Source organism: Ranitomeya variabilis, chromosome 5 (genome assembly GCF_051348905.1).
Source record: "Ranitomeya variabilis isolate aRanVar5 chromosome 5, aRanVar5.hap1, whole genome shotgun sequence".
Lineage (NCBI taxonomy): Eukaryota > Metazoa > Chordata > Amphibia > Anura > Dendrobatidae > Ranitomeya > Ranitomeya variabilis.
This window is the reverse complement of record NC_135236.1, coordinates 372696194-372984551: the sequence shown is the minus strand read 5'-3', so window position 1 is coordinate 372984551 and position 288358 is coordinate 372696194. Positions and strand designations below refer to the sequence as shown.

Below are 288358 nucleotides of genomic sequence, written 5' to 3'. Positions count from 1 at the left end.
TCAGTAAAAAGTAGGTAGGAGTATTTAAAACAAGAAAATGATAAGGGTGCCCATACTTGCACCTGTCAAATTTTGTTTGAATGCAGATTGCACATTTTTTGTTAGTACAATAAACCTCATTTCAAGGCAGAAACATCACTGTGTCCAACAGTTATTAGATATATGAAACTGAAATAGCTGTTGCAAAAAAAGCAATGTTTATAAAACATTAAGCTTAAGATTAATAGGGGTGCCCAAACTTTTTCATATAACTGTAGTATATACCTGTGTGTCATCTCCTCCTGTATATAGTATATACCTGTGTGTCATCTCATGTATATAGTATATATCTGTGTGTTATCTCCTCTGTATATAGTATATATCTGTATGTCATCTCCTCCTGTATTAGACCGCGTATTTGGTCAGTATTTTTACCTCAGTATTTGTAAGCTAAATTGGCAGCCTGATAAATCCCAGCCAACAAGAAGCCCCCCCTCTGGCAGTATATATTAGCTCACACATACACATAATAGACAGTTCATGTGACTGACAGCTGCCGTATTTCCTATATGGTGCATTTGTTGCTCTTGTAGTTTGTCTGCTTATTAATCAGATTTTTATTTTTGAAGGATAATACCAGCCTTGTGTGTGTTTTAGGGCGAGTTTCATGTGTCATGTTGTGTGTGTTGAGTTGCGTGTGGCGACATGCATGTATCGACTTTTGTGAGATGAGTTTTGTGTGGCAACATTCGTTTAGCAACTTTTTGTGTGTCGGGTTGCCTGTGACAGGTTAGTGTAGCAAGTTGTGTGCAGCAAGTTTTGAACATGGCGAGTTTTGCGCGTGGCCAGTTTTATGTGTGGTGCGTTTTGAGTATGTGCAAGTTTTGTGTGAGGCAACTTTTGCATGTGTTGCAACTTTTGTGCATGTGCCAATTTTTCCGCGTGTGCAAGTTTTGCATGTGGTGAGTTTTCCATGAGGTGAGTTTTGCACGTGTGGCGAGTTTTGTGTGAGCCTAGTTTTGCATGTGGCGAGTTTTGCACGTGGCAAGTTTTGAGCGGCGACTTTGGTGTTTCGACTTTTATGTGGCGAGGTTGGTGTATGTGTGGTGAAATGTGTGCTGAGGGTGGTATATGTGTTCAAGCACGTGGTAGTGTGTGGCGCATTTTGTGTGTGTTCATTTCCCCGTGTGTGGTGAGTATCCCATGTCGGGGCCCCACCTTAGCAACTGTACGGTATATACTCTTTGGCGCCATCGCTCTCACTCTTTAAGTCCCCCTTGTTCATATCTGGCAGCTGTCAATTTGCCTCCAACACTTTTCCTTTCACTTTTTCCCCATTATGTAGATAAGGGCAAAATTGTTTGGTGAATTGGAACGCCCAGAGTTAAAATTTTGCCTCACAACATAGCCTATGACGCTCTCGGGGTCCATTTTGTGGACGCCAATCCCGGACATACACACATACAAACACACATTCAGCTTTATATTTTAGATAGGTGACACAGAGTTTAGTGTATATTTGAACCTGCATCTCCTTTCTGTTTTCATATTGCTCTGCATTTAACCGTTTAAAGTAACAGAGGCTGTCAAATTCTCTTCCTCTACCTCAACAGTTGGGAGTCTCTCTCTAAGTAGAGCTAGTTGTATATCTAACACACTACTAGCTGATCCTGTCACTATATGAGTCTCTGTAGCAACACAGAATATCTGGGGTCTTACTAGGTTTATTGCAGATCAAACTGATTATTAACCATTTTCTTTCCTTTTTAGGTTGTTCAGCACCACCGTGTTAGACCTTACCAATATTGTGCTAACCTTCCTCATCTTTAGCTAGTTTTGTTTGCTGCATATTTTTTTCTTGCTCAACCTAAGTTTGATTAGGTGTCTCTGGGTTTTGTTTGGCCTACACACAAATCTGGTGAAGTGTTCACTCTATACTTTTTTACTACTCTATTTGTCGAATACCTTCTGGCACTTGGGTTAAGCCCTATAAGAATTGTCTTTAAAAATAATATTACAGTATTACAACGCTGCTTGGGAGTGAATACTACTATAACTATCCCTTTAAGAGAGTTTCTAACTACCGGCCTGTCAAAGCACTACTGGGCCTATCACAATGGAAACGACAGGACCGAAAACGAAAAACAAATCTTTACAAGATAAACATACTATGCAACAGTCCTATTCAAAATAATCAGATGACTTCCCAAGTTTAATTAGTCCTATTAAATCCAGGCTCCCATGAAAAGGGAGGAACCAAGGATCATTCATACAAATCAATTATCTATTCCTCCGTACAGTAAAGCCATTAAAGTAGGGGCTGGACAAAAGAAAATTAATTTCTAAACCCCAACCAAATCCTTTTACAAAAGCAGAGGCTAAAGGAGAGACCAAGTCCCTCTCCTTGAATGATGCTTTTAGGCAGGCTCCACACTAGCATTTGGCAGGGCTGCGGATAGCAGCCCTCTTCCTCTGTGAAGCCCTGCCTCTTCCATCAGCTCCAACTACATCTGCATGCATTCTGCGAACTCTATCTTTAACATGCGGATGTATGCGGATGCCTCCGCATGCGTCGTCTTGACGCTGCGCTGAACTGCATCAAACGCAACATGTTAGGATTTTGTTGCGGTCGGTGCAGCTTCAAAACAACATATGCAGAGGCATCCGCATACATCCGCATGGCCTGCGTACCCAATGTTAAAGACAGGGTACGCAGAATGCATGCATATGTAGGTGGTGCTAAAGGAAGGGGCGCAGCAGTGGGTGGGGCTTCACAGAGGAAGAAGGCTGCTGTTCACAGCCCTGCCGAATGCTAGTGTGAAGCTAGCCTTATTGAAGAAATGGACTTGTCAAAGTCAGCTAAAAGAAAAGGCCCTTGTCATGATCCAGTCCTGAGTTTGTTTTCAGCTGCCTTGTCTCTGGACTGGTCATGCGGGAGTTAATCCCCTCTGCCTTGCTTTGAAGCTGGCTGGGCTATTTCAGTCCTCTGCATCCTGTGGGCCAGTGTCAGCTATAGTTCATGCTCTCTGGCTTGTGCCCCTGACCTGTATACTTGTATTAGTGATCCTTGTGCCTCTGACTGCCTGTACCCGTGTATGACTCGATCTGATCTCTGGACTTCGCCCCTTGTTTCCCATCTGATACCACGCTTCCCGACTGGCTTCGACTTATACCCCGACTTCGTCTTATGTCTCGTGTTTTGGTTACCATGTTCCCAGTAGGCTCTGATTTCTTGCTTGTCCCTGACTATTCTTCTGACTGCCCCTGTGTACTGCGCTGACCTCTCTGTGTATGACCTTGGCTTGTCTGACTCCTCTTTCGTTACCTGTGGCACCTGTGCTGCTGTTCAGTTTTGCTACGGTGCATGTACAACCTCTCTTCCCTCACCAGCTCCCCCTGGTGGAGGTTGCACTATACTGCACTGCAGCAGTACATTACATTATAGCTGACCACACATTTAAAGGGGATTTTTGCATTTTTTTGTAATCTGACGGATCAGATGTCCAGTTTGACACAGATGGTGCGGGATTTTTCGGTGGAACATGGGGCCCTTGTCACGTCTCATACTCACAAAAAAACTGATGGAGACTGTTAAGACCATGCAGGGAACCACCCCCCATGCTGTTAGTCAACCTGGTGAGTCAGTAGATGTTAGTTTGCACTCTGCCGAACTGTTGGTTAAGCTTCCTGACACCTTTTCTGGAAAAAAAGAAAACATTTTGTATGTTCAGGGGGAGTTGTAAATTATTGTTTTCACTTAGTCCGCGATTGTCTGGGAATGAGACTCAGCAGGTAGGGATTATTATCTCCTTACTTAGGGAGGGTCCCCAATCTTGGGCTTTCTCACTGCCCCTCACTGCTCCTGAAAGGATGTCTGTAGATAAGTCCTAGGGCCTCAAAGAACCTATCTATAAGGAACCGGACCATGTCAGGTTGGCAAAGGACACTATTATGTGTCTGGTTCAGGAGAAGCGTTCAGCCAAATGGTACAGCTCCGAGTTCCGTCGATGGTCCACTGAGGTGTTCAGGGATGATTCCGCGCTGAGATGTCTGTTCAGGTGTGGACTGGCGGATTACTTTAAGGACGCTCTGGCTCTCCATCCACCTCCCAGCTCATTGGAGGAAGCTGTGACTCAGGCTATCCGCATGGATCGGCGGCTGCGGGAGAGAGGTATTGCACAGCGAGAGGTTCCATTGTGCTCTGCTGGTCCTGTTTTACCCCCGTCTGTACATATGGAGGTGGGAGCCGCCAATCTCAAGGAGAGAAGACGACAGCTTGAAGCAAAATTGTTTCTACTGCGGAGATCCTGGACATTGGAAAAAAGACTGCTCCTCCTGTCCATCAACTAACAAGCGGCTGAGTCTGGGTGATTGTCGTGGTAGTTACCCCGACTCTCAGGTACCTTTTTTTGCATTTTTTAAAATTTAGTTGGAAGTGGAACTTTGTTGTGGGAGTGGCTCCGTGTCCACTTCTGCCTTCGTGGATTGCGGGTCCTCCATGAACTTTATTAACTCTGACTTGGTGTCCAGGTGTAAGTTAGGGACAGTTAGCCTGGAGACTCCTATTCATGTTGTTGCCATTGACAATACACCACTAGCTAAGAATGTCATCAAAATGATTTCAGAGGAGTTTCTCCTTAAAGTGAGTTCCTTGCACCAGGAACGTATTTCATGTTTCGTTATGGACAATGTGCCTGCGGGACTGGTGTTGGGGTTCCCCTGGTTGCAATTACATAATCCTGTGATAAACTGGGAATCTCGGGACATTGTTAAATGGGGTCACAATTGTTCTAAGAGATGTCTTGCTACTGTATCTGTGTCATCCGTCAGTCTGGAGGGTATTCCAGAGTCCCTGAAGGACTTTGAGGATGGGTTCTCCAAAAAGGAGGCTGAGGTTTGGCCACCACACCGCCCATTCGAATGTGCTGTTGATCTTGTTCCCAGTGCCAAATTGCCCAAAGCCCATCTGTACAAACTCTCCGCCCCTGAGCGGGCCGCTATTAAGGAGTATATCTCCGATAGCCTCTGCAAAGGGCACATTCAGCCATCTGTCTCTCCCGTGGCTGCGGGGTTCTTTTCGTGAAGAAAAAGAATAGTGGTTTACTCCCATGCCTCGATTTTTGAGAACTTAATAAAATCACCGTAAGAAATACTTATCCCCTCCCCCTGATACCAGATTTGTACAATCAATTGTCGGGGACCAGGTGGTTCTCTAAGTTGGACCTCAGGGGGCATACAATCTCATCCGTATGTGGGCGGGGGATGAGTGGAAAACTGCTTTTCTCACCTCTGAAGGTTTGTTTGAGTATTTGGTTATGCCCTTTGACCTGACTTATGCACCAGCAGAGTTTCAGAATTTCATGAATCATATTTTCTCAGTTTACTGGGCGTTTCATGGTAATTTATTTGGATGACATCCTCACATATTCTTCTGACAAACTGAGTCACATGGACCACCTCCATGCGGGTCTTCTGAGGCTTAGGGATTACTCACTATTTGCTAAACCAGAGAAGTGTTCATTTTTTGCTCAGGAACTGTTCTTTCTAGGGGTCATCTCGTCCGCTAAGGGGTTTCATATGGACTCTAGGAAGGTACAGGCTATTGTGGATTGGGTGCACCCCAGAGATCTCAAGGGTCTTCAGCATTTTTTGGGTTTCCCAATTATTACAGAAAATTCATTAAGGGGTTTTCTCAGGTGGTCAAACCCCTCACGGATTTATGTTTAATCTCTTTTATTAAAGTATTAAAATAGTACAACATATCACAAATACAAACATACATATAGACTAAAGTAGTTACAAAACTTCTCCAAAATAGTACGTGTTTTTTACTTCACGCAAATATGGTATCATCACAGAATCATATTTATTAGTTATTGCTGTATATGTTCCTTGCTCAACTCTTCTATTCTTTCTTAGCATCTCGTATTGTCCACCACCTGTTGCCCCATTTCGATAATTATTTCGCTAAGCGGAAGTCTATTTCCAATTGCTATATTTATCCATAGAATCCGCCCAATATATCATTTATCCCTGACTGCAGCTTGCTTATGGTATAACGTCAGACTTAAAGGAAAGATAAGAAGAAAAGAGGAAAAAGAAAGGAAAAATGAGAAGGGGAAAGGAAGGATCATGTCTCCGCAGCCCTCTGAAACCAGCCCAGGAAAGCCGAGGAGAAACCTCACTGCCGGGAAAGTACCTCCCATTTCTCCATGAGAGCCCCGAAACTCCCAGAGTCCCTAAATAAAATCCAGGGTTGCCATGTCCGCAAGTACCTAGAGTTATCACCCAAAGCCTGTGCAAACAATTCCTCCATATGGTGGATATGTGAGAATTCTGTTAACCATTCAATCATGGACGGAATTTTCGTTGTACGCCAATGTCTAGGTATAACCATGCGGGCTGCCGTCAAGCAAAACCTCAGGAGACTACTTTTTTGTTTGGCTATTGGTCCCGGTAGCATGGACAAGATGGCCATGTGCGGAGTAAGATTTATATCCTCTCCTGATATTTTATTGTAAGTCGAGAATACTTCTCCCCAGAAACTCTTTATCCCTGGACACTGCCACCAAATATGGAACAAAGTTCCCCTTGCGTTCCCACAGCGCCAGCACCCATCCGCCACCGAGGGGAATATGGCATGCAACCTCACAGGATAACCCCTCACGGATTTAACTCGTAAGGGGGCTGATCTCAAAAACTGGTCAGCTCCAGCTTTGGTGGCATTTTCTTCTTTGAAGAACTGTTTAATGACTGCTCCTGTGCTGGTTCAACCTGATTTGTCTAAACCATTTATTGTAGAGGTGGATGCCTCGGAGGTGGGAGTGGGGGCTGTGTTGTCCCAAGGGCCCACATTGACCTTGTGCCTTCTTTTCGAGAAAATTTTCCTCTGCTGAGAGGAATTATGATGTGGGTAACCGGGAGCTGTTGGCCATTAAATTGGCATTTGAAGAATGGAGGCATTTTTTGGAAGGGGCTGCCCATCATATCACTGTCATTACTGATCACAAGAATCTGTCTTACATCGAATGTGCCAAACGTTTGACCCCAAGACAGGCTAGGTGGTCACTTTTTTTTCCCCGATTTCAGTTTTCTATTACTTTCAGACCAGGGTCCAAGAATGTGAAGGCTGATGTTTTATCCTGGAGCCAGTTTCACCTCCTGAACCTCCTTCCTCCATTCTACAGCGTGGAGTCGTGGCGGCTGCGGTGTCCTCGGCATTGGAACAAGAGATTCGTGAGGCCCAATCTCTTGCTCCTTCGTCCATACCCGATAATAAGCTCTTTGTACCTGTCCAGTATCGGTTAAGGGTGCTTCAGGAGTTCCATGACTCAGCTCTTAGTGGGCATCCTGGAATCTCGGCCATGAGTAAAGCCATCACTAGGCTGTTTTGTGGCCTTTGTTGGCTTCTGACGTCATTGGGTTTGTGTCTTCCTGTGAAACTTGTGCTCACGCTAAAACCTCCCGTAACCGGACGGCCGGGGAATTGGTGCCCCTGCCAATTCCAGATAGACTGTGGACTCATCTGTCCATGGATTTTATCACTGATCTTCCCCCCTCTAATGGCAAAACCGTGATCTGGGTAGTTGTGGATAGGTTCCGTAAGCAGGCACATTTTGTACCTTTGGCGGGCCTCCCTAATGCCGAGACTCTATGAAAACTATTCATTGAGCATGTGGTCCGATTGCATGGTGTGCCTGTCTGTGTCTGATAGAGGGGTGCAATTTGTGGCAAAATTCTGGAGGGCCTTTTGTAAAAGGCTGGGTATCACTCTGTCCTTTTAATCGGCCTACCATCCCAAGACCAACAGTCAGACTAAAAAGACTAATCAGTCTTTGGAGCAGATATTGCGATATCTTGCTACGTCCAGACAGGATGATTGGTGCTCTGTGGTACCCATTGCGGAATTTGCTTTCAATAATCGTGTCAATCAGTCCACTGGTACTTCCCCGTTCTTCTGCAACTATGGGTTTCACCCTCAGTTTCCCGGCTGGATTCGGGGTGTCCAGGGGCTGATTCGGTCTTTCTACGGTTGGGGAGATCTGGAGGGAGGTTCAGAGAAACATTGGGGAGGCTCAGGGCAAGTATACATTTTTTGCAGATAAACAACGTTCTGTGGGGATGGCTTACCAGCTGGGGGATAAGGTATGGTTATCCACTAAGAATATTAGATTGAGGATTCCCCTGTTAAGTTGGGTCCCAAGTTTATTGGCCCTTATGAAATTTTGGAGGTGGTTAATCTTGTGGCCTTCCGTCTGCACTTGCCTCCGCCGTTGCGGATCCCTAAAGTATTCCATAAGGTGCTTCTGAAGCCGTCGGTGCCTTCCTCAGGTGAGTCTCCTGCACATCCGCCACCTGTTGTGGTAGATGGCCAGACCGAGTATGAGGTGGAACGGGTGGTGGATTCTTGTATGCTCCGCCGTTCACTGCAGTACTTGGTCCATTGGAAAGGTTACGGTACTGAGGACCAGTCGTGGGTGCCGGTGCGTTCGGTCCATACAGATCGGCTGGTCTGGGCCTTTCACGCTCGTTATCCAGAGAAGCCTGGGGATCTGGTGGCCCCCCCATTGAGAGGGGGGTACTGTCATGATCCAGTCCTGAGTTTGTTTTCAGATGCCCAGATGCCTTGTCTCTGAACTGTTCATGTGGGAGTTAATCCCCTCTGCCTCGCTTTGAACCTGGCTGAGCTATTTCAGTCCTCTGCAGCCTGTGGGCCAGTGTCAGCTGTAGTTCATGATCTCATGCTTGAACCCCTGACCTGTATACTTGTATTAGTGATCCTTGTGCCTCTGACTGCTTGTACTCGTGTATGATTCGATATGATCTCTGGACTTCGCCCCTTGTTTCCCATCTCTGATACCACGCTTCCCAACTGGCTTCGACTCTGGCTTATACTCTGACTTCGTCTTACATCTCACGTTTTGGTTACCATGTTCCCGGTAGGCTCTGATTTCTTGCTTGTCTCTGACTATTCTTCTGACTGCCATCGTGTACTGCGCTGACTTCTCTGTGTATGTGAGTCGCTCCACGGGCCAGGGGTTACTCGGTACCACCTCCGGTACTTCACAGGGGGATATCATGGTGGCTGCAACCCGGTCTGTGGCCCAGGGTGCCCACGTAAAAGGGAAAGGTCTTTAAAGGCATAGAGTTTATGTTCGTGATGCCACCTGTGGTATTCGGTCAGGATGACCGACGCTGCTTTAGGGGGTCCACTGGGGGATGTTATGGCAGCTAGATGGTATATCTTCCCACATGTGAAGTATATCCCCAGGGCTCCCGGTGTGTAGATGGTGATATAGTGAGAGGTGCAGAGAAGAACGAGGACATAAGGCTGCAGTCTCTTTACCTTTACTGAAGACTTCAGCATCCACAGTTCAGAGCACCAGATCACAGGGCAGGCAGAGAAGTCCAGGCAGTTCAGAGACAAGCGAGTTCCCCTGGGTAAGTCAGGTAGGAGCCTACCACTCTGCGCTTTCTGTCTCTAAGTCCCTGCTGCCACTAAGTGTCTCAACAAGGTCTTTAATCGTTCTGTTGTCCTAGGACAGGTACCTGTATGGCAGGCAGCTCGGGCAGTGTGAACTGGGGTCTGTTCTCAGTGACTCCAGGCTCCTAGGTGCTGCTGTGCCACAGGTAATTATGGGCAAAGTCCTTGTAGAACAATACCCTCCGGTTCTGTTCTGTGTTTTATAATCCACAAAAGCATCGGGCTCCCGGTACCCGGATTCTTGTGCTGATACTCTTCAGAGGCCTGCTCGTGACTTCTTGGAGCTTTCACTTTCCTCTGTGCTCCACTCCTGTCTGTCCTCGCACACAGACTCCTACTACAAACTGAGCTCACTCCGTCTCCAAACCAAGATCTTTATTCAGGGAAGCTGCCCTAAACAGGGCTTGGCGCTCCCCCTCCTGGCCTGGAAGTGGAAGGTGTTGTGTGTGTGTAAACCTATCAAAGGAAATCTCACTTGTCTCCAGACATAGCACTATCCTCCCTTTGATGAAGACAGCACTACAGTGGTACACGAACTCCTGGGGTCCCACATATGTCCTTGGCTTGTCTGACTCCTCTTTAGTTACCTGTGGCACCTGTGCTGCTGTTCAGTTTTGCTACGACGTGTGTACAACCTCTCTTCTCTCACCAGCACCCCCTGGTGGAGGTTGCACTATACTGCACTGCAGCAGCACATTACAGCCCTAATGCCCAAGAAAACATAAAAGATCCCAACCCAGAAGACTCAGAATTTTTCTGACGACTACTCCCCAAATAATAGTCCTGACAGACAGCGACCAAGAAGGGACTGACCTGAATCCTCCCTTCCGCTAATGCCCACACCTCCCTCTGTCAATTTAGACGACTTTCTTGGCTCTGACAAACAGGTAACTGAGGGATTTTTGGCCAGTCTTTTCAAATCATTCAATGATTCCATGAGAATTGGATTTGAAACATAAAACAGAACCTTGCAAGAGGTATGTATCAACTTTAATCAGAGATGAGAAAAAAATGAAAAAAGGATAAAAATTGTTGAGGAGGATACAGTATTCCTCTCCAAGCAAAACTCAAACTTACAAGCTGAAATCCTAACCATTAAAACAAAACTAACTGACTTGGAGGACTGGAATAGACGGAATAATCTAAAGTTAAGAGGCATTCCCGAAACCATTCCCCAAAACGAGCTTCTAACCTATACTAAAAGCTTGTTCAAACAATTGTTGCCCACTCTAACTGACTTGTTTACTGGTAATGCAAGTAGATCAAAGCATGCATGGTGTATAGACTCTGGGGCAACTAGTCATATGACTATTGTCAGAAACTTCTTCTTTAAGGTGGACTAAAGTAAGTCAGAGAAAGTGATCTTGGTGAATGGTCAGTATATGAATTCAGATGAAATAGGAGATGGTTACATTAATTGTCAGGTATCCCCAACACAAAGCAGAAAGATCCCAGTAAAGGATATGCTTTATGTACCTAGTCATAAAAGCAATCCGTAATCTGTGAAAAAGCTCACAAAACAATTAAAAGAAATTACATTTAACCCTTTAACGACAGCCGATATGCTTTTTCATGGTGGCAATTAAAGGTACTTAAACCACAACGCCGATTTTTAATGGTGCTGTGGAAAAAGTATACAGCACCCCCCAGAGTCAGAATTTCTCCAGGGGCACGGCTGCGGGGGCAGCCCTGACCCCAGAGAACATGATTCGGGTTGGTTTTTACCGAACCCGGTTTTGTGATCATCGTTACTAACCGTATAATGGCGACCGCAAAAAAAAGTTCAATTTGCAATTTAATTTCTCTCTCCTCTGATGTGATTGCACATCAGAGGAGAGAGAAATAGGGTCCCCGATCATCCTGGTACCTGCCGGTGTCCCTGGGTCCTCCTGCTTTTCCCCACGGCCACCGGAATCTTCTTCCAGTAAGAAAATGGCTTGCGCATGTGTAGTGCGCCCTCCGAGATCTGCCGGCCGGCACCCGGCAACAATAGATTTTTCCTATTGGTTCATTTTGATCACTGTGATAGGGTCTATCACAGTGAGCAAAATAAAAAAAAATAGTAAATAAAAAACCCTTAATCACCCCCTTAGTTCGGGAACAATAATTAAATAAAAAAAAATATTTCCATTTTTCCATTAAGGTTAGAGTTGGGCTAAAGTTAGGGTTAAGGTTGAGATTAGGGTTAGGGGTGTGTTAGGGTTAGGGTTGTGTTAGGGTTGGGGCTAAAGTCAAGGTTAGGGCTAGGGTTTGGATAATGTTTACGGTTGGGATTAGGGTTAAGGTTGGGATTAGGGTTAGGGGTGTGTTAGGGTTAGGGTTGGGGCTAAAGATAGGGTTGGGGCTATAGTTGGAGTTAGGGTTTGGATTATGTTTATGGCTGGGATTAGGGTTATGGTTGGGATTAGGGTTAGGGTTGTGTTAGGGTTAGGTTTGTGGTTAGAGTTATGGTTAGGGGTGTGTTGGGTTTAGTGTTGTGGTTAGAGTTGGTATTAAGGTTAACTGTGTTGGGGTAGGGGTGTGGTTAGGGTTATGGTTAGGATTGGGATTAGGGGTGTGTTGGGGTTAGGGTTGGAGTTAGAATTGGGGGTTTCCACTGTTTAGGCGCATCAGGGAATCTCCAAAGACAACATGGCGCCCCATCTCAATTCCAGCCAATTCTGCATTGAAAAAGTAAAAGGTGCTCCTTCCCTTCCGAGCTCTGCAGTGCGCCCAAACAGTTTACCCCCACATATGGGGTATCAGCATACTCAGGAAAAATTGCACAACAACTTTTGTGGTCCAAATTCTCCTGTTACCCTTGTGAAAATAAAAAAATTGGGAGCTAAAAAAAATCATTTTTGTGTGAAAAAAATGTTTTTTTATTTTCACGGCTCTGCGTTATAAACTTTAGTGAAACACTTGGGGGTTCAAACTCCTTACAACACATCCTTGGGGGTCTAGTTTCCAAAATGGGGTCACTCTTGTGGGGTTTCTACTGTTTAAACACACCAGTGGCTCTTCAAACTCAACATGACGGCCACAGAGAATTCCATCAAAGTCTGCATTCCAAAACATCACTCACTACTTCCCTTCCGAGACCTGACATGTGCCCAAACAGTCGTTTTCCCCCGCATATGGAGTATTGGCATATTCAGGACAAATTGATCAACAACTTTGGGTCTAATTTCTCCTGTTACCCTTGGGAAAATAAAAGTTTTGGGGCGAAAAGGTCATTTTTGTGGAAAAAATATGATTTTTTTATTTTCACGGCTCTATGTTATGAACTTCTGTGAAGCACTTGGGGGTTCAAAGTGCTCACCACACATCTAGATAAGTTTCTTGGGGGTCTAGTTTCGAAAATTGTGTCAATTGTGGGGGTTTTCCAGTGTTTAGGCACATCAGGGGCTCTCCAAACACGACATGGCATCTGATCTCATTTCCAGACAATTCTGCATTGAAAAAGTCAAACGATGCTCCTTCCCATCTGAGCTCTGCTGTGCGCCCAAACAGTGGTTTTCCCCCCCGCATGGGGCATCGACATAGTCAGGACAAATTGCACAACAACTTTGGGGGTCTAATTTCTTCTGTTACCCTTGGGAAAATAAAAATTGGGGGGTGAAAATATCATTTTTGTGGAAAAAATACCGGATTACTTACCGGTAATGCTTTTTTATAGAGCCCACGACAGCACCCACTGGAGAGAGGGGATCCGCCCCTAGGAACAGGAAACATACAGAGAGATAAAAGGGGCGGTCCCCCTTGCTCCTCAGTTGTATTACAGAGAATAGGAGGAACCGCCGCCAGGTTTTAGTTAATAGGCTCCGTAATATGTACATATTCACAAACTTATATTATGTCATCCTACTATTAACACCTCACCACCAAGGCACCTCGTGCTACTATAAAAAAAAGGGAGGAATGTGAGTGGGTGCTGTCGTGGGCTCTATAAAAGAGCATTACCGGTAAGTAATCCGGTATTTTCTATTCGCCATAACAGCACCCACTAGAGAGATTTACAGAGACTACCGTATTTTTCGGACTACAAGACGCACTTTTTCCCCCCAAAAAAAGGGGGGGAAATGGGGGGTGCATCTAATAGTCGAGATGCAGGCTTACCCGTTGTGGCAGAGGTGCGGTGGCAGAGGTGCGGTGGCAGAGGTGCGGCGGCACACGTGCGGAGATGAGGAGGCGCAGTGAGCGGGGTCCCTTTCCCCGGTGAGGTGATGCAGCAGCCCGGTAAGCAGCAGAGCCGGGTGAATCCAGTTGTTACCGGTGGTGGCGGCCATCTTCCGGAGGCCGCGCGTGCGCAGATGGAGCCTCTGCTTCCCGGGGCTTCAGGAAAATGGCCGCGGGATGCCGCGCGTGCGCAGATGGGGATCGCGGCGGCCATTTTCCTGAAGTTCTTAGCTTCAGGAAAATGGCCGCCGCAATCTCCATCTGCGCACGCGCGGCCTCCCGCGGCCATTTTCCTGAAGCCCCGGGAAGCAGAGCGCTTCATCTGCGCACGCGCGGCCCCCGGAAGATGGCCGCCACCACCGGTAACAACAGGATTCACCCGGCTCTGCTGCTTACCGGGCTGCTGCATCACCTCACCGGGGAAAGGGACCCCTCTTACACCATACCTCGCAATGCGCCTCCTCATCCCAGCGCCTCCTCATCCCAGCACCTCCTCATCCCAGCGCCTCCTCATCCCAGCGCCTCCTCATCCCAGCGCCTCCTCATCCCAGCACCTCCTCATCCCAGCACCTCTGCCGGTAATCACTGCTGCAACCCTCCCATGGACACCAGGCCGTGGCGTCGCCCACCTAAGCAGGAAGGGACCCTGCTCAGGTGCATGCCGTACCGCATCACCCCACCTCTGCCGACACCATGCCTCCTGTGACCCTGCTCTGCCACCGCCAGCCCTCAGGTAAGATACTGTAAATTCGGACAATAAGACGGACCCCCATCTTATAAAAAATCTTTTTTTCTGCAATTTTCACCCCAAATTTGGGGTGCGCCTTATGGTCCGGTGCGTCTTACAGTCCGAAAAATACGGTATATTTTGGGTGGGTTCACCGTGTCAAGAACCGATATTACAAAGGTTAGATCAGAGGAAGAAGACAGATCTAATCTATAGTGCTTATAAAAAGTACTAGGTGAAGACCAGGTTGCGGCCTTACATATAAGGTCTATTGGTACGCCTGCCTTCTCCTCCCAAGAAGCCGACAAAGCCCTTGTAGAGTGTGCTCCCACATGTAGTGGAGGATCTCTTTCTTTAGCTTTATATGCCAGAATTATGGCTTCTCTGATCCAGCGTGATAACATATTCTTTGTGACTTTGGAGCCTTTGTTCTTACCCTGGAAAGACACAAAGAGAGCCCTACTCTTCCTCCAGTCCCTAGTCTTCTCTAAGTAGGCTAGATTAGTCCTCTTAACATCTAGGGTATGAAGTTTCTCCTCCTCTGGAGATGAGTAATCTTCATAAAAAGTAGGCAGGAAGATCTCTTGGGATCTATGAAACTTAAATAACATAATTTCCAGATTCATATCTGTGACAAACACACGTCACTACATAATATTAATTTCTTCCTTAAATGTGCCATATCATATTCAAGAGAACCAAAGGAAGCTTTTTTCATATAAAAATAGTAAGCTTTTATTGGTAACAAAAACACACACTTTAAAACTAGCTTAAAAATACAAGCACATGACAAAGTAATGACACCAGAATTGATTAGGTTCCCTGTACAAACAATTGCTGTCATGTATATAAACATCATTATAATATAATTCAGGTGCCAGCATACTACTCTCCTACATGCCAATATAAAGGGGAAGAAGTATCCCTCTGTAGAGTCCCATCCTCCGTGGCGTTAACTACAATCACAAGGAGGTCCCATCAATAACAGTACACTTTAAACCATAGCATAATTAGGTATCAAGAGACCTTGTGATAGGGCCTTAAGGAGAGTCTGTCTCACCTGGTGCAGGGTAAACCTCAGCACGTACCCCGACGCGCGTTTCGCAGCTGTCAGCCTCGCTTTCTCAAGGGGGAAGTGTGGTCTGAATGGTTTGCAGGACCTTTAAGTAGCTATGGTAACCCACCATGTGATCGTCACATGGTAACACCCGCACCTATGCCGTGTCCATACGGCGCATGCGCGAGCCCCTGTCCCGGTCCTCTCACCCCCACCTGGACCTGTCCAGCCCTGAGCACAAGCAGGCACCAGCTGGTCTCGATTGCACCCACCGCAGGACGTTGCCGGATGAGAGCGGGTGACCGAGGAGAGAAGGACCGCGCACGCGCACCACAGCAGGGGTGTCTCTATTATGTGTTCCATCAAATATGAAGGTCCAACGAAGAAATAGACATATGGGTATATAATAAGGGCTGGCTCCTCAACGAAGGGATCCACAATCTGCTGAATCACATATGTACGTCAGACACGTCAGATTTATGATCCATATCGACTGGTTATCGGCTTTGTATATATATCTCCATGAGAGGACCCAAAGTTCAGGCTGTATTCATGGTGTCATAAAAAGAAGAAGCCTATATCATATAAAGACAAAAAAGTGTATTAAAACCAAACACAAAACACAAATTAACCCTAGAACGCATGACGTTAAAAATATACATATTAACGTATTGGGGGCCTTTTAGGCCCCCATGCACATAATGTAGAAAAACACACTTAAATAACTTTCACAAGTTTATTTCAAAATTGCTCAATAAAATATGAATAGTGGACAAAATTTTAATTATAATTTTCCACAGAAAACACCAAAAAATCTTTTTTTTCCAAAATTTCACACAAAGACATGAAAACACACAAAAACGCATAGAAATCTATAGCAAACTAGCTGCAGGTACATTTTTATTCTAACTTTCTTTTCTATTATATTAGTCTTCCAAACAATTCTGACATGTTATTTGTTTTATTTTTTTTCAGAAGTATGTTCTTTGCAAACAGTTTCCTTATAACTGGAACAGTATCGCTCAGTTTTCCTCTCTATGTTTCTTGGACACATGAAACAACGCTTTTGTTTTCTTTCTCCTGGCTCTGGAATAATCTGAAACTGTACGCCACACCGTTTCATTGCTTCTTTAGTTTGCTTTGGCAAGCATTTCAAGTCGCTTCGCTCTATCATGTGAGGCATTACAAGTTCATGACAAAGGTCCTTCAAGAATATGCGTCTCCTGTCCTTCCTCTGTGCATGAAATTCCGGATGAGTTTCTGTATAAATAATGAATGAATTTAGGGCTGCTACATCAAGCATATTTGAAAATAGTACTACAGGCCATCGTTTTGTTTGCCTCTTACAAGAATATTCTCCCACCATCTCATCCATTTTATCTACACCTCCTTTTGTTGTATTATAATGCAGGATGATTTCTGGTTTCAATTTTTGGTAATTGCTGTCAACACTGCAATCGTGATGCATGGTACTGAGTAAAATTACAGATTTCTCCTTCTTCGCCTTGTAAGATACCAAAGTCGCTTTGTTATTGAATCCAAAGACACTCTCATAAAGTGCTCGCTGGCGATTGTGTTTGAGTGCTGCTGGAATTTCTCATCTGTTTTGCTTTATAGTACCAACAAGTGTAATAGCTTTTGCAAGCAGAAAATTGCCTAGTTCAACATTGGTGAAATAATTGTCCATGCTAATGTTTCTACCTGAATTGAATACTGGAACAGCAAGAGTTTTGACTATTTCAGACCCCAGATCCCACTATTTCAGACCCCAGACAGCTCATTACTGTGTACCGAAGGACCTGAGGTGATCATGGCCTTATCACTCCCTCCAAAAATCACATGACATCCTCACATGTTATTATCCACACCCTGGCCCTTCCACCAGCATTACTGAGTACAAATAAAGTAACTTGAGACACAAACACTACTGAGAACATGATAAAAATAGTGGGGGCCTGAAAGGCCCCTAATTCGTACAGATGTAGTTTTCACCAAACAAGCATTGTTACACCATAATGCCTATGAAAAAAATTATATGAACAACTGGATATTATCAACAACGACATACTTGAGGAATACCTGGAGTTTCAAAACTCTAACTAAAGTATTTTTGCAGATAATAGCAAAAATGTAAGTATGGGGGCCTAAAAGGCCCCCAATATGCGTTCTAGGGTTTTAAAATACAAAGTGGAGAGAAGGGGGTATACATAGTTATACATAGGAGGATGACTTCACAAATATGGGGCAAAATTCAAAGATTCATTTAAACCGCAGGTTTGATGGTTCCAAGCGTCACTATCCATTTAAGTTCTCGCTGTGCTAACAATTTTTTTACATTTCCTCCCCTGATACCAACATGTACCACATCTATGCCCCTAACTTTAAAATCTCTGCGGTTGCAATTATGTGCCTGATACAACAAAGAGTTACGGGACACTGACTTAGCTTTCTTATAACCATGGTCTTGGCATGTATTAGGGAGTTCACTGATGTTTTTCACTTTTAAGGATCAATTTTACCAACAGAGGCGTGGCGCGGCCATGGGTGCGGCCTGTGCCCCCACGTACGCCAACCTCTTCCTGGGATACTGGGAGAGGTTGGTTTTTGGTGACGCGGGGGCGAGGCCGCTGACCATGTGCTGTGCTGGCTACGCTATATTGATGACGTTTTGATTTTTTGGCGGGGGACGGTGCGGCAGCTCGAGTTCATGGCGGGACTTAATGATAACAATCTCAATATCAGATTGACATATAAATATAATGCAGTTAAAATTGACTTTTTAGACATCGGTCTGGAGGTAGATTCATCCCGCACTATCCAGACTGATGTCTTTCGTAAAGAAACATCAGTGAACTCCCTAATACATGCCAAGACTGCGCATAATCAGTCCACTGTGAGGGCCGTCCCGGTTGGATAGTTTCTGAGGATGCGGCGGATCTGCTCGACAGACCATAAATTTGAAATTCAGGCCGCTGATTTGAAAAAAAAGATTTGAACAGCGCAGCTACAGCCAGAGATGTATAAAACATGGTTATAAGAAAGCTAAGTCAGTGTCCCGTAACTCTTTGTTGTATCAGAAGAATACAAACAAGAAAGATGATAATATACGTTTCATCTCAGTGTTTAACCACGAGTGGGACAATATGCGGAACATACTTACAAAGTATTAGCCCGTTTTGAGTGCTGAGCCCTCCCTGAGACCTTTCCTGACTGATAGACCTCTAATGACCCCTCGGAGATCTAAAAATTTGGGTGACCTATTAGTTAAAAGTCACTATGTAGCACCCAGTAGGAACTTTTTTGGTAACACACAAGGTAGAAAAGGTTTTTTCAAATGCTGCCATTGCCTAGCATGTACCAATGCGCAGCAAGCATCCACATTCGATTCGGTTGATTAAAAACAATTCCAGATAAGAGAATATATCTCTTGCAGTACCAAAGATGTAATATACTACGCTACATGCAGTTGCCCCCTAATATATGTAGGACTGACGTCAAGGGAATTGAGGATACGCATTTGAGAACATGTACGGGATATTTGTGCCGCCGAGACAATAGAGGACATCTCAACCCTTAAAACAATCCCCAGACATTTTCGTACGGCACATAATTGCAACCCCAGAGATTTTAAAGTTAGGGGCATAGATGTGGTACATGTTGGTATCAGGGGAGGAAATGTAAAAAAATTGTTAGCACAGCGAGAACTTAAATGGATAGTGACACTTGGAACCATCAAACCTGCGGGTTTAAATGAATCTTTGAATTTTGCCCCATATTAGTGAAGTCATCCTCCTATGTATAACTATGTATACCCCCTTCTCTCCACTTTGTATTTTAATTTGTGTTTTGTGTTTGGTTTTAATACACTTTTTTGTCTTTATATGATATAGGCTTCTTCTTTTTATGACACCATGAATACAGCCTGAACTTTGGGTCCTCTCATGGAGATATATATACAAAGCCGATAACCAGTCGATATGGATCATAAATCTGACGTGTCTGACGTACATATGTAATTCAGCAGATTGTGGATACCTTCGTTGAGAGACAGCCCTTATTATATACCCATACGTCTATTTCTTCGTTGGACCTTCATTTTTGATGGAACACATAATAGAGACACCCCTGCTGTGGTGCGCGTGCGCGGTCCTTCTCTCCTCGGTCACCCGCTCTCATCCGGCAATGTCCTGCAGTGGGTGCAATCGGGACCAGCTGGTGCCTGCTTGTGCTCAGGGCTGGTCGGTCCGGGTGGGGGTGGGAGGACCGGGACAGCGGCGCGCGCATGCGCCGTATGGACACGGCATAGGTGCGGGTGTTACCATGTGATGATCACATGGTGGGTTACCATAGCTACTTAAAGGTCCTGCAAACCATTCAGACCACACTTCCCCCTTGAGAAAGCAAGGCTGACAGCGGCGAAACGCGCGTCGGGGTATGTGCTGAGGTTTACCCTGCACCAGGTGAGACAGACTCTCCTTAAGGCCCTATCACAAGGTCTCTTGATACCTAATTATGCTATGGTTTAAAGTGTATATAGCAGCAATTAATGCTAGAACGTATTGTTCCAAGACAATCTGACTATCATAAACTTGAGCAAAACAGCGTAGCCAGCCACTAACTAGATAAAACTTAGCTTTTAATATGTATACCTAAAAGAAAAAACTTTTTAAAAACACTCAATAATATTAGTGCTCATGATTAACAGTGCATTAAATAAATGGCACAATCTCACCCAATTGTTGCTCCTTGATCTGCTGAAGATTCCTGTAATCTCAGGATCTGTAAGATTTTTACAATATGGGGAGCAAGAGATGCATGGGGGGGGGGGAGAACCACTAGGGCCTACTCTGCCCTGTGCAAAAGACTCCCGCCCTTACAAGGGCAGTACCCAAGTATGAGTCTGTTTTTGTGATGCCCTTGACAAATGTAGCCACCCTGGAAAATTGTCTCCCTTTCTCTTCCCAACGCGTTTCCTCCCCTGTTTAGGGGGTTCATCAGGGGAAGTTGTCCAGGTTAAAGTGGGTATTCTGCAGTGGCAGATATAACCTCATCTGGTATCAAGTCCCTCAGTATAGGGGTAAAGCAGTCTCTCTCTTACTTGGTTACGTTTGCCATTAAATAATGTGGTGGGCGGTACCCTTGTTTGGCGTCTATCATCACTTCCTGCCTGACCAGGTGATGATTTTACTGTGCTACTATAGCCTAATCAGCATACACATACGGAGGTTGGGGCTAAATTCAGCACCCCATATGTACCATCCATTCATACATCAGGGGCTGCACTTTTATTCATTTTATATTCACCTGCTCGCCGTCGCTGTGATACCTCGACTGCGCCTGGGTCTTTCCGGCTTACTTGGTCACGTGACCACAGATCCTGGTTGGCAACAGGAACCCGTTGCCAACCGCGCGTGCGCTCCTTATCGCAGGTCCTGGTCGGCAAACTATCCTTGCCGTCTACTGCGCATGCTCCCGCAGCCACAAAGAAAAAACTGGTTGGTTGCTACATAAGCGCTTTCTCTTTATTACATCTGATGATTGCGTGGGCGCCTCCATACAGTGCCGAGCGATTTGTGACCCACCACTGCCGCCTTCATATAATAAAAACACTTGTGCAACCTCTCAATTTTTATTTTTATGCATTAACCCGAATGATTTTAATGGTCACTTGGCTATGCCCCTATCCCCTGAGACAGACTCTCCTTATGCTATGGTTTAAAGTGTACTGTTATTGATGGGACCTCCTTGTGATTGTAGTTAACGCCACGGAGGATGGGACTCTACAGAGGGATACTTCCCCTTTATATTGGCATGTAGGAGAGTAGTATGCTGGCACCTGAATTATATTATAATGATGTTTATATACATGACAGCAATTGTTTGTACAGGGTACCTCATCAATTCTGGTGTCTTTTTTGCACTTTTGTGTTTTGTGCACTGTCATTACTTTGTCATGTGCTTGTATTTTTAAGCTAGTTTTAAAGTGTGCGTTTTTGTTACCAATAAAAGCTTACTATTTTTATATGAAAAAAAGCTTCCTTTGGTTCTCTTGAATATGATCTATGAAACTTATAAGCAACTTTAGGAAGATAGGATGGGTCCGTCTTTAAAATTATTCTGTCAGATGCTACTGATAAAAACGGAGGGTCTATTGACAGGGCTTGGAGATCGCTCACCCTCCTAGCAGATACCAATGCTACCAACAATATCGTCTTTAATGAGATATTTTTTACTGCGGCTGTATGAAGGGGTTCAAAGGGGCTCTCTGTCAATGCGTCTAGAACCAAACTTAGATCCCACTGCGGGACCTGAGGTATACGGATCGGTTTTGACCGTTCACATGCAGATATAAAACGGGATATCCACCTATCGCCTGCAATATCATAATTGAAGAGAGCTCCTAGAGCTGAAATTTGAACTTTGAGCGTACTTACAGAGAGACCTAACTCAATACCCTTCTGCAGAAACTCTAATATTGGAAATATGGGTATTTCAGAAGAAAATTGTGCTGTGTGGAACCCGAGAAATTTTCTCCACACTCTGACATAAATTCTTGTAGTAGATGGTTTTCTACTTTTTATGAGGGTATCTATCAACCCTTTAGAGAATCCTCTAAGATTTAATAACCACCTCTCAAATTCCAGACTGTCAAGTTCATGCCCTTTACCTGAGGGTGGAAAAATGGCCCTTGAGACAGCAAGTCCTTGGTCTGAGGCAGAATCCAAGGGTCTGTAATTGACATTGCCCTGAGCCATGAAAACCATGGCCTCTTGGGCCAAAATGGAGCAATCAACAGCACTCTCGCCCCTTCTTCCTTTATTTTTCTGATAACTATGGGTAGAAGATTCCATGGGGGAAAGGCATAAGCTAGGCTGAATGTCCATGGAACCTGAAGGGCATCGAATATATCCGGACTGTCCTCTCTGCACAACGAAGCGAATGTTCTGACCTGTCGGATGGATCTTGTTGAAAATAAGTCTATTTGAGGCACCCCCCAATCGGGCAGTTATCAGTCTGAAGATTCTTTTGTTGAGCATCCATTCTCCTTGATGAAGGGTGTGGCGGCTGAGAAAATCGGCACGAAAATTGTCTATACCCCTGATGTGTACTGCCGATAGGGATAAAAGATGATTTTCGACTAGATTCATGATGTCTGATGTAACGCTCATGAGAGTGTCCGACCGCGTACCTCCTTGATGATTTAGATAAGCAACCGCAGTGGTGTTGTTGGAAAATACCCTTGTATGGGAGCCTCGCAGCTGAGGAAGAAAGTGGAGTATGGAATAATATATTGCCCTTAACTCTTTTACATTAGAAGAACTGCAATATTCTGTTCTGGACCAAAGACCCTGAACCATCTGCTCCTGCAAATGTACACCCCAGCCCTCTGGACTAGCGTCTGTGGTCACTATGTTTGAAGGAGTTATTACCCATAGAACTCCCCTCAAGAGATTTTCCCAGTCTAACCACCATGTAAGGGATTGAACCACCTCTAACCTTAGAAATACTGTATGATCTAAATGTGCCCACTTTTTAATGTCCTCCTCTAATACAAAACTCTGCAGTTGTCTAGTATGAAATTGTGCCCATTGAACCGCAGGAATACATGAAGTTAATGAACCTAGCAAGGACATGGCACTTCTTAATGACATACTACGTTTTTCAATCGCTAGGTTCACCTTATTAATTATGGAGGTCTTCTTATCCTCAGGAAGCAAACATTCCTGGCTCACTGAGTCTAGAAGAAGTCCAAGAAATTTTTGACATGTTACCGGCTGGAGCCTGGATTTTTCCCAATTGATAATCCAGCCAAGCCTTTGCAGAGAAAACACAACTTCTTCCAACCTCTGTTCACACTGAAGGGGGGGATTTCCCTACGATTAGTAAGTCGTCTAGATACGGAATGACCAGTGTATCTTTTACCCGTAGAAAAGGTCATTACCTCTAATAACAACTTGGTAAACACTCTCGGGGCCATAGACAACCCAAAGGGCATTGCTCTGAACTTAAATTTATTATAGTTCTGAAAGATCCATCAGGTTTAGTAATCAAAAATAAGGGAGAGTAAAATCCTCTCCCTGTTTGAGATGAAGGCACTTCTATTAAAACCTGTTTGGTTAAGAGAGATTTAATTTCAAGTTCAAGTGCTTCCTGCTGTAGTTTAGATTTTAAGGAAGTCAGAAGTAAAGAATCCGGATAAAGTCTAAGGTCAGGCCTGAAGATACTAGATTTATGGCCCAAGAATTAGTAGTTATTTCTTTCCATTGATTAGCAAATTTTAACAATCTACCTCCTACAGGTAGAATAGGATTAACGGGATCTATCGGCCGGTTTGAAGGGACGCTTATTGAATAGGTTCCCTTTTTGTCTGAACTCCTTGTTATTCCAGCGGTCCTTAAAGTCTCTTTTCTTGCCAAATGGTGGCTTTCTGAATGCCCTTGTGTAAGAAAGAATAAAGGGATTAGGGAACCCTTTCTCCCTCTCACTATCATGTCGGACGCTGTTCAGACCAGGTCGTCCGACAGACAGCGGTAATTCCGCTTTTGACCACTATTTGCTCATTGGCGTCTGCTAGATTTTATCTAGCTGTTCCGGGGTTAATTTACCTAATCCTTGGATTGGAAGCTGGGCCATGCCCACTGCCTTTAAATAGTTCTCCTGATCTTTGGGCGTCGCCGATTATAGCTTCTGTCTTGTGCGTTGTTATCTCGGTCTGGTGAGGAGAGCTGGTGGTTGGAGATTCGTTGCTGGTGGTGTATTTTCCTTTGTCTTATTTACTCCTTCCTATATTTGTATTTATTTTGCCCTGCACATTTATAGTGTATTCCTGAGTGACTGCGGCGTGATGTATATTTTCCTTTATCCTTGTCTGTGCTAACTGTGGGTATTGGGGAATAACATCTTCACTGGGTGGTGGGCGGAGGTTTCAGCCTAGGGCTGAGCTCAGGAGACAGGGTGAGGTTCGAGGCCTGGACATGCACACCTTCGGTGTAAACTCCAGGTAGAGGGTCAGTCAGGATTTCCCTAGTCTGAGGGAAACTGCAGGGGCCCGGGTTATTAGCTCTCGCTCACCTAGTCTCTCCCTGACATTCACCCACCTTGGTCAGTATATCATCCAGAACAGTTCCGAAAAGGTACTCACCCTGACAGGGTATGGCACACAGCTTAGATCTAGACTGAGCATCCCCCTTCCAATTCTTTACCCATAACGCTCTCCGAGCTGTATTAGTTAGGTTAGCTGTTCTGGCTGCTAAGCGGAGCGAGTCTATTGAGGCATCTGATAAAAAGGCCGCAGCACCCTTAATCAAGGGAATAGAGGTACGCAATCTTTCTCTGGACATACCATTCTTAATGTTCTGATCCAGCTGGTCTTGCCAAACCAGCATAGACCTGCCAGTGCACATGGCTGAGATCGCTGGTTTAAATGCAGTGACACAAGCTTCCCATGACCTTTTTAGAAGCGCATCTGATTTCCTATACATTGGATCAGACAGAGAACCTGCGTCTTCTACAGGTAAAGAGGAACGACGAGAAGTGGATGCGACTGCTGCATCTACTTTTGGCATCTTAGCCCAGGTGGCCAAATCCTCATCGTCAAAGGGGTGACGCCTCTTACAAGATATTGGTACAAACCCCTTCTGTTCCTGCTTACTCCATTCCTTTTTGACAAGGTCCTTAATGGTTTGGATTACAGGAAATACATGACCCTTTCGCTGAGAGAGACCTGCAAACATAACCTCTTGCGGCATTTGAGGTTCCTTGGATTCTGATAAACCCATTGTGTTCCTTACTGATTTTACCAAATTATTTATACCGTCAGTAGGAAAACAAACAGTCCTCCTCCTCTGAGGAACCCGAAGCCTGAGATGTCAGAATCAATTTCCCCACTTTCTGCAGACGTGTCTGCTCTAGGTGAGGGTGCTCTCTTGCTTCTCCTCTCAATATTCATAGAAGGACCACCACCTAAGGACTGAAACTCCTCACGGATCATAAGACGAATCTCATCCATCTTGACCGATCCCTCCTGTTGTAAGGTATTATTTATACAACTCTAACACAATCTCTTTACATATGAGTCAGGCAGGGGTTCGGTACATATCGCACACAACTTATGTTTAGACTTCCCCGTCTTTTTTGCCTATAAGAAATAAAAGCAGAAGAGACTACCATAAGCTTCAATGAAGCGGTCTTTAAACCCACCCAGAGTTATAATCATATACCAGCTGTAGGGTTGTTTGTCTGGCCTCGGGTGTAGAACGGGTTGATCCTCTGTTTCTTCCCGATTTCTCAGTGGAATCACTCACTTTCGAGTGTCCACTACCTTTCTTCCTGGTATCACTAATAGGTAATATTAACTCCTCCATTGGGCGCCCGCCCATATCCTCCTGAGACGACATGACTGCGCACACTCCAAGCTGCCGACATGCTCTTTATAGTGTAGGCACCTTCCTCAAACACACCCTTTCCTGCCATTGCCTTTTTTTTTTTTTTTAACCTTCCCATCCGGATCAAGGCCTTCCAGAGTGGACCAGACCGCACAGAAAAAACAAACATGGCGTTTCCACCAGAAATAGCATTCCAAACTCACGACCCCGGAAGTTGAACCAACGACTTCCGGGATGCCAATGCTACTGCGCGTGCGCCCGCTCTGCTGTGCAACCAGAAAACGCCGCTAGTACTGTTATGGAGGTCTTCTTATGGTAAGCGCTGCACCTGCAGCCACCTCACGTCCACCGCTACATGCCGGCTCCCTCCCACTCCAGAAGGTCTATTACAGAGGGGGTAAGCGCTGCTGCTTAGGGGGGAGAGAGTGTCGGGCATGGAGCCCTCACACATTTAGGCACTTACTTGTCTCCCACTCACGGCTGGCCAAGGCAGGTGCCGTTCTGTATCCTTTCAGCGGTGGCCTTGAAAACAGTGTCCCAGCAGGGAGACTGTTGAGAAAATCTCCAGACATCGCAGTAGCATTACCAGATGAGGGGGGAGCCAGCAGGATCATTCTCCCGACTGTTTGCCCGCTCTGGAGCCCCTGCCGCTCAGCAGAGTTGTACAGGTGGCAGTCCAGGTGGGTTTTCCTCTTTGTTAGCCAACCTCCACTAGAGTCTTCTCTGTGGGTTCCCATCTAGGAACAGGAAGCCAACTGAGGAGCAAGGGGGGACCGCCCTTTTTCTCTCTCTGTAGGTTTCCTGTTCCTAGGGGCGGATCTCCTCTCTCTAGTGGGTGCTGTCGAGGTGAATAGAAAATATGATTTTTTATTTTCAAGGCTCTACGTTATAAACTTCTGTGAAGCACTTGGGGTTTCAAAGTGCTCACCACAGATCTAGATAAGTTCCTTTAGGGGTCTATTTTCCAAAATGCTGTCACTTGTGGGGGGTTTCCACTGCTTAGGCACATAAGGGGCTCTCCAAACGCAACATGGCGTCCAATCTCAATTCCAGCCAATTCTGCATTGAAAAAGTCAAACGATGCTCCTTCCCTTACGAGCTCTGCCGTGCGCCCAAACGGTGTTTTACTCCCACATACACTACCGTTCCAAATTTTGGGGTCACCCAGACAATTTTGTGTTTTCCTTGAAAAATCATACTTTTATTAATCAAATGAGTTGCCAAATGATTTTAAAATCTAGTCCAGACATTGACAAGGTTAAAAAAAAAGATTTTTATTGGAAACAATTTTCTCCTTCAAACTTTGCTTTTGTCAAAGAATGCTCCCTTTGCAGCAATTACAGCATTGCAGACCTTTGGCATTCTAGCATTTAATTTCCTGAGGTAATCTGGAAAAATTTCACCCCATGCTTCTAGAAGCCCCTCCCACAAGTGGGTTTGGCTTGATGGAGACTTTTTGCGTATCATACGGTCAAGCTGCTCCCACAATAGCTCAATGGGGTTGAGATCTGGTGATTGTGCTGGCCACTCCATTACAGATAGAATACCAGCTGCCTGCTTCTTCCCTAAATGGTTCTTGCATAATTTGGAGGTGTGCTTTGGGTCATTGTCCTGTTGTAGGATGAAATTGGCTCCAATCAAGCGCTGTCCACAGGGTATGGTATTGCAAAATGGATTGATAGCGTTCTTTATTCAATATCCCTTTTACCTTATACAAATCTCCCACTTTACCAGCACGAAAGCAACCCCAGACCATCACATTACCTCCACCATGCTTGACAGATGGTGTCAGGCACTCTTCCAGCATCTTTTCAGTTGTTCTGCGTCTCAAAAATGTTCTTCTGTGTGATCCAAACACCTCAAACTTGAATTCGTCTGTCCATAACACTTTTTTCCAATCTTCCTCTGTCCAATGTCTGCGTTCTTTTGCCCATATTAATATATTCCTTTTATTAGCCAGTCTCAGATATGGCTTTTTCTTTGCCACTCTGCCCTGAAGTCCAGCATCCCGGAGTCGCCTCTTCACTGTAGACGTGTGTACTGTTTAATAAAGCTGCCAATTGAGAACCTGTGAGGCGTCGATTTCTCAAACTACAGACTCTAATGTACTTGTCTTGTTGCTCAGTTGTGCAGCGGGGCCTCCCACGTCTCTTTCTACTCTGGTTAGAGCCTGTTTGTGCTCTCCTGCTCTCCTCTGAAGGGAGTAGTACACATCGTTGTAAGAAATTTTCAGTTTCTTGGCAATTTCTCGCATGGAATAGCCTTCATTTCTAAGAACAAGAATAGACTGTCAAGTTTCACATCAAAGTTCTTTTTTTCTGGCCATTTTGAAGGTTTAATGGAACCAACAAATGTAATGCTCCAGATTCTCAACTAGCTCAAAGGAAGGTCAGGTTTATAACTTCTCTAATCAGCCAAACTGTTTTGAGCTGTGCTAACATACTTGCAGAAGTGTTTAAGGGTATTCTAACCATCCATTAACCTTCTAACACAGTTAGCAAACACAAAGTACCATAAGAACACTGGAGTGATGGTTGTTGGAAATGGGCCTCTATACACCTATAAAGATATTGCATTACAAACCAGATGTTTGCAGCTAGAGTGTATTTCTGAATCATTTAATGTTAGCCTCATTGGAAAAAACTGCTTTTCTGTTAAAAATAAGGAAATTTCTGAGTGACCCTAAACTTTTACATGGTAGTGTATGGGGTATCAGCGTATTCAGGAGAAATTGTACAACAAATTTTGTGATTCATTTTCTCTTTCTACATCTAAGCACGTAAAGGGTTAATTAACTTCTTGAATGTAGTTTTGAGAACCATGAGGGGTGCAGTTTTGGGAATGGTGTCACTTTTGAGTATTTTCTGTCATGTACATGCCTCAAAGTGACTTCAAATGTGATGTGGTCCCTAAAAAAATGGTTTTGTAACTATTGTTGGAAAAATGAGAAAAATCCTGGTCAACTTTTAACCCTTATAACTCCCTAACAAAAAAAAATGTTTCCAAAATTTTGCCGATGTAAAGTAGACATGTGGGAAATGTTATTGTCTATTTTGTGTGACATATCACTCTGATTTAAGGGCATAAAAATTAAAAGTTTTAAAATTGTGAAAGTCATATCGAAGAAATTTTACCACTAACATGAAGTACAATATGTCACTAAAAACAATCTCAGAATCAGCGGGATCGTTAAAGCGTTCCAGAGTTATAACCTCATAAAGTGACAGTGGTCAGAATTGTAAAAATTGGCCTGGTCATTAAGCTGCATATTGGCTCTGTCAATAAGGGGTTAAACATGACAGCTGTATCATCTCAAAAGGTCACACACTAGCAAAATGAAAAATCAAAATTATTTCTACCAGCTAAAATGCAATGAAAGTGCATACCTTGCTAAACATGACCAACCTACATATTAACAGAAGCTTTACCACTTAAATAAAAATATCAACTTTATTGAGAAAAAAAAATCATTAATAAATGTTTCCCTAAAAACAATCACAATCAGATGGGGAAAAGAGGTGCTGTACTGTACTGTATCATTCAACCCTGAACAAAATGATGTAGTGGGTGGAAGGAGCAGGGCATTTTGTGAAAGTGGAAGAAATATGCTATTTTAAGCAGATTTGCCAGCAACATATTGAGGTGAAACATTTATGAAAGCAAGCTATCTTCAAAACAGACTACCAGGTAAAGCTAATGAGAAAACTCCATTTGAGCAATGAAACAGCAAGTAACCTGAACTGCAACACACAAGTATTTGTTCATATTCTCAAACATAAACTTACCAAGTGTGAATCTTTTGCAAAAGAAAGTATCCTGGTGGGCTACAGTGAAACCCAGCTTAGGCTACTTTCACACTAGCGTCGGACGACGCACGACGAATTGCGTCGTTGCGACGTACCGACACTAGCAGTGAATGTGCCGCACAACGGGGGCAGCGGATGCTGTTTTTCAACGCATCTGCTGCCCCATTGTGAGGTGCGGGGAGGCGGGGGCGGAGTTCCGGCCGCGCATGCGCAGTCGGAAAAGGCGGGAACGACGCACCAAAAAACTTTATAAGCAACGTTTTTTGGTGGCGACGGTCCGACGCAACATGACGCAACCGTCGCACGACGGTTGCAACGTGTGGCAATGCGTCGCACTGCATCGCTAATGCAAGTCAATGGAGAAAAAAACGCATCCTGCAAGCACTTTTGCAGGATGCGTTTTTTCTGCAAAACAACGCATAGCGACGTGCAGTGCACGAGGCTAGTGTGAAAGTAGCCTAAGATATAGAATCCTGCACCCGGAAACGAACAAGGTCACAATAGGCAAAGATGTAAAGATTGATGAGAACTTCGTCTTGCTCACGTTTCATGACATCATACTAGTTGTCCAGCTGAAGCAACAGCAATCTCAGTCACAATTTCAGAACAAGAAAAAGGATGTATAAGTTTGGTTAGGTTCTTCAACCACTGAAGAAGCAACCTCAAAAAAAAAATTAAAAAAAAATCAAGTGAACCTGAAGTCAGAAAGTCATCAAGATCAAACAAGGGTATAGCAGCTAAGTGTCTATCCTACTTTGTCAAAGAGAGCAGCAGTCATGGGATGAGATGCAACAACTACCTGCTCTTGAAAAACTGAAGTGGACTAATGCTGCTAATGAGGACATGAAGTCCCTTCATCAACTTCAAACTTGAAAACTCAAACTACCACAAAGCAATAAGGTAATCAAATGTAAATATGTAAATTGGTTTAAAGACCAAGTATGACTCTGAAGGCAATATTCGCAGATTTAAAGCAAGATTTATCGAAAAGGATATTCTGAGAAATATGGTAAATAATGCCACATTTTCTCCTGTTCCTAAGCAGACCACATTCAGGACTCAAATAGCTATAGCTGCTGCACAAAACATATTTATCATACATTTGGTCATCAAGACTGCCTTTTTAAATAGGGACATTGAAGAGGACTTGTACTTGACTCAACCTGAGGGTTATATCAAAGAGGGTGAAGACAACTACAAACTACAAAAATCTCTCTATAGTCTTAAGCAATCAGCAATAGCATGGAACACCAAAATGAACAAAATCTTATTGAAAAAAGACCAGGCAATATGATTATCACTATTATGCTATCTATCTATATATACCAAACTTGCCCAGTTTTATTACTTTACTGGTAAAAAAAAAATCATAAATGTGTAAAAAGAAACAATGTTTTTATTGCGTCTCAATCTTTTGAGACCCATAACATTTTCATTTTTTGGTTGATAGAACTATGTGGTTTTGATTGATACCATTTTGGGATAAATATGACATTTTGATAGCTTCTTACAGTAGTTTTGCAGTAGTGTGGCTACCCAAACTACGCAGTTTTTACATTTAACATTTTTTTCTGTTTACGGTTTTTATGAATTAATTATTTTTATATTTTGATAGATTGGACTCTTTTGCACTTGATGATACCACATTGGTGTATTTTTTACTATTAGGGGAAATAGGGGGTGATTCAAACTTTTATATTTTTGAAAGTTTGTTTCATTTTTTTTTTTTACCCTATACTGTATTTATTAGTCCCTTTTTGGGGACTAGAACCTGCAGTTGTCTACCGCAGTATTTCTGCATAGAGTAAAAATCACAGTTTCAAAGGTGCTCCATGATGACAAGCATAGAGTTCTTCAACAAATCTCCAGCTGTCATAGAAACCCATTTGCGCCCCTCGATTACGTGACATAGGTGCAGATGGGTGTTTAAAATGATGCGCCCTCATGCCGCTACTCTGTGTATGTATCTATGTGCATAGATTGACTGATAAGATTGAAGTCAAACATATAGATAATACAAAATAAACACTTATATTGAGATTAACATAACATTTTAACCATCAGCCTAATATTGTGTTAGATCCCTTTGTGCCCCCAAACAGCTTTGATCAATTGGGCACGGACATCTACAGATATTTGAAGTGTCCAGAAATAACTTTTTTGAAGCTGTGATACTGTAGCTATTGTCTAACCTCACAGGACTCCTTGATTATGATCAGCAATTTTAGGAGCCCCCATAGAAATTAATGTAGAGAGCAAGCGTGTATGTGTAACGTGGGGGTTGGCAGCTGCGGATGAGGTGCACATCCTCCATGCCCCATCACGCTACAGGAAAATGGGGGTCTTGGCTGTTTGTGTGTGCTGATGGTACCTTGACGATACCTCTTTGCAGACCAAATGCTGCTGCCTGACATAGCAGGCCAGGACCAGATGATATAGAGATGAATGAGGGAGATCAGCGTCCAAGAATACATTTTCTTTACTGAACAACTTGAGACGTATATACATCAGATAGCAGGCATAACACTTCAAAAATCGTTCTGCATAATCCGGAGGCAGGAACTTCACTGTTACATGTGAAGGTACATTGCTTCTATTATATGTTACATAAGTCTTGAAAACCATTATGGGAAGCTGCATCTTCCCCTGGGAGGACCGCATGGGGCGAGGTGTATTGCTACGGCCCAACACAGCTAGTCTCAACTCCCAGTTAATTTGTGAGGACCTCACTAGCTGAAGTGCATCAGTAAGACTCCTAAAACATAACCTGTGGATATGTTATAATAAATGTTCCAGAAGGGACAGACTCTAAGATAAATAGGTAGATGATGCTAAACCAATATTTTATATGAGCCTGCACTATTCTATTTTTTTCCAGGGAAGGTTAGGATATGGAAACCTACTGATTCTTTTTTTCCCCTTCACTTGAACATTTCTTGTACTTATTCTTTTTTACATTTAGGAGCCCTTTAAAGCCTTGATCAAGTTGATATTTTTGTTTAATACAGAGCTGCGCCGAAACACCTAAAGGTTATTTTACTGTGTGTTACGCATCTTCGAAATGTCATACCACACACAAATAATTCAAAAGTTGTTACTTTTTGATGAGGTGCCATACATTTTTTTCTAAAGGTTGCTTCATCTCACAGCTTGCAAGAAATAATCAAAGCTGGATCTCAGAATGATTATAAGATTACATCAGTTCATATCAATGATATGTATAATCCACATCTATAAACTCTCAAGTCAACATACAAAATCTAAAAATGTCTATGTAGTCTGCAATATACAAACAAAGGTTGCACTCTTCTTTTCTTTCTTTTTTTGTATATTGTAGATGGAGGTAGCTCCTCCTGGTATGCACCTATTCACACTAGTCTAGATGAGCCAGTCAGTTTTTTGTCTTATGTAGTCTGCAATAAATCAAAATGAGAATTTGATAGTATCTGCAGTGATAAATCATGAATGTCCTGATATTTTTAAAAGCCTTCTTGTTGTGGCTCCTGGAAAAATACATTTGCTTTATACTTGATAAAAGGTCCGATTGGTGAACAACGTGCCAAATTCATTAGGAGTCATGTGTTTCAAAATTAATTCAATACATCTTTCAGCTGCGTGCACCACCACAAAAAATGTATTCCAGTCAGGTGCTGGAGTACATTTCTGTCATAATTTATGCAATTTTTTGGTTTAAATTATAATGAATTTGTCTGTTATGGCTCCTCTCAGCTAAGCACCACCCACTTTCCAAAGTGTTAGAGGGGTGAAATGAGACTAGCGTAAAAATAGCAAAATTTGGGCACAATTGCGAGTTGACATTTCAAACAGTTTTACGACAGAAAACTTAAAAAAAAAAACCGCTTAATACGGTTTACTAATTGTTTAATATGAACAAATACAGCTCTGGCAAAAATTAAGAGATCACTGCAAAAAGTTCAGTTTGTCTGATTTTTCTCTTTATAGGTATATTTGTGAGTAAAATGTAAATTGTTCTTGTATTCTATAGACTTCTGACAACGTCTCCGAATTTCCAAGCAATAAATTTTGTTTTTTTTTTCTCTGACAAAGGAAAATGGTCAAAATAAAAAATGCAGTGCTATCAGACCTCAAATAATGCAAAGAAAACAAGTTTGTGCAGTATAACTGATTAGGCGACTTTATTCTTCGGGTCGGTGCTATTACAGTGATACCAGATTTATATCAGGTTTTTATGTTTGGCTGCTGTCACGCACTAAAAGACGCTCTTATTACAAAAACTATTTTTTGTATCAGCATATTTTGAGAGCTATAATTTTTTCCATATTTTGGCCCACAGAGCCATGTGTGGGCTTGTTTTTTGCAGGATGAGCTGACGTTTTTATTGGTACCATTTTCATACACATGACATTTTTTGATCGCTTTCTATTCAGATTTTTGGGAGGCAGACTGAACAAAAACCAGCAACTCAGGATTTTTTTTCTTTTGGGTGGTGTGGGGGTTTTGTCATTCCACTTGGGTAAAATTGATAAGACAGTTTTATTTTTTGAGTCAGTACTATTACAGTAATACTTCATTTACCATATTTTTCGGACTATAAGACCTAGGTTTCACAGGAGGAAATTAGGTAAAAAAAAATGAAGCTAAAATGTGGTCAATTCTGTACTTAATATCCCCCATCTTGGTAAACAGTTACGTCCATACATATTTGGACAGAGACAACATTTTTCTAATTTTGGTTATAGACATTACCACAATGAATTTTAAACAAAACAATTCAGATGCAGTTGAAGTTCAGACTTTTAGCTTTCATTTGAGGGTATCCACATTAAAATTGGATGAAGGGTTTAGGAGTTTCAGGTACTTAACATGTGCCACCCTGTTTTTAAAGGGACCAAAAGTAATTGGACAATTAACTCCAAGGCTATTTCATGGACAGGTGTGGGCAATCCCTTCGTTATGCCATTCTCAATTAAGCAGATAAAAGGCCTGGAGTTGATTTGAGGTGTGGTGCTTGCATTTGGAAGGTTTTGCGGTGAAGTACACATGCGGTCAAAGGAGCTCTCCATGCAGGTGAAACAAGCCATCCTTAACCTGCGAAAACAGAAAAAAAACATCCGAGAAATTGCTACAATATTAGGAGTGGCAAAATCTACAGTTTGGTACATCCGGAGAAAGAAAGCACTGGTGAACTCATCAATGCAAAAAGACCTGGGCGCCCACGGAAGACAACAGTGGTGGATGATCGCAGAATAATGTCCATGGTGAAGAGAAACCCCTTCACAATATCCAAATGTACTATATAATTGTCTAAGGGTCACTTCTGTCTGTATATCTGTCTGTCTGGTCGCGGCCGCGACCAATCAGCGACGAGCACAGTCTGGCCAAGAATTAGTCCCTCCCTACTCCCCAGCCGTCAGCGCCTGCTCCATACTCCCCTCCAGTCAGCGCTCACACAGGGTTAATGGCAGCGTTACTGGACCGCATTATGCCGCAGTGTAATGCCGTCCATTAACGCTGCTATTAACCCTGTGTGACCAACTTTTTACTATTGATGCTGCCTATGCAGCATCAATAGTAAAAAGATCTAGAGTTAAAAATAAAAAATAGTTATATACTCACTGTCCGTCGGCCCCCCGGATCAGGAACAGGCCTTTCCCGCTCCTCGCGACGCTCCGCTGACCGCTCCATGCATTGTGATCTCACCAGACCGCTACGTCATCATCTCGCGAGACCGCAATGTACTCTTGGGACCGGAGCATCGGTAAAGGCCTCGCTTGGATCCGGGGGCCAACAGAGGGTGAGTATAGAACTTTTTTTATTTTAATTCTTAAACAGGGATATGATGCCCACATTGCTATATACTACGTGGACTGTGCAATATACTGCGTGGCTGTGCAGCAAACTACGTGGGCTGGGCAACATACTATGAGGGCTGTGCAATATACTACGTGGCCGGCCGCAAACAATCAGCGAAAGGCGCAGTCTGGCTGCGAATTGGCGCAGGATTTGAACCACGCTTCGCTAATTGGTCATGCCCGGCCGGCCAAATCCTGTGTATTCAATGTATTATTCTAAAATCTTCATAAATAAACTACATATATATTCTAGAATACCAGATGCATTAGAATCGGGCTACCATCTAGTCTACAATAAACAGAAGACTGCATGAAAGTTAATTACAGAGTGTTCACTGCACGGTGCAAGCCACTCATAAGCATCAAGAATAAAAAGGCTAGACTGGACTTTGCTAAAAAAAAAAAAAATCTAAAAAAGCCAGCACAGTTCTGGAAGAACATTCTTTGGACAGATAAAACCAAGATCAACCTCTACCAGAATGATGGAAAGAAAAGTATGGCGAAGGTGTGGTACACCTCATGATCCAAAGCATACCACATCATCTGTAAAACACGGCGGAGGCAGTGTGATGGCTTGGGCATGCATGGCTGCCAGTGGCACTGGGTCACTAGTGGTTATTGATGTGACACAGGACAGAAGCAGCCAAATGAATTCTGAGGTATTCAGAGACATACTGTGTGCTCAGATCCAGCCAAATGCAGCCAAACTGATTGGTTGTCGTTTCATACTACAGATCGACAATGACCCAAAACATAAAGCCAAAGCAACCCAGGAGTCTATTAAAGCAAAGAAGTGGAATATTCTTGAAAGGCCAAGTCAGTCACCTGATCTCAACCCAATTGAGCATGCATTTCACTTGTTAAAGACTAAACTTCAGACAGAAAGGCCCACAAACAAACAGCAACTGAAAACCACCGCAGTGAAGGCCTGCCAGAGCATCAAAAAGGAGGAAACACAGCGTCTGGTGATGTCCATGAGTTCAAGACTTCAGGCAGTCATTGCCAACAAAGGGTTTTCAACCAAGTACTAAAAATGAACATTTTATTTAAAATTATTCAATCTGTCCAATTACTTTTGGTCCCTTTAAAAACAGGGTGGCACAAGTTAAGGAGCTGAAACTCCTAAACCTTTCATCCAATTTTAATGTGGATACCCTCAAATGAAAGCTGAAAGTCTGAACTACAACTGCATCTGAATTTTGTTTAAAATTCATTGTGGTAATGTCTATAACCAAAATTAGAAAAATGTCTGCCCAAATGTATATGGACGTAACTGTATATGGTCCTCTCATCCCCATCCTGGTGTTATGGAAATATTAGGGTTGGATAAATATATCCCTGTGTGTGCTGTGGCCGCTCCCAATTAGACTGAGTATTTTGAGCGCTCATCAAGGAATGAGACTGCACACCATGCTGTGTCAATAACATTCCATCAATACTGAAACTTTATTGTACATACATAGTTTTATATTTTCACATAGAAAGGAGTGGTTAGGGGTTGTCAGGGGTGGTTAGTTAATTACCATATTGTCTAGCTCGTCTGTCATTGGTTATCTAAACATATATGGAATATGGTGATTAATGCTCATATGACTGCGGATTAAGCAACTAAACTTGAGTTCTGTGTCTAGGACAAAGTTGAGACATGTGACACTGTTGGTCTGCCGTTTCAGCAAGATTCAGCTATATTCTAGGCATTATTTCAGACATCTGACCCGAATTCCTGTTTTTAAGATGGAAAAACCCCATACAGTCTGTCTGGCTTATATCAGTTTGTCAGCCATTTTAAACCATTGATTATAATGTATATATTAGGCTACGTTCACATTTGCGTTGTGCGCCGCAGCGTCGTCGCCGCAACAAAACGCATGCGTCGTGCGGCCCTATCTTTAACATTGGGGCCGCATGGCGCCGCATGTACATGCGTTGTCATGCGTTTTGGTGCGTCGTACGCCGCATGCGGCGTTAGGGCGCACCTGTCAGGGCGCGGCAAACGCAACATGTTGCATTTTTTTTGCGGCGCTGACTTTTTAAAAAACGCATGCGTCGTGTTTGCGTCGCTTTTGCGTCGTCAATGCGCCTTTTTTACCATTGATTTGTATTGACAACGCAGACGACGCAAGTACTTGCGTCGTGGTGCGTTGTACGACGCATGCGTTTTCCAATAAATATGCAAAACATTGTATAGATTTTGGGGGGCGCATGCGGCGCAAAACGCAGCGTTTTTTGTTCAAAACGCAACTGCGTTTTTGTTTGCGTTGTGCGTTGCGGCGCCGACGCTGCGGCGCACAACGCAAATGTGAACGTAGCCTTAGCTGTGAGTATAAGAGTATATAAGTATATATTTGATTATAGAGGAGTATACATGCAAGTGAGATCTACATGATATATATATTTCTATCACAAGCCCCCCTTAGATATCACTTGCCCTAATCCTAGCCTCCTGTCCCAAAGCGCTGCAACTCTTTTGTGCTGTCGGCGAACTGACACAAGCCTAACGCCTGTGCCCCACTCCATACAGACTTTTCGCAAATGGGCGGTCAGGAGATCTGTCCCTAACGGGGGTTCGTTGCAATCAGTCTCTTTGTCAATAGCATGTGTAGTGAGCGATGTGTAGTCTTTATCAGGTAGGTCATCTTTTCGGTCAGGCAGGGCATCCACAACATCATTCTGGCTTGGGTGTCATCTTCTGGTAGGGGAGCTTTCTTGCAATGCGATGAGTGGATCCAAGTGGGTCTTCCCTCCAGTTTCACAGAGTTTGGTGTCATCAGCAGCACTTGAGCAGGACCATCAAATCTGGGATCGAGTGGTGTTCTCCTTTCAAGCTTTTTCACCAACACCCAGTCTCCTGGCTTCTAGGAGTGCATACCGGACACTGAATCTGGATCTGGCAATGAAGAAAAAAACTCGAGAATGGATGTTAGCAAGTTTCTTGGTGATTTCAATTACATAAGCAGACAAAGTATCATATTACATAATCAGCTGCTGAGGGAAGGGTACCCCTAATCTGGGACTAGACCCAAACAAAACTTCATATGGTAACAGCTCTTCTGGGCCTCTGGGAGTGTGCCTAACACTGAGTAGTGTGATTGGGAGTGTGTAGGCCTAAGTCTGACCCTACTGCTGACTAGATCTCTCGTGTGAGATTTGCTGTGAATGCGGGTCCCTGGTCACTCTCTATCACTTCTGGGACCCCATGGCTGCATATCTCGTCTCTGAGAGTAGCTTCTTTGCAGTAGTCTTTGCTGACTGGTTCTTCACTGGGAAAGCTTCTGGCTGCCATCCTGAGAACACGTCCACGACCACAAGGGCATATTTGAAACCTCCTCTTGGCGGCATCTGGATGTGGTCTATCTGGATCCTCTGGAAGGGGTACAGTGGTCTGGCAAGACGATGAGTGGGAACTTTCTTCATTCTTCCAGGGTTGCATTTGCCACAGGTCAGACAGCTGTTTATGAACTTGGCTATTAGGGTGGAGATTTCTGGAGCGAACCAGTAAGCACCAATCGGATCATTCATCTGTGTCGTTAATCTGTGTGTGGGCCCATGTGCCCACTGGACCACCATAGGGTACATGCTTTGGGGTAAACAGGGTTTGTAGTCCATTGAGTATACCCTTCATTCTTCATGTGCTGCTCTCTTCTGCATCCAGCATTCCTTCTTGTCCTCTGGGGCTTGCTCTTGCAGCTTTTTTGAGCAGATCACAGGACGTCATCTTGTCAGATTTCCTGTCTTCAGCCGTCCTGTAGTAGCCGTCCGGCTCTACGACCTCTTCCACTTGTCCATATTGTCTTCCCTTGACTGTTTCTTTGGCTGCCATATCCGTCATGTTGTTGCCTCGTGCCCCTACTGTGTTCAGTTTTCCATGCGCTTTGACTTTTAGCATTGTCACCACTTTTGGAAGTTGAAGTGTGTTCAGCAGGTCCTTAATGGCTCCATTGATGCTTCACGGTTGTTCCGCTTGCTGTGATGAAGTCCCTTGCAGCCCAGATGGGTCCGAAGTCGTGTGCTATGCCATGCAAGTACCTTGAATCGGTATACATTTTCTCATTCTTGTCTTCTGCCATCTGGTAGGCCTTCATCAGCGCTATCAGTTCTGCTTCCTGGGCTGACAGACTGGGCGGCAGACTTCTGGACCACAGGATCTCTTGATCGCTGGTCACTGCACATCCCGTGTGGAATCTTCCTTCATCATCTGCAAATCTGGAGCCATCCACAGAGAGGATCAACCCTGGGTTGGTCAGTGGCTCTTCTGCCACCTTGGGTAGTCCTGCTGTTTCCTGTTGCATTATGCTGAAGCAATCATGGTCATCCGTCCGGAGCAAATTCAGATCCCATGCAGACTTTTTATCTGAGGGTCCATATCTGTATCCCCCCTTGGGAGTGGGAGTAGAGTGGACGGGTTGAGGACTGTGCATCTGGAGATGGTGACATTGTTGGGCAGGAGTAGAGAGCACTGGAGGCGAAGATGCCTGGCGGTGGAGAGATGTTTTGGCTGGGTTTGGCTGAGGATTGCTGAGATGTCATGCAGAGCCAGGATTTCCAATGGTTTTTCCACTGATGTCAGTAGTCCTGTCCAGGAGGGCGTGTGCTGCAACTGCTGCTCTCATGCGGGAGGAAGAGGCGTCCATTGCAACTGGATCCAGGCAAGCTGAAAAGTAGTCCGAAAGTCTCTGGTTTCCCCCCTGAAGCTGTGTCAGGACTCCAGTAGCAAGACCTTCTCTTCTCATCAAGTAGAGACGGAATGGCTTCTTGTAGTCAGATAGGCCTAGTGCTGGCGCTGAGACTACAGAGCCTTTTAACTTCTTGAACGAACTGAAGGCCACATCTGTCTGGAGGAACGGGGTCACACTGACGTATTCACACAGAGGCTGCATTAGGATGGAAGCATCAGGGATCCAGGCTCTGCAATATGAAACTAGACCAAGGAAGGCCTGTAGCACCTTTGGAGTTGTCGGAGGTACCATCTTCTCTACTGTGGTCTTCCGGTCATCTGTCAGGTATTTCACCTGGTGAGCAATACAGTGTCTCTGGAACGTAACTCGCTTCCTGACACCACTGGACTTTGTTCTTTGAGATCTTGCAGTGCTGCTCCGCCAGGTAGAGTAGGAGATACAAGGAAAGGGCTTTACATGTGTCAAAGTCAACTGCACAAAGGAGTAGATTGTCCATGTATTGTAGCAGGGTTACTTCTGCTTGTTCTGTGACTCAGTTGGTGAGAACTGTGGACATTGCTTTGGTGAACTGTGAAGGGCTGTTCTGGGCCCACTGTGGCATCACTGTCCATGTGTGGTGTCCCCCCTGGTGCATTAAGGCAAACAGGAACTGGTCTTCCGGATGAGGGGGAACACTGAAGAAAACATTAGCCAGGTTGATCACCGTGAACACAGTTGCTGTGGAAGGCACATTTGAGAGCAGTGTGTGCGGATTCGGCACAATTGGAGTTTCAAATACTGTAGCGTCATTTACAGCTCTTAGGTCATATACCATTCTGAACTTGGCTGGCTCTCCTTTTACAGTCTTTTTCTTGACGGGGAAGAGCGGGGTATTGCAAGGCGATGTGCGAGGAACAATGATTCCTATTTCCAGGTAGACCTTCAGTTGGTCAGAGGCAGCTTGACTCTAGGCCTGGCCTGGGCCTTACGAGAGTACGGGGTACATGGCTTGAGTGACACCCGTACTGGGGCAACTTGAGGTTTTCTCATGTGCTGGGGACCCTTAGACCATAGACTTTCTGGTACTGCGTCCAGTACCTCCTTGAGTAGGCCTCATTGGTTGCTTAATGTTCTTGTAGGGCCGCCAGCATGACTCTTCTTGGGTCAGGGATGAAGAAAGTGTCACTGTCCCATCTTCATGGAACACTGTGGTTGCCTTCAGCTTCTGCAGTAGGTTCGCTCCCAGCAGGTTGAGTGGCAGTCCCTTCACACCACAAACTGGGACAGGATAGAGTGTCCTGGCTGAGTGCACATGCTCAGTGGCTTTGTAAGCTGAGAATGTCTGACTTGACCATCAATGCCCATGCGAGACACAGAGGATTCTGATAGGCAGGTGGGATCAGCAAGTTCCACAGGTGTCATCACACTTCTGGCTGCACCACGTTGGATCTGACAACGCCATCCATTTTAAGGGTAATTTGAGGTAGTGGTCTTGCAGATGAAGTTTTACATGTCAGGAGCGTAGTGTCTTGCGGACCTGGCTTGCTTGCCTCTGTCCTATGGACGGGGTACTTCACTGCTTTCTGCACTTCCTCCTTGACCTGTTTCTCTGGACCAACTCTCGAGTTGCATGGGTCCAGTATCTTCGGGGGCGTGGGTGCTTTGCACTGGTTCTGGTAATGGCCAAACTTGCCACAGATGTAACACTTGACACTTTTTCTGTCTTTGTAGGGTGGTTGCGCTTTCAGGTCAGTGGTCATCATGAGAGGGGCTGTCTTCTGCACCCCTGGTTGGGACTCCATCCCTTTGGCTTCTGTGGACAACGGCATGATGGGTACTGTAGTGGCAGCGGGATCCGGCCTGCTGATTGAAGCTGTGGTGGTAAGACGGGGCCTGCAGGTGCATTCGTGGCGAGGCTCGGGGGTGCCATGAGACCGGCGGCTGCATCCAACCCAAGGTCTTGGGGCATTACAGGGGCTGCGGCTGCATCTGCCGTCACTTCTTACCCCTGGTCTGACATAGCTTCTCCCCTTTGCTAACCTTATTGAGGTCGGTGTCTCCTCTCTGGAGTCTGCAGCGGTTCTTCTGGTGTGTTGGTCGGCACTTTGCAGCATCTTCACCTCTGGCTTCCCTTCTGGCGTTCTCAGCAGCACGGCACCCTTTTCCTTCTTTGCGCTCTTTGTGGTGCTATAATGGCGGCAGTTTTGGTGACAATCGGCAATAAATAGTCTCCTAGGTGCACATAAAACATTTTTCTGGGTCAGTCCACTGCTATTGACCTGTTCCTAGGCCTAGCCACTATCAGTGGTTTCCTGATTGGCTGTCTCAGTCCATGCACAAAGACCTGTGCCAACATTTGCCTGTGTATCTGGTCTTGAATGGTGAAGCCCAAGTCTTGGAATACTTGCATTACTCTGCAATGAAACTTCTTTACAGACTCTGTCTTATCTTGGCTCATGTCATGGCTTGTCCTGCCAATCTGCCTTTGGCCCACTCTCTGAGTTGTTCAATTAGCTGTGGCCCTGACTCCCAAGCGTGTATGTCTGATTCTGCTGGAGGTCTTAATTGTTCCTTCATGATTGGCCAGAGTGCATCACCTGCTTCTATTTTCATTCATGGCCCAGAGATCATTCCAGCTGGCTGCATATGTTTGCTGCTTCTGCTACATTCTTCGGTAAAATGGCATGGGATGCATCCCTGGGTCTGGAAGATTGTCACCTGACTTGAAGTGCAGTGCACATAGTGTAATGGTGGTGCCTCTGTCTGCCCTTGCATTCTTGGTGCCTGTGGGTTTCTTTTCTAGTACTGGACAGCATGTATGATGTTCCCTCTTCATCTTCATCAGAGGAATAGTTGTGATAGCTTGTACTGGGGTCGTACACTGACTGATATTGGACTTAGAAGTTGCTTTTTTATGTGAGGATGTCTCCCCCCTTGCTGAAGCTATGATGGATTAGGCTTATAGTTCTATGTTGGTGTGAATGTAGGCAGCTCTGACCGGTGCTGAAGTTGTACATTATCAATACATGGTGATATCAAAGTTCATGTAAAACCTTAAGGGTTACAATATTGTTTGACTGTGAAATGAGGTAACGGAGGATCTGTCAGTGAGCTCGTTCTGATATCATTCCTCCCCCCTCTGCACCCAGGGCTGAGCTGTCTGCTGCCTGATATGTCTGGGGCTGCCCACTGTAGGGGGGGCTTTCACCTTCTTTCCCCGATATCACAAATGGCAATGGCTGGACTGTGCCAGGCACCTTGAAGGGGAACCTTGTGCTGTAAGCACCATATTGTTTGAATTGGGCGTTGGCCCAGCCGGCAACAAGGAGGAAAAAAGAGGAAGAAGAAAAGGGAGGGGTTGAGGAGTGAGACAAAGGAATAGTAGGAGGGGAGAGGGAATGTGGAGAGAGAGAGGGAGGAGAAGAGAGGAGTGGAGAAGGAGGGGAGTGAGAGGGTGAGGAAAAGAGGGAGGAGAGAGAGAGGGTGAGGAGAAGAGAGGAGTGGAGAAGGAGGGTGGAGAAGATGGGAGGAGAAGATGGAGGGTATGGAGGAGAGAGATAGAGAGGGGAAGAGAGAGAGAGAGAAGAGAAATATGTGGAGGAAGAGGAAAGGAAAAGAGAGCGAGAGAGAAGAATGCAGAGAGAAAAGACTGACAACAGAATGAGAACAATAGAGTGGAGCAATTACGCCTTCTCCCTGTAGGGAGAGACGCACCACATACTGTGCAAAAATAACTACCTATACCATGGATTCTGCTAAAAGCAGACTGTGCAGATTCTCCCGTCTCATACCCACAAAAATCACTTCCTGGTTTGCTCACATAACTTTCTGTACCACCTAAATGATGTAAGCTCTGCTGCCACTTCATACCATGTATTAGTATTCAGCAATCTAACATCAGCTACTGTAACTTCCCTTATTTTCCTTTCTACGTCATGCCACTCCGCAGCTTGAAGTCTGCCATTCTAATGAATTTCACGTACTTTATACCTTCCAAAAATCTTCACATACTTAACACCTTCGTGTTCTGCCACTATCTGGCACTATCTATCAGGAATTAAAAGACTCTCCTGTTGCTCGGCCACTTCATTCCCCATGGCAAGAGTAAAAAATGAAAAACACACAAAAATGAAAAAAAGAAAACAGTACTAAAAAAACTTCTAAAAATGAGTATATAAAACTCTAAGAAAAACCGTCAAAACTTAGTTCACAACCAAAAACTCAAAACTTTGATACAAGAGGAAAAAAACTTTTTTCAAAAATAAATAAATAAATAAAAAATAAAAAGGTAAAGAGATTGAAGATTGAGGAAAACTTAATTAAAAAACTTTAAAATGCCGCAAAAAGAAAGACCCTTTAAGAGAGTAAAAAAAAAAAAAAAAAAATTAAAAAATGAAAACGGCTTTCCTCTTCTCTCTCTCTTTTTTTTTTTTCTTAGAATCTCTGCGCTCAAATGCAGTCAGAGACACACTTCCTCCTTTTATTCCGTATGACAGTGCAATAATATCAAATGTCACTAAAATCACGTATATGAAAACACTTATGTCACATCAAAAATGATAGATACAATCACTTCTTCACAAATAGCTACACATAGCCAGCATTACAGCTGAAAACAGCCAGGAAAAAAAAACCAGATATGACAGTTTGATTTACAATGCATCTCTCCGCTTCAGCTGAAAAAAGAGGAAGTTTAAGAGAACTATTTCTGCTTCTTAAAGCGGCAATAGTACATGACACAAACAGAAACAGATACAGATAGACAATCCGAGAGATGCCCTTTTAAATTGTGTGACACATGCAGGTTGCGCTGGGAACAGACTACTGCCAATCGCACTGGCACGCACCTGCGTCCGGGCCGCCTGCGTGAGAACCACAACAAGCGGGAAATCTACCACCCCGGTCCGGACGTCCTGACTGGATCGCCGGCACTACGGGAATCTGCAGTAGCCCTCTTAAGTTATCACTACCTGTGCCTGGAACCTGGAGCCACCTGCTCCGGAACTCTGCGTGTGTTCCTCCTATGCACGGGAATCCTGCAATAACTTATCGAGCGATTTGACTTCCTGCGGCCTGTTTCCCAGCAACCACAAACAAAAGTCACTTTTTTCCTTCCTCTCTCGGATTTTTCACAAACACAGAACAGATACAACACATACACGGCTCACAGCAGACACCTCCCAGGGCTAGGATTCGGCATCGGACTTTTTACACTACCTGGGATTTTGTGACCACACCTGACCGGCAAGAGGCATAGACAAGGACTGGGCACAGGGGACTTTCAGGTAAGATGATAACATTTTCTTACCTTACTTATGGAGCTGCGCAGTCTCCTGCCCCTGTGCCAAGGCCACGCCCACAACCTCCGTATCTCCGGTGAGAAGGATCCCGTGCGTTCATCCGTGCCTCGCTGTTGGGGGCCATTTGTTATGGAAATATTAGGGTTGGATAAATATATCCCTGTGTGTGCTGTGGCCGCTCCCAATTAGACTGAGTATTTTGAGCGCTCATCAAGGAATGAGACTGCACACCATGCTGTGTCAATAACATTCCATCAATACTGAAACTTTATTGTACATACATAGTTTTATATTTTCACATAGAAAGGAGTGGTTAGGGGTTGTCAGGGGTGGTTAGTTAATTACCATATTGTCTAGCTCGTCTGTCATTGGTTATCTAAACATATATGGAATATGGTGATTAATGCTCATATGACTGCGGATTAAGCAACTAAACTTGAGTTCTGTGTCTAGGACAAAGTTGAGACATGTGACACTGTTGGTCTGCCGTTTCAGCAAGATTCAGCTATATTCTAGGCATTATTTCAGACATCTGACCCGAATTCCTGTTTTTAAGATGGAAAAACCCCATACAGTCTGTCTGGCTTATATCAGTTTGTCAGCCATTTTAAACCATTGATTATAATGTATATATTAGCTGTGAGTATAAGAGTATATAAGTATATATTTGATTATAGAGGAGTATACATGCAAGTGAGATCTACATGATATATATATTTCTATCACACTGGTATGCATAGCCCCCCTCATCCCTACCCTGGTATGCATGGCCCTCATCCCCAATCCTGGTATGCATGTTCCTCATCCCTTTCCTGGCAGGAATGATCACCCTAATCCCCATCCTGGTAAACATGGCGCCATCCCTACCCTGGTAAACATGGCCCCATCCCTACCCTGGTATAGAGGGCCCCATCCTTAACCAGGTATGATTGCCCCCATCCCGGTCCCAGTATGCATGGCTCCATCTTTATCCTAATACTAGATGGTGGCCCGATTCTAACGCATCGGGTATTCTAAGAATATGTATGCGTAGTGTATAGCACAGCGCAGCCCACGCTGCGCACAGCGCAGCCCACGCTGCGCACAGCGCAGCCCACGCTGCGCACAGCGCAGCCCACGCTGCGCACAGCGCAGCCCACGCTGCGCACAGCGCAGCCCACGCTGCGCACAGCGCAGCCCACGCTGCGCACAGCGCAGCCCACGCTGCGCACTGCGCAGCCCACGCTGCGCACTGCGCAGCCCACGCTGCGCACTGCGCAGCCCACGCTGCGCACAGCGCAGCCCACGCTGCGCACAGCGCAGCCCACGCTGCGCACAGCGCAGCCCACGCTGCGCACTGCGCAGCCCACGCTGCGCACTGCGCAGCCCACGCTGCGCACTGCGCAGCCCACGCTGCGCACTGCGCAGCCCACGCTGCGCACTGCGCAGCCCACGCTGCGCACTGCGCAGCCCACGCTGCGCACTGCGCAGCCCACGCTGCGCACTGCGCAGCCCACGCTGCGCACTGCGCAGCCCACGCTGCGCACTGCGCAGCCCACGCTGCGCACTGCGCAGCCCACGCTGCGCACTGCGCAGCCCACGCTGCGCACTGCGCAGCCCACGCTGCGCACTGCGCAGCCCACGCTGCGCACTGCGCAGCCCACGCTGCGCACTGCGCAGCCCACGCTGCGCACTGCGCAGCCCACGCTGCGCACTGCGCAGCCCACGCTGCGCACTGCGCAGCCCACGCTGCACACTGCGCAGCCCACGCTGCACACTGCGCAGCCCACGCTGCACACTGCGCAGCCCACGCTGCACACTGCGCAGCCCACGCTGCACACTGCGCAGCCCACGCTGCACACTGCGCAGCCCACGCTGCACACTGCGCAGCCCACGCTGCACACTGCGCAGCCCACGCTGCACACTGCGCAGCCCACGCTGCACACTGCGCAGCCCACGCTGCACACTGCGCAGCCCACGCTGCACACTGCGCAGCCCACGCTGCACACTGCGCAGCCCACGCTGCACACTGCGCAGCCCACGCTGCACACTGCGCAGCCCACGCTGCACACTGCGCAGCCCACGCTGCACACTGCGCAGCCCACGCTGCACACAAGTATATAGCAATGTGGGCATGATATCCCTGTTAAAAAAAAATAAAATAAATAAATTTAAATAAAAAATAGTTATATACTCACCTTCCGTTGGCGCCTGGATCCAGGAAGCGGTTACCGACGCTTGGGATGCACCGAAGCTCCGCCGAACCGCTCGCGCCGGCCGCCATCTTCCGTTCCCAGGATGCATTGCGAAATTACCCAGATGACTTAGCGGTCTCGCGAGACCGCTAAGTCTTCTGGGTAATTTCGCAATGCATCACCGGGAACGGAAGATGGCGGTCGGCGCGAGCGGCTCGGCGGACTACGGAGTGTGAGTATAGCAGGTTTTTTGTTTTTTTAACATTACATTTTTTTACTATTGATGGGCTGCATCAATAGTAAAAAATTGGGGACACACAGGGTTAATAACAGCGGTTACAGAGTGCGTTACCCACGGCATAACGCGGTCCCTTACCTCCGGCATTAACCCTGTGTGAGCGGTGACCGGAGGGGAGTATGCGGGCGCCGGGCACTGAGTGCGGGGAGTAAGGAGCGGCCATTTTCTTCCAGACTGTGCGCGTCGCTGATTGGTCGTGGGTGTTTTGCCACGACCAATCAGCGACTTGGATTCCATGACAGAGGCCGCGACCAATGAATATCCGTGACAGAAAGAAAGACAGAAAGAAAGACGGAAGTGACCCTTAGACAATTATATAGTAGATGATAGGCCCATGCATACCAGGATAGGGGTGGTGGGGACCAATCAGAAAACATTAGAAAGAAAATAAATCATTACACTTACCTTCCCGGCGCTATCCCTCGCAGTGTCCTACTCCGGTGCCAGCAGCTGCTTTATGTTTGTAAGCAGCACATGGCAGGGACGTCATGCGCGGTTTTCAAGCCGAAGGTCAGCTGCCGGAATACTCAATGCCCTGCTCTCGGGGGACTGTGTGCGCAGAGAGCAGAAAGTATTCATTGCTCTTTAATAGCGAGCAGTGTCAGCAGGAACCTTCCTGCAGCTGCCGGCAGTCACGTGTGCGCTACTTAAGAGAAATGAATATTTACATCGCTCCACTCCCATGGGCGTTAAGATTTAAGTAGTGGCACACGTGACTGCTGGCAGTTGCAGGAAGGCTCTGGCCAACACTGTGCTCGCTGGAGAGCAATGAATACTCACTACTCTGCTCGCACACAGTCCCTGCATGCAGAGCATTGAGTATTCTGGCAGCTGCTGTTCGGCTTGCAAGCAGAGCATGACGTCCCTGCCATGCGCTGCTTACAAGCATATATCAGCTGCTGGCATCGGGACAGAGATGCTGCGAGGGAGCGTCGGGAAGTTAAGTGTAATGGTTTGTTTTTGATGGGGACATGCACACCAGGATGGAGGTGGGAGCCAATCACACCAGTATAAGAATGGGGCCAATCATACCAGTATGCTATTAAAGAGATATGACTATTTATTGCCCTTCATACCCATGGGCATGGAATGTAGTGAATATTAATTTCTCTTTAGCAGTGGGCACAGGAGTTAGCCGCAGCAGCCAGCTCCTGCCTCTGTGACACGCTGCTCCGATAGCGCTCCCCACCACAGCCAGAGCCGGTACATCCGGACTATAAGACGCACCCCCCATTTTCCTCCACATTTTTGGAAGAAAAAGGTGTGTCTTGGGGTATGTACACATTGCGGATTTGGCTGCGGATCCGCAGCAGTTTTTCATGCAGTGTACAGTACCATGTAAACCTACGGAAAACCAAAGCCGCTGTGCACATGCTGCGGAAAATTCCACGTAGAAACGCAGCGGTTTATTTTCCGCAGCATGTCAATTCTTTGTGCGGAATCCGCAGCGTTTTACACCTATTCTATTATAGGAATCCGCAGGTGTAAAAACGCAGGCGAAATCCACAAAGTCTGCAGAAAACCAGCAGGGAATCCGCAGGTAAAACGCAGGTCATTTTACCTGCGGATTCTGCAGAATCCGCGTGGAAAAATACGCAACGTGTGCGCATACCCTTATAGTCCGAAAAATAATTTTGTTTAATGTTTTGGCACCTTTACACAATAAAAACTATTTTATAGAAAAAAATATTTTCGTATCGCGTTATTCTGAGATCTATAACTTTATTTTTCAGCTGATGGAGCGTTTTTTTTGTGGGACGAGACGACATTTTCAGTGGTACCATATTTATTTATATGCTTCTTTTTGATCCTGTTTTATTCCACTTTTTGTTCAGTGGTATGATGATAAAGCATTGTTTTTTGCCTTGTTTTACATTCTTTTATGGTGTTCCCTAAAGGGGTTAACACGTGGGACAGTTTTATAGGTCAGGGCGTTCCAGCTGCCGTGATACAAAATTATTTATGGGTACAATATCTTGATTTTTTTTTTATAGATACATTTATTTAGTTATACATTTTTTAGCTATGAGACTATCATTTTTTTGCAGGCTGATTGCTTGTATAGCATGGGGATGCAGCAGCATCCCTATGCTATGCAAACTGTCAGCTCTGCACTGACAGATAAAAGTTGCTGACCATGTTCTGAGCATGATCTAGCAACTTTACTAGCTCTGGAGACCCAGATGCATCATAACAACGATCGTGACGCGGGGTTCCGATCCAAGGACAGAGAGGCTGTCATACCTCTGCCTGCTCCTGGAATGCTGCGATTGCAGGGTTTAGGGAGTTTAAGTGGCAGGAGCGGTGCGGGACCACTCCTGACACTGAGTGCGGGGGGTCAGCTGTTAGAACCAGCGGACACTCGGCGGCGATCGCGCATGCATAGCCTGTGTGCGTTAACGATCGCAATGCAGTAATAATAAATATATTCCTGCTCAATAAAGCCAGGGCGCATGGATGTATTACTACAAATGTCGGAAAGGGGTACATATTGATTAGTCTATGCCTTGCAAAGCTGAATAATAAATCAGTCATATTTCTCTGTAATAGATTCAATATATTTAATACAAGCTTAACATTTCAAAAAGAAATATAAAAATAATGGTAGTGTTGAGCATAAAGAATAAAAGAACCCTGTTCCAGGCCTATGTCAGTAGTTTGTGGCTGCTGGAACAGAGCCCTACAAATCTCAGCCTACCTGCATCACCAATACCTGATTCAATAGGCCTGGGTGCCAGGGAGGTAAGAAAAGGACTCAGATCAAGCAGACACTGACTGGCCTCTGAACCGAGGTCCTTTAGAGAGGTTTTTTTTTTCTCAACTCTCACAAACAAAAAAAAAAAAAAAAGAAAAATACTTATACACAAAATAAAACTGAATAAGAATAAGGTATTGTTTTTATTTTGAATTTAGAAGACATTACGTTGATGTCCCTAATGTATACACAAATATGTACAGATAACAGTAGCTAGATTGGCCATTTCCATTGATTTGCAGGAGGTTCTTCAACGAGCGGCTCCCAGGGCTTCCACGCAGACATTTGTCTCACCAGATACAATTCATTTTCTGCCTGTAATAAATTTGAAAAGTTCCATTATTTTTATGCATAATAAACATGAATCTGAATTCATAATTCACATACATCAGTAATTCATTCATATTGTGTCATCAATGGAATTCCTCCATTGCAAGTGATCTGATTGTTTCCAATTCACTAGTGCTGCCACATACAGGGTCTTGAAAAAGTATTCATACCCCATGAGCTTTTCCACATTTTTTTCTAGTTACAACCACAATCAAATGTGTTTCTGGGGATATTATGTGATATACCAACACAAAGTAGCAAGTACTTGTGAAGCGTAAAGGAAATGATGATACATGTTTTCTAATTATTTTAGAAAGATAAATCTGAAAATTGTGATATGCATTTGTATTCAGCCCCCTGTAGTTCAATACCCCTAAATAAAATCCTGAGGCGCCAATGGCTTCCAGAAGTCACATAATTCGTAAATTGAGTGCACTTGTAAGTAATTTATTCTCAGTATAACTACAGCTCTTATGTTAAGGCCTCAGAGGTTTGTTAGAGAACATCAGCGATTAACCCCTTAATGACGCTGATCGCTAAGGGACCTTATTCACGATGAAGGTCGGGAATAAGGGAATAGCACCGCCCGCCACGCATAATTTGTGCAGGTATCAGCAGCACATGACAGCAGACACCCTGCAGTATCGGCCCTGGCCAGTTTTGAAGCCGATCTCGGACAAATAACCCCTTAAATACCGCAGTCCATCATGACAGTAGTATCTAATTGGTTACAGTAGACCCTTTGTAACCATCGGACCTCTGCGATGAGATTCAAAGGTGCCGATGGTTACCATGGTACCCTGATGTGTGATGATCCAAGGGTACAGTGGCCTGTGAGATTCTGCTATAAGCTGGGTCTCACAGGGTGTGTTAGTGAGATACGGACCTTCTCGTGGGTCTAAGTAAAAAAGTGAAGAAAAAAAAAATTAAATATGTAAAAAAAAAAAAGTAGAAAAAAATAGCGCACAAATCACGAAAAGCCATTTTGTCACACAAAACACAGCGTTTGTGATAACACAAAGAAAACGTATACAATGGATATCGCCGAGTCCGGAATGACCCGATCTATAAAACTGACATTATTTATTCCGTAGTGCGAACAAAGTAAAAAAGAAAAAGAAGTAAAACGCCAAAAATGTAGCTTTTTCATCATACTGAATAGAAAGGAATAGAAAGCGATCAAAAAGTCATATGTATTTAAAAAAAAAAAAATGGTATAAATGAAAACGCCAAACTGTGCCGCAAAAAAAACAAGCCCTAATATGGCTCATTGGACAAAAAAATAAAAAAAGTTACAGCTCTCCGAATATGGTATTGCAAAAACAAATTCATTTTGTAAAACATTGTTTTTAGTATGTAAAAATAGCAAAGCATAAAAAAAATATATAAATCTGGCATCGCTGTAATTATACCGACCCGACGAACAAATAGGTCTTATCACTTTTGTCGCACGGTCAACGGCGCAAAAAACAATTTGGGATTTCAGAGTAAATTCCGCAAAATCGCGATTCAGACAAAACCCCTGGTGGAACCAGTCCCTTATGAGGCAGATGGAGTCACTTTGGACTGGTCTCTGTTTTGGAGGTGTTTCATCGTTTAAGGCATCTTTTTAGCATACAAATGTGGGTGACCACAAATCAATGCATGCCTAAAATGATGGATACCACCTGAGCAGACGTCAAATAGAATACGAAGTGTTTCCTTCTGCCCCATGGTGGGTGGTTCCGTTTGGAGTCTCGTCTGAATCGCATTTTTGTGGGATTTACACTGAAACCCAGACACAAGTGCTCAGCACTCAGTACAAGTGTACAGGGTCATATTGTAAGCCCCAATGTGCTGTGACCAGTAACAAAAAGTTGAAAACTATTGGATTTTTTTCAAAGCGCTTGTTTCGGTGCAGAACCTTGAGGGTCACAATGCGACTCCATTTACTTGTACATGGCTAAAGTGGCCATGTAGCCCTAGACTAACAGTCCTTAACTAAAGTGTAAAGGATGTAACTTTCTACCAAAAAGGGATCCCCTCATGCAGAGCACAATCCCACAAAATGTGAGGTCTTGCACTTTTAACTAAAATCTCTGTCTCACTACCCCTTACGAGCCCTGCAATGCGCCCAAACAGTATTATTTTTTTTTTAACAATACCTTATATAATTATAGATGTTAAAAATCAATAATCAAGTTATATACACTTTGTTTACAAACTCTCAGATTTAGTTTCCTTTATTCCACATTTTCTTATATTATTATACTCTAATATTACTATTTATAATTCCAGTGTTCACTTCTATCCTATCACTCACTTGACCAAAGTAAGCCCTTGGATGTTGCACTTCCTTATTTAATCTCTACAGAATATTCTGTTAGCCCCAATCCCAGTTCATGGCTTGGTTATTGCGTCCACTTTTAAAAACAGTAGTCATACATAAAAGATACAGGTGAATTTTTATTAGCCATGCGTAATTTTGAGTGGCAGGACAGCTTTGTATTGGCTTCAATAGACGTAGAAAGCCTGTATACGAGAATTGCCCAAAATTGAAGGATTAGAGGCTATAAAGATGATATTTGCTAGTACTAACAACAGTGAGGGCTTCATCAACTTCACTGGTGAAGGAATTGGTTTCATTTTGGAGCACAATGCATTCAAATTCTTGGACACCTGGTAAGTGCAGCGGGTGGGTACCGCTATGGGGACGCCCGTTGCATGTACCTTTGCTAATTTATATCTAGCGGTTTTTGAAGAAAAATATGTTTATTCCTTTAAGAACCCCTTCCTAAAACACATTAAGTTGTTCCTCAGATTTGTCGATGACATCTTCATTGTTTGGGATGGAACGAGAGAGGTGTTTCAGGAATTTGCGGACTATTTGAATAGGTCAAATTCCATGAACATGCATTTTACCTTGGTGTTTGGAGGATTGGAATTAGAATCTCTTGATGTGAATGTGCAGATTTGCGAAGACAGGATTAATACAGAAGTATTTAGGAAGCCCACTTCCACAAATTCCTTATTGCATTATGATAGTGAGCACCCTCTGCATATAAAAAAAATCATTACCATACAGCCAATTTTTGAGGGTAAAAAGGATTAATAATGACCCCAAACGCTTTGAAGCGCTATCGAAAGATTTATATTGTAGATTTTCCAAAAGAGGGTTGCCCAAAAACCTCCTTGACAGGGCCCTAGTAAGGACCACAACAGTGGATTTGCGCTCTATGGGTGGTTAATTGGTTGGGAAAAGAAAAGATACTCAAAAAGGAGATAAAATTTATTTTCAATTTTGAATTTGGGCCAATGGACAGAAATTAGAACGGCAATTAACAAGAATTGGCATATCCTGGAAAAAGATGAAGGTATCTCAGATATAATAGCAAGGGGACCTCTAGTAACAAACAAGAGGTCAAAAAAACCTTAGAGATGTATTGGTACACAATCGAATTAGAGCAGAATCTAGAAATTGGCTACAAAAGAATGTACCGATAGGTAATTATAAGTGTGGTCATTGCTCTTTTTGTGCATTTTTTTTTTTACCAGCAAGTCCTTAAAAATAGGGCGAATAACACATGTAATAAGGGACTTTATTTCTTGCCGTACGCAGTTTGTTGTACATGTCCTGTTCTGTCCATGTGGTTTTCATTATTGGAAAAAACAATTCGCTCCTTACTTGTGCGATTTAGAGAGCATTTCAATTCAGTAACATCAGGTAAAGCTGTCTCACGATTAATCAGTCATATAAGAGAGAAACATTTGGGCAATCCTGAGGTTTTAAGTTTTGCAGAGGTTGAAAAAGTTGTTTTACCTGCACAAGGAGGAGATCTGCATAAGATGTTATTGAGAAAAGAAGATAGGTGGATTATGCATACAAGGGCGCGAAGTGCAGCGGGATTTAATGATAAAATTGACACGTCTGATTATATATATATATATATATATATATATATATATATATATATATATATATATATATATATATATATATACACACACAAACTTTTGTTACAGCCTAGGACCCGTAGTAGCACACACCGGCTCGAAACGGCCGCCGTCCATTGCGTCTCCTCTTCACACTTCCTTGCTATTTTTATGCGATTTCCAAATAAAGGACATAAATGGGACGGTGAGTGCCTGTACCACTTCTTCCTCATATTTGAATTTGGAGTTTCACCATTGGACTTTATGTGGAGTGTCACCCGAGGTCCTGGAGCTGGCATCTATTCATAGTCCTGGAGCAGCGCAGCTGTGCCTGGCCGTTCTGATCACTCCTACTTTTGAATTTTACATATCTTGTCTTATCACATTCTGCTTCCATTCAGCCTTTAATCTCTTTCCAATTTGGAATAGATTCAGATAACCAATGTTTTAACAAGCTTATTTTGACTAATAAACAGATTGTATAGAATACGGGGTTAGTTTTTCCTTTTCTTATTGTTGTACACCGTTCGCACTCCTGCAGTAATGGAAAAGAAATGGTAACTGATATAGAGGAACACTAACACCCGTATTTTCCAATATAGGTTTTAATGTCTTTCCAGAGTTCTTGTACTTTGGGACACAGCTCCATCGTAGCTGCCTACCAAGGAAAGCTACCGTAAAATCGGATATTAAGACGCACCATCATTTTATTTAACACTTTTTTTCCCTATTTTCCTCCCCAAAACGTGGGGTGCATCTTATGGTCTTCTAGTTCGCAAAATACGGTATCTTAATGGGAACCTGTCACCCCGTTTTTTGAAGATGAGCTAAAAATAGCGTTAAATAGGGGCAGAGCTGGGCGTTACATTAGTGTCTTTGTGTGTCTTTATTACCTACCTATGCTGCCGAAATACCTTTGTAAAGTCGCCGTTTTCTGCTGTCACTCACGCTTGTCTGGTCCTATGGGCGTGGTGACAGCGCTGTTTCTCCCCCAGAATCCTGCTCATCATTACGTTGGTGGCGTAGTGGTGTGCGCATGTCCAAAAGGCGAACCCACTGCCCAGGTGATGAAAAACAGCGCGATCTGCGCTATTCAGCCGTTTACCGGTGGGCGCGGCCATCTTTCCTGTGGCCGCGCGTGCGCAGATGGAGCGCTCTGCTGCCCGGGGCTTCAGGAAAATGGCCGCGGGATTCCGCGCGTGCGCAGATGGAGATCGCGGCGGCCATTTTCCTGAAGCCCCGGGCAGCAGAGCGCTCCATCTGCGCACGCGCGGCCACAGGAAAGATGGCCACGCCCACCGGTAAACGGCTGAATAGCGCAGATCGCGCTGTTTTTCATCACCTGGGCAGTGGATTAGCCTTTTGGACATGCGCACACCACTACGCCACCAACGTAATGATGAGCAGGATTCTGGGGGAGAAACAGCGCTGTCACCACGCCCATAGGACCAGACCAGAGTGAGTGACAGCAGAAAACGGCAACTTTACAAAGGTATTTCGGCAGCATAGGTGGGTAATAAAGGCACACAAAGACACTAATGTAACGCCCAGCTCTGCCCCTATTTAACGCTATTTTTAGCTCATCTTCAAAAAACGGGGTGACAGGTTCCCTTTAATATCAGGCAGGAAAGTTTCAAGATGGATAATAGAGCCATTCCATTCAGGCATGAATGTTTACAAAGTAGCTGAATTCATAAAAACGGTCATTTTAAAATCGGGCAGGAAAACTACAAAAAGGATTATACAGCCAGTATAAAATGAGCTTTCAAGGTAAGTACCCCAGCCTCAATGAATCTAAGATATACAGTTAGGACCAGCCTATATTTCTATCCATGCTGTCACACTTAGATCAGGAGAGCAGACGGCCAGTCCGATGCGATTTTCGGGCGAATGACACGGCCGTTGACTGCACCCAATCATGGACGTCGGCAGACAGGGGCGAATATTCATTTTGGATTTGCATATGCTTGACTAGCCGGCGAGTGACAAAGGATTTTATGGGGCTTACAGCAAGACAACGGGGCCACACGCAGCAATAATCATTACATATTCTGAAAGGGCTGCCCAAGCCATATTTCAGAATACCATTAGCATGCTACACAAAAAATTACCTGACAGATCTCAGTTAAGCCCATATTAATTACCAAAACATATTCAAGATGCAGTTATGTAAACAGCTAAAATGCCAGAATGTGTTCCCCTGTCCAAATATTTCTGGACCGAACTTTATTTCAAGAATTTATTTGGTTTATTATGTGAATTCCAAATACCAAGCCAATTCACAGGTGGTTTCACAGCGAGTGTTTTAGGTAGTGCTGTTCTGTAGACTAAAGGCAATAGTGCATTCAAGAAGAATGTGAAATATAGGAAGGCCTATTCCTTTTCCTGATGGATCGACTTCTAGCTTTGGCTAAATCATGCCATTGTGCACGAGGGAACTCCTCCATGATCAGCTCATACACAACCACTGTAGAGAGCTGTGAAGTTTGATATAAGTTTTCAGAGCCGTTCACAAAAAAAAAAAAAATGCAGAATTAATTGTATTTAGCTTTTTACCAACATAATAGAGGATCCAATATAAACAAAAGAACCCTTTGTTTTACCTGTGCAATAACTTCTTCTATTTGGCCACAGTTAATCTTCTCTTCCAATTTCTCAATACTGCTTTCCTAAAAAAGTTTAAAAAAAACAACAAATAAATACAAAACAATGTGTGGACATTAGAGTTGTTTGTTAGGCTGGTTTCACATTTGCGGTTGTGTCCGCAGCGTTTCTACCGCATATATCCGCATGCGTTGTGTATTCCTATATTTAACATTAGGGACGCATGCGTTTTTAATTTTTCGCGTTTTGCCGCGTTTGACGACGCATGCGTCGTTTCCGACTTGGAGCGGAAATGCAACATGTAGTGATTTTTAGAGGCGTCAATTTGCCACCTGGAAACGCATGCAGTCGATTGAGCAAGGATTGCGGCAAAAAAACGCATTGATGTCTATATGAACGCATGCGTTCACAAGCACATGCGTTTGCTTGCGTTCGTGAACGCATGCGTTTCAATAGAGAAAAACATGTCTAGACACTGATAAGCCACCCCCCACATACAAGGTGATAAAGGGAGGGAGTGGACATTTGCAGGTCACTACTCAGCAGACACTGAAGCAGACAAGACACAGGCTACATCTTGGAGGAAAACAAGACCCTGAACAATGTGAGTATATCCTAGCCAATGCCTTACTTTTCTATTTTCTGTCTCTACATGTCCTAATTTCTTGCATTTCTTTCTTTCTACATGCATCAGAATGTCTTCTTCTGCTTCTTCTGATGAGGAGTTTCGTCCTGTGCCGTCGGGAGTCGAGCATGTCAGTGAGGTGAGTACTTGCCTCGTCAGATTGGTAAGTATTCACTGTCACATCTACACATGTGACAATTTGAATTTTTCATTTTTTTAGAGCTCTTCTTCAACTGCAGCACAAACTGGGCAGGAGCATCGGACTCAAGGTCGGGTGGAAAGACGGCAGCGGGTACGTATACAAGGCTGACTGTTTACTGTATCCTCAGTCTAATATTCTTGAATTTTCTTTTCTTTCCATTCCTATTTCGTAACTTTTTTCTTCTGGAATCCTTTTGTATGTTGACTTTCCTATTCATGCCATTTCTCAGCATCTTTTTTCTTTTTTTTCCTTATGTTAATTCACTAAACTTTAATGACTTTATTTAATTTTTAGGTTCCACAACGGGAGGATGACCTAACTGAAAATGACCTCCTCATCTCCCTGGTCCAGGAGCGAGTCCCCTTGTGGGACACCCGGGATCCACTGCACTCAAACAACGTCACGATCTGGTGCCTATGGAATGAGGTGGCCACAGCGATGTGGGATGGCTGGGACAACGCCCCGACTCGGGTCCGAAATGCATTTGGTAAGTATTACACTGCAGTGTGAAGCAGCAGAGACCTTGGCCGTGCTCACTCGACTGTGTGTGATGAAAGAAACTCTCAGGAGTTTCTGTCATCACACACAGTTGTGTGAGCATGGCCTAAAGTCCTTTTTCTGACCATATATTTGTATTTTATTTTTTTTAAACAGTGGCCAAAGTCAAAACACGTTGGCGTTCAATGAAGGACCGCTTCAACAAGGACCTGCGTCAAGAGAGCTGTGTTCCCAGTTGTTCAGGAGCAAGGATCAGAAGATACAAATACCATCGCGTTCTGGCATTTTTAAGACCGGTCCTTGCCCAGAGAACGTAAGTATTTATCACGTGCATTAGGTTCTATTGTTTTGCCATAATGTGTATGTTTCTATTCCACAGGATTTTGCGTCTGGTTATTTTTTGTATTCATTTTCTTTTTCCTTTTTTCACAGCACATGGAGCACAACTGTTGGCCCAGGTTCTGGAGCGGTCTTTCATCCGACAGCCACGGACCCGTCCCAGCCATCCAGCAGCGCTGCAGCAAGTGGGCCTGCCACACTAACTGGAGACCAGGAAGCTGGTCCATCAGGTGTTCCCCTTTCCCAGTCCTCTGCCACTGCCCCTTTTTTTTGGGGCTCCTCCTGGCAGCGGCAGAGGGCATCGGACAGGTCACTCATGCCCGAGTTTTTGCACTTGAGCTTGGTTTTACACGAAGCAATCAAGGCTTTGGGTGACCGAATGGATATTTCACATAACCTCTTGAATGCACGTATCCAGGAGGTCACCAAAAGCCTTGACCAAGTGAAAGCCGACCTCCAGAGGCCAGCACATCATTTTTTTAACCAAATTGAGCAGGGCATGTCGGGACACCTTACTCCTGATCTCCAGCTGAGTGTCATGCAGGCCTGCAATGCTGCTTACGTGCAGGATATGCAGCAGAGTCGGTATTTCCAGCAGACAGTGTCGGCATATCCACCTGTGCCTTCACTGTCACGATTAACCTCAATGCCGACCTCTGCTGCATACCACTGCACGGCCACCTCAGTTCCTAGCACTGCCGGACACCACTACAGCACCACCACCATGCCGAGTGCAGTTGGACATCCCACCACCACCACCATGACAACCGCTGCTCCTGCTTGGACCTCCTCCACTGACACCACGATGCAGCAGGACCCAGGCATGGCCTTCCGTACCGCCGCCACCACCACGATGCAGCAGGACCCTGGCATGGCCTTCCGTACCGCCACCACCACGATGCAGCAGGACCCTGGCATGGCATTACGCTCTACAAGCGCTATGGACTCTGGCATGGCTGCAAGTTCTACGAGAACTATGGACTCTGGCATGGCTGCACGCTCTACGAGCACTATGGACTCTGGCATGGCTGCACGCTCTACGAGCACTATGGACTGTGTCATGGTGCAGCTGGACCCTGACAGGTCACCCACCACTACGCCGCACCATATGAGCCCACCAAGGCTTCCCAGAACCCGGCAAATGCAAAAAAAAAAAAAAACCACAGAGGACTCTTAGTATTCCTCCCCCTTCACCTCCCAATGTGTCTGTAATGTCAGGTTTGTCTCACCCTTCCAGTGCGTCTCAAGCCTCTCATGTGTCAAGCCCCATCCCCAAACTTCCAGACCCTACTAGTTTCATTGCCCCTTCTCCTGCCACCTCTGCGTCGTCCACGGTTAGCCAGGCCTCAGTGCTTCACGCCCCCCGTTTACATCACTCTACTCCAAGCCGGCGCAGTTAAATAAATATTTTTGTTGTTAAAAAATAAATACAAGTTTTTTTGCCCCAATTATGTTTGGTTTATTGTGTCTTTCGCAGCCGGCAACACACACCGTGCACCAAATAATAAACTTTGCCACACACTTTATTTTTTGGCCACATCATATCTCCACTAGTTAGCAAATAAAAGACTGTAGCTTTGTGTGTCTTTAGCATAGAGATATGAGGTGGGCCAAAAAATTAATTAATGTATTATCTCCATAATCTCTTCTTTCTGCTTTGTCTGTGACTAGTGTTGCAGTCTGAAGAGAAAATGGCGGACATACAGTGCAGAACTATACTCAACAGGTCAGGTGTCAAAAAACTAGTTAGGACACCTGACCTGGTGAGTAGAGAACTGCCTTGTATAACCACCATTTTCTCTTCTGCGTACGTAATCTATTCCACACAAACTGAAGGGACGATGGTGATCACACACGGCATATCTATGCTCACCTGTACAGGTGTCAGAAGTAGTGAATTCATGAAGCTGTATGTGCATCATGAATTCATTATTTCTGACACCTGACTTGATGAGTATAGATCTCTTTAATGTGACAGTCATTGTCTCTTCAGTCTGTGTCCAATGGATACAGCAGAACAGAATCAGAACGCAATGACGTCAACAAGCTTACCAATAAAGCAACATGGCTGCCATTACACTAGCAGTATGTGGCCAGAGTTTTATATCAGTATTTGTATGCCAAAACAAGGAGTGGAACAATTATAGGTAAATTATGATATTAACATAATAACTAGCACCTCTGCCTCTGCCTTTATCACCCACTCCTGGTTTTGGATTACAAATACTGATATTAAATACAGACCAAATACTGCTAGTTTTAGGACAGCCTTGGTTTGTAGAGGAAAAACATAGGAGACACTGTCAACACAACCAAAACTAAATTTTATGAATTATTATCATCATTGTAGAAAATTACTGGTACAGATCGAATTACAACAGGACATTTACACAACATTGTCCTGCCATGACACACGTCCAATATCGGAATCAAAAAAGGCAGCAAATTGGTCCCGCATGTGACCAACTGCTGCAGTTGACCGCAGCGGGTGATGCTGGAAATCGGGCAATGGGTGTGCAACTGGTTCATCCAGTTCAATGTTGGGTTGCTCCTTAACCATTATATAATTGTGCAGAAACACACAGGCCTTGACCACCTCGTCGACTGTTTCCACTTTTAGATTTATGGCTGATGCAAGAATGCACCATTTAGAGGCCAGAATGCCAAAGGTACACTCTACTGTTCTTCGGGCCCTGGTCAGTCTGTAGTTAAAGATCCTTCTAGTGTGGTTCAAGTCCCGACTGGAATAGGGCTTCAGTAGGTTTTCACACATCTGAAAGGCCTCATCCCCAACCATAACAAATGGCATCGGTGGATCTTGAGTGTTGGGGAGAGGTTGTGGCGGGGGAAAATTGAAATTTTTTCCATACACACGGCGGCCCATATCCGAGTTCTTGAAAGTCTGGGAATCGTTGCCACGGCCAAAAGCTCCAATGTCCACGGCGATGAAGCGACAGTTCGCATCAGCTATTGCCATGAGCACAACAGAAATTTTTTTTTTTATAGTTGAATACTCCGATCCTGTTCTGGCAGGTTTGATAATGCGGATGTGCTTTCCATCCACCGCTCCTAAACAGTTGGGGAAATCACACACACTCCAGAATTTTTCCGCAATTTCAAGCCACATGTCGACGGTGGGTAGGGGTATAAACTCATCCCGGAGTACATTCCACAAAGCCCGACAGGTGTCCGCAACTATTCCGGACAGGGTGGATATTCCAAGCTGGTATTGGAAGTGGAGGGATGATAAACTCTCTCAGGTTGCCAGAAATCTGTAAGAAAAAGAAACACAAAAAAAATTAGAAGCTATTCTATTTATGGTGTGGTTACGCTTAAAAAAAAAAAAAAAAAAGGAAAAATAACCAAAACATACATGTGAGAAAACACAAAATTTGGACTGTCATTGGTTAGATTTGGAACGTACCTTAATGTAACCAGCAGACGTTCCTCTGGTGGAATCGCTCTACGGAGCTGGGTGTCCTATCTCTGTATGGCTCCTTGGACACAACCAAGCAAATCCCGTAACGAGTCTTGCGACATCCTTGTATATTCCTGGAATTTTTCCGGGTTGGCATTAAGCTCGCCATACAGCGTGTGATAGGCTCCACGGCTCTCACGTAGTTCGATAATGGGGTGTCTCCAAAAACGCCTATGTTGTCTCCTTCTCCATCTTTCGCGATTTCTGTCTTGCTCCCAAGCAAAAGCACAGGCAAGAAACAGCTTGATGCTTAAATCCAGGTTGAAATAAAAGCTCTCCATGCGAAGATCCATCATGACACAGGATACAGGAGCAAAATCTGAAGATTCCAGCTGGTCAGGGGTCTATATAAAGAAATCCCATAATACACGCCCTCTGTAGTCCCATGGGTGGCGTCTGGTTATCTTGATTTTTCTCTTGTAAAATTTCTCATCATGCGCACCAAAACCGCAAACGCATGAAAAAACGCATATGAACGCGTACAAATGCGGCGTTTTTTTAACCGCATGCGTCTAAAAATGCCGCATTTGTACGCGTTTATATGCGTTTTTCCACCACTTGCGTATGCGGATTAAACGCTGCGGATTTAAAACGCTAGTGTGAAAGTAGCCAAAGTGGTGCTTCACAGTAACCAAGAATGGCAAATGTGGGGACAAGGCAAGGGGAACACTTTTTGTCAACATCATCTTGGGCCAATAATATTGCTACGACTCGATGTGAAATCATAGGACATCGTCCTCTTCACAACTAAGACAACGTTGCAGCACCCAAATAAGCCAAAAAGAGGTAGACATCAGTAATTGTACTGTGGATGTGGTAAAATAATTTGTAACTACATTAAAAATATTTGTCCTAAAATATAATCGGCAATAAGTATGATCAATCTGTCAGATACAAACAAAATTATACCCTAGATGCACAAGCAGAGGGGAACACCCCAGCAGAATTCTTTGAAAACTGGCTTATCTTCACGTTTGGTAAAAAGAGGAACTCTCCAACTTGTTGGCTATTGAAAGGGCACACAGAGTCATCCAGGCCGCTGCCACCAAGGGCATCGCCAAGACCCGTTCTAATTAGGCTCCTGCATTTTAGGGACAGGGACAAAATCCTCAGGATATCCGTATTGCGGGTTCAAAGGTGTCCATTTTCCTGGATTCCTCCTCAGAAGTGCAGAAATGATGGGAGCAGTTTCAGGATATCAAGAGAAGATTGTGCCAATTTCAAGTGCAATATGCCACGCTGTATCCTGCTAAGCTGAGAATTGCTGCATTTAACGAGACGCATTTCTTTGATGTCCCCAAGGATGCGCTGCATTGGCTTGACTTAGGCTACGTTCACATTTGCGTTGTGCGCCGCAGCGTCGGCGCCGCAGCGCACAACGCAAACAAAAACGCAGCAAAACGCATGCACAACGCTGCGTTTTGCGCCGCATGCGTTGTTTTTTTTCATTGAATTTGGACGCAGCAAAAATGCAACTTGCTGCGTCCTCTGCGCCCCGACGCGGGCGCCGCAGCGACGCATGCGGCGCAAAACGCAAGTGCGCCGCATGTCCATGCGCCCCCATGTTAACTATAGGGGCGCATGACGCATGCGGCGCCGCTGCGGCGCCCGACGCTGGCCGCAAATGTGAACGTTATCTTAGACGAGCGCCAATTGAGGTCCCGCTGAGTCATTACAAACAGAGTGATCTATTTTAAGTGTTTATTTCGGTTAATGTTGATGATTATGGCTTACAGCCAATGAAAACCAAAAAGTCATTATCTCAGTACATTAAAATACTTTATGACACCAGATTGAAAAATGAATTTACAATCCAAAATGTTAGCCTACTGAAATGTATGTTCAGTAAATGCACTCAATACTTGGTCGTGGCTCCTTCTGCATCAATTACTGCATCAATGCGGCGTGGCATGGAGGCGATCAGCCTGTGGCACTGCTGAGGTGATATGGAAGCCCAGGTTGCTTTGAGAGCAGCCTTCAGCTCGTCTGCATTGTTGGGTCTGGTTTCTCAGCTTCCTCTTGACAATACCCCATAGATTCTCTATGGGGTTAAGGTCAGGCGAGTTTGCTGGCCAATCAAGCACAGTGATATTTTTGTTTTTAAACCAAGTATTGGTACTTTTTGCAGTGTGGACAGGTGCCAAGTCCTGTTGCAGAATGAAATTTCCATCTCCAAAAAGCTTGTTGGGAGAGGGAAGCATGAAGTGCTCGAAAATTTCCTGGTAGACGGCTGCGCTGACTTTGGTCTTGATAAAACACAGTGGACCTACACCAGCAGATGACATGGCTCCCCAAACCATCACCGATTGCGGAAACTTCACACTAGACCTCAAGCAGCTTGGATTGTGTGCCTCTCCACTCTTCCTCCAGACTCTGGGACCTTGATTTACAAATGAAATGCAAAATTTACTTTCATCTGAAACAACACATTGGACCCCTGAGCAACAGTCCAGTTCTTTTTCTCCTTGATCCAGGTAAGACGCTTCTGGTCTTATTGGTCATGAGTGCCTTGAGACAAGGAATGCGACACTTGTAGCCCATGTCTTGGATATGTCTGTGTGTGGTGGCTCTTGAAGCAATGACTCCAGCAGCAGTCTACTCCTTGCGAATCTCCCCCAAATTTTTGAATGGCCTTTTCTTAATCCTTCAAGGCTGCGATTATCCCGATTGCTTGTGCACCTTTTTCTACCACACTTTTTCCTTCCACTCAACTTTCCATTAATATGCTTGGATACAGCACTCTGCGAACAGCCAGCTTCTTTAGCAATGACCTTTTGTGGCTTACCCTCCTTGTGGAGTGCGTCAATGACTGCCTTCTGGATTTCTGTCAAGTCAGTAGTCTTCCCCATGATTGTGGACCCTACTGAAACAGACTAAGAGACCTTTTCAAACGCTTAGGAAGCCTTTGCAGGTGTTTTTGTTAATTATTCTAATTTACTGAGATAATGACTTTATGTCTTACAACCAATGAAAACCCAAATCATCAACATTAACAGAAATAAACACTAGAAATACTGTAGATCACTCTGTAATGACTTTTTATATTGAAGAACCGAAATAACTTGACTTTTTGATGATATTCTAATTTTGTGAGAAGCACCTGTATTTTGTGGAAGACGGCCAATACCAGATGACTAACAATCTGTCACCAAGATAGATGCAACACGCCAGACAAAATTCAAATTGTTCATTGCCTAAGGGGATGTGCAGGACATCAGGACAGGTGTCACATACCTCCTTCTTAGACTCTGCACTGGGTGTAACATAGTGAGGGAGTTATTCAGCTGGCTGGCATAAATACATTGACACATACTGCATTTATAGCAATTTTGGAAACAAGTGCCACTTGTTCCGGATATGCCTACTTTTCCATTCTGATATGATGGTGTTTCAATCTAGAGATACAACATTTGAAGGTACGGCCTCTCAGATATGGGAATGCACGTTTAAACAGGTGCTCTAAACTGGGGTGAAATCCTCCCAACAGATAAGGGGTCCATCCTGATTCTTTATCTCCTTCCCAATTTCCATTACTTGTAATATCTCAACCAAGACATACTTAATGCAGTATCCAATCCCATGAAACATTGATAAATTATGTGCTTGCTCGGTAGGGTCTCCCACTAGGCCCAAAAAAAGAGTAGAATATCCAAGAATCCTGAGGCACCAGAGGTCTTCCCATTATTCTGATTTTTTTAATCTTATGGACTAAATATCTAACGTTTTAAGGATTATCCTCTGGTGCCTCAGGATTCTTGGATATCCCCACCAAGATATGATTCCTACTATGTAAAGGTTTTTTTTCTGAATTAAATGGGTATCAAAATCCACAGGCAAAATATCATGAGAGCAGAATTTTCTGCAATTTCCAAACTTCTCTAATAAAGGAAATGATTTATCACTACAGAGCAATAAATACGTACAAAAAAAGTATGACAAGTCACACCGGATCAGAGGCTCTATTCAAATGCTTCTTCTGTAGTTTCAGCAGATTAGACAGAAAAAAAAACTGGTATGTAACTATTCTGCCCATCACTGAGGTTAGTAGAGCACTGGTTGGACTATACTTCATACCTTGGCTCAAGCAGACTATTGTGGCTTCCGTTTATAATTGAAGCCACAACGCTAGTGTGAACAAAGCCTAAGCCTTAAACATATTTTACCTATGTGATATTAGTATTAAATAATGGTAAAGGTAGGAATACACTTACAGTTTGCACTACCCTAAGCATTGTGACCATAGATCCACAAGTTTATGCTCCGTTCAGGGATGGAGAGAGCATAATAAATTACATGTAGATGTGCTGCAGTTTACAGCAGTATACGGCCTGTGGCAATATTTGCAGATCAAGCATTAATCAAGTTTGCCAATAGAGCACAGATTGTGAAAAATTAATAGATTCTCAAAAGAAATCTTCACAAAAAAACTAGTAGTTGAAGAATAAAACAGGTTAGTGCGTGTAAGATTCAGAGCATCATTGACATGTGACAACATCTTTACAAATAAGGGAAAATAAATTATTGTATAAAGACAACTAATGGTGACTGCTGAATTCACTTACAGTTTTTACAGCGCTGAATCTGTCATTTACAATCTGCTCAGTGTATTTCCGGTATGCTGCATCTTTTGGAATAGTCTGTAGTGCCGCAAGTATTTTTGTGTATAATATTCTCAAGCGCTGTCAATGGAAAAAAAGCAGAACAAACATTTTAAACCATTACACAAGGAAAAACACCCCTCAAAGCATTAATGTAATTATTACTGGAGATTTAGTCTTAAAGCAGTTGTCCCCCCAAAAAATTGTATTTATCCCTAAACTTTTTGTTAGCAACATTAAAAAAATGTAAAATATATCAAAAATTCAGTCAGTCTATTACGTTCGCTGCTCATCTGGTTTGTGAGGTCACTGCCCAGTATACATAACATCACTGTTGACGTTCGTATATTTCTTCCTGAAGTTCTAGGATCACACAAGCAAGATCTCAGATTGCTCACATGCACTCTGAGCGATGCAGAACAAGTTGGATGGCGCATATGCTATGGTGGCTGTGTCCCTGCTCGGCCTCAGTTCTTGTAGCCGGAATCAGGCATGAACGTGTGAGGAGTGTGATGCCCACGTCCACCGCTTCTGTTTAGTTGTGGCTGAACGGTTACAGACTAGCACTAATTTTGGTTTTCACAAAGTTTGCCATTTCAGTGTTTTTCAATCTGTTAGTCAGATGTTTCTTTGGTTACTGAAGTACAATTATAAGCATTTCATAAGTTGTTACACTTTGTACAAATGCATCAAGTGTATGCAAAAACTCAATATTTACAGTGCTGACCCTTAATTTTCAAGACCTGACATGCTGGATATCAGCTACTGGGACAAATCTTGATTTTATTCATTGCAGCTGTTATTGTGATTACTTCTTATCCAAGGGGGTGGACTGAATCCTAAACTTACATCGTCTTAGGATGCTTTAATGTTGGCATAACACATGATTTATGATAGTGCTGACCTTTTCTTCTCTGAAAAAATATTTTTCTAGATATCCTAATCAGAACAGGGTTTTCATTAGAGAAAATAACTTTACCCCAGTCCTTGATGTGCTCATGGAGAAGTGGCTTCTTTGCTCACTTTGTATGCAGAGAAATTGACACCAGGTTGTTGCCATTCATGAGCAAGCTCCGAACTGATGTTGGACCAATCTCATAGCTGAATCCTCTTTAGGAGACAGTCTTGGCACTTGCTTGACTTTCTTGGGCACCGTGAAGCTTTCTTCACAGCAATCAAACCTCTCTACAGTTCTTGATCATCCAATAGATGGTTGATATAGGTGCAATCTTACAAACAGCAATGTCCATGCCTGTAAAGCCCTTTTGAAGCACTCAATGAGGACTGTTACTTGGAGGTAACCATGGTAAACACAAGTCAATGATTCTAAGTATAAGCCCCCTTTTTATAGCAATCAGTCTGCATATCACTCTGTCATGCTCATTGAATTATATCCGCTGCCTTGTCCTCAATAACACTTTTCTCCTGAGCTAACTAAAAGATGACTAATGATATAAGCATATCATTGTGTGGTGCAATTCAGTAGCAGTGGAGTTTGTTATTTAAGTTAATTTTCAACATAACATTATATATAATAATACAGTATAGACCCTTTCCAGCTATATATCCCTTACTGGGCTCCTTGATATTTTGATCAAATCAGAGTCAAGATGGTAGGGAGTGAACAAAAGGATATTATCATATATCCATAGGGAAAAGATAATTTACAAAAACAAAATTAAGAGTACATGAAAATCGGTATTAGTCTTACCGGTAATTATGTTTCCAGGAGTCCATACTGACAGCACATTGGAGGACGTCCTCCTCCTCCTTCCAGGGACAGGAAACACACGAGAGTTTAAATATCTGGCTCCACCCTCTAATCCTCAGTGTTGTAGCAAGAACCAATCATGGAATCATGCAAATAAAATATCTTTAATGACAGAATTATAATACAAATAGTATATAGGCAAAATCCGAATATACTTGAGAATATTACATGAACGGGGGGGAACTACCGGTGCTGTCAGTATGGACTCCTGGAAACATAATTACCGGTAAGACTAATACCGATTTTCCAGGACGTCCCTACTGACAGCACATTGGAGAGTACCAAAGGACCTCCTCAGGGTGGGATTACTGCTTGGAGGACTTTCCTCCCAAAAGCCGTGTGCTGACCGGATGTAACGTCAAGTTTATAGTGTCTACAAAAAGTGTCAGCCCTGGACCATGTTGCGGCATTACAGATCTGTTCTACAGAAGCTCCTGCACGCTCCGCCCAGGAGGCGGACACCCCACGGGTAGAGTGGGCTTTTAAGCCTATAGGAGGGGGCATACCTTCTGACCGATAGGCGTCTGTGATCACTTCGGTGATCCAACGAGAAATTGAGGTCTTAGAAGCCTTTTTCCCCTTATTCTTTCCCCCAAACAGAACAAAAAGGTTTGGATCAGTACGCCAAGAATCTGTAGCACTTAGGTAATCTAGAACCCCTTGCCTAACGTCTAATGAGTGGAGGGCCCTCTCTTTCTCGTTAGCAGGGTTATTACAAAATGAAGGGAGAATTACTTCCCGATTCCTATTTTTAATAGAGGCTACTTTTGGGATAAAGGCTGGATCTAATCTGAGAATTAGACTGTCATCCCTGATCTGCAGATAAGGATCTCTGATACATAGAGCCTGAATCTCTCCCACCCTCTTGGCTGTAGTTATCGCCACTAAAAACGCGGTTTTACGAGTGAGTGTAGAAATAGGCATACTATCCCCGGAAGAATAAACACCTTTACATAGTGCCCTAAGAACCAAGTTAAGGTCCCAGGATGGTGAAAGCTGTCGAATAGTGGGACGCATTCTCTGAGTGGCCCGAATAAACCTTATTATCCATGGGTGAGATGCCAAAGGGTAGTCCAGAAATGAGCTTAGCGCAGACACCTGGACTTTCAGTGTGCTGGGTCGGAGGCCCAGGTTAAACCCTTTTTGTAAGAAGTCCAAGATACCAGGGATGTCCAGGGAACCTGATACCGTATTGGACCTGCCACCTTCTAAACAAAAACGCTTCCAGATCTTCTGGTAAATGGCTGAGGTAACGGGTTTTCTACTACCCTGGATGGTAGAGATGACTTGGTCAGACAATCCTCTGGACCTCAGGATGTCCCTTTCAGGATCCAGGCTGAAAGACGGAGTCTGCTTGGGTCTGGGTGATACACTGGACCTTGATGGATGACTCTCCCCTTGATGGGTAATTCGACTGGGTTGTCGGCTGCTAACGACCCCAACACCGGAAACCAGCTTCGTCTCGGCCAAAACGGGACGATTAAGATGACCAAAGCCCGATCTTCCTTGATCTTCCGAAGTACGGCTGGAATTAGTGCCAGGGGTGGGAATGCATATGACAGCGGTTGGTTCCACTGCTGACTCAGGGCATCTACCCCTTCTGGAAGGTCCGAGGGGTTCAGGGAGAAGAACCTTGGGGTCTTCGCGTTCCTCCTGTTCGCGAATAGGTCGATGTTGGGGGTTCCCCATCTGCGACATAATTCTTGGAAGATGCTTTGTTCCAGTTCCCACTCTGTTGGGCACAGATTTCGTCTGCTTAGGTAATCTGCTATCACATTTTGGGATCCTTCCAGATGGATAGCTGTAATGGATAGCACGTTGTCCTCTGCCCACCTGAAGATCATCTCTGCTAGATCCTGCAGTGGTTGATAATTGGTACCTCCCTGATGGTTCAGGAATGAAACTGTTGTTACATTGTCGGAGAATATTCTTACGTGCTGGTCCGAGAGTATGGACTGATTGTGCTTTAGTGCTTGCCATACAGCGTAGAGCTCTCTGAAGTTGGATGATCTGCTTCTTATGTTTTCTGGCCACTTGCCTTGCAAGATTCGGCCCTGCAGATGAGCTCCCCAGCCCCAGGCGCTGGCGTCCGTAGTGATAACTACGTAAGGATGGGTGACCCATAGGACTCCCACCTCTAAGTTCTCCGAACGTGTCCACCAGACGAGAGATCTTCTCGTTAGATTGTTCAATCTCAGAGGAGCTTCTAGGGAAGACTGGCGGCGATCCCAAGCTGATAAGATCTGTTTCTGTAGGTGTCTTGTGTGAGACTGCGCCCACCTGACGGATGGTATGCAGGCCGTCATAAGACCTAAAACCTTCATAGCCATTCTTATGGTAACTCGATGTTCCAATAGATACCGGACCTGAGTCTGAATTATCTTCCTCTTGGCACCGGGTAGTAACGATATTCTGCGTCTGGAATCTAGTTGCACACCCAGGAAGGTTTTCTTCCGCTCTGGTAGTAGATCGGATTTCTGCCGGTTCAGTACCCAGCCGAGATGCTCCATCAGTGCGATAGTCCGCTCTCGGTGATCTTCCAGGAGCTTTACTGAATCTGCCACAAGCAGGAAATCGTCCAAGTACGGGATTATTATGATGCCTTGTTTCCTTAGGAAGGCCACCATCTCTGATACAAGTTTGGTAAAAACGCGAGGAGCGGAAGCCAGACCGAAGGGAAGGCCCTGAAACTGATAGTGGCAGGTCCGGGTGGGCAGAGCTACGGCAAATCTCAGCAGTTTCTGAGATGAGGGATGTACTAGGCCCTTTTTAGGTCGATAGTGCACATGACCGCATTTTGGTTTATAAGCGGAATTGCTGACCGAATGGATTCCATGCGGAACCTTCTGTATCTCACCCATGCATTCAAAGGCTTTAGATTTATTACACAGGCCAACAAAAAACAACTTTTTTTATGTTTCTTTGATGAAAATAGGCAAATATTACTAATTTTGGGTCAAGAAACTCAAATATACCCACAGAATTGTTTAATTAGCTCTCGTTTTTTAGATACACGCCATGGATGTATGTGCTGTAGGTAGCGAGAAGCATTCATTACAAGAGTATAAATTGCACACAAATGTCATGTTCAAACTTGAAATATTGTTTAAAATATGATTAAAATAGCAAGAACACAATACATTAACTGAACACAACAGTTCAGACAAGACCTATTCACGAGAACGCTTTCTTTTTGCTTGTCTATTGAAGTTTTCTTCTGGTACATCTCTGATTAATGTCCAACAGTAGTCTGCAAGCATGGAAGCATTCCACTTGCCCTGATATCTTTGTTCCATATTTAAAATATCTTGGTGGAATCGCTCACCATGCTCATCGCTTACTGCACCACAATTGTCCGGGAAGAAATCCAGATGAGAGTCCAGAAAGTGTATTTTTAATGACATGTTGCAGCCTAATTTATGATACTTCGTAAGAAGGTTATTCACAATATCAACATAGTTATCAACTCGTCTGTTTCCCAAGAAGCCACGTACAACATCTCTGAAGGCTTGCCATGCCGCCTTCTCATTGCCTTGTAGGATCTCGTCAAAATTTCCATCCCTAAGTAGGTCACGAATTTGAGGACCAATGAAGACACCTTCTTTCACTTTAGCATCACTGAGTTGTGGAAACTTCCCTCTGAGGTACTTAAAAGCATTTCCTTCTTGGTTCATTCCCTTAACAAAATTTTTCATAAGACCAAGTTTAATGTGTAGCGCCGGCAGAATGATTTTACTGCGTTCAACAAGTGGACAGTGTTGAACATTCTTAATTCCAGGACACATTTTGTCCCTTGTAGGCCACACTTTTATATTGTAGTGAGAAGATCTAGCACGGCTGTCCCACTCACATAGGAAACAGCAATATTTTGTGTATCCCAACTGCATGCCTAACAATATTGCAACCACTTTCAAGTCTGCACAGATCTGCCATTGGTGGTCACTGTATTTTATTGCGTCCAGAAGCAGTTTCATATTGTTGTAGGTTTCTTTCATGCAAACAGCATGGCCTACAGGAACGGAAGGAAGAACATTTCCATTGTGCAATAGTACAGCTTTTAAACTAACCTTTGAACCGTCGATGAAAAGTCTCCAATCTAGTGGGTTGTACTGAACATTCATAGCGGACATTAAACCATCAACACTGATGCAGAAAACGAGATTGTCTTGCTTTTTAAAATAAACATGTAAATCTCTTTGTCGATGCCTATAGGCAGTCACTTTAACATTGTACAGTAGAAAGTTCCATTGTTTTAATCTTGAAGCCAGAAGCTCTGCCTTTTCTTTCGACAGGTCCAGGTCGCGTATCAGATCATTGAGTTCACCCTGAGAAAGCAAATGTGGTTCATTTGATGCAGACTGTGAATCATATTCAAGATCTTGTGATGAACTTCCGGGCGATTCTTCCTCCTGATCTGATTCCAGTACATATTCCTTTGGAGGGCGAGGAACGGGAAGATCTTTCCCATGTGGGACTGGTCTTATAGCCGAGGGGATGTTAGGGTACTCAATAGTCCCCTTCTTTTTTCTTGACATGCCATGCTGAAGAGGAGCAACCATGCAGAAATAGCAGTCGTCTACATGATTTCTTGGCTCCCTCCAAATCATTGGCACACCAAAACGCATAGAACGTCCTTTATTCTTCAACCATGCAACCAGATTTACTGAACAACTATTGCAGCAAATGTGTGGAGCCCAGGGCTTCTCCTGATCACCAACCTTTACACCAAAGTAATGATGGTAAGCAGTCTTCACAAGTGGAGTAATTGGTCTTCTTTGGTTGGCAAATGTCACATAACCACACACGTAACAAAAATTGTTAACAATATTTGCACATTTACGAGGCATTTTCAAAGTGTAAATTCTCTCCACAAAATTACTGCAACAAGAGAAAGAGACTTCAATTAGTACAAACTATGCAGACACAATGAATAAAATGGCTGACATTGGTTCAACAGGTCTGTAATCAGGTTTACCAATACACATTTGTTGAAAATTCAAAATTTCCCTATTTTCCTGCATAATAATCTTAACCCCTTCCCGACATGTGACGGTATAGTATGTCACATGTCGGGACCCCCGCTTTGATGTGCGCTCCGGCGGTGAGCGCACATCAAAGTCGCGACATGTCAGCTGTTTTTTACAGCTGACATGTGCGCGCAATAGCGGCGGGTGAAATCGCGATCACCCGCCGCTATTAACTAGTTAAAAATGCCGCTGTCAAACACAGACAGCGGCATTTAACTACCGCATCCGGCCGTGCGGCCGGATATGAGCGCATCGCCGACCCCCGTCACATGATCGGGGGTCGGCGATGCATCAGGAAGGTAACCATAGAGGTCCTGGAGACCTCTATGGTTACTGATTGCCGGTGGCTGTGAGCGCCCCCCTGTGGTCGGCGCTCACAGCACACCTGCAATTCTGCTGTGTAACAGCGATCTTATGATCGCTGCTGCATAGCAGAGCCGATCGGGCTGTGCCTGCTTCTAGCCTCCCATGGAGGCTATAGAAGCATGGCAAAAGTAAAAAAAAAAAGTTTTTAAAAATGTGAAAAAAATAAAAAAAACATAAAAGTTTAAATCACCCCCCTTTCGCCCCAATCAAAATAAATCAATAAAAAAAACCCCCAACCTACACATATTTGGTATCGCCGCGTTCAGAATCGCCCGATCTAGCAATAAAAAAAAAGCATTAACCTTATCGCAAAACGGCGTAACGAGAAAAAAAATCGGAACGCCAGAATTACGTTTTTTTGGTCGCCACGACATTGCATTAAAATGCAATAATGGGCGATCAAAAGAACGTATCTGCACCAAAATGCTATCATTAAAAATGCCAGCTCGGCACGCAAAAAATAAACCCTCACCCGACCCCAGATCACGAAAAATGGAGACGCTACGGGTATCGGAAAATGGCGCAATTTTGTTTTGTTTTGTTTTTTGCAAAGTTTGGAATTTTTTTTCACCACTTAGGTGAAAAATAACCTAGTCATGTTAGGTGTCTATGAACTCGTAATGACCTGGAGAATCATAATGGCAGGTCAGTTTTAGCATTTAGTGAACCTAGCAAAATAGGCAAGCAAAAAACAAGTGTGGGATTGCACTTTTTTTGCAATTTCACTGCACTTGGAATTTTTTTCCCGTTTTCTAGTACACGACATGGTAAAACCAATGATGTCGTTCAAAAGTACAACTCGTCCCGCAAAAAATAAGCCCTCACATGGCCAAATTGACGGAAAAATAAAAAAGTTATGGCTCTGGGAAGGAGGGGAGCGAAAAACGAAAACGGAAAAAGCTCCGGGGGTGAAGGGATGACATGTATCTCAGCAACAAGAGCTAATAATGATTTTTAAGTAACATATTCGTTTTTAGGATGCTAAAATTATTACAAACCAGCTATTTTCATTTCAGACACATTTTCACTGTTGGCCAGTGTTATTGTGCGGGTGTCGCCTGGTGGCCGCGTGACCGTGAACAGGGAAGAGTAGTGGCCTTTCCCCAACTCTGACTGAGGGACAGGAATTATTACTTCTGTCCTGAGCATGTCCTGTAAGTCCTTTAGTATAGCCGAATCTGGTTTGACTGCCGTAGGTGTAATGTATCTTTCTGGGGGAGGTGAGTAAAGTTCTATGCTGTAACCTTCGGAAACAGTACTGAGAATCCACTGATTCTGAGTAATCTGGGCCCAATTTCCTGCGAACATACGGAGCCTCCCCCCAATGTGAGTGGCGTCATAGAGATTTATTTTTATAGGATGGGCTAAAGAAAGAAGCTCTGTTCCTATTATTCTGTCCACGGGAGCCTCTGTAGGATCCCCTGCTGGACCGACCCTGATTTTTAGGATCGAACTGCTTTCTGGAGAAGAAACCTCTCCGAAAGGGCTGTGGACGCTTAGGTTTGTCCTCCGGAAAACCTTTCTTTTTATCGGACGCTGACTCGAGGATAGAGTCCAAAGCTGGTCCAAACACCCTCTGTCCTGAAAATGGAATAGAGCAGAGTTTGGATTTGGAAGCATTGTCACCAGACCATGACCTAAGCCAGACCGCCCTCCTAGCTGCATTAGATAGTGAGCTATTACGGGCTGAAAATCTGACAGATTCAGCCGTCATATCAGATAAGAAGGCCATTGCGGACTTCATTATAGGAAAGGAGTGCAGAATATCAGCTCTGGGTGTCTTATTGGATAACTGCTCTTCTAACTTCCCCATCCATAAGTACATAGACCTGGCCACCGAAGTGGCTGCTATGTTCGTTCTAATCAAAGCTGCAGAAGATTCCCAGGCCCTTTTAAGGAGGATGTCGGCCTTCCTATCCATAGGGTCACGAAGACTGGAGGAGTCTTCGAAGGGTATCGCGGTCTTTTTAGTGACCTTTGCTACGGGAACGTCAATTTTTGGGATCTCTTCCCATAGCTTGACTTCCTCCGGATCGAACGGCAGGCGGCTTTTGAAGTCACGAGAAAGCACTAATCGGCGCTCAGCCTCCTTCCATTCTTCTATGACCATAGCCTTGATATGATCACTAATGGGAAACACAGTCAGGTTTCGTGCCACGAGTCCCCCGAACATCAAGTCCTGCCTGGACTATGGTTTAGCAGTATCCTCGATCTGCATCGTATTCCTAACAGCCTGGACAAGTTCGTCTGTCTCCTCAGACTGGAAGAGATACTTCCTGGCTCTGTCCTGGTTTTCTACGGGAATTTCACCTTCCTCTTCTGATAGTGAATCCCTAAGTTCGGAACCTTCATCAGAAGAATATTCTGGCTCCCCCTGGACTTCCTCCTTCCTGGCGCGCTTGCGACCGGTTATGTGACTGGTAGGCCGAGAATGCGAAAGGCTAGATATAGAAGCCTGCACCTCTTCCCGTATAAGGGATCTCATCTCGGAGAACATTGATGACTGCTCGTCGTTCATAACTTTAGACGTACAGGTGGTACAGAGCGTCTTGCCATGGGAGTCTGGGAGTTTAATATGGCATACAGGACATCTGATGCTCTTCATTGTGGCCTTCCCAGATTTTTTAGTCGTGGCAGGGGGAGCAGCGGGGTTTCCCTTATCCTAAACGGTATAAGATAGGGAGTAATAGGCTAGAGGGAGCGAGGAGCTTAGATAGTACAAAGGGTATACTGCCCAGGGCAGGCTTACCCCTTCCTCGTCGTTTCTGTCCTCCATAGCCGGTTCCAGATGCAGACGGTACCACTCCTGATGCAGGTGCTGGACGCTAACGCAGAAGCGACCGCTCTGACAGCGTTCTCCAGTCTGGAGCGTCTGTTCCCCGTTCATAGAACGCCACCGGAAGTGACGTTTCACCGGCTCCTGAGACCGGAAGTGACGCGGCTCCCCAGAACCCGGAAGTGCCGACTGGCTGTAGCGTCTCCTGACCGCGCGTTCTGCCGGATGGAGGCTGCCTGGATCGCCGCCGCGTCCTGAACCGAGAGCCCCCCAACGGGGGGAGCGGTTCACTCCCGGAGCATCGTCCCGCTCCGGGCCTCTGGGGTAGAGGGACTCCCCTCCGGGGAGTTTCGACCCTGAGCCGCTTGACAGGGGGAAGGATTGGAGGACCGCTCGATCCCCCTGAGCTCGGTAAGCTGCTGCTTCTCTACGTGTGTCCCTCCATGCAGGGACAGGAAAAACACTGAGGATTAGAGGGTGGAGCCGGATATTTAAACTCTCGTGTGTTTCCTGTCCCTGGAAGGAGGAGGAGGACGTCCTCCAATGTGCTGTCAGTAGGGACGTCCTGGAAAAAGCAATTAAGCATGACCTGATCCAAAATGGCATAAAAGGTGGAAAGACCTAATAGAAATGACCCCTCTCTAGCAGGTCAATAAAACTGTGCTATTGTAATACATTAAAATAGTTAATTTTATGTGGTAATGAATAGTGATGAGTGAACGTGCTCGAGTGCTAACCGAGTGTCTTCGGAGTGCTCAAATAATATGCCTGCATGTCTCGCCGATGTTCGACAGTCACAATAGGGCAGGCAGGGATAGCCTAACAAACAGGCAATCCCTACATGTGTTGCCGCTGTCGAACAGCCACAAAACATGGTGTCACAGGGACTCCAACATATTAATTGAATAAGCCGAAGACACTCTTAGCACATGAGCGTGCTCGGATAACACTTTATCAAAGCACACTCGCTCAACACTAGTAATTAATTAAAATGACAATCATAACTTTCCATAAATAAATTTGATTATTCAATATGTGTGTATAATCTATTTATGGCAAATTAGGATGGTCGGGAAATGCAGAATTTGTAGGATCAGAATGCTCTGTCTACCGGCAGGCCAGCTCTAGTAGACATTATTTGGCATTTTTTCATGGGTCAAATTTGGAATGTATGCTGTATACATAAGGCCTCTTTCACACGTTTTTTGTCATCCGTCGCAATCCTTCGTTTTGGAAAAAAACGGATCCTGCAAATGTGCTCGCAGGATGCGTTTTTTCCCCATAGACTTATATTGTAACGTATCCGTCGTGTTTTGGCGGACCGTCGGGACAAAAAAACATTCAAGTGAACTTTTTTTTGTCCGTTGCGTCATTTTCAACAGCGCATGCGCGGCCGAAACTCCGCCCCCTCCTCCCCGGACATCAGAATGGGCAGCGGATGCGTTGAAAAACTGCATCCGCTGCCCACATCGGGGCACAAATTTCACAACGTCCGTCGGTACGTCGGCCCGACGCATTGCGACGGACCTGTACCGACGCATGTGTGAAAGAGGCCTAAGGCTACTTTCACACCAGCGTCGTGCACTACACGTCGCAATGTGTCGCTGTGGAGAAAAAACGCATCCTGCAAAGTTGTCTGCAGGATGCATTTTTTCCCCATAGACTAACATTACAGACGCATTGCGACGCAGTGCCACACGTCGCAACCGTCATGCGACGGTTGCGTCGTGTTTTGGCGCACTGCCGCCACAAAAAAACTTTACATGTAACATTTTTTTGTAAGTCGGGACCGCCATTTTCGACTGCGCATGCGCGGCCGAAACTCCACCCCCTCCTCCCCGTACCTTACAATGAAGCAGCGGAAGCGTCTTAAGACTGCTTCCGCTGCCAACGTCGGGCATTTTCTTCACAGTATGCGTCGGTACGTCGGGCCGACGCTAGTGTGAAAGCAGCCTAAGAGATGGGGAAAAAGATTTGCTCTGCCCTGGCGTCCAGTCTGGTGCTCAGTGGCCCTTTTTTCTGTTAATCCACAATACAAAAGCATGGTCTGATATCAAAGAGTTGATATTTAGCAATATAAATTGAAAATTACTAGGTTCACATTGCGTTAGTGGGTGATCGCTAACGGACAGCGTTGCACGGCGAAAATGTCGCAATTAACGCCGTGCAACGGGTCCGTTAGCGCACCCATTGACAGCAATGTAAATTTCGCCTGCAGCGCATCACTAGCGCGTGCCTTTTTCGGCTCGCGCTAGTGATGTGCCGTTCTTCTGTGACGCGCCTCGGACGCTGCTTGCAGCGTCCGCGGCGCGCCCGAGGTCCGTTCCCCGCTCTCGCAGATCGGGGATATGTGAGAGCGGGGACGTTAACGCGACCCCTGAACGCGGCCCCTAAATAAACATTGCGTTAGCGCAATCCGCTAGCGCTAAACGGATTGCCCTAACGCAATGTGAACCTAGCCTTAAGTTATTTCAGCTACCGTTGTTTTTTTCTTATTTTCTTACTTTAACAAAAGGGTACCAACAATTTTGTCCACAGGTGTGTGTATAAATATATATTTATCTTTTAACAAAGCTGCAGCAGAAAGTTGCATATCACCACAGACAATGTGCAGAGGTGGAGAGAAGCCAGAGAAGAAGTTATGGGAGTGGGATGAGGTTATTGGAAATGAACTCCCAGTTAGAGGATGTAAATGAGGGTGGAGGCTGTGTTTACCTGCCTAAAATGATTTCTGGCTACAGCATATAAATGATCGAGACTGAACTACTTACAACTATTACAGGCATTTGAGGTTTTTACATTCTGACATCGATCTTTTAAAACTCATTTAACCCCTTGTCAAGGATTTAATCATACAAATTTACAATATCACAGGCTGGAAAGGTCAGGCAGAACCACATGCTGTGATCTTTGGAGCAGACAGCTCTCTGCTGCCCCCTATCATCTGGATAATTACGCGAATGGACGACGATCAATGGAAGAGACCGCAGGTTGTTCGCACTACCAGGTCGGTTGCCGGAAAACTAACAGTGTGCATATGGTATATACACTCCTGGATTCGAACACATAGAATAATGGAATATGTGTATATACACCCGTATAATCAACGCTAACTCCATGATAAACCGACACTACCCACTGCCACCACCAATAGTTTATATAGACCGATTGGTCACCTGATAGATAGTGTATGGCTTTGAAGCGTGGTTTACAGAACAAAAGGAACAGAACTATTAAATTTTATATTTTATCCAAAAATATACACAAGATTTTACAAAAGGGACAAAACAAAACAGCATATACAGTTACAGAAAATTAAAGGGGTTAACAAGAGAACTTACTACACTGATGGATTTGGGACCTATTGGCAGAGGTTATAGTTTTGAGAAAATATGTATATTTTTCCCTGATTAACCCCGGGACCCACTCCATATACCCACACCTAGTGTATGAATTAAGTATACACTGTGGTTTAACTTACTTTTTCTTCTGCAGTTTCCTAACTTATTTGACAAAACACTTTCAAAATAAACTTACGTCATGTGGATTTTGAGAGACAGCCAAACCAACCAAGCCAGTAGTCTAAAAGAGAACAGAGCACAGGTTTCAGTAAAGAAGGATATGCCTCACAGTATCATATTAAGGTAATATTTTGAAAGAGTTGTTCACTTTTGTCAAGTGCTCCACATACAATGAGAGTCCAAGTCCAGTTAACCCTAGAACGCATACCTGGGGCCTCGCAGGCCTGCCAGGTTACTTGTTTTCTATTTTCTGTAAAAGTACTTTAGTTAGAATTTTGAAAATCTAGGTAATCCTCAGGTATATAGTTGTTAGTAATTTCCAGTTATTCATATATTTTTATGTTAGACATTTCGGTATAACAACCTTTTCTGGGGGACTACCCCATATTCACGCACCTGGGGCCTTTTAGGCCTGTACTAGGTTTACATGTGATACTTTTGTTTACATGTGAAGGCAAATTACGGAGGCAATGATCCGATGTGGAATACACTTTCTGGAACATCCAGAGCAAAGAGAAAAAAAAAGAAAGCGCTGCTATATTTGTCCAGCAAAGAAGGAAAGAAAATCGGAGCGTTTCTGTTCTACTTGCGGACAAAATGTATGCAAGGAACATTCAGCCGAAAAAATAATATGAGAGAATTGTCGGGGGAATATGTAAAGTTACAAATAAATATTCCTGCACCAAGTTTGCTACAACCAAAAAATGTTTTCATAAAAAAATTGCATATAGAATGCCTATATTTGGCGTGCCCGTTTACTTACTTTTTTGTTGTTTTATGCACTTAATTATGTTTTGAAATATACACATCTTAGGCTGTGTTCCCAGTAGCGCTGGGGTTCGCCAGAAGGGGATCCATAATGGATCTGACCTCCTGGTAACTCCAGGATTCCGTCAGCCTTAGCTGGGGTCACCAGGAGGTCAGATCCATTATGGATCCCCTCCTGGCGGACCCCAGCGCTAGTGGGAATGCATCCTTACCTTGCAATTGTAAAATAAATTTTGAAAAGTATTTTTATTTGAGTTATTCCGTGTTATTTGCACACAGGCCTAAAAGGCTCCAGGTGCGTGAATGTGTAGATTTCTATGGGTATGCGTTCTAGGGTTAAATGGTAATAGAAATTATAAGTGGACAACCATATATAGCAGTACATATACTATTCACAAAGCAAAGACTATAGTGTCTACACTGCAGATGATGTACAATTATGTATATAGCGGTAAAATTACAGTTACCTCATATACAGTTGTTACTGGAATAAGTAGTTGTGGTCCAAATAGAAAACTAGATAGTTTTAAAACATTGTAGATTTCCTTGAAAACATTATGATTTATTACAGTGTCTTTACAACATCAGGAGTTGTTACTGCAGCAGTACAGAGGTCTGGCTACGGTCCAATCACGAGATCACCCTGTCGCTGGCAGATGACATACATTTTTTGATCAAAAACTGTTAACCAATTAGCTCACATTTTCAATAGTGGGATTCGTGTAGTCATTGCTGATGCATTTTATCATACAGTTTGTATAGTGGCCATGGAGTATGTGCACCTGTGCATTCACTTAACACCAGAGGAGCGCGAGCCTTGTCCGCAGGGTGGATAAAAATCAATGTTTTTAAAAAAAAAAAAAAAAAACAGATTTTTTTTATTTAAATCGGATTTTTTTCAATAAACTGCTTTTTGAGGAAAATATTTTACCATCCAAAGGTTCTTCCATCATGAGATAAAGCTGAGTTGTTTAACTCAGTAGAATAAAGGCTGTATATGTGTAACATTCACAATGCCATGCTCTTCCAGAGGTTTCTGTAGGATTAGTGGGCAGTTTCTCTCCTATATTATCACAGACGCTCGCTTTACTTACGCAGTTCTCAAAACTGAATTTGACTCCGCAGAGGTCCCAGCCTCTTCTTCACGGCAAAAATGTTACAACATGAACAGAGTTGAGAGAAAGACCTTAATTCTATTGTTCTACAAACCTATGAATACAGAATCAACCCCTTCAGTGCCAAGTCAAAAGAAGTTAGACAATATGTTTCTGATTGTTTGGAGTGGAATAGATCTGCACAACACAAGAAGAATGTGAATCTAAGTGTGAGGAGGAGGAAGGGCAAGCAGACAAGAAAATGAAAGAGAAACTTTGAGCACAATACTGCAGCATAGCCACAGACAGACAAGTCTGGATCTGTTTGTGTGTACGATCTGAGGTTTATTACATTCTTTCCTTATAATGGCAGGAGGCCGTAAAAGAGACCCAGTTTGGGAATATTTTAATGAAGCTCCTTCGCCTATCGGTAAGGCAGGCATGCGTGCAAAATGCAAATGATGCAACAAAGAGATGCAAGGCCTGGTGGCGCGAATGAGGCAACATCATGAGAAGTGCGGTGATGAAGATGACCAAAGAAACACTTCTGAACAGGCAGGATCTTCTGTTTGTCCGTATAGATTTGTAGCATTGTGATGTGTTTCCCCCCTGGGTCGTGCATCCATATCTACACATCTATCCCAGGCATGCTTTACTCAGCGCTTAGCATGATCGCATCTCTTCACCATTACATATGAGGCTTTTGGACACATGGAGGGCTGGAATCCATCCAACAAGGTCACCTCGTCGTTGGTGACCGAACAATGTTAATTAAAGTAGCTCACATTCTTTGTGTAGCAATAGGGGGATTCATGTGTTCATTAATCACAGAGCGCTGATGCATACTGTTAGAATATATGTGTACATACATAAAACTGGCCCAGACTGATGCAGCACAGCAAGCAGATCCTCAGACTTCATGATAGCAGCGCTGGGAAAGTGATTCAGGGCAATGCCTGATGTATTCTACAATCATAAGGCCATGACTGCACCTGGAGTCACCACCTCTTATGGATGTAAGCGAACATTTATTCCATCCGAAACATACAAACATATACACATACATACATACATACATACATACATACATACATACATACATACATACATACATACATACATACATACATACATACATACATACATACATACATACATACATACATACATACATACATACATACATACATATACACACACACAGTGGGGCAAAAAAGTATTTAGTCAGTCAGCAATAGTGCAAGTTCCACCACTTAAAAAGATGAGAGGCGTCTGTAATTTACATCATAGGTAGACCTCAACTATGGGAGACAAACTGAGAAAAAAAAATCCAGAAAATCACATTGTCTGTTTTTTTAGCATTTTATTTGCATATTATGGTGGAAAATAAGTATTTGGTCAGAAACAAAATTTAATCTCAATACTTTGTAATATATCCTTTGTTGGCAATGACAGAGGTCAAACGTTTTCTGTAAGTCTTCACAAGGTTGCCACACACTGTTGTTGGTATGTTGGCCCATTCCTCCATGCAGATCTCCTCTAGAGCAGTGATGTTTTTGGGTTTTCGCTTGGCAACACGGACTTTCTACTCCCTCCAAAGGTTTTCTATAGGGTTGAGATCTGGAGACTGGCTAGGCCACTCCAGGACCTTGAAATGCTTCTTACGAAGCCACTCCTTCGTTGCCCTGGTGGTGTGCTTTGGATCATTGTCATGTTGAAAGACCCAGCCACGTTTCATCTTCAATGCCCTTGCTGATGGAAGGAGGTTTGCTCTCAAAATCTCATGATACATGGCCCCATTCATTCTTTCATGTACCCGGATCAGTCGTCCTGGCCCCTTTGCAGAGACACAGCTCCAAAGCATGATGTTTCCACCACCATGCTTTACAGTAGGTATGGTGTTTGATGGATGCAACTCAGTATTCTTTTTCCTCCAAACACGACAAGTTGTGTTTCTACCAAACAGTTCCAGTTTGGTTTCATCAGACCATAGGACATTCTCCCAAAACTCCTCTGGATCATCCAAATGCTCTCTAGCAAACTTCAGACGGGCCCGGACATGTACTGGCTTAAGCAGTGGGACACGTCTGGCACTGCAGGATCTGAGTCCATGGTGGCGTAGTGTGTTACTTATGGTAGGCCTTGTTACATTGGTCCCAGCTCTCTGCAGTTCATTCACTAGGTCCCCCCGCGTGGTTCTGGAATTTTTGCTCACCGTTCTTGTGATCATTCTGACCCCACGGGGTGGGATTTTGCGTGGAGCCCCAGATCGAGGGAGATTATCAGTGGTCTTGAATGTCTTCCATCTTCTAATTATTGCTCCCACTGTTGATTTCTTCACTCCAAGCTGGTTGGCTATTGCAGATTCAGTCTTCCCAGCCTGGTGCAGGGCTACAATTTTGTTTCTGGTGTCCTTTGACAGCTCTTTGGTCTTCATCATAGTGGAGTTTGGAGTCAGACTGTTTGAGGGTGTGCACAGGTGTCTTTTTATACTGATAACAAGTTTAAACAGGTGCCATTACTACAGGTAATGAGTGGAGGAAAGAGGAGACTCTTAAAGAAGAAGTTACAGGTCTGTGAGAGCCAGAAATCTTGATTGTTTGTTTCTGACCAAATACTTATTTTCCACCATAATATGCAAATAAAATGCTAAAAAACAGACAATGTGATTTTCTGTATTTTTTTTCTCAGTTTGTCTCCCATAGTTGAGGTCTACCTATGATGTAAATTACAGACGCCTCTCATCTTTTTAAGTGGTGGAACTTGCACTATTGCTGAATGACTAAATACTTTTTTGCCCCACTGTATGTATGTATGTATGTATGTATGTATGTATGTATGTATGTATGTATGTATGTATGTATGTATATATATATATATATATATATATATATATATATATATATATATATATATATATATATAAATAACGGAGGACAACAGTGGCATCCATCACAAAGACCTCTCCTGGTATCTACTATATAATTGTGTAAGGGTCACTTCCGTCTTTCTGTCTGTCTTTCTTTCTGTCTGTCTGTCACGGAAATTCATTGGTCGCGGCCTTTGTCTGTCATGGAAATCCAAGTCGCTGATTGGTCGTGGCAAAACGCCCATGACCACTGCCACGACCAATCAGCGATGGGCACAGTCCGGAGGCAAAATGGCCGCTCTTTCCTCCCCGCAGTCAGTGCCCGCTCCATACTCCCCTCCAGTCAGCCCTCACACATTGTTAATGCCAGCGTTACCGGAGCGCGGTGTAATGCACTCCGGTTACGCAGCTATTAACCCTGTGTGACCAACTTTTTACTATTGATGCTGCGTATGCAGCATCAATAGTAAAAAGATCTGTTACAAATAAGAATAATAAAAAAAAGGTTATTCTCACCCTCCGACGTCGCCCGCTGTCCTCGGCAGTGCAAACGTCAGGTTCCGGTGCCAAGGATGCTATGCGAGAAGGACCTGCCATGACGTCACGGTCATGTGACCGCGACGTCATCACAGGTCCTGCGCTCATACCAACCCTGGGACTGGAAGCTGCCGTGCGCACCGTACACAGGCGCCAGGACTTCAAGGGGCCTTCGGAAGGTGAGTATGTTTATTTTTTTTTTATTTTAAGTCTTTTTTAACGACGCATATAGTGCCCACATTGCTATATACTGCGTGGGCTCTGTTTTATACATCTCTGTGCTATATACTTAACGTGGCCAGTGCTATATACTGCGTGGCCTGTGTTATATACTGCGTGGCTACTATATACTGCGTGGGCTGTGCTATATACTGCGTGGGCTGTTATATACTGCGTGGGCTGTGTTATATACTGCGTGGCCTGTATTAACGCAGCGAGTATTCTACAATATGTATGTATATAGCAGCCACATAGTATATAGCACAGGCCACGTAGTATTTGTCTGCTATATACTACATGGCTCCTATATACTACGTGGCCTGTGCTATATACTGTGTGGCTGCTATATACATACATATTCTAGAATACCCAATGCGTTCGAATCGGGCCACCATCTAGTACTTTTATAACAGGACTTCTTTACAATTTGTGTTTCAGATACCCCAGCCAGACTGCACCCAACCAGCAGTCATTGGGCCTCTGTCCCCCTAATGTGCAGGTGTACCCTAGGAAAGGTCCCAGAGTGAGCAGCCCCTGTGTGCACGGCCCTTGGCAGCTGGACCGATGGGACCCCGCTGTTTGCTGGAGCAAGTGGATGGCTGCTGAGCCAGGACAATGAAATAATAACAAAACCTATGTGACAGCAAGTTTCCAGACTGAAGAGCACCAGGCCGGCTGCATCCTGCACTGCTATGTACCTGCCAATAGTGCAGTCAGGCACCGTGCTGCATGAGGACATACACAAAAGTACCAAGAAAACGGAGGCTCTAGTCCATTTAATGCACTGTCTTCCATTTGTGTCCCCCTCAGAGGAGGTCACCCAGCTTTCCGGAGTCCTGAGTGGTAGCCCAGCAGGCTGCGGGATAGGACAGCTGGGTGCCAGCAATGCCGGAGGGGGGCTGGGAGAAGCCATGTGGGCACCGGCGCCCTAGGCTCTGCACACAACACACGCACCGCTGCGCACTGTCCCCGCGACCTCCCGTCTCACCTTCTTTAGGACGCCGGCCATGGCTGCTTCGCGCTGCACTGTGGGTAGATGACACTGCTAGACTGAAGCAAGCGATCCCCGAGCACGAGAACGATCATGTGCAGGCTCGGACGCGCCGCCGTCCGCCTCCTGCGTGTGACGTCATCACGTAGCTTTGCTTGATACTACAGTAGTGTGTGGTGCTGTACCATTGTACACTGGGAATGAAGCTCCTTGGACTCGTGCAGCGCTAATATCTGACTGCAAAGGAAAGCTGGGACGTGCCCCGCAGTAATGAGCAGTGTGTCACTGCACGGCAGTGCGCTGCTGGGCGCCATGTACTTGTGTAAGGGTATGTGTCCACGTTCAGGATGGCATCAGGATTTTATGCAGGTCAAATCCTGACCAAATCTGCACCTGTGGTCACTGGCAGGTCACCTGTGTTTTTTTCAGCAATGTAAGGACATGCTGCGTTCTTAAAAGACGTGCCGCATGTGCGTTTCCGCAGGTCTGCCGCATGCGTCTTTTACTGCATAGTGGAGACAGGATTTCATGAAATCCCCCCCACTATGCTGTAACATCTGGACGCTGCGTGTTTGACGCTGCAGCAAACACTTCCTGACCGTGGACACATACCCTAATACATCTCCGAGGGAATGCTGCCCACATACAGATGACCGTGCACTGGATACAGATGGCTAGGAGTCTGCCACCCGGGCACTATTTAACCCATTCATGACCGGAGCTTTATTGGTTTTGCGGTTTCATTTTTCACTCCCCTCCTTCCCAGAGCCATAACTTTTTTATTTGTCCATCAATATGGCCATGTGAGGGCTTATTTTTTGCGGGACGAGTTGTACTTTTGAACAACATCATTGGTTTTACCATGTCGTGTGCTAGAAAACGGGAAAAAAATTCCAAGTGCGGTGAAATTGCAAAAAAGTGCAATCCCACACTTGTTTTTTGTTTTGCTATTTTGCTAGGTTCACTAAATGCAAAAACTGACCTGCTATTATGATTCTCCAGGTCATTACAAGTTCACGCAGACCAAACATGTCTAGGTTATTTTTTATCTAAGTAATGTAAAAAAACGTCCAAACTTTGCTAAAAAAAACCAATTGCGCCTTTTTCCGATACCCGTAGCGTCTCCATTTTTCGTGATTTTGGGTCGGGTGAGGGCTTATTTTTTGCGCACTGAGCTGACATTTTTAATAATAATGGTGCGGATACGTTCTTTTGATCGCCCGTTATTGCGTTTTAATGCAATGTCGCGGCCACCAAAAAAAAGGTAATTCTGGCATTTTGAATTTTTTTCTCGTTACGCCAGTGATCAGGTTAATCCTTTTTTTTTTTTAAAAGATTGGGCGATCCTGAACGCGGCGATACCAAATATGTGTGGGTTTGATTTTTTTTTTTTATTGTTTTATTTTGAACGGGGCGAAAGGAGGGTGATTTGAACTTCCATACTTTTTTTATTTAAAAAAAAAACATTTTTTATTGACTTTTGACATGCTTTAATAGGAGACTTGCTTGGGAGACTAGAAGCTGCCACAACCCAATCTGCTATGTTACATACAGGCAACAATCTCTTCGCCTCTACAGCAGAATTACTTGCTATGAGCGCTGACCGCCGGGTGGATCTCTGTTATGACCCCAGTGGACAGGGTCTCAGAGGTACGTGTAAGTCTGCGAGATACAAAAATCCAGCTCATAGGGCAGTGGTAACTGGGTTGACCAAATATCTACTCCTAACACCAACACTAGAAGTAGCCGGGGATCATGCCTACGGTGATCGCTAGATGACTCGCGCCAGCCGGAGAATCTAACTACCCCTAGGAGAAGAAAACAAAGACCTCTCTTGCCTCCAGAGAAAGGGACCCCAAAGCAAGATACAAGCCCCCCACAAATAATAACGGTGAGGTAAGAGGAAATGACAAACACAGAAATGAACCAGGTTCAGCAAAGAGAGGCCAGCTTACTAATAGCAGAATAAAGCAAGATAACTTATTTGGTCAACAAAAACCCTATAAAAATCCACGCTGGAGATTCAAGAACCCCCGAACCGTCTAACGGTCCGGGGGGAGAACACCAGCCCCCTAGAGCTTCCAGCAAAGGTCAGGATACAGATTGGAACAAGCTGGACAAAAATACCAAACAAAACAAAAGCAAAAAGCAAGGAAGAGACTTAGCTTTAACAAGCAGGAACCAGGATCAGTACACAAGAGCACAACAGATTAGCTCTGATTTCAACGATGCCAGGCATTGAACTGAAGGTCCAGAGAGCTTATATAGCAACGCCCCTGAACTAACGGCCCAGGTGAGCATATAGGAGAAGACAGAAGCTCCAGTGTCAAATCACTAATGACCACTAGAGGGAGCAAAACGCAAATTCACAACAGATCTCACAGCAAGCAGGCACTGACAACCATAGGTGTCTCCAGGAGACCTCTGGCTGTCATGCAAACGAACCGGTGACCCGCGGTTCTGACAGCAGCATTTAATGGGTTAATATCTGCGGGTGGATGGCGATTCCACCCTCGGCTATTCCAGGCACATGCCAGCTGTTCAAAACCGCTGACATTTACCGGGAAAGATGTGGACTCACTGTCGGAGCCCACATCAAAAGGAGGGAATCCGACTTGGGCGTACTAGTATGCCCAATGTCGGAAAGGGGTTAAGGTTCCTGCTGCTCTCTGCACTCATTGAGGCTAAAAAAAACAGTGCATTGGAAGGTTGGAACAAATAGTTAACGTTTCGGTCCTATTTATTAGACCTTCATCAGAACTAGAATGGAATTCCAGAATCTGTCACAAGGGGTCAGCCTGATTGCTGTGTGGTATGCATACAAATATTTATTATATTGTTGGTAGGATACATTCTGATCATTGTATTGTTTCATATTGTTCATTCTGTATGTATCTATATTTTGAGTTCTCTAAATTTTAACTCGCCTTACCTTACCCTTTTCCCTGAGTCGCCTTGTTTCCCTTTTACCTTTTGCTTATCCCGTTATACTTAAAATTCGATAAACATAGTTGAAATAGAAAAAAAACTACCACTAATCAGTGCACACCCAGCACTTTGTGGCATTAAGATAATGCATTGCAATTGTTTAATGTATTGTCTAATCTATTTCGTCTATTTGATAAGTGGATATTTTGAGGGTGTGCGCAATACATCTTGTGACAGCCGCACCCGATTGACCTTCTTAAAGACACAAAGATATCGATGGGCAGAAGGTGTCCTGAAGCAGAGATGGCGTTCCAAGTGTTGAAGCTCGCCCTGTGTAAGCAATCGGTCTTGATCGCACCTTACTTCAGTAGGAAATTTGTGGTCCAGTTGGACACCTCAGGTTGGGTTGGGAGCCGATGAAGTAAATGAGAAGGAACATCCAGTCCTGTTGTCACTGATTCACACCGTGCTAACACCACTATGGCACGGATCGGGGGTGACCTTTGGACAGCACCCGGCTATCACATGTGCAGGGGGGCTTATCTTAGTTATCCCTCCACTGCTACAATGTGATGAAAACACAAACAAAGGCTATTGACCTATCAATTTACCGCAGGGGCTTATTTTAGTTATCCCACTGCTGCTACAATATCACGAACTGCAGGGATTTATGTATATCCCGCTTTACAGTTCAGGTTTGGACTTTGCAGCTCTCTGGCGCCCCCATTACCCTCAGATCTGTCTAGGTACTGCACCTAGGGTAATTAGTCGCCAGAAAGGCTGCCTGCTATGTACTGGCTATTGGGCACACTGCAGCGAGGGCGATATAACTACTCCCACTCAGGCAGGAACAATAATTGTCAACGCCACTGTCGCTACAACGACTCCCAAATGCACAGAACAAGTATGCTGCCACCAGCTCCGATTAAAAGGGTCCGAAGCCAACCAAATTCAGTAGTGCAATTCACTTCAGAAGACTTAGGGTACGTTTTAGAGCAGGAGAACAAAGCTAGTATTTTATATATTTTACTCCATAAAAGATTAGGCAGTGTTTATAAAAATTACATAACTCACAAACAACACCACCACCACATGTTCCGGGCGGTAATAGATTATTTCACATAATTATGGTAAGTCATAAAACCCCATGAGGATACTTTATCCAAAGGACACATCTGTTTGAATAAAACTCAATTCCACTAGGGAACAATGATGTACTAGTCCAACAGTCAATTTAATATACAAATCTTTATTGAAAATATTAAAACTACAGCAAAACCAGGTGTGTATAAATCACAACTTAAGACAATATATGCCTACGGCCCCACACTCCCCACTAATAACCCCTACCAAAAGTGCCATCACAGGCTATTCAATTATATGAAGCTGCACAGTGTCAGCCTAAATAGTAATGCCCCTGCACCGAATGCCTGTCACATGAATAACTCGCTGCAATATATCCCAATAGAGACCTCATGTGAAAATCACAAGCTCTTATACACTCACAGCAAGGTGCAGAGTAAGCAGCAAACTTGGGGTACCAGGGGGGTGTGCGCCCGCCCCAATGCACGTTTCGGTCCTTTCTTCGTCAGGGGGCACACACATCCCCGGGTCCCGTGCATTAAATACCTCAGTTTCCCACATCACCTCCAATGCCGTGCAGTGGCTTCTTCCCGGATGTGGCGTCACTGCCGGAAGTGACGCGCGCGTCTTCATAGCCACCGCGACGCCACGGGGCATCGGCGTCACACAGTACCGCGCATGCGCTGCGTATAGACGCCGGGTGCACCGGAGAGTATAGACGCCGAGTGCACCGGAGAGTCCACGGAGCCACCGAGACCGCGTGTGCAGGCAGGGGCGCACCATCTCATGGTGTATATACAAAAGGCAGCATTAGCTGTGAGGACACATGCACATTGAAAACAATTCCACGCCACTTTAACCCCTTAAAGGGAACCTGTCACCACGTTTTTGGAAGATGGGATAAAAATAGCGTTAAATAGGGGCAGAGGTGGGCGTTACATTAGTGTGTGTGTTATGCGTTTATTACCCACCTAAGTTGCCGAAATAACTTTGCAAAGTCTCCGTTTTCGCCTGTCAATCAGGCTGGTCAGGTCGCATGGGCGTTGTCTTCCCCCAGATTTGGCGTAGTTTTCCGTTGGTGGCGTAGTGGTGTGCGCATGCCCAAAGTCCGGAATCCTCTTCCAGGGGATTTAAAATAGCGCGGTGTTCGTTATTGCATTGGTGATCGGTGGGCGCGGCCATCTTCCTTTTTCCGCGCGTGCGCAGAAGCGGCGCTCTGCTGGCCGCGGCTTCAGGAAAATGGCCGCCGCGATATCCATCTGCGCACGCGCGGCATCCCGCGGCCATTTTCCTGAAGCCGCGGCCAGCAGAGCGCCGCTTCTGCGCACGCGCGGCCAAAGGAAGATGGCCGCGCCCACCGATCACCAATGCAATAACGAACACCGCGCTATTTTAAATCCCCTGGAAGAGGATTCCGGACTTTGGGCATGCGCACACCACTACGCCACCAACGGAAAACTACGCCAAATCTGGGTGAAGACACCACGCCCATGTGACCTGACCAGCCTGATTGACAGGCGAAAACGGAGACTTTGCAAAGTTATTTCGGCAACTTAGGTGGGTAATAAACGCATAACACACACACTAATGTAACGCCCACCTCTGCCCCTATTTAACGCTATTTTTATCCCATCTTCCAAAAACGTGGTGACAGGTTCCCTTTAAGCCCCGAGGGTGGTTTGCACGTTAATGACCGGGCCAATTTTTACAATTATGACCACTGTCCCTTTATGAGGTTATAACTCTGGAACGTTTCTACAGATCTTAGCGATTCTGACATTGTTTTCTCGTGACATATTGTACTTCATGATAGTGGTAAAATTTCTTCGATATAACTTGCGTTTATTTGTGAAAAAAACCGAAATTTGGCAAAAATTTTGAAAATTTCGCAATTTTCCAACTTTTAATTTTTATGCCCTTAAATCACAGAGATATGTCACGCAAAATACTTAATAAGTAACATTTCCCACATGTCTACTTTACATCAGCACAATTTTGGAACCAAAATTTTTTTTGTTAGGGAGTTATAAGGGTTAAAATTGACCAGAAAGTTCTCATTTTTACAACACCATTTTTTTTTAGGGACCACATCTCATTTGAAGTCATTTTGAGGGGTCTATATGATAGAAAATACCCAATTGTGACACCATTCTAAAAACTGCACCCCTCAAGGTGCTCAAAACCACATTCAAGAAGTTTATTAACCCTTCAGGTGTTTCACAGGAATTTTTGGAATGTTTAAATTTAAATGAACATTTAACTTTTTTTCACACAAAATTTATTTCAGCTCCAATTTGTTTTATTTTTACCAAGGGTAACAGGAGAAAATGGACCCCAAAAGTTGTTTTACAATTTGTCCTGAGTACGCTGATACCCCATATGTGGGGGTAAACCACTGTTTGGGCGCATGGCAGAGCTCGGAAGGAAAGGAGCGCCATTTTACTTTTCAATGCAAAATTGACTGGAATTGAGATGGGACGCCATGTTGCGTTTGGAGAGCCCCTGATCTGCGTAAACATTAAAACCCCCCACAAGTGACACCATTTTGGAAAGTAGACCCCTTAAGGAACTTATCTAGATGTGTGGTAGATGTGTGGTGAGCACTTTGACCCAACAAGTACTTCACAGAAGTTTATAATGCAGAGCCGTAAAAATAAAAAATCATATTTTTTCACAAAAATAATCTTTTCGCCCCCCAGTTTTTTATTTTCCCAAGGGTAAGAGAAGAAATTAGACCACAAAAGTTGTTGTGCAATTTGTCCTGAGTACGCTGATACCCCATATGTGGGGGTAAACGACTGTTTGGGCGCATGGCAGAGCTCGGAAGGGAAGGAGCGCTGTTTGAGTTTTCATTGCAAAATTGACTGGAATTGAGATGGGACACCATGTCGCGTTTGGAGAGCCCCTCATGTACCTAAACATTAAAAACCCCCACAAGTGACACCATTTTGGAAAGTAGACCCCCTAAGGAACTTATCTAGATGTGTTTTGAGAGCTTTGAACCCCCAAGTGTTTCACTACAGTTTATAACGCAGAGCCGTGAAAATAAAAATTCTTTTTTTTTCACAAAAATGATTTTTTAGCCCTCAGTTTTGTATTTTCACAAGGGTAGCAGGATAAATTGGACCCCAATAGTTGTTGTCCAATTTGTCCTGAGTACGCTGATACCCCATATGTGGGGGGGACCACTGTTTGGGGCGCATGTTAGAGCTCGGAAGGAAAGGAGCGCCATTTGGAATGCAGATTTAGATGGATTGGTCTGCAGGCGTCACGTTGCATTTGTAGAGCCCCTGATGTACCCAAACAGTAGAAACCCCCCACAAGTGACCCCATATTGGAAACTAGACCTCCCAAGGAACTTATCTAGATGTGTTGTGAGAACTTTGAACCCCCAACGGTTTCACTACAGTTTATAACACAGAGCCGTGAAAATAAAAAATCTTTTTTTTCCTACAAAAATGATTTTTATCCCCCAAAATTTGTATTTTTCCAAGGATAACAAGAGAACTTGGACCCCAAAAGTTGTTGTCCAATTTGTCCCGAGTATGCTGATACCCCATATGTTGGGGTAAACCCCTGTTTGGGCGCACGGGAGAGCTCGGACGGGAAGGAGCACTGTTTTACTTTTTCAACGCAGAATTGGCTGGAATTGAGATCAGACACCATGTCGCGTTTGGAGAGCCCCTGATGTGCCTGAACAGTGGAAACTCCCCAATTCTACCTGAAACCCTAATCCAAACACACCCCTAACCCTAATCCCAATGGTAACCCTAACCACACCCCTAACCCTGACACACCCCTAACTCTAATCCCAACCCTAAATGTAATCCAAACCCTAACTTTAGCCCCAACCCTAACCCTAACTTTAGCCCCAACCCTAACCCTAACTTTAGCTCCAACCCTAGCCCCAACCCTTTCCCTAGCCCTAACCCTAATGGAAAAATGGAAATAAATACATTTTTTTAATTTTATTATTTTTCCCTAACTAAGGGGGTGATGAAGGGGGGTTTGATTTACTTTTATAGCGTTTTTTATAGGGGATTTTTATGATTGGCAGCTGTCACACACTAAAAGACGCTTTTTATAGCAAAAACGTTTTTGCGTCTCCACATTTTGAGACCTATAATTTTTCCATATTTTGGTCCACAGAGGTCTTGTTTTTTGCGGGACGAGTTGACGTTTTTATTGGTAACATTTTCGGACATGTGACAGTTTTTGATCGCTTTTTATTCCGATTTTTGTGAGGCAGAATGACCAAAAACCAGCTATTCATGAATTTCTTTTGGGGGAGGCGTTTATACCGTTCCACGTTTGGTAAAATTGATAAAGCAGTTTTATTCTTCGGTTCAGTACGATTACAGCGATATCTCATTTATATAATTTTTTTATGTTTTGGCGCTTTTACACGATAAAAGCTATTTTATAGAAAAAATAATTATTTTGGCATCGCTTTATTCTGAGGACTATAACTTTTTTATTTTTTTGCTTATGATGCTGTATCGCGGCTCGTTTTTTGCGGGACAAGATGATGTTTTCAGCGGTACCATGGTTATTTATATCCGTCTTTTTGATCGCGTGTTATTCCACTTTTTGTTCGGTGGTATGATAATAAAGCTTTGTTTTTTGCCTCGGTTTTTTTTTTTTTCTTACGGTGTTCACTGAATGGGTTAACTAGTGGGACAGTTTTATAGGTTGGGTCGTTACGGATGCGGCGATACTAAATATGTGTACTTTTATTGTTTTTTTTTTTATTTAGGATTTTTTTTTTATTTCTTTTTTTACACATGTGGAATTTTTTTTTTTTACTTTGTCCCGGGGGGGGGGGGGGGGGGACATCACAGATCGCTGATCTGACAGTTTGCACAGCACTCTGTCAGATCAGCGATCTGACTTACAGCGCTGCAGGCTTACCAGCGCCTGCTCTGGACTCGGAAGTAGTCCCTGCAGGACCCGGATGCAGCCCCACGGCCATTTTGGATCCGGGGCCTGCAGGGATAGGAGGTAAGAGACGCTCGGAGGTCTCAGGGATGCCCGCTAGGAGCCCCCTCCCTGCGCGATGCTTCTCTATACCGCCGGAACACTGCGATCATGTTTGATCGCAGTGTGCCTGGGGTTAATGTGCCGGGGGTGGTCCGTGACTGCTCCTGGCACATAGTGCCGGATGTCAGCTGCGATAGTCAGCTGACACCCGGCCGCAATCGGCCGCGCTCACGGGTGGAGATCGCATATGACGTACTATCCCGTCGGGAATTAAGGCCCACCCCACCTCGACGGGATAGTACGTCATATGGGATTAAGGGGTTAAACAATACCATGGCTGTGATGGTGGCCTTCTCAGGGTGAAAGGAATTGATATGGTGGAGGTGAGGAATCGGAAGGGTGATATTTCTAAGAGATTGGCCCAGTTGGAGTCCAGATAGATCTTGACCTTAGGCACCCTGTACCCAGCTGGGTTAAATAAGAACTTGAGTTATGCTCCGTTTCTTTGATTATCTGTTTGAACATCTTACCAAATGTATGATTTTGACTTTGAGTACAATATTGCTTTTAACTATTTTAATTATTTTATGATCATGATTTTAATTTATCTTTTTCCTGTGTCCTGTACAGTTCCCTTTAGGTGATAATAAAATGTATTGACTCCTCAAGCCGTAGTCGATGAATGGATCTAAATATCTGTGTACTTCTGAGCAACAAATATGACAACATCGGCAGTAGCGTCTTACCACATTTAAATATGTTAATGTGTTGTATTTTATATTATGTGGAGATAGATATGGATATGGCAGGACATATGTACTATGTGAAACGAGCATTGTAATTATGGATATATAAAGGGATAAAGTTGTACTGCCGCTTATACTGCTATAGATGATAAGATGTTCTAGATAATGCTGCCTTTTGTATATACACCATGAGATTGTGCGCCCCTGCCTGCACGCGCGGTCTCGGTGGCTCCGTGGATTCTCCGGTGCACTCGGCGTCTATACGCAGCGCCGCACATGCGCGGTATTGTGTGACGCCGATGCCCCGTGGCGTCGCGGTGGCTATGGAGACACGCGCGTCACTTCCGGCAGTGACGCCACATACGGGAAGAAGCCGCTGCACGGCATTGGAGGTGGTGTGGGAAACTAAGGTATTTAATGCACGGGACCCGGGGATGTGTGTGCCCCCTGACGAAGGAAGGACCGAAACGTGCATTGGGGCGGGCGCACACTCCCCTAGTACCCCAAGTTTGCTGCTTACTCTGCACTCTGCACCTTGCTGTGAGTATATAAGCGCTTGTGATTTTCACATGAGGTCTCTATTGGGATATATTGCAGCGAGTTATTCATGTGACAGGCATTCGGTGCAGGGGTATTACTATTTAGGCTGACACTGTGCAGCTTCATATAATTGAATAGCCTGTGATGGCACTTTTGGTAGGGGTTATTAGTGGGGAGTGTGGGGCCGTAGGCATATATTGTCTTAAGTTGTGATTTATACACACCTGGTTTTGCTGTATTTTTAATATTTTCAATAAAGATTTGTATATTAAATTGACTGTTGGACTAGTACATCATTGTTCCCTAGTGGAATTGAGTTTTAGTGTTTATAAAAGGCATATAAAGATGTTACAATATGAGACAATTTAACGTATGTACAGCAATTATAAAATAAACAGGGATTAAAGAAAGATAAAACTCACATTTTTCTTAAGTAATTTCAGGCTAACCAGGCTGGTAGGCGGAGCCAAATGTCCCAGTTCATCAGACATGACCTGCTGTAACAGATCCTCAGGCAAGACTGAAGGTTGGGCTCACTGGCAGTCACTTATATCTGCAGGCTTGTGACACCACGAAAGGGGCTGAGTTACCATTTCCCTCCCCTCTCCTCAGATTTACAGTTTGTACCAACAATACTTGTAATTCTCATATCTTAGCTTGAGGACATGTCAGAATCACAGCACACTCATCATTCCTCTTATTTTAAAATTGGCTTTCTATTGATGCCAAATTTGTCCTAGTTGTTTAACACGGTTCCGGAGAAATCCGCACTTTATACTCATTGTGTTTAGCTGCTCGCGCTTATAGAGTTTGACAGATCTACCAATGGAAGTTAGCAATATATACTCCTTATTTTCCTAGCCCAAATCGGTGGTCCAATAGCTTATTATAATAGAACAAAGAACCTCATGTCTTTTGAGGGAGACAAGACCAGTTTCAGCTGGTGCTAGATGGGAGGATGGATGAGTAAGTTGCCCAGAGCCTGGAATTTGCAGCTAGAAGCAATAAAACCTCTTCTACACACACACAGCCAGCAGAAACACAGAGAGAAGGGGTCAGAGCCCACAGTATGTGTGCTAACAGGGAAAACTAAAAATCATATTATACATTATCATCACCCCTGTATTTAAGTAGAAAACACTCCTGTGAGAAAAACTATGCCATTGTAGAGAAAGAATGCTTGGCCATCAAATGGGCAGTTTGACACCCTGAGGCCTGAAGTTCAGTCTAATGTCCAATAATGCACTACTGAGATGGATGAGGGAAAGGAAGGAGAAGAATGCCCAGGTGACTAGGTGGTTTGTAAGGCTCCAGGACTTTCATGTGGAGCACATGCCTGGGAAACTGGACGGTAACATAGATGCCCTGTCTAGACTTCCCAGTCTGGTGACTGAAGATGCCAAAACCCCTGGCTTTGGGCACAGGGGGGTATAGTGACAAAGTTACTGACAAACTACTGGAGGGTAGATGTGTATCACTAAGGTTATTAGCTTCAGTGATATGAACCTAGAAAAATGCTCCTGCACACTTAAGGTGCCTTCACACTCAGCAACTTTACAACGAGAACGACCACGATCCGTGACGTTGCAGCGTCCTGGTTAGCGATCTCGTTGTGTTTGACACGCAGCAGCGATCTGGATCCCGCTGTGATATCGCTGGTCGGAGCTAGAAGTCCAGAACTTTATTTGGTCGTCAGGTCGGCGTGTATCGTCGTGTTTGACAGCCAAAGCAACGATGCCAGCAATGTTTTACATGGAGCTAACGACCTGTGAGAACGATAAGTGAGTCACCGTTATGTCACAGGATCGCTCCTGCATCGTTCTGGAGCTGCTGTGTTTGACATCTCTACAGCGACCTAAACAGCGACACTGCAGCGATCGGCTCGTTGTCTATATCGCTGCAGCATCGCTAAGTGTGACGGTACCTTTAGTGCGGATAGGGGTTAAACAGCCATGTTAAGGGCTAGGTTTACTAAACAATGAAGAGCTGGTGGTTGTCTGTTCACCATATCTCCACCCCACAGCCTTCTGGCTCATTCAATGTTTTGTGTACCTGGAGATAGGAGCTTCATTGCTGTGTTTACTTTGAGGATAAGGAAAGTTGAGCCTTTTGTTTGTTCCCTGATAAGGGTGGATTCCTGCAGCAACATGGACTGTGTAATTTCTTTTTGTTTTCCCCTTAAGGCCCCGTCACACATAGCGATTTACCAACGATCACGACCAGCCATACGACCTGGCCGTGATCGTTGGTAAGTCGCTGTGTGGTCGCTGGGGAGCTGTCACACAGACAGCTCTCTCCAGCGACCAACGATCAGGGGAACGACTTCGGCATCGTTGAAACTGTCTTCAACGATGCCGAAGTCCCCCTGCAGCACCCGGGTAACCAGGGTAAACATCGGGTTACTAAGCGCAGGGCCGCGCTTAGTAACCCGATATTTACCCTGGTTACCAAAAAAAACAAACCGTACATACTCACCATCTGATGTCCGTCAGGTCCCTTGCCGTCTGCTTCCCGCTCTGAGTGCCGCCGTACAGTGAGAGCAGAGCGCAGCGGTGACGTCACTGCTGTGATCTGCTCTCACTGTACGGCGGCGCTCAGTCAGAGCAGGAAGCAGACGGCAAGGGACCTGACGGACATCAGATGGTGAGTATGTACTGTTTTTTTTTTTTTACTTTTACGCTGGTAACCACGGTAAACATCGGGTTACTAAGCGCGGCCCTGCGCTTAGTAACCCGATGTTTACCCTGGTTACCAGTGAAGACATCGCTGGATCGGTGTCACACACACCGATTCAGCGATGTCAGCGGGACCTCAACGACCAAAAAAAGGTCCAGGCCATTCCGACACGACCAGCGATCTCGCAGCAGGGGCCTGATCGCTGGTACGTGTCATAGTTACATAGTTACATAGTTATTAAGGATGAAGGAAGACTGTAAGTCCATCTAGTTCAACCCATAGCCTAACCTAACATGCCCTAACATGTTGATCCAGGGGAAGGCAAAAAAACCCCATGTGGCAAAGAGTAACTCCACCATGGGGAAAAAAATTCCTTCCCGACTCCACATACGGCAATCAGACTAGTTCCCTGGATCAACGCCTTATCAAGGAATCTAGTGTATATACCCTGTAACATTATACTTTTCCAGAAAGGTATCCAGTCCCCTCTTAAATTTAATTAATGAATCACTCATTACAACATCATACGGCAGAGAGTTCCATAGTCTCACTGCTCTTACAGTAAAGAATCCGCGTCTGTTATTATGCTTAAACCTTCTTTCCTCCAGACGTAGCGGATGCCCCCTTGTCCCTGTCACCGGTCTATGATTAAAAAGATCATCAGAAAGGTCTTTGTACTGTCCCCTCATATATTTATACATTAAAATAAGATCACCCCTTAGTCTTCGTTTTTCCAAACTAAACAGCCCCAAGGGTAATAACCTATCTTGGTATTGCAGACCCCCCAGTCCTCTAATAACTTTGGTCGCTCTTCTCTGCACCCGCTCCAGTTCAGCTATGTCTTTCTTATACACCGGAGACCAGAACTGTGCACAGTGTTCTAAGTGTGGTCGAACTAGTGACTTGTATAGAGGTAAAATTATGTTCTCCTCATGAGCATCTATGCCTCTTTTAATACATCCCATTATTTTATTTGCCTTTGTAGCAGCTGCCTGACACTGGCCACTGAATATGAGTTTGTCATCCACCCATACACCCAGGTCTTTTTCATTGACGGTTTTGCCCAGAGTTTTAGAATTAAGCACATAGTTATACATCTTATTACTTCTACCCAAGTGCATGACCTTACATTTATCCCCATTAAAGCTCATTTGCCATTTATCAGCCCAAGCTTCTAGTTTACATAAATCATCACACATAGCGAGATCACTACTGAGGTCGCTGTTGCGTCACAAAACTTGTGACTCAGCAGCGATCTCGCTAGCGATCTCGCTATGTGTGACGGGGCCTTTAGGCCAGAAAAGCCATGTTTATGTTGCTAACTCTCTCCTGGTTTATGCTGTACCTTAATAAGCAAGTGGAAAATTTAAAGAGACAGCGTTCCTGTGTCTACCTCTATGAGCAGCCGAGTGAGCCGATCTCCCACAATATATATACAGTATATCTAATATATAATTGCCTAGAATACCACTTCCTGCAATTTGTGCCAACTTCCGTGGCTTTGTCCGGAGCTAATGTCCGGAGATAATGTCCGGAGACAATGTCCGGAGCTAATGTCCGGAGATAAGTGACGTCACCAGTGTCCTACACCCAGGCAGAGCACAGGGGCCCCAGGCAGCATATGGGGCCCCAGGCAGAGCACAGTGGCCCCAGGCAGAGCACAGGGGCCCCAGGCAGCATATGGGGCCCCAGGCAGAGCACAGTGGTCCCAGGCAGAGCACAGGGGCCCCAGGCAGAGCACAGTGGCCCCAGGCAGAGCACAGGGGCCCCAGGCAGCATATGGGGCCCCAGGCAGAGCACAGGGGCCCCAGGCAGCATATGGGGCCCCAGGCAGAGCACAGTGGCCCCAGGCAGAGCACAGGGGCCCCAGGCAGAGCACAGGGGCCCCAGGCAGCATATGGGGCCCCAGGCAGCATATGGGGCCCCAGGCAGAGCACAGGGGCCCCAGGCAGAGCACAGGGGCCCCAGGCAGAGCACAGGGGCCCCAGGCAGCATATGGGGCCCCAGGCAGAGCACAGTGGCCCCAGGCAGAGCACAGGGGCCCCAGGCAGAACATGGGGCCCCAGGCAGAGCACAGGGGCCCCAGGCAGAGCACAGGGGCCCCAGGCAGCATATGGGGCCCCAGGCAGAGCACAGGGGCCCCAGGTAGCATATGGGGCCCCAGGGAGAGCACAGTGGCCCCAGGCAGCATATGGGGCCCCAGGCAGAGCACAGTGGCCCCAGGCAGAGCACAGGGGCCCCAGGCAGCATATGGGGCCCCAGGCAGAGCACAGTGGTCCCAGGCAGAGCACAGGGGCCCCAGGCAGAGCACAGTGGCCCCAGGCAGAACATGGGGCCCCAGGCAGAGCACAGTGGCCCCAGGCAGAGCACAGGGGCCCCAGGCAGAACATGGGGCCCCAGGCAGAGCACAGGGGCCCCAGGCAGAGCACAGGGGCCCCAGGCAGCATATGGGGCCCCAGGCAGCATATGGGGCCCCAGGCAGAGCACAGGGGCCCCAGGCAGCATATGGGGCCCCAGGCAGAGCACAGTGGCCCCAGGCAGAGCACACACCAAATCGGAGGCTGAGGGGCCCCGCCAACCAAATCGGAGGCCGAGGGGCCCCGCCAACCAAATCGGAGGCCGAGGAGCCCCGCCCACCAAATCGAAGGCCGAGCGGCCCCGCCCACCAAAGCGGAGGCCGAGGGGCCCGGCCCCGCCCACCAAAGCGGAGGCCGAGGAGCCCCGACCACCACATTGGAGGCCGAGGGTCCCCGCCCACCAAATTGGAGGCCGAGGGTCCCCGCCCACCAAATCAGAGGCCGAGGGGCCCCGCCCACCAAATCGGAGGCCGAGGGTCCCCGCCCACCAAATTGGAGGCCGAGGGTCCCCGCCCCGCCCACCAAAGCGGAGGCCGAGCGGCCCCGACCACCACATCGGAGGCCGAGGGTCCCCGCCCACCAAATCGGAGGCCGAGGGTCCCCGCCCACCAAATCGGAGGCCGGGGGTCCACACCATCCAAATCGGAGGCCGAGGGTCCCCGCCCACCAAATCGGAGGCCGACGGGCCCCACCCACCAAAGCGGAGGCCGAGGGTCCCCGCCCACCAAATCGGAGGCCGAGGGTCCCCGCCCACCAAATCGGAGGCCGAGGGTCCCCGCCCACCAAATCGGAGGCCGAGGGTCCCCGCCCACCAAATTGGAGGCCGAGGGGCCCCACCAACCAAATCGGAGGCTGAGGAGCCCCGCCCACCAAATCGAAGGTCGAGGGGCCCCGCCCACGAAAGCGGAGGCCGAGGGTCCCCGCACACCAAATCGGAGGCAGAGGGACCCCGCACACCAAATCAGAGGCCGAGGGGCCCCGCCCACCAAAGCGGAGGCCGAGGGTCCCCGACCACCAAATCAGAGGCCGAGGGTCCCCGCCCACCAAATCGGAGGCCGAGGGGCCCCGCCAACCAAATCGGAGGCCGAGGAGCCCCGCCCACCAAATCGAAGGCCGAGCGGCCCCGCCCACCAAAGCGGAGGCCGAGGGGCCCAGCCCCGCCCACCAAAGCGGAGGCCATGGGGCCCCGCCCACCACATCGGAGGCCGAGGGGCCCCGCCCACCAAATCGGAGGCCGAGGGTCCCCACCCACCAAATCGGAGGCCGAGGGTCCCCGCCCACCAAATCGGAGGCCGAGGGGCCCCACCAACCAAATCGGAGGCCGAGGGGCCCCGCCCACCAAATCGAAGGCCGAGGGTCCCCGCCCACCAAATCGGAGGCCGAGGGGCCCCGCCAACCAAATCGGAGGCCGAGGGGCCCCGCCAACCAAATCGGAGGCCGAGGGGCCTTGCCAACCAAATCGGAGGCCGAGGAGCCCCGCCCACCAAATCGAAGGCCGAGCGGCCCCGCCCACCAAAGCGGAGGCAGAGGGACCCCGCCCACCAAATCGGAGGCCGTGGGGCCCCGCCAACCAAAGCGGAGGCCGAGGGTCCCCGCCCACCAAATCGGAGGCAGAGGGACCCCGCCCACCAAATCGGAGGCCGAGGGGCCCCGCCCACCAAAGCGGAGGCCGAGGGTCCCCGCCCACCAAATCGGAGGCCGAGGGTCCCCGCCCACCAAATCGGAGGCCGAGGGTCCCCGCCCACCAAATCGGAGGCCGGTCCCCGCCCACCAAATCGGAGGCCGAGGGTCCCCGCCAACCAAATCGGAGGCCGAGGAGCCCCGCCCAACAAATCGAAGGCCGAGCGGCCCCGCCCACCAAAGCGGAGGCCGAGGGGCCCGGCCCCGCCCACCAAAGCGGAGGCCGAGGGGCCCCAACCACCACATCGGAGGCCTAGGGGCCCCGCCCACCAAATCGGAGGCTGAGGGTCCCCGCCCACCAAATCGGCCGAGGGTCCTCGCCCACCAAATCGGAGGCCGAGGGGCCCCGCCCACCAAATCGGAGGCCGGGGGTCCCCGCCCACCAAATCGGAGGCCGATGGGCCCCGCCCACCAAATCGGAGGCCGAGGGTCCCCGCCCACCAAATCGGAGGCCGAGGGTCCCCGCCCACAAAATCGGAGGCCGAGGGTCCCCGCCCACCAAATCGGAGGACGAGGGGTCCCACCTGTGAAAATTTTACTGTGAAAATACCTGATGGGCACACAAGTATGCGCCAGTATGGGTACTAAGAGCTTTTCCACATAATAATGAAATATTTTAAAATGTCATAGAACATACCACTATACATAGTTATTGATACATATTATTTATTATTTACATTATTGTTCTTAAGCAAAGAACCGTTGTTGTGGCATTTGCCACAACACGCAAAGTTGTTGTCTGATGTCTTTCATCACTCCCCTCATAAGCATGTTCATGGATCCTGTGTAACTGTACCTTAAATAACAAGAATTGTCAAGAGCTGGTGAGTGCAGCCATTTTTTGTTCTTTCTTACTATTATTTATTAATTGTATTATTCTTACATTTGAATAAATAAAGTATATATGGATTCTAGACTCCCGATTCTTTAGAATCGGGCTGCCATCTAGTTCATATATATTGAGACTTTTCATAATTGGGACATTTTTTCGGGTTTTTTTTTTTTTATTTGGCTCCCTGTTGTTTACTGTACAGTGCTGGATACTGTACTCCCCAGCACAATGGACAATGTGCTGCCTAGAGCAATGATTTTTATGCAAGCTAAAATAATTGGCCAGTCTAAATGCAACTGACAGTGACAGTTTATGTGCATCTTCCTTGTCCATTATTTATATTCAGAAAGAAAGCACAGTCAGATAAAGGTAAGTAAAGTAGGCTTACAGTGACATTGCCCTTTTACTGATACTGATACAAAGAAATCATTGACAGACCATTTTCCTTTTTGTAATTTTTAAATGTAAAAGATGAAAGTGTATAATTTTTATGCTTAAAATATAAAGGATGTGTCATCTTTAACTTTAAGCCTTTTAGAGATAATTTCATCTTCAACTTGCTGAACTGTTCCCAATAACAGTAATATTGGCGAACGGTGCCCAAACTTTTACATGCCACTGTATATGTGAAGCAATGTTTTGTTTTGTCACTCACTGACGCTATGACAGTGTTTGCTGTAATTCTCGTGTTGTTCTTTTCTCTGAGAGCACATGTTCTTGGTTTGCTGCTTCACAAGGTCATAGCTATATATAACCCAGCACTTCAGGTTTAATTTTAGAAGGCATGTATGGCCTGTGTTCTACAGGCTTCTGCACACAAGTAGAGGCCTCTCTTTAGTCACGAGGACTGGAAAAGGTGAGGAAAGCTTTATCTATTGATTTGAAACATATTCAATGTAAAATCTGCAAACTGTTTAACTGAAAGGCCGACTTATTATATTGTATTTTTTCGAGATTTTCTCTGGGACTAGCAACTAAACCTATTGAAGTGAACACTGCACTGTATATGCTCACGCTTCATAATGTGTCCTCTATAGTAAATTGGTTTACTACAAGCTTTCCAAATTTCCATTGTTGTTTGGTTGTTCATGTATTTATCATTAAAATATCAAATTGTTTTTAGATATGGAGGAAACTGAGGAAGAGCAGTTAGACAGTTATGAAATCCAATTAAGTATTCAAGAATCTCTCCAAGCTATTGCACCTCCTGTTCTTCAAGATGGGTAAGAAAGCATATTTATTTTCTCAAGCAGAATAACCATACGCTATGATTTAGTGTTTTTTAATGTTTATAGGCTTCCTAAGTAGCAAGCCATGCTTAATACAGGTTTTAGTTGTAGGTACAAAGCTCACTTACTATACCAAGAATTATATTTCGTTCAGAAGAAGTCTTAGATTTTAATAACTTAAGAGTTATTCCCACAATGTCAATATTTTTTTTCTTACAAAGCAGTGTATTTGTTTCACTATATAATGTACAGTACAAGCCCAACATAACGTTTCTTTCTTGTACCGTAGTGTCTTTTTTAATTTTATCTCTTCCTGCTTCTCTGTACAACCAGCTTCACAGTCCTATTCTTATCTGCTAACACTACATTTTCCAGTAACTCACTGCTTCTTCTCAGTGCTTCAGGCCCATCCCTGTTGTGAACTCTGTTTTTGGGCTCCCTCTAGTGGTCACAAGCGGTACTGTGTAGTGTTGTCTTTCTGCAGGTTGGCAGCATCAGCTGGTTCGTTATCCTTGGTTGGTTTCCTATTTAGCTCACCTGGATACTCAGTTCCTTGCCTGCTCTCAATGTATTCAGTGCTCTTCAGATTCCTTGTGACTACCTTGCTCCCAGTCTCTCCAAGACAAGCTAAGTTTTTGTTTGATCATTTTTTGATTATCAGCATTTATTATGTTTTTAGTCCAGCTCGCTAAAATGTGATTTCCTCGCTTGCTGGTTGCTCTAGGGGACTGAGTTTCTCCCCCCACACCGTTAGTTGGTGCGGGGGTTCTTGAAATCTCAGTGTGGATATTTTGTAAGGGTTTTTTACTGACCGCACAGACCCCTTTACTATTTTCTGCTATCTAGTATTAGTGGGTCTCATTTGCTAAATCTGTTTTCACCCCTGTGTATGTGCCTTCCTCTTACCTCACCGTTATTATATGTTGGGGGCTTCTATATCTTTGGGGATTATTTCTCTGGAGGCAAGAGAGGTCTTTCTTTCTCTCTAGGGGTAGTTAGTTCCTCAGGCTGGCTCGAGACGTCTAGGATTTTTAGGCACGTTCACCGGCTACTTCTAGTGTGTTTGGATAGGTTCAGATTTGCGGTCAGTCCAGTTTGCCACCTCCCTAGAGCTTGTCCTATGTATGTTACTTAGCTGGAGTAATTTGTGATCCTCAACCACTAAGGATCATAACAGTAGAGCAGGCCGAAAAGTGTTTATTGCATCGCAGAAGTGGGATAAAAAGAAGACCTGAGTAAATTTATTTTTTTTTTCTCCTCTCGCTTTTCCTTTGCTGCAGTCTGTTTAGCTTCTTTCATCCCCTTGAACTCTGGGTGGTTTTGAGCTCAGCTGCAGACATGAATGTTCAGACTCTGACTTCTAGTGTGGATCATCTGACTGCACGGGTGCAAAGTATTCAGGATTTTGTTATTCATAGCCCTATGTCAGAACCAAAGATACCCATTCCTGAGTTGTTTTCTGGTGATAGATCTAGGTTTCTAAACTTTAAGAATAATTGTAAGTTATTTCTATCTCTGAGACCTCGTTCTCTGGTGATTCCGCTCAGCAAGTTAAAATTGTTATCTCCTTGTTGCGTGGCGACCCTCAAGATTGGGCTTTCTCTCTGGCGCCAGGAGATCCTGCATTGCTTAATGTAGATGCATTTTTTCTGGCTCTTGGACTGCTTTATGAGGAGCCTAATCTTGAGAATCAGGCAGAAAAAACGTTGCTGGCTATCTCTCAAGGTCTGGATGAAGCAGAGGTGTATTGTCAAAAATTTCGGAAATGGTCGGTGCTTACTCAATGGAATGAGTGTGCCCTGGCTGCAAATTTCAGAGAAGGTCTTTCTGAGGCCGTTAAGAATGTTATGGTGGGGTTTCCCACCCCTACAAGTCTGAGTGATTCTATGGCTTTAGCCATTCAGGTTGATCGGCGTTTGCGGGAGCGCAAATCTGCTCATCCTTTGGCGGTGTTTTCTGAACAGAGACCTGAGTCTATGCAATGTGACCGAACTCTGACCAGAATTGAGCGACAAAGTCATAGACGTCAAAATGGGTTGTGCTTTTACTGTGGTGATTCTGCTCATGTTATCTCAGCATGCTCTAAACGCTTAAAAAAAAATCGCTAAACCTGTCACCATTGGTACTATGCAGCCTAAATTTATTTTGTCTGTTACTTTGATTTGTTCTTTGTCATCCTACCCGGTTATGGCTTTTGTGGATTCGGGTGCTGCCCTGAATCTGATGGATTTGTCGTTTGCCAGGAGCTGTGGTTTTGTCCTGGAGCCTTTGGAATTTCCTATTCCTCTGAGGGGAATTGATGCTACGCCATTGGCTGAGAATAAGCCTCAGTATTGGACGCAAATGACCATGTGCATGACTCCCGTACATCAGGAGGTGATTCGCTTTCTTGTTCTGCATAATTTGCATGATGTCGTCGTTTTGGGTCTGCCATGGCTGCAGGCTCATAATCCAGTTTTAGATTGGAAAGCTATGTCTGTGTCAAGTTGGGGTTGTCAGGGAATTCATGGCGATGCTCCGTTGGTGTCTATTGCTTCTTCCACTCCTTCTGAGGTCCCTGAGTTTTTGTCTGACTACCAGGATGTATTTGATGAACCCAGGTCCAGTGCCCTGCCCCCTCATAGGGATTGTGACTGTGCTATAAATTTAATTCCTGGTAGTAAATTCCCTAAGGGACGACTTTTTAATCTGTCTATACCAGAGCATGCCGCGATGCGGAGTTATATAAAGGAGTCTTTGGAGAAGGGACATATTCGCCCATCCACTTCCCCTCTTGGTGCAGGATTTTTTTTTTGTGGCCAAGAAGGACGGTTCTTTGAGACCTTGTATAGATTATCGTCTTCTGAATAAGATCACAGTCAAATTTCAGTATCCTTTACCACTATTGTCTGATTTGTTTGCTCGGATTAAGGGTGCCAGTTGGTTCACCAAGATAGATCTCCGTGGTGCGTATAACCTTGTGCGCATTAAGCAGGGAGATGAATGGAAAACAGCATTTAATACGCCTGAAGGCCATTTTGAGTACTTGGTGATGCCTTTTGGACTCTCTAATGCTCCTTCTGTGTTTCAGTCTTTCATGCATGACATCTTCCGAGAATATCTGGATAAATTTATGATTGTTTATTTGGATGACATTTTGGTCTTTTCTGATGATTGGGAGTCCCATGTGAAGCAGGTCAGGATGGTGTTTCAGGTCCTGCGTGCTAATGCTTTATTTGTGAAGGGCTCAAAATGCCTCTTCGGAGTACAGAAGGTCTCCTTCTTGGGTTTTATTTTTTCTCCTTCTACTGTGGAGATGGACCCAGTCAAGGTCCAGGCTATTCATGACTGGACTCAGCCCACGTCTGTTAAGAGTCTTCAGAAGTTCTTGGGTTTTGCTAATTTTTACCGTCGTTTCATCGCTAATTTTTCTAGCGTGGTTAGACCTTTGACGGATTTGACCAAGAAGGGTTCTGATGTGACTAATTGGTCTCCTGCGGCCGTGGAGGCCTTTCGGGAGCTGAAGCACCGGTTTTCTTCAGCTCCAGTCTTATGTCAGCCAGATGTCTCTCTCCCGTTCCAGGTCGAGGTTGATGCTTCTGAGATTGGAGCAGGGGCTGTTTTGTCGCAGAGAAGCTCTGATGGCTCTGTGATGAAACCATGTGCTTTCTTTTCAAGAAAGTTTTCGCCTGCCGAGCGGAATTATGATGTTGGTAATCGGGAGTTGTTGGCTATGAAGTGGGCATTTGAGGAGTGGCGACATTGGCTCGAAGGAGCTAAACATCGTGTGGTGGTCTTGACTGATCACAAAAATCTGATTTACCTTGAATCTGCCAAGCGCCTGAATCCTAGATAGGCTCGTTGGTCGTTGTTTTTCTCCCGTTTCAACTTCGTGGTCTCATATCTGCCTGGTTCGAAGAACGTGAAAGCTGATGCACTTTCTAGGAGTTTTGTGCCTGACTCTCCGGGAGTTTCTGAGCCGGCTGGTATTCTCAGAGAGGGAGTGATTTTGTCTGCCATTTCCCCAGATTTGCGACGAGTGCTGCAGAAATTTCAGGCGGATAGACCTGACCGTTGTCCACCAGAGAGACTGTTTGTCCCGGATAGATGGACCAGCAGCGTTATTTCCGAGGTTCATTCTTCGGTGTTGGCGGGTCATCCTGGGATTTTCGGTACCAGAGATTTGGTGGCTAGGTCCTTCTGGTGGCCTTCCTTGTCGCGGGATGTGCGTTCCTTTGTGCAGTCTTGTGGGATTTGTGCTCGGGCTAAGCCTTGCTGTTCTCGTGCCAGCGGTTTGCTTTTGCCTTTGCCTATTCCGAAAAGGCCTTGGATGCACATTTCCAAGGATTTTATTTCGGATCTTCCGGTATCTCAGAAAATGTCTGTCATCTGGGTGGTGTGTGATCGTTTTTCCAAGATGGTCCATTTGGTGCCCTTGCCTAAGTTGCCTTCTTCCTCCGATTTGGTTCCTCTATTTTTTCAGAATGTGGTTCGCTTGCACGGCATTCCTGAAAATATTGTGTCTGATAGAGGATCCCAGTTTGTGTCCAGGTTTTGGCGGACTTTTTGTGCTAAGATGGGCATTGATTTGTCTTTTTCGTCGGCCTTCCATCCTCAGACTAATGGCCAAACCGAGCGAACTAATCAGATGTTGGAAACTTATTTGAGATGTTTTGTTTCTGCTGATCAGGATGATTGGGTGACTTTTTTGCCGTTGGCCGAGTTTGCCCTTAATAATCGGGCTAGTTCTGCTACTTTGGTTTCGCCTTTTTTCTGCAATTCTGGTTTCCATCCTCGTTTTTCCTCGGGTCAGGTTGAGCCTTCTGACTGTCCTGGGGTGGATTCTGTGGTGGATAGGTTGCAGCAGATTTGGAACCATGTGGTGGACGCTTTGCCAACCGCCGCCACGGTGTGGGTCCCCGACTTCGTGTTGGGGATTTGGTGTGGCTGTCTTCTCGGTATGTTCCTATGAAGGTCTCCTCTCCTAAATTCAAGCCTCGCTTCATCGGTCCTTATAAGATCTTGGAGATCCTTAACCCGGTGTCTTTTCGTTTGGATCTCCCAGCATCGTTTGCCATTCATAATGTGTTCCATAGGTCTTTGTTGCGGAGGTATGTGGTACCTGTGGTTCCTTCTGTTGAGCCTCCTGCTCCGGTGCTGGTCGAGGGCGAATTGGAGTACGTGGTGGAGAAGATTTTGGATTCTCGTATCTCTAGACGGAGGCTTCAGTATTTGGTGAAGTGGAAGGGCTATGGTCAGGAGGATAATTCCTGGGTTGTCGCCTCTGATGTTCATGCGGCCGATTTGGTTCGTGCCTTCCACACGGCTCGTCCTGATTGCCCTGGGGGTCTTGATGAGGGTTCGGTGACCCCTCCTCAAGGGGGGGTACTGTTGTGAACTCTGTTTTTGGGCTCCCTCTAGTGGTCACAAGCGGTACTGTGTAGTGTTGTCTTTCTGCAGGTTGGCAGCATCAGCTGGTTCGTTATCCTTGGTTGGTTTCCTATTTAGCTCACCTGGATACTCAGTTCCTTGCCTGCTCTCAATGTATTCAGTGCTCTTCAGATTCCTTGTGACTACCTTGCTCCCAGTCTCTCCAAGACAAGCTAAGTTTTTGTTTGATCATTTTTTGATTATCAGCATTTATTATGTTTTTAGTCCAGCTCGCTAAAATGTGATTTCCTCGCTTGCTGGTTGCTCTAGGGGACTGAGTTTCTCCCCCCACACCGTTAGTTGGTGCGGGGGTTCTTGAAATCTCAGTGTGGATATTTTGTAAGGGTTTTTTACTGACCGCACAGACCCCTTTACTATTTTCTGCTATCTAGTATTAGTGGGTCTCATTTGCTAAATCTGTTTTCACCCCTGTGTATGTGCCTTCCTCTTACCTCACCGTTATTATATGTTGGGGGCTTCTATATCTTTGGGGATTATTTCTCTGGAGGCAAGAGAGGTCTTTCTTTCTCTCTAGGGGTAGTTAGTTCCTCAGGCTGGCTCGAGACGTCTAGGATTTTTAGGCACGTTCACCGGCTACTTCTAGTGTGTTTGGATAGGTTCAGATTTGCGGTCAGTCCAGTTTGCCACCTCCCTAGAGCTTGTCCTATGTATGTTACTTGGAGTAATGGAGTATGGAGTAATTTGTGATCCTCAACCACTAAGGATCATAACACATCCCTATGCTGTCCTGAATGCATTATAATAGACATAGATATCTCAACATGGGCAATATTTATTTAAATGCATGTGGTGACCATTGATAGTTTACAATATAGTGACTGTCACCAGCTATTTGACCAATATTTTTATTTGCAAACTCCACATGTCGTTAGTGGTTCATGGGGATCTTCAAAGCTTAATCATGGTCTTGCGTTCATGCATTGCAGAGTTGCGCATACAATAGATCAGCTGTGCTACAACACAGATGTTAGGGCAATGAAGATGCAGTGACTGTCTGGGGGATGTTTTATTATACAGGGTCATAGGTGCATCGATTTTTCATTTACCAGACAGAGTTATTAGATGCAAAAGCTGGTGTCAGTAGGATTTTCAGCATAGCATAGCTGAGCTGTGCTACAACCCAGATGTTTTATAACACATTAGTTATTAAGGTTGAAAGAAGACTTTAGGTCCACCTAGTTCAACCCATAGCCTAGCCTAACATTCCCTAACATTTTGATCCAGAAGAAGGCAAAAAAAAAACCATGTGGCAAACAGTAAACTCCACATTGGAGAAAAAAAATCCTTCCCGACTCCACACATGGCAATCAGACTAGTTCCATGGATCAACGCCCTATCAAGGAATCTAGTATATACTGTATAACCTGTAACATTATACTTTTCAAGAAAGGTGCATCTAAGCATGCTAATTATGATGAGCGAATATACTCGTTACTCGGGTTTTCCAGAGCACGCTCGGGTGATCTCTGAGTATTTGTTAGTGCTCGGAGATTTAGTTTACGTCACCTCAGCTGCAGGATTTACGGCTGCTGCACAGCTTGAATACATGTGGGAATTCCCTAACAAACAGGCATTCCTCACATGTATTCAGCCTGTCTAGCAGCCGTAAGTCATGCAGCTGCGGCAACGAAAACGAAATCGCCAAGCACTAACAAATACTGGGAGACCACCCGAGCGTGCTCGGGAAAACCCGAGCAACGAGTATACTCACTCATCACTAATGCTAATCTAACTGCATTAGAACTACTGCGGGACAGATCCAATGGCAACGGAGGGTAAAAAAGACTTGGGGGTGGGAGAGAAAATAATCAGTTTGGGTGATAGTTGCAAATCTGTGCACATTTAAAAATAGCGTGTACTGGCACATGATTCATTCTGCATGTACAGAAAACAGATCTCATCATGGCTTTGGGAATAACCCTTTAATTGAGAAAGGTTTTGTGTAGTTTAGGCAATTAGTAGAGCACGGTGGCTGTATAGATGCAGGCGATTTTGTAGCCCAAAATAGCAATCTGGGAAGATGCATGTAACAAACATAAAAACCATTTAGTGTGCCAAAAACCTGCATGTAGACCAAAGATAAAAGCAAGTTATATGTGATGTAAATTGTGTAAATGAATAATGGATCCTGTCTGATGAAGAATATGAGAAGGCTAAGCTCTATTTTAGTATAGAGTGATAAGATGGCTTGGATAAAATTGCCAGGGGTCAGTTACAGATCTATGCTTGAATCTGAGCTGTAGGATTAAAGACTGGCATGTCCATTTCACTATCAGATTCACTCCCTTGAGTAGGCGTAAGTAAGAAAAAGTGTTCCTAAAGAAAGAGAGATAACTCAAGAGTAATGATGAGCAGACCAGTGGATGTTCGGGCTCAGCGGGTTCGACGAATCTACAGTGAAAAGTTCATTTTGGGACCAAACTTGACCTGAACCCAATAGAAGTCAATGGGGACCTGAACTTGTGCTTTAAAATTCCTGTAAAATGCTGATAATAAGGGCTAGGGGGCTGCAAAAGGAAGCCCAATGGGGGTAAGAGCAGGGCAATTGCCGTGCAAATAAATGTGGATAGGAAAATGACTTAAAATAACATAGAAAAAAAAAAGAAAAAATTATCATCTTGAACCAGGTGGAGGAGGTCCAAGTGGAGCAGGAGGTTGAGGAGGAGGTGGTGGGGTAGGTGGAAGAGGCGAAGTAGGAGGAGGTAGCCAACACTGAAAACAGGCAGTATAATAATCTGCTGGCGACTCTCTCTCTTTATACAGGCCGTGTGATATGCTGCAATTTTTTGTGTTGAAAACAATGAGGAGAGCATCAAATAGGAAATGTGCCGTGTTGCTGGGGATGGTGATGTAGCTGCTACAGAGAGAGAGAGAGGGCATGTTTAATATGTGTCTGCTATGTGCCCAAATGAAACATCTTACTCTGCTGCAAGCAGGCGACAGTACCTTTTGTGTAACTTCGTAGGCACTAGTACAGTTGGATGAATAGTGAGGCCGAACAAGTAGAGGTGGTTTTAAATTGGTTGGATGTGAGTGCCTTCAGTCCGTTTGCTTTGTCTTCCACCCGGTCCCTTGCTGAAAGCGCAGATTTGACATCTGTGGCTCGTCAGCATCTGTCTTCAACTTCACCCCCTTACAAGTCTGAGTCATGATGCAGAACCACTTGTTCTGTTGGAGGATGAGTACGTGGGAGGGGTAGTGCAAATAGTCAGCCGACCACCGCAGAACATCTCTGACGATGGTGATGACGAAACACAGGTGCCAACTGCTTCAGCTTTGTGCTATGTGTACATTGGTGAGGAGCGCAGGGGTGAAGACTGAATGGAACACCATGCGGGGATTAATATTATTTATTTTTAGAGCACCATTGATTCCATGGTGGTGTACATCAAGAGGGGTGACATACAAAACACAAATAGAAATTACAATGAACAAACTAATAGTAACAGACAGGTACAGAGGGGAGAGGATCCTATCCTTGCTGCCTTATATTCTACAGGATAATTTGGAAGGAGACAGTAGGTTCAGGGGTTGCAGCTGCTCTGTTGTTGGTGAGGTGGCAGCAGGGTCATTGCAGACTGTAAGCTATTCTGAAGACATGGGTTTTCAAGTTCCACTTGAAGGTTTTTCAAGTTCCACTTGAAAGTGCCGAATGTAGGGGATAATCGGATGTGTTGGGCCACACAATTCTGCAGGATGGGAGAAGTCTCGGGAGAAGACTTGCAGGCGATTGGATGAGGAACGTACTATTGTGGAGGAGAGAAGGAGGCTTTGGAAGGACCAGAGATAATGTGGTGGGAGATATCGAAAGATAAGTTCAGATATATATGGGGGAGACCGATTATGGACAGCTTTATAGGTCAATGTTACTATCTTGAAGTGGATACTTTGTGGAATTGGGAGGCAATTAAGGGATTTGCTGAAGGGAGAAGTGGAGGAGTAGCGAGGACAGAAGTGGGTTAGTAGGGCAGCAGAGTTACGGACAGACTTGGGAGGTGTGATGATGCAATGGGGCCGATGAGGTCCTAGACCCCACATGGCATTAATGCCATCCGAGTGACTTGGGCAATTCAGAGGAAGAGGTGGTGGTCACGCTGCCCTAGCTGCACAGCAAACAAAGGAGCTGGGTGCAAAAGTGCCGATGCTGGCTCCTAGGCATTAAATTGGCTGCTATTGTGCACTGCGGCTGACATATAGCTTTTTCTCTGACCATGTTGCCTCCTCCTACTCTGTTTCTTCCACCGTCTCCTCATGCGGTAAGAAAGTGTGGGCAGTTTGTGCTCGCCTTTGGCGTTCTCACCCTGCTGCTACTCATCTGTCTTCAGTGCAGTCTGACTTCCGCCTTCCCTCTCCCCGCATCATATGCGATGTACCCACAAGGTGGAACTTCACCTTGCATATGCTGGAGAAACTGTGCAAGCAGTCGATAGTGGAGCTTTTTATAAACAGTTATCTGGTATCTGGTGCACCTACATATTTGTTGAATATTGTCACCTGGTTCAGAGAAAGATTTGGACATGTCAATTAATTGTAATTAAAACAAGTAGAAATTATTTATGTGTCATGGGTGCCATTGGGTGATTGCCATTCCTATTACACATAAATTGGAGGAATTGAAATTGGCACTGTCCAATCTCTACAAGACTTGTGCTGTAAGTTAGTCTGGCAGAAGATTAATCAGATTAGTCATCAAACTATTTGATAAGAGAGGTAATATCTCCCTAACTGCCCACTGGGTAAATGTAGGGGCAGCTGGGCTGAATGGTTCTCTGTCCATGTTGCCTCCTCTTCCTCCACCGACTCCTCATCCAGTCAACATAACACCTGCACAGCCACCATGAGCACAGCCAGGGGAAACTACAGCAGGCTGTTCTGAAAATCATCTGTTTGTGGGAAAAATCTCACCATGCAGGAGCTGTGGATGTTGATCAAAAAGCAGACAGATGTGTGGTTAGTGCCAATAAACGTCAAGCCCGGCCTTGTGTGCAATAACGAGTGAAATCTTGTAGCAGCTCTGGGCCTAGCCGGTGTGGCACATATGCCTTGACGGGGGCATGTGCTGAATTTGGTGGTTCAGAACTTCCTTAAAAATTATACAGACATGTCAGAGCTGCTGCTGAAAGAGCAGGCCATCTGCACTCGCTTTCGGCATTCTCACGCACGCAAGGTTGTGTCGCTCTGCACAACAACACCATCATGTCAAGACCAAGTGGTCGTCCATGTGGGATTTGTGGTCTGTGTTGTGCTGCTTTGAGTACTCCACAAACATGGCCAGCACTGATGATGTCCTCATTATTGTTATTATGCCACTTCCCAGGGTCCTAGAAAAACAAACCTTCAGGCAATGATGGATGAGGTGCTGGCACAGGAGGAGGAGAAGGAACAGGGACCGTTCAAACCATTATCAGGCCAGATGTCCACACGTCTTGGAGGATGGGTTCAAATGTCTAACCACAAATGTCTAGCCAGGGGACAGTTTTGGAGGATGAAAAGGAGTATGAGAAACAACCGTGTTCACAGCAGGCCGGCACTCAAACTGTCACATGGGCATCACTGGGGCATGGAAGGGGGGATACAGATGATACAGCGGAGTCAGATGATACACCTCTCACCGAGAATAGCGTGTTGTTGCCTCTGGGCAGCCTGGTACACATGAGGCAATACATGCTGTTGTGCCTGTGCAACAACCTCCATGTTGCCTGGATTGTTCCAAGTGCTAATTACTGAATGGCCACCCTGCTGGATTCCCGTTACAAGTACAGCATGTCATCCTTACTTCCATCAGTAGAACGAGATCAGAAAATGTGGGAATATAAGAGCATGCTAGTAGACGCACTACTCATGCCGTTCTCGCCAGACAGTGAGGTCTCAGCGGAAGCACAAGGCAGAGGAGGATGAAGTTGCCAACGCAGCTGGGGCATCGGCAGAACCTCAGAAGGGATGGTTAGCATGACAGAAATGTGTAAAACCTTTCTGAGCACGTAGCAAAATCCAGCATTACCATCTGATATGATCCCTAATTTGGTACAGTACAAACAGATGTTTTTGTTACAGTACAAACAGAGGCTTTTGGCATAGTAGTCATACAGGCTTTTTGGCAAAGTAGAAATTTGGTACACAAATGGGAAAGACATGGCTGCATACTAGAATTTTTTTTTAAAACACACCACTCAAAAAAAGATGGCTGCAGGGTAGTTTTTTTTTTTTTAAACCCTACTCATATAGACCCAGCAATAGAATAAAATATTTTTTCCTGCCCACAAATGGAAAAGTGGTGGCTGCAGAGTAGAATTTGTATAAGAAACACTACTCTTAAAAACACCATTGCAGAGTAGAATTTAAAAAAAAAAAAACACTGCTCATATAGACACTGCGGTACAGCAAAACTATTTCTTTGGCTTAAAAATGACAAGATGTGGTTGATGTCAATTATTTATTTTCCAGACTGCTAGAAAATGCACATCGATCCAGAAAAATTGTCTCTTTGGCCTGTAAATGGCAACAACCTGGCTGATGCCAATTATTTACTTACAACACTACTAGAAAACACACATCAGTCCAGAAAAGCTATTTAATTGATCTATAAATGGCAACAAGCTGGCTGATGACAATTATTTACTTACAACACTACTAGAAAAACACACAGTGGTCCTGAAAAATTATATATTTGGCCTATAAATGGCAAGGAGATGGCTGATGCCAATTATTCGTTTCCCAGACTACTAAAACACACACTGATCCAGAAAGATTATTTCCTTGGTCTAGAAATCGCAAAGATATGGATGATGCCAATTATTTATTTGCAACACTACTAAAAAACACACAGTGGTCCAGAAAGATTATTTATTTGGCCTAAAAATGGCAATGAGCTGACTGATGCCAATTATTCGTTTCCCAGACTACCATAAAACACGCACCAGATTAGGAAAATTATTTATTTGGCCTATAAATGGCAAGGAGCTGTCACCAGTGTGTCAGATACTACAGACAGTCGCTCTGCATATGGCTGCAGAAGGTCTCTGCATTTGGCATTGCAAACGCCTTCTTAATCGTTCTGACATTTGGGCCCAGTGGCAACTTCCCTCCGGATCTAATTTACACACCTGGACACACCTTGGGTGTTTATAGACTCCCAGTCTGCTTCAGGGAGCCACCAGTGATATTCACATTTTCCCATTGTGAAGGCTTGGAGCTATAGCAGTCAGCTTACTTTATCTGGTGCTGTTGGAGGACGTTTGGTGTTACCTCTCTGCTGAAGGTAAGTTGCTTCCCCCGTTTGTCTCTTTAGTGTACAGTGGGTCCTGACCAGTGCACACCCCCCTTCCCTACTCAGGGCCTAGCTCTAGGGATATACAGGGCTTAGGTTCCTGCTTGGCGATTGGTATGGAGCAAATATAGGGATAATAATTTTTATAATAATTTTTTTTATTTTTATATAGCACTAACATATTACGCAGCGCTTTACAGTTTGTACACATTATCATCGCTGTCCCCGATGGGGCTCACAATCTAAATTCCCTATCATTATGTCTTTGGAATGTGGGAGGAAACCGGAGTGCCCGGAGGAAACCCACGCAAACATGGAGAGAACATACAAACTCTTTGCAGATGTTGTCCAAGGTGGGATTAGAACCCAGGACTCCAGCGCTGCAAGGCTGCTGTGCTAACCACTGCGCCACCGTGCTGCCATTAGGGATGGTAGGGGAGGCAGGGTTCTAGTAGATCTGCCTAGGGGGCGCCACTCCCCCTTTCCCTAGTGTTTGTGCTTCCTTCCCCTTTTCCCCTCGTGTTGCACTTAGTCTTCCCACACTGTGCGTGACAGGAGCTGACTGTTGCCAATTATTTATTTCCCAGACTCCTATAAAATACACACCGATTTTGGAAAATTATTTCTTTGGCCTAGAAATAGCAACGAGACTGCTGATGCCATTAACTTATTTCCAAGACTACTAAAAAACACACACAATGGTTTAGGAAAATTATTTATTTGGCCTAGAAATGGCAACGAGATGGATAATACCAACTATTTATTTACCAGACTGCTAAAAAACAAATGCCGATTTCGAAAAAATATTCATTTAGCCTAAAAGTGGCAGCAATATGGCTGATGCCAATTATTTGTTTCATAGACTACTAAAAAACACACGGGTCCTGAAAAACTATTTCTTTGTCCTATAAATGGTAACGAGATGGCCAATGCCAATTATTTACTTCTCGGACTACAATAAAACACACAACAGCTTAAATGCATTATATGGGGAGAGTGCAGATTACATGCAGCAGCTTAAAGGCACAGTACTCCCACAGGAGGGACGAGGGGGGCAGAGTACACACAGTGGCTTAAGGGCACAGTACTCCCACAGGCGAAGGATGTAAAGTAAACACAGCGGCTTTTTGGTATACTACTTTAACCCGCAGGGAACACAAAATGGATTAAAGGGACAGTACTCACACAGGGAGGGTGCAGAGTACACACAGCACCTTAAACGCACAGTACCCTCACAGGTGTGGTGTGCAGAGAACACAACAGCTTTTAACACAGTATTCCCACAGTTATGGGTTTCAGAGTACACACAGCGGCTTTTAGCACAGTACTCACACAGATATGGATTGCAGAGTACACACAGTGGCTGTTTTGCAGAGTGCGCAGCCCGAATCTGTCCCTCACTCCAGCTGCATCCTGTCCCTACTCTAATGAGAGCATAATAGCAGTGGCACTCGTGATCCGGCCTATATACTTTATACAGGCCTGGTCACGTGCTGCATCGGCCAATCACAGCCAAGCCAATGATTGGCATGGCTAGAATGGCTCAGAAAGTGCTGACATTGGGCACTACATTGCAACCCCAAATCCTTTGGAAATATTGAGAATTCACGATGCCTTGCATACAGTCAAGGTATCCAGTGCCAGAGGCAGCAAAACAACCCCAAAACACCTTTGAACCTCCACCATATTTGACTGTAGGTACTGTGTTCTTTTCTTTGTAGACCTCATTCCGTTTTAAACAGTAATATGAAGATGTGAGGTTGTAATAATCACCTGTGCAGGTTAACAGTACAACTATTTTTTATTCCTTACCTCCATGGTCTTACAGTAATTCTGGGTAGATGGTCACAATACAATGTCCCCAGTCCACAAGATTCCAACCCGGGATTGGTAGTTCCACTACCCCGTACCAGGTTATACCCACTGTCTCCCAACTTTTGGTTGGTCCACAGTTTTTAGTATCTCATCCTGTTATAGTCAGCAGTCACAGCCTATATTCTTCCAGACGACAGATATCCCGTAGCACGTGTATCCCATTCCAGCCAGCAACAACCGTCCTTAGAATAGTTTCTCAAATCCAGACAACAGATCCCAAGACCGTACCACATGTAACCAGCTCCAGACGGCAACTGATCTATAATCTCCATAGACCATCCATAACTGGGCAGCAAAAGATCCTCTCCACTCGAATTCACTGCTCAACACCTCACTAAACATGTAGCTTACTGTTCTCCCTTTCCAGAGATCAGCTCCCTGGATCGGCAGAAGTGTTCATACCCTCCCCCTTAAAGGGAGGGTGCCGTGATTTTAGTTTTTGTATTAATAATTATTGATTATATAATCAATTATTTTCAATACAAAAGTAAATGTACCTCTTTCATACTTTTTTATTCACTTTTGCTTTCACCACTGGAGGCCGCCATTTTCATTAGTGTGGGTGTAAGTGTCTGGGCACGACACTTGCACACCTCACTTACGGCAGCCATGTACATAGGAGCCAACGGTCGGGCTCCGACTCCATCTCCTGCCTCTCAGCTGTGACTTGGCCACGCCCACTGAGCTGCCGCATCACAGCTGTGAGAGGAGATCGCGGCCATTTTGTTTTTCCCTCTGCCATCGCACACACAGCTCAGTGCGTGCGATGGCAGAAGCTGCTGCTGGGAAGCGAGGGTCTGAGGTGAGTATCTGCAGCAAGGAGCTGTGATTGCAGCCTGTACTTAGTATTACAGTACAGGCTGCAATCACTGCTCACTACCGACCTGTTCAGAGCAGAGCAGGGAGATCGTCACACTGCTCTGCCCTGAACATGACTCAGCATTTCCTGAGAGAGGATGGAAGGTAAGTACAGCGTTTTTATTTTCTTATGCATCTACCACTGCTACCAGCCCCTATATATCACCTAGCACTGCCTGCCCCTATATACCACTGCCTGCCTGCCTCTGTATACCACTGCCTGCCTGCCTCTGTATACCATTGCCTGCCTGCCTCTGTATACCACTGCCTGCCTGCCTCTGTATACCACTGCCTGCCTGCCTCTGTATACCCCTGCCTGCCTCTGTATACCACTGCCTGCCTGCCTCTGTAAAGCCCTGCCTGCCTGCCTCTGTATACCACTGCCTGCCTGCCTCTGTATACCACTGCCTGCCTCTGTATACCACTGCCTGCCTGCCTCTGTATACCACTGCTGCCTGCCTCTGTATACCACTGCCTGCCTGCCTGCCTGCCTCTGTATACCACTGCCTGCCTGCCTCTGTATACCACTGCCTGCCTCTGTATACCACTGCCTGCCTGCCTCTGTATACCACTGCTGCCTGCCTCTGTATACCACTGCCTGCCTGCCTCTGTATACCACTGCCTGCCTCTGTATACCACTGCTGCCTGCCTCTGTATACCACTGCCTGCCTGCCTCTGTATACCACTGCCTGCCTGCCTCTGTATACCACTGCCTGCCTGCCTCTGTATACCACTGCCTGCCTGCCTCTGTATACCACTGCCTGCCTGCCTCTGTATACCCCTGCCTGCCTGCCTGCCTCTGTATACCCCTGCCTGCCTGCCTCTGTATACCACTGCCTGCCTCTGTATACCACTGCCTGCCTGCCTCTGTATACCACTGCCTGCCTGCCTCTGTATACCACTGCCTGCCTGCCTCTGTATACCACTGCTACCTCTGTCCTGTGTAGCTAATCTAGTCCTGGGTAGCTAATCCTGTCCCGTGTACTGTGTCCTCAGCAGTCAGTATCACACAGGACAGGATTAGATACACGGCTCAGCAGTCGGTATCACACAGGACAGGATTAGATACACGGCTCAGCAGTTGGTATCACACAGGACAGGATTAGATACATGGCTCAGCTGTCGGTATCACACAGGCCAGGATTAGATACACGGCTCAGCAGTCAGTATCTAATCCTCTCCTATGCACTCTCCCCCCTGCGTGTCTTTTCCCATTGTGGTTTATTATTTTTGTTGTGGGAGATGAGGGAGTCGAGGATTATACGTTTGGTAAGTATGGTTTAACCCCTTAACGACCGCCGATACGCCTTTTAACGGCGGCCGCTAAGGGTACTTAAACCACAGCGCCGTTAATTAACGGCGCTGTGGAAAAAGTGAATAGCGCCCCCCAGAGTCGGATTTTCTCTGGGGTCTCGGTTGCCGAGGGTAGCCGAGACCCCAGAGAACATGATTCGGGGGGTTTTTACCGACCCCCGAGTTGCGATCGCCGGTAATTAACCGTTTACCGGCGGTCGCAACAAAAAAAAAAAAAACGCGATTTGCCGTTTAATTTCTCTGTCCTCCGATGTGATCGCACATCGGAGGACAGAGAAATGTGGTCCCCGATGGCCCCCAATAGCCCCCCAATACTTACCTACCTCCCCCGGTGCTCCTCGTGTCTCCCCATGGGCGCCGCCATCTTTTTTCCGGGAAAAAATGGCGGGCGCACGCGCAGTGCGCCCGCCGCCCGGCACCCGGATGTTCTTTGGGGTCTCGGCTGCCGGGGGTAGCCGAGACCCCAAAGAACATGATCGGGGTCGATTTGCACCGACCCCTGCTTTGCGATCGCCGGTAATTAACAGTTTACCGGCGACCGCAAAAAAAAAAAAAAAAAAAAAAAGCGATCAGTTATTTCTCTGTCCTCTGATGTGATCGCACATCAGAGGACAGAGAAATAGGGGGATTCGGGGACCCTATCATACTCACCCGGGGTCCCTGGGTCCTCTTCTGTCTTCTCCTGCCAGCCGGCTTTTTCATCATGGCGGGCGCATGCGCAGTGCGCCCGCCATCTGCTGCCATCTGCCGGCCGGCAGGAGAAGACAAGTTGGGGCTAAAATTAGGGTTAGGGTTAGGGTTAGGGTTAGAGTTAGGGTTAGGGTTAGGGTTAGAGTTAGGGTTAGGGTTGGGGCTAAATTTAGGGTTAGGGTTAGGGCTAGGGTTAGGGTTAGGGCTAGGGTTAGGGTTAGGCTACTTTCACACTAGCGTTTTTTGGCTTCCGTCGCAATGCGTCGTTGGAGAAAAAACGCATCCTGCAAAAGTGCTTGCAGGATGCGTTTTTTCTCCATTGGCTTGCATTAGCGACGCATTGCGACGGATTGCCACATGTCGCATCCGTCGTGCGACGGATGCGTCGTGCTTCGGCGGACCGTCGACACAAAAAAAACTACATGTAACTTTTTTGTGCGACGTGTCCCACATATTTCAGTGCCACGTGCCACGTATTTAAGTGACACGTGCCACGTATCAAAGTGCCACGTGCCACATATTTCAGTGCCACGTATCAAAGTGCCACGTGCCACGTATCAAAGTGCCACGTGCCACGTATCAAAGTGCCACGTGCCACATATTTCAGTGCCACGTGCCACGTATCAAAGTGCCACGTGCCACGTATCAAAGTGCCACGTGCCACATCTTTCAGTGCCACGTGCCACGTATTTAAGAGACACGTGCCACGTATCAAAGTGCCACGTGCCACATATTTCAGTGCCACGTGCCACGTATTTAAGTGACACGTGCCACGTATCAAAGTGCCACGTGCCACATATTTCAGTGCCACGTATCAAAGTGCCACGTGCCACGTATCAAAGTGCCACGTATCAAAGTGCCACGTGCCACATATTTCAGTGCCACGTGCCACGTATCAAAGTGCCACGTGCCACGTATCAAAGTGCCACGTGCCACATCTTTCAGTGCCACGTGCCACGTATTTAAGTGACACGTGCCACGTATCAAAGTGCCACGTGCCACATATTTCAGTGCCACGTATTTAAGTGACACGTGCCACGTATCAAAGTGCCACGTATCACGTATTTCAGTGCCACGTATTTAAGTGCCACGTATCAAGATTTTCCATGGAGAACAGACACATCCAGAGATATGTCTGCTCTCCACGGCTGCAGCAACACACTGACAGGAGCCATAGTTCCTGTCGGTGTGTCACTGCGCATGCGCGAGCGAGTTTACCGGCGGTCATTGACCCCGGCACTCTCGCTTAACGGCAGTGCTGCGTGGGAAAGTTCAACGCAGCTGTACTGCTGTTAACCGAGACGCCGGAGCCATTGAACTCCGGAACAGTACGCGATACACTGCTAGGAGCTTCGCTCCTGGCAGTGTATCGCCGGAGAGCAGCCGATCGGCGTGGGACACTCGTTTTATGGATTCTGCGGACAGGGAGTATGAATTTGGTTTATTATTTTTGGATTTTTTCCTGGAGGATCGAGGGCTTCGCCTACAAGTGTGCTGTTGGTGAGTATATACTCTGTGTTATATGTTGTATGTACTGTGTGTCATGTATGTGTATTGTGTGTAGGTGTTTTGTGTAACTTTACAATTGTGCTAAGTCGCCGGACACAGGGACAACTCTCCCATCCTAATACCGGATGGGAGTAGTAGTCCCATACGGCGACTTAGCACAATGGTGGCACTAGCGTCGCATGGGGACACACACATGCACACACACGCACACACACGCACACACACACACACAGAAGGACTCCATGCTGCTTCACTGGGGGGCGGGGGCTTCCCTCTTCCTGTCCGACGTCACGTCCGGTCCTGGGTGTCAACCCCTCCGTACAAAGACGCCGACACCCAGGACAAAGGCGCTGTGTGTGGAAGGTAATATGGGGCCCTAGGGGGATACGCAGACACGCCGCTGCGTAAAGAATTGACATGTCAATTCTTTTTACGCCGGCGTGTTTGCAGACAAAAGCGCCGCGTTTTTTTGCGGTGTGTCTGAACGGCAAAGTGAATTTCTCATTCACTTTGCCGGCAGACGAAAATGACATTGCGCATTTTTGAAAAGCGCCCGCAAAATAGCGCTCAAAAATGCGCTATGTCTGAAAGTAGCCTAAGGCTTCTTTCACACTTGCGTCGGTACGGGGCGGTCGCAATGCGTCGGCCCGATGTACCGACGCACGTTGTGAAAATTGTGCACAACGTGGGCAGCGGATGCAGTTTTTCAACGCATCCGCTGCCCAGTCTATGTCCTGGGGAGGAGGGGGCAGAGTTACGGCCACGCATCCGCGGAAATGGCGGACGCGACGTACAAAAAAAAGGTTACATTGAACTTTTTTTGTGACGACGGGGGCTAAAGTTATGGTTAGGGTTGGGGCTAAAGTTAGGGTTGGGGCTAAAGTTAGGGTTAGAGTTGGGATTAGGGTTAGGGTTTGGATTAGGGTTGGGATTAGTGTTACGTTTGGGATTAGGGTTGGGATTAGGGTTAGGGTTGGGATTAGGGTTAGGGGTGTGTTGGATTTAGGGTTTTGATTAGGGTTATGGTTAGGGTTGAGATTAGGGCTGTTTTGGGGTTAGGGTTGTGATTATCGTTAGGGTTGTGATTAGGATTATGGATCGGGTTGAGATTAGGGTTAGGGCTGTGTTGGGGTTAGGGTTGGAGTTAGAATTGGGGGGTTTCCACTGTTTAGGTACATCAGGGGGTCTCCAAACACGACAGCCAATTTTGCGCTAAAAAAGTCAAATGGTACTCCCTCCCTTCTGAGCTCTGCCGTGCGCCCAAACAGTGGTTTACCCCCACATATGGGGCATCAGCGTACTCGGGATAAATTGGACAACAACTTTTGGGGTCCAATTTCTCCTGTTACCCTTGTGAAAATAAAAACTTGGGGGCTAAAAATCTTTTTTGTTGGAAAAAAATATATTTTTTTATTTTCACTACTCTGCATTATAAATTTCTGTGAAGCACTTGAGCTTTCAAAGTTCTCACCACATATCTAGATAAGTTCCTTAGGGGGTCTAGTTTCCAAAATTTGGTCACTTGTGGGGGTTTCTACTGTTTAGGTACATTAGGGGTCTGCAAACGCAACATAACGCCCGCAGACAATTCTATCAAAGTCTGCATTGCAAAATGGCGCTCCTTCCCTTCCGAGCTCTGCCGTGCGCCCAAACAGTGGTTTACCCCCACATATGGGGTACCAGCATACTCAGGACAAATTGGACAACAACTTTTGGGGTCCAATTTCTCTTGTTACCCTTGTGAAAATAAAAATTTGGGGGCTAAAAAAATCTTTTTTGTGGGAAAAAAAATATTTTTTATTTTCACTACTCTGCATTATAAACTTCTGTGAAGCACTTGGGCATTCAAAGTTCTCACCACATATCTAGATAAGTTCCTTGGGGGGTCTATTTTCCAAAATGGGGTCACTTGTTGGGGGTTTCTACTGTTTAGGTACATTAGGGGTCTGCAAAGGCAACATAACGCCCGCAGACAATTCTATCAAAGTCTGCATTCCAAAATGGCACTCCTTCCCTTCCGAGCTCTGCCATGCGCCCAAACAGTGGTTTACCCCCACATATGGGGTACCAGCATACTCAGGACAAATTGGACAACAACTTTTGGGGTCCAATTTCTCTTGTTACCCTTGTGAAAATAAAAACTTGGGGGCTAAAAAATCTTTATTGTTAAAAAATATATATTTTTTATTTTCACGACTCTGCATTATAAACTTCTGTGATGCACTTGGGCATTCAAAGTTCTCACTACACATCTAGATAAGTTCCATGGGGGGTCTAGTTTCCAAAATGGGGTCACTTTTGGGGGGTTTCTGCTGTTTAGGCACATCAGGGGCTCTCCAAACGCGACATGGCGTCCGATCTCAATTCCAGTCAATTTTGCATTGAAAAGTCAAATGGCGCTCCTTTGCTTCCGAGCTCAGCCATGCGCCCAAACAGTGGTTTACCCCCACATATGGGGTGTCGGCGTACTCAAGACAAATTGTACAACAGCTTCTGGGGTCCATTTTCTCCTGTTACCCTTGGTAAAATAAAAATTTGGAGGCAAAAAGATCATTTTTGTAGAAAAAATGCGATTTTTTTATTTTCACGGCTCTACGTTATAAACTTCTGTGAAGCACCTGGGGGTTTAAAGTGCTCACCACACATCTAGATAAGTTCCTTAAGGGGTCTAGTTTCCAAAATGGTGTCATATGTGGGGGGTCTCTACTGTTTAGGCACATCAGCGGCTCTCCAAACGTGACATGGCGTCCGATCTCAATTCCAGCCAATTCTACATTGAAAAAGTAAAACGACACTCCTTCTCTTCCAAGCTCTGCGGTGCGCCCAAACAGTGGTTTACCCCCATATATGGGGTATCGACGTACTCAGGAGAAATTGCACAACAACTTTTGTGGTCTAATTTCTCCTGTTACCCTTGTGAAAATAAAAATTTGGGGGCAAAAAGATCATTTTTGTAGAAAAAATGAGATTTTTTATTTTCACGGCTCTACGTTATAAACTTCTGTGAAGCACTTGGGGGTTCAAAGCGCTCACCACACATCTAGATAAGTTCCTTGGGGGGTCTAGTTTCCAAAATGGTATCACTTGTGGGGGGTTTCCACTGTTTAGGCACATCAGGGACTCTCCAAACGCGACATGGCATCCGATCTCAATTCCAGCCAATTCTGCATTGAAAAAGTCAAACGGTGCTCCTTCACTTCCAAGCTCTGCGGTGCGCCCAAACAGTGGTTTACCTCCACATATGGGGTATCGACGTACTCAGGAGAAATTGCACAACAACTTTTGTGGTCTAATTTCTCCTGTTACCCTTGTGAAAATAAGAATTTGTGGGCGAAAAAATCATTTTTGTGAAAACAAATGCGATTTTTTATTTTCACGGCTCTACGTTATAAACTTCTGTGAAGCACTTGGGGGTTCAAAGTGCTCACCACACATCTAGATAAGTTCCTTGGGGGGTCTAGTTTCCAAAATGGTGTCACTTGTGGGGGGTTTCCACTGTTTAGGCACATTAGGGGCTCTCCAAACGCGACATGGCGTCCGATCTCAATTCCAGCCAATTCTGCATTGAAACAGTCAAACGGTGCTCCTTCACTTCCAAGCTCTGCGGTGCGCCCAAACAGTGGTTTACCTCCACATATGGGGTATCGGCGTACTCAGGAAAAATTGCACAACAAAATTTGTGGATAAGTTTCTGTTTTTACACTTGTGAAAATTAAAAAAAATGGTTCTGAAGTAAAATGTTTGCAAAAAAAAGTAAAATGTTAATTTTTTTCTTCCACATTGTTTTAGTTCCTGTGAAGTACGTAAAGGGTTAATAAACTTCTTGAATGTGGTTTTGAGCAGCTTGAGGGGTGCAGTTTTTAGAATGGTGTCACACTTGGTTATTTTCTATCATATAGACCCCTCAAAATCACTTCAAAGGTGATGTGGTCCCTAAAAAAAACATGGTGTTGTAAAAATGAGAAATTGCTGGTCAACTTTTAACCCTTATAACTCCCTAACAAAAAAAAAAATTGTTTCCAAAATTGTGCTGATGTAAAGTAGACATGTGAGAAATGTTATTTATTAACTATTTTTTTGTGACATATCTCTCTGATTTAAGGGCATAAAAATACAAAGTTTGAAAATTGCAAAATTTTAAAAATTTTCGCCATATTTCCATTTTTTTCATAAATAATCGCAAGTAATATCGAAGAAATGTTACCACTAACTTGAAGTACAACATGTCACGAAAAAACAATCTCAGAATCAGCGGGATCCGATAAAGCGTTCCAGAGTTATAACCTCATAAAGTGACACTGGTCAGAATTGTAAAAATTGGCTCGGTCATTAAGTACCAAATTGGCTCTGTCACTAAGGGGTTAAAAAAGATTAATAAAGGACTTTATTCTGGCCGAGTCTTTATTTACAATACAACTATAGGATTAGTAATGGATGGGTGCCTTATAGACGCCTCTCCATTACTAAGCCGTGGGCTTGATGTCACCGGACAATATGAAGGTGACATTAACCCCACAAATATGAACCCCACTTGCTACCGCTACAGGGCAAGTGGAAATTGCCAGGCAAAGCGCCAGAAAAGGCACATGTAAAAGGCGGCTGAGAGCTGATGTTTTTAGCCTGGGGGGGGGGGGACAGTATCCATGGCCCCTTCCTAGGCTATTAATGTAAGCCCGCAGCTGTCTGCATAATATTTCATGGTTATTAATTATAGGGGGCCCCACGTCTTTTTTGGGGGGCTGTCCCCCATTTTAATAGCCAGTAAAGGCTATAAGTATACAGTTGCGAGCGTGTGAGTGAGCACACCCTCCCACCCACAGACCAGTACACTGCTCTTCTGAAATACTGTGCTCCTGTCACCCTGCTCCTTCCACCATTCGTCTCTCACCTCCCTAGAGCAGCACAATACCATATGGATCACGTATAATGCCGATATATAATCACATAATACTCCCATAAAGACCACACATTATGCCGGGATATTATAATATATATATAATATCGCACATTATGCCACCAAGTATTGTGTGATCTATGTGACGGTGTTATATGTGATCTATATGGCAATATTATGTTTGATCAGTGTTGTGGAATGATGTAAAAACTATATGACGGTGGTATATGAGAACTATATTGTGGGATTATGTGTGATCTATGTGGAAGTACTAGGTGAGAATTATATGGCGGTATTATGTGTGATCTATATGGTAGTATGTGAGAACTGTATGACAGTATTGTGTGATCTATTTGATAGTATTGTGTGTGATGTATATGGCGGTATTATGTGTGATCTATATAGCGGTATTATGTGAGAACACTATGGCAGTATTCTCTTCAGAAAGTGGACCCATTCTACGGTGGTTCTGGCTGAGCACCTGCACGCGGGTCTGGGGTAATAGAGGGGGCAGCATGACCTCCAGTTAGGTGCAGTCAGGGCTGGTGAGGCAGCTGAAGAGAGGGGTCTCATTTTTATCATTACTCTATGGCTACATTTCCCCCAGCGTCACCCCGGACTGCTCCTGTCGTCTCACTTTCACACATCGCCAGGACAGGATGGAGAAGACAGGATCTGAGGAGGGGAATGGGGTCTTTGCATGCAGAGTCTGGATCAGAACAGGCCATCAATCTGCAGAAAGGTTTCCTGGATTTCTGTAGAGCAGACGGTCCATCCACGTGTATAAAAGACAGCGCTCTATGTACAATCCCTGGCTGCTCCGCGCACTGAACAGGGTGCCCCCCATAGACCAGCACACTGCTCTCCTGAAATATTCTGTGCTGCTGTCACCCTGCTCCCTCCACCACATATCTCCCAGAATCCTTGCTGCCTGCCATCCTCGGTGACTGTCTACTTGTCAGTATAAGGCTGCCGTCACACATTCAGTATTTGGTCAGTATTTTACCTCAGTATCTGTAAGCCAAAACTAGGAGTGGGTGATAAATGCAGAAGTGGAGCATATGTTTCTATTATACTTTTCCTCTAATTGCTCACTTCTGGTTTTGGCTTACACATACTGAGGTAAAATACTGACCAAATACTGCTAGTGTGATGGCAGCCTTACTCTGCAGTCACCAACAAAATGGCTGCTCACTGGGTTCCTGAATCCTCTCTTATCCCTTAGCAAACACATGGAAGGAGAGGAGTGACATCACACACGTCAGCAGACTCCGCCCATAATTACTGCAGTGCTGTAATGTGAGCTAGTTGTACACTAGGTTTTTCTGAAATTTCAGCAGCTGCTCCCCCTAGTGTTTAAAAGTGGAAATTCCAAAACTTTTCAAATTATTTTTCATATTTTACTAAATTATAAACAAATGAAAATATTTTTTAAGAAAATTTAAACATTAATTCTTTACATTTTTACAATTGCTGTAAAAAATTTTTTTTTGATGGCACCTTCCCTTTAAACATTTGCTTTTGGCTCAAAGAATGAAGAGCGTTCTAGAAGCCCAGTCTCCAGCCTGTCCGTAGTGCTATGCACTAGGGATGCCACCTGCAAAGAGGAACGAAGAAACATATGTCCCACCAGATGCAGAACAGAAATGCTAATGTATGCCTTATTTATACATGAGATTCAGCCCTCACATCCTCCTCTGCTTAGTGTCACTGAATGGAACCACCGACTTGTGAGGATGAACACTCTCCATTAGAGATCCGTGCACCCCAAACTGGTGAGCAAGCAAATCTCCAATAAACACAACAATAAGATCGACATACCGGTGCTCTATGCTGGAAAAAGTCAGTGGCCAGCTCCTCACTGTCATGACTCACTGTTGTCGTGTGTCCCAGGGTCTCCTTCCCTGTCCCTAACACTAGGGGCACCCTAACTCACCCCGTTCCCTAGATTACTTCTGATGGTGAAGATGCTGGGGCCACATACCTTGCCTTAGCTCCTGAATCCGCCCTCAGTCTGTACCCTTCCCCCGCCCAGGGAAGAGGGGAGTAGTAGTGTAATGTAATACACCAACCAGACTAACAAGGTAATATGAACAGGGATAAGGGAAAATACCAATCATATAAATATACACACATACTGTAAGCAACAGAGGTAAACACCGGGGAGTGGAGAATGGGGTTAAACTAAAGTAGGAGAAGAAAGGGAATGATCACACTCAAAACCTAGCAACACTCACTGATAAATCCACCAAACGCCTTCTCCAACAACAACTACCATCAACCTCCAGCCATGCAGCATAAGCTATCTCTCTCTGACAATGAGTGCTAGCCAGGACCCAGTTTATATAGGAGATGGGAGTGGCAAACCGAGCACAGCTGAGATCCTTAAATCCCTTCATGACCCAGCCTATTTTGGCCTTAATGACCTTGCCGTTTTTTGCAATTCTGACCAGTGTCCCTTTATGAGGTAATAACTCAGGAACGCTTCAACGGATCCTAGCGATTCTGAGATTGTTTTTTCGTGACATATTGGGCTTCATGTTAGTGGTAAATTTAGGTCGATAATTTCTGTGTTTATTTGTGAAAAAAACGGAAATTTGGCAAAAAATTTGAAAATTTTGCAATTTTCACATTTTGAATTTTTATTCTGTTAAACCAGAGAGTTATGTGACACAAAATAGTTAATAAATAACATTTCCCACATGTCTACTTTACATCAGCACAATTTTGGAAACAAATTTTTTTTTTGCTAGGAAGTTATAAGGGTTAAAATTTGACCAGTGATTTCTCATTTTTACAACAAAATTTACAAAACCATTTTTTTTAGGGACCACCTCACATTTGAAGTCAGTTTGAGGGTTCTATATGGCTGAAAATACCCAAAAGTGACACCATTCTAAAAACTGCACCCCTCAAGGTGCTCAAAACCACATTCAAGAAGTTTATTAACCCTTCAGGTGTTTCACAGCAGCAGAAGCAACATGGAAGTAAAAAATGAACATTTAACTTTTTAGTCACAAAAATGATCTTTTAGCAACAATTTTTTTATTTTCCCAAGGGTAAAAGGAGAAACTGGACCACGGACGTTGTTGTCCAATTTGTCCTGAGTACGCTGATACCTCATATGTGGGGGTAAACCACTGTTTGGGCGCACGGCAGGGCTCGGAAGGGAAGGAGCGCCATTTGACTTTTTCAATGAAAAATTGGCTCCACTCTTTAGCGGACACCATGTCGCGTTTGGAGAGCCCCCGTGTGCCTAAACATTGGAGCTCCCCGACAAGTGACCCCATTTTGGAAACTAGACCCCCCAAGGAACTTATCTAGAAGCATAGTGAGCACTTTAAACCCTCAGGTGCTTCACAAATTGATCCGTAAAAATGAAAAAGTACTTTTTTTTTCACAAAAAAATTATTAGCCCCAATTTTTTCATTTTCACATGGGCAACAGGATAAAATGGATCCTAAATTTTGTTGGGCAATTTCTCCTGAGTACACCGATACCTCGCATGTGGGGGTAAACCACTGTTTGGGCACATGGTAAGGCTCGGAAGGGAAGGAGCGCCATTTGACTTTTTGAATGAAAAATTATCTCCATCGTTAGCGGACACCATGTCGCGTTTGGAAAGCCCCTGTGTGCCTAAACATTGGAGCGCCTCCACAAGTGACCCCATTTTGGAAACTAGACCCCCCAAGGAACTTATCTAGAGGCATAGTGAGCACTTTAAACCCTCAGGTGCTTCACAAATTGATCCGCAAAAATGAAAAAGTACTTTTTTTTCACACAAAATTTCTTTTAGCCTCAATTCTTTCATTTTCACATGGGCAACAGGATAAAATGGATCCTAAGAGTACGCCGATACCTCATATGTGGGGGTAAACCACTGTTTGGGTGCACGGCAAGGCTCGGAAGGGGAGGCGTGCCATTTGACTTTTTGAATGGAAAATTAGCTCCAATCGTTAGCGGACACCATGTCGCGTTTGGAGAGCTCCTGTGTGCCTAAACATTGGAGCTCCCCTACAAGTGACCCCATTTTGGAAACTAGACCCCCCAAGGAACTTATCTAGATGCATAGTGAGCACTTATAACCCCCAGGTGCTTCACAGAAGTTTATAACGCAGAGCCGTCAAAATAAAAAATAATTGTTCTTTCCTCAAAAATGATTTTTAGCCCAGAATTTTTTATTTTCCCAAGGGTAATAGGAGAAATTGGACCCCAAATGTTGTTGTCCAGTTTGTCCTGAGTACGATGATACCCCATATGTGGGGGTAAACCACTGTTTGGGCGCACTGCAGGGCTCGGAAGGGAAGGCATGCCATTTGGCTTTTTGAATGGAAAATTAGCTCCAATCATTAGCGGACACCATGTCGCATTTGGAGAGCCCCTGTGTGCCTAAACATTGGAGCTCCCGCACAAGTGACCCCATTTTGGAATCTAGACCTGCCAAGGAACTAATCTAGATGTGTGGTGAGCACTTTGAACCCCCAAGTGCTTCACAGAAGTTTATAACGCAGAGCCATGAAAATAAAAAATAATTTTTCTTTTCTCAAAAATGATTTTTTAGCCCACAATTTTTTATTTTCCCAAGGGTAACAGGAGAAATTGGACCCCAAAAGTTGTTGTCCAGTTTCTCCTGAGTACGCTGATACCCCATATGTGGGGGTAAACCACTGTTTTGGCACACGTCGGGGTTTGGAAGGAGAGTAGTGACGTTTTGAAATGCAGACTTTGATGGAATGCTCTGCGGGCGTCAGGTTGCATTTGCAGAGCCCCTGATGTGCCTAAACAGTAGGAACTCCCCACAAGTGACTCCATTTTGGAAACTAGACCCCCAAGGGAACTTATCTAGATGTGTGGTGAGCACTTTGAACCCCCAACTGCTTCACAGAAGTTTATAACGCAGAGCCGTGAAAATAATAAATGTGTTTCCTTTCCTCAAAAATATTTTTTTAGCCCAGAATTTTTTATTTTTGCAAGGGTAACAGGAGAAATTTGACCCCAAAAGTTGTTGTCCAGTTTCTCCTGAGTACGCTGATACCCCATATGTGGGGGTAAACCACTGTTTGGGCACATGCCGGGGCTCAGAAGGGACGTAGTGACGTTTTGGAATGCAGACTTTGATGGAATGGTCTGCGGGCATCATGCTACGTTTGCAGAACCCCTGATATGCCTAAACAGTAGAAACCCCCCAAAAGTGACCCCATTTTGGAAACTAGACCCCCAAAGGAACTTATCTAGATGTGTGGTGAGCACGTTCAACCCCCAAGAGCTTCACAGAAGTTTACAACGCAGAGCCGTGAAAATAAAAAATAATTTTTCTTTCCTCAAAAAAGATGTTTTAGCAAGCAATTTTTTATTTTCACAAGGGTAACAGGAGAAATTGGACCACAATGTTTGTTGCCCAGTTTGTTGTGAGTACGCTGATACCCCATATGTGGGGGTAAACCACTGTTTGGGCACACGTCAGGGCTCGGAAGGGAAGTAGTGACATTTGAAATGCAGACTTTGATGGAATGGTCTGCGGGCGTCACATTGCATTTGCAGAGCCCCTGATGTGCCTAAACAGTAGAAACACCCCACAAGTGACCCCATTTTGGAAACTAGACCCCCCAAGGAACTTATCTAGATGTGTGATGAGCACGTTCAACCCCCAAGTGCTTCACAGAAGTTTACAACGCAGAGCCGTGAAAATAAAAAATCATTTTTCTTTCCTCAAAAAAGATGTTTTAGCAAGCAATTTTTTTTTTCACAAGGGTAACAGGAGAAATTGGACCACAATATTTGTTGCCCAGTTTGTTGTGAGTACGCTGATACCCCATATGTGGGGGTAAACCACTGTTTGGGCACACGTCAGGGCTCGGAAGGGAAGTAGTGACATTTGAAATGCAGACTTTGATGGAATGGTCTGCGGGCATCACGTTGCATTTGCAGAGCCCCTGATGTGCCTAAATAGTAGAAACACCCCACAAGTGACCCCATTTTGGAAACTAGACCCCCGAAGGAACTTATCTAGATGTGTGGTGAGCACTTTCAACCCCCAAGTGCTTCACAGAAGTTAATAACGCAGAGCCGTGAAAATAAAAAATAATTGTTCTTTCCTCAAAAATTATGTTTTAGCAAGTAATTTTTTATTTTTGCAAGGGTAACAGGAGAAATTGGACCCCAACAGTTGTTGCCCAGTTTGTCCTGAGTACACTGGTACCTCAAATGTGGGGGTACACCACTTTTTGGGCGCACGTCGGGGCTTAGAAGGGAGGGAGCACCATTTGACTTTTTGAACGCAAGATTGGCTGGAATCAATGGTGGCGCCATGTTGCGTTTGGAGACCCCTGATGTGCCTAAACAGTGGAAACCCCTCAATTCTAACTTCAACACTAACCCCAACACACCCCTAATCCTAATCCCAACTGTAGCCATAACCCTAATCACAACCCTAACCCCAACACACCCCTAACCACAACCCTAACCCCAACACACCCGTAACCCTAATTCCAACCCTAACCCTAATCCTAACCCTAATCCCAACCCTAACCACAACTGTAACCCCAACACACCCCTAACCCTATCCGTAACCCTAACCACAAGCCTAATCTTAACCCTATTTCCAACCCTAGCCCTAATTCCAACCCTAACCCTAAGGCTATGTGCCCACGTTGCGGATTCGTGTGAGATTTTTCCGCACGATTTTTGAAAAATCTGCAGGTAAAAGGCACTGCGTTTTACCTGCGGATTTACAGCGGATTTCCAGTGTTTTTTTGTGCGGATTTCACCTGCGGATACCTATTGAGGAACAGGTGTAAAACGCTGCGGAATCCGCACAAAGAATTGACATGCTGCGGAAAATACAACGCAGCGTTTCTGCACGGAATTTTCTGCACCATGGGCACAGCGGATTTGGTTTTCCATAGGTGTACATGGTACTGTAAACCTGATGGAAAACTGCTACGAATTCGCAGCGGCCAATCCGCTGCAGATCCGCTGCGGATCCGCGGCCGATCCGCTGCGGATCCGCGGCCGATCCGCTGCAGATCCGCGGCCAAATCCGCACTGTGTGCACATGCCATAACCCTAACCCTAACCCTACCCCTAGTTCTAGTTCTAACCCTAGTTCTAACCCTAACCCTAGTGGAAAAAAAAAATATATATATTTTCTTTATTTTATTATTGTCCCTACCTATGGGGGTGATAAAGGGGGGGGGTTTATTTATTATTTTTTTATTTTGATCGCTGCGATAGAACCTACCACAGCGATCAAAATGTACTTTGCCGGCCGGCAGATGCGGCGGGCGCACTGCGCATGCGCCCGCCATTTTGGAAGATGGCGGCGCCCAGGGAGAAGACGGACCGACTTCGGGAGGCTCGGTAAGTATGAGGGGGTGGTGGGGGGGTGGATCGGAGCACAGGGGGGGGGATCGGAGGACCGGGGGAGCGGACAGGAGCACGGGGGAGCGGACAGGAGCACGGGGGAGCGGACAGGGGGACGGAGGGGGGTACCGGAGAGAACGGAGGACTGGGGAGGAGATCGGGGGCGGTGGGGGGGGGGCAGAACATGATTTCCAGCCATGGCAGATGCTATTGCAGCATCGGCCATAGCTGGATTGCAATATTTCACCATTTTCATAGGTGAAATATTGCAAATTGCTCTGATTGGCTGTTGCACTTTCAACAGCCAATCAGAGCGATCGTAGCCACGTGGGGGCAAAGCCACCCCCCCTGGGCTGAAGTACAACTCCCCCTCTCCCTGCAGATCGGGTAAAATAGGAGTTAACCCTTTCACCCGATCTGCAGGGATGCGATCATTCCATGACGCCACATAGGCGTCATGGGTCGGATTGGCACCGACCTTCATGACGCCTACGTGGCGTCAAAGGTCGGGAAGGGGTTAACGCAGGAAAGCTTCCAGGAGCTCTCAACTGAGCGAATGAACAACTGCACTGTTGTTTACACCATTAACCCCTTCACCCCCGGAGCTTTTTCCGTTTTTCCATTTTCGTTTTTCGCTACCCTCCTTCCCAGAGCCATAACTTTTTTATTTTTCCGTCAATTTGGCCATGTGAGGGCTTATTTTTTGCGGGACGAGTTGTACTTTTGAACGACATCATTGGTTTTAGCATGTCGTGTACTAGAAAACGGGAAAAAAATTCCAAGTGCAGTGAAATTGCAAAAAAAGTGCAATCCCACACTTGTGTTTTGCTTGCCTATTTTGCTAGGTTCACTAAATGCTAAAACTGACCTGCCATTATGATTCTCCAGGTCACTACGAGTTTATAGACACCTAACATGACTAGGTTATTTTTCACCTAAGTGGTGAAAAAAAATTCCAAACTTTGCAAAAAACAAAACAAAACAAAATTGCGCCATTTTCCGATACTCGTAGCGTCTCCATTTTTCGTGATCTGGGGTCAGGTGAGGGCTTATTTTTTGCGTGCCGAGCTGGCGTTTTTAATGATAGCATTTTGGTGTAGATACGTTCTTTTGATCGCCCGTTATTGCATTTTAATGCAATGTCGTGGCGACCAAAAAAACGTAAATCTGGCGTTTCGAATTTTTTTCTCATTACGCCATTTAGCGATCAGGTTAATGCTTTTTTTTTATTGATAGATCGGGCGATTCTGAACGCGGCGATACCAAATATGTGTAGGTTGGGGGTTTTTTTTATTGATTTATTTTGATTGGGGCGAAAGGGGGGTGATTTAAACTTTTATATTTTTTTTATTTTTTTCACATTTTTAAAAACTTTTTTTTTTTACTTTTGCCATGCTTCTATAGCCTCCATGGGAGGCTAGAAGCAGGCACAGCCCGATCGGCTCTGCTATGCAGCAGTGATCATAAGATCGCTGCTACACAGCAGATTTGCAGGTGTGCTGTGAGCGCCGACCACAGGGTGGCGCTCACAGCCACCGGCAATCAGTAACCATAGAGGTCTCAAGGACCTCTATGGTTACAATGGAGGAGCATCGCAGACCCCCGATCATGTGACGGGGGTCGGCGATGCGCTCATATCCGGCCGCACGGCCGGATGCGGTAGTTAAATGCCGCTGTCTGCGTTTGACAGCGGCATTTAACTAGTTAATAGCGGCGGGTGATCGCGATTTCACCCGCCGCTATTGCGCGCACATGTCAGCTGTAAAAAACAGCTGACATGTCGCGACTTTGATGTGCGCTCACCGCCGGAGCGCACATCAAAGCGGGGGTCCCGACATGTGACGTACTATACCGTCACATGTCGGGAAGGGGTTAAATATGAAGGTAAAGTGCTTTTAATCAGTGCAAGACTAGGAGAAATCAGACGCTGCATCTTCTGGCTCCTCATTGTCGCGGTAAACCCGTGACACTCGCAACTTATCTGCCCACAAGACACCCTGAGTCTGTGTAAGAGGGTGGTGCTGTTATGCATAATAAGAAACACGCTGTCACTTTAAGAGGCTGCACCCCCTTGTCTATGTGATGGTATGTTCTGCTGTTCTCCCCTGCTCTTGTTTTGCTATGGACTGCTCAGGGCTGAGTGAAGGGGTGGAGCTGAAGCAGCGTAGAGAGAGAAGTTTCCAGAGGGAACTGAGAGAACTTTGGGTGCTTTGCTATCTGCAAGGAAGAGACTTTTGCTGCAGGAAAGATTACACAGCTTAAGACGAACTGCGTTTGCTAAATAGACGTTCCCGGCTACAGCAAAGGGTGGCTGTTCTGCGCTGGTTTGTGAAGCCACGAAGATAGCGAGAAGGGGACCTACGGTTTCCAGGAGCAAAGAGAAGACCACGCTTTACAGAGCCGACAGGAACCCGTGTGTACCACAGTTAAGGACTTCGGGGGCCCCCTGGGACTGGACCTGTGTCCCCAACGTCACCGTGAGTCTGTTCCTGTCTGGTGCACCAGTTAGGGCCTAGTGCAGACTTCAGCAGTTAGAGCACGGTAGCCGTGTGGCCTGTGTAGTAAAGGCCAGGGAGGCTATATGCAGAGTAGCATCGATATATATATGTTCCATTGTGCAAAGTTGATTATGAGATAGGTTCTGAGTTTGCAATTGCTTAAGTATCGTGCTATTTTACAGACAAGTTGACTCATGTGCATTATCTTTTACTATTGTAAACCCGTTTGCATCTTCCTTGTCCCTTCCATTCCCTGTCTCCCAATAAATCTATCCTTTGTTGTTTGCACCTCGTCTTGTGTACAGTAGTCTTCCTGCACCGTGGTGGTCCCCGGGCCATCGCTTCATCTGCAGGACAGCTTGAATTTATTTGGAACTTGATTGGAGCTTCTTATCCACCATCCAGTGTATCCTGACTTGCAACCTTTCATCAATTTGGATCTGTCGTCCCTGTCCAGGGAGATTAGCTACAGTGCCATGGATTGTAAACTTCTTGATTATGTTGCGCGCCATGGACAAGGGAACATCAAGATCTATGGAGATGGACTTGTAACCTTGAGATTGTTGATATTTTTCAGCAGTTTTGGTTCTCAGGTAGTTTTCAGCTAGTTCTCTTCTCCTCATTCTGGTCACCATGCTTAATGAGGCACACACAGATACACAATGTAAAGATTAAGGGTATGTTTCCACGGTCAGGAAACGCTGCTTGTTTGACGCTGCGCAGAGCTGCAGCGTCAAACAAGCAGCGTCCAGATGTTCCAGCATAGTGGAGGGGATTTTATGAAATCCCGTCTCCACTATGCGTGGAAACCTGCACGCGGCGGCCCTGCGACTCCGGACATGCTGCGCGTCTTTTCAGATCGCAGCATGTCCGTACACCTTGCGGGGACGCAGCGTCCCCGCAAGGCATATCACAGGGCCCTATGGGAGAGAGCGATCATCCCGGATGTGAAGAGTTAACACATCCGGCATGATCGCGTCCCAGAAAGGGGGCGGGGCTTAGCGCCGAGCGGCTTCGCCGCTGCGGCGATACCGCCGCCCATCCTGACCGTGGAAACATACCCTAAGTCAACTTCTCGCATTTTTATCTGGTTTCGGGTGTGATTTTCATATTGCCAATACCTGTTAATTTTCACAGGTGAGTTTGAACAAGCATCATAAGCTTGAAAGAAAGTTGTTTACTCACAACTTTACTCCCCGGGCCATCGCTTCAAGTGGCGCTGCGAGCAGGGTACTGTCACCAAGATGGAGGCAGCAGACAGCAATGGCGGGAATGCTAATGTTAATGGAGATGCTGTGGGCATCGGTGGAACCCCTGCAAGGACACTCCCTATGGGCACCATATTTAGTGTGCTCCCAAAATTTGACGGCAAGAATATGCCACTGTCCGACTGGGTGTCCCGGCTGCAATGCACCCTGAAGATTTATAACATAAGCCCAGTCCTTGAAGTGGACATTGCTTTAACTGCCCTAGAGGGGGAAGCCCGCAGAAACGTCTGCCTACAACCAGAACTCACCCGCAGTACCCTGAAGGAGCTAGTGAAGTTCCTGGAAGAGATCTACGGTGAGACCGCTAGCGCGGGACATCTTCGCGCCAAATTTTTCTCTAGGCTGCAGCGGGAAGAGGAAGGAATTTCTCAGTATGCAACAGTACTGCAGGAAGTGTTTGAAGAAGTGCAGAGAAAGGAGGCAGATGGACTTGGCGGCATGGGCTCTAAAGACCGGATACTCCGGGAGCAATTAATTCTGGGACTACACAGCACATCCTTGAGGCAGGCACTGTCAGAACGGGTCCGGGCAGATCCAGCCCTTACGTTTCGTCAAGTCCTGGCAGAAACAGTGGCCCGAAGTAAAGAAGAAAGCTACGCGTCTGGAGTGATGCGTGTCCAGGACGCCAATTCCAGAGGGGAAACAGTGGCCCGAAGTAAAGAAAAAAGCTACGCGTCTGGAGTGATGCGTGTCCAGGACGCCAATTCCAGGGGGGACCCAAACCATCAAGAAGTGCTGGTCCAGGTAGTGCAAGATTTGCAGCGGTCCCTTGTTAACGTGCAAGAGAAACTGACCCAGATGGAGCGGAGAGTGGGGGAACTACAAGAAACTGACCCACCATACTCCTACAACCATTCTTCGGCCCGATCGACAAGGGAGCAGTGGGAACAAGCCCCCTCCCGTCAGGCATCGGCGGCACGAGGAGAGGCTCGAAGTACCCCTCGGCGAGGAGGAGGTGTTCAATGCTGGGAGTGTAGAGGACGGGGGCACCTTGCCAGAGACTGTCGGAACTATACGCAAGGCCAGTGGAAGCCGTCGTTAAACTACCAACCCCCGCAGTAGTGCGGCACTCTGCGGGGGAGGCGAGAAGAGAGGCCGCTCCATATCATAACGAACACTTGATCGCTGGGAGCCCCATCCTACGTGCTGAATTTGAAGGAGTTCTGGTGGATTGCCTGGTAGATACCGGGTCACAAGTGACAACGATGTCCGAAGCGTACTTCAAGCAGCATTTCCAGAACCTGGCCAAGCCAGAGAAAGAGACATTGATTCGCTTGTTTGCTGCCAACCAACAACCGATTCCGGTCACAGGGGTCGTGTGGATGAATATTCGAATCTGTGGACAAGTAGTTGGAAGAAAAGGGATCCTGCTAGTCCCTGAGCCTGTCAAGAAAGATGTGCCTGTAGTACTGGGAATGAATATCCTACGGGAACTCGATCAGATTATGTTTACCAAACGGGGACCTGGATATTGGAAGAAGGCTACTCCACATAAGCCTACTCAGGAGGCCCTTCAACGACTGATCCGCGTCTGTGGGACGCAGAAGAGTGTGCCATCTTATCAGACGGTGGGGGTCATCCGGGCTCCTGGGAAAGAACCTGTAATCCTACCTCCCGAGCGAGAAACTTTAGTGTACCTTCCAGTGGGGACTCACCGCAACCTTGATGGGTTGGAAGTGGTTGTTCAGCCGGTGGTAGGCGGCGGAGGGGATCAAGAAGTCATGATAGCTCGCACGATAGCTGTGGTCCAGCGAGGACATGTCCCCATAAGAGCTCTGAATGTGAGCCCCAGGGAGGTCGCCTTGCCACGAGGGACAGATCTAGCCCTGGTGTACCTACATAAGGGTGAAGTGGTGAGTCAGAAGGAGATGCCTTTATCACCGAAAGAAGGCATGGGGTGGACCCTAGCAGTTGCCGCGGGAGGCGAAGAGACACCATCCCCGGAGTGGAGTGGACGGGTCATCCTTGAACAAATGGAAGTGGATGTGAAGGCTATGGGCCCTGAGCACGTGCAAGCAATAGAAACTATGCTGTGGGAAAATCAGGCCGCATTCGCCCGTCACGCCGAAGATTTCGGCTGTACTGAAGCCATCACGCATGAGATCCCGACAGGGGAAGCTCGTCCAATTCGAGAATGATACCGGCAGATCCCACCCAAGATGTACCAAGAGGTGAAAACATTACTGCGGCAGATGCTGGATTCAGGAGTGGTGCAGAGTAGTCAGAGCCCTTGGGCAGCCCCGGTGGTGCTCGTCAAGAAAAAGGATGGGACCATCCGGTTCTGTGTAGACTACAGGAAACTCAATGCCTGCACTGTTCGAAACTCGTATCCGTTGCCCCGCATCGAGGAATCCTTGACAGCGTTGGGGAAAGCCAAGTACTTCTCCACCCTGGACCTAGCAAGCGGGTATTGGCAAGTAGCCGTGGCAGAGAAAGACAGAGAGAAAACCGCCTTCATACTCCCTATTGGACTGTACGAGTTTAACCGGATGCCCTTCGGGCTCTCCAATGCCCCAGGCACCTTTCAACGGCTGACGGAGAAGTGTTTGGGAGATCTAAATTTTGAGGCTACCCTGATTTATATGGATGACATCATTGTGTTTTCATCCTCTTTCGAAGATCACCTTGCCCGGCTTGGACAGGTACTCGGAAGATTGCGTGCTCATAACCTGAAGTTGAAGCCAAAGAAATGCCACCTCTTCAAGAGGGAGATCGAGTACCTAGGTCACATAGTGTCACAAGATGGAGTCCTACCCTCACCAGAAAAAGTGGCTGCTATCCAGAAGTGGCCAGTCCCTCAAACAGTGAGAGAACTCCAGGCCTTCCTGGGACTAGCGGGGTACTACCGCCGGTTTGTTAAAGACTTCGCGAAGTTGGCCGGTCCCCTCAACGAGTTGCTGAGGGGGACCGCTGGAGTGCCGAAGACCCAGCGCATCCCCTGGGCACAGGGACAACACGAGGCCTTCCAGGCTATAAAGGATGCCCTTACTTCGGCCCCGATTTTGGCCTACGCAGACTTCAATCAACCGTTCCTGTTGTACACCGATGGTAGCCTACATGGACTCGGTGCAGTACTTTCTCAGATACAGGATGGACATGAGAGAGTCATCGGGTATGCTAGCAGGTCCCTGCGAGACAGCGAAAGAAACCCTCACAATTACAGCTCCTTCCGGTTAGAGCTCCTGGCTCTGATATGGGCCATGACAGAAAAGTTTGCAGGCTTCCTGACAGGTACAAAAATCCAAGTTCGAACAGACAATAATCCCCTGGCCCACCTTGAGAATGCTAAACTGGGGGCCTTAGAACAACGGTGGATGGCTCGCTTGGCCAAGTTCGACTTTACTATTCGCTATCGCTCTGCTACCGAAAACGCAAATGCGGATGGGCTGTCCAGAGTGCCTGTGGAGACTCCAGTGGGGGATCTTGATGAACAACTTGAAGAGGAGGAAACCCCAGACTTTAATAAGTTCAAGCCCCCGATGGTTGTGGCCCAGTCAAGAAGGGAGGCCTGCGCATTACCTCGGTCCCTGGGAAGAACCAATGAAGAATGGGGACACGTTCAGGATGAAGACGAAGGGCTGAGACAGATGAAATGGTGGGTAACGCAAAAGCGGAAGCCTGGCAAACAAGAAAGAGATGATCTGGACTCTGAAATGAGGAGTGTGTTGCACCAGTGGGATAGACTGGAAGTGAGAGAGTCAGTATTATATCGTAAGAAGCAACAGCCAAAAGATATGGAAGTAAGGTGGCAAGTGGTCATCCCAGGAAGAATGGCTCAAGAAATAGCTAAAGAAGCCCATGAATTCGGAGCGCACTTTGGCTCCACAAAGACCTACCAATGGTTGCAGCGGCATGTCTATTGTCCTCGGTTGGAGCTTGTGGTGGAAGAGGTTTGCTGGCAGTGTCGAGTATGTGACCTCATTAAGAGTACTGAACAGAGGGCACCCATCCACACCATACAAACTAAGGAGCCATTGGAAGTCTTGATGATCGACTATCTCCTCGTGGGACACTCGGCCCGGGGGCTGCAATATTGTTTGGTGATGACCGATCATTTTTCTAAGTTCGCAGTAGTAACCCCGACTAGAGACCAGACTGCGGAATCGGCGGCGCGAGCCATCTGCCAAGACTTCATCCGGGTGTATGGGTGCCCAAAGCGCATCCACTCCGACCAAGGCGCGTGTTTCCAAGGCAAGGTGATGGAAGAATTATATCGCATGTATGGCATCGAGCGGTCCCGGACCACCCCTTATCATCCTCAAGGCAATGGAGCTTGCGAACGCTTTAACAGAACCTTGCTTCAGATGCTGAGAACATTGGAAGAGGATAAGAAGGTGTGTTGGCCAGACTATCTGCCGGAATTGGTCTGGACCTACAACAATCGGGTCCACTCCACCACGGGTTACACCCCCTATCTACTGTTGTTTGGAAGAGCTGGACGAGAGATCATGGAGCTGAATCTGGAACAGCCAGAGGAGCTGATGGAGCGAAATGTCACCTCATGGGTGAAAGAGCATCGACAACGTTTGCAAACGATACGGCGGTTGGCGGGTCAGCAACTGCAAGAAAAAGAACATTCGGCCTGCAAACCGACTCAAGAGTTACCGCTCCAACCTGGAGACCGAGTGTTGGTCAGAGAGAAACGCCCCAAGGGAAAACTAAGTGAGAGATGGGAAGTACAGCCGTACAAGGTTATCGAGAGAGTGTATGCTAACGGCCCTGTCTACAAGGTACAGATTGAGAATGGGGCATCTGCCCCTAGAGTACTTCACAGAAATATGCTGCGGCCTTGCCGGTCTGAGGTCTGTTCTACGCCATTGTCGCCTGAAGGCGCCACTCCACCTCCTGAATCTGTCATGCCTGATGGCCAAATCGATGAGGAGTGGTGGACCGTCCCTGACACAGTAGGGGGTCCTCAGCCGCCCAGAAACGGTAATCCCATGGATGTACCAGTACCGCCATGTGAGGATGAGACCAGACAAGAGCTCACAGTGTCCCCTGCAACAAGTGTTCCTCTGGAAGATAGTCAAGCCTTGCCTGACAGCCAAGAGCTTCGGAGATCCCAGAGGTCTAATGCAGGGGTTCCACCAGTCCGATATGTAGAACAGTGTGCTCTGTCTGTTTGTATACCTTTGTTGTCTTCTCCATTATACTTTTACCCTGAAGCTGTGATGGCCGAGGACGACCAACATTAAGAAGGGAGGCATGTAAGAGGGTGGTGCTGTTATGCATAATAAGAAACACACTGTCACTTTAAGAGGCTGCACCCCCTTGTCTATGTGATGGTATGTTCTGCTGTTCTCCCCTGCTCTTGTTTTGCTATGGACTGCTCAGGGCTGAGTGAAGGGGTGGAGCTGAAGCAGCGTAGAGAGAGAAGTTTCCAGAGGGAACTGAGAGAACTTTGGGTGCTTTGCTATCTGCAAGGAAGAGACTTTTGCTGCAGGAAAGATTACACAGCTTAAGACGAACTGCGTTTGCTAAATAGACGTTCCCGGCTACAGCAAAGGGTGGCTGTTCTGCGCTGGTTTGTGAAGCCACGAAGATAGCGAGAAGGGGACCTACGGTTTCCAGGAGCAAAGAGAAGACCACGCTTTACAGAGCCGACAGGAACCCGTGTGTACCACAGTTAAGGACTTCGGGGGCCCCCTGGGACTGGACCTGTGTCCCCAACGTCACCGTGAGTCTGTTCCTGTCTGGTGCACCAGTTAGGGCCTAGTGCAGACTTCAGCAGTTAGAGCACGGTAGCCGTGTGGCCTGTGTAGTAAAGGCCAGGGAGGCTATATGCAGAGTAGCATCGATATATATATGTTCCATTGTGCAAAGTTGATTATGAGATAGGTTCTGAGTTTGCAATTGCTTAAGTATCGTGCTATTTTACAGACAAGTTGACTCATGTGCATTATCTTTTACTATTGTAAACCCGTTTGCATCTTCCTTGTCCCTTCCATTCCCTGTCTCCCAATAAATCTATCCTTTGTTGTTTGCACCTCGTCTTGTGTACAGTAGTCTTCCTGCACCGTGGTGGTCCCCGGGCCATCGCTTCATCTGCAGGACAGCTTGAATTTATTTGGAACTTGATTGGAGCTTCTTATCCACCATCCAGTGTATCCTGACTTGCAACCTTTCATCAATTTGTATCTGTCGTCCCTGTCCAGGGAGATTAGCTACAGTGCCATGGATTGTAAACTTCTTGATTATGTTGCGCGCCATGGACAAGGGAACATCAAGATCTATGGAGATGGACTTGTAACCTTGAGATTGTTGATATTTTTCAGCAGTTTTGGTTCTCAGGTAGTTTTCAGCTAGTTCTCTTCTCCTCATTCTGGTCACCATGCTTAATGAGGCACACACAGATACACAATGTAAAGATTAAGGGTATGTTTCCACGGTCAGGAAACGCTGCTTGTTTGACGCTGCGCAGAGCTGCAGCGTCAAACAAGCAGCGTCCAGATGTTCCAGCATAGTGGAGGGGATTTTATGAAATCCCGTCTCCACTATGCGTGGAAACCTGCACGCGGCGGCCCTGCGACTCCGGACATGCTGCGCGTCTTTTCAGATCGCAGCATGTCCGTACACCTTGCGGGGACGCAGCGTCCCCGCAAGGCATATCACAGGGCCCTATGGGAGAGAGCGATCATCCCGGATGTGAAGAGTTAACACATCCGGCATGATCGCGTCCCAGAAAGGGGGCGGGGCTTAGCGCCGAGCGGCTTCGCCGCTGCGGCGATACCGCCGCCCATCCTGACCATGGAAACATACCCTAAGTCAACTTCTCGCATTTTTATCTGGTTTCGGGTGTGATTTTCATATTGCCAATACCTGTTAATTTTCACAGGTGAGTTTGAACAAGCATCATAAGCTTGAAAGAAAGTTGTTTACTCACAATTTTGTAAAGGTGCCAACAATTTTGTCGAGCCCAATTTTGGGGTTTTGTGTGAAATTATGCCAGATTTGCCTTTTTTTGTGTTGTTCCAATACACTGAAGGGAGATAAATATGTATACAACAAAATATGAGTATCTGTAATAATTTTATGTGACAAATACTTCATTTTCTGGAACAATTTCAAGGGTGCCGACACTTTCGGCCATGACTGTATATTACATAGTTTCCCCTCATATTTATGGCACCACCTCTTATTACACAGTGCCCTCTCTTATTATGTATAATGCTGTCCCTTACATATTGGACTTATATCTTATTTTTCTCTGTCTTTATCTTATAGCGTTCTCTCTTGTTAGATATGACATAAATGGACTGCTGATGGAATATGGGAAAGCTTTTCTGATGGAGGAGGCTTATGGACTGGTTTTCTGGTAGGATGATGCATCATCAGCAGTGATTTTATGGTTAACATGAGAGGAAACAGCAGAAAAAAAAGGCAGTGATGTTTACTTGCCCAGGTCTCCAAACAAATGCACAGGATTCAGCGCACCCACATAGTTAAAATTACAGCAACACAGGTGCAAAAATACAGATAAAACAACCACTCATGGCCTACCAATCCATGGAGGGGGTGGTTGCTTGGTATATTATTGTACAATGGAGGGTTGTATGGGGCGCTGTTCACATATAGGTAATGCACAACATCCAGGTTAACAGCCTATTAGTGACGCCCATACTATTCGATCAGGCGGGCTGTTCAGCGCTATCCAAATGTATCCCATGTGAACAGACACCATAGTTTACAAGACCAAATGGGTCCGGCTGCACCCTGAAAAATATAGTGCAGAAAATACACATAAAAATATGTGAGATATTAGTCAATATTTTGGCCAAGATATGCAAGCTCACAACCTGCGCCAAGGGTCCTCACGCTTGCGAGTCCTAAAAAAGCAAAGCCACAAAAAGAGGACTAAAAATCCTCAACAAATTAAAAAAAAACAGCAGAAAAAAAGACAGCACCCCATCCAAGCCTCTATTGTGCAATGATAGATCAAGCAACCACCCTCTTCATGGACTGGTAGGCCGTGAGTGGTTGTCTCATCAGTATTTTGGCACCTGTGGTGCCGTCATCTTAACTACATGGATCCACTGCATCCTGATAGTGCATTTGTTTGGAGACCTGGGCAGGTAAACATCGCTGCCCTTTTTTCTGCTTTTATTTTTGGAGGATTTTTAGTCCTCTTTGTGGCTTTGCTTTTCAGTGTTAACAAGAGAGGACTCAATCTAATCCAGAGAGGACTGTTTGAATGACAAAAAACAAGAGAATATGCTATGTAAAGGATGGTGGTATACATAACGAAATTATACTATATAATAATGGGATGGTGCTAGACATAACTAGAGGATGCGATGTAATAAGGGATGCTATGTTATTTAAACGTTTTACCCCGTTGTCTGTTACCCATAATCTGAGAGCTATACCCCTTTTTGATTTTTTCACTGGATGAGGTGTGTCGGGGCTTTGTTTTTTGAGGGATGAGTTGACGTTTTTATTGGTACCATTTTGAAATAATTCAAATTTTTTTGACACTTTTATTTTTAGTGGGAGATTGAACGAAAACTAAAAATTCATAAATGTTTTTTTTTTTCACTGCATTGGCCATACGTCAAAAATGATTAGGCAACATTATTCTTCGGTACATTATAATTGCTGTGATACCAGATTTATATAGGTTTCTTTATGTTTTGCTACTTTTGCACACAAATAATTTTTTTACAAATAATAATTTGTTTTTCCATTCTTACTCTAACTTTTTTTTATTTTTTTAACAGAGCTATATGAGAGCTTGTTTTTTTCCATGTTTTGTGTGTCAGTATGACAAAAAAGCTATATTTTTGTTGTTTTTTTATTTTTAGAATTTAATTTTTAAAACTGTCATATTATTAACCCCTTCATGACCCAGCCTACTTTGACTTTAATGACCTGGCCGTTTTTTGCAATTCTGACCAGTATCCCTTTATGAGGTAATAACTCTGGAACGCTTCAACGGATCCTAGTGATTCTGAGATTGTTTTTCGTGACATATTGGGCTTTATGTTAGTGGTAAATTTAGGTCGATAACTTTTGCGTTTATTTGTGAAATTTTTTTTTCAAATTTTAAATTTTTATTCTGTTAAACCAGAGAGTTATGTGACACAAAATAGTTAATAAATAACATTTCCCACATGTTTACTTTACATCAGCACAATTTTGGAAACAAAATTTATTTTTGCTAGGAAGTTATCAGGGTTAAAATTTGACCAGCGATTTCTCATTTTTACAACAAAATTTACAAAACCATTTTTTTAGGGACCACCTCACATTTGAAGTCAGTTTGAGGGGTCTATATGGCTGAAAATACCCAAAAGTGACACCATTCTAAAAACTGCACCCCTCAAGGTGCTCAAAACCACATTCAAGAAGTTTATTAACCCTTCAGGTGCTTCACAGCCGCAGAAGCAACATGGAAGGAAAAAATGAACATTTAACTTTTTAGTCATAAAAATGATATTTTAGCAACAATTTTTTTATTTTCCCAAGGGTAAAAGGAGAAACTGGACCCCAAAAGTTATTGTATAATTTGTCCTGAGTATGCCGATACCCCATATGTGGGGGGGAACCACTGTTTGGGCGCACGACAGGGCTCGGAAGGGAAGGAGCGCCATTTGAATTTTTCAATGAAAAATTGGTTCCAATCTTTAGCGGACACCATGTCGCGTTTGGAGAGCCCCTGTGTGCCTAAACATTGGAGGTCCCCCACAAGTGACCCCATTTTGGAAACTAAACCCCCCAAGGAGCTTATCTAGATGCATAGTGAGCACTTTGAACCCCCAGGTGCTTCACAAATTGATCCGTAAAAATTAAAAAGTACTTTTTTTTCACCAAAAAATTCTTTTAGCCTCAATTTTTTCATTTTCACATGGGCAACAGGATAAAATGGATCCTGAAATGTGTTGGGCAATTTATCCTGAGTACACCGATACCTCATATGTGGTCACAAACCACTGTTTGTGCACACGGCAAGGCTCGGAAGGGAAGGAGCGCCGTTTGACTTTTGAATGAAAAATTAGCTCCAATCGTTAGCGGACACCATGTCACGTTTGGAGAGCCCCTGTGTGCCTAAACAATGGAGATCCCTCACAAGTGACCCCATTTTAGAAACTAGACCCCTCAAGGAACTTATCTAGATGCATAGTGAGCACTTTGAACCCCCAGGTGCTTCACAAATTGATCCGTAAAAATGAAAAAGTAATTTTTTTCACAAAAAATTTCTTTTAGCCTCAATTTGTTCATTTTCTCATGGACAACAGGATAAAAGGGATCCTAAAATTTATTGGGTAATTTCTCCTGAGTACACTGATACCTAACATGTGGGGGTAAACCACTGTTTGGGCACACGGCAAGGCTCGGAAGGGAAGGAGCGCCATTTGACTTTTTGAATGAAAAATTAGCTCCAATCGTTAGCGGACACCATGTCGCGTTTGGAGAGCCCCTGTGTGCCTAAACATTGGAGCTCCCCCACAAGTGACCCCATTTTTGAAACTAGACCTCCCATGGAACTAATCTAGATGTGTGGTGAGCACTTTGAACCCCCAAGTGCTTCACAGAAGTTTACAACGCAGAGCTGTGAAAATAAAAAAATCATTTTTCTTTCCTCAAAAATTATGTTTTAGCAAGCAATTTTTTATTTTCACAAGGGTAACAGGAGAAATTGGACCCCAATATTTGTTGCCCAGTTTGTCCTGAGCATGCTGATACCCCATATGTGGGGGTAAACCACTGTTTGGGCACACGTCAGGGCTTGGAAGGGAAGTAGTGACGTTTTGAAATGCAGACTTTGATGGAATGGTCTGCTGGCGTCGCATTGCATTTGCAGAGCCACTGATGTGCTTTAACAGTAGAAACCCCCTAAAAGGGACCCCATTTTGGAAACTAGACCCCCAAGGAACTTATCTAGATGTGTGTTGAGCACTTTAATCCCCCAAGTGCTTCACAGAAATTTATAACGCAGAGCCGTGAAAATAAAAAATCTTTTTTTTTCCACAAAAATAAATAAGTTTTTAGCCCCCCATTTTTTTATTTTCCCAAGGGTAACAGGAGAAATTAGACCCCCAAAGTTGTTGTGCAATTTTTTCTGTGTACGGTGATAACCGATATGTTTGGGTAAACCACTGTTTAGGCGCATGTTGGGGCTCGGAAGGGAGGGAGCACCATTTGTCTTTTTGAACGCAAGATTGGCTGAAAATCAATGGTGGTGCCATGTCACGTTTGGAGACCCCTGATGTGCCTAAACAGTGGAAACCCCTCAATTCTAACTCCAACACTAGCCCCAACACACCCCTAACCCTAACCACAAGCCTAACCCTAACACACCCCGAACCCTAATCTTAACCCTATTTCCAACACTAACCCCAATTCCAACCCTAACTCTAATTCCAACCCTAATCCTAAGGCTATGTGCCCACGTTGTGGATTCGTGTGAGGATTTTTCCGCACAGTTTTTGAAAAATCCGCAGGTAAAGCGCACTGCGTTTTACCTGCGGATTTACCACAGATTTCCAGTGTTTTTTGTGAGGATTTCACCTGCGGATTCCTATTGAGGAACAGGTGTAAAACGCTGCGGATTCCGCACAAATAATTGAGTGCAGAAAATACAACGCAGCGTTTCCGTGTGGTATTTTCCGGACCATGGGCACAGCGGATTTGGTTTTCCATAGGTTTACATGCTACTGTAAATCTGATAGAAAACTGCTATGAATCCGCAGCGGCCAATCCGCTGCGGATCCGCTGCCAAATTCGCACAGTGTGCACATAGCCTAATTCTAACCCTAGCCCTAACCCTAAGGCTACTTTCACACTAGCGTCGATACGGGGCCGTCGCCATGCGTCGGCCCGACGTACCGACGCATGTTGTGAAATAAATGCACAACGGGAGCAGCGGATGCAGTTTTTCAACGCATACGCTACCCCATTGTAATGTCCGGGGAGGAGAGCGCGGAGTTTCGGCCGCGCATGCGCGGTCAAAAATGGCGGAAACGACGAGCAAAAAAAGTTACATGTAATGTTTTTTTGTGCCGACGGTCCGCCAAAACATGACGCAACCGTCGCACGACGGTTGCGACGTGTGGCACTCCGTCACAATGCGTCACTAATGCAATTCTATGGAGAAAAAACACATCCTGCGGGCAGCTTTGCAGGATGCGTTTTTTCTCCAAAACGAAGCATTTCGACGGCCGTCACACAATGCTAGTGTGAAAGTAGCCTAACCCTAACCCTAGCTCTAACCCTAACCCTAGTGGAAAAATAAAAGTAAATATTTTTTCTTTATTTTATTATTGTCCCTACCTATGGGGGTGATAAAGGGGGGGTTTATTTATTATTTTTTTTATTTTGATTGCTGTGATAGAACCTATCACAACGATCAAAATGTACCTGGAACGAATCTGCCAGCCGTCAGATTCGGCGGGCACACTGCGTATGTGCCCGCCATTTTGGAAGATGGCGGCGCCCATGGAGCAGACGGACAGACACTGGGAGGGACACCGGAGGTCGGTAAGTATGAGGGGGGAATCGGACAGCGGGGGGGGCAGATCGGACTGCGGGGGGAGCGGACAGGAGGACGGGGGGAGCAGAGGACAGCAGATGACAGGACGGTGGGGAGGAGATCGGGGGCAGAACGCGATCTCCAGCCATGACTGATGCTATTGCAGCCTCGGCCATGGCTGGATTGTAATATTTCATCAATTTTCATTGGTGAAATATTACTATCGCTCTGATTGAAAGTGAAACGTCACTTTCAACAGCCAATCAGAGCGATCGTAGCCACGGGGGGGCGAAGCCACCCCCGGGCTCAAGTACCACTCCCCCTGTCCCTGCAGGTCGGGTGAAGTTACAGTTAACCCTTTCACCCGGCCTGCAGGAGCGCGATCCGACCATGACGCATATGCTGCGTCACAGGTCGGATTGGCACAGGTTTTCATGACGCATACGCTGAGTCAAAGGTCGGCAAGGGGTTAAACCGAAACAGGTTAAATAATATGACAGTTTTATAGATTGTTTGACTGCAGGAACATACTACACAGACTTAGCTTATTTATTTGCAATATTTCTAATTTTCTTATTGTTGTATTGGAAGAGTAATAAATTTGTTGCAAAGGTATTGATGACCTTTGAAGGGGTTTTCCTGTTTCAACTTATTGGTGCCAATATTCAAAAAAGGGGCAAAAACTGAACTCGGTAATTATAGGCCAGGAAGCTTAACCTCTACTGTGGGTAAAATCCTGGAGGGCATTCTAAGGGATGCTATGCTGGAGTATCTGAAGAGGAATAACCTCATGACCCAGTATCAGCACGGGTTTACTAGGGACCGTTCATGTCAGACTAATTTGATCAGCTTCTATGAAGAGGTAAGTTCCGGACTAGACCAAGGGAACCCAGTGGACGTAGTATATATGGACTTTTCCAAAGCTTTTGACATGGTGCCACACAAAAGGTTGTTACATAAAATGAGAGTAATGGGGATAGGGGAAAATATGTGTAAGTGGGTTGAGAGTTGGCTCAGGGATAGGAAACAAAGGGTGGTTATTAATGGAGCACACTCGGACTGGGTCACGGTTAGCAGTGGGGTACCACAGGTGTTGTGAAATTGGATTTTGGGCTCCCCCGGTGGCCACTGGTGGAATTGAACTGGTGTGCATCATCCTCTCTGTTCACCTGTTTCCATCAGGATGTGGGAGTCGCTATTTAGCCTTGCTCCTCTGTCACTTCCATGCCGGTCAACATTGTAATCAGAAGCCTTTCTGTGCATGTTCCTGCTGCTAGACAACTCCCAGCTAAGTTGGACTTTAGTCCTTGTTTGTTTTTGCATTTTGTTCCAGTTCACAGCTGTAGTTTCGTTTCTGTGTCTGGAAAGCTCTTGTGATCTGAAATTGCCACTCTGATGTTATGAGTTAATACTAGAGTCTTAAAGTAATTTCAGGATGGTGTTTTGATAGGGTTTTCAGCTGACCATGAAAGTGTCCTTTCTGTCTTCCTGCTATCTAGTAAGCGGACCTCAATTTTGCTAAACCTATTTTCATACTACGTTTGTCATTTCATCTAACATCACCGCCAATATTTGTGGGGGCCTCTGTCTGCCTTTCGGGGAAATTTCTCTAGAGGTGAGCCAGGACTATATTTTCCTCTGCCAGGATTAGTTAGTCCTCCGGCCGGCGCTGGGCGTCTAGGGATAAAACGCAGGCTACGCTACCCGGCTACTGTTAGTTGTGCGGCAGGTTTAGTTCATGGTCAGTTTAGTTTCCATCCTTCCAAGAGCTAGTTCTTATGTTTGCTGGGCTATGTTCTCTTGCCATTGAGAACCATAACACACAGGGGTCAGTATTGGGCCCTCTTCTTTTTAACATATTTATTAATGACCTTGTAGGGGGCATTCAGAGTAGAATTTCAATATTTGCAGATGACACTAAACTCTGCAGGGTAATCAATACAGGGGAGGACAATTTTATATTACAGGATGATTTATGTAAACTAGAAGCTTGGGCTGATAAATGGCAAATGAGCTTTAATGGGGATAAATGTAAGGTCATGCACTTGGGTAGAAGTAATAAGATGTATAACTATGTGCTTAATTCTAAAACTCTGGGCAAAACCGTCAATGAAAAAGACCTGGGTGTATGGGTGGATGACAAACTCATATTCAGTGGCCAGTGTCAGGCAGCTGCTACAAAGGCAAATAAAATAATGGGATGTATTAAAAGAGGCATAGATGCTCATGAGGAGAACATAATTTTACCTCTATACAAGTCACTAGTTCGACCACACTTAGAATACTGTGCACAGTTCTGGTCTCCGGTGTATAAGAAAGACATAGCTGAACTGGAGCGGGTGCAGAGAAGAGCAACCAAGGTTATTAGAGGACTGAGGGGTCTGCAATACCAAGATAGGTTATTACACTTGGGGCTATTTAGTTTGGAAAAACGAAGACTAAGGGGTGATCTTATTTTAATGTATAAATATATGAGGGGACAGTACAAAGACCTTTCTGATGATCTTTTTAATCATAGACCTGAGACAGGGACAAGGGGGCATCCTCTACGTCTGGAGGAAAGAAGGTTTAAGCATAATAACAGACGCGGATTCTTTACTGTAAGAGCAGTGAGACTATGGAACTCTCTGCCGTATGATGTTGTAATGAGTGATTCATTACTTAAATTTAAGAGGGGACTGGATACCTTTCTGGAAAAGTATAATGTTACAGGGTATATACACTAGATTCCTTGATAAGGCGTTGATCCAGGGAACTAGTCTGATTGCCGTATGTGGAGTCGGGAATGAATTTTTTTCCCCATGGTGGAGTTACTCTTTGCCACATGGGTTTTTTTTGCCTTCCCCTGGATCAACATGTTAGGGCATGTTAGGTTAGGCTATGGGTTGAACTAGATGGACTTACAGTCTTCCTTCAACCTTAATAACTATGTATCTATTTGTAACCCTTAAGGCCGGAGTCACACTAGACCGTAATACAGCCGAGTGCAATCCGATAAAAAAATCGCATAGCACTCGGCCCAATGTTAATCTGTGGGGCAGCTCCTATTATCCGTTGTTTTCTCGGCCGTATTTGGGATCCGAGTGAAATCGCAGCATGCTGCGATTGTCAGCGTATCTTGGCTGAGGATCACCAACGCAAGTCTATAGGTGCGAGAAAAAAACGGATTACACACGGACCATCAGTGTGACTTGCGAGAAATACGCACCGGTGTTCTATAGAAAAGCCGGCAATTCAGCGCGGTGTACAGTAAAATCACACTGACAGGTCAGGATAGAATAGAGAGTCTACACATAGTATAGGTATGTAGTATGTAGTCTCACTGACTATATACCGATGTATACAGGTCCTTCTCAAAAAATTAGCATATAGTGTTAAATTTCATTATTTACCATAATGTAATGATTACAATTAAACTTTCATATATTATAGATTCATTATCCACCAACTGAAATTTGTCAGGTCTTTTATTGTTTTAATACTGATGATTTTGGCCTACAACTCCTGATAACCCAAAAAACCTGTCTCAATAAATTAGCATATCAAGAAAAGGTTCTCTAAACGACCTATTACCCTAATCTTCTGAATCAACTAATTAACTCTAAACACATGCAAAAGATACCTGAGGCTTTTAAAAACTCCCTGCCTGGTTCATTACTCAAAACCCCCATCATGGGTAAGACTAGCGACCTGACAGATGTCAAGAAGGCCATCATTGACACCCTCAAGCAAGAGGGTAAGACCCAGAAAGAAATTTCTCAACAAATAGGCTGTTCCCAGAGTGCTGTATCAAGGCACCTCAATGGTAAGTCTGTTGGAAGGAAACAATGTGGCAGAAAACGCTGTACAACGAGAAGAGGTGACCGGACCCTGAGGAAGATTGTGGAGAAGGACCGATTCCAGACCTTGGGGAACCTGAGGAAGCAGTGGACTGAGTCTGGTGTGGAAACATCCAGAGCCACCGTGCACAGGCGTGTGCAGGAAATGGGCTACAGGTGCCGCATTCCCCAGGTAAAGACACTTTTGAACCATAAACAGCGGCAGAAGCGCCTGACCTGGGCTACAGAGAAGCAGCACTGGACTGTTGCTAAGTGGTCCCAAGTACTTTTTTCTGATGAAAGCAAATTTTGCATGTCATTCGGAAATCAAGGTGCCAGAGTCTGGAGGAAGACTGGGGAGAAGGAAATGCCAAAATGCCTGAAGTCCAGTGTCAAGTACCCAGTCAGTGATGGTGTGGGGTGCCATGTCAGCTGCTGGTGTTGGTCCACTGTGTTTCATCAAGGGCAGGGTCAATGCAGCTAGCTATCAGGAGATTTTGGAGCACTTCATGCTTCCTGGCACCTGCTCACAGTGCCAAAACCACTGGTAAATGGTTTACTGACCATGGTATTACTGTGCTCAATTGGCCTGCCAACTCTCCTGACCTGAACCCCATAGAGAATCTGTGGGATATTGTGAAGAGAAAGTTGAGAGACGCAAGATCCAACACTCTGGATGAGCTTAAGGCCGCTATTGAAGCATCCTGGGCCTCCATAACATCTCAGCAGTGTCACAGGCTGATTGCCTCCATGCCACGCCGCATTGAAGCAGTCATTTCTGCCAAAGGATTCCCGACCAAGTATTGAGTGCATAACTGAACATTAATATTTGATGTTTTTTTTGTTTGTTATTAAAAAACACTTTTATTTGATTGGACGGTTGAAATATGCTAATTTATTGAGACAGGTTTTTTGGGTTATCAGGAGTTGTAGGCCAAAATCATCAGTATTAAAACAATAAAAGACCTGACAAATTTCAGTTGGTGGATAATGAATCTATAATATATGAAAGTTTAATTGTAATCATTACATTATGGTAAATAATGAAATTTAACACTATATGCTAATTTTTTGAGAAGGACCTGTGTATATATATATATGTATATATATATGTATGTATGTATATGTATGTATATATAATATATATATATACACACACACACACACACACACACACACACACACACACACACACACACACACACACACACACACACACACACACACACACACACACACACACACACACACACACATACACATACACACATATATATATATACTAGATGGTGGCCCGATTCTAACGCATCGGGTATTCTAGAATATGCATGTCCACATAGTATATTGCCCAGCCACGTAGTATATTGCGCAGCCACATAGTATATTGCCTAGCCACGTAGTATATTGTCGTGAGAAAATATTCAGAAAAATTCCCACACTCGAGTTCATATGAGTTTATGCCAGCAGGGGGCGCAGCACCGCAAGTGTACGATGCTACGTTACCTTGCTTTCCATTCATTCCCTAGTTTTTACAGGCAGGAGCACAGCTGCATTAGCAGGCTCCTGCTTGTAAAATTATTTAACCCCTTCTGATGGATTTACATCGTGGGACTTGACTGTAACGACGGAGAGGTATGGGATATTGTTGTTTTTTTATTTTAACTTTTTTTCAGGTGACAAGGGTCGTCAATTGGATTGAGCATTTAATAAACTATTACAACACCATGTGTCTTTATTTCATTAAAATACTTTTTTCCTAATGTGTGTGGTTTTTTTTAACCCTTTATGAACATAGGATTAATAATGGGTAGGTGTCTTATTGACATCTCTCCATTATTAACCTGGCTTAATGTCACCTTACAATAGCAAGGTGACATTAACCCTTTATTACCCCATATCCCACCGCTATATGGGAGTAGGAAGAGAGTGGCCAAGTGCCAGAATAGGCGCATCTTCCAGATGTGCCTTTTCTGGGGTGGCTGGGGGGCAGATGTCTTTATCTGCCCTCAGTCACTGGCTTTACCACTCTGGCGGAGAAAATGTTGTGGGAGCCCACGCCAGTTTTTCTGCGATTTAACCCTTTATTTTAACCCCTTCATGACCCAGCCTATTTTGACCTTACTGACTGAATTTCGCAATTTTCAAATTTTGAATTTTTATTCTGTTAAACCAGAGAGTTATGTGACACAAAATAGTTAATAAGTAACATTTCCCACATGTCTACTTTACATCAGCACAATTTTGGAAACAAAATCTTTTTTTGCTAGGAAGTTATAAGGGTTAAAATTTGACCAGTGATTTCTCATTTTTACAACAAAATTTACAAAACCATTTTTTTTTAGGGACCACCTCACATTTGAAGTCAGTTTGAGGGGTCTGTATGGCTGAAAATACCCAAAAGTGACACCATTCTAAAAACGGCACCCCTCAAGGTGCTCAAAACCACATTCAAGAAGTTTATTAACCCTTCAGGTGTTTCACAGCAGCAGAAGCAACATGGAAGGAAAAAATGAACATTTAAATTTTTAGTCACAAAAATGATCTTTTAGCAACAAATTTTTTATTTTTCCAAGGGTAAAAGGAGAAACTGGACCCTGAAAGTAGTTGTCCAATTTGTCCTGAGTACGCTGATACCCCATATGTGGGGGGAACCACTGTCTGGGCACACGACAGGGCTCGGAAGGGAAGGAGCGCCATTTGACTTTTTGAATAAAAAATTGTCTCCAATCTTTAGCAGACACCATGTCGCGTTTGGAGAGCCCCTGTGTGCCTAAACATTGGAGGTCCCCCACAAGTGACCCCATTTTGGAAACTAGACCCCCCAAGGAACTTATCTAGATGCATAGTGAGCACTTTAAACCATCAGGTGCTTCACAAATTGATCCGTAAAAATGAAAAAGTCCTTTTTTTTTTCACAAAAAATTTTTTCAGCCTCAATTTTTTCATTTTCACATGGGCAACAGGATAAAATGGATCCTAAAATTTGTTGGGCAATTTCTCCTAAGTACACTGATACCTCACATGTGGGGGTAAACCACTGTTTGGGCACACGGTAAGGCTCGGAAGGGAAGGAGCGCCATTTGACTTTTTGAATGAAAAATTAGCTCCATCTATCTAGATGCATAGTGAGCACTTTAAACCCTCAGGTGCTTCACAAATTGATCCATAAAAATGAAAAAGTACCCTTTTTTCACAAAAATTTCTTTCAGCCTCCCCTAATTCCAACCATAACCATAACCCTAACCCCAACACACCCCTAACCCTAATCTTAACCCTAATTCCAACCCTAACTCTAATTCCAACCGTAACCCTAAGGCTATGTGCCCACGTTGCGGATTTGTGTGCGGATTTTTCCGCACCGGTTTTGAAAAATCCGCAGGTAAAACGCACTGTGCTTAACCTGCGGATTTACCGCAGATTTACAGTGTTTTTTGTGCGGATTTCACCTGCGGATTCCTATTATGGAGCAGGTGTAAAACGCTACGGAATCCGCACAAAGAATTGACATGCTGCGGAAAATACAACGCAGCCTTTCTGCGCGGTATTTTCCACACCATGGGCACTGCGGTTTTGGTTTTCCATAGGTTTACGTGGTACTGTAAACATGATGGAAAACTGCTACGAATCCCCAGCCAAATCCGCACCGTGTGCACATAGCCTAATTCTAAGCCTAATTCTAACCCTAATTCTAACCCTAATTCTAACCCTAATTCTAACCCTAACCCTAATTCTAACCCTAACCCTAAGTGCAACCCTAACCCTAAGTGCAACCCTAACCCTAAGTGCAACCCTAACCCTAAGTGCAACCCTAACCCTAAGTGCAACCCTAACCCTAAGTGCAACCCTAGCCCTAACCCTGGTGGAAAAATAAAAATAAATATATTTTGTTTATTTTTTTATGTTCCCTACCTATGGGGGTGATAAAGGGGGGGTTTATTTACTATTTTTTTTATTTTGATCTCTGTGATAGAACCTATCACAGCGATCAAAATGTACCTGGAAAGAATTTGCCGGCTGGCAGATTCGGCGGGCGCACTGAGCATGCGCCCGCCATTTTGAAAGATGGCGGCGCCCATGGAGAAGACGGACAGACACCGGGAGGGACATCCGAGCTCGGTAAGTACGGGGGGTGGGATCGGAGCACGGGGGGGGGATCGGAGCACAGGGGAGCAGACAGGAGGATGGGGGGAGCGGACAGGTGGACGGAGGGGAGCAGGGGACATGACAGGATGGAGAGGAGATCGGTGGCGGTGGGGGGGACAGATCGGGGTCACCAATTTTCATAGGTGAAATATTACAGATTTCTCTGATTGGCTGTTTCACTTTCAACAGCCAATCAGAGCGATCGTAGCCACGGGGGGGTGAAGCCACCCCCCCTGGGCTGAAGCACCACTCCCCCTGTCCCTGCAGATCGGGTGAAATTGGAGTTAACCCTTTCACCCGATCTGCAGGGACGCAATCCCTCCATGACACCACATAGGCGTCACAGGTCGGATTGGCACCGACTTTCATGACGCCTATGTGGCGTCAAAGGTCGGGAAGGGGTTAACAGCTAGAGCCCCCAAATTTTGCACACAGACACTTCTAACAGTAGTGCGGAATATGTAAAAAAATAAGGGATATGAAATGGTTTACTGTATGTAAACCATGTCTCATATCCTGTCGGGTTTGGGAAGGAGATCGCAAAAGCCGGCAAATGAATTACCGGCTTTTCTGCTAACCAGCGCTATATCAAATATAAATATATGTATGTATATATATACACTCACCGGCCACTTTATTAGGTACACCATGCTAGTAACGGGTTGGACCCCCTTTTGCCTTCAGAACTGCCTCAATTCTTCGTGGCATAGATTCAACAAGGTGCTGGAAGCATTCCTCAGAGATTTTGGTCCATATTGACATGATGGCATCACACAGTTGCCGCAGATTTGTCGGCTGCACATCCCAAAGATGCTCCATACAAGGCAGGATGGATCCATGCTTTCATGTTGTTTACGCCAAATTCTGACCCTACCATCCGAATGTCGCAGCAGAAATCGAGACTCATCAGACCAAGCAACGTTTTTCCAATCTTCTACTGTCCAATTTCGATGAGCTTGTACAAATTGTAGCCTCAGTTTCCTGTTCTTAGCTGAAAGGAGTGGTACCCGGTGTGGTCTTCTGCTGCTGTAGCCCATCTGCCTCAAAGTTCGACGCACTGTGCGTTCAGAGATGCTCTTAGGCCTACCTTGGTTGTAACGGGTGGCGATTTGAGTCACTGTTGCCTTTCTATCAGCTCGAACCAGTCTGCCCATTCTCCTCTGACCTCTGGCATCAACAAGGCATTTCCGCCCACAGAACTGCCGCTCACTGGATTTTTTTTCTTTTTCGGACCATTCTCTGTAAACCCTAGAGATGGTTGTGCGTGAAAATCCCAGTAGATCAGCAGTTTCTGAAATACTCAGACCAGCCCTTCTGGCACCAACAACCATGCCACGTTCAAAGGCACTCAAATCACCTTTCTTCCCCATACTGATGCTCGGTTTGAACTGCAGGAGATTGTCTTGACCATGTCTACATGCCTAAATGCACTGAGTTGCCGCCATGTGATTGGCTGATTAGAAATTAAGTGTTAACAAAAAGTTGGACAGGTGTACCTAATAAAGTGGCCGGTGAGTGTATATATATATATATATATATATATATATATATATATATATATATATATATATATATATATATATATATATATATATTTAGATAGTATATATGTTTTTGCGAATATTTGAGGCCCAAGATCCATTCTATGTCCGTTTTGCAAGCCGGCGAGAAAATCTCACCGTACAGATGCCATACGGATGACACGGTTAATTTTTGGAGAAAAAAATCGCATCCTCACATTGAATACAGATCACTGTTCAGGAAATTTTCTGCGTATCTCGGCCATCAAAAACAGACCGTATTTAAACGAATTAAAAAAAAAAAAACAGACCGTATTTTTATACCTTGTGTGTGACTCTGGCCTTAGGCTAAGATATGTATAAAATCCCAAACTGAGCTTTACTACCCGCTGTATGTCTGCCACTTCAGTGATGTTTGTTGATTGGCAGAAGTGGTGATGTCTTGTAAACAGCACTGCAGTCAATCACTGAGCTTAGTGGCTTGGACTACATCGGCTATTTAATAAAGTAAGTTTACTAAAAAAAAATAATAATAAAAAGTATTGAAAAAATGCTGTAAAACAAGAATGGGGAATGCTAAAGTATTTTGTTAAGATTCTTTTATTATTATAAGATGAACAGTAAACAAATCTAATAAAAGGCATAATTATTAAAATTATTATTTTTCCATTCCTTCCATATATGACATTAATACAAGTTACTAAATAAAAAATATATACGGCAAAATTATGTCACTGAAAAATACCGTACTCCTTTTACCTCAAAAACAAACTTTGGAATAAAAACAATTATATTGCCACATCCTTATGGAGTTCTGATCATATCTGATCAAATAAGGCTAGGGATCGCATTTGTACACAACGCCTTTAACACACGCGGAGATGTTTCATTTGGGGAGATGCCTGCACAAAATGTGCACTTGGCCTTTTAGACTATAGAGCGTGGACTGTTTCTTTTTATAGTGACACCTCGACTGGTAGCAACAGTTCCACCATATTTTTGTTTTCCTGGGGCCATACTACCTGGTTCCACTGATCACAATGATTTTCTCACTCACACATTGCATGCCATTGATCAGATGTTGTGCACAGCTCTTAGGCTATGTGCACACGTTGCGGATTTTGATGCGGATTCGCAGCATTTTTGAACTCGTGGAATTACATCAAATCTGCAGTGTAATGCACAAGCAATGTTAAACAATGGGAAATTGACAATTGGTGTGCACATGCTGTGGAAAAAAATGCGCGGATTTGCAGCGTTTTATTTTCCGCAGCATGTCAATTCTTTTTGCTGATCTGCAGCGTTTCTGCACCCATTGACTTCCATTGTGTCAGGCAAAACTGCAGGTTTAAAAAGATCTGCAAATTTGCTACGGAGTTTCCTGTGAGAAACGCTGCAGATCGGGAGGAGGAAGAGTGTGTGGGCAGAGTGTACTCAAGTGTAAAAAAAAAAAAACAACAAAGAAAAACACACATAGACATACAGTACATACAACATACAGTACATACTCACCAATGACCTAGTCCCCGAAGCCATCAATCACCTGTAAAAAAATAAAAATAATAAACCAACAGTATACTCCGTGATCCAGTGTAATCCATTTAATAACAAGTGTCCCGCGATGATCTCCCGTGAAGAGGTGTCACATAGTTAGATGCGATCGCTCTTCAGGGGTTCCGGTGATACTGTGAATGTGAGTGCAGAGTTCATACTGTCACTTGCGGCACCGCTGCGTGGGAAAATTCTCACGCAGCAGTGCCGTAAAGTGAGGGCCCATTGACCCTCAGTGATAACACTGCGGGAGCCATTGTCTCCTTTCAGTGTGTCACTGGAGGCCTATAGATAAGTCACATCTGATGCAACAGCTCTATAGGGGAGATCATCCTGGGACACTCATTATTAAGTGGACTGCGTCGAACCAGGGAGTATTTGTGTTGGTTTATTATTTTTTTCTTTTTTTGCAGGAGATCGAGGGTGTCGCATGGATTGGCAGAACAATAAAGATGGCAAAACTGTGATGTGTTTTATTTCATTAAAATACTTTATTTTGGCTGTGTCTTTATTTAACCCTTTCACAAGTATAGGATTAGTAATGGATAAATCTCTTATTGATGCCTCTCCATTACTAAGCCGGCTTGATGTCACCCTACAATTTAAAGGTGGCATCAACCCCCAACTATTACCCCATATGCAACCGCTACAGGGCAGTGGGAAGAGTGAGGCTAAGTGCTGGAATTGGCACATCTTAGAGATGCGTCATTTCTGGAGTGGCTGAGAGCTGGTGTTTATAGCCGGGAGGCCCCTTGCTAGGCTATTAATATCAGCCCGCAGTTGTCTGCATAGCCTTTTCTGGCTATTATAGGGGGACCCCATGTCATTTTTTTGTGGGGTCCCCCTATTTTAATAGCCAGTAAAGGCTAAATATACAGCTGCGGGTTGAGATTCATAGCCTGGGAAGATCCATGGGTATTAACCCCTTCCCAGGCTATAAGCATCAGCCCCCAGTCGCTGGCTTTCCCTCTCTAGCACAGAAAATTGCACGGGAGCCCGCGCCATTTATATATATATATTTTTTTTTTTTAATTAAACAGATATTACGTTTAAGGCCGGGGTCACACTTGCGAGACAGTCGCACGAGTCTCGCACCTCAATACACGGCACTGACCCCAGCACTCAGGACCGGAGTGTGCGGCTGCATGCATTTTGGGTATTAAGGTGCGAGACTCATGCAACTTTCTTGCAAGTGTGACCCCGGCCTAATGCAGATTTTGTGTGTGTGTGTGTGTGTGTGTCTTTGACTCTTTATGCACCATTTTATTATGTTTATTACTAAACATCGGGCTTGGTATTATCTATCTATAGATATATCTATCTCTATCTATCTATCGATAGATATATCGATAGATATGGGATAGATAGATGATAGATCTGTAGATAGATCTATCTATAGATCTATCATCTGACTATCCCATATCTATTGATATCTCTATCTATCTATCTATCCCATATCTATCTATCCATCATCTATCTGTGTGTGTAAAAATTGTTCAATGGAGTATGTAAATGAAGAGGTTGGACAAGAAATGACATCACAATTTTTTTTTTTGTTAAATAATAGATCTTTATTTAGCTTGCAAAAACGCATAAAAAAACGCATGAAAATCTGCATCGAAAACAAGTGAATTTTTACCTGTGTTTTCTGCCAAGAGATGCAGAATCTGCGCAGAAAATTCCACAGGCAAATCTGCAACGTGTGCATATACCCTTACACTTTTCCATTGGTTTCAATAAATCTCCCTTTGAAGTAACTAATGTAGCAAGCTTTAGCACCCAGCGTTTCCAACACAGTCATGCACTTAAGCTTGTAGAGCTCAATAGAAAATGCAGGCCTGCTAGGAATTCTGTGTCATAGACCAAAAATGTCAGATGACCAAATGGTTTGCACAGAACTGTCTCAGGTTTAGATGCTGATTTGTATGTTCCAAATGACTGGAATTGTTTTGTCAATATAAAATTAGAAGAAGAACATCCTGGTTTAAGCTTATTGTTATAAGTTATTTTAGAGGTTGTTATGGATTAGTGGAATTATTGTTCTCAGAGTGGATTGGATATTAGAGAAACTATTGCTTCTTAGAAGTGTGAAAAAATGGATAATACATGAGCGTGTACAGGTGTTGGTGAATTTGGCTACCAATTAGAGTTCTAAGACAACCACGTTAGATGTGTCATGTTAGGACATATGGGCATCATGAAGATGCACAAACCCCACCATGGCTACAGGGCTGAAACTCAACATTCTCTGCTTTGGCAAATTTGGCTTTTTATGTAATATTTTATGAACAGGGCTCAAAAAACACTAAAATTCACCATGCCAAAAAAGTAACAGCTCTGCACATAAAGCAATTTAGAGGAGTTGTCTGATGATGACTTATTGATCAATGGGGGTCCCACTGATGGACTCGCACTGATCAGCAAAATGTAAATTTTTAATCTCCGCCAAAATGCAGCTCCATTCACTAACTCCATATAGGGCTGCTGAGAACAGCACTTTTTCACACAATTCTCCCACTCTAATGGGAAAAAATTAATGTTTTGGATTAAAATTCCATGTTCTGCCTTTCGGGTCTGGCTCACAGTGATCAGACCCCACCATTCAATAAGTTGTCACCTATCATCAGAATAAATGATCATTTGTTTTCATCAGACAACCACTTTAATTACACTTAGAACTAAATAGTAACTCTCATTAAGAAGTATAAAAAAAACAGCATGACAACCAAAAAGATAAAAAATGTGTTGGTCTGTGACAGCCTCTGTGCGGGTATGGACTGTCAATAATTGTATCCACCTTGGCAGGCTCTTTTCATATTGATTGGTGGTGTAGAGGTCATCCTGCATAACATTGCCGCACTGACCCTGACCCCGAATTCACCCCATATTTCTCTGTATGCCTTTCACATTTAGCAGTTGTGCATTACCCACTGTCCCTGTTGATGGATTTAAAACTCATGGGAACAATTACCAGGGTATTTTAGGTGTAAGAGCTCTTTTTCTGGGTGATCAACCATCTATCAGACCAAAATTAGGTCTTGCATGGGTGGATACAGGGAATGAACTGACCTTAAAGGGGTATTCCCATGTCCAAGATCCTATGCCAATATGTAGTTGATGTAATAATAATATTAGCAAATACCTCCCATTAAAAATGTATTATAGTGTTTGTGATTCGATATGTCTCTTTTCTCATGAGCAGACATTGCAGGATCTTAGGTATCCATGGTTACGAGCACTGATATAATGGCAATTAGTTAGCCAGTTGCTAGTGGTCGTAACCATGGCTACGTAAGGTCCTGCAGATGAGAATAAAGACGTAGCGAATCAGAATAACTATACTACATTTCTAATTGGGGGTATTTGCTAATACTATTATTATTATTACTAGTGTTGAGCGATACCGTCCGATACTTGAAAGTATCGGTATCGGAAAGTATCGGCCGATACCGGCAAAGTATCGGATCCAATCCGATACCCGATACCAATTTTAAAATGCGCGCGTCTCCTGCCTCCCGTGACGTCACGGCTTGTGATTGGCTGCGTCGCCCATGTGACCGCGACGCAACCAATCACAACGCCGGAACGTAATTTTAAAATCCTGAAGGACCTGAAATTACGTCACGGCTTGCTGTGATTGGTTGCGTCCCGGCCACATGGGCGGCGCGCGACCAATCACAAGCCGGGACTTCGCGTAAGGATGTTAAAGCGCGAATTTTAAGCAAACAACGCTGCCGGTTCCCTCGGTAAGGTGCAGGCTGCGTCGGAGAGGTGAGTATAGCAATATTTTTTATTTTAATTCTTTATTTTACACATTAATGTTGTTTCGATACCGATACCCGATACCACAAAAGTATCGGATCTCGGTATCGGAATTCCGATACAGCAAATATCGGCCGATACCCGATACTTGCGGTATCGGAATGCTCAACACTAATTATTACTACATCTACTGCATTTTGGGATAGGATTTTGGAGATGGGAATACCCCTTCAAGTCCTAGCCATTTTTACAGTAACACACACACACACTAAGACCACAACATGGCATATTTTACCTTATGTTTCACTTCAGACTGTTATGAAACCCATAAAGGCAACAGGTTTCTGCTAATAATTTTTCTTGGTTATCTTTCACAATTGGTGCAGAATCCAACCAGAGGAGCAGCACTTTTAGACCTAATACTATCTAATAGACCTGACAGAAAAACAAATCTGCAGGTGGTCGGGCATCTGGGAAATAGCGACCACAATTTTGTACAGTTTCACCTGTCTTTCACTAGGGGGACTTGTCAGGGAGTCACAAAAACACTGAACTTTAGGAAGGCAAAGTTTGACCAGCTTAGAGATGCCCTTAATCTGGTAGACTGGGACAATATCCTCAGAAATAAGAATACAGATAATAAATGGAAAATGTTTAAGAACATCCTAAATAGGCACTGTAAGCGGTTTATACCTTGTGGGAATAAAAGGACTAGAAATAGGAAAAACCCAATGTGGCTAAACAAAGAAGTAAGACAGGCAATTAACAGTAAAAAGAAAGCATTTTCACTACTAAAGCAGGATGGCACCATTGAAGCTCTAAAAAACTATAGGGAGAAAAATACTTTATCTAAAAAACTAATTAAAGCTGCCAAAAAGGAAACAGAGAAGCACATTGCTAAGGAGAGTAAAACTAATCCCAAACTGTTCTTCAACTATATCAATAGTAAAAGAATAAAAACTGAAAATGTAGGCCCCTTAAAAAATAGTGAGGAAAGAATGGTTGTAGATGACGAGGAAAAAGCTAACATATTAAACACCTTCTTCTCCACGGTATTCACGGTGGAAAATGAAATGCTAGGTGAAATCCCAAGAAACAATGAAAACCCTATATTAAGGGTCACCAATCTAACCCAAGAAGAGGTGCGAAACCGGCTTAATAAGATTAAAATAGATAAATCTCCGGGTCCGGATGGCATACACCCACGAGTACTAAGAGAACTAAGTAATGTAATAGATAAGCCATTATTTCTTATTTTTAGGGACTCTATAGCAACGGGGTCTGTTCCGCAGGACTGGCGCATAGCAAATGTGGTGCCAATATTCAAAAAGGGCTCTAAAAGTGAACCTGGAAATTATAGGCCAGTAAGTCTAACCTCTACTGTTGGTAAAATATTTGAAGGGTTTCTGAAGGATGTTATTCTGGATTATCTCAATGAGAATAACTGTTTAACTCCATATCAGCATGGGTTTATGAGAAATCGCTCCAGTCAAACCAATCTAATCAGTTTTTATGAAGAGGTAAGCTATAGGCTGGACCACGGTGAGTCATTGGACGTGGTATATCTCGATTTTTCCAAAGCGTTTGATACCGTGCCGCACAAGAGGTTGGTACACAAAATGGGAATGCTTGGTCTGGGGGAAAATGTGTGCAAATGGGTTAGTAACTGGCTTAGTGATAGAAAGCAGAGGGTGGTTATAAATGGTATAGTCTCTAACTGGGTCGCTGTGACCAGTGGGGTACCGCAGGGGTCGGTATTGGGACCTGTTCTCTTCAACATATTCATTAATGATCTGGTAGAAGGTTTACACAGTAAAATATTGATATTTGCAGATGATACAAAACTATGTAAAGCAGTTAATACAAGAGAAGACAGTATTCTGCTACAGATGGATCTGGATAAGTTGGAAACTTGGGTTGAAAGGTGGCAGATGAGGTTTAACAATGATAAATGTAAGGTTATACACATGGGAAGAAGGAATCAATATCACCATTACACACTGAATGGGAAACCACTGGGTAAATCTGACAGGGAGAAGGACTTGGGGATCCTAGTTAATGATAAACTTACCTGTAGCAGCCAGTGCCAGGCAGCAGCTGCCAAGGCAAACAGGATCATGGGGTGCATTAAAAGAGGTCTGGATGCCAGAAGAACATAAACTGGCCCTGTTTGCTGACGATGTACTCTTGTACATCACTTCTCCTGTAACCACTATTCCCAACATCATCTCAGAGCTTCAGAGATTTGAGGTCCTAAGTAATTTCAAGATAAACTCACATAAATCAGAAATTCTGAATGTCTCACTCCCGCCCTCCTTAGTTTCCCAGCTACGCGCCTCTTTCCCATTCAGATGGCAAACAGATTCCCTTAGATACTTGGGCATTACACTTACCTCAAAAACAACACAGCTTTACGAAGCTAATTACAGACCGCCTCTCCGCAGAATGGAGATAGATCTGGAAAAGTGGAATAAACTTCATCTATCTATCTTGGCTGGGTAGAATTAATTCCATTAAGATGGATTTGCTGCCACGCCTCCTCTATTTTTTCCAGACAGTCCCCATGGCCCTTCCGCCCTCTTTTTTTTCCAGGCTCAAGGCTATGATCACACGATATATCTGGTCCGGCAAGCGGTAACGTCTATAATATCAGCTCTTAAGCAGATCCAAACCAACAGGAGGACTAGGCCTCCCAAACTTCCAACTCTACAATTATGCATCCCTGGGAACATGTGTCATAGACCTTTTCCATCATGCACATACCAAAAAATGGGTTAACTTGGAATTTAATCTGTCGACGACCAATCCTATTGCCAACATTTGGCAAAAGAAAAACACACAGGAACCGAGGGAGAAATTCCCCTTCCTCACAAGAAATCTAGTGCTCTTCATTAAAAATGGTAGCCAAAATCTCAACATTTCCTCAATACCAGGACCCATGACCCCAGTTATCGACAATCTAGACTTTCCAGCCGGACGGGATAAAACTTTCTTTCTACATAAACATAAAGACAATCACCCAGTAATCTATGATTACATAAACCAAACTGATATACAGCCCCTACGATCCCTCTTTGCCGAATCAGATCCACCCCCTGGATCATGGTTTCCCTATGAGCAAATAAAAAGTTTCATTAAAGTGATCTCTAAACAAACCAACATTTTTAGACCCCTCACTCCCTTCGAGTCGGCATGCCTGGGTGCAGGCCCTCCTACGCGCTTGGTATCATTCTTGTATAAAATGTTCCAGGACCATCAGGTAACTGTATTTGGCTCTCCTGCTTTCTTTGCGAAATGGGAGAATGATCTAAACAAAACCTTTTCACCAGAGGATAGATCCAAGTGTCTCCTTCATACGTTCAGATCTTCGCTGTGCACTGACTACCAGGAGAGAAGCTATAAACTATTGTCTCGATGGTATAGATGCCCAGACAATATCCATAATATGTTTCCATCCACTCCAGATGTTTGCTGGAGGTGTTGGACAGAAAAGGGATCATACTCACATATTTGGTGGTCTTGTCCTCCCATTTATAAATTTTGGAAGGAGGTATTTGACCTTCACAACAGATTATCCTTTTATAGGATGCAGCCGACTATAGAGCTGGCCTTGTTATCGATTTGTGATCTTTCCATCGCCAGATTTAAGAGGGGTCTTCTTAGACATTTCCTCACTGCCGCACGCAATTTGATACCTAGGTTCTGGAAACAATTCAATTCTCCATCGCACTCTGACCTTGTTGTGGAATTGAACCACATATATAGAATGGAGCAATTGATTGGACAGGACACAGGCACCCTAGACAGGGTGTTGAACATATGGTCTCCATGGATCATGTTCAGGGAGACTCCGGATTTGATATCTTGGATAGAACACGGTTGATTGTAGATGGGAAACCAGGTCCTAATCCGCACCCTCCTGTTGTGAAATTGGATTTTGGGCTCCCCCGGTGGCCACTGGTGGAATTGAACTTGTGTGCATCATCCCCTCTGTTCACCTGTTCCCATCAGGATGTGGGAGTCGCTATTTAACCTTGCTCCTCTGTCACTCCCATGCCGGTCAACATTGTAATCAGAAGCCTTTCTGTGCATGTTCCTGCTACCAGACAACTTCCAGCTAAGTCGGACTTTTGTCCTTGTTTGTTTTTTGCATTTTGTTCCAGTTCACAGCTGCAGTTTCGTTTCTGTGTCTGGAAAGCTCTTGTGATCTGAAATTGCCACTCTGATGTTATGAGTTAATACTAGAGTCTTAAAGTAATTTCAGGATGGTGTATTGATAGGGTTTTCAGCTGACCATGAAAGTACCCTTTCTGTCTTCCTGCTATCTAGTAAGCGGACCTCGATTTTGCTAAACCTATTTTCATACTACGTTTGTCATTTTCATCTTAAATCACCGCCAATATATGTGGGGGCCTCTGTCTGCCTTTCGGGGAAATTTCTCTAGAGGTGAGCCAGGACTATATTTTCTTCTGCCAGGATTAGTTAGTCCTCCGGCCGGCGCTGGGCGTCTAGGAATAAAACGCAGGCTACGCTACCCGGCTACTGTTAGTTGTGCGGCAGGTTTAGTTCATGGTCAGTTTAAGTTTCCATCCTTCCAAGAGCTAGTTCCTATGTATGCTGGGCTATGTTCTCTTGCCATTGAGAACCATAACAGTTTGACCGGCCCACAAAGGGTTAAATTAATTGGCAGAGAAAGGAGAGAAAAAAGAAGTCTGCTGAAAAATTTTTTTTTTTTTTTTTTTTTCCTTCAGTTCTGAGTGTGCTTTCAATTGAATCACTTGCAAGTCTGCCTATATTGCAGCCTTCCTCTCTCTCTCTCCTTCTAATCCTGGAATGGCTCTGTGTTCACCTGTTTAAAATGGATATTCAGAGTTTAGCTGCAGGTTTGAATAATCTCACCACGAAAGTTCAAAATTTACAAGATTTTGTTGTTCATGTTCCTATATCTGAACCTAGAATTCCTTTGCCTGAATTTTTCTCGGGGAATAGATCTTGCTTTCAAAATTTCAAAAATAATTGCAAGTTGTTTTTGTCCCTGAAATCTCGCTCTGCTGGAGATCCTGCTCAGCAGGTCAGGATTGTGATTTCCTTGCTCCGGGGCGACCCTCAAGATTGGGCTTTTGCATTGGCTCCAGGGGATCCTGCGTTGCTCAATGTGGATGCGTTTTTTCTGGCCTTGGGGTTGCTTTATGAGGAACCTCATTTAGAGCTTCAGGCGGAAAAAGCCTTGATGTCCCTATCTCAGGGGCAAGATGAAGTTGAAATATACTGCCAAAAATTCCGTAAATGGTCTGTGCTTACTCAGTGGAATGAGTGCGCCCTGGCGGCGAATTTCAGAGAGGGTCTCTCTGATGCCGTTAAGGATGTTATAGTGGGGTTCCCTGTGCCTGCGGGTCTGAATGAGTCCATGACAATGGCTATCCAGATCGATAGACGTCTGCGGGAGCGCAAACCTGTGCACCATTTGGCAGTGTCTACTGAGAAGACGCCAGAGAATATGCAATGTGATAGAATTCTGTCCAGAAGCGAACGGCAGAATTTTAGACGAAAAAATGGGTTGTGCTTTTATTGTGGTGATTCAACTCATGTTATATCAGCATGCTCTAAGCGTACTAAGAAGCTTGATAAGTCAGTTTCAATTGGCACTTTTCAGTCTAAGTTTATTCTATCTGTGACCCTGATTTGTTCTTTATCATCTATTACCGCGGATGCCTATGTCGACTCTGGCGCCGCTTTGAGTCTTATGGATTGGTCCTTTGCCAAACGCTGTGGGTATGATTTAGAGCCTCTTGAAACTCCTATACCTCTGAAGGGGATTGACTCCACCCCATTGGCTAGTAATAAACCACAATACTGGACACAAGTAACTATGCGAATTAATCCGGATCATCAGGAGATTATTCGCTTTCTTGTGCTGTATAATCTACATGATGTGTTGGTGCTTGGATTGCCATGGCTGCAATCTCATAACCCAGTCCTCGACTGGAACGCTATGTCTGTGTTAAGCTGGGGATGTAAGGGGATGCATGGGGACGTACCTTTGGTTTCCATTTCGTCATCTATTCCCTCTGAGATTCCTGAATTCTTGTCTGACTATCGTGACGTTTTTGAAGAACCTAAGTTTGGTTCATTACCTCCGCACCGGGAGTGCGATTGTGCCATAGATTTGATTCCGGGTAGTAAATACCCTAAGGGTCGTTTATTTAATCTGTCTGTGCCTGAACATGCTGCTATGCGAGAATATATAAAGGAGTCCTTGGAAAAGGGACATATTCGTCCTTCGTCATCTCCCTTAGGAGCCGGTTTTTTCTTTGTGTCTAAGAAAGATGGCTCTTTGAGGCCGTGTATTGATTATCGGCTTTTGAATAAAATCACGGTTAAATATCAATATCCGTTGCCACTGCTGACTGATTTGTTTGCTCGCATAAAGGGGGCCAAGTGGTTCTCTAAGATAGATCTCCGTGGGGCGTATAATTTGGTGCGAATTAAGCAGGGGGATGAGTGGAAAACCGCATTTAATACGCCCGAGGGCCACTTTGAGTATTTGGTGATGCCTTTTGGCCTTTCAAATGCCCCTTCAGTCTTTCAGTCCTTTATGCATGACATTTTCCGTGATTATTTGGATAAATTTATGATCGTGTATCTGGATGATATTCTGATTTTTTCGGATGACTGGGACTCTCATGTCCAGCAGGTCAGGAGGGTTTTTCAGGTTTTGCGGTCTAATTCCTTGTGTGTGAAGGGTTCTAAGTGCGTTTTTGGGGTTCAAAAGATTTCCTTCTTGGGATACATTTTTTCCCCCTCTTCCATCGAGATGGATCCTGTCAAGGTTCGGGCTATTTGTGATTGGACGCAACCCTCTTCTCTTAAGAGTCTTCAGAAATTTTTGGGCTTTGCTAACTTTTATCGTCGATTTACTGCTGGTTTTTCTGATGTTGTTAAACCATTGACTGATTTGACTAAGAAGGGTGCTGATGTTGCTGATTGGTCCCCTGCTGCTGTGGAGGCCTTTCGGGAGCTTAAGCGCCGCTTTTCTTCCGCCCCTGTGTTGCGTCAGCCTGATGTTGCTCTTCCTTTTCAGGTTGAGGTCGACGCTTCTGAAATCGGAGCTGGGGCGGTTTTGTCGCAAAGAAGTTCCGACTGCTCCGTGATGAAACCTTGTGCTTATTTTTCTCGTAAATTTTCGCCCGCCGAGCGGAATTATGATATTGGGAATCGGGAGCTTTTGGCCATGAAGTGGGCTTTTGAGGAGTGGCGTCATTGGCTTGAGGGGGCTAGACATCAGGTGGTGGTATTGACCGACCACAAAAATTTAATTTATCTTGAGTCCGCCAGACGCCTGAATCCTAGACAGGCGCGCTGGTCGTTGTTTTTCTCTCGGTTTAATTTTGTGGTGTCATACCTACCGGGTTCTAAGAATGTTAAGGCGGATGCCCTTTCTAGGAGTTTTGAGCCTGACTCCCCTGGTAATTCTGAACCTACAGGTATCCTTAAGGATGGAGTGATATTGTCTGCCGTTTCTCCAGACCTGCGGCGGGCCTTGCAGGATTTTCAGGCGGATAGACCTGATCGTTGCCCACCTGGTAGACTGTTTGTTCCTGATGATTGGACCAGTAAAGTCATTTCTGAGGTTCATTCTTCTGCGTTGGCAGGTCATCCTGGAATCTTTGGTACCAGGGATTTGGTGGCAAGGTCCTTCTGGTGGCCTTCCCTGTCACGAGATGTACGAGGCTTTGTGCAGTCTTGTGACGTTTGTGCTCGGGCCAAGCCTTGTTGTTCTCGGGCTAGTGGATTGTTGTTGCCCTTGCCTATCCCGAAGAGGCCTTGGACGCACATCTCGATGGATTTTATTTCGGATCTTCCTGTTTCTCAGAAGATGTCTGTCATCTGGGTGGTGTGTGACCGTTTCTCTAAGATGGTCCATTTGGTTCCCCTGCCTAAGTTGCCTTCTTCTTCCGAGTTGGTTCCTCTGTTTTTTCAAAATGTGGTTCGTTTGCATGGTATTCCGGAGAATATCGTTTCTGACAGAGGAACCCAATTCGTGTCTAGATTTTGGCGGGCATTCTGTGCTAGGATGGGCATAGATTTGTCTTTCTCGTCTGCTTTCCATCCTCAGACTAATGGCCAGACCGAGCGGACGAATCAGACTTTGGAGACATATTTGAGGTGTTTTGTGTCTGCAGATCAGGATGATTGGGTTGCTTTTTTGCCTTTAGCGGAGTTTGCCCTCAATAATCGGGCCAGCTCTGCCACCTTGGTGTCTCCTTTTTTCTGTAATTCGGGGTTTCATCCTCGATTTTCCTCCGGTCAGGTGGAATCTTCGGATTGTCCTGGAGTGGATGCTGTGGTGGAGAGGTTGCATCAGATTTGGGGGCAGGTGGTGGACAATTTGAAGTTGTCCCAGGAGAAGACTCAGCTTTTTGCCAACCGCCGGCGTCGGGTTGGTCCTCGGCTTTGTGTCGGGGACTTGGTGTGGTTGTCTTCTCGTTTTGTCCCTATGAGGGTTTCTTCTCCTAAGTTTAAGCCTCGGTTCATCGGCCCGTACAAGATATTGGAGATTCTTAACCCTGTGTCCTTCCGTTTGGACCTCCCTGCATCTTTTTCTATTCATAATGTTTTTCATCGGTCATTGTTGCGCAGGTATGAGGTACCGGTTGTGCCTTCCGTTGAGCCTCCTGCTCCGGTGTTGGTTGAGGGCGAGTTGGAGTACGTTGTGGAAAAAATCTTGGACTCCCGTGTTTCCAGACAGAAACTCCAGTATCTGGTCAAATGGAAGGGATACGGTCAGGAGGATAATTCTTGGGTGACTGCCTCTGATGTTCATGCCTCCGATCTGGTCCGTGCCTTTCATAGGGCTCATCCTGATCGCCCTGGTGGTTCTGGTGAGGGTTCGGTGCCCCCTCCTTGAGGGGGGGGGTACTGTTGTGAAATTGGATTTTGGGCTCCCCCGGTGGCCACTGGTGCAATTGAACTTGTGTGCATCATCCCCTCTGTTCACCTGTTCCCATCAGGATGTGGGAGTCGCTATTTAACCTTGCTCCTCTGTCACTTCCATGCCGGTCAACATTGTAATCAGAAGCCTTTCTGTGCATGTTCCTGCTACCAGACAACTTCCAGCTAAGTCGGACTTTTGTCCTTGTTTGTTTTTTGCATTTTGTTCCAGTTCACAGCTGCAGTTTCGTTTCTGTGTCTGGAAAGCTCTTGTGATCTGAAATTGCCACTCTGATGTTATGAGTTAATACTAGAGTCTTAAAGTAATTTCAGGATGGTGTATTGATAGGGTTTTCAGCTGACCATGAAAGTACCCTTTCTGTCTTCCTGCTATCTAGTAAGCGGACCTCGATTTTGCTAAACCTATTTTCATACTACGTTTGTCATTTTCATCTTAAATCACCGCCAATATATGTGGGGGCCTCTGTCTGCCTTTCGGGGAAATTTCTCTAGAGGTGAGCCAGGACTATATTTTCTTCTGCCAGGATTAGTTAGTCCTCCGGCCGGCGCTGGGCGTCTAGGGATAAAACGCAGGCTACGCTACCCGGCTACTGTTAGTTGTGCGGCAGGTTTAGTTCATGGTCAGTTTAAGTTTCCATCCTTCCAAGAGCTAGTTCCTATGTATGCTGGGCTATGTTCTCTTGCCATTGAGAACCATAACACCCTCCCTTACCCCTCTTCTCTTTCCCCTCTCTTCTCCCTTTTCTCTCCTTTATCTACTCTCGAACATTATTAGAGTTTAAGCTATTTTGAAATTGTCATATAACGCTTTCAGAAGTTGTTCCAGCTCTTACAGCGTAACCGACTCCTTGTGTTTACACGAAGGAGGACAGAAAGAATTTTAGTAATCAAAGTTACTCTAAACCAGAACTCATTCTTTTTTTTTTTATTTGAATGTTTGCACCGCTGGTGTTTAATCATATATGTGTCTGATGATGATTGGTTCTGTATTGAATATTTCCATGCAACTTGTTTCAATAAAAAGATTTACACAAAAAAGAGGTCTGGATACACATGATGAGAGCATTATACTGCCTCTGTACAAATCCCTAGTTAGACCGCACATGGAGTGCTGTGTCCAGTTTTGGGCACCGGTGCTCAGGAAGGATATAATGGAACTAGAGAGAGTACAAAGGAGGGCAACAAAATTAATAAAGGGGATGGGAGAACTACAATACCCAGATAGATTAGCGAAATTAGGATTATTTAGTCTAGAAAAAAGACGACTGAGGGGCGATCTAATAACCATGTATAAGTATATAAGGGGACAATACAAATATCTCGCTGAGGATCTGTTTATACCAAGGAAGGTGACGGACACCAGGGGGCATTCTTTGCGTCTGGAGGAGAGAAGGTTTTTCCACCAACATAGAAGAGGATTCTTTACTGTTAGGGCAGTGAGAATCTGGAATTGCTTGCCTGAGGAGGTGGTGATGGCGAACTCAGTCGAGGGGTTCAAGAGAGGCCTGGATGACTTCCTGGAGCAGAACAATATTGTATCATACAATTATTAGGTTCTGTACAAGGACGTAGATCTGGGGATTTATTATGATGGAATATAGGCTGAACTGGATGGACAAATGTCTTTTTTCGGCCTTACTAACTATGTTACTATGTAAATGAATACAAAGATGTTGTGGATAGTGATCTAATAATCTTATAATATAATAAAAGTGCTACAATGTCTAAATAAAACTGCTATATGATTCACTTTATGATCCATGGATGCCACAAGCTTAGGGTACCAGGTCATTGGTGGTGCCTGCCCCCTTCAGCACTAGTGCTTGATAAGCCCTGTGAGATTGCTCAGATCACATACCGGTAAGGCTGATCCTAAATGCATTTCAAAATGTTTTCAAAGACCATTTTCAGTTAGATAAAAAACCTCTATTGTGATAGAAATAAAGATATGATGCTGAAATATTTCCACAGATTTGTACCTTCAAGTGACATCAACAGAAAAATAGTGGCTTGTATAAAACAAGGTACGTTCCAAACCTGTGCTAATACATTTTGGTTGCAGAAATAAAATTAAATTTGATAGAGAAATAGCTAAATGTATCCTTTTTAGGAGAAATAACAGAATTGCAGAAATATATGGAATATAAATACGCTTTAGATGAGGCTGATGAAAAAGGCTGGTTTCCTATACATGAAGCAGTTGTCCAACCAGTCCGTCAGATAACAGAAATCATCCTTGACGGTAAGTTTCTTTGAAATTCAGAAAGATTTACATTACTGTGAGCTTTAATACATATTTATATGACACAAACAGATCATAAATGGAAGTTTAATATTTTGTCTGTCTCTCAGTTATACTTCATAACAGATTCATAAACATGCTGAAATATAGTACAGTATGCCACTTCCCATAACTCTAGTCTAATGATTCTATTACAACAACAAATTGTACATGTAGCTCAGGTGTTAATATATGGTAATTGAAAAAGAACATTAAAGGGGTATTTCTATCTCCAAGATACAACCCCAATATGTAGTAGGTGAAATAATAGTTTGATAGAGAGGGGGGACTGTGAGCTCACCACATCATGTCATTCGATGTTGAGGGTTGGAATCTGCATCGATTGCAGATCCTGCTGGTGAAGTTCAGGTGTAATAATAGTAACATCATCAAATCATTCCAATTATAAATGTAGTATAGTTCTTCTGATTTTCTATGTTACTTTCCCCATACAGGTTATCGCTGTAGCTTAGGTATCCATGGTTATGACCACTAACAACTAACTATTACTATATCAGTGGTCGTAACCATGGATACCTAAACTACTGCAATGCCCTGCAACATAGTGAATCAAACAAACTATGCTACATTTCTAAATGGAGTTATTTAATATTATTATTATTTATTATTATAGCACCATATATTCCATGGAGCTTTACGTGTGAATAGGGGGATATACATAACAAAAAAACAAGTACAATAATCTTGAACAAAACAAATCACCGACTGGTATTATTGTTACTCATTATATATTGGGATAGGATCTTGGAGAAGGGAATACCCCTTTAATAGTGTTATCCAGAACTAATACATTTTTAACTATGGGCCAGAGAACTAACAGACAGGTAGTTGCTTACTATCTGTCTGTTGTGCCCAGCATTGATCTCTACCAGCACAGAGCCGTCAGCTATTCAGCAGCCTCCACTGAAATCACGTCAACAGAACTATTCCTTCTCATATGCTCTGCTCTGTTGACGGGGTGTGACTGTCGATATCATACTGGTTAAAAGCTGGCACCCTGCTGTCTAACTGCTGGAAGCCGTCTCTCAATCAACATAATGCCTGCTGTCCTGCCTCATCCATAGAGCAACCCAAAAGATGAAGAGCTGCTCTAGTGATGTGGAGCAACTGAATCGCCAACAGCCACTCTGTGCCTGCGCCGAGTTGAACAGGCAGGTAGTTGCCTCTGTTAGCAACTACCTGCCTTTTAGGTTTTAAGCACATAGTAAGAAAAAACAAAGTATATTTTAATCAACAGATCGTAGATTAATAATAACATCCGCAATTGGATGTGTTTAAATAAAATGTTCCTGTCCTGAGATAATCTTAATAAAATGTGCCCCTGCTGTGTACTGTGTAATGAATGTGTTTGATCGTACAGGAACATGGTTTGACCATACCACATCTCCTGGACAGGTGAGAAGAATAAGTAATTACCGTATACATATGACATAGCAGTGGCTGCTACGCTCTGTGAGGTAAAACATTTCTCTGCCTCTTTTATCACATGAGCAAGTGTTTCTGTTGCTCAGCAACAGTCAAAGCTCCTACTTTACTGACTTGATTTATAATGAGCTCAGAGTGCTGGAGACACAGCAGAAACACTCGCTCCTGTGATAAAACAGGCAGGAAAATGTTTTACCTCACGGAAAGCAGCAGCGAGCGTTCATATGTTTCCATTAGGAATAGGGGAGAAAGGTGCTGACTGACACCCTGACTGCAGCTTACTACCACGAGAACTAAATAATCTCGTGATTAAATTCAAACTCCTCAATCCTTATCACCCTAACATCACAAGTGTGGGAATGGTCAGGAGATCTTCTTACACATCAGGTGGTCAGCCAGTACCAGTGAAATCTAATGTGTATAGCGGCTTTCCACTTTTGTGTCATAGCTTTAATAGCCTACTAATTTGTGATATTATTAAATTCCTACAGCTATACATAAAACACAGTGTGAACAGAGGACGAATGATGGGGAGACACCACTGACCCTTGCTACGAAGTCTGGATTGGTTGAAAATGTGAAAGCTCTTCTAGAGAAGGGTGTTTGGCCAAACACCAAAAATCGCAGGGGGGAGTCTCCTCTTCTTATAGGTATTGCTTTGCCCTTATATTTTTACAAGCTTTGTCTTTTATTGATCCTTCACTGTCTTACATATTTTGCAATTGCAATTACTACCCTGTTATGTACCCAAATAGATACTTTTAGGCCACGTTCACGCATTCAGAATTTGGTGAGTATATTACATCAGTATTTGTAAGTTAAAATCAGTAGTGGAACAATCAAAGAAAAAAGTATAACAGAAACACGTCACCACTTCTGTATTTTTCATTGAGTTGCCATGCTCACTTCCATAAAGAAGATACAGTCCCAAAAATGAAAGTAATGAAAAGAGCAGATGAGATATCATGTGTCAGCTCCTCTCCTTTCTACATTCGAGTTTTATTAGCACTTGCACTCTTGGGGTAATTTTATACAGCCAGCCACTCCTGGAAAGGTTCACCACTGTTCCATGTTTTTGCCATTTGTGTATAATGCCTCTCACTGTGGTTTGCGGGATCTCATAGCTTGAGGTATGGCTTTATAAACTTTTCCAATTACTTTGTTTCTCATTTGTTCCAAAATTTATTTGGATCGTGGCATGATGTCTAGCTTTTGAGGACCTTTTGGTGAGGCAGATCCTGTTTAAGTGATTTCTTGATTGAGAACAGGTGTGGCAGTAATCAGGCGTGCGTGTGAATTTGAACTCAGATTCCCAAAGATGTGATAAACCATGCTTAATTTATGATTTAACCCCTTTCCAACGTTGGGTGTAATAGTACGCCCATGTCGGACTCCAGTGCTGAGCCTGCATTTTTCCGGGCACATGACAGGTGACATCTTACCGCAGCTGTTAACTAGTTAAATGCCGCTGTCAATCTCTGACAGCGGCAATTAACTCATGCTTGCCAGAAGCACATCACTAATCCCGCCCATCAGTGACCCCCTCACTCGAGTATAAGCCGGGTATGCATTGTCCCCTCATCCCTATCCTGGTATGCATGGCTCACTATTATTCCCCACCATGGGCTCTTCCCGGACCTGCTCCTGATCTTCCTCATCCTCTTCTGCCCCTGTCTCCAACTCCCCTTGCTCACGCACGGACTGCTCCCTCCTCCAGCTGCGCAAACCTTTCATGGCGGGCCGCCGCCATCCTTCTGAGACAGGCCGCATTCTCCTGTGCCACGTCCTCCAGCGCCTCGGCGCCATCTTGGAGCCTGCCGCCCTTAGCATTGCCGGCATCCCGCTGCCCTCTGCGGGTCATAGCTGCGTCCTGCACAGCTCCGGTTACACCCTCGTGGTCTAGAGGTATTCCTCAAGCTGGCTCCGGTGTTAAGTGGGCTCAGCAATGCAGCGGTCTCAGCCCACAAGCCGTTTTGCAGGCGGGAGAGCTCTAAGCTGCGACCGCTCACATCGCTGGCTAGGCTACACCCCGATAACTGCCATTTCTTAATTACATTTCGAACTGAGGAAAGGGCAACTTTAAAATGCTTAGCTATCTTCTTTTAGCCTTCTCCTGCTATATGGGCCTCAACCATTTTCATTTTCAGAGTGCTAGGCAGCTGCTTAGAAGAACCCATGGCTGCAGTTTTTTGGCACAAGGTTAGAAAAGGATGGATTTTTATAAAGCTGGGTAATTTGCATGACCTGGTCTTTCCTAATGATGATAGTGTACAAGCCATAGCCCTAACAGGCTAATTAAGGTTTGAAACCTTTGTCAAAGTTGTCTAAGCACACAAATCTCTTTTCAAATAATTTTTATTGTATCTTTTGAAATTTAGTATTAACATGCGAAGATAGTCATATAATCAGCTCTCAAGGGAATAAGGAAGGAAATATATCTTGGTACCGTGTTAGCCAGTAGATAGAAAAATATTTAGAATTGAGAGTCCTCAGTGGTTGATACCTTTTAATGGCTAACTGAAAAGATGGTAACTAGTGTTGAGCATTCCGATGCTGCAAGTATCGGGTATCGGCCGATACTTGCTGTATCGGAATTCCGATACCGGGATTCCGATACTCTTGTGGTATCGGGTATCGGGTATCGGAACAACATTAATGTTAAAATGTGTAAAATAGAGAATTAAAATAAAAAATATCGCTATACTCACCTGTCCGACGCAGCCGGGACCTCAGCGCAGGAACCGGCAGCGTTGTTTGTTTAAAATTCCCGCTTTTACATGGTTACGCGAAGTCCCGGCTTGTGATTGGTCAGGGCGGCCATGTTGCCGGGCCGCGGACCAATCACAGCAAGCCGTGACGAAATTACGTCACGGCTTGCTGTGATTGGTCCGCGTCCCGGCAACATGGCCGCCATTAACCAATCACAAGCCGTGACGTCACGGGAGGCTGGAAACGCGCTCATTTTAAAAAGGGCGCGTGTCCAGCCTCCCGTGACGTCACGGCTTGTGATTGGTTGCGTCGCGGTCAACCAATCACAAGCCGGGAGGCTGGACACGCGCCCATTTCAAAATGAGCGCGTCCAGCCTCCCGGCTTGTGATTGGTTGATCGCGGCGCAACCAATCACAAGCCGTGACGTCACGGGAGGCTGGACACGCGCCCATTTCAAAATGAGCGCGTCCAGCCTCCCGGCTTGTGATTGGTTGATTGCGGCGCAACCAATCACAAGCCGTGACGTCACGGGAGGCTGGACACGCGCCCATTTCAAAATGAGCGCGTCCAGCCTCCCGGCTTGTGATTGGTTGATCGCGGCGCAACCAATCACAAGCCGTGACGTCACGGGAGGCTGGACACGCGCCCATTTTAAAATGAGCGCGTGTCCAGCCTCCCGTGACGTCCCGGCTTGTGATTGGTCAGGGCGGCCATATTGCCGGGACGCGGACCAATCACAGCAAGCCGTGACGTAATTTCGTCACGGCTTGCTGTGATTGGTCCGCGTCCCGGCAACATGGCCGACCTGACCAATCACAAGCCGGGAATTCACGTAACCAAGTAATAGCGCGATTTTTAAACAAACAACGCTGCCGGTTCCCTCGCTGAAGTCCCGGCTGCGTCGGACAGGTGAGTATAGCGATATTTTTTATTTTAATTCTTTCTTTTACACATTTATATGGTTCCCAGGGCCTGAAGGAGAGTTTCCTCTCCTTCAGACCCTGGGAACCATCAGGGATACCGTCCGATACATGAGTCCCATTGACTTGTATTGGTATCGGGTATCGGTATCGGATTGGATTCCGATACTGTGACGGTATCGGCCGATACTTTCCGATACCGATACTTTCAAGTATCGGACGGTATCGCTCAACACTAATGGTAACAAATTGCAAGCTTTCGAGACTACATATGTCTCTTCATCAGGCAAAGACTAAAACAAATTCTGAAGAATCACATATTTATGCACAACATAGTATGGAAAAAAAAAGGGAGAGGGGAAAAAAACCATGGATAAGCCAGGTGACATGAAGCAGAATTACCATGGGTGATAAACAGTTACGTCCATAAATATTGGGCCAATTCTTAGATAAGGATTGTTTTATTGTCCTGTGATTAGGGTCTCTGTTTGATGACCCCACATGGTCTGATGGGCAAGTTCCTTAGTTGTAGTTAGTTGATGTAAAAAGACATAAATCCGTGTGACACATTCATTCCTGCATTTAGAGTGTCAAAGGTCGTCATCAGTTTATATTCCCAGACTCTCCTGTCTTTCTGCGATTTGAAGTTACCCTTTAATACTAGTAATTTCATGTCCATAATGTTATGATTTGGGAGACAGAAATGTTTTGCCACAGGTATATCCATTCTTTTTTCTCTTATTGTATGGCGATGAGAGTTCATCCTTGTTCTCAGTTTCTGCCCTGTCTCCCCTACATACAGACCCGCAGTCAGTGGCGTAACTACAAAGTTATGGGCCCCGGTGCGAACTTCCAAATGGGGCCCCCCCCCTACCCCCCCCCCCCACCTTCCCCCGCCCCCACAACCCCCCCCACCTTCCCCTGCCCTGCTTCCCCTAGATACGCCTCGGACTGTTGCAGGAATCTCCTGCACTGCAACATGGTGTTGGGTGCCAGCACAGCCCGCACAGTGGTATATCCAGCACAGCCCGCACAGTGGTATATCCAGCACAGCCCGCACAGTGGTATATCCAGCACAGACCGCACAGTGGTATATCCAGCACAGACCGCACAGTGGTATATCCAGCACAGACCGCACAGTGGTATATCCAGCACAGACCGCACAGTGGTATATCCAGCACAGCCCTCACAGTGGTATATCCAGCACAGCCCGCACAGGGGTATATACAGCACAGCCCGCACAGGGGTATATACAGCACAGCCCGCACAGGGGTATATACAGCACAGCCCGCACAGGGGTATATACAGCACAGCCAGCACAGGGGTATATACAGCACAGCCAGCACAGGGGGTATATCCAGCACAGCCCTCACAGTGGTATATCCAGCACAGCCCGCACAGTGGTATATACAGCAGAGCCCGCACAGTGGTATATCCAGCACAGCCCTCACAGTGGTATATCCAGCACAGCCCGCACAGGGGTATATACAGCACAGCCCGCACAGGGGTATATACAGCACAGCCCGCACAGGGGTATATACAGCACAGCCCGCACAGGGGTATATACAGCACAGCCAGCACAGGGGTATATACAGCACAGCCAGCACAGGGGGTATATCCAGCACAGCCCTCACAGTGGTATATCCAGCACAGCCCGCACAGTGGTATATACAGCAGAGCCCGCACAGTGGTATATACAGCAGAGCCCGCACAGTGGTATATACAGCAGAGCCCGCACAGTGGTATATCCAGCACAGCCCGCACAGTGGTATATCCAGCACAGCCCGCACAGTGGTATATACAGCAGAGCCCGCACAGGGATATATAGAGCACAGCCCGCACAGTGGTATATCCAGCAGAGCCCGCACAGTGGTATATACAGCACAGCCCGCACAGTGGTATATACAGCACAGCCCGCACAGTGGTATATACAGCAGAGCCCGCACAGTGGTATATACAGCAGAGCCCGCACAGGGATATATACAGCAGAGCCCGCACAGGGATATATACAGCACAGCCCCCACAGGGGTATATACAGCAGAGCCCGCACAGGGATATATACAGCAGAGCCCGCACAGGGATATATACAGCACAGCCCCCACAGGGGTATATACAGCAGAGCCCGCACAGGGATATATAGAGCACAGCCCACATCTCATCCCCCCCCCCCCCGATAATGGCCCCACAGTCCGGTTAAAAAGAAAAAAAAAAAAAAACTCTCCTCACCTTTCCTTTTGCCCGCGCTGCTCCTGGCGGCTGCAGTCTGCCCAGGACACTGCAGGTGCGCGATGATATGACGTCATCGCGCACCCGCAGTGTACTGTCAGAGGCAGAGCGGGGAATGATGGGAGAGGAAGCGTCAGGTGACGCTCTCTCCTCCCATCATTGCATTGAACTATACCGGTGTCATAGACGCCGGTATAGTTAAATGCGGCGGCGGCGGCGGCACTGGGGGGGGTTCCGGGGGAGGAACAGTGCAGCGGCCCACTACTGGCATCGGCTCTTCTGGCATTTGCCAGAAGTGCCCGATGGCCAGCCTGGCCCTGCTCAGACCTGCCGGCCCGGGGCCCCTGACCTGCGGGGCCCGGTCGCAATGGCGACCGCTGCGACCGCGGTAGTTACGCCCCTGCCCGCAGTTGGACATTTAGTACAAATAATTAGGTACACCACATTAGAAGTGACGCAGCTGAATGTACCTGGTATCTTGTAGTCCTGATGTGATTTGGGGATCTTTATCTTGTCCGTGGTCATTATAAATGGACAGGTTTTACTTTTTTTCTGGTTGCAAGGAAAGGTACCTGCAGCTGTTGGAGAGGACAGGGAGCTCTTGACAATGATGCTTCTTAGATTTGGGGGCTGCCTAAAACACAGTAGTGGGGGGTCTGGAAAAATTGCTTGTAATCGGGCATCTTTTTGCAGTAAAGGTTGTAATTTCCGTGCAGCTCCCCTTAGCGCCTCCAGATTTGGATTGTAGGTAACTACTAGAGGTACCCGGTTATTTTCTTCTTTAGTTTTGTAATGTAGCAGGTGATTCCTTGATATTCTGGTGGCTCTTGTGATCTGATTTTCAATTGTTCTTGGATGGTAGCCCTGATTCAAAAAGGTCTTTCTGAGGCGACCAAGGTGTTCATCCCTATCCATTGGGTTGGAACATATACGATTGTATCTGATGGCTTGGCTGTAGACAATGGAGTTTTTTATGTGTTTTGGATGGAAACTGTCCCATTTAAGGTATGTTGGACGGTCGATTGGCTTCTGATACAGTGATGTCTCTATTTTATTGTTTTGCAGCTTAATGATGATGTCCAAAAAGTTAATTTCAGTGCAGGAGTAGTTGAGTGTCAAGTTGATGGTGGGATGAAATTGATTAAACTGTTCATGGAACGACTTTAGCTGTGGTTCAGACTCCGTCCAGATGATTAAAATGTCATCATCATCAATGTAGCGGTAGTACGCCAGAGGCCTGATGGGACATGAGGACAAAAAGTCGCTTTCAAGCTTGGCCATGAAAAGATTTGCATACTGTGGGGCCATTTTACTTCCCATTGCTGTGCCAGTCTCCTGTAGATAGATCTTCTTGTCAAACTCAAAGTAATTGTGGGTGAGGATGAATTTGATAAGTTTCACCACAGAATTTGCATCAGTCCCTGTGTTTTCCAGGAAGAATTTGCAGGCATTTAATCCATCCTGGTGTGGGATATTGGAGTACAAAGATTCCACATCCATGGTGGCCAGGATGGTTCCTTCTGGTAGAGGACCTATTGCTGATAGTTTATTCAATAGGTCAGTTGTGTCCCGAATGAAGCTGGGTGTGTCCTTTACCAAGGGTTTAAGAACACCCTCTACCCATCCAGATACCTGCTCAGTAAGGGTGCCCACACATGAAATAATTGGTCTTCCTGGGTTTCCAGATTTGTGGATTTTGGGAAGCATGTAGAATGTCCCTGTTCTTGGACTTTCTGGTATCAGGTCATTGGCTCTTATGGATACGTCGGGCAGACAAGATACTAACTTGTTTAGTTCCTTGTAATAGTCCTGTGTAGGATCTGACTCCAACTTTTTGTAGTAGCGTGTGTCCATAAGTTGTCTGTTTGCTTCCCTCATATAGTTGCAAAAGATGATTCCTTAATCTCTCAGAAGTCCTGTGACACAGGTTCTGTGCATAATGGGTGTTGTAGGTATGAAGAATTGGGTTTGTAATCCAGAGTCCTTTGGGAATTAGATTCTCCTTTTTGCATGTAGATAGGAAAAAAATGTCGCTGTCCATTTGTGCACGTTGTAGAGTAATAAGGGTAATAAGGGTAAGGAGAGGGAGGGAGGTAAGGGAAATGGGACCGGGAAAAGCAGGGCCGGCGTTAGGGCCAGGCAGACTAGGCAGCTGCCTGGGGCCCCCACTCCCTTGGGGGCCCCCAGCCCCTTGGGGGCCCCCAGCATCTACAGCAGACGCTTCACTGATAATAATAGCATTATCAGTGAAGCTTCCGATGTAGAGACTGGTTAAGGACCTGTAGTGACATCACGATCAGGTGACCTGCCATGTGACCGTGATGTCACCACAGGCCATGTACTCAGGGACTGTCTGGATGTTTCTGCAGTGAAAAAGGAGCGCGCAATGAAGCACAGGAGCAGCGGCCACTGAACCTCCCCCATCAGAGTGATAGAAGCGCTCATTGGCCAGTGCTCCTGCCCTCCTGCACGGGGCCTCTGAGGGGGAGCTAGAGATGGCAGCTACCAACCTGAGCTGTGAGGTAAGCAGTGCAGCACTGTGTGAGCTGCTCCTGTCCTTCTGTCAGCTCCTGCACGGAGCCTCTGAGGGGGAGCTAGAGATGGCAGCTACCAACCTGAGCTGGCAGATAAGTAGTAGAGCACCGTCCCACTGTGTGTGCTGCTTCTGGTGATGATGGCTCCTGTGCTGCTGTCAGCTCCTCCTGCTCTTGTCGGCAGTCCCAGCAGAGGAGAGGGCAGGGAGGTGTCTGCTGGGACAGTGCTGCTGGGAGCAGGAGGGCTGCAGCTGATAGTGTGGAACATCTCATTCCCTCCAGCATAAAGCATGTATCTGAGGTGTGTGCAGTGTATAGTGTGTGCTGTCTGTGAGCTGTGTGTGTGTTTATGTGAATCACATGTATCAAATGAGCATTTGTTGTGCTGCATCTGTGTGTATGTGTGTGTAGGTGTATGTGTGTATATAAGTGTGTGCCGTGTATGTATATAAGTGCGTGCCATGTGTGTGTATATACTGTAAGTGCGTGCCATGTGTGTGTATATAAGTGTGTGCCGTGTGTGTATATATACTGTAAGTGCGTGCCATGTGTGTGTATATAAGTGTGTGCCGTGTGTGTGTATATACTGTAAGTGCGTGCCATGTGTGTGTATATAAGTGCGTGCCGTGTGTGTGTATATACTGTAAGTGCGTGCCATGTGTGTGTATATAAGTGTGTGCCGTGTGTGGGTATATACTGTAAGTGCGTGCCATGTGTGTGTATATAAGTGCGTGCCATGTGTGGGTATATACTGTAAGTGCGTGCCATGTGTGTGTGTATATAAGTGCGTGCCGTGTGTGTGTATATACTGTAAGTGCGTGCCATGTGTGTGTGTATATAAGTGCGTGCCGTGTGTGTGTATATACTGTAAGTGCGTGCCATGTGTGTGTATATAAGTGCGTGCCATGTGTGTGTATATAAGTGTGTGCCGTGTGTGTGTATATACTGTAAGTGAGTGCCATGTGTGTGTATATAAGTGCGTGCCATGTGTGTGTATATACTGTAAGTGCGTGCCATGTGTGTGTATATACTGTAAGTGCGTGCCATGTGTGGGTATATACTGTAAGTGCGTGCCATGTGTGTGTATATACTGTAAGTGCGTGCCATGTGTGTGTGTATATAAGTGCGTGCCGTGTGTGTGTATATACTGTAAGTGCGTGCCATGTGTGTGTATATAAGTGCGTGCCATGTGTGTGTATATAAGTGTGTGCCGTGTGTGTGTATATACTGTAAGTGCGTGCCATGTGTGTGTATATAAGTGCGTGCCATGTGTGTGTATATACTGTAAGTGCGTGCCATGTGTGGGTATATACTGTAAGTGCGTGCCATGTGTGTGTATATAAGTGCGTGCCATGTGTGTGTATATACTGTAAGTGCGTGCCATGTGTGTGTATATAAGTGTGTGCCGTGTGTGTGTATATACTGTAAGTGCGTGCCATGTGTGTGTATATAAGTGCGTGCCATGTGTGTATATACATGCATGTCATGTATGTATGTATGTATGTATAAATGTGTGCCATGTTTGTATGTATGTGTGTGAATAAATGCATGCCATGTATGTGTATAAGTGCGTGCCATTTACATGTATGTATGTGCCATGCATGTTTGTGTATAAGTACATGCCATGTATGTGTGTGTGTATACAAGTGAATGCCGTGTGCGTATAAGTGTGCCATGTATGTGTATGTGTGTATAAGTGCGTGCCATGTGTGTGTGTGTATAAGCATGTGCCGTGTAGGTATGTGTATGTGTGTATATATATACATTTTTTGCATTACTCTAACTTGAATATATGTTAGTATATGTAGATGGCTGGGTATAGACACACAGTGATAGCGTGTGAGTGTGGTGTGTGTGTGTGTGTTTGTGTGTCATGCACATTTTTAAATACTGGCTGAAGAACAGACGAGAGTTCATTCATATATATATATATATATATATATATAAACATGTTGGCAATCGTGCAACAAATGAGCAAAATGCTCATTTATAGGACATTTCATAACTTTCCCACATTATTATGAAAAAATTACAGCACATCCTGCACCCAATGTATTATATAATGTATTTAAGGAGACAGAGTCTGTCCATTTGATACCAACTACACCAAAATGGACACTGACTCCAACTTTCCAGCCCTCCTGCTTATAACATGAAACTATATGGGGACAGATTAATCTACTAGTGTTCTGTCCCCATCGTTCTTCATTAGCCGGTGTAAAGAGGCCGAGAAACAAGAGCCAAACAACTTCAATATTGTAGATCACACACATTGAACGGCCTGAACTCAGCTCATGTCAATACAACCAAAATGTTTGAGAGTCATGGTGCAATATGTGAGCATTGGGGGCCTCATTTTAAACTTTTGCCTAGGGCCCCACATTGTCTAAAACCGGCCCTGGGGAAAAGGTAAGTACAACTTTGTGGACACACTGTCCAGGCATAACAGAATTTGATAGTTATTAACAATTTTAACAGATTAACATATTTTATCCTCACAGGTATGCGGTAACCACCATCTTTTCTTTTAATGCGATAAGTTGGAGTCTACCTCAACCCACTTCTTCCATTTCCTATCATATTTGTTATAATAATTGTTTGCTATTGCGAAGTTTTCTTCATATGTTTTATGTAGGTTAATTTGGTCTATAATTTCGGTAAAGGCCGGTAAGATCGGATTTTTCCAATGGAAGGCTATAATTTGTTTAACTACGTGACAGATGTGAATTATAATAGATCTCACATTTGTGTCAGTGCTTTCCCAGTTCAATGACAACAAGGCCATTGCAGGGGTGACTATAGTGTTGTCTGTTAATAGTTTATTGATTAATTTTATGGCCTGTCTCCATAAGGGTTTCACCTGGACGCATGTCCAAAACACATGTAGCAAACTTCCGTGTTCTCCACATTCTCTCCAGCACAATGGAGATCCTCCTGACGGTAGATGAGAGAGGCGAACCGGAGTATAGTACCATCTTGTGATGATTTTATAGTAGGCCTCTTTCAATGTCATGCAGATGTTTGAGGCGTAAGTAAAGTGGATCGCATTTTCCCACTGTTCTGGAGTGAACGTTGTATTCAGATCCCTTTCCCATTTTGTCATGTGAGATAACTTATTAAATTGTGTATCATTGTTAAACCACCGATATATTTGCTTGTTGCTCCAAAATAGATGATGTTTGGGGTTTTTAATAATTTAATAATTGCTTCAGATATTTTTGGTTTGTTTGTGATGAAGTTTTGAGCTTGGTCCTTCAGTGCCAAATAAGGGAAAAAGGCTGAGGAGGGAATTTTAAATTTTTGTTTTACAGAGCTGAAGCTGAGAAATTTAACCCCATCGTGGATATGATTTAATTTTTTGATCCCATTGTCTCTCCATATGGGAGAGGGGTTAATATTTTGGATAAGCATGATAATCTCTATAGGGGTGTTGTGAAGAAGGATTTTCCTGTTGGATCCTCTCTTTCGTTTAGACAGTTTGTCCCAGGCGTATATAATGGGAGAAAAGATAGGGTGATGAGCGTAGGCATTACAAGGTCTGTTTAGAATATGGTGAAAAACCAATTCTTTAGGTGATTTATTATGGTTATGTGCAATTTCAAGATCAAGCCAGTTCGGAGAGTCTTCTTGCATAAACCAGTACTGGCTTTGTTTTATTAAATTATTAAATATAAAGCAGTTATGTTTGGTAGGCCTGTGCCCCCAAATTCCTTGCATTTATATAAAATGTTTGTGGGAATGCGGGCCCTTTTTTTATTCCAATAAACAGATTAATTGTGGATTGAATACTAGTCAGGTAGGAAGTGTTGACTTTTAGGGGGAGTGTTCTCAATATATAAGAAATTTTTGGGACGATAAAAGTTTTTATTGCCAATACTTTGCCCCACCATGAGAGATCTTTGGTGCCGAGGAAATTTTGGTCCTTGTTTATAGTCTCCAAGAGTTTGTCCAGATTTTTCTTCATTATTGTGTCTAAGTTTTTTGAGATGATTGTACCTAGATAGTCTAAGTCTCCTTCTGACCAACTTAATGAAGCTATGTCCTCAATTTTCTTTGTTTCTGATTCCGTCAAGTAAAATGGCAATATTTTTGATTTAGTTTCATTTATCTTGAAGAAGGTAATATTTGAAAAAATTTGAAGGGTTTTTTGTAGCTCAGAAATTGACTCATAGGGATCCGTCAGGGTAAACATCAGGTCGTCAGCAAAAAGCCCGATCTTGTAATGACGTGTTCGCGTTTCTAAACCTTTTATGTTATTATTTTGCCTAATTGATTGCGCCAGTGGTTCCATTGATAAAATGAAAAGAAGCGGAGATAAGGGGCAACCTTGTCTTGTACCATTTGAAATATCAAATGGTGTAGAGGAATAATTGTTTGCATAAATTTTAGCTTTTGGCCTTGAATAGAGTGCCATGACGCTGTTGATATATTTTTCGTTACACCCAAATTTCCGTAAAACTGATGTTAAGTAAAGCCAGTTTAGTCAGTCAAAAGCCTTTTCGGTGTCTAGAGTTATAATTACCGTTGGCACTTTAGAGGAATGAATCAATTTGATTGAGTTAATAAGTCTTCTAGCGCCATCTGGCGCTTGACGACCCGTAATAAAACCCATCTGGTCCCCATGAATCAATGACGGCAAATAGCATTTGAGCCTATTTGCTATTAGCTTGGAGTAAATCTTCAGATCTGTATTAAGTAGGGAAATTGGCCTGTAATTATTAACAAGGGTTAAGTCGGAATTGTGTTTGGGGATCAAAATAATTGTCGATTCTAACATTTCTGCTGGGAAATTACCTGAGGAACTAGCTATATTAAAAAGATTTTGTAGATGTGGGGAGAGTAATTTAGTGAAAGTTTTATAATATTCGTTTCCGAAACCATCTGGGCCTGGCGATTTAAAGTCCTTGAGTTGGAGGATAGTTTTTTCGATTTCTTCTTGGGAGAATGGGGAAGTTAGGTTTTCTAAATCGTCGTGGGTCAATTTTGGAAGGTCAATTGAGGTCAGAAATTTTTCGATGTCAGAAATATTGGGATGTGGGGTGGAAGGTTGGGAATGTAAATTATACAATTTGCTGTAATAATCTGCGAAGGAGTTGGCTATATCTTGGGGATGAGATACTGTTGTACCATTTTGAGTTTGTATTTTGGTGATCCTGTTTACTTTTTTTTTTTTTTTTATTCTGTTAGTCATGTATCGCGTTGGCTTATTAATTGAGGAATACTGCTTCATTTTGGAAATTTTGACCATGGTGTGGTATGATGAAAATATGATTTTCTTGAGCTCCTGCCTGAGTTTTAGTAGCTCTGTTTTAATTTGAGTAGATGGAGGGTTTGAATTTAGTTGTTCGCTTTCTTTATCTTTTATTTTATTTTGAATATCCTCAATCTGGATCCTAAACATTCTTTTCCTTTTTGCAGAGATTTGGATCATGATGCCCCTTATGACCGCTTTATGGGCGCACCAATGGGTGAATGGGGTTGTTTCAGTAGGTGAATTTTCTGTGAAATAATTTGTTAATGATTTTTCTATTATTGATCTGTGATCAGGGTTGTGTAATAGATTAGCGTCACATTTCCATAGTGGATTTTTATTAATCGTGTGGCCAATTTGAATTTCCGCTGAAATTGGGGAGTGATCCGAGAAGGTTTTCCTTTCTATAGTAATTCTATGGATTTTGGGGAGCGTAAAGATATCTGATAAGATTAAGTCAATTTTTGACGCTGATTGATGAGGGTCAGAGAAATGGGAGAATTCAATTGAAGTGGTGTTTAGGCACCGAAAGATGTCAAATAATTCGTTTTGATGTATCCAATTGTCTAAAGTGTGTGGTCTGTATCTATTTGGGTTGGAGGAATCCATATTTGCATTCGGAACCATATTAAAGTCTCCTAACCAAATCATGGCACCTCTCTTGACTGACATGACTTTTTTATTTACTTTGTTCAGGAAACCTATTTGACCCGTGTTGGGGGCGTAGATATTAACAATTGTGCAAATCTGGTCATTCAGAGAACAAACAAGAATATGAAATCTCCCTTTAGCATCTTTGATCTCCTCCAGAAATTCAAATGAGATAGTTCCTTTGATGATGGTGACCACGCCGGCTTTCTTTTTTGTGTTGTCAGACTTGTAGATATATGGGAAGTTTTTATGCAAAAATTTTGGGTTATCTGTGTGTTTGAATTTGGATTCCTGTATACAAATTATTTCGGCATGGCTTTTAATTAGTTCTCTCCAAAGGGTGTGTCTTTTGTGTGGGCTATTTAAACCTCTTACGTTGTAAGTAGTGTTGAGCGATACCGTCCGATACTTGAAAGTATCGGTATCAGAAAGTATCGGCCGATACCGGCAAAGTATCGGATCTAATCCGATACCGATACCAATACAAGTCAATAGGACTCAAGTATCGGACGGTATTCCTGATGGAACTCTCCTTCAGGCCCTGGGATCCATATTAATGTGTAAAATAAAGAATTAAAATAAAAAATATTGCTATACTCACCTCTCCGACGCGCGCATTTTTAAAATTACGTCACGGCTTGTGATTGGTTGCGTGCCGCCCATGTAACCGCAACGCGACCAATCACAGCAAGCCGTGACATAATTTCAGGTCCTGATGCCTATTTCTGCATTGAGGACCTGAAATTACGTCACGGCTTGCTGTGATGGGTCGCGTCGCGGTCACATGGGCGGCACGCAACCAATCACAAGCCGTGACGTAATTTTAAAAATGCGCGCGTCTCCTGCCTCCCGTGACGTCACGGCTTGATTGGTCGCGTCGCCCATGTGACCGCGACGCGACCAATCACAAGCCGGAACGTAATTTTAAATTCCTGAATGCCTAGAATTAGGCATTGAGGACCTGAAAATTCCGTCACGGCTTGCTGTGATTGGTCGCGTTGTGGCCACATGGGCGGCACGCGACCAATCACAAGCCGTGACGTCACGGAAGGAAGTAAAAGCGCGCATTTTAAGCAAAGAAGGCTCCCGGTTCCCTCGGTGAGGTCCAGGCTGCGTCGGAAAGGTGAGTATAGCAATATTTTTTATTTTAATTCTTAATTTTACACATTAATGTTGTTTCGATACCGATACCACAAAAGTATCGGATCTCGGTATCGGAATTCCGATACCCGCAAGTATCGGCCGATACCCGATACTTGCGGTATCGGAATGCTCAACACTAGTTGTAAGATAATAATTTTAGACTCATTGTGTACAAGCAAACCTGTGAGGATTAACAAACCTATAAACGTTAAATAAGAGTAAGAACAATAAACAATAAACTGTAATGTCCACTTGAAGTGGTCCACTGCGGTGAGCCTGACTTCACCTGTTGGGGGAAAAAGTCCGTGTTACTCGCTCCTGAGCAACATCCTCTTTGTTGATGAATATAAACTCAATATATTAAATACATAAACTCGTTACTAACAATAACAGATTAATAGAATAGTTAGACATCCTAGGGTAAGGTATTGCATTGTACCCGGGTGTTTTCCCATTTAGATCACTCAATATAAATATATCAAAACCCTTTCCTGTCTTGCTGTCAGAATCAGGGTGAACTTTGTGTCGTGAATATAATGAGATATTGATGGATTTTAAGAAGTCCCTGCCTTCCTCTGGGGAGTTTAGGGCGATAACATTGCCTCTGTAATTTACTAGTAATTTTAGCGGGAATCCCCACTTATAAGAGATCTCATTGTCTCTGAGAGGTATGGTGATATTCTGGAAAGCTTTCCTCCCTTCGATCGTATCTCTGGAGAGATCGGCATATAATTTGAGTTTTTCGAATGGCTCAGGGAAGTTTTTATTTTCTTTAAAGTAATTTTGAATTTTTTCTTTTGTTTTGAAAAAATGGATTCTCATTAACGTGTCTCTAGGTAGATCTTTAGGAATAGTGGGTGGTTTTCGCAACCTGTGGATTCTGTCTATTTCTAGTTCTTGATCAGTCAGGGTAGGGATTATTTTTCTGAATAACTTCTTGGTGTACTCTTCCAATTTATTTGGGCCTATATTCTCAGGAATCCCCCTAATTTTGATGTTATTTCTCCGATTCCGGTCTTCCAGATCTGCTACCTTAAGCTTTAGCTTATGCATCTCTCTGATGATGTCGTTATTTACTTTTGATATATTATCTGGCCTCTCCTCTATCTTTTTAATTCTATCTTCAAATTTGCCCATCCTATTGCTGAGGAGGGATAATGATTCTTTGAACATTTTATTTTGCTTATCAAACCTTTCATTCATGCTGTTTTCAAACTTATCCATTTTTTCTGTCAAATTAGACAGAAGTTTCCCAACAGAATTCATATCAAATCCTTGAGTATTGTCGGGGTTTGGATTACTTTTTTTTGGTTTTGGCTTGGCGGGGCTTGTATTAGGAGAGAAGATCTCTGAGACCTCGTCAGATGAATCATTAGGAGTGGCGTATTTCTCTCCTATAGCCCCTGGAGTTTTCCTCTTTAAAGATGTAGATGAGTCCATCTCTACAAAAGTGTTTGGGAGGTTCTTTTTTACTCTGTTTGAATTGGGGAGTTTATCATAGTCTAATTCCTCATAGTCTTTTAACCCCTTCCCGACCTGTGACACAGCGTATGCGTCATGAAAGTCGGTGCCAATCCGACCTGTGACGCATATGCTGTGTCACAGAATGATCGCGTCCCTGCAGATCGGGTGAAAGGGTTAACTCCTATTTCGCCCGATCTGCAGGGACAGGGGGAGTGGTACTTTAGCCCAGGGGGGGTGGCTTTGCCCCCACGTGGCTACGATCGCTCTGATTGGCTGTTGAAAGTGCAACAGCCAATCAGAGCAATTTGCAATATTTCACCTATGAAAAAGGTGAAATATTGCAATCCAGCCATGGCCGATGCTGCAATATCATCGGCCATGGCTGGAAAACCTGATCTGCCCCCCCCACCGCCACCGATCGCCTCCCCAGTCGTCCGTTATGTGGCCCGGTCCTCTCCGTCCTCCTGTCCGCTCCCCCGTCCTCCTGCCCGCTCCTTCCTTGCTCCGATCCACCTCCCCTGTGCTCCGATCCACCCCCTGAGCTCCCCCCCTTACACCCACATACTTACCGAGCCTCCCGGTGTCGGTCCGTCTCCTCCCTGGGCGCCGCCATCTTCCAAAATGGCGGGCGCATGCGCAGTACACCCGCCGAATCTGCCTGCCGGCAGATTCGTTCCATGTACATTTTGATCACTGTGAAAACCTATCACAGTGATCAAAATAAAAAAAAATGTAAATGACCCCCCCCTTTATCACCCTTATAGCTAGGGACAACAATAAAATAAAGAAAATATATATATATTTTTTTTTCCCCCACTAGGTTCAGAACCAGGGTCAGGGTTAGGGTTAGGGTTTTCTGGTCCTCTGTGGATTTTTCCTTAGGGTTAGGGTATTCTGGTCCTCTGTGGATTTTTCCACAGCGGATTTGATAAATTCGCAGTGTAAAACCGCTGCGGACTTATCGCGGATTCAACGTGGTTTTTCTGCGAATTTCACTGCGCTTTTACAACTGCGGTTTTCTATTGGAGCAGTTGTAAAACTGCTGCGGAATCCGCAGAAAGAAGTGACATGCTGCGGAATGTAAACCGCTGCGTTTCCGCGCAGTTTTTTCCGCAGCATGGGCACAGCTTTTTTTGTTTCCCATAGGTTTACATTGAACTATAATCTCAAGGGAAACTGCTGCGGACCCGCAGCTGCGGATCCGCAGCGTTTTCCGCAGCGTTTTCCGCAGCGTGTGCACATAGCCTTAGAATTAGGCTATGTGCACACGGTGTGGATTTGGCTGCGGATCCGCAGCGGATTGGCTGCTGCGGATTCGTAGCAGTTTTCCAACAGGTTTACAGTTCCATGTAAATCTTTGGAAAACCAAATCCGCTGTGCCCATGGTGCGGAAAATACCGCGCAGAAACGCTGCGTTGTATTTTAAACAGCATATCAATTCTTTGTGCGGATTCCGCAGCGTTTTACACCTGTTCCTCAATAGGAATCTGCAGGTGAAATCCGCACAAAAACCACTGGAAATCTGTGGTAAATCCGCAGGTAAAACGCAGTGCCTTTTACCTGCGGATTTTTCAAAAATGGTGCGGAAAAATCTCACACGAATCCACAACGTGGGCACATAGCCTTAGGGTTAGGGATGGAATTAGGGCTAGGGTTGGAAATAGGTTTAAGATTAGGCTTGTGGTTAGGGTTATGGTTAGGGGTGTGTTGGGGTTAGGGTTGTGGTTAGGGTTGAAATTAGGGTTGGGATTAGGGTTAGGGGTGTGTTGGGTTAGGGTTGTGGTTAGGGGTGTGTTGGGGTTAGGGTTATGGCTAGAGTTGGGATTAGGGTTAGGGGTGTGTTGGGGTTAGTGTTGGAGTTAGAATTGAGAGGTTTCCACTGTTTAGGTACATCAGGGGTCTCCAAACGCAATATGGCGCCACCATTGATTCCAGCCAATCTTGCGTTCCAAAAGTCAAATGGTGCACCCTCCCTTCCGAGCCCCAACGTGCAACCAAACAGTGGTTTACCCCCACGTACGGAGTACCAGCATACTCGGGACAAACTGGGCAACAACTATAGGGGTCCAATTTCATCTGTTACCCTTGTTAAAATAAAAAATTGCTTGCTAAAACATCATTTTTGAGGAAATAAAAATGATTTTTTATTTTCACGGCTCTGCGTTGTAAACTTCTGTGAATCACTTGGGGGTTCAAAGTGCTCACCACACATCTAGATAAGTTCCTTTGGGGGTCTAGTTTCCAAAATGGGGTTACTTGTGGGGAGTGTCTACTGTTTAGGCACATCAGGGACTCTGCAAACGCAACGTGACGCCCGCAGAGCATTCCATCAAAGTCTGCATTTCAAAACGTCACTACTTCCATTCCGAACCCCGACGTGTGCCCAAACAGTGGTTTACCCCCACATATGGGGTATCAGCGTACTCAGGAGAAACTGTACAATAACTTTTGGGGTCAAATTTCTCCTGTTACCCTTGGGAAAATAAAAAATTCAGGGCTAAAAAATCATTTTTGAGAAAAGAAAAATTATTTTTTATTTTCATGGCTCTGCGTTATAAACTTCTGTGAAGCACTTTGGGGTTCAAAGTGCTCACCACACATCTAGATTAGTTCCTTCGGAGGTCTAGTTTCCAAAATGGGGTCACTTGTGCGGGAGCTCCAATGTTTAGGCACACAGGGGCTCTCCAAACGCGACATGGTGTCCGCTAATGATTGGAGCTAATTTTCCATTCAAAAAGCCAAATGGCGTGCCTTCCCTTCCGAACCCTGCCGTGTGCCCAAACAGTGGTTTACCCCCACATGTGGGGTATCAGCGTACTCAGGAGAAACTGGACAATAACTATTGGGCAAAAAGAAGAGAAGCCAGCACTGCTGAAGGTCAAAACGCAATATCAAAAGTGCACATGCACATAATAAATTCTGACTGTATTTCAAATATGAGATATTTAGCAAATAATTGATCAATTCTTTGAGCTACCCCGCCACTTCACGGCAATCTCATAATGGGGCAGTCCTAACTCTACGTTTTTTATTACATTGTGCCATTACGGCCTCCTAAATGTATTGAGAGTAAAAAAAAAAAAAAAAAAAGGGACAGACCACATTAAATAACATTACATGACAAACTGTACCTGGAGCATTGACAGAATCACTCCCTTAGTGCCAGGAAGGCGAGCGCGGATAGAGGCCGATCAGGTCCTGTGCGGACATATCAGATCTGGCCCCCACACTGCCAAACCAACACCAAAGTTAAAGCATGAAACTGGCTGAGGCACAGCTGCCTAATTAACTAGAGCCTGAGGCAGGGCAGGGCTGCTGTGTGTGTGTGTGCACAGCAGCCTATCAATCATAGTGAACCCAGACAGAATGGCGCATATGACCCAGCGTGCGCGGCAACAGTGGTGGTCAGCCACATACCAATACAGAAGCAAAAAGAAGAGAAGCCAGCACTGCTGAAGGTCAAAACGCAATATCAAAAGTGCACATGCACATAATAAATTCTGACTGTATTTCAAATATGAGATGTTTAGCAAATAATTGATCAATTCTTTGAGCTACCCCGCCACTTCACGGCAATCTCATAATGGGGCAGTCCTAACTCTACGTTTTTTATTACATTGTGCCATTACGGCCTCCTAAATGTATTGAGAGTAAAAAAAAAAAAAAAAAAGGGACAGACCACATTAAATAACATTACATGACAAACTGTACCTGGAGCATTGACAGAATCACTCCCTTAGTGCCAGGAAGGCGAGCGCGGATAGAGGCCGATCAGGTCCTGTGCGGACATATCAGATCTGGCCCCCACACTGCCAAACCAACACCAAAGTTAAAGCATGAAACTGGCTGAGGCACAGCTGCCTAATTAACTAGAGCCTGAGGCAGGGCAGGACAGGGCTGCTGTGTGTGTGTGTGCACAGCAGCCTATCAATCATAGTGAACCCAGACAGAATGGCGCATATGACCCAGCGTGCGCGGCAACAGTGGTGGTCAGCCACATACCAATACAGAAGCAAAAAGAAGAGAAGCCAGCACTGCTGAAGGTCAAAACGCAATATCAAAAGTGCACATGCACATAATAAATTCTGACTGTATTTCAAATATGAGATATTTAGCAAATAATTGATCAATTCTTTGAGCTACCCCGCCACTTCACGGCAATCTCATAATGGGGCAGTCCTAACTCTACGTTTTTTATTACATTGTGCCATTACGGCCTCCTAAATGTATTGAGAGTAAAAAAAAAAAAAAAAAAAGGGACAGACCACATTAAATAACATTACATGACAAACTGTACCTGGAGCATTGACAGAATCACTCCCTTAGTGCCAGGAAGGCGAGCGCGGATAGAGGCCGACCAGGTCCTGTGCGGACATATCAGATCTGGCCCCCACCCTGCCAAACCAACACCAAAGTTAAAGTTAACGTTAATAAAAAACGTAGCGTAGGACTGCCCCATTATGAGATTGCCGTGAAGTGGCGGGGTAGCTCAAAAAATTGATCAATTATTTGCTAAATGTCTCATATTTGAACTACAGTTAGAATTCAGTAGGTGCATGTGCACCATTTGTATTGCGTTCTGACCATTAGCAGTGCTGGCTTCTCTTTTTTTTTTTCTTTTACATTGGTAAGTGGCTGACCACCACTGTTGCCGCGCACGCTGGGTTACGTACGCCATTCTTTCTGTGTTCTCTGTGATTGATAGGCTGCTGTTCACACACACAGCAGCCCTGCCCTGCCTCAGGCTCTAGTTAATTTTGCAGCTGTGTCTGAACCTGTTTCACTCTTTAACCTTGGTGCTGGCTTGGAGGCGTGGAGGCCAGATCTGACATGTCCGCACTGGACCTGATCGGCCTTCACCTACGCTTGTCCTTCCTGGCACCAAGGGGGTGATTCTGAAAATGTCTCCAGGTACAGCTTGCATGTCATAGTGTTAGTAATGGTGTCTTTCTTTTTATGCTCTTTTTATACATCTAGGAGGCCGTAATGGCACAACGTTAATAAAAAACGTAGCGTAGGACTGCCCCATTATGAGATTGCCGTGAAGTGGCGGGGTAGCTCAAAAAATTGATCAATTATTTGCTAAATGTCTCATATTTGAACTACAGTTAGAATTCAGTAGGTGCATGTGCACCATTTGTATTGCGTTCTGACCATTAGCAGTGCTGGCTTCTCTTTTTTTTTTTTCAATAACTATTGGGGTCCAATTTCCCCTGTTACCCTTTGGAAAATAAAAAAGTCCGGGCTAAAAAATCATTTTTGAGGAAAGAAAAATTATTTTTTACTTTCACGGCTCTGCGTTATAAACTTCTGTGAAGCACTTGGTGGTTTAAAGTGCTCACTATGCATCTAGATAAGTTCCTTGGGGGGTCTAGTTTCCAAAATGGGGTCACTTGTGGGGGAGCTCCAGTGTTTAGGCACACAGGGGCTCTCCAAAGGCGACATGGTGTCCGCTAATGATTGGAGCTAATTTTCCATTCAAAAAGTCAAATGGCGCTCCTTCCCTTCCGAGCCTTGCCGTGCGCCCAAACAGTGGTTTACCCCCACATATGAGATATCGGCGTACTCAGGAGAAATTGGCCAACAAATTTTAGGATCCATTTTATCCTGTTGCCCATGTGAAAATGAAAATATTGAGGCTAAAAGAAATTTTTTTGTGAAAAAAAAGCACTTTTTTATTTTTATGGATCAATTTCTGAAGCACATAAGGGTTTAAAGTGCTCACTATGCATCTAGATAAGTTCCTTGGGGGGTCTAGTTTCCAAAATGGGGTCACTTGTGTGGGAGCTTCAATGTTTAGGCACACAGGGGCTCTCCAAACGTGACATGGTGTCCGCTAACGATGGAGATCATTTTTCATTCAAAAAGTCAAATGGCGCTCCTTCCCTTCCGAGCCTTACCATATGCCCAAACAGTGGTTTACCCCCACACATGAGGTATCGGTGTACTCAGGAGAAATTTCCCAACAAATTTTAGGATCCATTTTATCCTGTTGCCCATGTGAAAATGAAGAAATTGAGGCTAAAATAATTTTTTTGTGAAAAAAAAGTACGTTTTCATTTTTACGGATCAATTTGTGAAGCACCTGGGTGTTTAAAGTGCTCACTATGCATCTAGATAAGTTCATTTGGGCGTCTAGTTTCCAAATTGGGGTCACTTGTGGGGGAGCTCCAATGTTTAGGCACTCGGGGGCTCTCCAAACGTGACATGCTATCCGCTGAAGATTGGAGCCAAATTTTTCATTCAAAAAGTCAAATGGCGCTCCATCCCTTCCGAGCCCTGCCGTGCGCCCAACCAGTGGTTTACCCCCACATATGAGGTATCAGCGTACTCAGGACAAATTGGACAACAACGTTCATGGTCCAGTTTCTCCTTTTACCCTTGGGAAAATAAAAAAATTGTTGCTAAAAGATCATTTTTGTGAATAAAAAGTTAAATGTTCATATTTTCCTTCCATGTTGCTTCTGCTGCTGTGAAACACCTGAAGGGTTAACAAACTTCTTGAATGTGGTTTTAAGCACCTTGAGGGGTGTAGTTTTTAGAATGGTGTCACTTTTGGGTATTTCAGCCATATAGACCCCCTCAAACTGACTTCAAATGTGAGGTGGTCCCCAAAAAAAATGATTTTGTAAATTTTGTTGTAAAAATGAGAAATCACTGGTCAAATTTTAACCTTTATAACTTCCTAGCAAAAAAAAATTTTGGTTCCAAAATTGTGCTGATGTAAAGTAGGCATGTGGGAAATGTTATTTATTAACTATTTTGTGGCACATAACTCTCTGATTTAACAGAATAAAAATTCAAAATTTGAAAATTGCGAAATTTTCAAAATTTTTGCCAAATTTCCATTTTTTTCACAAATAAACGCAGAAATTATTGACCTAAATTTACCACTAACATGAAGCCCAATATGTCACGAAAAAACAGTCTCAGAACCGCTAGGATCCGTTGAAGCGTTCCTGAGTTATTACCTCATAAAGGGACACTGGTCAGAATTGCAAAAAACGGCAAGGTCATTAAGGCCAAAATAGGCTGGGTCATGAAGGGGTTAAAGGAGACCTGGATCTATTGGGACTTATTGTGGTTATTAAATCCTTTGATGGATTGTGCCCAGACCCTTTGTACCTTTGGGGTTTTTGAGGTATAGATGAGGCCATGTTTAAGAATTGGGGTTTAGGCGAGTTCTTGCTCATTGTTATCCCCAAGCAATAGCCTGATTTGCAGAGAGTGTCTACTAGGACGGTCTCAGAATAAAGATTAAAGATTTTCCACAAATAGTAGCCCCAAGCAAAGCTGGAATTGTAGACAATGTCCTCTATGTTGATCTCAGGATAATCCTGGTGAGGCTAGCCCATGAAATAAAAAATCCCCACAAAGTGGTCTCAAGCTGCAAAAGGGGCAAAAGGGGAGCAACTATGGAACTACCCCTGTGAGTGTGGTAATAGCAATCATCCGAATATAAACAAGCAATTAGCTGTGTCAACAGGTGGCGTATATAGTTTCACAGTAATTACAGAAGAATATGCTTAGATAATACCTAGCACCTGAGAATTAAAAAGTGCAGATTAATCACTGGGGCATACAAACAGATTTTTCCTAACAGAGCATGCTTATATAACACTTTGTGTTTGTTAGTTAAAGTGTGCAGGTTAATTGCCCAAAACAAACAAGTATCTTTCAAGAACTGATTGTTCTCCTAGAGACATGTGCTAATAAGGAAGGAACCAGGGTAGAAATAAAACTCTCCAAATAATATGACTGAATTTAGGACTTCCCAGTCAGCTTCACTAAAATAGCCAGTTACCTGGATTAGATCCTGCGAGAGACTGATATAGTAGGCTATAGCTCTTTTGCTTTGTGAGCCCTGCAGGGCTCCTAGCTGTTTCAACAGCAGTTTATGCTGCACCAGAGTCTTCCTGTCGCTCCTGCAGAGATGGCTGTCTGCGTGGTTCCACCGTTGTCCTGTACGGGAGCCGTCGGTCGTCGTTGTCTTCCTCGCTGGACCGCCGGTGTATTTTCGTTCCCAGCAGGGGGCCGGAACTTACCGTTGTTTGAGTCCGGTGGTGCTTGGATCCGGAGCCTGCGATGTGTTGACCAGCGCAGATCTTCTTCTTTGCTGTCGCTGGTGTACGCTGGTCTCTCGCGCCTTCTAATCTGTCGCCGTCCACCAATAAAATGGCGGCCGTCTTTTCCCACCTTTTGTTCCAAGGTCCGGGGGAGTGTCAGCGTCGGCTTCTGTGTGGAGCTGATATCACGTCACTGCGGGTCTTCCCCCGATGCTTCTGGATCGCTTTCTTCTGCCTCCGTCTTTCAATCCGGGGAGGCTTAGCACTTTATGCTAATGAGCACAGGGCGGTATATCCCCAGGCAATAGGGGAGGGAGCAGCAGCCGTGCAGAGACCGCTCCACAGTGTGTGCCTGTAGCTGTCACTTCCCTCCTCCTCACTACCAAAGCCAGAGAGGGAGTTTATAATAAAATCTGATGTTTTTTACCTCAGGTCCTTTGGCTTATTAGCTGAGCCGCTTGTTAGAAGGTATTAGCTTCCTGAGGCTGGATTACCTCAAACCTGTAGTTTGAAGGCCCAAACTTTCCTAGGGCTGATTTCTAAAATTTATGTGGTAAAATTAAAATAATTTTCGGATCATAGTGACCCAGATGAGGCACTGGATAAGATCCAACTAAAGATTTGACAATAAAAACGTTTTTTAGGCGATTTTAGTTGATTATAGAGGATGTCCCTCAGGAGCTCCAGCACCGCACAACCTACGCCATAGCAGTCCAGGCCACGCCCCCCTAAGCACACAAATCTCAAACTTTTGCATCATTTCCCTTTTTGTAATTTTTTAAATGTAAAAAATTACTACCGTATATACTCTTGTATAAGCCGAGTTTTTCATCACGTTTTTTTGCCCCCCTCAGCTTATAGTCATTATCCCAGAAAGATGGGGGGGGAGGGGGAGCAGCGGGTCACAGAGGCAGGAGCCGGCAGCTGTAACTGTGCCCGCTGCTAAAGATAAATTTATATTCACAGCGCTGCCATTGAATATTAATTTATCTTATAGCGCGCACAGTTACAGCCACAGCCTACATACCTTCCCTGCGCGCCCTCCCTGCATATCTTTCCGGGGCCAGTCTTCCGGCCGAGCGGTTAGATGTCCCCCACTCATTAAGGTAATTAATATTCACCCCTCTCCACTCCCACAGGCGTGGAGTGAACATTCATTAGTTTAATGAGCGGGGACATGTGATCACTCGGCCGGAAGAGCTGCTGGCGCTGATACAAGTTGCAGCGAGGGCACGCAGGGATGGTAAGTAGGATGTGTTTTTTTTTTTATAGGAATCATGCACACAAAGTTAGGAGATAAGGAGCCATGCATACAAGGATGGGGATAAGGAGCATTGCATACAGGGACAGGGAGCCATACATACAAGCATGGGGAGCCATGCATACAAGGACGGGGATGTGGAGCCATGCATACAAGGACAGGGAGCCATGCATACAAGGACGGGGATGTGGAGCCACGCGTACCAGGATTGGGATGAGGGGACAATGCATACCCGGCTTATACTCGAGTCAATACGTTTTCCCAGTTTTTCGAGGCAAAATTAGGTGCCTCGGCTTATACTCTGGTTGACTTATTCTCAAGTATATACGGTATATATATTTTGCCTAAAATAGAAAGGAAAAGTGGGTGCCCTAACTTTTACATGCAACTGTATAAATATATTTTGTGACAGTTTTTGACACTGAGAACACATCACCAACTATTCTTTAATTATTCTGTGTTTCAGCTGTACGGATAGGAAGTTATGAAATAATATCCCTTTTGATCAGTTACAATTGCACTATTAACCAGCCCTGTGTGAAAAGATGGTCAGCAATACATGAAGCAGCAAAACAGGGGCACACAGAAATAATCTCTTTACTCCTAAAGAATGGTGCGAATCTCAACCTTAGAGATGGTTTTGGTGTGACACCATTAGGAGTTGCTGCTGAATTTGGTCACTGTGATGTATTGGAACAACTAATACATAAAGGTATGTGAAATATATTAAAAACACTGCTGACCCTTCCATTTTCTAGTTTTGTGAAATAAATTTTAAATATTTTACAAGCACATACATAAAAGTTTCATGTCAAGTCTGTAGATGAAGGTAGTACCCCTTCCCAAACACGCCATGCATCAGCACACTGCAATTAATTAGTGCTTGAACTCTACTGCATTATACGTAAAAGCGCAAGGTACTTAGTTACCGTTTTTGGACCAGAAAATGCAACAGCCATCCAACCACATCAAGGTGTTGAGACATTTATATTGGGCACTTCAGTCCTCCAAGGCTGGGTACCCTTTTCCACCGATTATTTCACAAATTAGGTTTTAGTTCTGAGCTATGCCTAGTTTACGTTTACTTTCCAAGTGCAGAGGAGACCTGGCTTCTCACAAAGAGGTGAGATGTTAGAGTATGTTCCCACAGTCAGTAAATGCTGAGGTTTGGACACTGCGTACATCTGCAACATCCGCTGCGTACACATATCCACAAGATAAATTTCACCTGTACAATGTATTGGGCGCGGTGATTCCGCACAGATCAATGAACACATGCGGAATCACCTGTGTTCAGAAGCTGGCAGCACTTTGGATGGAGCAGACATGTGTTGCGTCCAAAGTGCTGCCCATTACTGATCGTGGGAACATAGCCTAAGGAATAGGGGACATCGATATTAAAGATACACCTTTTTGTCGTTAGATGGTTTTTGTACTTTCTGTTCAAAAAATGTTAACTAAGTACATTTTGAACATGAATAGCAATAGTGGAGTTCATGTATTCATTAACCATAGTGTGCTGACTCATACTGTGTGTGTATGTTTATATTTTGACAACAGCATGTTTGTGCAAATATACATTAATTTCTTACTAATGGTATATAAGCCTTTTTTTGTTTTTGTAGTGTTCCTTAAATACTATCACGTAATTGCTTTACTTAGTCCCAGACACAATGGTGGCCAACATGTCACATTTCTGTACATGAGGAACAGGATAAAAGAAGCCACTCTACCAGCAGTTTTCTCTCAAGCAGATCTGTCCAATCTCCTATGCTATCTGAGGCCTACATAGGAGAGAGTTTAGCTTAGTAGACCAGAAAGCAGCAGAGAAATAATTCATAATACATGTTAGTGGTTAGTATATGCTATTCTTTGAAGTACTTCAAGGGAACTCTCATGTAAAGTAATGGTATAATCCTGTAGATATGGGGTTAATCTGCAGGTTAATAATGTTCTGACACCATGCGGCGCCGGCAGTGTTCGGCTACCACAGGGATGACGCCGACATGGTTTCAGTCACTACACAGTGTATATAGAGCAATGGCTGTAACCGGGCCCCCGGCACTGACTGACAGCAAGCTCAGCATTAGGTCCGCTGTCAGTCAGTGACGGTAGCGCCGTTACAGCCACCGCTCTCTACACACTGAGTGGTGGCTAAAACCGTGCCAGCGTCACCATTATGACGACTGGAAGCAGAATGCTGTGAAGGGGGGATTAGGAAATAAAGTTAATTTCCTCCCAGCAGCGGAGCTCTTAGTGTCGGCGCCGCATGGTGTCAGAACGAAATTAACCTGCAGATTAACATCAAATCTACAGGTTAATAGATTATTTTACATGACTGGTTCTCTTTAAAGTACGGTATTTAAAATTGCCTGTTTTCTATGTTACCTTCCAATTTATTTCTCTTTGATATCATTGACTTAAAAATCTTCCAGGTGGAGATATCAACATAGAAGCAGATGATGGCTCCACGGTGCTCTCTGATGCAGCTACTGGAGGAAATCCAGATTGCATTGCTCTCCTTTTAGAATATGGCGCTAGTGGAAATATGCCAGATAAAGAGGGTTATCTTCCCATTCACAAAGCAGCCTATGGGGGACATTATCTGTAAGTATTCTATTGTTGGAAAGCTGCAGTGAGTACATTTAAAAACACCAGATAGACTAAAAGAACATAAACTAAGAAGTTTAATTAATTTGGAACGTTTTGTCTCAGCATATGCACAAATGATTTTAGAAGCATGTATGTATAAATATATTGTACTTCATGGTTATGCTTCACTATATCTAATAAATTGTGACCCACAAAAAAAACAGCCTCAGTGACAGGATATTAAAAGAAAGAACCTGGCACTCAACTTAATGCTTGTGAGATTTTAATCGTAGTAGCCAAAACGTTTCGGTCCTATATCTGGACCTTCATCAGTTACGTACTATGATGAAAAAAGTAAATGACTGTAGTGTCATATAAGGCACAGCATGGTCTGCGTCTGGTATTTGCGCAGATAGGTTTAGGCACACAGAATGGACTTATTCACGCTGATAGGTGCTGTGCTTGTGTCCAATCAGCGTGAATAAGTCCATTCTGTGTGCCTAAACCTATCTGCGCAAATACCAGACGCAGACCATGCTGTGCCTTATATGGCACTACAGTCATTTACTTTTTTCATCATAGTACGTAACTGATGAAGGTCCAGATATAGGACCGAAACGTTTTGGCTACTACGATTAAAATCTCACAAGCATTAAGTTGAGTGCCAGGTTCTTTCTTTTAGTATCACATGGTGTGGGAACCTACCTGGGCACCACCAGTAGTAGTGCACACGGCTTTATCTTTGTCAGTGACAGGATATAACCTCTATGACGTCACCCCGGTCAACTCATTCACCGGTGGTTCTCAGCCTGGACGGTCACATCTTGGCACCGTCCAGATTGAAAACTAATTATCGCCTAGACATGGATTACGGCGTGGGACAGAACGACAGACAGGTATGGTATATTGTTGTTTTTTTATTTTAGTTTAATTACAGGAGATCAAGGGCTTTGGGGGAATTAGGCGAGGTTGCAAGTATGGTTTAATTAAGATTATTAAAGGAGTCTGTCATTTTTTTCAATTAAAGGACTTTATTCTGGCTGTGTCTTTAGCATGTAACTATAGGATTAGTAATAGATAGGTGTCTTATAGACGCCTCTCCATTACTAAGCCGTGGGCTTGATGTCACCTGACAACACAAAGGTGACATCAACCCCACAAATATGAACCCCACTTGCCACCGCTACGGGGCAAGTGGGAAGAGCCGGGCAAAGCACCAGAATTGTCACGTCTAATAGATGTGCCTTTTCTGGGCAGCTGCGGGCTGCTACTTTTAGGCTGGGGGAGTCAATATCCATGGCCCCTTACCAGCCTGAGGATACTAGCCCCCAGCTGTGAACTTTGGCAAGGCTGGTTGTCAAAAAAGGGAGGGACCCCACGCTGTTTTTTTAAATTATTTATTTTAATAATTTTAAAAAAAATGTGTGGGGATCCCCCTATTCTTGATAACCAACCTTGCTGAAGATGTCGTTTTTTTCATATATTTATTTATAGCGCAGACGGCGGCTGATGAATACTCCCATCAGCCGCTCCTGCTGTCACTGTTATTAGCAGCAGGAGAGGTGGGCGGATGGGAGTAATAGTCCCATTAGCTGCCTGCTGTCTCTTTTAGTACTTAAGTATAACTCTCATCATTTTCCCCTGCTCGCACCAATTGACGGCAGAGCAGGGGAAAATGATGAGAGCTGTGTATAGCACCCGGCGCTGGGGAACAGTGCTTACTGTAACGCTTCTTCCCTGGCGCCCGTCTGTGTGGTACTGATGTGTCACACGTACAGTATTACAAACATGGACACTGACATATCCGGTACCGGAAATATCAGGACGTGTGAAAGAGACCTTATAGCCGGTTTTTATGTTTTTTAGTGTGTGGCAGCAGCCAGACGCTTTTTATTGCAAAAAATAGTTTTTGCATCACCACATTTTCAGAGCTATAATTTTTCCATATTTTGGCCCACAGAGTCATGTGATGGCTTGTTTTTTGTGAGACGAGTTGACGGATTTATTGGTATAATTTTCAGGCACGTGACATTTTTTGATCGCTTTCTATTACGATTTGTGGGAGGCAGAATGAACAAAAACCAGCAAATCATGAATTTCTTTCTTGGGGGAGGGGGGGAGTTTATGCCGTTCCGTGTGTGGTAAAATTGATAAGACAGTTTTATTCTTGAGGTCAGTACGATTACAGCGATCCCTCATTTATAGCTCATTTATATACCGTAGTTTTTTTATGTTTGGTGCTTTTATACAATAAAAACTATTTTACAGAAAAAATTATTATTTTTGCATCACTTTATTCTGAGAGCTATAACTTTTTTATTTTTCTGCTGATGGAGCTGTATAGCAGCTTGTGTTTTTGAGGGACAAGATGACGTTTTCAGCGGTACCAAAGTGTTATTCCACTTTTTGTGTATGATAATAAAGCATTGTTTTTTGCCTTGTTCTTTAATTTTTTGATGGTGTTCACTAAGGGGGTTAACTAGTGGGACAGTTTTATAGGTCAGGTTGTTGCGGACGCAGCAATACCAAATATGTCTACTTTTATTGTTTTGTTTTTTTTCATTCAAATATTTATTTAGAGATCAAATATATATTATTTTTTTTATTATTTTTAAAAATATTTTTACAGTTATTTAAAAACTTTTTTTTACTTTTTTCTAGCTGTTTTACTTTGTCCCACTATGGGACACTCATTTTTTGCAGGCTGATCGCTTCTATAGCATGCAGATGAAGCAGCATCTGTAAGCCATAGAAACTGTCAGCGCTGCACTGACAGAGAGAATTTCTGATTATGCACTGCGCATGATCAACAAGTTTCCTTGCTCTGGTGACTCGGGTGTCGTCATGACGACATTTGCTCACGATGGCAACGATCGGGACCCCACGTCACGCCACGGGGTCTCCGATTCAAAGACAGAGAGGCTGTTGGCCCTCTGCCAGCTTCCGGAATGCTGCAATCGTGTTCGATTGGGTTAAAGTGTCGGAAGTGGTCTGTGACTGCTCCTGGCACCTAGTGCCGGGTGCTGGGTGTCAGCTGTCAAAGTCAGCTGACACCCGGCGGTGATTGCCCACGCACCCCTGTGAGCTGAGGCGATCGCTCAGACTTAATATTCTGTCCATGGTCATATAGGCCCAGGGCACATGGACGGAATATTACGTCTGATGTCAGAAAGGGGTTAAGGGAGTTGATAGTTAGGCACTAAAAATGTAATAGAATCAATTAAACAAATTAAAACAACTTTAATAATAAAGCCACTGACATATGAAGTAAGCAAAATTAATTACATTATTTTATTAGTGACATCTGCTAAGGGGTGGGTTCGCCTGCCATGCAGCACAATAATTTACAATCTTTCAATCAATTACCTCTGTCCCCCAGCCAAATATCCCTTCCAGATTTGACTTCAACGAACTCAGAGGAACAATCCATCCTCAACTATGCCAAAAAATAACAGTTAACCAACTGCGACTGATACTTAGCTGTAAACATAGTCTTTCGAAGTTGAACAATTATCCCATACTATAATGTTCTTCAGAAACTCTCTCCTGAAAAAAAAAAGAAGTTCAAGTTTGGTCTAAAGTCTGTTGCGTGCCGTGTAGGCACCTAAGTGTGGGTTAGGATTCTAATTTATGGAACAAAACGGAAACATGGCAGCAAATCCAGAAGTTTTGGACACTGATTTTGGCAATATGTGTGACCTGAAACAGTAAATATGCCTATCTAAGTACAAGCTCTATTTCAGCCTTGAGTACTGTATTTAGGCGCCAGAATGTAGTGAGGTGCTTGTACGCTTACTCACTGCGGCGGCACTGTGGGCCTTAGTTTTCTGGCTGATAGATACAGAGAAGACAGGCTAACGGAGCACAAAGCTGGCGGTCAGGGGAGATGTGGATTGAGAAAGGTCCGATGCAGCTCCTGCCGGGTGCCTCAGGAGAGGAATAAACAGTGAGTTGCACGATACTCCGGTCACATGGGAGCGCACAGGACAGATGAAGGGATTAAAAGTTTCTTTGTTTATTGAAATCCAACAGCTCCGTCTTCATCAGGTGGCAGTATACAGAGAGTGGGCCTGAGTAAGTATATAAAGGAACACCAACCAATGAGATTTAAGGAGCAATTATTCGGAGCACATGATTAAATGGGATCACATGATTAATTAACCCCTTCACAACATGCCCCACACTAGTACGGCGCATGTCGTGTCTCCCCCTTTGATGTGGGCTCCGGCGGTGAGCCCACATCAAAGTCGCAACATGTCAGCTGTTATGTACGGCTGACATGTGAGCGCAATAGCGGCAGGTGGAATCGCGATCCACCTGCATCTATTAACCAATTAAATGCCACATTCGATCAGATAAACGATGTTACATATTCCTGCGCTACCTAGAACCATCTTCAGAAAAAAATCGCTTTGTAACATTGTTGCTCCCAGCAACGTAACTCGTGAGTGCTTATCCACATCCACTTGCCGGACACACCAAAATCCGGACTGTTTTGCCTGCAGGGCAGCTAAGTGTTTATGTTGTGGATCCATCAGTAATGGAGCGAAAGAATTTCGGTCATACACTACAGGTACCAGTTTTAATATTAACTGCCATGTAAATTGCCACTCTAGCTACGTAGTTTATCTGATCGAATGTGGTTGTGGGCTGCAATATGTTGGGCGGACGATGCAGGCTATGCATGCAAGAATGAATAAACACCGTCAGAACATCCAAAAAGTGTATTTAATGCATAGTCTGTCAAAACACTTTCTCGCAGTGCATAATAGGATCCTAAGTTCACTAAAGCTTACTATCATAGACCAGATACCAAATGATATGCCTGATCTAGTAAGAAGAGAAAGTTATTGGATTTTTAAACTCGGTACACTGGCACCTGAGGGGTTAAATCTCATCATTGAAAAAGTCACATAATGGCTGCACTTTTGCACCTTTCTCTTATTATTTTTATGCATTTTATTGTTTTTATTCTTTTGATTTTTTTATAATTATTATGCTATATCCTGTCTTTTTTACCTTTTTTGATATATATGTTTTTAAAGGGAATCTGTCACCCCCAAAATCGTAGCTGCGGCCACCAGCATCAGGGGCTTATCTATAGCATTCTGTAGTGCTGTAGATAAGCCCCCGATGTAACCTGAAAGATGAGAAATAAAGGTTAGATTATACTCACCCAGGGGAGGTCCTGCTGCTGTCCGATGGGCGTCGAGGTCCGGTCCCAGGTTGGGGGGGAGCTGCGCTGTATACCATGAGGTTGTGCGCTGTATACTATGAGGCTGTGCGCTGTATACTATGAGGCTGTGCGCTGTATACTATGAGGCTGTGTGCTGTATACCATGAGGCAGTGTGCTGTATACCATGAGGCAGTGTGCTGTATTCCATGAGGCAGTGTGCTGTATACCATGAGGCAGTGCTGTTTACTATGAGGCTGTGCTGGATACTATGCGGGCAGTGCTGTATACCATGAGGCTGTGTGCTGTATACCATGAGGCTGTGTGCTGTATACCATGAGGCTGCACTGTGTACCATGAGGCTGTGTGCTGTATGCCATGAGGCAGTGCTGTTTACTATGAGGCTGTGCTGTATACTATGCGGGCAGTGCTGTATACTATGAGGCTGTGTGCTGTATACCATGAGGCAGTGTGCTGTATACCATGATGAGGCTGTGTTCTGTATACCATGAAGCAGTGTGCTGTATACCATGAGGCAGTGTGCTGTATACCATGAGGAAGCGCTGTATACCATGAGGCAGTGCTGTTTACTATGAGGCTGTGTGCTGTATACTATGAGGCTGTGTGCTGTATACCATGAGGCTGCACTGTGTACCATGAGGCTGTGTGCTGTATGCCATGAGGCAGTGCTGTTTACTATGAGGCTGTGCTGTATACTATGTGGGCAGTGCTGTATACTATGAGGCTGTGTGCTGTATACCATGAGGCAGTGTGCTGTATACCATGATGAGGCTGTGTTCTGTATACCATGAAGCAGTGTGCTGTATACCATGAGGCAGTGTGCTGTATATGCAGCGCCCCAGAGTCCTTGCAGTACTGTGGCTCCGCCGCTAAGGGGGGCTATGGTACGTTTGATGGCACTGAAGGAGTTCATCTGACCAGGTATCACATACACCAATACATTTCACAGTCGGGCCTCCAGGGGGAGCTAAGGGTACGATTCATTAGGCCACTCCTCACATACTGGTAAAACTGGGGGTCAGGCAGGAAGTTAGAAAGAGAGCTGACTGGGTTGGAACCAGGCAACACCTTGTGGCAGAGGGTGTTGCAGGGGAAGATTCGGTAGGGTCCCTGTCAGGGGTGGGATCCTGACAGAGGCCTGGCAAACAGAGAGAAAGCTACGGGACCGCGCCTGCACTTCATAGCGGCGGAGCCCTAAGAAAGGACAAGAAGCGAGATTTATTGTGCTGAGTGAGAAACGAGATCAAAGCAAGAAGGAGAATACCAGTAGGAGTCGTGCTGTAAGATCGAGGCAACATCCTACTGAGGTGTAAACAACCGGCGGCCGGAACGCCGAGGAGGTACAGAGCTCTAAGCCATACTTCAAACCAATGGCAGGACAGTCAGTCACAGGCGGGCTGTCTCACCTAAATCACCTACGCAGACATAGGGGGCAACCTTTGGAGAGGGGCGACTCTAGGGTCCCGGAAGAGCTCCGAGCCTACCCGTCATACGGGTGCGTCCCAACCATAACACCTGGGAGGGACGGAAGATTAGCAGAAGATCATCTAATCGAGTTGTGAGGGAACACGAGAAACAGACACAACAGTTGTGGGGACTATCCCGTAAGCACAGCAGGGGAGGACCACAACACATAGCGCTAGCAGGAAGGCACAGATTTCCACCTGCAAGGAGAACTCTGGAGGTGCCATTGGACCGGCCGGACTTGCGCAGCCTGGTGAACCGTATTCCGGACTGAGGACCCAGAGACCTTCAGTAAAGAGGCAAAGAGACTGCAACCTGGTGTCCTCGTTATTTACTGCACCGCACCACCACCACTATCCACATCTATTACTGTACGCCCCTCAGCAGGGTCACGGACCGGGTCTAGCCACCGTGACAACCCCAGAGCAGAGACTCAGAGGCCCGGTACCGGGTACCCCTCGGCCCTGCGGCAGTGGGGGCGCTACATATACCATGAGGAAGCGCTGTATACCATGAGGCAGTGCTGTTTACTATGAGGCTGTGCTGTATACTATGCGGGCAGTGCTGTATACTATGAGGCTGTGCTGTATACTATGAGGCTGTGTGCTGTATACTATGAGGCTGTGTGCTGTATACCATGAGGCAGCGCTGTATACCATGATGAGACTGTGTGATGTATACCATGATGAGGCTGTGTGCTGTATACTATGAGGCTGTGTGCTGTATACTATGAGGCTGTGTGCTGTGTACCATGAGGCTGTGTGCTGTATACCATGAGGCAGTGTGCTGTATACCATGAGGCTGTATGCTGTATACCATGAGGCTGTGTGCTGTATACCATGAGGCTGTGTGCTGTATACCATGAGGCTGTTTGCTGTATACTATGAGGCTCTGTGCTGTATACCATGAGGATGTGTGCTGTATACCATGAGGCTGTGTGCTGTATACCATGAGGCTGTGTGCTGTATACCATGAGGCAGTGTGCTGTATACCATGAGGCTGTGCGCTGTATACCATGAGGCTGTGTGCTGTATACCATGAGGCAGTGCTGTTTCCTATGAGGCTGTGCTGTATACTACGCGGGCAGTGCTGTATACTATTAGGCTGCGCTGTTTACTATGAGGCTGTGCTTTATACTACATGGGCAGTGCTGTATACTATGAGGCTGGGCCGTATACTATGAGGCTGCACTTTATACTATGCGGGCAGTGCTGTATACTATGCGGGCAGTGCTGTATACTATGAGGCTGCGCTGTATACTATGAGGCTGCGCTGTTTACTATGAGGCTGTGCTTTATACTACGTGGGCAGTGCTGTATACTATGAGGCTGGGCTGTATACTATGAGGCTGCACTTTATACTCTGCAGGCAGTGCTGTATACTATGCGGGCAGTGCTGTATACTATGCGGGCTGTGCTGTATACTATATGGGCTGTGTTGTATACTATGGGGGGTACATTATACGTTATATTCTATGGGGGAGGCTGTGTTATATACTATGGGGGTGCATTATATTCTATGGGGAAGGCTGTGTTATATATTATGGGGGACTGCATTATATTCTATGGGGGCTACATTATATACTATGGGGAGGTGGGCTGTATTATATTCTATGGGGGGCCACATTATTTTCTATGGGGGGGCTGTATTAGATTTTATGAGGGAGGATTGCATCATACTCTTTGATGGGGCTACATTATATTCTATGGGGAGGTGGGCTGTATTATATTCTATGGGGGGCCACATTATTTTCTATTGGGGGGGCTGTATTAGATTTAATGAGGGATGATTGCATCATACTCTGAGGGGGCTACATTATACTATATGAGGGGGGCTGCATTATATTCTATGGGGGTTACATCATAATCTGTGGGGTGGCTGCATTATGCTGTATGAGGTGGCTGCATTATACTATATGTGGGCTGCATTATACTGTATCAAGGACTATGGGGAATACATTATACTATATGAAGAACTATGAGGTGCATTATACTATGGGAAGTGAATTGTACTACATGGATAACTATGGCGGTGCATTATACTATATGGAGCACTATGAGTGTATTATATATGTGGAGGACTGAGCAGTGTATTTTAATATATGGAGGACTATGAGGAGTGCATTATACTATATGGAGGACTATGGGGAGTGTATTATACTACAGTATATGGAGGACTATAGGGCACATTATACTATATGGAGGACTATAGGGCACATTATATTATATGGATGACTATGTGGTGTGCATTTTACAATATGGAGGACTGTGGTGCACATTATAATATATTGAGGACTATGCGGTGTATTATATTAAACAAGTAAAATGCTGCCTATTCATCGAGTGATTGGATAGTTTATGCCGGAACAGAAATCATTGTTCTCAGCAGCACATCGCCGGTGTAAACTGTAGATGTGCTGCTGGTAACATGATACTGTATGGTGATCTGTTAATGATCTAGTAGTGATCATTCTCTTCCCATCATTCTTTCTCAAACGGAAGAAAGAGGCTGGGAAACAAGCGTTGAACGATTTCAATATTGGCGATCACACTCTTTTAGCGGCCTGAACTCAGGGAATGTAAATAGAACCGAAATGCTTCTGTGTGATGCATTTGAGGCCCCATTTTAAACTTTGCCTAGGGCCCCACTTTGCCTAAAACCGGCCCTGCCTGCAGGGTGGCTAATAATGAGGGCAAACTGGCCAGTTTATCCGGCTCCGGGGGGGCCCCTGGCCAGATTGTCATCATGGGATTGCAGCGGAGCGGAGCTGCAGGGAATGGATCCATCCTGATTCCTGCCCGCGCTTCCTGTCACACAGCAGCGGCTGAATGACATTATCATTCAGCGCAGCGGTTGTGCGAGACAGGAAGCTGCCGGCGATGGTGCGGCTTCAGGATACGGTGCGAGCAGAGGTGAGGTGTGTGTGTGCAGAGAGGTGAATGGTGCTGTGTGTGCAGAGAGGTGAATGGTGCTGTGTGTGTGTGTGTGTGTGTGTGTGTGTGTGTGTGTGTGTGTGTGTGTGTGTAGGTGGAGGAGAGGGCAATGATGGGGGTGATGGGGCCAAAGGCAATGATTGGGTTGATGGAGAGAGCAATGATAGGGGTAGTGGGGCAGGAGGAAATGATGGTGGCAGTGGAAAGGACAATGATGGGGGTGGTGGGGAGGAGGCAATGATGGAGGTGGTGGAATGGGCAATGATATGGGGTGGTGGGCGAGAAAGCAATAATGGAGGTGGTGAAGAGAGCAATAATGGGATGCGGGGGATTTATAATGGGTTTAAGAACAGGGGGAGGTGGAGGAAGACATTATTATCGATTATTATGTCTAACACAGTCCCTTAGTATAAAGTGTGCTCACTTATGTATAGCACAGTCCCTTAGCTTTGTCGCCTTAAAAGGAGGGGGGCCCAGACACATTTCCTGCACAGGTGCCCCAAGCTGTCTGTGTCCGCCCCTGGGTTAACTAGTGGGACAGTTTTATAGGTCGGGTCGTTACGGAGGCAACGATACTAAATATGTGTACTTTTATTGTTTTTTTTTATTTATATAAAGAAATGTATTTATTGGAACAATATATATATTTTTTCTTTATTTAGGAAATTTGTTTTTTTATATTTTTACACAGTGTAATTTTTTTTTTTTTACTTTTTTACTTTGCCCCAGGGTGAGACATCAATGTATAGTGTCAGATCGCAGGACTTGGAAGGACCCCCTCAGCCATCTTGAATCCGGGGCCTGCAGGGAGGAGAAAGGAGGAGACCCTCGGAACAACGCGATCACATCTCATTGTTCCAAGGGTCTCAGAGAAGCACGCAGGGAGCCCCCTCCCTGCGCAATGCTTCCCTATGCCACCGGAATGCTGCGATCATGATTAATCACAGTGTTCCGAGGGTTAATGTGCCGAATGTCAGCTGTGATAATCAGCTGACACCTGGCCGCGATCGGCCGCGCTCCCCCCGTGAGCGCGGCTGATCGACTATGACGTACTATCCTGTCCATGGGAATTAAGTCCCAGGTCACATGGACAGGATAGTACATCCAATAGCAGAAAGGGGTTAATCCAAAATAAAATTCACCAAAATCCAGATATTTAATGGTTTCTGTATAACTCACAAAGTGAGCGTGTTGAAAACTATTTTTTTTACACATGCATTTTACTAGTCGAATTTTACAATCGTATATACCACATTAATACAGTGCATTTTTGCAGATGCTGGCTTTTGAATGTGTACCCATGTAGCATTTCTAATTTCATCATTTTTGGTAAGGGAGGTTGAATATTGTTGAAAAAAAAGAAATGTAGACATTTACCTGTTCTTAAACCGAAAAAATGCCCTCTTGGCCGACAGAGGGCTTACCTCTATGCCATCAAATATATAAACCTATAAAAAATCCGCTGGGTTGAAAAATGAAAAAAACAGATGTAGACAATAAACAGAAAGCAACCGAGCAGAGAGGTACCAAACAAATTGAATAATTTTTTATTATAGTATCAAATACACAAGCACATAATAATAACATATGGACAAAAAACTGGTGAAGGGGAAGGCGTGCCAAGAAAGCCCCAGCCTAAAAAAGATGTGGACAAATGGCTGGGGGAAGGCACAACAAATCCAGGTAACCTGACCACAAACACGCCGGGAAAAATACCCAAGAAAAAAATTATTTGAAATTAAATAAATAATGGTATTGCACAGTACATTGAGCCCAACCGGTGCCCAGAAGCAAGGGTAATAATGAAGATGTCAACTACATATAAAAGTTACTGTCATGACAGAAATAATGATAAAGATAACATTGCTGTCATAGTTGTAGAGCAGCTCAATCAGACCATGTACCACTGGTACTGTGCATATTACAAGGAGGGCATACAAGATGGACCTAGTATCTGTCCCGCAATCCCAGGCATAATATGTGCATGCTAGAAAATGACCGGTACATTACCTTGGGACATGATGGACAGAGACACCGGCGTGGTGTGTGCAGGAAAGGGCCTCAACGCACGTTTCGCCGTTGCAGGCTTCGTCAGGAGGCGTGGCTTAATGTAGGGGGGTTTGGGCTATTTGTATAGGTGGCACCCGGTGCAAGGACCAATCGGCGCGCCCCCGCCATGATGCAGAGACACCCGGCCGGCGGATGCAGCAGCGCACCACGGGGTATGGGCGGGAGGACCGACGTCATCTCCGCCCATCTCCACGGTAACGCCGCAAACACCCGACCCGGCCCGGGGCTCCACAGCACATGCGTGAGACGCGCGCAGTCCTAGAAGGTGAGCCGCGGTGGATGAAGCTACGGACCGATGTTCAGGGCACAAAATGTGCTCCTGTGATGGTACAGAAATATCAGGCCGGCGCGTGCAGTGGCGCGGTACGGAGCACGGGCAGGAAAGACGTCATATCCGCCCGTCTCCGTGACAACGCCACAAGCACCATGAGGCCGCCGAACAGAAATGGGAAGTATAAAGCTAATACTACGGAGGAGCCATAGCCACAACGAGAAAGACTGCGTACAACACTAGTTGGACACACACTGAAAGTATGTAGTGGAATATAGTGCAAATGAGAAGCGTTAATATATACATAATTACAAAGAAAACAACAAAACCCAAAGAAATACTATTATATATCCTAACCAGAAACATATACCAAAGTCAGCGTATGAATACAATTGTAATAAAAATGGTATAGGAAACAAAGTGCTGCTGTGCAATAAGCACAAAAATCTGTTCTTTTTTTACCTGTTCTTGTCTGTGTTTTTCATACCTATTTTACTAGTCCAATTTGACAACCATAGATGCCGCACATATACACAAAAGCATGACACCACGTTTTGCTTTCTATATGTGTACATACCTATCTAGCATTTCTTACAACCAAATGCAGGACAAAATTGGCATCCTCTGCCTCTGACAAGTTTATTAATGAATAAGGAGTGGAGGGTGTTATGCATTATATGACACAATACTTGTCTAAATCACATCAGGATAATTTTACTTCTGACATTGACACCATCTACAGTGAGATAAATAAGTATTTGATGCACTGCAAATTTTGCAAGTCTTCCCATCTACAAATAATGGAGAGGTCTGTAATTTTTATTGTAGGTACACTTCAGCTGTGAGAGGCAGAATCTAAAAACAGAAAATCACATTGTATGATTTTTAAATAATTAAATAGTATTTTATTGCATGAAATGAGTATTTGATCACTTGCCAGTCAGCGAGAATTCTGGCTCTCACAGGCCAGTTAGTTTTTCTTTAAGAGGCCCTCCTACTCTGCACTCATTGCCTGTATTAATTGCACCTGTTTGAACTAGTTACCTGTATAAAAGACACCGGTCTACACACTCAATCACTCTAACCTCTTCACCTTGGCCAAGACCAAAGAGTTGTCTAAGGACACCTGGGACAAATGCTAGACTTGCACAAGGCTGGGATGGGCTACAGGACAATAGGCAAGCAGCTTGGGGAGAAGACATGACTGTTGGCACAATTATTAGAAGATGGAAGAAACACAAGATGACTGTCAATCTTCCTCGGTTTTGAGGCTCCATCTCACCTTGTGGGATAAGGATAATTCTGACAAAGGTCAGGAATCAGCCCAGAGCTACAACAGAGGACCTGGTTAATGAAATGAAGAGAGCTGGGACCTCAGTTTCAAACATTACCATTAGTAACACACTATGCTGACATGGATTAAAATCTTGCAGTGCATTCAAGGTTCCCCTGCTCACGCCAGCACATGTCCAGGCCTGTTTGAAGTTTGACAATGACCATATGGATGACTCAGAGAAGGCATGGGAGAAGGTCAAGTGGTCAAATGAGACCAAAATAGAACTTTTTGGTGTCAACTCCCCAGCTGTGTTTGGAGGAAGAAGGATGAGTACAACCTCAAGAACACCGTCCCAACCTTGAAGCATGGCAGAGGAAATATCATATTTTGGGGGTGCTTTTCATCAAAGGGGACAGGACAACTGCACCGTATTGAAGAGAAGATGGATTGGGTCATGTACCACAAGATTTTTACCAACAACCTCCTTCCCTCAGTAAGGTCTTTCAGCATGACAATGACCCAAAGCAAACATCCAGGGCAACTAAGGAATGGCTAATTAAGAAGCATTTCAAGTTCCTTGAGTGGCCTAGCCCGGAGGTGTCAAACTGCATTCCTCTAGGGCCACCAACAGGTCATGTTTTCAGGATTTCCTTAGCATTCCACAAGGTGCTGGAATCATTCTGTGCAGGAGATTAAATTATCACCTGTGCAATACAAGGAAATCCTGAAAACATGACCTGTTGGCGGCCCTCGAGGAATACAGTTTGACACCTCTGGCCTAGCCAGTCTCCAGACCTGAGCCCAACCGAAAATATTGGAGGGAGCTGAAATTCAATGTTGCCCAGCGACAGCCCCAAAACAATCTGGAGAAGATCTGTGTGGAGGAATTGGCAGAATCCCTGCTGCAGCGTGTGCAAACTTAGGGTACCGTCACACAGTGCAATTTTGATCGCTACAACGGCACGATTCGTGACGTTCCAGCGATGCATTTACGATATCGTTGTGTCTGACACGCTACTGCGATCCGGATCCCCGCTGAGAATCGTACGTCGTAGCAGATCGTTTGAAACTTTCTTTCGTCGTCTAGTGTCCCGCTGTGGCGGCATGATTGCATTGTGTGACACAGGTTGTATACGATGTGCGCACAGTAACCAATGGCTTCTACATCGCAAATACGTCATGAAATTATCGCTCCAGCGCCGTGTATTGCAACGTGTGACCGCAGTATACGACGCTGGAGCGATACTTATACGACGCTGCAACGTCACGAATCGTGCCGTCGTAGCGATGAAAATGGCACTGTGTGACGGTACCCTTAGTCAAGAACTACAGGAAACATCTGACCTCTGTAATGCAAGCAACGTACTAAATATTAAGTTCTGTTTTTCTATTGTATCAAATACTTATTTCATACAATAAAAAGCAAATTAATTATGTAAAACTCATACAATGTGAATATCTGGATTTTTTTTTTTAAGATTCTGTCTCTCAGTTGAAGTGTCCCTACGATAATATTTACAGACCTCTCCATTCTTTGAAGGTGGGAAAACTTGCAAAATCACAAGTGTATCAAATATATTTTCCCCACTATATTTGAATTAGTGTTCAGTACAGAATTGTGATGAGCGAGTGTACTCGTTGCTCGGGTTTTCCCGAGCACACTCGGGTGACCTCCGAGTATTTGTTAGTGTTCGGAGATTAAATTTTCATAGCCGCAGCTGAATGATTTACAGCTATTAGCCAGCTTGATTACATGTGAGGATTCCCTAGCAACCAGGCAACCCCCACATGTACTCAGCCTGGCTAGTAGCTGTAAATCATTCAGCTGCCGTGATGAAAACTTAATCTCCGAACACTAACAAATACTCGGAGATCACCCTAGCGTGCTCGGGAAAACCAGAGCAACGAGTACACTCGCTCATCAGTAGTACAGAATGATCTTTCTGATCACAAATGACTAGGAGAGATAATTTTTGGACAGTTTTTTAGCTACTTATAATTAGTTACTATCAGGTTACTATTTGTTTTGGGGGTTAGGTCTCTTTTACATTGGCTATGTTTGTGTCAATCAACTTAATAAAAGGGTTGGTTCCACATGCCTTTTCAGGGCAAATTGAGTATTTGTAATATTCCGGTTTGTTGTGAATCAATTCAATGCAAATCAAATTCTTCATAAAAATTTTTTGGACGCAGTAAATTCAAATCTCACAAGATTTGATCATCTAGCTAACTTTTTTGTAAACCCTATAGACCTCCCTTTATACTTCTGTGTAAACTCTATAGACCTCCCTTTATGCTCCTAAGTATATTAGTGATACACTAAATTACCAAGTAATGTGAGAAGTAAGTGTTTTGTATGGTGTCACATTTTATTATTTTATCTTTCCTTTTAGTGCACTGAAGTTCCTTATTCCTGTCACATCACGACATTCAATTCAAAAAAGCGGATTAAGTCCTGTTCATTCTGCTGTGGATGGTCAAAGTATGCAGTGCCTTGAACTACTTATTGACAATGGTTTTGATGTCAATGAACTCTTAGCTGAACATTTATCTGAAAATTATGGTGATAAAAGAATGACTGCATTGTTTTTTGCAGTATCCAATAAAGATGTTTTATGCACAGAGATATTATTAAAAGCTGGTGCTAATCCAAATTTGGACCCTCTGAACTGTATTTTAGTAGCTGTACGATCTGGAAGCTATGAAATTGTTAGACTCCTCCTAGTTCATAATGCCAACGTCAACTGCTACTTCATGCTTGTAAACGATACTCATTTTCCAAGTGCTATACAGTATGCTCTAAATGATGAAATAATGCTACGCATGTTGTTAAATAATGGATACCAAGTTGAGAGGTGTTTTGATTGCATGCATGGAGACATGTATGGAGGATCATTTACTTGGACAACCTCTGAAGAAGTGCTGCCTGGTTGGACATCATGTGTCATAAAGGACACCCATGTGAGTTTCCATACTAGATGAAATTATTTTTTTTTTACTATATACAGTAGTGTTCAAAATAATAGCAGTCCAGTATGATTAACCAGATTAATCACTGTTTTTAGTATAAATTATATTACCACATGTCGAACAATTTACTAATTGGTGCAGCAGATTCTAAGAAAACCAACAGACTCAGCATTCATGATCTCCGTGTTTTTGAGTCTGTGTATTAGAATAATTAATTGAAACGGGGTGTGTGTTAGGTGTTGAGTTCCCACCACTTCACAGGCGGAATCTCGAACCATGTCCTCTGCGGTCTCCTATTCTGCCCCGGCCGCAGTGGAGTCTGCTCAGCAGACGTCGGTCCCAGCGTTTGGCTCAAGCTGATACTGTGCATCTGGTTACAGCTGCCATCCCAGGTTCAGCCTTTGCAACCAGCACTGATCAGCAGTGAGCACACCAGCTTTTCGTGTATTGAGCATGCCCGTGGGACAAACTCTTATTGGAGGTCGGAAATCACATGTTCATGTCCTGTAGCGGCTCCGATTGGACCACTAGGAAGGTCCCGGAAGGCTACAGCTATAAAAGGTTTGCATGGTCGCTCGGCCATGCACTAGTATAAACCAAAATGGTGTGTGTGTGTGTACTTGCATGACTGTATCTGGTGAAAGCTCCTTAATGTTCCCCTTCCCTCCGGTTGTTGCATGGGCATTTGGGTGAATGGAGTTAGGATACAGCGCCCGTCAGTGGCTTAGCTGCCGCCACACAATTGTTCAGTGTCTTTAGCGGTGTACGCAAGCATGACGCTGCGCACTCTCCGTGCGCTATAGCTTTCAGTTAGCGGTTCCACATTTGCATCCACTCTTACAAGCTGAGCACAGTTTCTGTTCAGAGTAGGGTGGGAAATCAATTGAACCCAGCATTTGTCTCCGGGCGTCCTCAGGCGCGGGCTCAAAAGCCACTGAGTGACAGAGCGGGTTCAACCACCAGCTTAGGGGGGGTGAGTGCTAGGGATCCCACTAGCTTCTCCTCTGCTGAGCCCTGTGACAGCTAACAGGGTTCTGCATTCCTGTCGTGCTCTGCGACTCTGTGGAGCAACAGAGTTCGCGTAACCATGTGTACTTGGGTATAATACCGCCATAGAGTGCCGCCATTACTTAGCAACAGGTTCCATCACTGTACGGTGGACCCTGGGCTGTGAACGCACCTTATATCTTCCTTATTATTATTTGGTGCATTCCATCAACATTGTGATCAAAATAATAGCAGTGTGGAGTTCAATTAGTGTGGTCAATTATTCTGTGAAGAAACAGGTGTGAATCAGGTGGCCCTTATTTAAGGGTGAAGCCAGGACATGTTGTACATGCATTTCTCCTTTAAAGCCTGAGAAGTGTGGATCATTCGAGACACTGTTCAGAAGAACAGTGTACTTTTATTAAAAAGTTGATTGGAGAGGGTAAAACTTATTTATAAATGCAGACAATGATAGACTGTTCAGCTAAAATGATCTCTAATGCTTTAAAATGGAAAGCCAAACCAGAGAGACGTGGAAGAAAATGGAAGACTAGCGTTCGAATGAATGGAAGAATAGTCAAGCTATCCTGAGGAGAGAGGTCTCTTTCTGCGGCAGCCCATTTAGACTCCGGCTCCACTGCCAACTTCATCCATCAGGACCTAGTTCTTGAACTTCAGCTCCCTACCCAACAACTAGATCATCCCCTGCCTATTGTCTCCATTGATGGACAAATCTTAGCAGAGCCCAGCTGATATATTACACTGCCAGTCATGTTGCAGCTTGAAGTTCTGCACTCCGAAATAATTTCTTTCTATGTGCTAGCTAAATCTGTAATCTCTGTTCTTCTGGGCCTTCTATTGTTGCATTTACACACATCGGTTGCTGGATGGCCCACAGGCCAGGTGCTTCAGTGGAACCTTTTTGTGCTATCGTCTGCTTAGCTAAGGTCTCCGCCTTCCATGCCTCTGAATCTTTCTTCTCTGCATACTTAATACCATGCCTTCACAAAAGTCTTTTGTAAAAAGAAGGCTATTAACCCCATAGACCTTATGATTGTCCCAATGATCTTCAGTCTGGCACCTCTCCACCCGGGTGTATCCTCTATCTCTGACAGAGACTTGTGCTCTGTTGGAATACATCCAAGAAAACTTAGCTAAGGGATTCATCCATAAGTCCTTTTCTCCTGCCGGCTTCTTCTTTGTGACAAAGAGGAACCATTCCCTACATACCTGTATTAGATAGCCGGGACTTAATAAAATCACCATTAAGAACAAATACCCCCTGCCTTTGATTCCAGAATTATTTGACAGAATCCGTGGGACAAAGATCTTCAGTAAATTGGATCCTATAGGCGCTTATAACTTGATCCGTATCCACAAGGGTGACGAATGGAAGACAGAATTTATACTCATGATGGTCACTACCAGTACCTTGTTATGCTTTTGGGTCTGTGGAATGTGCCTGCTGTGTTTCAGGAATACATTAACAATATTTTCCGAGACTTCCTCTATGCTTCCATGGTCATGTATTTGGACGACATCTTGATTTTCTCCCCTGGCCTACTTACCCATAGAAGACATGTCTGTCAGGTTCTGCAGCCTCTACAGGAAGACTATTTATTTGCCAAGTTGTTCTAATGTGTCTTTTGTAAAATCCTCTTTGCCATTCCTCAGCCACATTGTTTTTGTCAGGATGTCGAAATGGATCTTCAGAAGGTTTCTGCTGTTCTCTCCTGGCCACGTCCTCAAGGCTTGAGTGCCATCCAGCAGATCATGGGTTTCGCCAACTTCTACAGGCAATTTATTCCACACTTCTTGTCTCTCATAGCACCTATCTCTTCCATAAGCACAAAGGGGACTAATGCCAGGTTCTGGTCTGTGTCGACCTTCCAGCACTTGGAAAAAGCCTTGTCGAGCGCTCCGGTGCTGCGCCACCCCAATGCTAACAAGCAGTTTCTCCTGGAGGTGGATTGAGAATTGGAGGTCAATACTGGGGTAGTGCCTCTGCAAAAGATGTCTTCAGGGATGTCAGTCTCATTTTTTTTTTCTCTACAGTTCATGTAAAGAACATGCCTATAACTGTGAACATTTGGTTTTCATTTTATTGTGAAGCAAACAACATATAGGACAAAATAACTGAAAACTTCAGTGTGCATAACTATTCACCCCCCTAAAGTCAGTACTTTGTAGAGCCTCATTTTGTGGCAAGTCGCTTTGAATAGGTCTCTATGACCTTTCCACATCGTGCCACTGGGATTTTTACCCATTCCTCAAGGCAAAACTGCTCCAGTTCCTTCAAGTTAGATGGTTTCCTCTGGTAAACAGCAATTTTCAAGTCTGACCACAGATTCTCAGTTGGATTAAGGTCAGGGCTTTCGCTAGGACAATCCAAAATATTTACACGTTTCCCCTTAAATGACTAGAGTGTTGCTTTAGCAGTATGCTTTGGGTCATTGTTTTGTTGGAATGTGGTCATCTAATGGTTAGACGGAGACCTGGAGAGGTCGTACAAGCCACAGTGTCTTGCACCCATTGTGAAATTTGGTGGAGGATCGGTGATGGTCTAGGGATGCTTCAGCAAGGCTGGAATTGGGCAGGTTAATCTTTGTGAAAGATGTATGAATCAAGCTGCATACAAGGTTATCCTGGAAAAACAGTTGATTCCTTCTGCTTAGGCAATGTTCCCCAACTCTGAGGACTGTTTTTTTTTCCAGCAGGACAATGGTCCATGCCACACAGCTAGGTAAATCAGGGTGTGAATGAAGGACCACCAGTCCACATCAAATCCCTGTCATGGCCAGCCCAATCTCCAGACCTGAACCCCATTGAAAACCTCTGGAATGTAATCAAGAGGAAGAAGGATAATCACAAGCCATCAAACAAAGAAGAACTGCTTACATTTTTGTACCAGGAGTGGTATAAGGTCACCCAAAATCAGTGTGGAAGACTAGTGGAAAGCATGCCAAGACGCATGAAAGTTGTGATTAAAAATCATGGTTATGCCACAAAATATTGATTTCTGAACTCTTCCTGAGTTAAAACATCAGTATTGTTGTTTCTAAATGATTATGAACTTGTTTTTTTTTTTTTTTTGCATTATTTGAGGTCTGCAAGCAATTCATTTTTTTGTTATTTTGACCATTTCTCATTTTCAGAAAATAAATACAAAATGTATTGCTTTTAAATTTGGAGACATGTTGTCAGAAGTTTATAAAATAAAAGAACAATTTACATTTTACTCAAAAATATACCTATAAAGAGAAAAATCAGACAAACTGAACATTTTGCAGTGGTCTCTTAATTTTTGCCAGAGCTCTAGATGGTGGCCCGGTTCTAATGCATCGGGTATTCTAGAATATGTATGTATGTATGTACGTCGCGCTGTGAGTGGGGGTTAAATTCCGCGCCAATATCGCTGATTGGTCGCGCCCGGCTGGCCGATCAGCGCAGCGTGGTTAAAATCTGGCGCCAATTCACGGCCGGACTGCACATGCAGATATTTGCCCCATATAATGCTGCCCCATACAGATATTTGCCGCATATAATGCTGCACATGGCCCCATAAGATGCTCCATACAGATAATTGCCCCATATAATGATGCGCATGGCCCCATAAGATGCACCATACAGATAATTGCCCCATATAATGCTGCACATGGCCCCATAAGATGCTCCATACAGACATTTGCCCCATATGCTGTTGCTGCGATTAAAAAAATAAAAAAATGACATACTCACCTCTCATGCCCCCGGCACTTGCTATACTCACCTTTCCCGTTCCACCTCTGAGCGCTGCTGTGTCTTCCCCGTCTTCTGCACTGACGTTCAGGCAGAGGGCAGCGTGCACTAATCGCGTCATCTGCAGAGGATGGGGAAGACGCAGCGGCGCCGACGGTGGAACAGGGAGCAGGTGAATATCGCGCACTGAGTTAAACTCACCTGCTCCTGGCGTGGTCCCTGCACATCTGTTCCCCGGCAGCTTCTTCCTGTAGTGAGCGGACTCATGGTACCGCTCATTACAGTAATGAATATGCGGCTCCACCCCTATGGGAGTGGAGTCGGTCCATATTCATTCCTGTAATGAGCGGTACCATGAGACCGCTCACTACAGGAAGAAGCTGCCGGGGAACCAGGGATGTGCAGGGACCGCGCCAGGAGCAGGTGAGTATTATTACACAGCTCCGCTCCCCCTCCCCTGCCGACCCCTGGGTATGACTCGAGTATAAGCCGAGAGCGTTACTTTCAGCCCCAAAAAGTGGGCTTAAAATCTCGGCTTATACTCGAGTATATATGGTAGATATTTTTGAAATGTCTATGCATCTATGTCTATGAGAATATTGGAAAAAAATGTGGACGTCTTTCACGTGTTTTTTGGGGGACCTAAAAATGTGGTTGACTATGTTTTTGGATGCCTAAAAATAACTCAAAATGATGTAAGCCTGACAAAACATAGCCACATTTTTTCCTAAGTGGCTCCCATTTTAGTCTATGGATACGCAGTCATGTGCATCTTAACACAGTTTTTTGCAGTTCAGATGCAGATGCTCAGCAGAAAAAATGTGAACCTAGCCTGACCCATAGTTGGGATTCAGATAATGATATTGTTAGAATATAGATTTTAGTATAAGATACACAAATTTTTTAATACCCTTGAAAGAAGTACAGAAGTCTGTCAATGGGGAAAGCCGTTCTGATGATTCCAAGAAAAGTGAATCCGTCAGCAGTTTTTACTATGTAATCTGCGGACAGCAGGAGATAGAGCCTGGAACACAGAATTCAGGGATGTGTCACTTTGTGCTTTTGTTTCTGTGAAGGCTTTATCACTAAGTGATTAACATTGCCGGACTACACTTGTCCAGCAACACTCCTGTGATAGGCACCTCACTGACTATGGACTTAGTACAGCGATAGCTCCATATGGGCAGGATTTGCTTTCTCAGCTCTGCTTCATTCTAAATCTAAAACCTCTGATTGTGTCAGAATGGCTACATCCAGTAACCTAAGTGATACATCATTGGATTCAGCTTCTCTTTGCCTACATTATGCTTCTCTCCGATGAGGTAGATAAAACCTGCTGACAGATTCATGTTATGTTTATATCACAGAAAAAAGAAGAATGATTATAGTAAATGTTGCTGATATTTTCTATGTTTTTTTTAGTTTTGTGATTTCATCACAGTATCATGGATGAGGCATTTGGTCGGAAAAATTATTCGCGTGTTAGTGGATTATATGGATTATGTTCCAATTTGTTCAAAACTGAAATCTATCCTTGAAGTACAAAATGAATGGGAAGAGATCCAGGAGATTATAGGTAAGATAACTAACATTGGAAATTGCACGCGCTTTCTTGAAAGCATCAGCCTTACTCTAAACAGTGGCAATCATGTTGCCCCCTATGTGTACGCATGAACTTGGGGCTTGTTCTAGTTCTTTGCGAACCTCTTTCCCCATAGTAAAGGCCCCAGTACTTATTAGACTAATGTCGGTGAAACCCACCGATATTGGTGAGATTGGCTGACCCTGTAATGTGTATGGGGTCATTTAGATTATATAGACTGTTGAATTCATTTTTATGATTACAAGTGTAATTTGTTTCTAGGAAATCCACGTCAACTGAAGCATTTGTGCCGGCTTAAGCTGCGTAAACTTTTTGGTTTGGAGAGATTACAAAACCTGTCATCTGTGAAGAGAGTTCCCGTGCCTCCTCTCCTGAAGTCCTATTTATTGTATAAAGAGTATGATTTATATGGGAAGGGATTGCATTTTGACACCTAATGAACTAATAAGTGCACTTTCTTGTCTATAAGTTGGTTTACAATGTTTGATAACTGCACGTAAACATGGTGAAATTTTATATTACACTGTATGCTGCTTTTTAAGGCCTATTTGACATTTTTTGTATTTTATCTTACGTGTATGTATCATGGTAGAGATCTCTAGTCTGAGGTCTGTAGACCACAAAAATGACTTCTTCTGCCATTATGGGAGTTCACTGCATACTAATTTATTGTGTAAAAACCTACAGCAGTATCCTCCATCAAGCAGGTAGAATTTTATCATTTAGGCGTGTGCCACACGAGCGTAAATTCTCTCATGCGAGAGAATAGAGATGATTATGCGAATTACACTTGGCTCAAACTATGTCAGAGTTTGATCTGAGTGTCATCTTAGTGGGATCCAATTTTCTCACATGAGAAAATTGTACCACAGGTTTGGAGAAGATGGAGAACTTAATTTCTCCATCTTCTCCATTGTGTGAGTCTGCAAATGTCGGACTGCACTCGGATGATTGAAGAGACTTGAAAGGAAGCACTTGATCCGAACTCCAGAGCCATTCAAATCATGCTGGGATAGTTTTCTCGTCCTGAATCGGCATGAGAAAAAATTAGCAGATTTTAACTACCCCATAGTATAACATTGGGCTGAGTGCTATCCAATAAAACATTGCATAGCACTTTGCCTTGTCACACGCTCATGTGAGCAAGGCCTTTGCTGGAAAGTTCTGTAAAAGCATGGGATGTTTGCAGTTAACAAATCATCCCCTTAAGGGGAGTCTGTTATCCCGGAAATGCAAAATGACCTAAGTAAATAGTTATCTAGTAGAGTTAGACCTTATAAAAATCTTATTAGCAGTATAATTTTCACTGTTATAATTAGTTTAAAAACTTCTTATATGCCACGTGCAAACGAGGGGGCTTTGCTGCAGTCAAGATCTTGGTGCACCATGACTCCCCGAAGTTTAGCAAACGGCTCCAGAGGGGAGGAGAAATGAGTTGCGTACTCCTCCTGCCTTCTGTGCAAATCTACTCTGTGATGCACTGATGACAGGAGGAGCAAATAACTGATCTCTCCTTCCTGATGAAGCTGCTTGCTACACTACTGGGAGCAGAAGAGTCGGTGTCACAACAGGAGGCAAAGATAACAGCGGGACCTGCCCCCCATACTGTGTGTGCACACCCAGTACTGCTGTTAGGGTTCAGGCAGCGCACTGCCAGTCAGAATCAGGAAACTGCTCAGTGGCCATGCCGCGGTGCACCAAAGCATCTTCATTTGCATATGGAATATAAACAGTTTTCAAACCAATCACAACAGTGAAATGTATACTGCTAATATTTTTATAGGTTGCTAAAATAACTGTTTAATTAGTTCAGTTTGTATTTTGAGGGTGATAGTATCCCTCCAATTTTAATCTGTAAAATAATTATTGACTTATTTTATGATATTCTCTTATATGAAAAAGAGAGGAAATACAGTATAATCATCAACAGTGGTCTGGCAACATCAAGTGGGGATGCCCCATTCAGTCACCTCCGGGCCTCTGATTGGCTGCAGCAGACAGGTGGCTGAAACAGGAAATTATCATCCACGATGATGCTGTCTCGTTCCAGTCACCTCATGTGGCTGCATCTAATTACGATATCTGCAGTTTAAGAGAATTTTTAGAAATCAGAATAAATTCTTTTGGTTACTGTTACGTATTATCTAATGTACTGTTAATACTTAAAACCAAGTGAAACCTATTGTTTTTTCTAATATTTTTTTATTTTCTAAACATGGATAAGTGGGCAGCCATCTTGCCTGAGCAGCCAAATGAACAATAAACAACATTGTGCTGGAGGTGTTCAATGGTTTTCAAGACATGCTCTGTTATCTGCACAGAGGTCATTGTGCAAAGAGAGGGAGATGTTAAAAAAGAGCTCCCATGAATATTTTCTTTTCAATAAATGTGTGTATATGCATACGGTGTGTAGTGTGAGTGTATTAATATACTCACCAACCGCTGCTTTCTTTGGATCCAGCGCCGTTCTGCCCTGCTTCTTAGTGTAGTCACCGCTCTGCAGATTCTCTGGGTCACACTTTTTTTTTTTTTTTTTACCCTTTTAACTTTCTCCTCTTTTTTCCCCTGCTTTTTCGTTTCCCTTTTCTTTCCATTTCCCTTTACTAATTTATATATGTTGGAATAAGTTTAAATGCAACAACTCCATTCCTGTTGTAGTCTGCATTGAATGTCTATGAGTGTTCATTTGTCAGCTATGCTGTGATTGTTAAAGTTTGTACAAAAAAAAAAAAAAAAAAAAAGGTCAGAGGACACTCACTGATTGCATCAGTCTGCTGCTGTTTCGGTTGAGCCTAGAGTGTATGGGCTCCTTCCAGGTCCTGACTGCAGCCCATACACTCTAGCCGGCTCACTACTGAAGATGCTAGAGTGTATGGGCTCCTTCCAGGTGCCTGACTGCAGCCCATACACTCTAGCCGGCTCACTACTGAAGATGCTAGACTGTATGGGCTCCTTCCAGGTGCCTGACTGCAGCCCATACACTCTAGCCGGCTCACTACTGAAGATGCTAGACTGTATGGGCTCCTTCCAGGTGCCTGACTGCAGCCCATACACTCTAGCCGGCTCACTACTGAAGATGCTAGAGTGTATGGGCTCCTTCCTGGTATATATTATTGTAGATATAGACTGTATGGGCTCCTTCCTGGTATATATTATTGTAGATATAGACTGTATGGGCTCCTTCCTGGTATATATTATTGTAGATACAGACTGTACAGACTCCTTTCAGGCATATATTATTGTAGATATAGACTGTACGGGCTCCTGTCAGGTATATATTATTGTAGATATAGACTGTACGGGCTCCTGTCAGGTATATATTATTGTAGATATAGACTGTACGGGCTCCTGTCAGGTATATATTATTGTAGATATAGACTGTATGGGCTCCTGTCAGGTATATATTATTGTAGATACAGACTGTACGGACTCCTGTCAGATATATATTATTGTAGATACAGACGGTACGGGCTCCTGTCAGGTATATATTATTGTAGATATAGACTGTACGGGCTCCTGTCAGGTATATATTATTGTAGATATAGACTGTACGGGCTCCTGTCAGGTATATATTATTGTAGATACAGACTGTATGGACTCCTGTCAGGTATATATTATTGTAGATATAGACTGTATGGGCTCCTGTCAGGTATATATTATTGTAGATACAGACTGTACGGGCTCCTGTCAGGTATATATTATTGTAGATATAGACTGTACGGGCTCCTGTCAGGTATATATTATTGTAGATACAGACTGTACGGGCTCCTGTCAGGTATATATTATTGTAGATACAGACTGTACGGGCTCCTGTCAGGTATATATTATTGTAGATATAGACTGTATGGGCTCCTTCCTGGTTCCCTGACTGCAGCCCATACACTCTAGCCGGCTCACTACTGAAGATGCTAGAGTGTATGGGCTCCTTCCAGGTGCCTGACTGCAGCCCATACACTCTAGCCGGCTCACTACTGAAGATGCTAGAGTGTATGGGCTCCTTCCTGGTATATATTATTGTAGATATAGACTGTACGGGCTCCTGTCAGGTATATATTATTGTAGATACAGACTGTACGGGCTCCTGTCAGGTATATATTATTGTAGATATAGACTGTACAGACTCCTTTCAGGGATATATTATTGTAGATATAGACTGTACGGGCTCCTGTCAGGTATATATTATTGTAGATATATACTGTACGGGCTCCTGTCAGGTATATATTATTGTAGATACAGACTGTACGGGCTCCTGTCAGATATATATTCAATTCTAACTTCAACACTAACCCCAACACACCCTTAATCCTAATCCCAACTGTAGCCATAACCCTAACCACAACCCTAACCCCAACACACCCGTAACCCTAATCCCAACCCTAACCCTAATCCTAACCCTAATCCCAACCCTAACCCTAATCCCAACCCTAACCACAACTGTAACCCCAACACACCCCTAACCCTATCCGTAACCCTAACCACAAGCCTAATCTTAACCCTATTTCCAACCCTAGCCCTAATTCCAACCCTAACCCTAAGGCTATGTGCCCACGTTGCGGATTCGTGTGAGATTTTTCCGCACGATTTTTGAAAAATCTGCAGGTAAAAGGCACTGCGTTTTACCTGCGGATTTACAGCAGATTTCCAGTGGTTTTTTTGTGCGGATTTCACTTGCGGATTCCTATTGAGGAACAGGTGTAAAAGGCTGCGGAATCCGCACAAAGAATTGACATGCTGCGGAAAATACAACGCAGCGTTTCTGCACGGAATTTTCCGCACCATGGGCACAGCGGATTTGGTTTTCCATAGGTTTACATGGTACTGTAAACCTGATGGAAAACTGCTACGAATTCGCAGCGGCCAATCCGCTGCGGATCCGCGGCCAATACGCTGCGGATCCGCGGCCAATACGCTGCGGATCCGCAGCCAAATCCGCACTGTGTGCACATGCCATAACCCTAACCCTACCCCTACCCGTAACCCTAACCCTACCCCTAGTTCTAACCCTAGTTGAAACCCTAACCCTAGTGGAAAAAGAAAAAAAAATATTTTCTTTATTTTATTATTGTCCCTACCTATGGGGGTGATAAAGGGGGGGGTTTATTTATTATTTTTTTTATTTTGATCGCTGTGATAGAACCTACCACAGCGATCAAAATGTACTTGTAACGAATCTGCCGGCCGGCAGATTCGGCGGGCGCACTGAGCATGCGCCCGCCTTTTTGGAAGATGGCGGCGCCCATGGAGAAGACGGACCGACACCGGGAGCCTCGGTAAGTATAAGGGGGGGGAGATCGGGGCATGGGGGGGCGTCGGAGTACGGGGGGGTGGCATAGGAGCATGGGGGGAGCGGACAGGAGGACGGGGGAGCGGAGCACAGGACGGAGGGGACTACGGGACAGATCGGTGGCTTGGGGGGGCGATCGGTGGGGTGGGGGGGCTCACATCAGGGTTTCCAGCCATGGCCGATGATATTGCAGCATCGGCCATGGCTGGATTGTAATATTTCACCAGTTTTTTAGGTGAAATATTACAAATCGCCGATTGGCAGTTTCACTTTCAACAGCCAATCAGAGCGATCGTAGCCACGGGGGGGTGAAGCCACCCTCTGGGCTGAAGTACCACTCCCCCTGTCCCTGCAGATCGGGTGAAATTGGAGTTAACCCTTTCACCCGATCTGCAGGGACGCGATCATTCGATGACGCCACATAGGCGTCATGGGTCGGATTGGCACCGACTTTCATGACGCCTACGTGGCGTCAAAGGTCGGGAAGGGGTTAAAGGGAACCTGTCACCAGGTTTTCCCCATATATAGTACCACCAGCACCTATATGCCCTTATACACACCCTTCTAGAGTGCTGTACCGTATATACTCGCGTATAAGGCGAATTTTTTTGGGGCAGAAAGAGACCCTCTCGGCTTATACTCGAGTCATTGTCGGCGGGGAAGCGGCGGCTGTCACATACTCACCTGCTCCTGGCACGGTCCCTGTATGTCCGATGGTCTCCGGGCAGCTCTTCCTGTGTTCAGCGGTCACGTGGTTCTGCTCATGAATGAATATGGATGCATAATGGTTAAGGCTATGTGCGCACGTTGCAGATTTGCTTGAGGAAATGTCTGCATGGTTAGTGCGTCTCTTAGCAGAAAACGCAGTGGAAATTCTGTACTTTTTTATGCGGATTTGATGCGTTTCTGTAAATCGTGAGCGCTAAACAAAGATATATTAAAAAATAAATAAATAAAGGAATTTGATGCATTTCCTTATTCAAACTCTTCACGAGATACCCTCATTAATATTAACTAAAGACACACACACACCCATGTAGGAGCATTAACATAATTAACCTACATATGCTGTAAAAAAAACAACTAAGAAACCTGCGTGAAATGCAATATGTTTATTTTTCAAAAAATAAAACCTGCATGGGCTCCCGCATAATTTTCATAACCAGCAGTGGGAATGCTGACAGCTGATGTTACTATTCTGGAAAGGAGCCAATAACCATAAAGGTTCCCAGGCTATTTATATCAGCTCACAGCTGTTTGCTTAGCCTTTACTGGCTATTTTACAGGGGGACACAAAATATTGACATAAAATCCAACCAGCAAATGCTAGGCAGACAGCTGTAGGCTGATATTTATAGCCTGTGAAGAGGCCATGGATATTGGCAGCCCCACAGGCTAAAAACCATCAGCTCTCAGCCATCACAGAAATGGCGCATCTTATAGATGTGCCAATTCTGGCACTTAGCCTCGCTCTTCCCACTTGCCCTGTAGCAGAGGGGTTCATAATTGTGCGGTTGATGTCACCTTTTTATTGTCAAGTAACATCAAGCTCTCAGGTTAGTAATGGAGAGGCATCTATCAGACATCTCTCCATTACTAAGCTGGCCTAATGTAACCTTACAATACAAAGGTGACATTAACCCCTTATTACCCCATATGCCACCGCTACAGGGCAGTGAGAAGACAGAGGCTGAGTGCCAGAATTGGCGCATCTTACAGATGCACCTTTTCTGGGGTGGCACTATCCATGGTCCCTCTCTAGGCTATAATATCTGTCCTCAGTCACTGGCTTTCCCTCTGTGGCACAGAAAATTGTGCCGGAGCCCACGCCAGTTTTTTTCAGTGAAAACATTATTAAATACATACAGGCCCCAAATTTTACACACACACACACACACACACACACACTACTAACCGTATTAGTCACTGACCTATATAAGTCTAACTGTTCTGCAATGGTTTACTGTATGTAAACCATGTCTCCTATCCTGTCAGCCTCTGCAATGATTTAACAGAAGCCGACAAATTATCTATCAGCTATTCCGCTGTCCGTGTGATATATTATAATATATATATATATACCGTATATATATATATATATATATATATATATATCCGTATATATATATATATATATATATATATATATATATATATATATATACACACACACACGTACATATACACACACACACACATACATACACACAGACAGTACAGACCAAATGTTTAGACACACCTCATTTAAAGATTTTTCTGTATTTTCATGACTATGAAAACTGTACATTCACACTGAAGGCATCAAAACTATGTGGAATTATATACTTAATAAAAGTGTAAGGCAACTGAAAATATGTCTTATATTCTAGGTTTTTCAAAGTAGCCACGTTTTGCTTTGATGACTGCTTTGCACACTCTTGGCATTCTCTTGATGAGCTTCAAGAGGTAGTCACTGGGAATGGTCTTCCAACAATCTTGAAGGAGTTCCCAGAGATGCTTAGCACTTGTTGGCCCTTTTGCCTTCACTCTGCGGTCCAGTTCACCCCAAACCATCTCGATTGGGTTCAGGTCTGGTGACTGTGGGGGCCAGGTCATCTGGCGTAGCACCCCATCACTCTCCTTCTTGGTCAAATAGCCCTTACACAGCCTGGAGGTGTGTTTGGGGTCATTGTCCTGTTGAAAAATAAATGATGGTCCAACTAAACGCAAACCGGATGGAATAGCATGCCGCTGCAAGATGCTGTGGTAGCCATGCTGGTTCAGTATGCCTTCAGTTTTGAATAAATCCCCAACAGTGTCACCAGCAAAGCCCCCCACACCATCACACCTCCTCCTCCATGCTTCACGGTGGAAACCAGGCATGTAGAGTCCATCCGTTCACCTTTTCTGTGTACAAAGACACGGTGGTTGGAACCAAAGATTTCAAATTTGGACTCATCTGACCAAAGCACAGGTTTCCACTGGCCTAATGTCCATTCCTTGTGTTATTTAGCCCAAACAAGTCTCTTCTGCTTGTTGCCTGTCCTTAGCAGTGGTTTCCTAGCAGCTATTTTACCATGAAGGCCTGCTGCACAAAGTCTCCTCTTAAGGGCTTGTTTCCATTTGCGAGAAACACGTCCGTATCTCGCATGTGGAAACCAAGCTATAGCACCGGCACTCCAGAGCGGAGCGTGCGGCCGCATAGGAACACATGGAGCTGCACGCTCCGCTCCAAAGTGCCGGCGCCACAGCTTGGTTTCCACATGCGAGATACGGATGTGTTTCTCGCAAATGGAAACAAGCCCTAACAGTTGTTGTAGAGATGTGTCTGCTGCTAGAACTCTGTGTGGCATTGACCTGGTCTCTAATCTGAGCTGCTGTTAACCTGCGATTTCTGAGGCTGGTGACTCGGATAAACTTATCCTCAGAAGCAGAAGTGACTCTTGGTATTCCTTTCCTGGGGCGGTCCTCATGTGAGCCAGTTTCTTAGTAGCGCTTGGTGGTTTTTGCCACTGCACTTGGGGACACTTTCAAAGTTTTCCCAATTTTTCGGACTGACTGACCTTCATTTCTTAAAGTAATGATGGCCACTCGTTTTTCTTTACTTAGCTGCTTTTTTCCTGCCATAATACAAATTCTAACAGTCTATTCAGTAGGACTATCAGCTGTGTATTCACCAGACTTCTGCACAACACAACTGATGGTCCCAAACCCATTTATAAGGCAAGAAATCCCACTTATTAAACCTGACAGGGCACACCTGTGAAGTGAAAATCATTCCAAGTGACTACCTCTTGCAGCTCATAAAGAGAATGCCAAGAGTGTGCAAAGCAGTCATCAAAGAAAAAGGTGGCTACTTTGAAGAACCTAGAATATAAGACATAATTTCAGTTGTTTCACACTTTTTTGTTAAGTATATAATTCCACATGTGTTAATTCATAGTTTTGATGCCTTCAGTGTGAATGTGCAATTTTCAGTCATGAAAATACAGAAAAATCTTTAAATGAGAAGGTGTGTCCAAACTTTTGGTCTGTAGTGTATCTCTTTAGATTTTAAATACACCTATACTGTGTGTATATATATCTATTCTATTGTAACCTGTCAGTGTGATTTTATTGTACACTGCACCTGAATTGTCGGCCTTTCAAAGGACACCGTTGCGTATTTCTCGCAAGTCACACTGATGGCCCGTGTGGTGCGAGTTTTTCTTGCACAAATAGACTTTCATTGGCGAGTCTCGGCTGATATACGGTGCAAATCACAGCATACTGCAATTTCACTCGCACATATACGGCCGTGAAAAAAAAGTGATGGGAGATTAACATTGGTTCGAGTGCTGTGCGATTTTTTTCTCGCATAGCACTCGTCCGTATTCCTCTCTAGTGTGACTCCGGCCTTAAAGGGAAAATCATTAAAAATTTATATTTTTAAGAATTTGTAAAATTTCTGATTTTTTACAACATAAAGCAAAACATATCAACTCAAGTTTACCTTTATCATAAAGTCTAATATAACACGAAAAAAAAAAAATCTCAAAATCAATGGGATGTTGAAGCATTCCAGAGTTATTACTATATAAAGTGACACTGGTCAGATTTTAAAAAATTGGCCCCGCCACAAAGGGGCTAAGAGCTTGTACATGTGAACATTGTTTCAAAAGTGGCTGACCTGTCTCAGGCAGGTTTCACACCAGCGTTCGGCAGCCTTCTTCCTCCATTAAGCCCCGCCCGCTGCTGCGCCTCTTCCTTCAGCTCCGCCTAAGTCTGCATGCGTCCCCTATCTAACATTGGGTACACAGGCATGCCTCATTTTGAAGATGCGCTGAACTGCGTCGAACGCAACATGTTGCATTTTATTGCAGTCGGCGCAGCGTTAAAACAACGCATGTGGAGGCATCCGCTTGGCCTGCGTACCCAATATTAAAGATAGGGTATGCAGGACGCATGCAGACGTAGGCGGAACTGAATGAAGAGTTGTGGCAGTGAGCAGGGCTAAGGCTACTTTCACAATAGTCAGTCGGTACGGGCCGTCGCAAACTGTCAGCCCGACGGACAGTGTGTTTTATGTAGAACAACGTGGGCAGCGGAGGCAGGTTTACAACGCATCTGTGGCCCATTGTGAGTTCCGGGGAGGAGGGGGCGGAGTTTCGGCCACGCATGCGTGGTCGAAAATGGCGGACTCGACGCACAAAAAAAACATACATGGAACTTTTTTTTGTGCCGACGGTCCGCCAAAACACGACGCATCTGTCGCATAGCGGATGCGACGTGTGGCAATCCGTCCCAATGTGTTGCTAATGAAAGTCTATGGAGAAAAAACGCATAATGCAGGCAACTTTGCAGGATGTGTTTTTTCTCCAAAACGACGCATTGAGACGTACAGCAAGCGACGTTAGTGTGAAAGTAGCCTTAACGGAGGAAGAAGGCTGCCATCCGCAGCCCTGCCGAACGCTGGTGTGAAACCAGCCTACAGCTGTTATTATAGCACCTTCCATGTGTTACACAGATACATCATGGGCTTGTCCTGCCCTACGCATGAAATGAAAGGCGAAAATACAATGTGGAGACTTCATCAGAGCAATGTTTTATTTACATTCAGAACTGGTTTAAGAGGAACAAATGACCATTTCCCACAGAAATCTCAGACTTTTACTTATAGAAATACTGGATAAATATCATTTTACCATTAGATATAGAAACATTTCTAATTTTATAAAACTGCATTTTTTTTGCATTGAATAACTTTATGCCTTTGCTTGTTTCATTTTATGCATTTCTAAAGTATTGTAAAACTGTAGTATGCTGTTGGTGCATGCGGGCCGGACTGTCGGTTTGGTATGTGGCTCTGTTCCCCCCAGGCCTGCCTCCGATGTCTGAGGTTTCGGTGTCCCAGACCAGAGATCGTAATACCGGCCTTGAATTGTGAAGGACACGGCAGCCGACCCTGAGAAACATCCAAGGTGGGAACGCCCCATCATGTCGAAGAGAGTCTGCTAGATCCAGGCCTAGCAGACCAGTGCTGGTGGGTTCATGGATGCCAGGAGGGGGTTGGCCTAAAGGAAGGTCTCGTCTTTTCCTGGCGGGTCAGAGAGTTGTCCCGTCGGTTTTTTGGACAGAACATTTCCAAAACAACCAAAATTGAACAGCAGATCTCTTGGGAGGCAGACTTTAGTCCTCTGTTGCAGAAGCGAAGTACTCTTAAACTGATAGGTGCAGAGTAGGACACACTAGAAAGTTGGCGTGCATGATTGTTCAGGGCACTGTCGGTGTGGACCGGCCACCAGAGAAGGCCTTGACCGAAGCCTGGATATTTTAAGAGCAGGGTCACAGGAGCCTCTGGAAAACATGGAGGCTGCATGAATAGGAAGGTTTCCCCAGGAGACGTCCATATTGCTCAGGGGCAAACTAGGACATACTTGTCCTGTCCTTTCCATTTTTATTTTTTTTTTAAAGTAGCCCCCTCACTGCCTGGTAGGATATATGTGTCCTGAAGATCACACATCATTCTTCACAGACCGATGATGAAGATGGGCATGGAATAACCTGGACGCAGACCTTTCGGTGGCTGGCACATAACGGATTCGTCTTCCCTCCCTACTCTATCTGGCTCTGGGGGGGCCAGAGGGTAGGGGGATTCGTGGCATGGACCGTCCTCTGGGGAACCACAAACACTCTTGATGTGTTAGGGCCTTGCCTCGTAGACCACAGATGATACGGTAGTGACAATTCTAGGTGGGAGATTAGAGTGACAATTCCACTGTCGCCCTCAAAAGCCGTATCTGAAAAAAAAAAAGAAAAAAAAAGAAAAAGGAAAATCGCTAATAAAAACCCCCCCCAAAACCTAAGTCAGAAACTGGGCTGGGTGGTCCAGACCCATGTCTGCCTCCTACTGACATTAAGCTAAAAAGGATTAGCTTCGTGCCAGTTGGTGGTGTGGCCTCCTCTACAGGGAAATACCTAAATTTTTTTTTTGCATAGCATAAGCAGCATACACTCATATTTTTTTTTGTGTACCCCAATGAAGCATTAGCCCCCCCCCCACATCAACCAGATGGCCACACAGCATAACCTCGCTCCACAAAATAAGAAACATCCACCTCACATTAACCAGCGGACCCCACAGGATAAATCCAAAGCCCACCAGACATTCCCTCCCCTCAAGCGTAAATCCAAATATGACGCCCCCTGCCCCAACCATAAATCCCATCAGACACCCCCTCCAATCGAACGCCAACCCAGCTTAAACTCCATCGGACGTCCAACCCCCACAAACCCCCATCGGACGTCCAACCCCCACAAACCCCCATCGGACGTCCAACCCCCATCGGACGTCCAACCCCCACAAACCCCCATTGGACGTACAACCCCCACCGGATGCGGAACCCCCCACCCAGCAGAAACCCCCATCAGACGTGGACCCCCCCACCCAGCACACACCCCCTTCGGACGTCCAACCCCCACAAACCCCCATCGGACGTCCAACACCCATCGGACGTGAACCCCCCCACCCAGCACACACCCCCTTCGATGTCCACCCCCCACCCAGCTTAAACCCTCTTCAGCCCCCCCCAAACCCAACCCATAAGCAGGTCGCCCCCCAATAAAAGGGATCCCCCAGTAAGCAGCAGGTCACCCCCCAATAAAAGGGTTCCATCTGTAAGCAGCAGGTCGTCCCCAAATCCAACCACGGGATCCCCCCAATAGCCAGCAGCAGGTCGCCTCCCCACATTCCACGACACGCAGGTCGCCTCCCCACATTCCACGACAAGCAGGTCGCCTCCCCACATTCAACGACAAGCAGGTCGCCTCCCCACATTCAACGACAAGCAGGTCGCCTCCCCACATTCAACGACAAGCAGGTCGCCTCCCCACATTCAACGACAAGCAGGTCGCCTCCCCACCAGCAGGTCGCCCTCAAATCTCACCACAGGGGTCCCCCAAATAGCCTGCAGCAGGTCACCCCTCACATGCAGGTCGCCTCCCCACATCCCACCACAAGCAGGTCACCCCCACATCCCACCACAGGGGTCCCCCAATAGCTTGCAGCAGGTCTCCCCCCACATCCACAAGGGTCCCCCCCAATAGACAGCAGGTCACGCCCTCCCAAAACCCGACCACAAGCATGTCGCCCTCAAACCCCACCACCAGGGTCTCCCCAATAGCCAGCAGCAGGTCGCCCCCACTAAAAGGGGTCCACCCCGTAAGCAGCAAGTCACCTCCAAACCCCACCACAGGGGTCCCCCTCAATAGCCAGCAGGTCACCCCCAAACCCCACCACAGGGGCCCATCAATAGCCATCAGCAGGTCACCCCTCCACAAGCAGGTCGCCCTCACTAAAAGGGGTCCCGCAACAAGCAGGTCGCCTCCCCAAACCCAACCATAAGCAGGTCACCCTCACTAAAAGGGGTCCCCCGCACGCAGGTCGCCCCCAAATCACACCACAGGGGTCCCACCATAGGAGTCACCCCAATAGCCAGCAGCAGGTCTCCCACCCCAAACAAGTCACCCCATAAGCAGCAGGTGACCCCTAAATCCCACCACAGGGGTCCCCCCAAATGCCAGCAGCAGGTCCCCCCCCACAAGCAGGTCACCCCCCACTAAAATGGGTCACCCCCAATAGCATGCAGCAGGTCGCCCCCCCACAAGCAGGTCAGGGGTCCCCCAATAGCCTGCAGCCCCCCTCACACAAGCAGGTCGCCTACCACAGAAGTCCACCACAACAGCCAGCAGCAGTCCCCCCCCCCACAAAATCCCACAATAGCCAGCAGCAGCAGGTCCCCCCAAAATCCCACCACAGGGGTCCCCCACAATAGCCAGCAGCAGCGGAGCCTCCCAAAATCCCACCGCAGGGGTCCCCCACAATAGCCAGAAGCAGCGGAGCCCCCCAAAATCCCACCGTAGGGATCCCCCACAATAGCCAGCAGCAGCCGAGCCCCCCAAAATCCCACCGCAGGGGTCCCCCACAATAGCCAGCAGCAGTGGAGCCCCCCAAAATCCCACCGCAGGGATCCCCCACAATAGCCAGCAGCAGCGGAGCCCCCCAAAATCCCACCACAGGGGTCCCCCACAATAGCCAGCAGCAGCGGAGCCCACCAAAATCCCACCACAGGGCCTCCCCCCCAATAGCGAATAGCGATCGGCAAGTAGCATTTTTCACCCTGAAACCACTGACCTCCATGGCGTCCGTCCACAAGCTGTCATGCTGCTTTCCTTTGCCGCCTTGGAGAACACGCCCCCTCCCGATAGGACACGCCCCCGGAAATGACGTCACACCTGGAAGGAGCCCATACACTCTAGCATTTACCGCTGTTTCCTTCACAGAGAGACATGTGTTACATGGACTAGATTATATCGGTAGTTACTGTCAAAGCTTTCTTATTTTTGTTCCAGTTCAAGCTGCATATATTAAACACAGTTTGCCTTACGTTGGATTCTGCTGCTTATATGAAGTAACACGCGCTGCTGTGGTAATACTCCGGCTAACAGGTTATGGGCCCAGCCACCGGAAAGTAAATGGTAAAAAGCCCAGTCACCGGAATAAGCAGCGAGCCAAGCGCAGACAGCACAGAGGAACCCCCGGAATACAAGGACACCGGAACGCAAAGGTACCGCAGTGTACAGAGCACCGGACAGCGCAGCTTAAAGGGCCAGTAACAAACAAAAACAAAAGAGGTACAAGAGACAAGAATGTCTACAGAAAGGAATGCAGTGAAGTACACAGTGCCAAGTCTCACAAATCACAATTACAGCTCCTGGAAATTCAAGGTAAAGATGTTACTTATAAGAGAGGGTACATGGAAATGTATTGAACAGCCTGTGCCTGACCCAGTACCGGGTGATTGGCTAGAGACTGATCAGAAAGCACAAAGCACTATTTCCCTCAGCATAGATGATAACCAGATTGTACATGTATGCAAATGTGATACTGCAAAGAAAATGTGGGAAGAATTACAGAAAGTGCATGAAAGGTCAAATCTCAGCAATAAGCTATATCTTATGAGAAAGCTGTATCAGTCTAAATTAAGTGATGGCCAGCATATGCAGGACTATATCAGAAACACCCTAGAGATTGTGGAGCGCCTAAGGGGTATTGGTGAAGAAATTAAAGATTTTCATGTTGCTGCATTACTATTAAGTGGTCTTCCAGAAAGTTATGACACGCTTGTGACTGCATTAGATGCCAGACCAGATGATGAACTCACACTAGAATATGTGAAAGGGAAACTTGCAGATGAATACAAGAGAAAGTCAGAGACTATTAGCAATAATATATGCAAAGCAGAAACAGCATTAAAGACACAGTACTTTTCTAAAGCTCAGAGTCATTTAAAGGAAACTCGTGAATGTTTTGTCTGTAAAAAGCCTGGTCACCTTAAAGCAGACTGCAGAGTGTGGAAAGCAAGAATGAATCAGTTTAAAAAGCAGGACAGTCATCAAAAGGTTAAAACAGCTGTAAAGAAGGAAGATGCATGTATTGCGACTGCATTTGGGGTCAGCACAAGCCCATATGCAAACCATGTTTGGTGTATTGACTCTGGAGCGACTGCTCACATGACACGTGATAAGGATTTCTTCATTAATCTAGATGAAAGCAAGTCTGAAAAGGTAATTTTAGCTAATGGTCACTATATGACATCAGAAGGAATAGGAGATGGTTATTTCCATTGTCAAGTTCAATCCTCAGCACAAGTCAGAAAAATCCCAGTTAAAGACGTGCTGTATGTTCCCAAACTTGAAAGTAACCTTTTATCTGTAAAGAAGCTTGCACAACAAGGAAATATAGTTACATTTAAGGATGACAGATGCATCATTTCAAAGAAGGGTCATACCCTTGCCGAAGGAAAAATCAAAGATGAACTTTATCAGCTGAAATGCAATGAAACTGTTTACAGTGCTAGACAAGATTTTCATAAGGACTGTATTCATGTGTGGCACAGACGCCTAGGCCACAGAGATCCAGAAGCAGTAAAGAAACTAGCTCAACTTGCAAATGGTATTGCAATCAACCAGTGTAATCAAACAATGAAGTGCACAAGTTGCCTAAAAGGGAAAATGTCCAGAAAATCGTTTCCTAAAGTAAGCACTACTAAATCTGCACAGATACTGGATTTGATACATACAGATGTGTGTGGTCCAATGAGTGTTCTTACTCCCAGCAAGAAGAGATATTTTCTCACATTCATTGATGATTATTCCAGATATACTGTTACTTACCTACTTCAAAGTAAAGATGAAGTTCCACAGAAACTTGAAGAATATCTTGCTGCAGTTCTTAACAAATTTGGAAGAATACCAAAGGTACTGCGAGCAGATAATGGAACTGAATATACAAGTGGTAAAGTGCAAACCATCCTGAAAAAGAATGGAATCGTGTTCCAGACAACCGTTCCATACAACCCAGAGCAGAATGGCACAGCAGAGAGAAAGAACCGAACTCTTTGTGAAAGTGGAAGAAGTATGCTATTTGATGGAAACCTACCTACAACATATTGGGGAGAAGCCATCATGACTGCTACCTATCTTCAAAATCGACTGCCAAGTAAAGCTACAAGTAAAACTCCATATGAGCTATGGAACTGTGAGAAGCCCAACCTGAAGCATCTCAGGATATTCGGAAGCAAAACTTTTGTGCATGTTCCCAAAGAAAAACGTTCTAAGTGGGAATCTCATGCAAAGGAAGGAGTTCTTGTGGGGTACAGTGAAACTCAGAAAGGATACAGAATCCTGCATCCACAGACCAACACAGTAACAATCAGCAGATATGTAGTGATTGATGAAAACTCAGTATCGCTCAAATTTCATGAGGTTACGCAAATAATTCAACCTAAGGAACAAGAATTTCAGTCAGTGATTCCAGACATTGAAGAGAATCTCAAAGAAAATACTGAAGTCTGGATATGCTCTGAAAGTACTGAAAAAGAAACAGAAGAACCAAGCCAACCTCAGGAGATCAGAAGATCAGAAAGATCAAATAAAGGAATTCCAGCTAAACGCCTTTCTTATATGGTCAGATCAATTCCAGAAGAAGAGCCACAGTCATGGCAGGAAATGCAAAAACTGCCTATTCATAAGAAGCAAAAATGGATAAAAGCTGCTGATGAAGAAATGGAATCCCTTCATAAGCTCAAAACATGGGAGCTCACAGAGCTACCTCAAGGCAAGAAAGCAATTGGATGTAAGTGGGTCTTTAAGAACAAATATGACTCCGAAGGTAATATTCACCGTTTTAAAGCAAGATTGGTCGCAAAAGGATATTCACAAAAATATGGTGAAGATTATGATGCTACTTTTGCTCCAGTTGCCAAGCAAACTACATTCAGAACTTTATTATCCATAGCTGCTGTTCAGCAGATGAAAGTAAGACATTTTGACATCAAAACAGCCTTTCTACATGGAGACATTGAAGAAGAGCTGTACATGACTCAACCAGAAGGCTATGTTAAAAGGGGTAAAGAGAACCTTGTTTGCAGAATGCAAAAATCTCTCTACGGCCTTAAGCAATCAGCAAGAGCATGGAACACTAAGATGAACAAAGTGTTAATCGACGAAGGATTTAAAAGGTCTCAAGCGGATCCATGTTTGTATACAAAAAGTGTATCACAAGATTGGATGTATGTTATTCTATATGTGGATGATGTAATAATAGCGCATCAAGAAGAGAGAGAAATTTCAAAACTAGGTCAAATTCTGAACAAGCATTTCGAGACCAAGGACCTTGGAGATGTGACATACTATTTGGGAATCCAAATCCAGAGAGAGGAAGATGGAAGTTTTCTTCTTAATCAAAATTCTAAAATCTCCACAGTTCTAAACCAGTTTGGAATGTCAGAAGCCAAAGGCATATCAACTCCAATGGATCCATCTTACCTAAAATTGGAAGGAGAAGAAGATCTGCTACCCACAAATGACAGTTACAGACAAGCAGTGGGGGCACTTCTATACATAGCAACCACAACCCGTCCAGATATCTCAGCCACAGTGGGAATTCTCTGCCGACGTGTAAGCAAGCCACGCCAAAGAGATTGGAATGCAATTAAGAGACTTCTTCAGTATCTTAAGGCAACCCAAGAGTTAAGTCTAAAGATTTCTGCATCAGGAGATCTAATTCTCAGAGGATATGTAGATGCAGATTGGGCTGGAGACTCAAGTGATCGAAGATCAACAAGTGGTTACTTGTTCAAGTTAGGACACACTTCAATCTCATGGTCGAGTAGAAAACAAGTGTCAGTTGCATTGTCTTCTACGGAAGCAGAGTATACATCAGCTGCTCATGCAAGTCAAGAGTTAATTTGGTTGAAGCAACTTTTGGAAGAATTCGGCAAACCACTAGCTGAACCAACTGTTATCTATGAGGACAACCAAGGATGTATCAAGCTCGCCAGCAGTGAAAGGATAAGTGCAAGAACAAAGCACATTGATGTTAAACATCATCACTTGCGTGACTTAGTAGAGCGTGAAGTTCTAAAGTTTGTTTACTGTGAATCTGACAAGATGTTAGCAGATGTTTTGACAAAGCCATTGTCAAGAGCCAAGTTTGAAGAATTCAGAACTGCAATGGGACTAACAGGATAAGCAGTTGTTGAGTGGGGGTGTTGGAATAAGTTTAAATGCAACAACTCCATTCCTGTTGTAGTCTGCATTGAATGTCTATGAGTGTTCATTTGTCAGCTATGCTGTGATTGTTAAAGTTTGTACAAAAAAAAAAAAAAAAAAAAAGGTCAGAGGACACTCACTGATTGCATCAGTCTGCTGCTGTTTCCTTCACAGAGAGACATGTGTTACATGGACTAGATTATATCGGTAGTTACTGTCAAAGCTTTCTTATTTTTGTTCCAGTTCAAGCTGCATATATTAAACACAGTTTGCCTTACGTTGGATTCTGCTGCTTATATGAAGTAACACGCGCTGCTGTGGTAATACTCCGGCTAACAATATATATCACATATTTTATTATTACTGTTCATTAGATAGCGCATATTGATATCCAATGCTAAACGTACAGTGGGGGAAATAAGTATTTGATCCCTTGCTGATTTTGTAAGTTTGCCCACTGACAAAGACATGAACAGTCTATAATTTTAAAGGGCCACTGTCACCCCCTCCAGCCGTTATAAACTAAAAGAGCCACCTTGTGCAGCAGTAATGCTGCATTCTAACAAGGTGGCTCTTTTAGTTTTAGGTGCATGTATTACCAAAATAAAGGGTTTTATATTTTCGCCAAAATACCTGTCTTTAGCCAGGGAGGCAGGTCCTCACCCCCCTGCTTGTAACGCCACACTGCTGTCACTCAAATGTTCAGGGGTGCCGGGCACCGCCCCCTCAGTGCTGTTTACCCATGAAATCCGGCGCCTGCGCTGTGTATCGGTGTTTGGTGCAGGCGCAGAGAGCTCTGGCCGTCTGACGTCACAGCCAGGCTTGCAGACTGCGCCTGTGCGGCCGCCCTGCTTGTGAATCCCAGCCCCGCACTCTGCATAATGCATAACACACTGCGGAGCTGGGTTTACCAAGGCGGGTGGCCGCACTCGCCGCACAGGCGCAGTCTGCAAGCCTGGCTGTGACGTCAGACGGCCAGAGCTCTCTGCGCCTGCACCAAACAGCGAAGGCGCTGGATTTCATGGGTAAACAGCGCTGAGGGGGCGGTGCCCGGCACCCCTGAACATTTGAGTGACGGCAGTGTGGCGTTACAAGCAGGGGGGTGAGGACCTGCCTCCCTGGCTAAAGAAAGGTATTTTGGCGAAAATATAAAACCCTTTATTTTGGTAATACATGCACCTAAAACTAAAAGAGCCACCTTGTTAGAATGCAGCATTACTGCTGCACAAGGTGGCTCTTTTAGTTTATAACGGCTGGAGGGGGTGACAGTGGCCCTTTAAGGGTAGGTTAATTTTAACATTGAGAGATAGAATATCAAAAATAAAATCCAGAAAATCACATTGTATAAATTATATAAATTTATTTACATTTTGCAGTGAGAACTAAGTATTTGATCCCCTAACAACCAATAAGAATTCTGGCTCCTACAGACCAGTTAGCTCAAAATCAACTCGTAACCTGCATTAAAGACAGCTGTCTTACATAGTCACCTTTATAAAAGACTCCTGTCCACAGACTCAATTAATCAGTCAAACTCTAACCACTACAACATTGAAAAGAGACACATGGCATAAAAAATGCCAAGAAAAACGACCAAAACAGTCCAGTATATGTATAAAAGTAAAAATACTTTATTGATACATAATGGTAATAAGGACAAAAAGAGCCATCAGGCCAAGAGATGACATGCAATACATGAAACCAACATGACAATGGTAAAAAAACGGCAGGTGTGCACACATGCCAGAACCACACAACACAAAAAAATAATAATGCCAAAAAAGTCTCCCCGTCACAATATGGCGGTATAAGAGAGGGTGCCCAAACAGATGTAATCATACAGCTAACAAGGTAAATAGTGCTCCAAAAATCAGAGCAACATGCTATATCAATAAAGGAAATAGACAATATACATGTTAGAGATACTACCTTACTGATAGATGGCACCAATGTGGGGGTTCCTGGGATGTGTGCACACACCCCAACGCACGTTTCGGATGTTATCCTTCCTCAGGGGGCATGTTGCTCTGATTTTTGGAGCACTATTTACCTTGTTAGCTGTATGATTACATCTGTTTGGGCACCCTCTCTTATACTGCCATATTGTGACGGGGAGAGGTCTCCTTTCCGGCTGTGCCCCTCCTCTGCATCCCTCTGCATCTTTCTGCCGGTAAGCCCACCTCTTACTATGGAGGTAATGCCCTAGATAGCTGTGCACTTTTGTCTATGGGCTCAGTTATGTGACAGGCACACTGCACTTACTTGTTGACTCTGGGCTCACTTGCTTTAATAGTGTTTATGGGGGGCACACTGTGTGCTTTCCCTGGTTACGCAGTACTATTGGGGTACACTGGAGGGGTGGTTTCTCTTCTGCTTTTGTATTGGAACTGATATAATATGACATACTACTGATTGAATTGTTGAATTTTTTACTTTTTGTATATCAATAAATATTCGTTTATATATTATCCTACGGTATGCTCCTTGTTCTCCTTCCTTTTGATATGTACTTTGTGGAGCGGATTTATCTGTCTGGGGGTGCACTACTTTAGTGCCCCTTTATCCAGACTGTCAATATGGTTTTGGGATTTTGTATATTACTAGTATGGAGCATCATGTGCGGTCATTATACAGTATGGAGCATCATCAGGGCCGGACTGGCCATAGGGCACTTCTGGCAAATGCCAGAAGGGCCGGTGCCAGTGGTGGGCCGCTCAATCCGCCGCCCCCGCCGTCGCATTCAACTATAAGTTGAATGCAATGATGGAGGAGAGAGCGTCTACAGACGCTCCTCTCCCATCATTCCCCGCTCTGCCTCTGACACTGCGGGTGCGCGATGATGTCATATCATCGCGCACCTGCTGTGTCCCGGGCAGACTGCAGCTGCTGAGACAGGAGCAGGAACCAGGAAGCAACGCTGGGCACGAGGAGAGGTGAGGAGAGTTTTTTTTTTTTCTGGACTGTGGGGCCATTCTCGGAGGAGGGGAGGGGAGGAAGAGAAGAGATGTGGGCTGTATATAGTTCTCTGTGGGCTGTGCTCTGTGCTGTATACTGCTGTGGGCTGTATATAGTTCTCTGTGGGCTGTGCTCTGTGCTGTATACTGCTGTGGGCTGTATATAGTTCTCTGGGCTGTGCTCTGTGCTGTATACTACTGTGGGCTGTATATAGTTCTCTGTGGGCTGTGCTCTGTGCTGTATACTACTGTGGGCTGTATATAGTTCTCTGTGGGCTGTGCTCTGTGCTGTATACTGCTGTGGGCTGTATATAGTTCTCTGGGCTGTGCTCTGTGCTGTATACCACTGTGGGCTGTATATAGTTCTCTGTGGGCTGTGCTCTGTGCTGTATACTGCTGTGGGCTGTATATAGTTATCTGTGGGCTGTGCTCTGTGCTGTATACTACTGTGGGCTGTATATAGTTCTCTGTGGGCTGTGCTCTGTGCTGTATACTGCTGTGGGCTGTATATAGTTCTCTGTGGGCTGTGCTCTGTGCTGTATACTGCTGTGGGCTGTATATAGTTCTCTGGGCTGTGCTCTGTGCTGTATACTGCTGTGGGCTGTATATAGTTCTCTGTGGGCTGTGCTCTGTGCTGTATACTGCTGTGGGCTGTATATAGTTCTCTGTGGGCTGTGCTCTGTGCTGTATATAGTTATCTGTGGGCTGTGCTCTGTGCTGTTATACCACTGTGGGCTGTATATAGTACTCTGTGGGCTGTGCTCTGTGCTGTATACTGCTGTGGGCTGTATATAGTACTCTGTGGGCTGTGCTCTGTGCTGTATACTACTGTGTGCTATATATAGCTCTCTGTGGGCTGTGCTCTGTGCTGTATACTGCTGTGGGCTGTATATAGCTCTCTGTGGGCTGTGCTCTGTGCTGTATACTGCTGTGGGCTGTATATAGTACTCTGTGGGCTGTGCTCTGTGCTGTGTACTACTGTGTGCTCTGTGCTATATATAGCTCTCTGTGGGCTGTGCTCTGTGCTGTATACTGCTGTGGGCTGTATATAGCTCTCTGTGGGCTGTGCTCTGTGCTGTATACTACTGTGGGCTGTATATAGTTCTCTGTGGGCTGTGCTCTGTGCTGTATACTGCTGTGGGCTGTATATAGTACTCTGTGGGCTGTGCTCTGTGCTGTATACTACTGTGTGCTATATATAGCTCTCTGTGGGCTGTGCTCTGTGCTGTATACTGCTGTGGGCTGTATATAGCTCTCTGTGGGCTGTGCTCTGTGCTGTATACTGCTGTGGGCTGTATATAGCTCTCTGTGGGCTGTGCTCTGTGCTGTATACTGCTGTGGGCTGTATATAGTACTCTGTGGGCTGTGCTCTGTGCTGTATACTACTGTGTGCTCTGTGCTATATATAGCTCTCTGTGGGCTGTGCTCTGTGCTGTATACTGCTGTGGGCTGTATATAGCTCTCTGTGGGCTGTGCTCTGTGCTGTATACTACTGTGGGCTTTATATAGTTCTCTGTGGGCTGTGCTCTGTGCTGTATACTACTGTGTGCTCTGTGCTATATATAGTACTCTGTGGGCTGTGCTCTATGCTGTATACTACTGTGTGCTATATATAGTTCTCTGGGCTGTGCTCTGTGCTGTATACTACTGTGGGCTGTATATAGTACTCTGTGGGCTGTGCTCTGTGCTGTATACTGCTGTGGGCTGTATATAGTACTCTGTGGGCTGTGCTCTGTGCTGTATACTGCTGTGGGCTGTATATAGTACTCTGTGGGCTGTGCTCTGTGCTGTATACTGCTGTGGGCTGTATATAGTACTCTGTGGGCTGTGCTCTGTGCTGTATACTGCTGTGGGCTGTATATAGTACTCTGTGGGCTGTGCTCTGTGCTGTATACTGCTGTGGGCTGTATATAGTACTCTGTGGGCTGTGCTCTGTGCTGTATACTACTGTGTGCTATATATAGTTCTCTGGGCTGTGCTCTGTGCTGTATACTACTGTGGGCTGTATATAGCTCTCTGTGGGCTGTGCTCTGTGCTGTATACTACTGTGGGCTGTATATAGCTCTCTGTGGGCTGTGCTCTGTGCTGTATACTGCTGTGTGCTCTGTGCTATATATAGTACTCTGTGGGCTGTGCTCTGTGCTGTATACTACTGTGTGCTATATATAGTTCTCTGGGCTGTGCTCTGTGCTGTATACTACTGTGGGCTGTATATAGTACTCTCTGGGCTGTGCTGTATATAGTACTCTCTGGGCTGTGCTTTATATAGTACTCTGGGCTGTGCTGTATATAGTACTCTGGGCTGTGCTTTATATAGTTCTCTGTGGGCTGTGCTGTATATAGTTCTCTGTGGGCTGTGCTGTATATAGTTCTCTGTGGGCTGTGCTGTATATATTACTTTGTGGGCTGTGCTGTATATATTACTTTGTGGGCTGTGCTGTATATATTACTCTGTGGGCTGTGCTGTATACTACTGTGTGGACTGTGCTGTATACTTCTACGTGGGCTGTGCTGTATACTACTGTGTGGTCTGTGCTGTATACTACTGTGTGGTCTGTGCTGAATACTGCTGTGTTATCTACTACGCGAGCTGTGCTATAGTATGCAGGCTGTGCTGTATACTATGCGGTTTGTGCTATATAATATGCGGGCTTTGCTATATACTATGGGGAGTATATTATATTCTATGGGGGAGGCCATGTTATGTACTATGTGGCTGTGTTATATACTATTGTGGGGGTATATTATATTCTATGGGGGAGGCTGCGTTATATACTATGGGGGGCTGCATTATATTCTATGGGGGGCTACATTATATATTATGGGGAGGTGGGCTGTATTATATTCTATGGGGGTTACATACTCTGGGGTGGCTGCATTATACTCTGTGGGGTGGCTGCATTATACTCTGGGGTGGCTGCATTATACTCTGGGGTGGCTGCATTATACTCTGGGGTGGCTGCATTATACTGTATCGAGGACTATGGGGAATACGTTATACTATATGAAGAACTATGGGGTGCATTATACTATGGGAAGTGAATTGTACTACATGGATGACTGTGGCGGTGCATTATACTATATGGAGCACTATGAGGATTGTATTATGCTATATGGAGGACTATGAGGATTGTATTATGCTATATGGAGGACTATGAGGAGTGTATTATACTATGTGGAGGACTGAGCAGTGTATTTTAATATATGGAGGACTATAGGGAGTGTATTATACTATATGGAGGACTATGGAGCACATTATAATATATGGAGGACTATGGGGTGTATTTTACTAAACAAGTAAAATGCTGCATATTCGGATTGTTTTTGCTGGAACTAAAAGCCTTGTTGTCAGCAGCACATTGCCAGTGTAAACTGTAGATGTGCTGCTGAAAACATGATACTGTATGGTGATCTGTTAGTGATCTATTAGTGATCGTTCTGTCTCATCATTATTCCTCAGCTGGTGGAAAGAGGCCGGGGAAACAAGCGTTGATCAACTTCAGTATTGTCGATCAAACTTGTTTAGCGGCCTGAACTCAGCGCACGTAAATACAACAGAAAGGCTTCTGTGTGATGTGCAATATGTTAGCATTTGGGGACCCATTTTAAACTTTGCCTAGGGCCCCACTTTGCCTAAAACCGGCCCTGCCTACAAGTGTACAAAGGTATTATACAGTCACCATGTGACAAGTGGGCCTGTGTAACTTCAAATGCCAGGGCTGAATTTTAGTCCCAGTCCGGCCCTGAGCATCATGTACAGCCATTATACAGTATGGAGCATCATGTGCGGTCATTATACAGTATGGAGCATCATGTGCAGCCAATATACAGTATGGAGCATCTTGTGCAGTCATTATACAGTATGGAGCATCATGTGTGGCCTTTATACGGTATGGAGCATCATGTGGGGCCATTATACAGTATGGAGCATTGTGGGGCCATTATACAGTATGGAGCATCATGTGTGGCCATTATACAGTATGGAGCACTGTGTGGCCATATTTTTTTGTTTATAATTTTTCTTTATGAAACAGTGTGATCAGCAGTGCTAAATAGGTGTGGTTGGGACGTGGATATGGGCGTGACTAGTTATGAATGGGTGTGGTCAGAGGCGTGGCCTAAAAGTTGCTGTGGCGTGCAACTTTGTCCCTTTTTTCCATCTTAAAAAGTTGGGAGGTATGCGTAAGACTCTGGGTGAGAAGGAGACAACTGTTGGTGCAATAGTAAGAAAATGGAGAAATACAAAATGACTTTAAATTGACATTGATCTGTGGCACCATGCAAAATCTCACCTCGTGGGGTATCCTTGATCATGAGGAAGGTGTGAGATCAGCCTAAAACTACATGGGGGGAACTTGTTAATGATCTCAAGGCAGCTGGGCCTACAGTCAGTAAGAAAACCATTGGTAACACATTACACTGTAAAGATTTAAAATCCCGCAGTACTCGCCCCTGCTCAAGAAGGCACATGTGCAGGTCCGTCTGAAGTTTGCCAGTGAACGCCTGGATGAGTGATTGGGAGAAGGTGCTGTGGTCAGATGAGACAAACATTGAGCTCTTTGGCATTAACTCAACTCACTGTGTTTGGAGGGAGAGAAATGCTGCCTATGACCTAAAGAACACCGTCCCCACTGTCAAGCATGGAGGTGGAAACACTATGTTTTTGGGGGTGTTTCCCTGCGGGGCACAAGACTACTTCACCGCATCAATCGGAGAATAGATGGAGCCATGTACCTTAATGTTTCGTAAAATCCTGGGTGACAACCTCCTTCCCTCTGCCAGGATATTAAAAATGGGTTGTGCCTGGGTCTTCCAGCAAGACAATGACCCAAAGCATACAGCCAAAGCCACAAAGGAGTGGCTCAAAAAGAAGCACCTTAATCCCATAGAAAACTTATGGAGGAAGTTGAAGCTCTGAGTTGCCAAGCGACAGCCTCAAAATCTTAATGATTTAGAGATGATCTGCAAAGAGGAGTGGACCAAAATTCCTCCTGACATGTGCGCAAACCTCATCATCAACTACAAATAACATCTGACTGCAGTGCTTACCAACAAGCAGGGGTGGATTAAGGGTAACCAGGGCCCCGGGCTGTTCAGACACTGTGGGCCCCCCCGGTCATGTGACGGGGATCATGTGACGGGGGTCATGTGACGGGGTCATGTTATACCTGAACCAGATTATTCCAGAAAAATGGCTGGGCCCTACTCTACTGTAACCTATTAAATATTCGTTAAAATATGCAATACAATTTAGGTATATTTGGATTTATTTTTCAATTTTTAAAATGACCAATATCACATACAAGGAACAAATACCACCGCACCATGTCAAGACCACATATTACCACCACTTGGTGACCAAATAGCACATACAAGGGACAAATACCGCAACACCATTTCCAGACCACATATTACCACCACATAGTGAATGAATACTACAATACTGATCAGTAATAAAAAAACACAACACAATACTATCACCATAAGTGCCAGTATTCACAGGAGATCTGTACTTAGTATGCAGTGTCTGTGTAGAAGTAATACAGTGATCACTGGTGGTATTATACACAGGAACTCTGTATATAGTATACAGTGTATAGTGTCAGTGTATAGGTAACACTGACTCACCAGTGACGTCTCTAGGTGAAGTCCTTCATCTTTCATCCAGCACAGACCGCCATCATTTCTTCCAGCCAGGACTCGTTTCTGCAGGAAATAACACAGTTATCTCAAGCTCTGTTTGCAGAACACATTACTTAATTTTCCCCAACTTTTACATTACACCACATGAAGAAAAAAAGGCGACATAGTCGGACAGTGTGTCCTCCAGCATTGCCCCCAGTGTGTCCAGCAATCTGCCCCAGTGTCTCCAGCATTGCCCCAGTGTCTCCAGCATTGCCCCCAGTGTCTCCAGCATTGCCCCCAGTGTCTCCAGCAATCATCTGCCCCAGTGTGTCCTCCAGCATTGCCCCCAGTGTCTCCAGCATTGCCTCCAGTGTCTCCAGCATTGCCCGCAGTGTCTCCAGCATTGCCCCCAGTATTGCCCCCAGTGTGTCCAGCAATCATCTGCCCCAGTGTGTCCTCCAGCATTGCCCCCAGTGTGTCCAGCAATCTGCCCCAGTGTCTCCAGCATTGCCCCCAGTGTCTCCAGCATTGCCCCCAGTGCCTCCAGCATTGCCCCCAGTGTCTCTAGCATTGCCCCCAGTGCCTCCAGCATTGCCCCCAGTGCCTCCAGCATTGCCCCCAGTGTCTCTAGCATTGCCCCCAGTGTCTCCAGCATTGCCCCCAGTGCCTCCAGCATTGCCCCCAGTGTCTCTAGCATTGCCCCCAGTGCCTCCAGCATTGCCCCCAGTGTCTCCAGCATTGCCCCAGTGTCTCCAGCATTGCCCCCAGTGTCTCCAGCATTGCCCCCAGTGTCTCCAGCATTGCCCCCAGTGTCTCCAGCGTTGCCCCAGTGTGTCCAGCAATCATCTGCCCCAGTGTGTCCTCCAGCATTGCCCCCAGTGTGTCCAGCAATCTGCCCCAGTGTCTCCAGCATTGCCCCCAGTGCCTCCAGCATTGCCCCCAGTGTCTCCAGCATTGCCCCCAGTGTCTCCAGCATTGCCCCCAGTGTCTCCAGCATTGCCCTCAGTGTCTCCAGCATTGCCCCCAGTGTCTCCAGCAATCATCTGCCCCAGTGTGTCCTCCAGGATTGCCCTCAGTGTGTCCAGCATTGCCCCTAGTGTCTCCAGCAATCTGCCACAGTGTCTCCAGCATATTGCCCTGGGCCCCCCGGATTGCCGTTCGCAAAAAAAACCCCAAAAAACGAGTTCTCCTCACCTGACCAGCGCTCTAGGCGGCGAGCTCCCTCCAGCAGCGTGGACTCGCCGGAGACTGACAATGACGTCAGACGCCGGCGACGTGTGTGCTGCGCCTGCGGCCGACTTCAGCTGCCAGCCTCCAATTGGCTGGCAGCTGTTGTTAACTATTGACGTGCGGGCGCGCGCCCGCACGTCAATAGGAAACCACCGCAGCGCCGGTAGGGGCCCGGTGAGCAGATGAGACGGGGCCCGATGCGGGCCCCCTCTCTCTGCCCACCGGGTCCGGGCCCATAAATGATACGCCCGGCTAGTCTGACGGGCACGTGCAGTAATGCCCTGATTGCGGCGGCCGGCGGGCAATCTGTGTGGTAGCTCAGGGCCCCCCCACACCACTGGGCCCTGGGCTACCACCCAGATTGACCCTCTTATAATCCACCCCTGCCAACAAGGGTTTTGCCACCAAGTATTAAGTCATGTTTGCCAGAGGGATCAAATACTTATTTCTCACTGCAAAATGCAAATCTAATATATAAAGCTGAATGTGTGTATGTGTGTATGTATGTCCGGGATTGGCATCTGAACCGTCGCAGCTACAGCCACAAAATTTTGCACAGTCACACGTCTGGACCCCGAGAGCGTCATAGGCTATGTTGTGAGGTGAAATTTTAACCCCGCGCTTTTCAATTCACCAAACAATTTTGCCCCTATCTACATAATGGGGAAAAAGTGAAAGGAAAAGTGTTGGAGGCATCGCAGCTACAGGCATAAAATTTTGCACAGTCACACGTCTGGACCCTGAGAGCGTCAAAGCTATGTTGTGAGGTGAAATTTTAACCCCGCGCTTTCCAATTCACCAAACAATTTTGCCCCTATCTACATAATGGGGAAAAAATGAAAGGAAAAGTGTTGGAGGCAAATTAACAGCTGCCAGATGTGAACAAGCGGGACTTAAAGAATGAGAGCGATGGCGCCAAAGAGTATATACTGTACAGTTGCTAAGGTGGGGCCCCGACATGGGATAATCACCACACCACCACGGGGATATGAACACACACACAAAATGCGCCACACACTACCACGTGCTCGAACACATATACCACCCTCAGCGCACATTTCACCACACATACACCAACCTCGCCACATAAAAGTTGAAACACAAAAGTCGCAGCTCAAAACTCGCCACACGCAAAACTCTCCACATGCAAAACTCGCCACACGTGCAAAACTCACCTCATGGAAAACTCGCCACACGCAAAACTTGCACACGCAGAAAAATTGCCACATGCACAAAAGTTGCAACACATGCAAAAGTTGCCTCACACAAAACTTGCACATACTCAAAAGGCACCACACATAAAACTCGCCACGCGCAAAACTCGCCATGCGCAAAACTTGCTGCACACAACTTGCTACACTAACCTGTCACATGCAACTCGACACACAAAAAGTTGCTACACGCATGTTGCCACACAAAACTCATCTCACAAAAGTCGCTACATGCATGTCGCCACACGCAACTCAACACACACAACTTGACACACGAAACTCGCCCTAAAACACACACAAGTCTGGTATTATCCTTCAAACATAACAATCTGATTAATAAGCAGACAAACTACAAGAGCAACAAATGTACCATATAGGAAATACGGCAGCTGTCAGTCACATGACCTGTCTATTGTGTGTATGTGTGAGCTAATATATACTGCCAGGGGGGAGGGCTTCCTGTTGGCTGGGGATTTATCAGGCTGCCAATTTAGCTTACAAATACTGAGGTAAAAATACTGACCAAATAACGTGTGAACGAGGTCTAATACAGGAGGAGATGACATACAGATATATACTATATACAGGAGGAGATGACACACAGGTATATACTATTCACAGGGGAGATGACACACAGGTATATACTATATGCAGGAGGAGATGACACACAGATATATACTGTATACAGGAGAGATGACACACAGGTATATACTATATAGAGGAGGAGATGACATACAGGTACATACTACATACAGCAGGAGATGACATACAGGTATATACTATATAAAGAAGGAGATGACACACAGGTATATACTATATACAGGAGCAGATTACCTACAGGTATATAGTATATACAGGAGGAGATGACATACAGGTATATGCTATGTATAGGAGGAGATGACATACAGGTATATACTATATACAGGAGGAGATGACACACAGATATATACTATATATAGGTGAGATGACACAGGTATATACTATATACAGGAGGAGATTACATACAGGTATATACTATATATAGGAGATGACATACAGGTATATACTATATACAGGGGAGATGACACACAGCAGGTATATACTATATACAGGGGAGATGACATACAGGTATATACTATATACAGGAGATGACATACAGGTGTATACTATATATAAGGGAGATGACAAACATGTATATACTGAGGCGAAAATGAGAGGTGTGAGGTGAAAATGAAAAGGTGTGAGTGCAAAATGAGAGGAGTCAGGGAAAATAGTGGAGTGATCGGAAAATGACAGATGTGAGGTCGAAATGACAAGTGTTAGGGGGGAATGAGAGGAGTGAGGGGGAAAATAAGAGGAGTGAGGGGGAAAATGAGAGGTGTGAGGGAGAAAATGAGAGATGTGAGGGGGAAAATGAAAGATGTGATGGGGAAAATGAGAGGCGTGATGGGAAAATAAGAGAAGTGAGGTGCTATAACTAACCACAGATATTTACTATGCCCAGGCAACGCCGGGCTCTTCAGCTAGCTTAGATTTACAATCTCCATGCTTTTCTCATGGTCAACTTTATGTGGCCTGTTCAAGAGTTGGAACAGCCAAAAATCTGTTTGTCTTTGCACCTGAAGGAAAAACTAAGAATGTCGTTTATCAAAAGGCTCTCGAATAAGTAGTAGAAGATTACTTCACATTACTTGGCCAATTTAGTTAAATCTGTGTGGAATATCTCTGGTGTTGAAATATATGTTGTAAAATGCTTCTATTAGCTTAGTTTTTGCCTTTTAATAATTACATTTCTATCTATTTGTTTTGTGGTTTTTTTGTGCAGAATACATTTTTGTTAACACATTCTATTTTGCTAACAGCAGTTATTACCCCGGGCGAAGCCGGGTAGTACAGCTAGTAAATTTATATATATAATTTATACAATCTGATTTTCTGGATTTTATTTTTGATATTCTATCTCTCAATGTTAATATTAACCTACCCTTAAAATTATAGACTGTTCATGTCTTTTTCAGTAGGCAAACTTACAAAATCAGTAAGGGATGAAATACTCATTTTCCCCACTCTAAAGTACCAGTTCCAAAGTTGGCAATGTACCCATAAAGTTATTGACTCTTGTACTAAATTATTTAAAAAGGAGGATCTGAATCATTTTACATAACAATTTAAAGATTTTATTAATACAAAAAACTTTTTTTATTAGAACTACACACTTAATTCTATGAAATTTTATGTGGGTACACAAAGTTTTGATCCAAAGGTGAAGGGAAAGCAGTGGCCGGAGGCTATGGTCAGGATTGCATAGTTATATAGCGGATCACCAATATGTTGTACCAAGAGGATTCTTTAGCAGATAACAGTACAAAAGGGTAACAATATCTAGTTGTTTTGATATGGTACTCTATACCCAAACATGGCATATAAACAGTCTAGAGTAGACCAACATGCTGTTATACACAGTCTACTGCAGAATAACCTATATGTTTTCTGGCATGCACTGTACATATTAATTATTAAAATTATGGGGGAGCCCATGCCATCTTTTTAATTATTTATTTAGATAATTAAAAAAAAGTGGGAAACCCTCAATTCTTGATAACCAGCCTTGCTGGAGCTGACAGCTGAGGGTAGCAGCCCCCAGCTGTTAGTTATGCCTGACTGGTTATCAAAAATACAGGGGAACCCATGCTGTTTTTAAAAAAAATATATTTATTTACAGTGCAGGCTCCAGCTGATGAATACTCCCATCAGCTGCTCCTGCTCTCACTATTATTAGCGGCAGCAGGCTTCAACTGATGGGAGTAATAGCCCCATCAGCTGATACCAGTGACACTATACCAGTGACATATTTCTTTGTAATATGATGCTCAGTGAGAAGCAGTACTTTTCTGTTCCTTCTTCCATGATGGGGAACATTATACCAGAAAGTGGCCCAGTATGGAAGACATTATTACAGGATGACCTAGGATGGAGGACATTAATACAGGAAGGGGTCGAGAATGGGAACATTAAATCAAGGGGCCTAGATGTAGGACATTATTACAAGAAGGGGTCCAAGATTGGGGACACTAATACAGGAAGGGGTCCAGGATGGGGGATATTACTAAAAAAAAGGGGCTAGGATGGAGATATTATTGCAGAAAGGGGTCCAGGATGGGGGACATTGGTACAGGAAGGACCCAGAATGAAGGACATTATATCCAGAAGGGGCCCAGGACTGGGGACATTATTATAGGATTGGGACCAGGATGTGGGCATTATTAACAAAAAGGGCCAGAATAGAGGACATTACTACAGGAAGGGGTCTGGTATGGGAGACATTATTAAAAGCCCAAGATCCTTGGCATTATTACAGGAAAAGGTCCAGGATGGGGGACATTATGAGATAATGGGGCACAGAATAGGTGGTAATAATATGGCAAGGGGCCTATGATGGGGGCTATTATTAAAGTAAGTGGTCAAGATGGGTGAAATTATTACAGGAAGGGGCCCAGATAGAGGAAATTATTAAATAAAGGGGCCAGGATGTGGGACTTTATTACAGGTAGAGGTCAGAATAGGAACATTATTACATAGGGGGTGACCACGTATGTCTTTATAGGATCTAGAGTGTTACGAAGACCTATACATCTGTCCAACATGTAGGTGGGGGCCAAGACTAAATTTTGCACAGAGGCCCATCAGTCTAGTTATGCCAATGAATTACGCTAAAAAGGTGTGTAATAAGAATAGAAAAAAGTGTTTCTAGTTAACAAGTTAGTTTAAAAAATCTGGTAACTTTGGATACACTACTGATTTATGAAACAATTCAGTATGAACCATTCAAACCATCTGCTAACTCTAAGTATACAAATTACTTCAATTTAGGAAGCAGGATACGTGGTTGGTGTCAGCAACTGGTTGTAACAATTCTATCTTCACTAATATAGGTACTAATAGCACTAGATCTTTTCACAAACACACACATTCTTATTGCTAAAAAACAGAATAAAGAAACTTAGATCATTGCATTAGGTGGTCTGGAGGATTCCCTAATCAATAATTAAAATAGGAAGGTATATGTAACTTGTGTATGTGTAAAAGATCCCTCTCTGATTATATCAGAAAGGTTTTATAAATTGTTAAATTAGTTTCCAGAATTGAGAGCCTTTTTCAGAACAGCCAGTTGCCCTACTGCATTATTAAACCACTTTAAGCCATTTGAGATCATTGGGTCTTTGAATTGTGCAGTATCATGAAAGATAAAACATGATGTTCTGTCTGTGCGCACAATATCTGCTCGGAGTGTTAAAGGACCTTCTCATGTCTGCAACTAAAGTCCTTCATACTGTACACTTATATTCTACTGATATACTTAGCAAACATGGTACATTGATGCAAAATACAGAAAGGGCATGTATTAAGTTCTCAGATATTTACCCGGACTGAAAACAATTATTACAACTCCAATTCGCTGATAGCAAAGTTTTGTACAAAGTGTTGTACATATGAAAGTGATTTTTTTGTTTTGTTTTTATATTAATGGCCATAGAAAATGAAAGAATTCTCTCAGCTCCCCCAATGATCAGCTGTTTGACAATTTATGCCATTCACTTGACCTGCAAAGCTTTAGTATGGAGCATAGCCACTAATAAACATAAGGTGCTGTGGGGATCAGATGAGAGTCAGAATTGAAGGTGGAACAGCATTTGCAAAAACACACTGCCACTTTAAATAGCTTATCAGAGTGGGTGCTAAGAGTAGTCCCCCCTGTCTCATATTTAAAGGATTAAACTATGAGTGATCAGCGACCAAAAAAAGGTCCTGATCATTCCCATCGACCAACGATCTCCCAGCAGGGGCCTGATCGTTGGTCGCTGTCACACATAACGAGATCGTTAGCAGGGATCGTTGCTACGTCACCAAAAGCGTGACGTTGCAATGATATCGTTAACGATATCGTTATGTGTGACTCAGCCTTTAGGACCATGAGATGTCTGAACCTCCCACAGATCACCAGACTTGGAGGTTTTGCATCATACAGGTTTAGGCTTCAAAAAAGCAGCCATGTTACTGAAATCTGAAAGCAGCATTAAAGTGGATCTGTCATTTACAATATAATGCCCATTGTGTATCTGAGCCAAAAGTCACTTTACTTTGCTGAAGATTGTGACTGCAAAGTAAAGTTAATATGACAAATACTTACTCGTCACTCTTGTTATGGGCCCTCTGTACTAGTGTAGAAGGTGGGGCAGCCAACACTCAGGAGAGAAAAAAACCTACGTCACTTGTGTGTAATGTTCGCAATGTCAGACTGGATCCACATGTCTCGGCTTCCATTCCCTTTGTCACAAAATTATTAAAAAATGTGCCCTGAGAACCCAGCCTGGACCTGAATATTCATGGGAATTATGACATCTGGAACAGGCTAGACTGGGAAAACGTTGAACATCTGGAAAACTGTGCAGCTGATTTACTAAAGTTGTCTATCTTTTTGACAGTGCATACTTGTACTAGACAGTCTTATATACTGTGCCAGATTTACCACAGTAGCTTACTGACTGCATAGACTTACTACATCTTAAGTCTACATAATTTAAGTTTATACCATCTTTTAGTTGGCTCAATTTAGGAAAACTGTGGTGTGAGTATAAGATCATGATTAGACCATATCCCTTTTTTCAAACAATTCAGATAGACCACGTCCCATTCTTCAGCATGTCGGTAAATAGGTCTAAAACAAAACCTAAATATTGTGCATGGCATGAAAGACAGTTTGTTGGCACAAATTAAGTCAGATCTTTGGGGTATGTAGCTTAGTAAATCAGTCCCATTGTAAACTGTGTGCACAAGAATTAGTCAATTTGTATTTCTCATGGTTAATTTTATCATTGAATAAGTTTAGTGCTGATGGCCAATCCAAAAGGTTAATAAACCTGAATATTTAAACATGTAAAAGTGAGGTTTTCCCTTTGTGTCCGTTTGTATAGTTATTGGGCAACTATCATTGTGCAGTATTATTCTGCAAATAAATAAGAAATGTTAGTTTTTCTATCTCAATTGTTTATTTTCATCTGATAAAGTGAGAATAATAACCATTCAGCTCAAAATGTACAAAAATATATTTTTTATTTAATTTAAAAAAATATTAGTGACCAATATAGCTTCCCTTCTTTTCAATAACAGTCATAAGCTCCATTCATGGAGTCTGTCAGTTTCTTAATCTGTTGATGATCAACTCTTTGGGCAGCACCAACCACAGCTTCCCAGACACTGTTCAATCACTGTTTCCTTTACCGTAAATCTGCTGTTTAAGTAGAGCCCTCAAGTTCTCAATAGGGTTTTGGTCAGGCGAGTTTATTATTCTTTCATCTTTAAGGCCTTTACTGGCTAGCCATTAGTGGAGGACACTTATGCATTCAAAGGAGCATTGTCCTACATAAAAATCATTGTTATCTTGAAAGATGCAGACTTTTTGCTGTAGGTTTTGGAGTTGATTTTGAGTCATCTTCAACCCAAAAAGGTCCAACTAGCTCATCTTTAACCCCTTAAGCCCCATGGGTGGTTTGCACGTTAATGACCGGGCTAATTTTTACAATTCTGACCACTGTCCCTTTATGAGGTTATAACTCTGGAACGCTTCGACGCATCTTGGCGATTCTGACAGTGTTTTCTCGTGACATATTGTACTTCATGATAGTGGTAAAATTTCTTCAATATAACTTGCGTTTATTTGTGAAGAAAATGGAAATTTGGTGAAAATTTTGAAAATTTTGCAATTTTCCAACTTTGAATTTTTATGCCCTTAAATCACAGAGATATGTAACACAAAATAATTAAGAAGTAACATTTCCCACATGTCAACTTTACATCAGCACAATTTTGGAACCAAAATTTTTTTTTGTTAGGGAGTTATAAGGGTTAAAAGTTGACCAGCAATTTCTCATTTTTACACCAATATTTTTAAGGGACCACATCACATTTGAAGTCATTTTGAGGGGTCTATATGATAGAAAATAACCAAGTGTGACACCATTCTAAAAACTGCACCCTTCAAGGTGCTTAAAACCACATTCAAGAAGTTTATTAACCCTTCAGGTGTTTTACAGGAATTTTTGGAATGTTTAAAAAAAAAAGAACATTTAACTTTTTTTCACAAACAATTTACTTCAGCTCCAATTTGTTTTATTTTACCAAGAGTAACAGGAGAAAATGGACCCCAAAAGTTGTTGTACAATTTGTTCTGAGTACGAAGATACCCCATTTGTGGGGGTAAACCACTGTTTGGGTGCATGGCAGAGCTCGGAAGGGAAGGAGCGCCGTTTGACTTTTCAATGCAAAATTGACTGGAATTGAGATGGGACGCCATGTTGCGTTTGGAGAGCCCCTGATGTGCCTAAACATTGAAGCCCCCCACAAGCAACACAATTTTTGAAAGTAGACCCCCTAAGGAACTTATCTAGATGTGTAGTGAGCACTTTAACCCACCAAGTGCTTCACAGAAGTTTATAATGCAGAGCCGTCAAAATAAAAAATCATATTTTTTCACAAATATGATCTTTTCACCCCCAATTTTTTATTTTCCCAAGGGTAAGAGAAGAAATTGGACCCCAAAAGTTGTTGTACAATTTGTCCTGAGTACGCCGATATCCCATATGTGGGGGTAAACCACTGTTTGGGCTCATGGCAGAGCTCGGAAGGGAAGGAGTGCCATTTGACTTTTCAATGCAAAATTGACTGGAATTGAGATGGGACACCATGTCACGTTTGGATAGCCCCTGATGTGCCTAAACATTGAAACCCCCCACAAGTGACACCATTTTTGAAAGTAGACCCCCTAAGGAACTTATCTAGATGTGTTTGACAGCTTTGAACCCCCAAGTGTTTCACTACAGTTTATAACCCAGAGCCGTGAAAATAAAAATTCCTTTTTTTTTCTCAAAAATTATTTTTTAGCCCCCTGTTTTGTATTTTCCCAAGGGTAACAGGAGAAATTCGACCTCAAAAGTTGTTATCCAATTTGTCCTGAGTACGCTGATACCCCATATGTGGGGGGGAACCACCGTTTTGGGCGCATGGCAGAGCTCGAAAGGGAAGACGCGCCATTTGGAATGCAGACTTAGATGGATTGGTCTGCAGGCATCACGTTGCATTTGCAGAGCCCCTGATGCACCTAAACAGTAGAACCCCCCACAAGTGACACCATTTTGGAAACTAGACCCTCCAATGAACTTATCTAGATGTGTTGTGAGAACTTTGAACCCCCAAGTGTTTCACTACAGTTTATAACGCAGAGTCATGAAAATAAAAATTAATTTTTTTCCCACAAAAATGTTTTTTTAGCCCCCCAAATTTTTATTTTCCCAAGGGTAACAAGAGAAATTGGACCCCAATTGTTGTTGTCCAATTTGTCCTGAGTATGCTGATATCCCATATGTTGGGGTAAACCCCTGTTTTTGCGCACTGGAGAGCTCGGAAGGGAAAGAGCACTGTTTTACTTTTTCAACGCAGAACTGGCTGGAATTGAGATCGGACGCCATGTCGCGTTTCGAGAGCCCTGATGTGCCTAAACAGTGAAAACCCCCAATTCTAACTGAAACCCTATCCCAAACACACCCCTAACCCTAATCCCAACCGTAACCCTAATCCCAACTGTAAATGTAATTCTAACTTTAGCCCCAACCCTAACTTTAGCCCCAACTCTAACCCTAACTTTAGCCCCAACCCTAACTCTAACTTTAGCCCCAACCCTAACCCTAACTTTAGCCCCAACCCTAACTGTAGCCCTAACCTTAACTTTAGCCCCAGCCCTAACCCTAACTTTAGCCCCAGCCCTAACTGTAGCCCTAACCCTAACTGTAGCCCCAACCCTAACCCCAACCGTAGCCCCAACCCTAGCCCTAACCCTAGCCCCAACCCTAACCCTAGCCCTAACCCTAATGGGAAAATGGAAATAAACACATTTTTTAATTTTTTTTATGTTTCTCTAACTAAGGGGGTGATGAAGGGGGATTTGATTTACTTTTATAGTGGGTTTTTTAGCGGATTTTTATGATTGGCAGCTGTCACACACTAAAAGACGCTTTTTCTTGCAAAAAATATTTTTTGCGTTACAACATTTTGAGACCTATAATTTTTCCATATTTTGGTCCACAGAGTCATGTGAGGTCTTGTTCTTTGCGGGTCGAGTTGACGTTTTTATTGGTACCATTTTTGGGCATGTGACATTTTTTGATCGCTTTTTATTCAGAGTTTTGTGAGGCAGAATGACCAAAAAACAGCTATTCATGAATTTCTTTTTTTTTTGGGGGGGGGGGGCGTTTATACCGTTCCACGTTTGGTAAAATGGATAAAGCAGTTTTATTCTTCGGGTCAGTACGATTACAGCGATACCTCATTTACATTTTTTGTTTTGTTTTGGCACTTTTATACGATAAAAACTATTTTGTAGAAAAAATAATTATTTTTGCATCGCTTTATTCTGAGGACTATAACTTTTTTATTTTTTTGCTGATGATGCTGCATGGTGGCTCGTTTTTTGCGGGACATGATGCCTTTTTTAGCGGTACCATGGTTATTTATATCCGTCTTTTTGATTGCGTGTTATTCCACTTTTTGTTCGGCGGTGTTTTTTGCCTCGGGGTTTTTTTTTTTACGGTGTTCACTGAAGGGGTTAACTAGTGGGACTGTTTTATAGGTCGGGTCGTTACGGACGCGGGAATACTAAATGTGTACTTTTATTTTATTTTTTTATTTATATAAAGAAATGTATTTATGGGAACAATATATATATATTTTTTTCTTTATTTAGGATTTTTTTTTTCTTTTTACACATTTAAAAAATTATTTTTTTACTTTTTTACTTTGGGGGGGACATCACTGTATAGTGACAGATCGCTGATCTGACACTTTGCAGAGCACTGTGTCAGATCAGCGATGTGACATGCAGCACTCCTGGCTTACCAGCGCCTGCTCTGAGCAGGCACTTGGTAAGCCACCTCCCTGCAGGACCCAGAAGTAGCCCCGCAGCCATTTTGGATCCGGGGCCTGCATGCAGGGAGGAGACGCTCGGTACAAGGTGAGCACATCACCTTGTACCGATCGTCTCAGGGAAGCACGCAGGGAGCCCCCTCCCTGCGCGATGCTACCCTGTACCGCCGGAACACTGCGATCATGTTTGATCGCAGTGTGCCGGGGGTTAATGTGCCGGGGGCGGTCCGTGACCGCTCCTGGCACATAGTGCCGGATGTCAGCTGCGATAGCTGACACCCGTCGGTGATCGCCCATGACGTACTATCCCGTCCCTGGGAATTAAGTCCCAGGTCACCTCGACGGGATAGTATGTCATATGGGATTAAGGGGTTATTAGTACAAGTCAAAAGCAGTACCCCATCTCCACCTTGCTGGGGTCTGGAATCAAAGTGGTGGTCTGTGCCTGTTAGCGATTCAGCAATGGGCCCTTCCATCTGGACCATGAAGAGTCACTCTCATCTCATCAGTGTATAAAACCTTTGCAAAATCTGTCTTCAGCTCTTTCATGGCCCAGTCTTGATGTTTGAACTTTTGTGTTTTGTTCAGTGAGTAATCTTTGGGTCTCATCCTCCCTTACCTCGGCCATGACTGAGCACTGAACACCTTGTACTTCTGGGTGCTCCAGGGACATTGCAGTTCTAGAATATGACAGCGCTGGAGGATATTTGGTTGCTGGACACTTCATATTTGATTCTTCTCAAATTTTTGGAAGTTATTGTTCATATTTTTTGCTCAGCACGGTTTTTGCAAGGAAAATATGGTACCTAATAATACTGCACAACTGGTTAAAGGTTGTTGATATCCTTAGGTCCCCCCTCCATTATTACATAGATACATATCACCTGTTATGCTTCATCCAATAAGCATTAAATGTATACAGATTGGAGTTGGAAAAGCTGTGTAGAAATGATAATGTGATGAAAATACTCTCTTGTCTAATAATTGTGCACACAGTGCAAGGTGTATTTCTCTTTTATTAGCCACTAGAAAATTATATATTAGAATCATAAAAAAATACTAACCAGCTCTTCCCACACTATGGATCTTGCCTCAGTCTATGCACACATAATGTGCACTCATCTCAATGCTTTATTCTTCTTTTCCATGGGTTTCATTCCTTTTCATTCTACAAATTTACGGTCCACCACAATAAATGTACTGCACAACCAGATGTTCTACTATAGTTTGCTACATTACCACAGAACCTGTAAAATATATACATTTTTTTTATCAATGCATGTGTGCACACAACTTATTACTGCTAGTCGCAATTTCTTATTTTATTTTCCCCTTGGCTCCTTGTCAGGAACACTCCTTTTACACACTTTATTATTTCACTCTGTCTAAAATAAAAACAGATAGGCTGAAATTCTCCAACAATCTCTAACTCCCCCTTTTTTCTCCACTAAATCATGTATTTTCCAGACTTTACACTTCTTTCAGGCAATTTTTCTCCATTCTTAAGATAGTGCTCTCTCTTCAACACAGCATCAAACTGAAACACAATGTAAACGGGAGCAAGAACAAAAGGTCAGAGCATAAAAACTACTCGCCAAAATATAAAACTAACAACCTCCCAAGGCCAAAAATAAAGACCTACACATGTGCAGGAACTGTGTGTGTGTAGTAATCATTACAGATCCCAGAGCCAGGCATGTGGAAGTGGAAAAACCAAAAAGCAGGAATGAGGATGACATTCCCATGTAAAAGTCCCACAATGCCTGAGAAACCTTAAATATGGTCAGAATAGCAAAAGAAAGGAGGGTAGTAGTGAAATGTAAGAAACAACATGGTACCTAAATGCGAAACAGAACCCCATGTGTATCGCTGTGTGTCACAGCTTCATCAGGGAAAGTGTGTGGACTCAACAAACAATAAGTATATATACATATAATAGTTGAATAATTAATTACCAGTGGTTGTTACAGGTGGACAAGGAAGCGAAAAGGAAATGTCCATCACTATAAGCAGTACGTCCGGTCTATCAGTAGAGGCAGATGCAATAACTACTACTGTACAGCATTAAATTATGTATATCTGTTGAGATAGGGCGCGCAGGTACACTCACTATCAGATGCCAAAAAGGTCAAAGTAAATGCCAATACAAAACGTGCGCACCCCAGATATATGAGAGCCATCAAAAGGGGAGTGTGCCTATAGATACATAGTGTCCGATCAGAATGCACGGAGAGTACCTTCCCCTGCTGATGTAATCGGAGCACCGAAGCATCAATCTATACCGATACATGCCTGTGTTGGCCGGCCCAAACTGCCTAAGGAGTGTGCCAGGTAACTCAGTGAAGCGGTGCACATAGTGAGCATGCAGAATCTGTTGGTACAAAGAAATGATGCGGCTGAATAATGAACAACGACAACTATAAAATAGTTTTGTAGTATCTATTGGTGCACAGAATTGGTGCAACTATATAATAAAAATGTATAGCGCATTACAGATTATCCAAGACCAGTGTGGCCACAGATACATGGCGCATGGCAATGGTGCAAATTGGTGCTGCATCAACAAAAAGAGTGTATTTAGCACACACAAGAATAGATAAATTAACCAAAATTGGCATTAGTGTATCTGCGTCAACTGATACACCGAACGTACCGCTTATAGTGATGGCCATTTCCTCATTCCTGCTTTAGGTTTTCCACTTCCACGTGCCTGGCTCTGGGATCTGTAAGGACTACTCAGTTCCTGCACATGGGTAGGTCTTATTTGTTACTTTGGGTGGTTGTTAGCGTTTCATATTTTGTATTTATAGCCGGTTGTGCAATCATCCTTATATATGTATGAGGTATTTTACTCTGCATGACTGTTTATTGTGTGCCAGCATTTGCCCCGTTTTTCCACTTTATTATCGTGGATTACCTTGATGCGGTATATCTTTGATTTTAAATTATTCTATGGTTTTGTATGTGTTTTCTTTGTCATTAATACAATTTTGGCAATTAGTTTGGGTATGCTAATCACTAGTGTATTTCTTCTCTTCAGCCACACATCACCAGTACATGAGTTCAAATCCAATTTTATAAAGAACACTCAAACACAATTTATTCTTTCTCTTTTTTTTTTCCTTTTATTTAGTTTATAATAATTACTGAAAACATCTGACAGGAGGACAATTACAGGATTTTGTTTTTATTTCACATCATAAAATGAATGTAAATAACTGACGTACGTCACACGTGACTGTTCCCCCCTTTTCTTTGGCGCCTTTATTTGAATTTTTCATGTGTTTAACTGCACGTAATACAAATAGAGAAAAGGGACCAGCACATCTAAGCTAGTGTGAACAGGCGCCAACCAAAGAAAGCATATAGGTAAAAAACAGTAAGGTTGCATCATAATGGTGCAACCTTACTGTTCTTACTTAACTGCGTGTAAGATCACTGTTGTTTTTACATGTGGTTGTCCTGAAGAAGGTTTGACTTTTAAAAGCGTTGACAGTAAATTACTTTTATTAATCTCTGGTGTTTGGATCCTTGTTTTTGGCAATCCCGCAGCGCAAGTTAAAGTCCACTTTGCCCTTTCATATTGGCATTAGAATCATAGTGATATCCACTTTCAGACGAAGGCAGACAGCTCTATAGTATACATTACAGTGATGATGCTGATAACTTATCAGAATGTTTAAAAGATTCTTAAAATGGCAGCTTATAAAGAAAATAGCCACATTCCTTACAGTACAGGATTATATATTTGATTTTTGACAACTGGCAGGAAGTGTAAGGTTATCAGTGTACCCTTTATAAGGAACCATATAGTGTGTCAGCAGTCCCAGGCTGTAATTCACATGTGATGTCACTATGTCACTGTCCCTCTCTCCAGCTGACGATTGAGGCTTAAATAGAATATGTCTTCATCCCATTTGTTATAAGGGAACACCCATTGAGCATTTCTTTAAAGGCAGGCTCATCCCATCTATTTTCTCAGTTCGTGCTCACAAAGGACAGGGCAGACAGCTCTGTTATTTTGATCTTCCCTTTGATACTTTTTAGCTGCCTGTATTGACTGGCTCTAGCCTTCTCTGTCGCACCCGAGGGGACCATGTCTGCCTTTGGATACAGGAGAGAGATCAGCAAGTATGAAGATATTGATGAAGATGAGCTACTTGCTTCCCTGTCACCAGAGGAGCTCCAAGAGCTGGAAAGAGAATTGGAGGACATTGAACCAGACCGCAATCTTCCAGTTGGAATGAGGCAAAAAAGTTTAACAGAAAAATCTCCAACTGTTAACTTCAGCCGAGAAGCACTAATGGCATACTGGGAGAAAGAAACCCAAAAATTAATGGAAAGAGAAATTGGTGCAAGTTCGGAGGTAGGTTACTATACTGTTTACATCTAAACTTAGATAAGGGTAAAAAGGAACAATCAATGTTTCATTCTGCAAATGTCAATATATTTTATCACATACTATTATAATATTAGTTGAAACCTCTACGGCATTTTGTTTAATAACTTTTGATCTGAGAAAATAAAATATTAAGAATATATACATATATATTGTATCTATCATTCATTTACATATGTTTTCATTTATATATAACATTTACATATATTGTATATATATTTGATAAAGTATATAGATATATTTTAAAAAGTTAAATATAAATGGCTGAAGATGAGTATACATTTTTTCAATTATATAAAGCCTTGTTATTACTTGTTACTGTAAGTAGATGCAAATCACTAGTAATTGTATGTAAAGCATAATTTTTAAAAATAATGTAATACAATATAGGGACAGAGAGAGGAAGCACAAGGCTCCGATAAAAAGCTTCCAGTTGTCTCTTGGATTCCCGTCTGCTTAGTCAAAGCCCTCCACTTGTCTCTGGTATTTGATTGTTTTCCAAACATGGTAGTTATCGTTATTTGGCTTCTATATATAGCCTCCATATAATCTCACTTCTGGTTCTACCTCAGTAGAATGACAATGTGTTGGATGACAGTTGGCCTTATTTGTCATCAAATGTATGGTGTCCGTTGAAAACCGCTTTCTTTTTTAGCTCTTAGTGGAGTCTCTAAAAGCTTAGTTTTTATAGGAAATAGTAAACTAAGGCTTGTTTGTCAGCATTTCTTGTAGTCTATATTGATGTTCTGCTACATTTCTGTGTTAATCTCTTTTTACAATTTTTTTCTTTTCAAAATGTCACTTCAAATTGTTTCTATAATTTGTCAGCCTAATTTCTTCCAAAATTACTATAAAAGTATTTAAATGTATAGCCGTTTTTGTCAGATGTAGCCTCCGATGAGAATGTTGAAATTTTTAGCATTTTATTAATTTTTTAAATGACAGAAGAGGGTATTTTATGAGAGTCATGGAAATCTATGAACAGTTTGCCCTCTCTTAGGCCTTATTCACACATCAGTATTTTGATCAGTATTTCATGAGTATTTGTAAGGGTGCGTGTCCACGGTCCGGATTGTCGGCGCTTTGGACAAAGCGGAAAACCCGCTCCGCCCAAAGCGCCGCCTCCTTCTGTACCCTCGGTGATTCCGGATCTGTTCATTGCACACATCCGAAATTGCCGCACCCTATACATAGGACCCTGTTACTTACCTTGCGGGACAGAGCATCGCCGCAAGGTAAACAGACATTCTGCGTTCTAAAAAGACGAGCCGCATGTCTGTAAGCGCAGGGCCACCAGATGCGTGTTCGCCCGCATAGTGGAGACGGGATTTCATAAAATCCCCTCCACTATGATGTAACATCTGGACCCTGCGGGTTGAATGCTGCGGTTGTATGCAGTGTTCAATCTGCAGCTTATACGGATGTAATCCGGCCCGTGGACACATACCTTAAGGCAAAACCAGAAGTGTCTCCAAAATACAGAACATGTGTCAAGCTTGCAATAATAGTTTTTCTCTGTAAGTTACATTCCTGGTTTTGCCCTACTATGACCGTACCGGTACGTCATAAAGCTAGCATAATAGAAGGTCTGCACTGTACAGTGTAAACTGACAACACAAAGGAAGCATTTAATTATGTAACTTGACACACTTTTTCCTTCAGAATTACAAGGAGGAAGAAGATGAGGAAAGTGAAGAAGATGACTTTACAGGAAGTAACAGTGAGATTTCTGAGGAGGTTTATACAGAAGAAGAGGAAGAAGAAGAAGAGGAAGCTGTGACTGAAGAAGAGGAAGCAGTGACTGAAGAAGAGGAGCAGGGAGAAGAAAGTGGAAAGGAGGATAGTGAAAAGGAAGACATAAAAGAAGTGGCTGCATGTGTGGAAAATGATTGCCAAGCTATAAAAATTCCTATTCAGATACCAGAAATAAAGTGCAACGGAGTTGCTATTGAGAAACCAACATGTAATGGCTTCAGTGCGAATCACAGCAAATATAACAGACAAGCTGATGAAACAGTGAACAATAAGACATTTACAAGTCTTGCGCTCTCAAACCCAACTGTCATTGAAGAAGCTCTAGAAAGCATCAAAATCAATGATCCTGAGACTTTTGAAATCAACCTAAATAACATGGAAAATGCAAAAACAGACACATTGGTAGCATTTGCAGAAGCTCTGAAAAACAACACTAATGTTAAAATATTTAGCTTAGCCAACACTCATGCTGATGACCATGTGGCAATAGCTATTGCTAATATGCTGAGAGTTAATAGGAATATCACATCCCTAAATATTGAATCCAATTTTATAACAGGGAAGGGAATATTAGCCATCATCAGAGCTCTTCAGTATGCAAACAATGTGCTAACAGAACTGCGATTTCACAATCAAAGACACATTATGGGAAGTCAAGTAGAAATGGAAATAGTAAAGTTGCTAAGAGACAATACAAATATTGTCAAGCTGGGTTATCATTTTGAGCTGCCAGGGCCTCGCATGTCTATGACAAGCATCCTTACTCGAAATATGGACAAACAGAGGCAGAAAAGAATACAAGAGCAAAAGGAATCTGGTTATGACCCTGCATCTAACCTAAGGACCAAGACTTTACAGAGAGGAACTCCAGGGTCCTCGCCATACCCTTCTCCTAAAAACTCCCCATGGTCATCTCCAAAAGTCAATAGAAAAGTTCAATCTTCTATCACTATATCTGCACCACCACCACCACCGCCTCCACCGCCACCACCACCACCCCCACCCCCTGCTCCTCCACTACTTCCAATAATTCAAGAAAAAAAGATTCCGACTAGAAATATAGCTGAAGTTATTAAGCAACATGAAAGATCAGCCAAAAAAATTCAAAATGGACACAGTAAGACAAAGGGTAAAAAAAGCAAAAAAGAACAAAATAATATTTTAAAGGAAATTAAAAATTCATTGAGATCAATTTCAGACAAGAAAGGTGAAGAAAGTTCTAGACCATCTACGCCCCAAAGATCTGCACATGATGATCTTATGGAAGCTATACGAGGCAGCAGTATGAGACAGCTTAGGAAGGTATGTATGATCACATACACATATATGTTTCAGAAAATGAAGTGTTTACATAGAATGCTGTGAGATCAAACAAATTAATGATCTTAATATATGTAAAGTCATGGTTATATTTGGCCAAAAAGGCAGCATATAAATCAACACTCCTATCACCAGTATATAGAAAGGGATTTATTCTAATTGAGTTTGAGTATCATTCAAAAACTGTCTATCACAAGCTGGCTGTAATCTGAAGACTGCTACAAGTTGTAGCTTTTCTTTTCATGGAAAATATCTTTAACCCCTTCTGCCCGAAGCCAGTTTTCACTTTCCTTTCCTTTCAAATCTCACATATGTCGCTTTATATGGTCATAAATTTGGAATGCTAAAAGAGTATACAGACATTATAGTCTGAGAATCAGCATGAGATCAGAGCTGATTCTTTTTGTGAGGTAAAACATTTCCCTGCATGTTTTTAATCAGCGTTTTACCTCAAGGAAAGAATCAGCTGTGGTCCCATGCTGTCCTGTCTGTATACTCTTTTCCTTCCTCTCCTGCCCAGGAGCTGTTGCACGATCAGACCATGTCCCTGTACGGTGAGATACAGCCATTACACAGCACACAGCAGAGGCACATTTATAAGATTATCTCAGCATAGGAACATATTATTTAGATACATCCAATTGTGGTAATTATTATGCCAAGATCTACTAATTAAAATGTTGATTAGAATTTACATTGTTCATGGGAAAACCCCTTTAAGCCTCCCCTTGAAGTGGTTTAGGAACTCATGTATGCAGTTGTCCTTTTGGCATTTGTAAACTTAGATTTGTTGTTGAAGTGATCATTGATTGACCTAATATTGAATAGGCAGTTAAAGTTGGGAGTCGTTTTTGGGCGGGCAGTGTACATTATCTTTATTATGCTAAAACTCAAAATGGCCTTACAACATGTACAGGTCATAGCTATGTGGAAAACTGGAGTACTGTATAAAATATAGACACTCCAGTATTGCCGAATGTCTATCTTTTTCATTAGTATCATTTTTTCCACTGAACCTATGGATGTGAAGTTCGCAAATGATGAAGTGGGGTTTTGGAAAAAAATGGTCTACATATAAATTTATAAAATCCTCGGAGAAAAAGACTTTGAAATAGTCAATTTGTGCATTTTCAAATTGGATTCCAGGGCTAGGCACAGAATCAGAAATTGGAAGCTCATAGCCTTCGGAGGGAACAAGAGGTGGTCCATATGTGATCACTGTCCTTGGGCGTTGTCTCAACTGGAGTTCTGGGGCGTCTTGGGGATTTAATTTCACTAAAGGAGTAAGAGGAAAAAATCGAGTAATGGGAAATGCCGTCCCTCAATCTGTGTTGAAGGCAAGAAAAGAGTATGAATCCTCTGCTGAATACAGCCTTTGGATTGATTGAGCCATTTTATTTTTCATGGGCATGTTGTGTGTGTCTGTAGTGTTTTTCATGTAACCAAACTTATTTTGAGTTTTTTTTCTTGTGTAACCAAACTTTATTCTAGGGTGTGTTTGATATATACTTGATTAGATTAGAATATAAGAAAAGAGAAAAAAAGAAAAGTAGAAATCAATCTTAAAATCAACTATGTAATTGTAATTCTATGTATTAGTAAACATACTGTGGGATACGCTAATTACTACAGTAAATTTTTACTAGATTATGTTGTCTCTATATCTAATCATATTTGTTAATCTAAATTATATATGTATTTTTTTACACTATTTGAAAAAAAAAATCCTGGAACAAAATTTTAACATGGTCTCTGATCTGTGTTGTTAGTGATGCTCTCCTTTCAAAATTTTTATTCTATTAATACATTGCAGTTATCATATTATACAGCACTGTGTACTTACAGTTGCTCATTTTGCCTTTCTACCCAGCTAATTCTTCTCTTTTCCATTAGTTCTATGATATCATGTGATTGAAAACTGACTAGCTGAATTCTTCTGAGCTCTATGTAGAAACAAGAGGTAGATTTTCCCTGTATGAGTCATATGTCACTGCAAAAGTCCCTGATGGGGAGGAGCAGCGGGGTCTGGAGTTAAAGAGGGGGATGACTCATGCAGGGAAAAACAGACTTCATATTTCTACATAGGGCAATGAAAAGAGAAGAATTAAATGGGTAGAAAGGCAAAATGAGCAATTGTAAAAACACAGTGCTATATAATATGATGACAGCAATATATTAAGAAGATAAAAAATTTAATGGGAATGTTTGTTTAAATTCTAATCAGATTACAGCAGCTGCAAGTTACACACAATTAGTTAGTGGGGACAAAATGCAAAGAAAAATTTTAAAAATAAAAATAAATTCTGGAATAAAATTCCTGACCAAAAATTGAGCACGGATGCTGTTTTGTGATGTACATCACTAATCGGCCACTATGAAGCTGCAGGATGCAGACATAGAAGTGGTGCAAAGTAAAAAATAAAACTGACAGGAAAACATTCTCTGCACCAAAAAATGAGCATAAGGCCTCATGCAGACATCTGTGTTGCACATACATGTTGTATCTGTTTTTTTCATGGATATAGCATGCACCGGTTGTAATCTATAGCAGAGGTCCCCAACCGCCGGTCCGCCGGTCCGCGGACCAGGACCGGGCCGTTGGGGTTTTTCAGCCGGTCCGCGGCGCCGCTGACAGCTAGTTAATTCATTTCTCTAATCAGCGGTGCCGGTGACCGCTGACAGAGGAAGAGGCTGCGGCACCGAAGACCAGCTGTCCGGGGGAAGGAGCGGGATGCCGGGAGCAGGTAAGTATCGCATATTTACCTGTCCTCGTTCCACACGCCAGGCGCCGCTCTGTCTTCGCGTCCTCTTGTTCTGACTGTTCAGGTCAGAGGGCGCGATGACGCATATAGTGTGCGCGCCGCCCTCTGCCTGATCAGTCAGTGCAGAGAGACGCCGGGACGGGACGCTGAGGAGCTGCAAGCAAGAGAGGTGAGTATGTGTTTTGTTTTTTTTATTGCAGCAGCAGCAGCAATGGCACAGCTTTATGTGGAGCATCTATGGGGCAACGGTGCAGAGCACTATATATAAGGCACAGCTTTATGTGGAGCATCTATGGGGCAATGGTGCAGAGCATTATATATAAGGCACAGCTTTATAAGTTTGAATCACATTGAATCAGTTTGAATCACATTCTCATTATAAATGTCATAATTATATGATAAGTATGCACTAAGCTCCATCCCTCCATAACCCCACCCCCATATGACCAAAGCCCCGCCCCTGCCCCACCCCCACCGGGCCATGGAAAACTGGTCTTGCTTAAAGCCGGTCCCTGGTGCAAAAAAGGTTGGGGACCTCTGATCTATAGTGTTATTCGCATATCCTTGTTTTTAACAAACTGTGTGTCAGTGCAAAACTCACAGAGACATCTAGTTTTCCTCCCACAGCATGACTGAAAAGGAACAATACAAGTCTATGGGTCCGTAAAAACACGTATAGCACACGGATGGCATCTATGTACTATCAGTGCGCTGTCCGTGTTTAACATTGCAAAGTAGAGAAGAAGCTTTGTCATTTATGTATCCATCCGTGAAAAACACTGATGACACACTGATGGTAAAACGGACACACTGATGGTAAACATGAACACACTGATGGTAAAAATGGACATGGATGACAATGATGGTAAATACTGACACAATGAAGGTAAAAACGGGCACACTGATGACACACTGATGGTAAAAACGGACACACTGAAGGTAAAAACAGACACACTGATGGTAAAAATGGACATGGATGACAATGATGGTAAATACTGACACAATGAAGGTAAAAACAGACACACTGATAACACACTGATGGTAAAAACTGACACACTGATGGTAAAAATGGACACACTAATGACATACAGATGGTAAAAATGGGCATTGATGACACTGATGGTAAAAACAGACACACTGATGACTCACTGATAGTAAAAAATAAACACTGATGGTAAAAAAGGACATGGATGACACACTGATGGTAAAAACAGACACACTGATGATAAAAACGGACACACGGATGGTAAAAATGGACAGACTAATGACACACTGATGGTAAAACCAGACACACTGATGGTAAAAACAGACACACTGATGGCACACTGATGGTAAAAACGGACACACTGATGATAAAAACGGACACACTGATGGTAAAAATGGACAGACTAATGACACACTGATGGTAAAAACAGACACACTGATGGTAAAAACGGACACGGATGGTAAAAATGGACAAACTAATGACACATCGATGGTAAAACCAGACACACTGATGGTAAAAACGGACACACGGATAGTAAAAATGGACACACTAATGACACACTGATGGTTAAACCAAACACACTGATGGTAAAAACAGACACAACTGATGGTAAAAAGGGACACACTGATGGTAAAAACAGACACAACTTATGGTAAAAACGGACACACGGATGGTAAAAATGGACACACTAATGACACACTGATGGTAAAACCAGACACACTGATGGTAAAAAAGGACACACAAATGACACACTGATGGTAAAAACGGACACACGGATGGTAAAAATGGACACACTAATGACACACAGATGGTAAAAATGGACATTGATGACACTGATGGTAAAAACAGACACACTGATGACTCACTGATAGTAAATAATAAACACACTGATGGTAAAAATGGACATGGATACACTGATGGTAAAAAAACGGACACGTGGATGGTAAAAATGGACACACTAATGACACACTGATGGTAAAAACGGACACACTGATGGTAAAAACAGACACAACTGATGGTAAAAACAGACACACTGATGGTAAAAACGGACACACGGATGGTAAAAATGGACACACTAATGACACACTGATGGTAAAAACGGACGCACTGATGGTAAAATTGGACACACTGATGGTAAAAACGGACACACTAATGACACACTGATGGTGAAAATGGACATGGACACACTGATCTTAAATAGTTTTTAAATGTTTTACTATTGACATCTAGGCTGCGCGTAGGTGGTCTGAACAGAGTGATTATGAGCACAGTGATTACATCCGTTGCGACTACTACTGTGTCATTAATGAGGTCCATTATGATTGGTCCTGCCATAGATAGAGCCACATACCGCTGATCAGCAATGTAAATGCCCCTTTTTCTGAACTATACTATTCACTGTAATTAGACATTTGCCAAGTGCAGTGATCACCTTAGCTATAACGAAGTACCGATGCATGAAAATTTTGGAAGTGATTAATGGCAGTATTACAGCTCTGTAGTGCAAGGTCATGAATTGAACATAACCACAATAAGTCAGCCATTGGTCAGTACTATATACACCCTGTGATTTCCTATGGGCAATAGGCCTAATAGATTCCAAAAATGACATGTTAACTTGTAAAAAAAACTTTGCTGCATTACTACAACTCACATTAGTTAAAGAAAACGATCCTAAAAACATAGAGGGGATACAATAAAAGTCTCTAACATGGATGTGTGCATGAACCTTATGATCTGAAAGGGAAAGGAATTTTTATCAGAAAGATTTATAATATTTTATTGTCCAAACCAAAGTGCACAATTTGTAAAAGAATAAAACCTCCACATTGTCATAACCATTCTGTGGTTTTGTTAAGAATGTTAAGCACTAAAATCTTCCAATTTTAGCTAAGCCTGGGACTACTTAAACACTAAGCCACAGGCTCTGCATCTGTGTCACATTTTTTTGCCTGTAATCAGCGTCAAACTGGAGAACCTCAGGCCCACCAGAGAAAATCATTCTTGGGGCCCACTATGTAGCTACATAGAAATAAATACAAGACCACCAATTGTGCGGTAAGACGTGCTAATATCCGGTATAAGGTAGTACACGTCTTAATTATGTAGCAGGATTTGGGGTAGCCCCCTCTTAGAATATAAAGTAGACCACTCATAGAATACAATATAGCCCCCTCATAGAGTATAATGCAGCCCCCTCCATAGAATATAATGTAGTCCCCTCCATAGAATATAATGTAGCCCCCTCATAGAATATAATGTAGCCCCCACATAGAATATAATGTAGCCCCCTCATATAGTACAATGCAGCCCCTCCATAGAATATAATGTAGCCCCCTCATATAGTATAATGCAGCCCCCTCATAGAATAAAATGTACTCCCCTCATAGAAAATAAAGTAGCTTCCTCATAGAATATAATGCAGCCCTCATATAGTATAATGCAGTCCCCTCATAGAATATAATGTAGTCCCCTCATAGGGTATAATGCAGCCATCCTGATATAGTACTAAAATCCAGGTATAATATAAGGAAGTACATGTCTTAATTATGTAGCAGGAGTTGGAGTAGCCCACTCTTAGAGTATAAAGTAGCTCCCTCATAGAACATAATGTAGCCCCCTCATAGAATATAATGTAGCCCCCTCATATAATACAATGTAGCTCCCCATAGAATATAATGTAGCCCATTCATAGGGTATAATGTAGCCCCCTTCATATAGTATAATGCAGCCCCCAACAGAATATAATGTAGCCCCCTCATAGTATAATGCTGCTCCCTCATAGGGTATAACGCTGCCCCCTCATAGGATATAATGCTGCCCCACTCATAGGGTATAATGTACCCCCCTCATAGGGTATAATGCTGCCCCCCCATAGGGTATAATGCCCCTCCATAGGGTATATATATATATATATATATAAACAAACACAATACCTCTCCTCCTCGCTCCCAGGCTGATTCCAGCTCTGGTGTCAGCAGCTGCACTCACTGCCGTCTGCCAGACACCCAGCGGATGCGCGATGAAGTGACGTCATCACGCACCTGCTGTGTCAGAGGCAGAGGGGAATGATGGGAGAGGAAACGTCATCTAACGCTCTCTCCACCATTATTGCTTTCAACTATAATGGCATCTATGAATTACGGTTCCATAGCGGCTGCATGGGCTAGGGGCCCCATGAGGATCGGGGGCCCTGATCTGCTGGCCCTGATAGCTGGCAGTGTTAGCCGGCTGCTGCCACTATTAAAGTGAAATGAATATTCACCCCTTTCCACGGGGAAGAGTGAATATTCATTTCTTTTTAGCAGCGGGGAAAGGCTTTAGCTGCAGCAGCTGGCTCCTGCCTCCTATCACCTGCTGCTGCTCCGCTGGCACCGGGGGCTCCCATAACATGTGTGGTGTGCCGCTATTAGCAACACGCCATTGGCTGGGGGCCCCTGGAGCAGCTGGGGCCCTAGGCAGCTGCTGGCCAGTATGCCAGCAGGTGTCAGTGCCTGGGCCCACCAGAGAATCCTTCGGTTCTCCGGTGGGCCAGTCAGACCCTGCCTGTAATATACATATTAAATAATTCCAATCCATGTATTATCACTCAGGAGAATAGTGTCCTTTCTACTTAAAGGGATCCATCATTATTCCATACAAATAAGGTTGAATGAAGAGAACTGTATGTGCCCACAGTTTGTAATGAACTCTGAAGTCGTATCCATTGAGGATAGATCTCAAGGACTGAGAAGCCTTGGCATAATAGCAAGCAATACAATCTTAGAGTCTACTTTTGCAGAAAAATGTTTGAAAATGTGATTTAATCATTTAACTCTGTTCACTCTAAGCTTATTGCGGTCAGCAATCTGGAAAAGAGAGAGTTAAAACAACATACTAATGAGGTCAGCAAGGCTTTCTGGGATTTTTCACACTATGCATAATACAGACAGCATTGGTATTAATGGCGCCAATAATATCACCAAACTGGTAGACCCCATTAAAGTGAAGAGGATCCATCAGCATTCACTGGTATCAATTGCAGAAACTGAAGCCATAAGGCTAGTGTGAACAGAGGCTAACACCTTTTCCATTAGCTTGGGGTCACTGTGTCTAACAAAATAGTGAACACATACAGCTTGCATACAGAACACATACACTTTGATTAGATAAGCTTTATTTTTTAAGAAAATAAAATTTTTCTGTAGAGAAATACCACTGCCTGGATGTCTAGTAACAATCTCTTTGTTTTTCAGGTGGATATTCCAAATGTACTCCGATAAAAATCCATTCTAGAAAAAAATAAAAAGCTTTCCCAAGTTATACGCAATTTATGAAATATATCCGTGACCTAGCAACCTGCACTCTTCAAGATGAAACATACATCTCCAACATTTTAACCGACTGAAAAAAAACTTATGTAAATAACTTTTTTTTTTAATATTTACTTTTGTGTATTGTAGAATAAACTATGTTCAAAATGGTCACGAGCCTTGTGATTTGCACTAAAACGCTTTATTTGTTTGGCTTACAACTTTTTAGGAATATGCAATAAAAATAATAATATTTCTGTTGAAAAGTTATTACTCTGAGCAGAACTACAGAGGCAATATGGAGGATGTGCAATAATTCTCTTTCTACGACAGCGTTCAAGCATCCGCCTTGATAAGTATTTATTAGGTTTAAGAGTGAAGGTTTGGGAATTTTAAGAACTCCACTATAAAAAAATGTATAAAGGGAATCTAACAAAATTCACAAAAACTGGCATGTAAAAGTTTTGGCACCCCTATATACTACTAGGTACTAATCATGCCGGGTGTCAAATCTTTTGCATTGACCCATATTTTCCTTGTTGTAATTTAAAAAAATGTAAAAGATGAATATATATATATATATATACTGTATATATAT

The 288358-nt window shown here is 44.4% G+C and overlaps 3 protein-coding genes across 3 annotated transcripts; 2 read left to right on the top strand and 1 right to left on the bottom strand.

The window, feature by feature from the left end:
• Positions 1-50736: 50736 nt before the first annotated feature.
• On the bottom strand, positions 50737-87249 carry NDUFA5 (NADH:ubiquinone oxidoreductase subunit A5). Its single transcript, XM_077264938.1, has 5 exons — positions 87135-87249; positions 80676-80720; positions 67163-67279; positions 57458-57523; positions 50737-50927 (listed from the first exon to the last, which is right to left on the bottom strand). The coding sequence occupies exons 1-5, from the start codon at positions 87153-87155 to the stop codon at positions 50826-50828; spliced, it is 351 nt and encodes a 116-aa protein (XP_077121053.1). The 5' UTR covers positions 87156-87249; the 3' UTR covers positions 50737-50825.
• Positions 87250-105786: 18537 nt separating this feature from the next.
• ASB15 (ankyrin repeat and SOCS box containing 15) lies at positions 105787-235030 on the top strand. The gene is made up of 10 exons (XM_077264937.1): positions 105787-105815; positions 106083-106182; positions 179340-179392; positions 179479-179610; positions 181587-181745; positions 207788-208033; positions 209757-209928; positions 225516-226083; positions 232240-232393; positions 232682-235030. Exons 2-10 carry the CDS (start codon positions 106085-106087, stop codon positions 232855-232857), a joined length of 1758 nt encoding a protein of 585 aa, XP_077121052.1. The 5' UTR covers positions 105787-105815; positions 106083-106084; the 3' UTR covers positions 232858-235030.
• A 40044-nt stretch (positions 235031-275074) lies between these two features.
• Positions 275075-288015, top strand: LMOD2 (leiomodin 2). Its single transcript, XM_077261058.1, has 3 exons — positions 275075-276613; positions 278309-279703; positions 287704-288015. Exons 1-3 carry the CDS (start codon positions 276344-276346, stop codon positions 287728-287730), a joined length of 1692 nt encoding a protein of 563 aa, XP_077117173.1. The 5' UTR covers positions 275075-276343; the 3' UTR covers positions 287731-288015.
• Positions 288016-288358: the final 343 nt, after the last annotated feature.

What these genes read in the sequence shown, in the direction of transcription:
- NDUFA5 (XM_077264938.1), bottom strand. Translation starts at nt 87,155, where the DNA reads ATGGCCGGCGTCCTAAAGAAG. An exon ending in TCTCTCAAAATCCACATGAC is followed by an intron (nt 67,280 to 80,675) that starts GTAAGTTTATTT and finishes TTCCATTGACAG; the next exon opens with CGCTTGAGAATATTATACAC. An exon ending in TAGAAGAAGTTATTGCACAG is followed by an intron (nt 50,928 to 57,457) that starts GTAAAACAAAGG and finishes AATTTATTACAG; the next exon opens with GCAGAAAATGAATTGTATCT.
- ASB15 (XM_077264937.1), top strand. Translation starts at nt 106,085, where the DNA reads ATGGAGGAAACTGAGGAAGAGCAGTTAGACAGTTATGAAATCCAATTA. An exon ending in AGTGGCTTGTATAAAACAAG is followed by an intron (nt 179,393 to 179,478) that starts GTACGTTCCAAA and finishes TATCCTTTTTAG; the next exon opens with GAGAAATAACAGAATTGCAG. An exon ending in GGAGTCTCCTCTTCTTATAG is followed by an intron (nt 181,746 to 207,787) that starts GTATTGCTTTGC and finishes TCTGTGTTTCAG; the next exon opens with CTGTACGGATAGGAAGTTAT.
- LMOD2 (XM_077261058.1), top strand. Translation starts at nt 276,344, where the DNA reads ATGTCTGCCTTTGGATACAGGAGAGAGATCAGCAAGTATGAAGATATT. An exon ending in AAATTGGTGCAAGTTCGGAG is followed by an intron (nt 276,614 to 278,308) that starts GTAGGTTACTAT and finishes TTTTTCCTTCAG; the next exon opens with AATTACAAGGAGGAAGAAGA. An exon ending in GTATGAGACAGCTTAGGAAG is followed by an intron (nt 279,704 to 287,703) that starts GTATGTATGATC and finishes TTTGTTTTTCAG; the next exon opens with GTGGATATTCCAAATGTACT.